Below are 272530 nucleotides of genomic sequence, written 5' to 3'. Positions count from 1 at the left end.
GACGTCCATGTACGTCCATGTTTTAACTTAAATTATAGTCATTAAAAAAATCAAATGCGATATTTTTTTTTGTAAAATTCAAATGTAAAACTAGGGGCAATTGGGTGAACATAATAATAAAAAAAGGTTTTTTAAGATCAATTTTTTTATTATAATTTTTTGGTTGATTTTTTTTGGGTTTGTATGATTATTAGAAATATTTGGTGATAAGTCTCATAGAAAATCTCAAGATTCTAGCTATATACGAAGATAATTAACCAAATTTTATTTCTTTTGGGCCTTGGCTCATTACCGTATCTATTATTATGTCTCTTTGATTGAGACATTATTATTGAAGAAGAACTCCATAGTTACCTGCCTTGGGTTCATTATTTGCTGATTATTGTCTCCTTTAGTTCATATGATGAAGAATTTGAATTACTTCAGAAAATAAAGCACATGATGGCCCCAACTTCTTTATCTTATCTTCCTTTTGATTCCTTGTTACCTTTTATTATTTGGTAGCCTTTCTACTCCTATCCTTTATTTGACTCTCTTTTACCCCTTTTGCCCAACCATTTTTTGTGCATTGCTATGGTTGGTCCTTTATATATATATATATGAGTATATTAAAATTCATTGAGACTTTTTATTGGTACCCTTGGGTTTTTTTATTGTCGTATTGTGAATGACAGGCATTACCCATTTTAGTGATTATTATCATTATTTTTGTTCAAAATCCTTTGAGGTTGGTTTCGACTTATGTTTTATCACCCATATCTTCCTTTTGAGAGTATGTGTCTGGTTTCGTACTTATCTTTGAAACACCATGATGGAGGAGATAAGCTGGGATCACTACCATTACCTCCTAGCTTGAGGAGGAGTGTTGGAAAAAATGAATAAGTTGGAGTGTCATTAATGTAATTAGTTTATGATTTTTGTCTCTTTTTCACTCTTACTAGGGTGAAGAGTATACTTATAATATTGATATTTTTAGTATCTATAAATAAAGCTTAAGAGGGAAGGTTAGAAAAAGTCCATAACCCTATTCAAGTCTCTCCCAAGAGCTAGAGTTCCTCTCTTCTCTCATTCCCTTGAGTTCTCTTGAGTTTATGTGTTGGTCGTAGAAATCAACAATTAATATGGTATCAAAAAAGGTTCTATGAGTTGACTCAATCAACCCATAGAGATAATGTGATCCCTTTTTCAATTTATTGTCTCTAGTAATTTAGGTTTATATTATACCTTTTTCTTCCTTTCTTGTCCTTATATCCATTATTTCCTTGGCATTCACATCTCTATGCTGAACTTTTCTTATTGAAAATTATATATTAACAAAAATATCTTTAAGTATGTTTTTTAACGCAAAATGAATTTTGTCAATCAGAGTTTTTTACAAAGAAAAATCAACATTTAAAGAAGCAAAGGTTAGACAACAGGAGAGGTTCAAGTAGTAGTAGTAGAAAACTTCAAATTTTAAGTGTTTTATGATATCAAGAATGAAACTTTATATGGAGAATCACATTTTAAAAGAAATATCTACAAGTCTATTTTATAACCTATCAAACCAATTCTCAAATTGAGTTTTTTAAAGGGAGATATCAATAACGACAAAGTCAATGGTCACGTTGACCAAATAAGGAGTACTCAGTTTGACCAGATTACAAAGTGCAAAAAATCTATGAGATTCTTTCTCTCAAAAGATTATATTTCATGAAGATATATTATACTTTAATGAAAGTTATTGAAGTCTAGTTTCAGAAGGAGCAACTTTCATGTCAATTTGATCCATATGTAAGGAGATATTTTCATGGGACTCAACAAGAGTCATGCTACATAATAAAACAAATTAAGTGGTCATAACTGATTCAATTTTTTTTTGTCATATTGGGTATCAAAATTAAATAACTTTGAGACTAGTTTTTTAAAAACAAACAATTTATGATTTTGAGCTATATATCGGGAGATATACCAGAAGTACCAAAGGTCAGTTCTGCTAAAAATATTTTTATTTTATTATTTTCTCTCCTATTACCTCTCCATGCATTGACGTCAATTGAGTTTCCTTTTCTCCTAGAGTCCTAGTTGTTTAGGCAAATTCTCTTCTATCAGAGAGTTTTAGTCAGACTAAATCACTCCATGATGTGCTTATTTAAGGTATGTGATATCCTTCTTGTATGTTGTTTTCAATTTTTTGTATTTTATATTTTGGGATATATCTTTCATTTTAAAAAGTCTTTCATTTTTTTATTTTCTCTCCTATTTCCTCTCTATGCATTGACATGAATTGAGTGTTTTTTCGAGTCATAGTTTTTAAAGCAAATTTCTCTTCAATCAAAGAGTTTTGGTCAGATTTTATCACTCCAAGATGTGCTTGTTCAAGGTATGTTTTATCCTGTTTGGATGTTGTTTTCAATTTTTTGAATATTTGTTATTTGGTTGTGTATCTTCCGCATTATCATCTCCAAAAATTATAATTATATTCATAACTTTTTCCTTGAAGTCATACTTGGTTAAACTAGTTTTTTTTATTTTAAAAAAAGGTCACGCTCTATATTCATTTTGAAGTATGAGTTTTGCATAGTCACCTTCTTCTGATTTAAGTTGTTTTTCTCCAGTACTTCTTCAATTTATCATCTTTTTTTTTTATCATTTATGAGCAATGCCTAGACCCACTGCTTAAAAAGCATAGGAGTGCGCCCAACATCCAACTCGAGTCAAGTCTTTTATTCTTCACCCAATAGGTGCTTTGTGTTTGAGCTACACTTAAAATTGAGTAGTCTTTTTGTTGTGCCCTAAAATTGGGGCATTTTTTTGCCTTTAAAATTGAACAAAGTGTGTTTCAGATGATAGCCATTTTGTCTGGTGTATGGAGCTTTGTCGATGGCTATGAGTGATTTTCTTTTCCCATATTATGTTTTGTCCATGTTGTCTCCATGTCTTTTTATCCCTAGATTGAGGGGGAGAAGAAGAAGAAGTGCAAGAAAGATGTATTTTATTCTACATGTTGTGATAATTTTTGTGTGACCAAAATATTCAAGAAAGGGGGAGAACAAAAAATAAAAACCTTGCATCTATAAAGAATTTTTCAGCAAAAGAAGATTGAAGATAAATTTTTTTTTTTTTGCAAGCCGAAGTTATAAACTCCAACTTGAGGGGGAATGTTGAAGAGTAGGTATATGAGAGTCTTACATGAGTCTCATAGAACAATAATTAATATGATAGAGTCTTACAAAAGTGTCATGGGAGGATGTCTCGTAGAAGCATTTTAGTTAAAAAGTGGTTTACTTATTTCAATCTTCTATTTATATTTAGTTATTTAATTATACTAGGATTTGTCTTTAAGTGTTAGACTTTGGGTGCAATTAGAATAATGGTAGTTTAATTTTTAATTAGATTCTACATGTTTCCTCTATTATAAATAGAGGCTCATTGTACTCAGATTGTATAATGTGTCACCACTCTTGGGAAGGCTTCATCTTTAGATGACTAGGGTTCTATTCATGGGCAACTATATGGTCACCACTATTGGATTATATAACTTTTTTATGACCACTCTTGGGAATGCTTCATCTTAGGTTGATTACAGTCCTGTTCATGGTGCCCGTAGAATCACCACTATCAGATTTCATAATTTGTCCAAGTTTGACATTGGGAACACTTCGTCTTTGGCTGACCCTGACTTTGTTCATCATGCCTTTGGGGTTATCTCTATCGAATTGTATAATTCGTCCACCATTGCTCTTCAATAAATAAAAAAATCAAGTGTGGTGTTGAAAAATAGAAGAGACAAGGGCATAGATGTAATTAGTTTATAGTTCTAACTTTATCTTATTCTCAATTTTAGCCCATGATAAGGGGTATATTTGTAATTATAAAACACAAGAAGGTATTAATTAGAGTGATACAAGGTCGTGGGGGATAATAACCTAATTTTCCCTTCCACGTATTCTCTCCTTTGTCTCCTCTCTCTTCCTCCTCAACTCTTTAAACTCAACTATTTTCTTCTTCTCTTCTTCATACCTTCACTTCTTTTCTCCTCACCTTCTCACACACATACCAAAGTAAAAAAGACACTAAAATATTTATGTAACCCTAGAATTTGACATGGTATCAAAGCATACACTCTAAGATTCCATGATCCATTGCTCATGACTATCTAAGCTACATAGATTGTTGGTTTCAAAATCTCTTCATCAAGGTTCAAATAAGTACTTGACCTCACTTTCCTTTATTCATTTTTCCTTAAAAATAGCTGAGTTGATGTTCTACTCTAAAGACCAACAAAAAGGTCTATTTTGTTCTACTAAACTCATAAGTAAGTAATTCATCAAGCATCTAGTTCATACCTTCCTCTTTTTTAGTCAAAACTTTTGATGAAGTATCACAAATAGGCTCACAACATTCTCCTTCTAGTTCATCCTTAGAGTAGCCAAGGCTTTGAATAGATGCCCGACATATACCCGATCACAGACAATACATACAAAAACCTCTTCCCCTTACTAATTACTACCTAAATTTGAACGTCCAATGTCATCATTGTGGGACAAACACATATTTTTAGAAGGTTTGATAGTGGAGTTCTTTATTGCTACCACCAAGTTGTACTATCAACGTTCAACTAGGTCATGGAGTTTTAGGGACTGGTGGCTTAGAGAAGAAAATATCCATATTCTACACAAAATCAAAATAAGAAATTGCTTCATTGGTTGAACTAATCCTAAGTACTTATTTAAAAAAACAAGAAGGTTACATAAACCAAGGCTGAGATGATCACATTTTTATACAAGTTTCCTTAAGTAGTACAAGAATTGCTGGAAAGGGTCGCTTTTGAACTAACAAGATTGTTCCAAATCCATAGATTATAAGTTGGTAGGTGATCTTTGATGCACATACAAATTAGATGGCTCTTCTTGTGGTCTATGGTGACGAGAGACTCTTTTTCGAATACCCAGACGCTTCAAATAAAAATAAAGTAATTGAGAAAGAACATCACAACAAAATATGGATTTTCGAACAATAGACATGTTGGATGAGGGAGATAGATGTTCGACTGATAACCTTCTAGTGGATAAACCAATTGAAGAACAAGACCAAAGGAAAATGAAGTTTTCATTGGTCTCTCACTGTGATTCTATTGAAACAATGAGCTCCATGGCGCACTGATTTACCAGAATATGCAGTTCCACAAGTACTTGAAGACTTTGTTTTGGACTACGATGCCTTATAAGTGAACATAGCTATCAAGGAAGAGAAAAGAAGCTAAAAAAAATGTTTTGTGGTCGCTAGACCATCAAATGGCCCCATGACGATTGAAGATCTCTTCAACCACAAGTTCAAACAAGAAAAGAACAAAAGAGAAAGATAGAGAGCTTAACCTCAAAAGAAAAATCTATTTTTTCTAAATAACTAGATTTGCTAATTAGTGCACTGGTAACCTCAAATGATTCAAGCACAACAACCTTGTACCCATGGCATCAACGACTCAACCAGCCATTCAAAACCAATCAAAGTCATTGTGTGAGAAATTCAACATGTTGGGAGCCTACATTGTGTAAGAAATAATCATGTTGAAGGTACATGATTTTGTTGGAGGGGGGGTCACTTGAAATACAAATATTAATGCTTCGGTGTTTAAGGATCAACTTTTCTTTAGCAAAGGGAGACTCGTGTAAATACTCTTTTTCACTTTTCTCATGACCATACATGAAAGCTTGAATTGTGGACAATTGAGCTTCAAAAAAGAAGACATTCAAAACACATCGATCGTGATTGACACGATGGTTGCCTAGAATTTGGGTCCCTCAACTAATAAGTGAGAAGTTGATAAAGTTAGGGTTTTATGTAAATGGCCAAGTGGAGAGTTTAAATGGCTTATGTGTTTATCAAGTTTTAGTTTGAATGAGAACTTGGACTTTAATTTTTAAGGGTAGTAGATTAGATAAGGTGAAAGATTACCTTGGGCCTACTTCTAATATGCTTCAACTTCTTAACAATTTCATCAGATGACTGGTTCTTCGCTAATTGGCCTTCAAGATCCAAGTCATAGTTATGAAAGCTAGTCAAGTCCTAGTTTCATACTCTCACAAGTTAAAACCGCCACCCAAGCCCACTTTATTTTGGATACATTGATGGTTTAGGCATGAGACTCGATTAACAAGAGTAGACACTTTTCTTGATCTAGACAACTGGTCCCAAAACATTCAACCAAGACATTGGAACCGATAAAAAAATTATAAAGAAATGCTAGGATATCAAAATCAAGAGTCAAGATTGGCGTGGTTTAATTCAAGACAGCTTTATCGTACCTTTGTGGGCCTGAGATGGAAGACAGAAGATGTGTCCAAAAAAAAAAAAACAAGGGATTGCTTCAAGTTTTGTCCATTTGACTAATAGACAATGCCTTGAATGGGGACTTCTATAGACATGGAAATTCGATCAACGCTAATCAATAACTATGATCATGCCGATAGCATGGGACTATCGCTAAAGATAAATTGGATATTCGAATTATGATTTTGATTATGATTAATGACTAATCTCCTTAGATCGTTAAACATAGCTCAATACCACACATCACACAATAGTCAACAAGTTTAAAACCACTGGCTTGATTTTAAATAGACCAGAATCCAATTTTTTGATCAACAAGTTTACTAGCTTGATTTTAAGGAGACCAGAATCCAGTCGGGGCTATTTGATATATATTTCCATCCAGGGCTAGTGATTTCACATAAAGGTCGTCGAGGTCCTGCCCTGCATCTTGGTTTGCAGAATGTGGCGGGCGCATAGTCAGTGCTCTGCGTGGGCATAAACTGCGCGGAGTGGAGAATCATTGTCCCGCTCATTTTTTCCCTATCCGAGAATGGGAAGCGAAGACAGGGAGTTCGAAAACGGTGATTATCGGAGGTCTCGGATAGCCTCGACGGTAGAGTACCCTGCAAGACACCGACGCCCCGACTATCGAAACAGTTCTCATACACCGGAAAGACGTAAGGGTTCTTCTCCTCGTTACTCATCCTCCGATCGTGGTGGTTCATCCTCCGATGCTGAAGACAATCGTCGTCGTCAGAATTGTTACAGGAATCACTCGTTGGAGCTCGACCGCCGTCGTGCCTATGATGATGGATTCTCAAGCCCTAGGTTCGAAACACGGCGCCCCCGCTACGACGCTAGAGACCGTAGGGCTCCATACCTTGACAGGAATGGCGGACGACATTCGGATTCGGAAGACGCCGAGGAACTGAAAGGTCTGCATTACGAAGAATGCCGCCGGCACAAACGCCAGAAATTGAGAAAGAGTCTCAAGAACTGTATTTGGAACGCAACTCCGAGCCCTCCGCACGATGAACGCGAGTTATTCGAGCCCTCTGATGATCTGAAAGAAGATACAGATTCACTGTCCGATGGAGAAAACAAGAGTAATTCTAGAGATAGCCCTTCTGCATCGGACGAATCAGAGAGGCGTTTGTCCAGTGAAACATCCAGATCCCCATCTGAATCGGAGGCTGATAACTCTCCCCCCAGGAAAATGAAGAAAAAGAGAGCAATCAGGCGAACGAGGAGAACATCGTCACGTTCGAGGAGATCCGGTGACAGCAGTGTTTCTGATCAGGAATACAGCTCTTTGGAAAGCTCAAGTGAAGAAGAAGATTCTAAAAGAAGTTACCGAGAAAAGAACAGCCGAGCTACTAGAAGGAGCACTAAACAGGGTATGAGAAAGAGGCGCAGCAAGGGTGGAAGTTCGGATGAAAGCACACGCACAAACACTGAAAGCTCAGACTACTCATCTGGCGAATCATCGGATTATGAAAGAACAAAGAAGAGAAAAAAATCAACTAGAAGCCAGAAAAAAAAGAATGATCATGAGATTTCAGTTTCCGATGCTGATATAAAAATGGATGCAAATGCAGACGAGATTAGGATACCTGAGATCAGCACGGAGGTTCTCATGTTTAAAGAAATGATGGAATCGCAAAAGAAACCTGCTTTAGATGATGAACCATTAGTTGGGCCTGTGCCTCTGCCAAGGGCTGAGGGACATATCAGTTATGGTGGTGCACTTCGACCAGGAGAGGGAGATGCAATTGCTCAGTATGTGCAACAGGGGAAGCGTATACCTCGTAGAGGAGAGGTTGGTCTATCGGCAGAAGAGATTCAGAAATTTGAGACTCTTGGTTATGTCATGAGTGGAAGTAGGCATCAAAGGATGAACGCAATTCGTATCCGTAAGGAGAACCAGGTTTATAGTGCCGAGGATAAGCGTGCATTGGCTATGTTTAATTATGAGGAGAAATCAAAGCGTGAGCACAAGGTTATGGCTGATTTTCAGAAACTTGTGCAGCGCCACATTGGGCAGGATGTGGGACCTACACATGATCCCTTTGGGACAAAAGGGTCTGATCCTGCTGATACATAGATTTGCCTAGTATGTTTTCTGTCTTAGGTTTGAGCAATGTGCTTTGTTCTACTCTATGGATGATGACAATTGCCTCTATTTTCAATTTGCCTGGAGCAAATGTTTGATACTAAAAGATGACCTTGATGTGTTGCATTGTAGGATATCCAGGAATTTTATATGCTTTCTTTTGATTTTTTTAAAGAGTATTAACTTGTTTACTCTGCTTTACACTTGCAATATTAGTCTTTGGTGTTCTTTTATGTGTCTAAACGTTGATGTGGCAAGCACTCTGTTTACGTCAGTTTTGTGAGTTTGACTGTATGCACAATTTGCAGTCTGATGAAAAAAGTGAGTTTCTTCTTTTTCCTTTTTGAGACGAGGAAAAAATGGAATACTGTAATGCCTAATTTATCTGGTTTTACAATGTTCCACTAGATTTTAGATCACTTTGAAGCACAGCATAGTTTTAGTAGGTTTTCTAAAAAGGCCAGAGAAGGCTTGGAGAAGGTTTTGAGGTTGGTCTGGGTTTCATATTGAATTAACTACTTGTTGGCAGGTAGCCTTGGCATTTGGTATGGTGATGAGTTAAAACTAGTTGCAGTGATTTTTTTAACGGCATTGCCTATGGTGATTTCGTTAAGGAACTGAGTCTTATTTTCTGTTTTTTTATTTTAGAGAAAGACAATTTTCATCCTATGTTGGTGAGGTCTATAACTTGTTTCGTAAATGCTGGTTGCAGAACCCTTCTGCTGGCAGTGTGGTTTAGTCTATTGGAAGGAAGAACTGTTCTTGATGGAATGATTTATGAGTTCACATTCCACAGTAAGCAATATCCTGAGAGAGAAACTATCAGGCAGCTCAAAATCCATATTGGGATGTAAGCAAATGGGATTTTGAGTAGTACTCAAGTTGGGTGAAACTTGAAATTCTTTAGCCGAATTTGTTCTGTTCCTTTTAACCTTATATTTGAGAAGCAAAAAGCAAAACAGAAAGCATTTGCTGGTGTTCTGTGCCAGCATTCTCCAAGTGGGTAGCTTTTACTCTTTCTGGGTGTGGCAAGAGTGAGGAAGAAGAAAAGATACTTTTTTTGTGGTTCTTTTTCTTTCTTATCTAGAAGGATATAGGTAGAAAAAAGGAAAGAGATGGGCTACAACACCCAAGCTGGCAAGGAATGTGCTCAGAGGTGCTTCATGCTTCATTAGAGAAGACCCCAACTTTGTGCTTGTTGAAGTGGTTTGAGTGGTATTTTATATGGTTATGAGATTGTGTGGCATAAGCGGTAATTAGTGGTTAGTTTAAGTATTCTTTTTTATTCTTATGTATTAGAGCATCCATGACCCACCTATATAAATAAGAAAGACAGGGCGAGGAGCTCAAAACTCACTCTTTCCCTTAACCCCTAAAGTTTCTCTCTTCAACTTGTGCTATTGTCTTCTCTTTCTCATCTGATCTTCTCTTCTTCCTTTTTCTTCTTCTCAAACCAAGTTATCCATGGATTAAACACTAGAATTCAACATGGTATTAGAGCTGAAATTCTAGGGTTTATAGTAAAGTTGATCAAGTTATGAAAGTTTAATGGAAAAGAAACTCAACTCAGCCTTCAAGCAACAAAGAGTTTGGCTAGTTTTGAATGTGAGCAAAAGGCTAAAATTAATTCAGCAAGTTTGCTCCTTAATCAGATAAATTTCACCTTATGTTTCACATTAACAATGTTGTTTTTACTCAAGCCTAATTATCCTACTCAAAATTCATTTTTTTTTCTTCATATTGAATGGCTGGAATCACCGTTTTTGTCATGTGCATGGACTTCCTTCACTCTTTTGTTTGATCTATTTTTTATGCAAAAAAATCCTCCTTAGGGATGCTAAAAGTCTTTTGAAGCTCTCCTTAAATTCTGGTTTGTTGAAAGAGTAGATGCTCAATTACGTTAGGGTTTGAAGAATAATTTTGGAAAGTAATCACTAGTTCTAGTTCGTTTGTGATTACTTTCTTACTAGTACCTAGTTCATTTTTTTAATCACCATTGATTATTGAGTGATTAAAATTCTGGTTTAGAATCTCAAACAACAACAAAAATTCGAAAAAAGAGTCATACTTGTGTGACCTATTGGCTGGTTTCCTTGTTTGTTACTTGCTGAATTTGATCACTTGACATTAGATAATTTTGCATTTCATAGCTTCAAATATTTGTTAGTTTTGATAATTTATTGTCCTATTTCCTTCTAAGTTAACCTAGGTGTAGGTTTTCTAAAAAAAAAAAGTTCTTTAATAAGTCATAATGCCTAAATTGGCAAATACTTCTTCCTCTTGCCTATGCTTATTTCAGCAAAGGTGGTCCCTTAAGGATTACTTCAATTTCACTTAAAGGCTTGAATAATTACTTGTCTTGGTCCCAATGTGTGAAATATTTTCTGATTACTACAGACCTTGTAGAGCATATAACTCAACCACCTATGCATGTGGATCATCCTTCTTACCGTAAGTGGTTGAGGGAAGATACTCTAGTTATTATCTGGTTGATTAATAGTATGAAGGAACTTGTGGTAAACAATGTGGTGCACCTAGAGACAATTAAAACAATTTGGAACACTGGTTTTGAATTATATTCTACCTCTAACAATCTATAAAAGATTTATGACATTTGTCAGGAGATGTGCAATACAAAGTGTAAAGACAATCTTCATGAGTACTTTGTCAGATTCAGAGGTCTTCTATAAGAGTGGAAGGTTATACAACCATATGCACTTGATGTTGTCACACAAGAAAAGCAGAGGGAAGACTTGGTCTCCGCGATATGTCCTGTTAATCTACCCTACTTGGATGTTGCAAAGTCACAAGTACTTAGTTATAGTACAAAATCTTCTTTTAATAATGTATGTGCAACCATGGTACGGATTCCAATTAAGGAGCCAACAATCATCCAAAATAAGTGAAAAACTCAGCTGTCTCCCAATGGAGATGAATCAATGATTCTAGTAGAGGTAAAGGAAGAGGTGTAAAGACATCTAACAATGGAAGAAGTAGAGGTGGGAATGCTCCAACCTCTAACACTGGTGGTCAACAAAGGAAGTGAACCTTTTGTAGGCTCAACAACCATCTAGTTGAAAATTATTGGAACCTATATGGCAAACTACCTTACTCCAAGGTTAATTAAACATCAACCAACAGTGAAGCACCCTCAGAGTCCTCCAAAGGAAGATTGACTCTATCAGAGGATCATGAATTGTTTCAGAAGTTTAAAAGTATGATGGTTGTTTCTCAAAGCTACACAACCACCACAATAATTACTACTGGTATGTGTTCCTTTCTCTCACGATTTAGCAATTCACCTTGGATCATTGATTCTAGAGCTTATGAGCACCTCATAGGTAAAATTGAAAATTTGTCCTCTATGACACCATGCACTTAGATCGCTTATTTAAAAAAAACCCGATGCAAGCTATAAAGAGAGAGACCATACCTGACATGAGTATGTTGGAACCAAGGGAAAAGAAGTTTCAAATATGCACATATGATACTAGATTTAAGAATTTATAGATTAAAAAAATGACAAGATGAGCACTAGTCCACGACCCTTATCATCGAGAAGCATAAGACGGTCTAGAATTCTGCTTTCTTTGGCTACCATGACTACAAATATGTAATGATATGTTGTGTATACTTTAATTTATTTTTTCTATAATCATTTTATGTTATGGATTACATTGTGGTATCAGAGCGTAGTTGTAATTTCTACAAAAAAATTGTGAATTTTTTTTATGTTGAGATCCTCCTTTCAGCATGATCGGGCAAAGCTCATAATTGCAGCCATCATTGCTTTTGCATCGCGAGAATATCTATCATGTATCTCTTTTTCATGTATGGTTTCCTAGTTTATCTAGGGTATCTTGTGTAAACGAATCCTATACAACACATGTATATTGTTTTTTTTTTATTTTTATCTTTAGAAAATATATCATGTAAATGTATATTTGATCATGTATTACAATCAATGAATTTAATCAAATCATCCAATTCTTCACATAGTATCAAAGCGATGATTCTTTGACCATCTATAAACCCTTGTCATGCTCTCCCACTCTTCTCAACCTTCTGTTTTTTTATCGTCATTTGATCTCCTATCGTCATGCCTACTAACAAAAGTAAGTTACTTAATCCTGATTCTCATTATTAGTTGAAGAATTCGGATAATCCAAGCATGGTCTCCTCACATGTTTATTAAAATGGAGATAATTATCCCTCTTGGTAGTAGGCAAAGTTGATTGCCCTTAGAGCAAAAGACAAATTTGGTTTTGTCACTAGGTTGATCACCAAGCTAGATACAAAATCTCTTGATTTAGTGGCTTCCAGCTCTCTCATCTATAAAAAATGAAGTGAAGTCCAAAGTCAGTCACGTGCTCTCTTTTTCCCCCTTAAGAAAACCCTATTCTTCTCTTGTTCATCCTCTCTCTCTCTCTTGCCTCCTTTGTTCTTGTTTCACTCTTCTACTTCTTCTTTTCTTCTTTTTTTAAATGCTAGGTCTTCCAATGATGAAACCGTAGAATATAAAACAACAAAGGAAGAATTTTTTGAAATATGGGTAAAAGGAGTCAACCCCATGCAAAGGAGTAGAGCACATATTTGATAAAGATGAAGATTTGAAATTCAGAGGTAGAAATGGAGGACTTGACTCCTTTCGGTAAAAAATTGAAGAACCACAAAACACAATAACTTATGGATTTTAAAAGGAGTTGACCCCTTAGTAGGAAGGTTGAAGTGTTCAAGTTTAAAAATTGTAAGGAGTCGACCACTAATAAAGGAGTAACCCACGTCACAGCAAAAACAATGACAAAGGAGTCAACCACTATAAAGGAATCAACCCATTTACAAAAAATACAATGATAAAGGAGTCGATTCCTCAAAATTGTAAGTTCTAAATTTAAAAAGAGTCGATGTTATGGTCCTGGGTTAAGTACCTATGTCTTCCGCTCCTAACAGGCCGGTCTTTTGGGTAGTATTGGCTAGGTGCTTAACATTTGGTATCAGAGCAGGCGCTACGTCCTGACTTCGAGTCCCAGCGGCCGCGTGCGCAGGTGGACCGCAAGCCCCTGGCGTGACCCCTGACCCGGTCGCGTTGCTGTGTTAATGCCGCCGTGGTCGTCGGCTCGGGCGGGCGGGGTGTGATGTTATGGTCCTGGGTTAAGTACCTATGTCTTCCGCTCCTAACAGGCCAGTCTTTTGGGTAGTATTGGCTAGGTGCTTAACAGTCGAATCCTTGTTGAAATGTATAGTTGTATAGCGTGATCGGAAGAAACTGTATAGCGTGATTGTTTTCTCCGATCCCGTGATTGTATTCTTGATTTTATCCCTTGATTTTAGGATCTAAATTGATCCTAAAATAGACTTGTAATGTATTATAAATAGCCTCCTAATGGAGAAGAATATATCGTCGGAAAAACATTCTTTGAATCTCTGTTATTATTTTCGGTTCTCTCTGTTTTACATAGTATCAGAGCAAGAGAATTATCCTCTCTTTTTCGTCGTCGAAGGTCGGAGCTAAGTTCTCCAGTAATCGCCGAAGGAGGAAGCTGGAGAAAAAAAAATCGTCGGAGTTGCAGAACTCTGTTTTTTTTGCAACTCCGTATTCCGGCTGTCCCGATGCCAAAAGAAAGTCGCCGATGACCGACGACGATCACTGAAGACCGAAGACAACCACCAAAGACAGTTCTACCTTCCCGTTATTGCCGCCGATCACCACTGTCACCGAGGGAAGCAAAATTACGGAAAGAGAACAGAGTTCTCTTATGACTGTCCGGTAATCGAAATCACGTCGCCAACGTATGCTGACGATCGCTGACGAGTGCCGACGATCGCCGATGAGCGCTGACGACGGCACCACCACCCTGTTGTCGCTGCCAACCACCATCGTTGCCGATTGAAGACGACGCTCCGCTGTTGTTGCTGAAAACGAAGGTATTTTTTTTTTAAATTTAGGAACCACTGTTCCTTTATTTTTCCTGCCGATCGAACCGACCCAGACCGACGGGTCAACCAAATCGGACCGAACCGGTCTAAACCCATATAGGATCGGACCAGCACTGGAGCGGACCAGAATTGAATCCACCCAGATTGAACCGGACCGGACTGAACCGAACCGAACCGGACCGGACTAAAAAAAATAAAAAAAAATTCAGATCAATGGCCACCACTACAGGTGCATCCATTGAATTTATCCCATCACCACAGATTATAGTCCACCAAGACAATTTTGCGTTTCCAACTGGAATTATCCTCGATGAGACCAATTATTCATTATGGTCCCAACTCATGGAGATGTGAATTGGCGCACGCAACAAAGCTGGATACCTCACCGGCGAAACAAAAAAACCAGCATCTGGTGATGCCAATCTTGGAGCATGGATTACTGAAAATCAAAGAGTCAAAAGTTGGCTTATTGACTCCATGAGTCCATTGCTCATGCAGCAATTTATTCGCCTCTCCATTGCCAAGGAGATATGGGAAGCAATTTCAAAAATGTTCTATGATGGGTCTGATGAAACTTGTATATTTGAGCTGAACCAGAGATATTTTTCTACCAAACAAAATGGTAGACCGTTATCCACGTACTACAATGAACTGGTTGTTATTTTCCAGGAGATTGATCATAGAACTATATCTCAGGAAGGAACAGTCGAAGGGCTAATCCAGTTGCACTCTGCAATTGCTAGGTTTCGGGTTCATATTTTTCTCAGTGGGCTTGACTCCGAGTTTGATCAAGTTCGTGGAGAAATTTTGCGAAAAGACCCCAAACTTGATTTAGAGAGTACATATGCATATGTCAGACGAGAATATCAACAGAGACAGACAATGGGGAGCTATCGCTCAGTCTCCGAGAACTCGGCGATGTTAGTCAACCAAAACCGACAAGGATCATCAAGCAGTCGGAACCCTCAATCCTCTGGCAAAGGTAACAATCGTGTATGTATTCACTGCGAAAAAAAAGGACATTCACAACACCGGTGTTATGAGATTATTGGCTATCCGGATTGGTGGGATTTCTCAAAAAATCCCCGTAACAAGATTGCTGGGAAAGCTATGGTGACATCCATGGAAGATAATCAGGAGCTACCTACTGCAAATGTTGCCCATCCAGGTATTCTCGATAATGCATTAGTATTTTCTGTACGTTCTAAGAATAGACCTTGGATTATTGATACAGGTGCATCCGATCACATGACAAGGGATCCAAGTCAGTTACAATCCATCCTACTTTCTCCACAATCTGTTATTTCAACAGCCAATGGTAGTACCTCTCCTATTACTGGGAAATGATCTGTTATATTATCCAATAATCTGACATTAGATACTGTCCTTGTGGTTCCCTCTCTTGAATATAACCTTTTGTCTGTTGGCCAAATTACTTCCACTCTTGCTTGTACTATAACTTTTTGGCCCTAATTTTGTGTCTTTCAGGACATTCTAACCCGGAAGATTCTTGGTTGTGGTGTTAGACGGGGCAAACTCTACTATTTGGAGTTGACAGAGAACGGGGGATCAAAAATCAATCAGACAAATCAAACTAGCAGTGAAGATAATGCTCAAACAACTGTATGGTTATGGCACCGACGATTAGGCCACCTTTCCTTTAGTTATCTTAAGAAATTGCGACCTCAACTTTTTTCAGGTTTGACTGATGTGCATTTTCATTGTGACACATGTGAATTGGCTAAAAGCCACCGTATTGTTTATTTCCCGAGTTTGAATAAAAGTTTAGAACCTTTTGCGGTTATTCATTCTGATGTTTGGGGTCCTGCCAAGATTCCCTCTATTTCTAGAGCTCGTTACTTTGTGACATTTATTAATGAATGCACTAGAATGACTTGGGTATCTCTGCTTATCCAAAAAAGTGATGTGTGTCTAGCATTTTAGAAATTCTATACCATGATACATACTCAATACTAAAAGCATATTCGTGTTTTGCAATCTGACAATGGTACTGAGTTTGTTAATGCTTCTCTCGAAACTTTTCTGACCACTCATGGAATTCGTCATCAGACTTCTTGCACCTATACTCCCTAACAGAATGGATTGGCAAAAAGAAAGAATAGACAACTTCTGGAAGTAGTGCGTGCCTCTCTTTTTGGCATGAACATGCCCCGATTTTATTGGGGCGAAGCTATCACATCTGCTGCCTACCTTATCAATCGAACACTTCTAGAGTACTTGATTTTCAAACTCCTCTACGCAAGCTACAATCCCTGATTTCAATTCCCCATCTTTCGAATCTTGAACCCCGAATTTTTGGGTGTACCGCTTATGTTCATATCCCAAAGATCTTGCGAAATAAACTTGATCCATGTGCCAAGCGATGTGTATTTGTTGGCTACTCTGAATTTCAAAAAGGATATCGATGTTATGATCCACACACCAACAAGCTCCAAGTGACTCTAGATGTCTCCTTCCATGAATCAGTCCCTTATTATTCAGGGGGAGTTTCTTGGACATCTCTTCAGGGGGAGAGTTCAAATGAAGAGAATGTTCCAAATGAAACTAATGGAGGTGCTGAATTTATTGAGTTAGAAGCGGTGAATGAATTTTTCAAGTGTCATGATGTGCAACAAGACTGTGATTCAATAATTTCACCTGAAGAACCCCCAGAGTTGCCCCCGTCTGCACCAACAACTGAAGAATCATCCCGGAATGTTCCTCCTCAGGTAAATACGAATCCTGTGTTTGATGAGTCTAATGAAACGTGTCTTCCTACAGAAAACATAACCCCTAGATATCTACAAAGATTGAATAGGGGAGTTCCAAAAAAACAGTATGAACCTGATCTTGAAGCCAAGACCAAATACTCAATCAATAACTATGTGTCCTCCCATAGGTTGACTAAATCGTATGCATTTACTGTTGATCAGTTATCCAGGGTTTCTATTCCTAGTAATGTGCAGGATGCATTAGCTGATCCAAAATGGAAAAAAGCGATGAACGAAGAGATGGAGGCTCTACAAAAAAATGCCACTTGGGAAGTTGTTCCCCAACCTAAAGGAGTAAAAACAATTGGATGTCGATGGGTGTTCACATTGAAACTCAAACCGGATGGAAGCATTGACAGATATAAAGCTCGGCTAGTTGCAAAAGGATATACGCAAAGGTATGGGATAGACTATCAGGATACTTTTGCACCAGTAGTTAAGATCAATACAATTCGTATTCTTATATCTATAGCAGCAAATCGAGATTGGCCTCTACAACAATTTGACGTTAAAAATGCCTTCCTCAATGGAGACTTAGAAGAAGAAGTTTACATGGAACTACCACCAGGCGTAAAAAGTGGTTATTTGTCTCAAGGTAAAGTTTGTAAATTGAAGAAGTCATTGTATGGGCTGAAACAGTCACCTAGAGCATGGTTTGGGAGATTCTCGACTACAATGAAGGAGTTTGGTTATAAACAAAGTAACTCAGATCATACTTTGTTTATAAAACACAAAGAAGGAAAGGTAACAACATTAATTGTATATGTTGATGATATGGTCGTGACAGGAGATGACCCACGTGAAATGCAAGTTTTACACGAGTATTTAGCTACTAAATTCGAAATGAAGGATCTCGGACAACTTAAATATTTTTTGGGAATTAAAGTTGCAAGATCGAAACATGGAGTCTTCCTTTCACAACGCAAATATGTGTTGGATATTCTAGCCGAAATCGGAATGCTTGACTGTAAACCAATAGAGACGCCCATGGGAATGCATCATAAACTCGAAATTCTTCCAGATCAAATTCCAGCAGACAAAGGGCGTTATCAGCGATTAGTTGGAAGATTAATCTACCGATCCCACACAAGGCCCGATGTAGCATATGCAGTACGCATTGTGAGCCAGTTCATGCATGCACCAAGTGAAGAACATATGGAAGCAGTCTATCAGATCTTGAGATACTTAAAGAGTGCTCCAGGAAAAGGTTTGTTATTCTAAAAAAATGGTATCTCTAGTATTGAAGGGTATACAGATTCTGATTGGGCAGGTGATCAGACAACCAGAAGATCCACGTCGGGTTACTTTACTTTTGTGGAAGGAAATCTTGTCACTTGGAAAAGCAAAAAACATAAGGTAGTATCAAGATCAAGTGTTGAAGCTGAATTTCGAGGTATGGCTCATGGTGTATGCGAGTTGTTATGGATACGGAATATACTGAGAGACTTAGGGATTGAATACGACAAACCTATGAATCTTCACTGTGATAACAAGGCAGCTATCGCAATTGCACAAAATCCAGTTCATCATGATCGCACTAAACATGTTGAAGTTGATCATCATTTCATCAAAGAGAACCTCAATGCAAAGATTATACAATTCCCCTTTATTCAATCTGCGAGTCAGATGGCTGATATGCTCACGAAGGCAGTATCAGGGAAAACATTTCATGGTATAATTGACAAGTTGGGTTTGACTGATATCTATGCACCAACTTGAGGGGGAGTGTTGAAATGTATAGCTGCATAGCGTGATCGGAGGAAACTGTATAGCGTGATTGTTTCCTCCGATCCCGTGATTGTATTCTTGATTTTATCCCTTGATTTTAGGATCTAAATTGATCTTAAAATCGACTTGTAATATATTATAAATAGCCTCCTAATGGAGAAGAATATATCGTCGGAAAAACATTCTTTGAATCTCTGTTATTATTTTCGGTTCTCTCTGTTTTACACTTATGCATAAAGAGAAATATTTGGATAGAAAGGGAGATGACTATCTTAAAAGGAGTCGACCCCATAAGCATACAAAATAGTTGTTGAAATATAAAATGAGTTCACCACATCAAAAGGAGTCGACTACATGAAGAGAGATTGCATTTAGAGAATGAATCGAGCACTTCCAAAGGAGAACCCCTTTCCACCAAAATTCAAATTTGAGAAATATAAGGTTCAAATTCAGGAGCTATAGGTCTCCAAAACTTGCAAGTGACCTATCGTCATGTTTAATAGCAAAAATGGATTTAATACATACTGTTTTACAATTTTTGGAATTGAATTTGAGTTATTTTACTACACAATGAATGATCATTTTCTAGTAATAACGACTACTTTTTTGAACATTGGGATGCATGCTATATAACTCAAATCTATTCTAAAGGTTTGTATCAATGTGCTCAAGTGAGTTTTACTAGTCCCAAACTCTCCCACACATTTTGTGAAGTTTTTGCTCCCTCTCAACCTCAAAAAGATGTTTGATTTCCAACTTCTCTTGGTAGAGCTAAGTATTTCATTGCTAATATTTTCAAATATGAGATAAATACTTGAACTCTTCACTGTTGAGGTTGTGCCAAGTTATTTTCAAATCAAATTGATTTCACCTTCTGCATTTCAAGTGTTCGATTGATTGACTTCCTCATAGGATTGTTAACTAGACATTTATTGTCTTTTAATTTTATATCATTGGTTGATTTACCTTAGGTTGGGTATGATCATTTATTTAATGGAGTTAGATACATAATTTATGACATTTAACCAAGTTAGAAATGATTGAGATTCCATCGATAACATTTACTAAAAAAGCAAGTTGAGATCTGAAGCTCAAACTTAAATCATCAGATTCCGAAGAGCTCTATCCAGAAGGTCAGAAACCCTTCTCATGGTCTAGATTCTTCCCCAGCCCGCGGGTGATAACAGAGAATGAGTTCTTACAGAAAAGAACGAAATATCTGAAACCTTTTCCACAGGGAAAGATGGGGATTCTTGGTCAAATCGGCAGTTCTCAATAATAAATTTGAAGAATCACATAGTTATAATGTCCCAAAGATAATATCTATGGCAATCATATGCTTTTCTCCCCCAAGAAGCTTTCCCTACACTTTTCTGATCCAGGAAAAGCTATATCAGAGAAAAGGTTATTCGCATTTAAAGGCATCAATGTAGTGGCTAGGGGTATATTTTCCTCAAGATGTTAACAATGATAGGTCCTTCGGGTTTGAGAAACTAGAATGTGGAACTCGCCTTCATGAAAAAGCTTCAGGAGATCATCTGGGCATCCGAATATTTCTTGATTTTCAGTAACAAGGACCCTTGATTTAATCGTTAGGAACATCTTCAAGAAACTTCCCTCAGAAGAATGGAATCGTCAAGCGAGGAGTTGGGGCATGACCATCATTTGAGAGCTCTCCAGGCATCTCTTGCAGCTTGATCTTACTCTCTTTTTTTTTTTTCTTTTTTGTAGGAAGAGATCCTCTAGGAAGTTCGAAAGCAGGAGATTTTATTATTAATTAGTCCAAATAGATATAGAACATACCTTGTATCTTGATTAACAACAAAGAACTTGAGTATCTTTCAGCAGAGAAGGATGGCACCATCGACGAAGCTTGAAAAGAAAGGAAGGGAGGCGTTTGATATCATCGTCGAGCTTTATGGGCCAAGGAGGAAAGTCCCTCAAGCTCAAGCTAAACCAACTCCACCGCCTCCTCCGAAGGAAGGAATCGAGTGCAGGCAAGTGGCCAAGAAGCATGGCGGACTTTTTTACGTAGAGATCCGCCCTGGAAAGACTTTCTGATATATCTACTCTGGCAACTCTTCTCATGTGTCCTTTTAGTTAAATGTTCCAATAACATGTAGACAAGGCTTACAGTGTGCCTTCTCATTGTAAGCAAATATGGTGTTGCATTTGGTTTTCTAATTCTTGCAGCCTCCTGGAGTATAATTGTACATTTTACTTTTATTTGGGTCATGGGCGAGAGTGTCAATAATACATGATACTGTGGAGGATATCACACCCGAAAACCAGAGGTTTCGATGCTCGTTACAGAAGGCAAAAGACCAGCTAATTAAAAGATCACACTGTAGTTTTCAAAACAAAACTGTATAAATTGAATACAAATCCTCACCATTAATTCGTGGTGATTAAAAAGATTTAATCGAATCTTTACATGGTATCAGAAGTCTTCGTTGATCCCTTCGTCGATTGAATTTCTCGCTTCTTCAACGGGGATCTACGCATTGGACCTTGGCACCGACACTAGTGTCGACACTTCCTCAAGTAGCCATCCCAACTGGCTCATGGCTTGTGGCTTGTCAAACGAGTACCAGGCATCGTCAAAGGAGATCCTCCCCGGTGGTTGCGGGAAGAGTTTACACCGTGATGGCTGCCAAAGGTGCTACCAACAACGACGATGAGAAAAACCTATATGTGATGTGGCTGCCAAAGGTGCTACCAACAACGACGATGAGAAAAACCTATATGTGATGAAGCGTGGCAACTCTGCCCTTATTTTTGTCCTTAAGAATCAATCTTTACATGTTTCTCATGTAAATCATTATGTTATTTCTTCCTTACATAAAGAAGGATATCTTTATCTTACATTTTTGTTGCCTTCTCCATCATTATGTAGTACATGTCAACTTGCTAAAAATTATCGTTTACCATATCCACGTCATCAACATAGGTCGTTAACGTCTTAGATCTTATTCATTGTGACATATGGGGCACTCCTCCTGCTCCTACTTTTCCTTTTCCATTGGGTTCTTACCATATGCTTACATGAGCTAAAACTGGCATTTTCAAAACTTGCCATCTAGCCAACCTCGACATCGTGGGATCCCCTAGACTTCTCTTCGCTCTCCTTGTCTCTATTACGCCTAAAGGTTTCAAATATGTTGCTAAGAATTTTGCTTGATTTGCTGCCATGGATGAAGAAGTTTAAGCTTTGCAAAATAACTGCACCTCAATTTTAGTCCCTCGACCTGCCAACACCAATATTGTGGGCTCCAAATAGGTGTTTCGAACCAAATATCCACCTAATGGATCAATTGAGCGTCTCAAAGCCCGCCTTGTTGCCAAGGATTACACCCAGGTACTTGGTCTTGATTACACTGACACCTTTAGTCCTGTTGTAAAGGCTACCATTATCCGAGTTGGGCTCTCTATTGTTGTGACTAACAAATGGTCTCTTCAACAACTTGACGTCAAGAATGTCTTCCTCAACGATACCCTCACAGAAAATCTTTATATGAAACAACTTCTTGGGTACATTAACCCTGGTTTCCCTCATTACGTTTCTCAGTTGTAGAAGGCTCTCTATGGTCTCAAACAAGCTCCTCGTGCCATGTTCTAGTGCTTCAACTCTTTTTTCACTCAACTTGGTTTATCCTACAACCTTGTTTACACTTTTCTGTTTCTCTTACATAAGCACTCTGACATTATCTATCTACTCATTTATATTGATGACATTATTGTTACTGGCAACTACTTAGCTCTTATAAACAACTTCACTCGTAAGCTCAATTTTGAGTTTTCCATTAAGGAATTTGGTTCTCTTAGTTACTTTCTTGGCCTTGAGGCTTCACCAATTACCGATGGACTATTTATCAGTCAACCAAAATATGCACGGGACATTCTTGCTTGAGCTCAGTTACTTGACAACAAACCTGTCCATATGCCTATGGTCATTTCCTAGTATCTGTCCGTTGATGGTTCTCTATTTTTGGATCCCACTCTTTATAGGTCTCTCGTTGGCATACTTCAATACTTGACCATCACGCACCCTGACATCGCTCATGCGGTCAACTCAGTTAGCCAATTCCTGAATGCTCCCACTGAAGATTATTTTCTTGTTGTTAAATGTATTCTTCGCTATGTCAAAGGCACCATTCACTTTGGCCATACCTTTCGCCCATCTTCGACTCCTGGTGCTCTAGTTGCTTACTTTGATGCTAATAGGGTAGGTTATCCTGACACTAATTGATCTACCTCTGGGTACTCCATTTATCTTGGCAACAATTTGATTTCTTGAAGTACTAAAAAGCAACCCATAGTATCTTGTTCCATTTGTAAATTTGAGTATCGTGCTCTTGTGCACGTTGCAGTTGAACTTCTTTGGCTTATACATCTCCTTTGTGATCTTCATGTTCCTATTCCACAACGACCTCTTCTCTTATGTGACAACAAAAATGCAATCTTTCTTAACTCTAATCCAATTTTTCACAAGTGAGCCAAACATATTGAATTAGATTATCATTTCCTTGGAGAACTTGTTGTTGATGATAAATTTCACATGCAATATGTGCCATCTCACCTTTAGGTAGCTGACATTTTCACCAAAAGTATTCCACGCCCTCTTTTTGAATTTTTTCGCTCCAAGTTTCACATTTGTTCCAATCCGATGCTCAACTTGCGAGGAGGTGTGGAGGATATCACGTACGAAGACCAGAGGTTTCGACGCCCATAACAAAAGGCATAAGACCAGCAAATTAGAGGATGGAACTGTAATTTTCAATAGCGAAACTATATAAATCGAATGCAAATTCTCTCTAACAATTAATGGTGATTATAAAGATTTAAATGAATATTTACAGATACTCCCTTCAACTTACCTCTTACCATAATTTTCAATAGATGCTGATGCTCATTCAATAATCAGAATATTACATGACGATGTCTCCGAAGTTATGGGATGCTTAATTTTTAGAAATCTTCGCTCCTGATTTGGGAATTCAGTTTGTAGCATGGAATCATTAATTGACTCGGACCCAGCGTTAAATCATCTGAGTCAAGGTTAATTTTTCTAAGTCTAGCAAAAAATAGAAAGCACAAGTCTTATCCTTGGACTCGTAAACTCACTCGGCGTCCCAACTCGTGCACAAATTTGATGACTCAAAAATCAGAGTTAGACAGATCTGAATTAGGTCGGGTCACTTGAATCCAAGGTAGGCCCGGAAACAGTCGGGGACGTGGGTTCGATACCCCCTTCTCTGTTTTTTGGTTTGTTTTTCCCATCTCGAGCGTGTAACACACCGTGGCAGGTTTTTGCTTGGTGAATCGGTTCGGTTCGGGATAACTTGGCAGTCACGACAACCCTTCTCTGTTTTTCAGTCGTTCCAGATTCCTATCGGCCTTCAACCTGGCAGAACTTGGTTCTGTTTCATCCTTTTCCACAACTCCAGGCAAAAGTTTTGGTTTACTAGTCAATTCGAGTTCAACTCAAATAAACACCAGTTTTCAGTTTTCAGTTCCTGTATAATATGTGATCAGGGTCCTTCAATTATTGAGAATACTGAATACTTGCTGATTAAGATATTCTACTGAGACAGGTATCAGAAAATCTAACTTCATCTTTATCATCATTTGGAGATAACAGTCCTCAACTTATCCTTGACCGACTTCCAGGAGGTTGGTTATATGTATGAATTACCAGAAGTGAACCAACCTGATCCATTCTCGTCCAGCAAAAGTGGGTGGGTTGAAAGTTCTATATAAGTCGGAACCAATTCCTGCCTCCTTATACACCCAACCAACCTCCTCTTCTTCGTCTAACCTAACCAGCTCTATTTTCAGCACCAAACCTTCCTTCCCCCTTTAGGATGGCATCCAAGTCTGATCTCTCAAAGATAGGGAAAGACGGGTTCGACCTCGTTGATGAGTTTCTCAGGAAGAAAAAGAACGCCTCTTCTACCAAAATTCCCCATCAAACGCATCTTTACAAAGCGGTGCACATTCCTCAAAGTGCAGAGGTTGTAGTGGAACAGCCAGTCGTGGCAGGGAAGAACATATTCCCTGTCAGAAGGGTTGTCCGTGCCTCTTACTCCCAGGAGATCGTTTCCAGTTCCTGGTTCTAAGCTTGTATGCGATGTTGTAATTTCCGTTCCTTCTACGTACCTCTCCCAGAAGACCACCCTCAAGGTTCTAAGTTTGTAATTAGCAACGTTGTAATTTTCCTTCCTCTCAGTCGTTTTCTAAGTGTTAGATCTGCTGCTCGGATGGCTCCTTTTACGTCTCCAAGAAAGTAGTGTTGTCTAATGTCAACTTGTATTATCACTGTATAATTTCGTCTGTTTAGTGTTTATGATCATAAGGTGTTTGTGAAGATCAGGAGTGTTCACTGGCAAGTCTTTCTTTTCTTCATAATAGTTTTTTTTTTTTCTCACTCCGATTAGCAAGGAAGTAACTAAAGGGAAGAGATGTGCAGTCAAAAAGAAATCCGAAAAACCAGAGCAGCAGTACGTACACCAAAGTTCCTTTTTCGGCAAGGAAATGAGAATTGAGGAAGAAGAAGCCACTTCACCTCGTAGGAAAACAGGGACGTTGTTGTAGTCACATAAAAAATCCTTCCTTTGGTGATACTAAACTTAACTTTTGATTATTAGATTTTTTAATTAAAATAAATTAAGTGGACCTCCACCACATGTGCCTGGCAGTGAAATTAATAAAATGGATTTTTTTTTAATTAAATGGCATGGCACTGAATGACAAGGAACTAATATGTGGATTCCTTTTAATGAGGAATCCTTTATGGATTGTTTTTCATCCAATTCTTGTAGGCTAGATGGTTGGCCTACATCCGAATATCTAGATGACGATGGTAAAGAGACTCGGTAAGGAGTCTTGTCTTTGAAATTAATAACTACGTAGCCATCAGCTGATTGGATGACCTGAACAATATCCTGATTAATCAATATCTCGATCAAAACTGTTTTACCTTGATCTGGTAAATGTAATACCTTAGGGACTAACGTATTCATGATTTTGAAATGAATCCTTGCAATGACTGCAATGGTTTCAGTTCCAGGGATGATATTATATCCCTATGTTATAATCCTCAACTGGAGTGATTCTAATAGATTCCTATCTGTTAAGGGAGGTTTGGATGGACATTGAAGTAAACGGGTAATTATGTCTTTTGTTGATTGGTTTATGCGTTTTAGATTGAAGCAAGCGGAGAAACGACCATTAGTTTCTTCCACACATTCCACTCTTTCAACCCTAACGAAAGAATGACAGCTTCAATCTGGCACAACCATTAGATCAGTACATCCTCCCACTGATCCGATAAAGCTTGAATTTCCAAGCTCCTCAGGGAAATCTCCTGATTATGTTGAAGTAGTTGCTTTTGTCAATCCTGAAGTCAATCTCAATCCATTGGGTCAAATAAGGAGATAAACCGCTCATCAAACCACCCGTTCCAATCAGAAACTTTAAATTGGATAATATTTTGAAGTTATAGATGAATTATTATTAAGGTTTGGTAAATTAAATCTTTCTGAAGATCAATTAAAACAGGCCAAAGAAGGAAAAAACATTCATATGCTAGAATCTCATGACGATTCTTCATCACAACATACTGACGATTTAACTCCTTCAGCATATTCTGATTCTGATGTTGGTCAAGACGACTCTACTCTCAAAGATTTGGGTGTAACCAATGTCAATAAGACTGAAGAAATTCTTCAGGAAATGATACAGGACCTGAGTATTCAAAAATTGGATTATGATAAAAAATCTACTTGGCGTTGGGATTTAAATCACAAACTCTATTACCATAGGCCTACACCTCAGGACCTATTGTATGAAGAGAATGTGTATTTAGATCAAAAAGCTTATGATGGCAAATCCATTTATGAATGGAATATAGATGAATTATCTGAATATCAGATATTAGAACATTGTCGTTGAATGCTTATGTATTGTACAATCTGTCGGCAACATAAGATTTCCGATCAAGGAATTGCAGAAAAGCTTAATACAGGGTTTTCTGGAACCCTCAAAGGTTGGTGGGATAATATCCTACCCTTGAACAACATCAGGAAATTTATAATTCCAAAAAGGTTATCAAAACTGAATCTGGCCAAACCTACCTAGGTGAGGACGGTGCAGTTTATACCTTGATTTCCTGTATTGCTCATCATTTCATTGGCAATTTAACTTCTCAATCAGATAAGGGAAAAGAGGTTTTGCAAAATCTTCGTTGTAAAACACTTAGCCAGTTTCACTGGTATAAAGATGTTTTCCTCACTAAGGTTATGCAAAGACCAGATGCCAATAATGAACATTGGAAAGCTAAATTCATTGATGGATTACTAACTCTTTTTGCCAGTAAGGTAAGAAAAAGATTAGGTAATGAGGTAGGAATTATAAACTACCATCAATATACATATGGTCTCCTTACCAATGCTATCATCCAAGAAGGACTGACCTTATGTAATGATTTAAAGTCAGCTTAAGAAACAAAATCTTACTGGTAAGCGTGAGCTGGTGAATTCTGTGAACAATTGCTTGTGACACAGGACCACCACCTTCCAATCAGAGGAAGGGACAAGGTAAAGTCTCTCATTCTAAGAGACAGGAACCCTATTCACACTAGAGTAGGAGATATCCAAAAGATAGTCTCATCAAAAGACTCGTCATGAACCTAAGAGACCTCCTCCTCATCAGAGACCACCTCCTAGAAGAAATCCTCTAGACAAAAAGAAAATTGTCTGTTATAAATATGGTAAATTAGGCCATTATTCTAATAGATGTAAAACTAAAGAGAAACTTAACCAACTTCAAATTGATGAAGGATTAAGGATTCAGTTGGCTAAAATTCTCTTAAATTCTTATTCTAGGGATGATATTAATTATGCCTCATCCAACCAATCTGAAGAAGATCAAGATTGTAGTTGTTCTCATCTACAATCTGTGGCACAAATGCATTAGATTAATGTTCTTACTAACGAATAACAAATAATGCTTAAGAACATTGGTCAAGAGGAAGATCCTCTTACCAAAAGATATTTAATCAAAGAATATCTTGAACAACTTCAAACATCTTCAAAGATACCTCCTATTCAAGGAGTAAAACCTTATTCTTTGAAGGAAATTATTGATCGTTATGAAGACATCAATGCTTCAAAACAACCAGTATCCATCTCCTCATTACAAGGAGAAATTAAAGGAATCGAGCTTGAATTAAAATAATTAAAAGAATCAAAATCTTTGTATAAAAAGCTTGAACAACAATGCGAACAAAAGGGTTTGCATCAAGAAAAGAAATCTGAGGATCCTTTTCTTAATCAAATCACCAAAGTCATCCATCAAAGATGGCATACTGTTATTAATTTGGTTATTGATCAGAACTTTGTCATTCCTAAATTGACCGCTCTGATTGATAGTGGAGCAGATTTAAACTGCATCCAGGAGGGGTTGATTCCAACCCAATACTTTGAGAAAACCACTCAAACATTGGCCAATGCCAATGTAGAAAAATGAAAATGAAATATAAATTAAACAATGCCTCCATCTGCACTAATAATTAGTGCATTATTACAGACTTTTTGTTAGTCAAAAATATGACTCAACAAGTCAAATTAGGCACTCCTTTTCTGGAGAAAATTATGCCAATTAAAGGCATTGACAACCATGGAATTCTTGAACAGGTTAATAATAAACCTATATATTTCTCTTTCAAATCTCCACCTCAAATCAGTTTCATTAATGAGATTTCAGAATTGAGAAATGTTAAAGAATATCATCTTAGTTTCCTGCATAAAGAAATTCAATTTTTAACTCTTGAACCACAGCAGGAAACTACAAAGATAAAAGAGAAAATTAGTTATCTACAGAAAGTATTTTCCCAAGAAATCTGTAGGGAAATTCCTACAGCTTTTTGGGATAGACATAAATATATAGTGTTTTTACCATATATTGATGGGTTCAATGAAAGAACTATTCCCACAAAATCCAGGCCTAGTCAAATGAAACATGCCTTATTAGACCTCTGCAAAAAGGAAATCCAAAATCTCTTGGTTAAGAAATTAATTTGAAAATCTTACTCCCCATGGAGTTGTACTGCTTTTTATGTCAATAAAAATGCAGAAAAGGAACGAGGTATTCCTAGATTAGTGGTTAATTATAAACCACTCAACGATTGTTTGAGATGGATTCGCTGCCCTATCCCAAACAAAAAAGATTTACTAGACAGATTGTTTTCTGCTAAAATCTTTTCAAAATTTGATTTGAAATCTGGATATTGGCAAATTCATATCAACGAAAAGGATAAATATAAGACTGCATTCACTGTCCCTTTTGGTCACTTTGAATGGAATGTTATGCCTTTTGGTTTGAAAAATACTTCAGCTGAATTTCAGAATATCATGAATGATATATTTGCTCCTTATTCTGAGTTTACAATTGTTTATATTGATGATATCCTTGTTTATTCAGAATCTATTGCTGATCATTTTAAGCATTTACATGCTTTCAAAACTCCCTTGTCTTAAGAAGAGAGAAGTAAAGTAGAGGAATAAAGGGAGATAGACAGATAGATCTTGAAAGAAAAGAGAAAACAAGATAGAAGAAAAGCGGGGAGAGGTGCTAGGCACTAATTTGAGAGGGGAAATAGAGATTTGGAAAAAAAGGCTTATTAATCTTTTAATCAACTAGGATTACATAACTAAGGAGAGGTTCTAGTAAATCTTATCTAGTAAGATCTTATCTTATCAAGAATGATACATTTTTTCTTTTTTACGCTCATGTCCCATTTTCCCTTGTTGCCCTCAAGCTCCACACCCCCTTCTTTCTTAGAGGTGGCACCACTTTCCATTTTGTATTGGCACCATTTTCTATTTCACTTTTTTCTTTTTTTTTCTTTTTTTTTTTATCTTTTGGAGATAATTTTGGGTCTCTATCATGTTGAAAGTTAGCGAATCGTAGAAAGACTTAATCCTCATGTGTCTCAAGTGGCACCCCCTAGATTTTTTTTAGAAAAAATTAAATTACCACTTTTACCCCTGAGGTGGTGCCCTTAGATTTTTTTAAATAAATGTCCCCAAAATTATAATTTTTAACCATGCCCTAGCTTGGTACATGAGTGCATTTACTAAATTTAGGTTTTATCATTCTACCCCTCTTGGAAGATCATCTTTGTCCTCAAAGTTGTGGTACTAAGAAAGTGTTGTGTACTTCCTATTAAACTCATTTTGCTTTTGCTCTTGCATTATGTTGAGCATGGGAACCAGACCTAGGTGCAACCACGACAATTTTTTGTCTTGGACAATGGTGGGTAGTTGTCCCGAATGAGAGGGTGAGTGATACATATGTGGTGCATAAGGGTGAGAGTTTGGTTGTTGGTATGAATGAGAATATTCTTGTTGGGTCGAGTTAAGGTTTTGTTTTGTAAAGTGATTTGAGTTGGAAAATAGGAACGTAATGTGTGGTGTGATCTATGGAAGGAATATGGTGGGGATCGTCATGGGGGAGTGTAACTGAATGAATTGTTTAAGGTGGAGGGGATTTGTTTGGGGAGGAGAGGAGTTGAGACGGATGGAGAATATGAGGGAGTTGGGTGAGTTGTATGTGGATAGGACATTGGTGATCCGTATAGATTTGAATAAAGAGGAAAATAGTGAGTGTTGTTTTTTTGAGATGTAGTGTGAATGATTGAGTTCAGGAGTTTGTTTAGAGGATGGCCAAATTGGGAGTTAGTGCTTTGGTGAGTGAGGAAAGTTTCAGCTATTGTGGCATTAAGATAGGTATTGGTGGGGGTATATGGGTGATGTTTTTAATTGAGATTTCATGGTTGAGTGTAAAAGTATAGATGTGCTGGGTAAGGGTGTGGTGGCTGGAATAGAGGAATAGAAAGTAGGTTGGGGGTGTTGGGTGGTAATTTTGGCTTGGTAGAGAGGAGGCTTGAGAAGGGTGAGTGGGGCAATGTTTTGAAGAGAAATTTTTGTGGGGGAAAAGGATGGAGGGTGTTGATTTGGAAATTTTTGGTGGTGGTGAACAAGAAAACCTACCAAAAACATGTTTTGATGAGGTTGCACAATTCATATCTTATTGAGGAGAGGAAGGAGGTCTTGCCACTCATGCTTCCATAACAGATTGAAGCATGCTTGTTAGGTGATGAATTTGTCCATCCAAACAAGTAATCTTTTTGCCTAGACTTTCTTGGTCAAACTTGTGAGTAGCAACAACCTCATGCTCTTGTTGTTGTTCCATGTATCTTGTATTCACCATGCGTTTTCTCTATTATTTTTTTGGTGGAGGTATTTTTGAGAAGGGAGAGAGTGTTTAGGGGGCTTAGGATGTGATTTAGTAAGGTCTAGGGGCGTGGGGGTTTGGATAAAAAACTTTTTAAAAGACAAAATAACTTCAACTAACATGAAGCTGTATCCTAATGTTGACTTACGTGAGTCAACACACCCGTCAAAGCCCGGGTATGAATACCAAACAATGTCGAAGTTGTTGGATTGTCTTTGTGTAAGGCTTCCAACTAATGGTGTTCAATAATGTCTTTTATTTGTTCCCTTTCAAGGTTATTTCAATGATATTGGTTCAAACTTGAATCGGTCATCTTTCAAAATGGGTCCTACACTCGGTGAACAATTTTACATCCTGAATCTCTCAAGTACTTTATTGATATATGCGTCTTGAGATAATCCTAAGATACTTTGTGATTTATCTTTATGGATCTTAATGCTAATGATGTAAGAAAACTCACCCATATCTTTCATATCAAAGTGTTGAGAGGGAATTTTTTTGACCTCATGCAACAAACCAATATAATTGGTTGTAAGCAAAATATCATCCACATATAAAACTAAAAAACTAATTTCACTTACACTAACTTTGTAGCATATGCTTTGATCTAATAATGTTCTCTTTAAAGCTACTCCTACAAGGATAAACATAGAGGGGGCATGGGGAAGGGGTGAATAGGTTTATCAACTTTTCAATATCACATTAATTTTTCTATCTAGTCTGTTAAGATTTGGATTCTAATTAACGCCTTACGCTGAGTTGGTCCACAATATATTAACTGTTGTTTTATTAAAGATAATTTTGGAATTTTACTCTTGTATCGCGGTTGCCCCAATTTTCTCTTTATAAATGAGGGGCGCCGCTATTAGGGTCTTATCATCTTAATCAGAGGAGGATCTCGAATTGCAGGCCGATCGGGTAGAGAGAAACACCTGTAAGTGTGAGACTTCTCATGTAAAATATTTCACCTTCATCGTAGATTACTGCAGTGGCGAAAGACAGGACGCAGTCTCACCTTGAGGCGAACATGTTTAAATCTTGTTGTGCTTTTTTGTGTTTGTTTTTCCTTTCTTTCGAGTTTATTATTATTGTTCTCGTTAGTTCTTTTATAAGTCATAATGCCTAAATTGGCAAATACTTCTTCCTCTTGCCTATGCTGATTTCAGCAAAGGTGACCCCTTAAGGAGCTACAATTTCACTTAAAGGCTTGAATAATTACTTGTCTTGGTCCCAATGTGTGAAACATTTTCTGATTACTACAGACCTTGTTGAGCATATAACTCAACCACCTATGCATGTGGATCATCCTTCTTACCGTAAGTGGTTGAGGGAAGACACTCTAGTTATTAACTGGTTGATTAATAGTATGAAGGAACTTGTGGCAAACAATGTGGTGCACCTAGAGACAGTTAAAACAATCTGGAACACATGTTTTGAATTTTATTCTACCTCTGATAGTCTATAAAAGATTTATAACGTTTGTCAGGAGATGTGCAACACAAAGTGTAAAGACAATCTTCATGAGTACTTTGCCAGATTCAAAGGTCTGCTATAAGAGTGGAAGGTTATACAACCATATGAGCTTGATGTTGTCACACAAGAAAAGCTGAGGGAAGACTTGGTCTCCGCTATATGTCTTGCTAATATACCACCCTACTTAGATGTTGCCAAGTCACAGGTACTTAGTTATACTACAAAATCTTCTTTTAATAATGTATGTGCAACCATGGTACAAATTCCAGTTAAGGACTCCAATAGTCATCCAAAATAAGTGAAAAACTCAACTATGTCTCCCAATGGAGATGAATCAATGATTCTGGTAGAGGTAAAGGAAGAGGTGTAAAGACATCTAACAATGGAAGAAGTAGAGGTGGGAATGCTCCTACCTCTAACACTGGTGGTCAACAAAGGAAGTGAACCTTTTGTAGGCTCAACAACCATCTAGTTGAAAATTATTGGAACCTATATGGCAAACTACCTTACTCCAAGGTTAATTAAACAGCAACCAACAGTGAAGCACCCTCAGAGTCCTCCAGAGGAAGATTGACTCTATCAGAGGATCATGAATTGTTTCAGAAGTTTAAAAGTATGATGGTTGCTTCCCAAAGCTACACAACCACCACAATTGCTACTACTGGTATGTGTTCCTTTCTCTCACGATTTAGCAATTCACCTTGGATCATTGATTCTAGAGTTTATGAGCACCTCATAGGTAAAATTGAAAATTTGTCCTCTATGACACCATCCACTTAGATCGCTTATTTAAAAAAAACCCGATGCAAGCTATAAAGAGAGAGACCATACCTGACATGAATATGTTGGAACCAAGGGAGAAGAAGTTTCAAATATGCACAGATGATACTAGATTTAAGAATCCATAGATTAAACAAATGACAAGATGAGCACTAGTCCACGACCCTTATCATCGAGAAGCATAAGACGGTCTAGAATTCTGTTTTCTTTGGTTACCATGACTACAAATATGTAATGATATGTTGTGTATACTTTAATTTATTTTTTCTATAATCATTTTATGTTATGGATTACATTGTGGTATTAGAGTGTTGTAATTTCTACAAAAAAATTGTGAAATTTTTTTATGCTGAGATCCTCCTTTCAGCATGATCGGGCAAAGCTCCTCATTGTAGCCATCATTTCCTTTGCATCGCGAGAATATCTCTCATGTATCTCTTTTTCATGTATGGTTTCCTAGTTTATCTAGGGTATCTTGTGTAAACGAATCCTATACAACACATGTATCTTGTTTTTTTTTTTTTATCTTTAGAAAATATATCATGTAAATGTATATTTGATCATGTATTACGATCAATGAATTTAATCAAATCATCTAATTCTTCACATAGTATCAAAGCGATGATTCTTTGACCATCTATAAACCCTTCTCATGCTCTCCCACTCTTCTCAACCTTCTTTTTTTTACCGTTGTTTGATCTCCTATCGTCATGCCTACTAACAAAAGTAAGTTACTTAATCCTGATTCTCATTATTAGTTGAAGAATTCGGATAATCCAAGCATGGTCTCAACACATGTTTATTAAATGGAGATAATTATCCCTCTTGGTAGTAAGCAAAGTTGATTGCCTTTAGAGCAAAAGACAAATTTGGTTTTGTCACTAGGTCGATCACCAAGCTAGATACAAATTCTCTTGATTTAGTGGCTTCCAGCTCTCTCATCTATAAATAATGAAGTGAGGTCCAAAGTCAGTCACGTGCTCTCTTTTTCCCCCTTAAGAAAACCCTATTCTTCTCTTGTTCGTCCTCTCTCTCTCTCTTGCCTCCTCTATTCTTGTTTCACTCATCCACTTCTTCTTTTCTTCTTCTTTCAAACCCTAGGTCTTCCAATGATGAAACCGTAGAATCTAAAACAACAAAGGAAGAATTTTTTGAAATATGGGTAAAAGGAGTCAACCCCATCCAAAGGAGTAGAGCATATTTGATAAAGATGAAGATTTGAAATTCAGAGGTAGAAATGGAGGACTCAACTCCTTTTAGTGAAAAATTGAAGAACCACAAAACACAATAACTTATGAATTTAAAAAGGAGTTGACCCCTTAGTAGGAAGGTTGAAGTGTTCAAGTTTAAAAATTGAAAGGAGTCGACCACTAATAAAGGAGTGAACCCCTTCACAGCAAAAACAATGACAAAGGAGTCAACCAATAAAGGAATCAACCCATTTACAGAAAATACAAAGATAAAGGAGTCGATTCCTCAAAATTGTAAGTTCTAAATTTAAAAAGAGTCGAATCCATATGCATAAGGAGAAATATTGGGATAGAAAGGGAGATGACTATCTTAAAAGGAGTCGACCCCTTAAGCATACAAAATAGTTGTTGAAATATAAAATGAGTTCACCACATCAAAAAGAGTTGAGTACATGAAGAGAGATTGCATTTAGAGAATGAATCGAGCACTTCCAAAGGAGAACCTTGTCCACCAAAGTTCAAATTTGAGAAATATAAGGTTCAAATTCAGGAGCTATAGGTCTCCAAAACTTGCAAGTGACCTATCGTCATGTTTAATAGCAAAAATGGATTTAATACATACTGTTTTACAATTTTTGGAATTGAATTTGAGTTATTTTACTACACAATGAATGATCATTTTCTAGTAATAACGACTATTTTTTTGAACATTGGGATGCATGCTATATAACTCAAATCTATTCTAAAGGTTTGTATCAATGTGCTCAAGTGAGTTTTACTAGTCCCCAACTCTCCCACACATTTTGTGAAGTTTTTGCTCCCTCTCAACCTCAAAAAGATGTTTGATTTCCAACTTCTCTTGGTAGAGCTAAGTATTTCATTGCTAATATTTTCAAATATGAGATAAATACTTGAACTCTTCACTGTTGAGGTTGTGCCAAGTTATTTTCAAATCATATTGATTTCACCTTCTGCATTTCAAGTGTTCGATTGATTGACTTCCTCATAGGATTGTTAACCAGACATTTATTGTCTTTTAATTTTATATCATTGGTTGATTTACCTTAGGTTGGGTATGATCATTTATTAATCTTGATTATAATATCGGTCTATTAAGAGACATTTTTGTGTTAATATGAAAAGTAAAGAACCCTTGCATTTGTAAATCAACCAAGACTTGGATAAGCTTATTGGTAATTATAGAAAATCCATTTAAGGGTCAGAAAATGAGTTCTTACAGAAAAGAACGAAATATCTGAAACCTTTTCTACAGGGAAAGATGGGGATTCTTGGTCAGATCGGCAGTTATCAATAATAAATTTGAAGAATCACATAGTTATAATGTCCCAAAGATAATATCTATGGCAATCATATGCTTTTTCTCCCTCAAGAAACTTTCCCTACACTTTTCTGATCCAGGATTCCAGACCTAAGCTATATCAGGGAAAAGGTTATTCGCATTTACAGGCATCAATGTAGTGGATAGCGGTATATTTTCCTCAAGATAGGCCTTCAACCTGGCAGAACTTGGTTCTGTTTCATCCTTTTCCACAATTCCAGGCAAAAGTTAGGGATGAGATTGAACCAAGTTCGTTTACTGGTCAATTCGATTTCAACTCAAATAAACACCAGTTTTCAGTTTTTTTTTTTTTTTTTAAATACAACAAATTGAGTTTGAGACGTTTTTCAAGCTAATTAGTTTATCAACTCGTGAGTAGACTCATTACCATACGAAAATATCATTTACCCTAATTTCTCTTGTTAGTTCCTTCTTTAGTTGGTTGATCATTAACCCTCAAAGATGACCGAATGTTCAACCTTTTGGGGTTTGCTGCTACTTTCTTCCTGTATAATATGTGATCAGGGTCCTTCAATTATTGAGAATACTGAATACTTGCTGATTAAGATATTCTACTGAGACAGGTCTCAGAAAATCTAACTTCATCTTTATCATCAGTTGGAGATAACAGTCCTCAACTTATCCTTGACCGACTTCCAGGAGGTCGGTTATATGCATGAATTACCGGAAGTGAACCAACCTGATCCATTCTTGTCCAGCAAAAGTGGGTGGGTTGAAAGCTCTATATAAGTTGGAAGCCGTTCCTGCCTCCTTATACACCCAACCAACCTCCTCTTCTTCGTCTAACCTAACCAGCTCTATTTTCAGCACCAAACCTTCCTTCCCCCTTTAGGATGGCATCCAAGTCTGATCTATCAAAGATAGGGAAAGACGGGTTCGACCTCGTTGATGAGTTTCTCAGGAAGAAAAAGAACGCCTCTTCTACCAAAATTCCCCATCAAACGCATCTTTACAAAGCGGTGCACATTCCTCAAAGTGCAGAGGTTGTAGTGGAGCAGCCAGTCGTGGCAGGGAAGAACATATTCCCTGTCAGAAGGGTTGTCCGTGCCTCTTACTCCCAGGAGATCGTTTCCAGTTCCTGGTTCTAAGCTTGTATGCGATGTTGTAATTTCCGTTCCTTCTACGTACCTCTCCCAGAAGACCACCCTCAAGGTTCTAAGTTTGTAATTAGCAACGTTGTAATTTTCCTTCCTCTCAGTCGTTTTCTAAGTGTTAGATCTGCTGCTCGGATGGCTCCTTTTACGTCTCCAAGAAAGTAGTGTTGTCTAATGTCAACTTGTATTATCACTGTATAATTTCGTCTGTTTAGTGTTTATGATCATAAGGTGTTTGTGAAGATCAGGAGTGTTCACTGGCAAGTCTTTCTTTTCTTCATAATAGTTTTTTTTTTTTTCTCACTCCGATTAGCAAGGAAGTAACTAAAGGGAAGAGATGTGCAGTCAAAAAGAAATCCGAAAAACCAGAGCAGCAGTACGTACACCAAAGTTCCTTTTTCGGCAAGGAAATGAGAATTGAGGAAGAAGAAGCCACTTCACCTCGTAGGAAAACAGGGACGTTGTTGTAGTCACATAAAAAATCCTTCCTTTGGTGATACTAAACTTAACTTTTGATTATTAGATTTTTTAATTAAAATAAATTAAGTGGACCTCCACCACATGTGCCTGGCAGTGAAATTAATAAAATGGATTTTTTTTAATTAAATGGCATGGCACTGAATGACAAGGAACTAATATGTGGATTCCTTTTAATGAGGAATCCTTTATGGATTGTTTTTTATCCAATTCTTGTAGGCTAGATGGTTGGCCTACATCCGAATATCTAGATGACGATGGTAAAGAGACTCGGTAAGGAGTCTTGTCTTTGAAATTAATAACTACGTAGCCATCAACTGATTGGATGACCTGAACAATATCCTGATTAATCAATATCTCGATCAAAACTGTTTTACCTTGATCTGGTAAATGTAATACCTTAGGGACTAACGTATTCATGATTTTGAAATGAATCCTTGCAATGACTGCAATGGTTTCAGTTCCAGGGATGATATTATATCCCTATGTTATAATCCTCAACTGGAGTGATTCTAATAGATTCCTATCTGTTAAGGGAGGTTTGGATGGACATTGAAGTAAACGGGTAATTATGTCTTTTGTTGATTGGTTTATGCGTTTTAGATTGAAGCAAGCGGAGAAACGACCATTAGTTTCTTCCACACATTCCACTCTTTCAACCCTAACGAAAGAATGACAGCTTCAATCTGGCACAACCATTAGATCAGTACATCCTCCCACTGATCCGATAAAGCTTGAATTTCCAAGCTCCTCAGGGAAATCTCCTGATTATGTTGAAGTAGTTGCTTTTGTCAATCCTGAAGTCAATCTCAATCCATTGGGTCAAATAAGGAGATAAACCGCTCATCAAACCACCCGTTCCAATCAGAAACTTTAAATTGGATAATATTTTGAAGTTATAGATGAATTATTATTAAGGTTTGGTAAATTAAATCTTTCTGAAGATCAATTAAAACAGGCCAAAGAAGGAAAAAACATTCATATGCTAGAATCTCATGACGATTCTTCATCACAACATACTGACGATTTAACTCCTTCAGCATATTCTGATTCTGATGTTGGTCAAGACGACTCTACTCTCAAAGATTTGGGTGTAACCAATGTCAATAAGACTGAAGAAATTCTTCAGGAAATGATACAGGACCCGAGTATTCAAAAATTGGATTATGATAAAAAATCTACTTGGCGTTGGGATTTAAATCACAAACTCTATTACCATAGGCCTACACCTCAGGACCTATTGTATGAAGAGAATGTGTATTTAGATCAAAAAGCTTACGATGGCAGATCCATTTATGAATGGAATATAGATGGATTATCTGAATATCAAATATTGGAACATTGTCATCGAATGCTTATGTATTGTACAATTTGTCGGCAACATATGAATTCCGATCAAGGAATTGCATAAATGCTTACTGCAAGGTTTTCTGGAACCCTCAAAGGTTGGTGGGATAATATCCTTACCCCTGAACAACATCAGGAAATTTATAATTCCAAAAAGGTTATCAAAACTGAATCTGGCCAAGCCTACTTAGGTGAGGACGATGCAATTAATACCTTGATTTCCTGTATTGCTCATCATTTCATTGGCAATTTGACTTCCCAATCAGATAAGGGAAGAGAGGTTTTGCAAAATCTTTGTTGTAGAACACTTAGCCAGTTTCACTAGTATCAAGATGTTTTCCTCACTAAGGTTATGCAAATACTAGATGCCAATAATGAATATTGGAAAGCTAAATTTATTGATGGATTACCAACTCTTTTTGCCAGTAAAGTAAGAAAAAGATTAGGTAATGAGGTAGGAATTATAAACTACCATCAATATACATATGGTCTCCTTACCAGTGCTATCATCCAAGAAGGACTGACCTTATGTGATGATTTAAAGCTTCAAGCTCAGCTTAAGAAACAAAATCTTACTTGTAAGCGTGAGCTTGGTGAATTCTGTGAACAATTTGCTTGTGACACAGGACCACCACCTTCCAATCAGAGGAAGGGAAAAGGTAAAGTCTCTCATTCTAAGAGACAGGAATCCTATTCACACCAGAGTAGGAGATATCCAAAAAGACAGTCTCATCAAAAGACTTGTCATGGACCTAGGAGACCTCCTCCTCGTCAGAGATCACCTCCTAGAAGAAATCCTCCGGACAAAAAGAAAATTATCTGTTATAAATGTGGTAAATTAGGCCATTATTCTAATAGATGCAAAACTAAAGAGAAACTTAACCAACTTCAGATTGATGAAGGATTAAGGATTCAGTTGGCTAAAATTCTCTTAAATTCTGATTTTGGGGATGATATTGATTATGCCTCATCCAACCAATCAGAAGAAGACCAAGATTGTAGTTGTTCTCATCTACAATCTGTGGCACAAATGCATCAGATTAATGTTCATACTAATGAACAACAAATAATGCTTTGGAACATTGATCAAGATGAAGATCCTCTTACCAAAAGATATTTAATCAAAGAATATATTGAACAACTTCAAACATCTTCAAAGATACCTCCCATTCAAGGAGTAAAACCTTATTCTTTGAAGGAAATTATTGGTCGTTATGAAGACATCAATGCTTCAAAACAACCAGTATCCATCTCCTCATTACAAGGAGAAATTAAAGAAATCAAGCTTGAATTAAAAGAATTAAAATCTTTGTATAAAAAGCTTGAACAACAATGCAAACAAAAAGGTTTGCATCAAGAAAATAAATTTGAGGATCATTTTCTTAATCAAATCACCAAAGTCATCCATCAAAAATGACATACTGTTATTAATTTGGTTATTGATCAGAGCTTTGTCATTCCTAAACTGACCGCTCTGATTGATAGGAGCAGATTTAAACTGCATCCAGGAGGGGTTGATTCCAACCCAATACTTTAAGAAAACCACTCAAACATTGGCCAATGCCAATGGAGAAAAAATATAAATTAAATATAAATTAAACAATGCCTCCATCTACACTAATAATCAGTGCATTATTACAAACTTTTTGTTAGTCAAAAATATGACTCAACAAGTCATATTAGGCACTCCTTTTCTGGAGAAAATTATGCCAATTAAAGGCATTGACAACCATGGAATTCTTGAACAGGTTAATAATAAACCTATATATTTCTCTTTCAAATCTCCACCTCAAATCATTTTCATTAATGAGATTTCAGAATTGAGAAATGTTAAAGAATATCATCTTAGTTTCCTGCACAAAGAAATTCAATTTTTAACTCTTGAACAATAGCTGGAAACTACAGAGATAAAAGAGAAAATTAGTTCTCTACAGAAAGTATTTTCCCAAGAAATCTGTAGTGAAATTCCTACAGCTTTTTGGGATAGACATAAATATATAGTGTCTTTACTATATATTGATGGGTTCAATGAAAGAACTATTCCCACAAAAGCTAGGCCTAGTCAAATGAAACATGCCTTATTAGACCTTTGCAAAAAGGAAATCCAAAATCTCTTGGATAAGAAATTAATTCGAAAATCTTACTCCCCATGGAGTTGTACTGCTTTTTATGTCAATAAAAATGCAGAAAAGGAACGAGGTGTTCCTAGATTAGTGGTTAATTATAAACCACTCAATGATTGTTTGAGATGGATTCGCTACCCTATCCCAAACAAAAAAGATTTATTAGACAGATTGTTTTCTGCTAAAATCTTTTCAAAATTTGATTTGAAATCTGGATATTAGCAAATTCAAATCAACAAAAAAGATAAATATAAGACTGCATTCACTGTCCCTTTTGGTCACTTTGAATGGAATGTTATGCCTTTTGGTTTGAAAAATGCTCCAGCTGAATTTCAGAATATCATGAATGATATATTTGCTCCTTATTCTGAGTTTACAATTGTTTATATTGATGATATCCTTGTTTATTCAGAATCTATTACTGCTCATTTTAAGCATTTACTTGCTTTGAAAACTCCCTTGTCTTAAGAAGAAAGAAGTAAAGTAGAGGAATAAAGGGAGATAGAGAGAGAGAGAGATCTTGAAAGAAAAGAGAAAACAAGATAGAAGAAAAGCGGGGAGAGGTGCTAGGCACTAATTTGAGAGGGGAAATAGAGATTTGGAAAAAAGGCTTATTAATCTTTTAATCAACTAGGATTACATAACTAAGGAGAGGTTCTAGTAAATCTTATCTTATCAAGAATGATACTTTTTTTCTTTTTTGCGCTCATGTCCCATTTTCCCTGTTTTGCCCTCGAGCTCCACACCCCCTTCTTTCTTAGAGGTGGCACCACTTTCCATTTTGTATTGGCACCATTTTCTATTTCACTTTTTTCTTTTATTTTATTTATTTTTTATTTTGGAGATAATTTTGGGTCTCTATCATGTTGAATGTTAGGGAATCGTAGACAGACTTAATCCTCATGTGTCTCAAGTGGCACCCCCTAGATTTTTTTTAGAAAAAATTAAATTACCACTTTTACCCTTGAGGTGGTGACCTTAGATTTTTTAAAAATAAATGTCTCCTAAATTATAATTTTTTTCCACGCCCTAGCTTGGTACATGAGTGCATTCACATAAATTTAGGTTTTATCATTCTACCCCTCTTGGAATATCATCTTTGTCCTCAAAGTTGAGGTACGAAGAAAGTGTTGTGTACTTCCTATTAAGCTCGTTTTGCTTTTGCTCTTGCGTTATGTTGAGCATGGGAACCAGACCTAGGTGCAACCATGACAACATTTTGGTCTTGGACAATGGTGGGTAGTTGTCCCGAATGAGAGGGTGAGTGATATATATGCAGTGCATGAGGGTGAGAGTTTGCTTGTTGGTATGAGTGAGAATATTCTTGTTGGGCCGGGTTAAGGTTTTGTCTTGGAAAGTGATTTGAGTTGAAAAATAGGAACGTAATGTGTGGTGTGATCTATGGAAGGAATATGGTGGGGATCATCATGGGGGAGTGTAACTGAAGGAATTGTTTGGTGGAGAGGATTTGTTTGGGGAGGAGAGGAGTTGAGACGGATGGAGAATATGAGGGAGTTGGGTGAGTTGTATGTGGATAGGACATTGGTGATCCGTATAGATTGGAATAAAGAGGAAAATAGTGAGTGTTGTTTTTTTGAGATGTAGTGTGAATGATTGAGTTCAGGAGTTTGTTTAGAGGATGGCCAAACTGGGAGTTAGTGTTTTGGTGAGTGAGGAAAGTTTCAGCTATTGTGGCATTAAGATAGGTACTGGTGGGGGTATATGGGTGATGTTTGTAATTGAGATTTTATGGTTGAATTAGATTATCATTTCCTTCGAGAACTTATTGTTGCTGACAAATTTCACACGCAATATGTGTCATCTCACCTTTAGGTAGCTGACATTTTCACCAAAAGTATTCCACACCCTCTTTTTGAATTTTTTTCGCTCCAAGTTTCACGTTTGTTCCAATCCGATGATCAACTTGCGAGGAGGTGTGGAGGATATCACGTCCGAAGACAGAGGTTTTGACGCCCATAACAAAAGGCATAAGACCAGCAAATTAGAAGATCGCGCTGTAATTTTCAATAGTGAAACTATATAAATCGAATGCAAATTCTCTCTAACAATTCATGGTGAGTACAAAGATTTAAGTGAATATTTACATATACTTTCTTCAACGTACCTCTTACCATAATTTTCAATAGATGCAGATGTTTATTCGGAATATTACATGAGGATGTCTCCGAAGTTATGGGATGCTTAATTTTTAGAATACATACACATTTCGACTATCAGAAATCTTCGCTCCTGATTTGGGAATTCAGTTTGTAGCATGGAATCATTACTTGACTCGGACCAATATTTTCCCCCTTCTCTGTTTTTTGGTTTGTTTTTCCCATCTCGAGCGTGTAACACACCGTGGCAGGTTTTTGGTTGGTGAATCGGTTCGGTTCGGGATGACTTGGCAGTCACGACAAACCTAGTATTAATCTTACCAAAGATATTTTTGGCGTCCGTTGGGTTAGGCAGAACGGATCTCTTTTATGTTGGAAACCGGACCGATTATGTGGCTCGTATGATTGTCAGTCGTTCCAGATTCCTATCGACCTTCAACCTGGCAGAACCTGGTTCTGTTTCATCCTTTTCCACAATTCTAGGCAAAAGTTAGGGATGAGATTGAACCAAGTTGGTTTACTAGTCAATTTCTGTCGTTAGTTCTTTCTTTATTTGGTTGATCATTAACTCTCAAAGATGACCGAATGTTCAACCTTTTGGGGTCTGATGCTACTTTCTTCCGGTATAATATGTGATCAGTGTCCTTCAATTATTGAGAATACTGAATACTTCCTGATTAAGATATTCTACTGAAACAGGTCTCAGAAAATCTAACTTCATCTTTATCATCAGTTGGAGATAACAGTCCTCAACTTATCCTTGACCGACTTCCAGGAGGTTGGTTATATGCATGAATTACCAGAAGTGAACCAACCTGATCCATTCTCGTCCAGCAAAAGTGGGTGGTTTGAAAGCTCTATATAAGTCGGAAGCCATTCCTGCCTCCTTAATACACCCAACCAACCTCCTCTTGTTCGTCTAACCTAACCAGCTCTATTTTCAGCACCAAACCTTCCTTCCCCTTTTAGGATGGCATCCAAGTCTGATCTCTCAAAGATAGGGAAAGACGGGTTCGACCTCGTTGATGAGTTTCTTAGGAAGAAAAAGAACGCCTCTTCTACCAAAATTCCCCATCAAACGTATGTTTACAAAGCGGTGCACATTCCTCAAAGTGCAGAGGTTGTAGTGGAGCAGCCAGTCGTGGCAGGGAAGAACATATTCCCTGTCAGAAGGGTTGTCCATGCCTCTTACTCCCAGGAGATCGTTTCCAGTTCCTGGTTCTAAGCTTGTATGCGATGTTGGAATTTCCGTTCCTGCTACGTACCTCTCCCAGAAGACCACCCTCAAGGTTCTAAGTTTGTAATTACCAACGTTGTAATTTTCCTTCCTCTCAGTCGTTTTCTAAGTGTTAGATCTGCTGCTCGGATGGCTCTTTTTACGTCTCCAAGAAAGTAGTGTTTTCTAATGTCAACTTGTATTATCACTGTATAATTTCGTCTATTTAGTGTTTATGATCATAAGGTGTTTGTGAAGATCAGGAGTGTTCACTGGCAAGTCTTTCTTTTCGTCATAATAGTTTTTTTTTTTTTTTTCTCACTCCGATTAGCAAGGAAGTAACTAAAGGGAAGAGAAGTGCAGTCAAAAAGAAATCCGAAAAACCAGAGCAGCAGTACGTCAACTGAAGTTCCTTTTTCCGCAAGGAAATGAGAATTGAGGAAGAAGAAGCCACTTCACCTCGTAGGAAATCAGGGACCTTGTTGTAGTCACACATAAAAAATCCTTCCTTTGGTGATACTAAACTTATCTTTTGATTATTAGATTTTTTAATTAAAATAAATTAAGTGGACCTTCACCACATGTGCCTGGCAGTGAAATAATAAAATGGATTTTTTTTAATTAAATGGTATGGCACTGAATGACAAGGAACTAATATTTTCCTCAAGCACTTACTATCAAATAGAAAAAGACTAATCTAAATGTTACATAATCCATAAACAAATTAGGTTACGAATGTGTTCTACGAGCGCATGAGAAGGTTCTTATTTTTTATTAAAATTGAAGAAAAAGTTGAAAAAGAAAGTTAAGAGAGAAGGAAAGAAGAGAGAAGTAAAGTAGTGGAATAAAGGGAGATAGAGAGAGAGATCTTGAACGAAACGAGAAAACAAGATAGAAGAAAAGCAGGGAGAGGTGCTAGGCCTATTAATCTCTTCCTTTAGCCAATATCCCTATTTCTAGTATTATTTAAGAAACTCCTTAATCAACTAGGATTACATAACTCAAGGAAATATTTTAGTAAATCTTATCTAGTAAGATCTTATCTTATCAAGAATGATATATTTTTTCTTTTTTGCCCTCATGTCCCATTTTTCCTTTTTGCCCTCAAGCTCCACACCCCCTTCTCTCTTAGAGGTGGCACCACTTTCCATTTTGCATTGGCACCATTTTCTATTTCACTTTTTTCTTTTATTTTTTTTATTTTTTATTTTTTATCTTTTGGAGATAATTTTGGGTCTCTATCATGTTGAAAGTTAGGGAATCGTAGAAAGACTTAATCCTCATGTGTCTCAAGTGGCACCCCCTAGATTTTTTTTAGAAAAAATTAAATTTCCACTTTTACCCTTGAGGTGGTGCCCTTAGATTTTTCAAAAATAAATGTCCCCTAAATTATAATTTTTACCCATGTCCTAGCTTGGTATATGTGTGCATTTACATAAATTTAGGTTTTATCATTTTACCTCTCTTGGAAGATCAACTTTGTCCTCAAAGTTGAGGTACTAAGAAAGCGTTGTGTACTTCCTATTAAGCTCATTTTGCTTTTGCTCTTGCGTTATGTTGAGCATAGGAACCAGACCTAGGTGCAACCACGACAACATTTTGGTCTTGGACAATGGTGGGTAGTTGTCCCAAATGAGAGGGTGAGTGATACACATGTGGTGCATAAGGGTGAGAGTTTGGTTGTTGGTATGAGTGAGAATATTCTTGTTGGGCCGGGTTAAGGTTTGTTTTGGAAAGTTATTTGAGTTGGAAAATAGGAACGCAATGTGTGGTGTGGTCTATGGAAGGAATATGGTGGGGATCGTCATGGGCGAGTGTATCTGAATGAATTATTTGGTGGAGAGCATTTGTTTGGGGAGGAGAGGAGTTGAGACGGAGGGAGAATATGAGGGAGTTGGGTGAGTTGTATGTGGATAGGACATTGGTGATCCGCATAAATTGGAATGAAGAGGAAAATAGTGAGTGTTGTTTTCCTAAGATGTAGTGTGAATGATTGAGTTCAGGAGTTTTTTTAGAGGATGGCCAAATTGGGAGTTAGTGTTTTGGTGAGTGGGGAAAGTTTAAGCTATTGTGGCATTAAGATAGGTACTGGTGGGGGTATATGGGTGATGTTTGTAATTGAGATTTCATGGTTGAGTGTAAAAGTATAGATACGCTGGGTAAGGGTGTGGTGGCTGGAATAGAGGAATAGAAAGAAGGTTGGGGGTGTTGGGTGGTAATTTTGGCTTGGTAGAGAGGAGGCTTGAGAAGGGTGAGTGGGGCTAGGTCGAATTGACTCAAAGAAGAAAGAAGAAAAATTCAACAACATTGACCTTGACAACTTTTGATGGTTATAGCTCAGAATAAGAAAATTGTCTCTCTAGAAAGTAAAATCAAAGAGCTTTAATTTGATATATACTTTGATATGTAAAGCTCTCATCTTGAATCATTTCTAGTTGTTTGAATTGTTTTGATCAACTGGAGAACCTTTGTCGACTCTGATAGAGAAATTTTTTTATGCAAAGATCCAAATAAATTCAATCAAGTGCCATCATATCCGAAATTAGAATTGAATAGCTTTCATTAAAGTATAAATTTCTACTTAAAATATGCTTATGATAAAGACAATTATCTGCTTTAAGTGTCGGATCTACAGTTTGGCCGAATTGATCTTCTATTTGGTTAACAGATGAGATAGAGTAGATCCCCAAGAAAGACTAATTTGATACCAATTGATAAGAACCCCAATTGTGAGAGCTCCCAAGTGTTCAGAAATCATATAAGGACTTCATCCTCACGTATGTCAAGTGGCACAACCCCTAGATGTTCTAGAAAATGAAATCAAATTGCAACTTTTACCCTTGAGGTGGTGCCCCTTAGACTTTTTAAAACTAAATACCCCCCAAATTATTAATTGTACCCCTCCCTTGGCTTGGTATATGTGTGCATTTACGTAAATTTTGGTTTTATCAACACTTCATCGGATTTGACAAGCTCCTCGACTTCCACTTTTATTATTCTTAGCTACGAACATATTGAATCAGGAACTCTAAAGCCCAAAATAAAATTCTTCAACCATATAGCTCTAATGTAGTTTAAAAAAATCCAACAAACTTGGCTCCCATAGTATACGCAGCAACCAAGATTGTTTCACACTTTTTAAAAGACAAAATAACTTCAACTAACATGAAGATGTATCCTAATGTTGACTTACGTTAGTCAACACACCCATCAATGCCTGGGTATGAATACCAAACAATCTCAAAGTTGTTGGATTGTCTTTGTGTAAGGCTTCCAACTAATGGTGTTCAATAATGTCTTTTATTTGTTCCTTTCAAGGTTATTTCAATGATATTGGTTCAAACATGAATCGGTCATCTTTCAAAATGGGTCCTACACTAGGTGAACAATTTTACATCCTGAATCTCTCAAGTACTTTATTGATATATGCGTCTTGAGATAATCCTAAGATATTTTGTGATTTATCTTTATGGATCTTAATGCCAATGATGTAAGAAAACTCACCCATATCTTTCATATCAAAATGTTGAGAGGGAAATTTTTTTACCACATGCAACAAACCAATATAATTGGTTGTAAGAAAAATATCATCCACATATAAAACTAAAAAACTAATTTCACTTACACTAACTTTGTAGCATATGCTTTGATCCAATAATGTTCTCTTTAAAGCTACTCCTACAAGGATAAACTTAGAGGGGGCATGGGGAGGGGGTGAATAGGTTTATCAACTTTTCAATATCACATTAATTTTCCTATCTAGTCTGTTAAGATGTGGATCCTAATTAATGCCTTACGCTGAGTTGGTCCACGATATATTAACTGTTGTTTTATTAAAGATAATTTGGGAATTTTACTCTTGTTTCGCGGTTGCCCTAATTTTCTCTTTATAATTGAGGGGCGCCGCTATTAGGGTTTTATCAACTTAATCCGAGGAGGATCTCGAATTGTAGGCCGAGAGGGTAGAGAAAAACACCTGTAAGTGTGAGATTTCTCATGTAAAATATTTCATCTTCATAGTAGATTACTGCAGCGGCGAAAGACAGGACGTAGTCTCACCTTGAGGCGAACATATATAAATCCTGTTGTGCTTTTTCGTGTTTTTTTCCCCTTCTTTCGCATTTATTATTATTGCTCTCGTTAGTTTGGAATTAGGACGTCTAATTCCTAATAAGTAGTATCAGAGTTTTGGTTCGTGATTGAGAGCAATGGCTAGTGGAGAAAGATCGGCACTTGGAATCAACAAGTTTGATGGTATGGATTTTGTGTTTTGGAGGATGCAAATCAAAGATTATTTATACAGTAAAAAGCTACACGCACCACTTCTGGATATGAAACCAAAAAGTATGAAAGATGATGAGTGGAGATTCCATCCGACATGTATGAGAAGCCTTTCGCAAATAATAAGGTTCATCTCATGAAAAAACTCTTCAATTTAAAGGTGATAGAAAATACATCAGTTGCATCACATTTGAATGAGTTTAGCACGATTGTCAATCAATTAACATCCGTTCAAATTAAATTTGATGATGAGGTTCGTGTTTTAATTCTTTTGGCGTCTCTGCCAAATTGTTGGGATCCTATGAGGGTTGCTGTTAGCAACTCTGTGGGCAACGAGAAGTTGGTCTTTAATGATGTTCGGGATACCATTCTCACAGAGGAAGTTCGTAGAAAGGACTCCAGAGAATTATCGACATCTAATTCTGTCCTAAGTGTCGATACTATGGGCATGAAATTCGAGAGAAATTTCAACAATGGCAATGGTAGAGGGAAGTCAAGGAATGGTAAATTCAGAAGGAATGTGGAATATTGTAATTGTGGCAAGTCTGGTCACATAAAGAAGAATTACAGAGCACCGAAGAAGGATGAAAAAAAATGATGTTGCTAATGCAGTGACTGAAGAGGTACAATATGCTTTACTCTTGTCGGTTGATAGCCCTATCGACTCTTGGGTGTTAGATTCAGGAGCTTCTTTTCACACCACCGTACATCGTGAGATCATCAAGAATTATGTTGTTGGAGATCATGGGAAGGTGTCTCTTGCTGATGGAGAACCTTTGGATATATTATCAGTATTGGTAATGTCAGTTTGAGGATGTCAAACGGGACAATGTGTAAAATTCACAAGGTGAGACATGTACCAAAACTGTTGCATAATCTAATCTCAGTAGGGCAATTTGATGATGAAGGTCATTAATGTGACTTTTAATGGTGTTACCTAGAAATCATAAAGAGATCCATGGTTATTGCACGAGGAGTTAAAACTGAAACTCTTTACATCACTTCCAGTTGCAGAGACACGGTTGCAGTTGTTGATGTTGTTACTGATTCTGATTTGTGGCATTATAGGCTCGGTCACATAAGTGAGTGCTTCAGTCCAAAGGGAAGCTACCCGGGTTGAAAACTAAAAAGATAATTTCACTTACACTAACTTTGTAGCATATGCTTTGATCCAATAATGTTCTCTTTAAAGCTACTCCTAGAAGGATAAACTTAGAAGGGGCATGGGGAGGGGGTGAATAGGTTTATCAAATTTTCAATATCACATTAATTTTCCTATCTAGTATGTTAAGATGTGGATCCTAACTAATGCCTTACGCTGAGTTGGTCCACGATATATTAACGGTTATTTTATTAAGAACAATTTGGGAATTTTACTCTTGTATCTCGGTTGCCCTAATTTTCTCTATATAATTGAGGGGCGCCGCTATTAGGGTTTTATCATCTTAATCCAAGGAGGATCTCGAATTCCAGGCCGAGAGGTTAGAGAGAAACACCTGTAAGTGTGCGATTTTTCTTGTAAAGTATTTCATCTTCATAGTTGATTACTGCAGCGGCGAAAGACAGGACGTAGTCTCACCTTGAGGCGAACATGTATAAATCTTGTTGTGCTTTTTCGTGTTTATTTTTCCTTTTTTCCGTGTTTATTATTATTGTTCTCGTTAGTGATGAATTAGGACGTCTAATTCTTAATAAGTCGTATCAGTGCTTTGGTTCGTGATTGAGAGCAATGGCTGGCGGAGAAAGATTGGCACTTGGAATCAACAAGTTTGATGGTATTGATTTTGTGTTATGGAGGATGCAAATCAAAGATTATTTATACAGTAAAAAAGTTGCACGCACCACTTCTAGATATGAAACCAGAAGGTATGAAAGATGATGAGTGGAGATTCTATCCGACATGAATGAGAAGCCTTCCACAAATAACAAGGTACATCTCATGAAAAAATTCTTCATTTTAAAGATTAAATACATCAGTTGCATCGTATTTGAATGAGTTTAGCACGATTGTCAATAAATTGACATCCGTTCAAATTAAATTTGATGATGAGGTTCGTGCTTTAATTCTTTGGCTTCTCTGCCAAATTATTGGGAGCCTATGAGGGTTGCGGCCAGCAACTCTGTGGGCAATGAGAAGTTGATCTTTAATGATGTTCGGGATACTATTCTCATGGAGGAAGTTCATAGAAAGGACTCCGGAGAATCGTCGACATCTAATTCTGCCCTAAGTGTCATCACTAGGGGCATGAACTTCGAGAAAAATTCCAACAAGGGCAATGGTAGAGGGAAGTCAAGGAATGGTAGAAGAGTGTCCAAATTCGGAAGGAATGTGGAATGCTGGAATTGTGGCAAGTCCGGTCACATAAAGAAGAATTGTAGAACACCGAAGAAGGATGAAAAAAAATGATGTTGCAAATGCGATGACTAAAGAGGTACAAGATGTTTTACTCTTATCGGTTGATAGTCCTATTGACTCTTAGGTGTTAGATTCAGGAACTTCTTTTCACACCACCGTACATCGTGAGATCATGAAGAATTATGTTGTTGGAGATCATGGGAAGGTGTCTCTTGCTGATGGAGAACATTTGGATATTATAAGTATTGGTAAAGTCAGTTTGAGGATGTCAAATGGGACAATGTGTAAAATTCACATGGTGAGACATGTACCAAAACTGATGCATAATCTGATCTCAATAGGGCAACTTGGTGATGAAGGTCATAATGTGACGTTTAATGGTGCTTCCTGGAAAGTCATAAAGAGATCCATGGTTGTTGCATGAGGAGTTAAAACTGGAACTCTTTACATCACTTTCAGTTGCAGGGAGATGGTTGCAGTTGTTGATGTTGTTACTAATTCTAATTTGTGGCATTATATGCTCGGTCACATGAGTGAGAAGGGAATGAAAGTGCTTCAGTTCAAAGGGAAGCTACCAGGGTTGGAAATTATAAATAACAGTTTGTGTGAAGGTTGTATTTTCGGCAAGCTAAAAAGGGTTAGCTTTTCTAAGGCTGCAAATGAGCAAAAGACTAAAAAATTGGATTTAGTTCACACAGATGTGATAGGGCCTTCAACTATAACTTCCCTTGGTGGTTTAACTATGTGACATTTATTGATGATGCAAGCAGAAAGGTATGAGATTATTTCCTAAAAAAGAAATTTGATGTCTTTGATACCTTCAAGAGATGGAGAACAATGGACTAGAATGAGACAAATTTGAAGGTGAAGTGCTTGCAGTCAGATAATGGGAGAAAATACGTAGATGATGATTCCAACCAATACTATGCTGATAATGAAATCAAGATAAAGAAGACCATTCCCGAAAAACCTCAACAGAATGGTGTGGTTGAGCGGATGAACAGAACTTTCAACAAGCGTGCTAGGAGCATGAGATTACATAGGGGATTGCCAAGAAAATTTATGTATGAGGCTATTAGCATTACTACTTATTTGATCAACAAAGGTCTTTCAATACCATTGGATTGCAAAATACCAGAAAAGGTCTAGAGCGGCAAAGAGGTAAACCTTTCTTTCTTGAAAGTGTTTGGTTGTGTTTCTTATATTCACATTGATTCTAATACTAGAAGTAAACTTGATGCCAAATCTAAATTATGTTTCTTTAATGGCTATGATGGTACCGGGTTTGGTGTTCGCTTCTGGGATGACCAAAGTGGTAAGGTTATCAGGAGCATGGATGTGATCTTCAATGAAGGTGCCTTATATAGAGACATGTTGAGACCAAAGTCTGAGGCCACAAGTGATGAAGCCAGGAATTCTGAAGTGATTCAATTGAGAGATCTTCCAGCTATTGAGATGGAGAATATTACCTAGAAAGATCAGGAGAACATACCCCCAGAAGTAAATCAGAACATTCCTGTGACTGCACTCAGGAGATCTTCCACAACTAGCAGACCACCTCAGAGGTACTCCCCTGCACTTAATTATATTTTGTTGACTGATAAAGGCGAACCAACAAGTTATGAGGAAGTCGTGCAAGTTGATGAATAAACCAAGTAGGAGTTGGCCATGCGGGATGAGATGGATTCATTGTTATCCAATCAGACATGGCAGTTGACCGAGCTACCAAAAGAAAAGAAGGCCTTGCATAATAAGTGGGTGTACCAAATAAAATACGAACATGATGGCAGCAAGTGGTACAAGGCAAGACTAGTGGTAAAGGGTTTTCAACAAAAAGAAGGCATTGACTACAATGAGATTTTCTCTCCAGTAGTGAAATTGACTACTATTAGAACAGTGCTTGGACTAGTGGAATATGAAGACTTTCACTTAGAGCAGTTAAATGTAAAGACAACCTTTCTTCATAGTTAGTTGGAGGAAAAAATTTATCTGATGCAACCACAGGGTTTCAAAGCACAAGGAAAGGAGGAAATGGTGTGTAAAATTCAAAAGAGCCTATATGGTCTTAAACAAGCTCCAAGACAATAATATAAGAAGTTTGATACCTTTATGAGTAGTAATGATTTTTTGAGGTGTCAGACAGATCATTGTTGTTATGTGAAGAAGCTTGATGACTCCTACATCATTCTACTACTATATGTTGATTGCAGGTGCTTGCAAACAGGAAATAGATAATTTGAAAAGGGAGTTGTCGAAGAAGTTTGCAATGAAGGATTTGGGTGCTGCAAAACAAATCCTTGGGATGAGGATTACTAGAGATACTGATGTCTTGAACTATCACAAGAAGAAAATGTGAAGAAGGTGATGAGCAGATTCAACATGAATGATGCAAAACCAGTGAGTACTCCTTGGGCTAGTCACTTTAGGCTATCTAAGGAGCAGTCACCTTCTATAGAGTTGGAGTGAGCCATCATAGCCAATGTGCCTTATGCTTCTGCTATTAGCAGTCTCATGTATGCAATGGTGTGTACTAGACTAGACATAACTCATGTAGTGGAGTTCTAAGCATATATATGAGTAATCCAGGTAAACAATATTGGAAAACAATGAAATGTATTCTCAGGTATTTGAGAGGCACTGCAGACTCAACCTTATGTTTCAGAAAGTCAAACTTGGGATTACAGGGTTATATAGATGCTGACATGGCTAGAGACATTGATGGCAAGAAATGTACCACTGAGGTAGAATACTTCTTCGTGATCAAATCCAGCAAAGAGATGGTATGGTTGCAGTCTTTATGGGAAGAGTTAAGTCTCAAACATAGGAAGAAGATGTTGTATTGTGACAATCAAAGTGCTATTCATTTATCAAAGAATTATGTTTATCATGCCAGAACAAATCACATACAGGTGTGTTATCACTTCATCAGATCGACTTTGGAGGATGGAGTCTTAGTGCTTGAGAAGATTCAAGGAAGTCAGAATCCGGCAGATATGTCAACAAAGATTGTTACGATCGAGAAACTGAAGTTGTGTTCAACTTCAGTTAGACTTCTCTCTGAGGATTGAGAAGTTGTTGCCACTGCAAAGGAGATATTGATGATGATTAGTCTCCAAGTGGGAGATTGTTAAGATGTGGAGCCTAATTAACGTCTTACATTAAGTTGGTCGCGAGAGGAACATCTCGAGTTGTAACCCAAGAGATTAGAGAGAAAAACATGTAAGTGTGCGATTTCTCTTGTAAAGTATTTCATCTTTGTAGTGGATTATTGCAGCGGTGAAAGATAGGACGTAGTCTCACCTTGAGGCGAACCTGTATAAATCTTATTGTGCTTTTTCGTGCTTTTTTCTCCCTTCTTCCGTGTTTATTATTGTTGATTTTCAAGACTCCATGGATTTAGCTCATGGAGAAAAAGGGAGAGGTATCATTAAGATAAAACAAGAGGAAAAAGAGGTTATGGACTAAATCCAAACTCTCCCCCATAAGGTATATTTATAAATATCATAACTACCAATATTACAAGTATACCCTTCACCCTAATAAGAGTGAAGAAGAGACAGAAAATGTATTACATCAGTGCCACCCTAATTACATCATATATTCCAATACCCCCCCTCAAGCTGGGAGGTAATGACAATGATCCCAGCTTGAACCAAATAACATAAATTTAATAATAATCTCCTCCATCACGGTGTCCCAAGGATAAGTACGAAACTAGACACAAACTCTCAAAAGGTAAAAATGGGTGATAAAACATAAGTCAAAACCAAACTCGAAGGATTTTGAACGAATATAATGACAATAATCACTAAAGTAGGTAATACCTGTCATTCACAAGATGACGATAAAAGACCAACGGGTACCAATAAAAAGTCTCAATGGACTTAAAACACCCATATAAATAAAAGGGACAACCAAAGCAATGTTTTAAAAAGGGTTGGCTAATAAGGGTAAGTGAGAGTCAAATAAATGATGGCAAGAGAAAGACTGTCAAATAACAAATGGGTAATGAGGAAGATACAAAGCTAAGGCCACCATGTGATTTATTTTTCTAAGAAATTCAAATTTTGCATCAAAGGAACCAATGCTAACAACAGTCAGCAAATAATGAACCCAAGGCAAGCAATCGAGGAGTTCTTCATCAGAAATAATGTCTCAATCAAAGAAACACAATAGCAGCAGTTAAAATGGGCTTGGGGCCGATAACATGTACCAAATTATCCCATAAAAGAATCTGATTCAAATCTGTGCACCAATCAATATAATGACCAAGGAATAAGTTGCCAATACCTCAATATAATAATTCAGTCGGAGACAAAGAACTGAGTCGCATTGAGTCAAATAGTAGATCAATATAGCAGAATCATCGAAAATATGTATGAACTTAGGACCTAGACACATATTCCGAGATAGGAAAATAAGTGGTCCAAGTCAGATTGATCCGGGTTGAGTTGATCCATGAGTTGACACGGACCTAGTCGGCCCGAGTTAACTCAATAGAAAGGTGCTGCTCGATAGCAGAAAGAAGGGCAGCCCGGTTCGCTGGCTTGACCCAGCAAGGTCTGGTCTGAGACTCAGCAGCCGACTGAATCGGCGATTTAAATCAGGTTTCTAACTTAGGAAAAATCTGATTTTTCATGATATTCCTCCGACAGAATGGAACGACAGCAAACTAGAGGGAAAGGTTGTCTTGACGCCGGCTGAGGAAAATATTTATGGAAAGGAAAATCAATAGTGCCTGAAATAAATCATCGACAGATAGACGTCTTCGTCTTCCTCCCCATGGTGCCGGTGATTACAAAGAGTCAATGTCACAGCAAGATGACTCAGTGGAGTCTGGGGTCGTCTTCTCCGACAACGGCAATGGGAATGAGATTCTCGTAAATCCATGAGATTATTTTGCGCAAAAGGAAATAGAGCCCATGCTCAACCTCCTGCCGAATGAGGGAAGCTTTCTGTGATTCAGCACAGACTGACTTGGGAAGTTCGACGTTGTGGCCATTGAGGCGAACTGTGCCTACGGTTTTCGATGGCGACAGGTGGCAGCGACGGGAGAGACGATGATACGATCCGGGTTGACCCGGATTAACTCGGCAAAACGGTCCGGTCTGAAACTTTGGCAAACCCAGTGAGCCGATGAAATGTTTCCTAACTTAGGGAAACATTTAATTTTGCTACAGTTCTTCCTCTTCCCCGTGGCGTAGAACAAAGCGGTGATGAAACGCAGATGTGAGATAAGCCGAGAAATTAACAGTTCGAGATTATCTCCCCATGTTAATAGATGATCAGATTTCTAGATCAGAGAAGATGTGCCAATGAGATAATCTTTTAGATAGCAGAAAATCCCATTAATTCAGCAGATCTTTGTATTCTAAAGTGGAGAGCTTGCTAGTTCATCGTCGATGCTCCCAGGATGGAAACAACGATGAACCAACAACTCAGAAATAAAATATCCAAAAACCCGTTTTTACTACGGCAAGTCAATATCGGCAAGATCCCATAACAGTTTTAGCAGATATGCCTGATTGTAAGCAAAACAACAGCTATCGTGGGTAGCATGATGGATCAACAACGACAGATATACCATGAGCAATAGTAGAAGCAACGTGTTGAAGCCTGAATTACAGGAATTAATTAAGCTACATGATACTCATAATCAGTAGCAGAATCACCGGACGGGTTTCCGAAAGAAGATGCCAAAAAGCAAGATACAACAGCAACAAAAAATAATAATGATGATAGCAATGGTCTAGCAATAAGCGATCATGACAGCAGAGATCCGATGAATCAGGGATCACAGACCAGAATTTTTCTGGATGCTAGTTTTTTAACAGAGTGGATCCGATCCAACGCCAGTGAAGAGATGTGCATGAGAAGATAATAAGTAGCATCAAATTCCCATCTCGTCAATACAAATCTTCCCTCAAATAACTCTCGAAATAAACAGGCACAAAAACAAGAGACGCATCCAAAATAAACAGGCGAAGAAACAAAGATGAAAGTGTAGATCAGAAAGCAAAAGAAGATAACACTGACAATAAACCACGAGCAACAAAATAAAATAAAAAAACTAATATCCAGCAACTAACAAAAAAGAGGAGAATGACACCTAAAAAACCATAGTCGGAATCTTGAAAATCAAAGCTCTAATACCATGTTGATTTTCAGGACTCCATGGATTTAGCTCACGAAGAAAAAGGGAGAGGTATCATTAAGAGAAAATAAGAGGAAAAAGAGGTTATGGACTTAATCCAAACCCTCCCCCATAAGGTATATTTATAGATATCATAACTACCAATATTACAAGAATACCCTTCACCCTAATAAGAGTGAAGAAGAGACAGGAAATGTAAACTAATTACATCAGTGTCACCCTAATTCCATCATATATTCCAACAATTATTATTGCTCTTGTTAGTTTGGAATTAGGGCATCTAATTCCGAACATAGTCAACAATCATACAAGTAAATTTTAACCAAAAAATAATAATCAATGATTCACTACCACCCCATAAAAATTTAGTGGTTCTTAATCAATATTTCATATTGCTATCCTAGTCCCAGAGAGACTTTGCCCTAAAATTAAAATCTCCACTATGATCAAGCAAATGCCATCTAGAACAAAGAGCCTAAAGAGGTTCAATTGCAACACCTACCAAAATATTTTGTAACTTATGGTAAGCAAATCCTAGGTATGGGCACCTAGACCTCAAATGAGAGATTTTTCAAAAGCTTCTAATTGGCTTATATAAGTCTCGCTTGGTTTACATGCAAGTGTGGCTTGCTTTTCTGGTTAAAGCACAATTAAGGCTCTTGTAGGAAGATATAAAAATGATTACACCCAATCCTAAGGTAAATCTATTGACTATTCAAAAACTTTAATATAATATATTTTAAAAGAAATGCATTCAAGAACTTTGTTCGAGCTCTGGCTATATGGGATGTTTTTCAAATTAGACAATTGATCAAATCATCACCTATTATGATGTAATAGTTTGTAACCAAACTTCCTTAGATTAAAACCAAGTATTCAAAATTGATATAAAAGTCAATGCATACAAGTACTTGACTTTGAATGAAAAACTCTATCAAACCAATTCTCAATTTGAGTTTTCTAAAGGGAGATATCAATATCACAAGAGTTAATGACCATGTTACTAAAGAAGAAAGAGTAATCAGTTTGAATAGATTGTAGGATCCAAAATATATTAGATTCTTTCTTCCTAAAGAAGTATATTTCATGAAGTAATATTATACTTTTATTAAAGATATCAAAGTCTAGTTTCAAAAACAATAACTTTCATGTCAATCTAATCTATATGTAAAGAGATATTCTTATTGGAGTCGATAATGGTCATGCTACTGAATGAAGCAAATCAAGTGACGATAAAATATTTAAGAATGAAGTTTTTTATGTCCAATTAGGTATCAAATTAAAACTATTTGATTCTAGTTTATTTAAAAACAAATTAGTTTTTATTATGAGTTTTTTGTGTTGGAGGAATCAACATCAAAAGTACTAAAGATCAGTTCTACATAAAATCTCTCCTTTTCCTATTTTCTCTCTTATTATCTCTCCATGCATTTATGTGAATTGAGTTTCATTTTCTCTTAGAGTCCTAGTTTTTAGGTAAATACCTCTTCTAATCAGAGATTTTTTGTCACTCTTAATCATTCCATGAAGTACTTGTTTAAGGTACCAATATGCTACCTTGATGTTGTTTTTAATTTTTTGCCATGTTGTTACTTGGTTGTGTATCTTCCACATTGTCATCTCCAATAAATTGTGATCACCCTCCAAAAGTCATACTTGGTCAATGTTTATAGGTAATTTCTGTTTTACCGTGACATTCTCCCTTAGTTTTTCAAGAAAGCGTCACATTCTAGATTCGTTTTTCAGTTCTACTGTGTTGCTTAGTCGCCTCTTTTAGTTAAAGTTATTTTCCTCTAGTATTTCTTTAGTTTATGTTTTCATCACTTCAGAGCAATGCCTAGACCCCTACTTAAGGAGTGTGCCCAACATCTAGTTTGAGTTAAGTCTTTTTATTCTTCACCCATGAAGTGATTTGTGTTTAAGCTACCCTTAAAAAGTTAGTCACTTTGTTATGCCCTAAAGTTGGATGGTTTTTTCGCCTTTAAAATTGAGCGCAATGTGTCTAAGACTTTGATTATTTTGACTAGTGTATGGAGCTTTGTAGCATGACTAGGAAATATTTTCTTCTCCCATGTTATGTTTTCTCCAAGCTGGATATGTATGTTATTTTTATCCCTAGCTTGAGTGAGAAAAGAAGAAGTACAAGAAAAAAAGGTATTTTACTCCACATGTTGTAGTAATTTTTATGTGACCAAAGTATTTAAGAAAGAGGAATAACAAAAGATGAAGATTTGCATCTATAAAGAATTTTTTTCAATAAAAGTAGATTAAAGACCAAGATTTTTTTTCTTTGCAAGTTGGAATTACGAACTCCATCTTGAGGAGGTGTGTAAATATGGAAGAGTCTTGCATTACTCTTCACAACAAGAAGTCTCACAAAGCCAAAATTAATATATTGGAGTATAAGAGTAGTCTCATAGAAGGGGGTCTTATTAATTATTAAATACATAATTAAGGTTTATGATTTAATTAAGTTTAATTATGATTTAATTAATCACTATAATTAGGGTTTAGGGTTACAATCCTCTACCGACTAGCAACCCATCCCCCACCCAAATGCATCCATTGGGGTCCTCCCCCTTCCCCAATGTACCCATGCTCTCCCCACGCACCCACCAACACACACACACTCCTTGATGCAATTCTCCCTCAAGTGCTCTCCATACCTCCTCCCTCCACACTAAAAGTTTTTCCCCCTAACTTGAAAAGAAAAAAGTAGTGTAATGTTAATTTTTTGTGGGTTGGTACATGGAAAACAATTTTCATATAATAATACAAGGCATGTAATAAGGATTTTATTAAGAGAAAGGCAAAAGCATCTTGACATTCATATTCATCATGAAATCCTATAAAAACAAATGGGAGAGAACGTGGTGAAAATTTGTTGGTGTTATTGTTTCTCAAAGAAGGGAAACAAAAAGTGCCAAAAGGTCATATAAGAGATATAGGAGGTTGTATAGTTATGAAAAAGGCAAATCTCCTTGTAAAGTTAAGGAAGGTAGGTAATTAATAAGGTAAGTTGTTGTAGTGAATGCTTCGACCCAAAAAATAATGGAAAAAGCTACTTTCATATATCATAGCTAAACAAGTTTTAATGATATGCCTATGCTTTCTTTTGGCTATACCATTTTTCTTTAGTGTGTAAGGGAAAGAGAAATAGGAGACATACTCTATGGAATTAAGTAATTTGAGAATAATGATGAAATATACTCCTCTCCTCCATCAGACTGAAGGATCTTGATCCTACAAGAAACTTGAGTTTCTACCATATTTCAAAATTTAACAAAGACACTAAATGATTCATTTTCCATAAAAATCTATTATAATTATCAACAAAAATAATGCAATACTGAAATCCTAATTTAGAAGTAATAGGAGGAGGCATATTAGTATGTATTATTTCTAATGGCCTAGATGCCTAATGAGGAATTCTATCAAATGGTAGTTTAGATTGTTTTTTCATATGCCAACTCACACATGTTTCTACGAAAGAACTTTTAAACCATGAAAGTAAATTATTCCTAACTATAGTAGAAAGTATTGTTGAGAAAATCAAGTGACGTCTCCCGACCTTTTGTCGCCTTTGTCATCAAGTCCACAAAAAGGTACGCGTTATCCTCTTAGAAATTTTATCTCTTATCATCGTTACTCACCACAACATTACTCTTATATTGTTGTTGTCAGTCAAGATAATGAGCCTACATCTTATACGGAAGCAGCTTCTCATTCCTATTGGCAAGAAGCAATGCAATCTGAATTGGCCGTTTTAGAAGCCAACTACACTTGGTCCCTCACTTCTCTTCCTCCAGGTAAGAAACCCATCGGTTGTCATTGGGTTTATAAAATAAAATGGCACTTGGATGGTACTATTGAGTGTTTCAAAGCTCGTTTGGTTGCGAAAGTTTACACACGACTAGAAGGAATAAATTACCATGACACGTTTTCTCCCACTGCTAAAATGGTTATAGTTCGTTGTTTATTGGTTTTAGTAGTCACCCAGAGTTGATGTCAATAGTTCTTTTTTTTCATGGTGATCTCCATGAAGAAATTTATATGTCTCCACCACCTGGTCTTCGGCAACAGGTGCACAAGTCGTTATATGGCTTTAAACAAGCTTCCCGACAATTGTTTGCCAAATTCTCTACAGTTATCCACACTGCTGGATTTGTTCAATCCAAAGAAGATTACTCATTATTCACATATCAGAAAGAAAAATCTTTTACAGCTCTGTTGATATATATTGATGACATTCTTATTACGGGTAATGATGTCAATGCCATATTAGCTCTCAAGAAATTTCTGCATAGCCATTTTTGGATTAAAGATTTGGATGATTTGAAGTATTTTCTGAGCATCAAAGTTTATCGGTCAAAGAAAGGTATTTCTATCCCGCAACAAAAATATTCTTTTGGAAATTTTAAAAGATGGTGGATTTTTGGGTGTTAAACCTGTGAACTTTCCAATGGAGCAAACATAAAGCTTTCACATTCAGGAGAATTGCTTAACTATCCATCTCAATATAGGTGACTTGTTGGATGCCTAATTTATTTCACTATCACCTGGCCGGATATTACCTATTCAGTCTGTGTGTTAAGCAGATTCATGCATGCACCATGCAAACCACACATGGAAGTTGTCATGTGTGTGTTGCGTTATTTAAAAAGAAGTCCAAGACAAGGATTGTTTTTCCCTTCTATAAATGATATATCCTTGCGAGCATTTTCTTATTCGGATTGGGCTGGTTGTCCAATATCTCGTAGATCCACTATGGGTTATTGTGTTTTTTTTTTTATCTTCTCTTATTTCCTTATGGAAAAAGAGGCAAAAAACCGTATTTCTCTCCTCAGCAGAAGCCGAATATAGAACCATGACAGGTACATATTGTGAATTATCCTAGCTACGGTCATTGTTGACAGAGTTGAGAATATTAGATCTGAAGTCTGCATTGTTATATTGTGATAACATAGTTGCCTTAACATAGCCACCAATCCCCTTTTTTTCATAAAAGAACTATACATATAGAGATATATTGTCATTTTATTCGTGACAAAATACAAGATGGTTTGATTGTAACCAAATATGTTGCTTCAACAAATCCGCTTGCAAATGTGTTCACCAAGCCATTGGGAAAGGAAGTCTTCCCAACTATGATGCGCAAGTTGGGAGTTTTTTATATTCATTCTCCAACTTGAGGGGGAGTGTTGAGAAAATCACGGTAGAAATCAACGATAAACTCAACCACTGTAAATAGATTTTATAAAATCGTGAGAAATGCGATTATAGATTGTAAAACTCTTGTATAAATTACCTCTTAATTCAATAGAAATCAACACGAAAAAATAAACTTCCATGTTTTACAAGTACTGATGTAGACGGATGACCAAGACATCATTGCCAAAGCATGGGTAATGAATATTTTATAGTAGTAAAGGCATTTTTATCTTGAGGAAACAAGTAGAGAAAGTTACACACGGTTCCACTAGCTCAAGTTTTCCCTCTCTGCTTGTCCTTCACGTGAAAATAACTAGGGTGAAACCATGATGCTTTATCTTACTCAGAGACCGGACTTTGTGTTGTTGCTAGTGCATCATAGAGACCTTTGAACTTTTTTATGTATTCATTAAATAACTAGGCATCAATTTTCTTCAATATCAAGTGAAGAGTTTGACGATGGTGGATCTGTCTTATCTTGGATTGATTGGCAAAAATAGTCTCACATTTTTTCAACATATCTCTTATTTTACGCAATCTGACAACATGGTTTAGGGCGTCTCCAGCCATTGTTGTGTTGATCCAACTCACAAAGGAGTAAATCTTTCAGTTCCTATTCTTTGAATATTGTGTTGATGACAAAGGGGTTCATTGATAAACTAGAAGGAAGTGAGTACTTACCCTTGGATGGAGCTTGATGAACTTGCTTGAGGAAGTCGATGAATGGATGTGCATCCTCCTGTGCCTCACTTCGTTCTCCAGATCAACATTTGCATCGACATCTATGCGAATGGGATAATGAATATGACCATCGAGGATAAGACCGTTGGAGTGCAAATCAAGATAACAACAAAGATGGTTAAGGACATAGAGTGATACAAGGCAAAGGATCAAGGAGTAATGAAGATGGTGGAAGGCAAGGATTCCTTTGAATATCAAGCTATAACAAGAGGAACACGGTGAGGGATGACAAGTCCATTGAAAATTTGGCAACAACAAAGAAGATTGAGAAGGCCATTAATGGGGAGATTGAAAAGCTAGATTGGAACCAATTGGAGTTTGATGACTTTGAAGACAAATCTAAGGAATTGGAAGGAATTTGCAAGAAAAAATGTTGGATGGTATCTTTGGAGAAGGTTGCAACTGCAAAATTCAGGTTGTTTTGGATGTTAGTGGCTCCTACAAGTCAACTTCGATAAAAATTACTCACATACAAACTTTGTATTATATTAAAATATTACAATAAAATTATGTTATATTATAATGTTTATTCTAATTTCAAAAATTATAAAATTAATTTATTTTTCATTATATTATTATAAATTTGATATGTAATTATAAATTTGAATGTTATTTAATAGTTACAGCCTTTAAAAATTTTAGAAATTTTACCCAAAATAATAATTATCATTACTATTATTTTTGGAGGAGAATTCAAAAAATTCTTCGATAATAAAAAGAGAGAAGTATTTACCTGAGCAAGTCAACTCGACTTTGGATTTTACATAATAGGGTCCACATGTTGAATCACCCCCTCTATTTGGGGGACCATTGCCAATCTATCTGAGTCTTGCATTGGACTTTGAAAAAATGTCTCGATCTAGGCTAGTTGATTAGATTAGTACCTATGTCAACTAAGAAAACCTTGTTTTATTTATAATGAAATTATAAGTGGGAATCAATTGATTGATTTAGTTATGGTTTTTAATGGAAACTTTTACAAATTATATATTAATTGATGTTAAAACTATAATTCATATATCAAATATGCCAAATTCATGTGTCATAGTCTTTACGATGAAAATGCTTCAATTTTTAGCCTACACCTATTTGATAACATAGGATTATCACAATCCATGACATATTTCAGTATAAAGTATCATAATTATTCTTTAGTATTTAATATAGTATCATAGTAGTGCATAATATAGTATTCCATTTCAAAGTAACATAATTGTTTCTTGAAGAAGAATGTATTGGATTTAGGTTGGAAACATGGGCAGTTTTTTCCCAAAGATTGAATAGTAAATTTGGCATCTTTGATCTACTAATCTTAGATTTAACAATAACTAATATATAATCTGTATATTTTCCTTTTTTAAACTTTTAATATACTACTTTCCCTTTTCTTTTCCATTTTTCATGTGCATACAAACAAGAAAAAATATCAACCATTTGTTAGCCCAGGTGCTTCTCAAGACGGGGGGGGGGGGGGGGGGGGGGGGGGGGGGGGGGGCGGGGGGGGGGATCGAGAATATCAAATTAAAATGGAGTTGTGTGTGTAATTAAAACTCATACATAAAAGCAATTCAAGGTAAAGCAAAATATGCACACACCATAGGAGAGCAAAATATGCACACACCATAGGAGACAAAGAATTTTTGTTATCGATGTTTCCCTAGTGGTATTCACCGCTCAAAAACCCTTGCTTGGAAAATTCTACTACTTAAAAAAACTCTAATAGTTGGAATTATATAAAGAGATTTTAGTTCTCTTTAAGCCATGTGTAACTCAATACACGCTTTTTACCACGTCAATCTCCTTGAGAGATTGCTGCTGGATTGTAGCTCCAGCTTGCCCTTTCTATCTAAATTCTATAAGTTTTAAATGAACTTTTCATAAATTTAAGTAAAAAGAAAGGAAAAATTACACCCTTACTTAGAGAGATTATTCTCCTCGAGAGATTGAACCTTCATCTTCCTTAGTAGCACAATGTGAAGTGATTGAAGTAGCTTTGATTATATGAATGCAAGGATAAAGTGGAAAGAGATGTGGAATTTCAATGAATGTCACTCTCTCTTTTACTCCAAAACACTTTTGAAGGAATTTGCAAGATTGTGAATAAAGTCTTGAAGTATTTTCCAATAAATGTTTATTAACTTCTCAATACACGGATTGGTGGGGGCATTTATAACTTCCCCCACTCAATCTAGCTGTTATTTGCCCTTCAATAAAAATCAGTACTTTGATTGATCAATCACTGAAAAGTGATTGATTGATCAATTAATCATAACAACTACTTTTTTGTCAAATACTGAATTATTGATCGATGGACTAATTGATCAATATGTTATTTTTGGTCCAAAAAAGTTAAGTTGATCGAACGTTGACAAGGGGATGATCAATCAATTAGAATTCCCTCTGGTTGTACAATACAAGTATGATTGATCAGTGTATTTCCTATGATAAATCATGTTTTATGTTCCTGACTAGTAAAAATTTGCATGATTGATCAATCAGGTGGGATGATAGATCATGCTTAACATTCCTGACTAGCAAAATTTTGTCTGATCGATCAATTAGGTGGGATGATCGATCATTCCATGTGAAAATGGGCAGAATTGATCAATCAAAATGGGATGATAGATCATACTTTATAGCATGAAATGGCTATGTTCTTGATGATCGATCAATTGACTATGGTTGATGGATCATGCTTTATATTTTTTGCCTACACAGTTTGGATGATCGATCATTACCAAAGGTTGATAGATTATTCAAGTGCCAGTTCAACTAAGTTGACTTTCAAAGCATGAGAATGATTTTGTTTGAGTGCTCTAACATGTTTTAAATTATGTTTATGATGTTTCTAAATATGTGTACATGCAATTTATGACCTAAAGCTCCAATTTCACAATTTTACTTAAGGAAGAGAATTTAAAATACTCTCTTACATTGTGACTGAGTTTGGACATTTGGCTATTACATTCGAACTCTAGTCTTCCCATTGTCTTCATCCTTGTGGGTGCTTATTCAAGAGATGTCCTTCAATAATGCTTGAGGTCTTGAGTTAGGCTTGATCATTTTGAAGCTTTAGACCTTGAGATACATTGACTCTTGAAAGTAAAGTATCTGAAATACTTAGGTTTACAAATTGTTAGATCAATTAAGTTTTGTTATCATCAAAAGCAACATTGGAGTCAACCTACGGTCAACACCATTCCTCAATTACCTAGTGAATAGACGTTTTTTGTAAGTTTAAGACAATAGTGTATATTGGGTGTATTGGCTAGTACTTATGAACCATATGCCTTATTGTGATGAGCATTTTAAATAGTAATAGGTACATGCTGCATGTAAAAGAAACTTTGAGAGTACTTGTTTATGTTTGATATTAGGGAACAAAAGGAAATAACCTAATTTTAGTGGCAATTCTTAAATTGACAATTTTCTTTGTTATCATTTGTAGGATGCACTTTGGATTTGTTGTTTTGAATGGAGACTCTTGACTAATTGCAAATGGTGTGAATAGAGTCCTATCCTTACCCTCCTTTGTTATTAGTACGGAAGTACTATTTTTCCCTTTCAAATATTCCCTTTTAGTTTTTAAGTTAATCCAAATGTTATTTAATCGAACAAGGAGAAGTTTTGATTAGGAAAAAAAGGTTAAATGCTTGATTACAATGAGTAGGCTCTAAAGAGTTCGATTGGGCGATCTTCTTCTTCTTCATTACTTTTTCTTTCTTTATTTTCCTTCCTCTTTTTCGGTTTTTTCTCTGTTGTTAGTGTTTTACGTTCTGAAATCATGTTGATAATTTCATATTTTTATGGGTTCTTAGATGACTGGAGCAAGAAAATATTTCATCCAATTAACCTTGTCGCTCAGTTATTAAAAACCAATTGAGTCTTTTTTTTTTCTGGAGAGACATTGAAGCTTGTAATGGGTAATAGTTCTACAAAATGTACAGTATCTGCACGAAGATTACCAGAAAAAATGAATTAGTTTTCAGACATTAGAGAACAAGGCCGGCGTCTCTATTCGTACTTGAATCCTAGGATGGAGATGACTGTGGAATGGATGAACTCTCTCCTCTAAGAATGGAAACCACCTGCATTTAAAGATAAAAAACTCAAAAACTTCCTCTCCTGAAGCTTCATTTTTTTGAGTGAAGTGAGATGGCTTACTTCAGACATATTAAATCGAGGGAGTGACCTAGTTTTCGTGCACTGAGTAGCAGCAGACATCACTCTGTATGTCTCGTACATGTCGAGCTCTTCCATGTCGTGATCCAGTAACTCATGGTTCGCACCTTGTAAAAGCAAAGGCCTCGCCTACAGAGCGCTTGTTTGATTTCCTTCTTCAATTTTGAACTTACAGATGAGATCAGTATGCTATTATACTTACCCAGTCGACCAATTGATGATCATCCTCCGGTAGGGGTCTCCGGCAGAACAGTCTCAAGAGAAGCACTCCAAAGGAAAAGACGTCTGCTTTCATCAGGGCCAGGGACTCCAGGTCCAAAGTCTCTTCCCGGGGCAATCTATTTCGCAAAGTCGCAAACAGCAAATCATTGAGTTAATTCATACTGGTCTGACATTGACTCATCTTTGCTATTGTCACTGCGGAAATGATTCTTAAGAACGGCATATTGCTGACCTGCGGCTACTACTTGTAGTAGAGCACTTCATCGTTCCTTCAAGCTTGTCGCCCAGCCACCTAGCTCGCCCAAAACCAGATATCTGAGTACGCCAAACAAAACCCGAAACTGAGTAGAAGGAGATGATGAAGTGTAGTAGAACCAGGTTTGGATCAATCGACAGAGGTTTTTCACCATAGGCTGGAAGCCCCGTCCCAGAAAGACGTTGCGCCCCTGCAAATCGCCATGAACAACGGGTCCTCCGGGGCATTCTTCGTGCATGTACTGAACTCCGAGGCTGATTCCTATTGCTATTTGCATCCTCTCCGGGCATGTCAGTCCTGAGGGTCTCCCTCTCACTCCTGTTACAAAAACTCAGATGTCATATGCGGAACAGAGAGAAGCCATAGCAAGAGGGAAAATAAAGCTAGCCTTACGTGAGAGGTACTGGTCTAGTGTCCCTTCCCCTGGATACAAGTAGACCAAGGCGGCGAAACTTGAGCCCTCGTGGTAGCCGACGGGAGATAATATATTTTTGTGGAACATGAATAGAGAGACCCTTTTTTCAGCTTCCATAATGCCTTCGATGTTACCAGCTAGGAATCGTTTAACAAGAACAGGTAAACCAGAAGGGTGAGGAAGAAAGCCCTTGAACATGTCGACCGTTTCGTGGTTATGAAGAAAACGACACACTCGGAACTCATCAGCCTCAGCTCCGATATCCTCTGAGCTAAGCTCAAAGGGAAGTCTGAGAAGTTGGAAAGGGTCTAATTCGCTGTCCTTGGAAAAGCACTCGCATTCTGGTGTTTCCGATGCAGCTTTTTCAAGCACGTTAGAGTCCTCGTCGTGCATACTGGATAAAACGAATGACAAGGACTCGAATGATCCTAGGGGATCAGGAGAGGAGCAGTGAAACTCAGCTTCGCCATTGTCATCCACTGAAACTAGTTGGCAATCCTGGCTGCCTAATCGGAGCCATTCTTCGTCCACCAAACACCTGACATTTGAAGAAATTTGAATGATGACGTTGATTGTCCTCTGGTTTTATCTTGTATGAGTTGCAGCTAGATTCCAATGACGGTAACAAAACAGGAAGAGGAAGAACAGGAAGACTCTGATTTGGCAAATCAACAACAAGAGAATCGAAAGGGATGGCGAAGGTCACTAAATGCAAAATCAATTCTATAACCTGTCCACGGCCTTCAATAAGACAAACCCAAAAGATTACCAAATCGGAGGATCGAGGCACATCTCCCTCGTCGAACCTATTTGTTTTTTACTATGCTGGAGAATCCGATCGATGCAATCATCGGAGAAAACTACGAGATACAAATTAAGTTTAAGTTTACTTTGTCCTGGATCCTAATCATCTAAATGAAGTTTTAAAAAACCAGCTATTTGACTAATTTACGCGATTCAACTGCTAAACAGGCTGATTCAGCTAAAACTGGATCATCTTTCCCTGCATACCTTAGAAACCAACTGATAAACTCAAAAAAAAATGAGCCTTCGATCACTCGCAAGTTGTAATTGACATGTAAAGAAAATTGTCAAGAAAAAAAAAAAGAAAATGAGTTAAGAACTCTTATGAAAAAACTCTCTTCATAAAGCGGAACTGATAAATCCATAATATTAGTCATTAGGGACGGAAGAGACCTGTCCATGATGATCAATCTTGGTCTGAAACTAGTTGCCTCAGAAGCCACAGCCACCTTGGGGTATGGCCCAGCAAACATCTTTACCTCGAATTTGACCTGCCAAGATCTTTCTTACATGAGAGTGCATCAAATAATCTTCTGTAACGTTCAATGAACTTTTTTGGGCTAAGATGCCTAGAACTGGACTTGAGTTTTTGTTTCTTTTTCTCCCTGTACTCTTGACTTACTCCAAGAATCTTGCTGTTGCCGTAGAAAGGCCTGAGGATTTTCACGTAGTCTGCCTTTGCTGGGCAATCTGATCCTGAAGAAATTTCGTGTGTCCTGTCCCTCACATGGTGAAGCTGTCTGTTGCTCACCGAAACAGCAAAACCAGGTATTGGAAAAGGTGGGATTGAGGAGGACGAGAACGAGGAGCTCGTCGTTGAGGAACAGGCGACAGCTTCCAAAAAGCCAAGTTAGAGAGGTAACAGCCTTCTCGCATTTGGCGGCCTTGTGCCCATCGAGCACCGCTATCACTCTCCCTCCTGTCTTTGTTGGCCATTGTTTTCTTCTTCCCTTTCTCCCTCCGCCTCCCCTCGCCCCTTCTTCCTATTGGCCGGACGAACTCGTTTCTTCACAATCGACTGAACTTTTTTCTGTTTAGCATCTCTTTATGCCGTAGTGGGTCACCAACGACATTTATCGGTTTCACCGAAAAACTCGTCGCCTTATGCTCGAGTTGCCGCATCCTCGATTAATCTGATTTTCCTTATCTGCTGAAGGTGCACGAAGTCCAAAAGAGGTTTTTCTCCATGGAAAGCGTCCTTGAATCTGTCGAGATTAATAATAGTTAAAGCTGAAGTCATGGGATGATTTGATTTATAAAGAGTAACAGCTAGGGGTGGCATCGCGCATAACGGAGCCGGGAACTCGAGTTCGAATTGAGTCTAGTCTTGAGCCTAAAATTGTTATCGAGCTCGAGCCCAATAATTTTAACTGAGTTTAAGCCGAGTTCGAGCTTCAACATTCATTTAAAATTTTTCAAAAAATAAATGTCAAATAAATTGTATATAAAATTATGCATGCAATTTACATAAATTTAGGCATGACCTCTACATAAAATTGGACATGATCTCTACTTAAAATTGGGCATAAGGGTAACATCGAATAGAGCTGAGCCCAAACCTTCCTATGTTCGAGCCAATGTTGATTTAAATATTTCGAACTCAAACTCAAGCCGACCCTAGCCTCGAGCCTAGCCTCAAGCCTGGATCTAGAATTAAACCACCAATATGTGATTTAGAACTTTAATTTTATTATTTTTCCAATCAACAAGATTAGTGGGTTCAATAGAATAACACTTAACAATAGGAAGAGTAAGAAAGGATAAGAAAAGAAAATGTAGGGAAGAGAGAAAGATGAGAAACAGGAAATACTGAACAAGGATATAGAATCAATTAAATTCGGATACAAGAAACATTGTCTAGTGAAAGATGGAGTTCAATAGGAAAAAAACTAACTTCATTGATAAATATAAAGAATTTATAAGTGAAGCTACAATTTAGAGACAATAGTGTTCAAGCATGTTTTTGTTTGGCTTATAAGAGTGGGAGAGAGTAATGAGAATCACAATGGGGTACTAAAATAGGACATTGAGTAAAAAAATTGAGTTTCGAATATGGTCATCTTAGATGTTCTAATTTCAAGTACATGGATGCTATATTTTTAGATATGAAAACCTTTGAAATATGATTCACGCATTAAGAATGCTATATTTTTAGATATGAAAACATTTGAAATATGATTAACGCGTTAAGTATCCCACACAGGGAGGGGCAGACGGTGGGATACAAAAAAGTACTATTAAGAGAAAAAAATACTTTTAAAAGTTAAAATTTTAATTTATTTTACAAAATATTTTAAATTTTCAAAATAAGATAGAGAAGGTGGCCATTTGGCCTCTTACAACAACTTCTAGTGCCAAAAGAAATGGGAATGTCCCCTTGAAGAGTCATGATGCATGGGGAGAACTCACTATCATTTGTCATTCTCTCATAAAGTAACCTGAGTGAGCCTTGTCCATTGCTTAATTACACGTTAACTACATGAAAGAAAGTGGTCAGGTGGAGGGGAGACCACCTCTCTAGAGAAACCAATGACAAAGACACCTTTCTTCTATTCCAATTCTATGCAAGGGTGCCACTACACGAAATAAGATTTTTGGAAACCAACAAACTAATTTATTTTCATTGGCAGAAAAAATTCTTTGAGTGAAATGTAAGAGAGTTATCCTAACTTTTTTGTTTTAAGTACAATGGTGTACATGGAGCTTTAAGACATACATTGCATATTAACATGTTTAGGAACATCATACACATCTTCTAGAACATGTTAGAGTACTTAGAGTAATTCATTCTTATGCTTTAAAAGTCAATTTAGTTAAAATAACACTAGAATTATCGATCGGCCTCTATCAATTATCGATCATGCAGAAGAGTGCAAACCAAGACTATAAAGCATGATCGTTCAACCTTAGTTGATTGATTGATCACCCAGAATATGGTCATATCATGCTATAATGCATGATCAATCATCCCATTTGGATTGATCGATCAATATTGTCAAGGCAAACAAAATTTATATGGTCTGATTGATCGATCAGACAGAATCTTTCCAATCAGGGTCACAAAGCATGATCAACCATAGGAAGTTCATTGATCGATCGTACTTGCATTACACAACCATAGGGAATTTTGATTGACTGATCATCCCCTATAATGATATGGCAAACAAAATTTATATGGAATGATCGATCATCCCACACGATCGATTGATTAAATAGAATCTTTTCAGTCAGGGATATAAAACATGATCGACCATAGGAAGTTCATTGATCGATCATACTTGTATTACATAGCCATAGGGAATTCTGATTGATCAATCATCCCCTATAATGATCGATCAACTTAAATTTTTTGGACCAATGATAACTTATTGCTCAATCAATAAGTCACATCCTGATAGAAAAAGAGTTGTTATGATCGATTGATTAATCAATCACTTTATAGTGATCGATCAATCAACATACTGATTTTTGAAAACGGGCAAAAAACGATTAGTTTGGTTTGGGGAAGTTATAAATACCCCCACCAAACCACACATAAAGAAGTTTGTGTGGATAACTTCTCTCTCCTTTTCTCCTTTTTTTTCCCTTCTTTCTTCTCTTAGACCATTGTGATTACGTGAAGAGGGCCCTCGAAATCAATATTATTTTTTCTTGAAGCTACATTTTTTTTTTTTTTTGGTGTGTAGTCACATGAGGTTTGCTAAGTAATGTCCTTGTATTTAAAAAAATGATTGGAATGAGTGAGAGATGTACTCTTTGGCATTATCAAATCGAAATACATTTTTTTTTCAAATTTAGTTTCTACCATGGTATGGGATGAGGTAAAGATATAAGTACTTCTAACCGATCCAACAATAAATATTACCTAGTGACACAAGAATAATCATCAAGAAATATAATAAAATATTAAAAATGATAGATATTTGATGTATGAAGAGGTCCCCCATACATCAAAATCGATTATAGAAAAGGGAATATCACTTGAGTTATTTGAATGAGAAGAAAAAACACTTCTATGATGTTTGATTAATAGACAAAACTCACATGACAATTTTTTTATTAAATGTAAACTAGGAACAAGTGTTTGTAAAATAGGTAAAGATGGATAACCTAGCCTATTGTGCCAATGGACTGCTTGTTGATCCATTGTGATATGCTTTCTATTAATGTAGTAAATTCTTCCTTTCTCATGGCCTCCACCAATGACTTGTTTAGACTAGCAGTCCTGAAAGACACAAGAATAAGCATCAGAAGGTTACAAGGCCTCCAAGTTTCTTTCATTTCATATTCTCTTTGTTCCCTGATTTCCTTTAAGACTTATATTAAAAAGTCATGTTAAAATTATATTAGGAAAAAAACACTTTTTGGGAGAAAATTTTAGTCGTAGCATTACAACAAAAATGAAAAAAAATTGACAAATGTTTTTATAAAAAATAATTTTTAAAAATGAAAAAAAATATTTTGGGGACATTTCTTTCAAAAATTAATTTAATTAAAAATAAAAAATATATACAAAATTTTCAAATAAATATAAATTAAATAAAAAATAAAAAATATTTTTAGCAAAACTTTCCACCAAAAAATTTCAGTAAAATAAAAATATCTTTAAGAGGATATTTCTCAAAAATGAAAAAATGTCAATGTAAATTTCCCAAAAAAAAAAGAACTTTTAAAAATAGAAAATTTTGGTAGAAATTTATGACAAAATTAATTTTTTTTAAATGGAAAACTAACTTTTGGCTGAAATTTTCATCAAAAAATCATTTCTATCAAAAATGAAAAAGCTATTTCTATGGAATTTTCACTGAAAATTGTTTTCGTATTCTCGGCGGAATTGATTTTTCTCTAGAAACACCTACATCATCATGATGTAGAGGTGTTTTTGCTAGTGAAATTTTTTGTCAAAAGTGACTTTAACAGTCACTTTTTAGGCTTATTGTATGTTTTTCCTCTATAAAATAATTTTTTTAAGTTTTAATCGAAAGAAAAAGAAACGCGTATGGACCTAAATTCATCTAAGTAAGATGCACCCAATTTATAATTTAACGCAGAAACTCAAATTCTTAAAATGAATTACCTATAGTTTAATTTCTTTTTATTCTATAATTATGTTTATCTCATGATGCTCTTCTTATTCTTGTTATGTTTAAAGATAAAATAAAGATAATAACATTTATTTTAAATATTAATGAATTAAAAATTATCCTCCTAAGTAGTGTTAGTTTTCTAAGAACAATTTGTTGCAGCTAAGATTGGCTGGAATACTTGAGTCCTACCCCTTTCCCTTTATTTGAAAATTACAGTTATTTATAAATGTCAATATCTTGTTTTCTTGAGTGGATCATACTTAAGCTACAATGCTGGTAGCTGTTTGAGCTTACTACGCATTTCTATGAATTGTGAATGAGTTGAAAGTAACTTGTAAAGGAAGGAGATTATCACAATGAGACAAGGAGTATAGAACAGTAGCTGGTTTATATCATGCTTCACCACTTGTATCAAGAGTGAGCGATTACCGAAGAAGACGCAAACTACATCGTAGGGATTTTGTTTTCCGTTTAAAGTTGATGGCACGGAGATGGATTCATGGTGCCAGAAGCTGTTGCCTCGACATGCTGGCACATGGACGCCGTCGGTCGATCTGTTCCCTGGTAGTTCAAATTTATGTCGATAAACTTCATGTTCTTGCAAGGTACTTGATAGCTGCAGATAAGATTCACAGCGAGCCTGGTGAAAGAAGATCCCCTAATGTTCTTGTAGGTAATATCGCTTAGTTGCACAGCTGACGGCTGCAGAGTCGACGAAGAAGAAGAAGATGGAGCAAATCAGAAAGGATCACGATGCGAAATCAGTAATTTGAATTCATTTCGATTTTACAAACCTTGTCTGTGCAGTGATGGGCAGGGCAGTATTTTTGGTCGATGATGATAGGGAAGGAAACACCATCCATGACGATATCCTCGAAGGTGATGTTCTTAGCAGTAAGGGAAGGAGATCCAGGCCAAGACTTGATTCTGACGCCATTTGTGGTGCCTTTGAGTGTGCAGTTCTTCACATATATGCCATTTACAGGCGACTCATTCTTGTACTTGCCGAGACTACCAATGCTGCGAAACTCTCACAAGCAAAGTACATCAATGAGCAGTTTCACCTCAGAGAGAGTAATTCAGAAAAACGATGTGTACCTGATGCCATGGCCAGGTCCGCAGGTGACGTTGGAGACAAAGATCTCTTTGGTTCCGTCGCCCAGGGAGACACAATCGTCTCCGACTCCGATGACGGAATTAATGATGTTGACGGCGGTGGAGTCGCTAACGTGTATACCGTCGGTGTTTGGGCTGTCCTCGGGAGCTGTGATCATGAGGTTGTCGAGATAAAAAAATTTGGATTTGTTGATTCTCAGATTGAAGCCTTTACTGTTCAAAAATTTAATCCCCCTGATCTGTACTGTGGTACAGGAGATAACCTTCATAGACTGTAACAAATACCAAATGATTACCCTCTTTTACTGAATTAATATACCTTCTCAACGAGTCGCTTAATTAAAAATCACTTACAGAAGGCATGATCTTGCATTTCTTCTGTTTGGGACAAGTAGTCGCGGTCCAGGCTTCAACACCTCCCTGGCCATCGATGGTCCCTCCGCCAGAAATGAGTAGCCCGTGCAGGGATCGGAATGTGATCCAGGCACTGGTCGGAAAGCTGTCCACTCCAGGGGGAGCCTTCAGGTAGCCCTTTAGCTCCACGGCCGGTGACCCCTTATTGTAGCACGGCCCCTCGAAGGTGATAGGACCCAGTAGGTAAGTCCCTTCCGGAATAAGGACGACTGCGTGACCGACGAATGGGCACGCCTCATTCCAAGCTTGCATGAAAGCCTGCATGGACAATTTCCTCCGACTATCAATCTAAAACTGTTCTTGGTCGATTTATTTTAGGCTCGAATCTATCAACGCCATGAAAAAACTGAAAAATCATCTCGGTCTCATGAAAACGCCATAACCAGTTACTGTTTTCACGATAGCTAAACTAATCAGAAGAATTAGACAATCAGCAAAAGCAGCAGCAGGAGGAAAATAAAAACTCGCCTTTGCATCATCCGTCGTCCCATCCGCCTTTGCACCATACTTGGTCACGTCGAAAACTCCCAACCGGGCACTCGGCTGAACTGGAGCACCATCACCATCAGCGTTCGTCAAAGCGATTTCATTCACCAAAAATATAATCAAACCAAGCAGGTAAATAGGTTTCAAGTTACTCCAGAGTGACATTTTTTGGCTTTTTTTTTTTTAATGATAGATCAGGAAACAGGATGTGCTCTCCAGCCCTTCAAGATTCATATGAACATAGATTTCAGAAATTGGAGGGGCGGAGACTGCATCTACGTCCTGGCTCCTCAGGTACCTCCTGAAGGAGATGATGAGATTTATAAATGAATGAACAGAAAATCTCCTGCATTTTAGGAGATTTATTCGAGCTTCTCACCTGGCCTTTCGTTTCTTTCCTTTTTATTACCGGTGCAACAAGAAGTGTGGATCGTGAATTTCCTGTTGAAACACACTTGTCTCAGGAGTTTCTTCCGTTTCTTCTGGTTGTTGTAGTAGGGATGGAACCTGCCCTGACCCAGGGGGTGAGGACACTTTTTTTCCTGAAGAATCCATGGCAGATTGAGTTGCGAACAGGATTAGCCCTAAAAATTTGACCCAAACTTGGGTATATATAAATGTATATATATATTTTTTTTCATATTACAATGTACAAGTTTCCAGGTATAATTCAAAGTATGGTTATAAAGTCTGTACACCATCATAATAATTCTGTACTTCCTAAACCACAAAACCCAAATGAGATGTTTGATTTATGGTTATCATAAACTAAGACTCTTAGCTTATTGTTTGGAATGTTTTTGTTTACGAATCTTAGTTTATAGTTTGGAATTTTTTTCAATTTTTGTATCTATTCATTACTTTCCCTTACTAATCGTTGAATTTTGTGAAAAAGAGAAAAACTTCACTAACTTGATGTAATTTTAGTACAATGAACCTCTATTTGTAATAAAAGAAACAAGTAATCCAATTAAAATTAAACCGTCATTATCCCAGTTACACTCAAAATTAAACACAAAAAAATAAGTCCTAGAACAATTCCACAATTGAACAGAAATAAAATACTAATATTACTAAAACACCTTTAATAGAGACTATTATGTGAGCCTCCTTCCATGAGACTCTTGTTCGACTCCACTATATTAATTCTGGCTTTGTGAGGTTTCTTATTGTGAGAATCATGTAAGACTATTCCATATATGCTCTTCAACACTCACCCTCAAGCTGGAATTTATAAGTTCAGCTTGCAATGAAAAAATATTCTTCGTGTTCAATTTTCTTTTATTGAAAAAAAATCTTATATAAATGCAAAACTTCATCTTTTGTGCTCCATTTTTTTTTGAATATTTTGGTCACATAAAAATTATCACAATATGTGGAATAAAATACCACTTTGTTGTACTTATTCTTCTACTTCACTTCCTCAAACTTGGGATAAAAAAGGACATAGAGACCCAGATTGGATAAAACACAATGTGGGAGAAGAAAATCACTCCTCACCATACGATAAAGCTCCATAGACTAGTAAAAATAGTCATTGTCTGAAATACACTCCACTCAATTTTAAAATTTTTAAAAATGGCCCAACTTTAGGGCTGACAAGGAGACTACTCATTTTATAAGGGTAACTCAAACACAAATCATCTTTTTGGTGAAGAATAAAAGACTTGGCTCAAGTCGGATGTTGGGCACACTCTTATACTTTTTATGTTATGAGTTTAGGCATTGCTCTAAAGTGATGAAAACACCAGAAGATAAACTAAAAAAATGCTAGAGGAAAATAAATTTAACCGAAAAGAGGCACTCACAATACTCATACTTCCAAAGTGACCTTTTTAAAAAAAAAAAAAAAACTAGGGGAAACTATAACAGTAGAACTTAATACATTTGACCAAGTATAACTTTTTTAGGGTGACCACATTTTTTTGGAGATAACAATGTGGAAAACACACAAGTAAGTAATAAAAACCTCAAAACATGAAAATATCATCGAACCAAGATATTGCATACCTTAAATGAACACATCATGGAGTAATTAAGTATAACCGAAACTCTCTTATTAGAAGAGAAATTTGGTGCAAACTTGGATTTTAGAAGAAAAGAAAACTCAATTTATGTCAATGCATAGAGACATAATAGGAAAGAAAATAGGAAAAAGAGATATTTTTAGCAGAATTAACTTTTGGTACTTATGATATCGACTCCAATGTGAATATCTCCTTAAATATAAATCAAGTTGACATAAAATTTTCCCCTTATAAAACTAGACTTCAATGAATTTCATCCAATTATAATTTTTCTTTAAAATTTACTTATTTTGAGTGAAATAATCCGATAAATTTTTGACTTTTTAATCCAGTTGAACTGAGTACTCTTTCTTCTTTGGCTAGCATGACCATTGAGTTTTCCGAGATTGATATCTCACTCTAAAAAAATCAAATTGAGAATTGGTTTGATAATTTAGAAAATAGACTTATATATCTTTGTTTTAACATATAAATCTCCATATAAAGTTTCGTTTTTATAGTATAAAATGCCTCAAAAGTTGAAGCCTTCTACTGCTACTTTAACCTCTTTTACATTTTGGCCTTTGTTGCTTCAAATATTGATTTCTCTTTGTAGAAAACTCCGATTGCCAACATTATTTTTTATTTGGAATGTAGGCTCAAATATTTTTTCATAAATATGTAATTTGAAATATTAAAAGTTCAGTATGGAGGTTTGAACGCATAAAACACAATAGGTACTGGGATAAGAAAAAAAGAAAAAAGATAGAATATTAACCTAAACTACTAGAGATAATAGATCAAAAAAGAATCACATTATCTCTATTGATTGACCAAGTCAACTCATAGAATCAATTTTAATACCATCTCGAATTTATGGAAAAGAGAAAAACTTCGCTAACTTGATGTAATTTGAGTACAATGAACCTCTATTTATGTTAGATGAAACAAGTAAAATCCAATTACAATTAAATTATCCTTATCTCAGTTACACCCAAAGTTAAACACTAAAAGATGAGTCCTAGAATAATTAAATAATTGAACATAAATAGACGACAAACATAACTAAAATACTTTTAACAAAGACTCTTCTGTGAGAGTTCTTTCCATGGGACTCTTTTTAGACTCCGCCATATTAATTTTGGCTCTATGAGACTTCTTACAGTGAGAATCATGTAAGACTCTTCCATATCTGTTTTTTTTCAACACTATCTTCATATTCTCTATGTATCTATGCAAGGATGCATGTGGATAGCTACAAAAGTTATGCATTTATGCATCAAGTGAGTATCATGCGCGCGCCTTAGTGCTAGTTCACTTTGTGCCTACAAGTTGGCTCGAAATCTTCTCTCGCAAGCATGAGCACTTCAATTTGCCTGCAAGCATGAGTACAAGCATGAACGCAGCAGACTTAACTCGTCTACACATACAAGTATGAAAAAAAACATGAATGCAAGAATGAGGGCATGCTTAATCCATCTACACTTACGTGCATGAGATTTGAAATCAAATGTAACCTTAGTGTAACATGTAAATAGAAGAAGACGAAGTAAAATAAGGATCCCATCTAAAATTGCCTTAATAGAATAAAGAGTCTACTAAAAGAAGGTTAAATTAGTATCATCCCTAGTTTAAAGGCCTTGATCTAAAAATAGAATAAAGGTATATTAATCTCAAGATCTTTCATCACCTCAATAAGAAGTTAATTCTGCTTATAAGTAGAGCTATTGTATTTTAGTATATTAATGACCTTCTCAAGTGGTTACTGAAACTGAAACAATGCATTAAACAAAACAGATATAGGGGACAAAATGGCATACCGTCTCCCCTTCATTTATAAAGAGCTTAGCAACCTCAATACCAAACTAAAAGATGAGCTAAATCAAACTATAAACCAATTAATAGAACATTTAAATTGAACCCAAAAGAGGACTATAGACAAGTGGCACACTAAAATATTCAAAACACTGCACTAGCCCACCAAGATTCTCTCATTTTGGGAATTTCATCATCCAAAACCAAGACGCAAAAATAAAGACATTATTAGTTGAACCCAATGAAAAGCAACCTCTTTTCAGAAGTTCATAAAATTTAACTACATCAATCATTGCTCATATAACGCCAAAGTGAACAATGTAAAAGAGTGTTTCCAACACAACACTATACATAGGCTTACTTCAATAGACAAATAGATAAGTTTTTGCATTGTTGGCATTAAATGAGAGCAACACAACATAGCTTTTAACTTTTTGTCGAATGGTATAACTTTAAATATGTTTAATAGTATCACACACATAACCTACCTTGCAGTATAGCCACCTTATAATTCCATTATCACGACATATCTTCTTTGAGACAATGCTACAGACACTTGCAAAGACCAACACTAACATGAGACTATAAAATTCTTCAGGTCACAATATACCTCTTACCTAGTAAATAATGATAAACATTCTTAACCTTCAAAGACCATGACATTGATTATAAAATTATTACATTTTAATAGAAGAGATAATTTTAGCAGCTCATTCACATGTAATTTTACCAAAAAATCATCATGATGATATGGCCTCTCCTGTATAGCACCATTAGAAAAGGAGACTAAGGCAAATAAATCAACCTTTTTAGTTCATAAATTTGGTGTCAATGCTTGAATATTAGAAATATTTGTTCCAAATGAATATTGTATTTTACCTTCAAAGCCAACGTTCTAAACGAGGAAAAACCCTTGAGTGCATGATCCATATTAGGAGGGACAGCAGGTGAAACATTATAGATAAAAGTTCATAAAAGCCCATACCAAATATTAACATGATAGTGTGAACAAGATAGGCATATGCATCAAACATCCCGAACAAGGAAGAACACTTGAGTGCACAATCCATGTTGGGAAGGACATCAGGTGAAACATTACAAATAAAAAGTCCATAAAAGCCAATACCAAATATTAACATGATAATGCCAACAAGATAGACATCTGCAAGTGAAAAATAAAATCATTTAATGAATGAATGTCCAAATTGCATATATTTTAGATTTTTAGTACTCTTGATCCCATGTTTTGCATATATCATGATTAGAACATTTATCTCATTATTGATGTTTAAGGTGTAAGTATCTCCTTGTCAACTATGTTTTTGCTCCAGGGCCATCTCTTTTCATTTGGATATCTTTAACCTTCTCCTATTCCACTTGGATGTACATCTTTCAAATCCACATAGTAGAATATCCTGAAGGAACACTAGAAAACCACTAGAAACTAATCTTACCTGGAAAGCATAATTATCAACAAATTGTAGTTAAAGAAAACATATTTGGTTTGTATCTTTAAAAGACATCAAATATCTTCCATTTTTCTAAAATATGAAAACAAACTACGAATGTTAATTTGGAAACTAAGTTGCTCAAATTCGTGTGCCTAAATCTTGCTATGCCTAAGTGTTTTTTATACAAATGAGCATAAAAGGTTGTTGTTGTTGTCCTCATCAAAGATAACTTCCATAGAGATCCACCCACCAAATCGCACCAACACAAGCATTCACAAGAATAATAAATAAGACAAAGTAAAACAAAAAATAAGGAATTAATGAATACTCATCGATGGACTCTTCTAATCGCATAACCATTTTGCCCTATGTGGACACCCTTAACACAATTGGTCCGGTAAACCTTGTATGCCACATAAATGTTTAAACCCAACCCTACTCAAGACAAGTCTTTGAGAATCCACCAAAGAAAAACCAAGTAGTTGTAGCATGAATCTGTATCGTATGAGATATGAACATCACCTTAAGCTTCACAAGACCTAATCGAAGTTCCCTTGCAAATGATAAACAATGACAAGGAAGAGAGCTTGAGGTGAGGGGGCTGGCAACGGCGGCATAGAATGGTGCTGGATGAGAGGAAATGACGAGCATGAGATGGCAAGTGAACACCAGTGGCAAGCGATGGGTGGGAGGAAGCAAATAAACCAGAAAACGATGGTAGGTTAGGGGACACTTCAAACCAGAAAACGATGGTAGGTTAGGGGACACTTCGGGAGAAAAAAATCAAATAACCTCCTTTATGTTGGTGCGAAACATTTGAAACGGTTATCTCAGTCGTCCGATCAACGGCTATCTCGACTGTCTGATCATGATCGGTTGAGATTCGAGATAGCCGTTTCATATGCATGGCACCAAATGATTTTTTGTATTGGATCAACCGAATATGTGTATATATATATATATATATATATATATATATATATATTATCATTGTTCCTCGTTTGTTTCATAGGGTCATTTATTCATTTTGTCACACGGTTAATCTTTAAACCTTATTTAAAGTTCTTCAAGCATGGTCTAATTTTTTTTATTTACGATGATTAAGGAATTATCAATCACAATGTGCGTCCCCACTTAAGTGGTTGGGTGCATAAGTGATGAAAATATTAACAAATATATAACACAAATATGGTATTATTGGCTTGGGTCCGTGTTTTATACATTCATATTAATAGGTTTTTGTATATTTTGAACTTAAAAGATGTTGATTAAGGTATTTTTTATTAATGTTTTTTAAAAGATACCATTAAAGACAAGTTAAAGGAAATAATTATTTTGTGACTTTTTTAAAAATAAAATTTATTCAAACCTTATATGATGAATTATGTAGATACTTTCTGTTCTCGTTTTTAAAAAAGACCAGCCTGCAGGCCCAATTTTCTCCCGTCAATTTCCATCGTGTTGTATATAGAGTGGGCCTAGTATCAGTTGCTGAGATGGATGGCCCACTTTGAGTTTTCATTAGCCGGGGAATCCCTATCCGGTAAATCAAACCGGTCGTCGTTTGCGGCAAACGGGAGCGGTGAAGAAAGCTGGGTGACGAAGAAGAAGCGTTTCTGTTCAGTGTCATGGCGCTCTCAACCCGACGCAGTCTTGTCCCGCTTCTGAACAGAGCTCTCTTTTCTTCAAAATGTTTCCTACCCTCTTCTCGTTTTACATTTGCAGCCGTCGAGGGCTCCCAACTCTCTCGCCAGTGGATTAAGATCCCCACGCGGTCCAAGACTTCTTCCGGCTCCGGCTACTCTCCTCTCAATGACCCATCTCCCAACTGGAGCAACCGTCCTCCTAAGGAAACTATCCTCCTTGATGGATGTGACTACGAGCACTGGCTCATCGTCATGGAATTTCCTGAAAACCCTAAACCCTCTGAAGACGAAATGATTGCCAGCTATGTCAGGACTCTGGCAGCAGTCGTTGGGAGGTCATTTTACTTTAATAGATGTTTTTGTTCCTCGTTTTTAATTTTTCTTCACTTCATGACATGTTGCGTTTTCCGTTTTCGGATTTCCAGCGAAGAGGAGGCGAAGAAGAAGATTTACTCGGTTTGCACCGCCACATATACAGGTTTTGGCGCATTGGTCTCCGAGGAGCTTTCTTACAAAGTTAAAGGTTTGGGCTTGGAGTTCCCTTTTCCGTTTTTATTTTTTATTTTTTATTTCTATTTGTTTGGCGGAGCCCAGGCTACAATCTGTCTCTGTTATCACCTCTTTCAAAATTTCTTAATACTACTGTGATTACTTGCTGCTGCTTCATGTTTGCTGTGCTCTAAATCATTATTGGTTGAACAGAGCAACCTGGGGTTCTTTGGGTGTTACCTGATTCTTATCTGGACGTACCTAACAAGGACTATGGAGGTTGGTACTATGTTAATTTAAGTGAAAAAAAGTAGCATCAAATTGTTGTGGATCTTTAATATATCTGAGCATTTCAGATACTTTTACACCTTTTAACTATGTTTTTTTCTTTGTGGGCATATCAGGGGATCTTTTTGTTGATGGAAAAGTAATCCACAGACCACAGTTCTATTTCAATGCGAGACAACAAACTAAGAACAGGCCTCGTCCAAGGTATGATAGACGCCGTGAAACAATGCAGGTTGAAAGAAGAGAACCAGTGCAAAGAAACAACTTGACCCATGAACAAACAAGTAACCCTTCAGGGACATTCCCAGTAGGAAAACAAGATTAATGAATGTAAGCATATGATCTCTATGATAGACTCTAAAGTTAATGGAACGGTTTTGTTGAGTAATCAGAAGGAATTGTTCACTTCCCATTTATATTGATGGATGATAATACACTCTGCTTTATTAAATACTTTTGTTGAAAGATAATCAAACTGTGGATGAATTTTGTCTTTCCATGTTGCTAGGACAAGTTGCACATATTTAGGTCGGTTCTTTTTCCAAGCCAATGTCAATCATCTTGTAAATGTAGTTTGTTATCAAAAGGTTTTAGTAATATCAGGCACATTGCAAATCTTGAGCTTGAACCAATTCCTGTTATAGCATGTAAATTGAGTATTTAAAGATGGTAGATTTCATACAGGATTCAGCTGTTATAACAAGTATTCTGACAATTTGGTGCATCATTTCGGAACTGTATAAGGTAGCTACTTCGTGGCACTTGTGCTCAGGCATCCTCTTAATCGTGCTTTCAAGCAGTAAGGTTTTTCTGAGTGTAAGATCTTCACACATATATAGTTGGGTGTGGGAGCTGCTCTGTAGACTTCCCCGATGCTGCACTTGTTGCTACTGTCAATTAAGCCATCTACTGCTGATCAGACAATGTAGTAGCTAATGAGATGTTGTGACCAGTATAGACAAAGTAAGACTGTCATGGTCTGGGAATATCTTGAGCTTCATCTTGGATTGTGTATCATTTTTTTCGTCATCCTGTCTGTGCTTCTTGGCCTTTTCTCATTTTGCACGTTTGCTTTTCCTTTTCCTTTTCCCTGTAAACATCAATTTTTCAGTAACTCTGCATTTGAAATGTTTCCTTCAGGTTCACCCTTTTTCCTGACAGAGTTGAAGGTATGGTTAGATTTATGCCTGGATTAGCTTTATTAGGAAATTGCACATGTTTGCAACTATATGCTCCTACATCAATTTGGTTATCCCATGATTTGAGTTCTAACTCTAATGACAAGACTGCTGGCATGGGAAAAATGCTACAGTATGGCATATGGGGATGATTGTTGCATTTCGGGGATTGACATGCCCAATACCTTGACGGTTGTGGGATTTAGTTCAAGGCTAACTTTAGCTAGTTATTGCATGACCTGCTGGCTGAGACTAGCTTGCTATGTGGTCTTTGAAATCTGTAGTCTTCTCTTGGACTTCATAAAATAAACTGTAATGGCAGTCTGATGGAGGCTTCCCGGTTCATTTCTACCATGGAAGAGGAGTATGTTCTATTATACTGGAGCTTCCGTTGGTCAAATTATTGTTTAATGTTTAATGATCTGTTAAAAAGCTTTCTTGTTGTGACTTGGGCCTTTGGCTCAATGGTCACATGAGTGATTTTCAGGTGTAACGTCTTGGGTTCAAGTCTCACCAGGGCCAAGGGGGTGATAAAAAAAAATATTTAACAGTCTGCTACAAGTTGTATATTTTTTTATGATAATATGTGTTGAAATATGTATTGAGGATACTTTGGTCATTTTACGTCGTGCTTCCCTTCTTAGGTCAAGAGAGCTTAATGTTATAGTTGAATTGAGTCAGTTTTTAGAAAGATATATTAAGTAATTATGGAATTAAGTAGTGTTTAGAGGAGAGGAGTACTCTAGTCTTTTGTTGTAATACTGCTTAAGTGAATGAGTGAAGGGGATTAGGGGTTGATTTTCTGATCCCCCAATGTGAGATGGTCTCTTCGCCCATCTTTCTCCCAAACTTCTTTGAATGTATTTATTTGTTGTAATTTAATTTCCTTCTAAGTTTCTTAACCTTTAACTTAGGTCTGTCAAAATTTTCTTGTTCTTTTTTCTTAATGAGACGTGTTTTTGTGAATCTCTGGACACTGTCTTCCATGTTTTTTCCTGTGCAGTCTGTTCTTTGTCTTGTTTCTATGTATGATCCATATCTACAAAATCGAACTTTCACTGGTAAGTCTGCATCAGCATATTAGGTTTTGCATTATGCTTATGATGTCATTTCCCTTATTGACTCCTTGGCACCTCAGAAATATGGTTCTATTTGGCACCTCAAGCAGGCTTGCTTGAAAAAGTCTTAACGAAGTTTACTTGCTGAAATTATTTATTTTCGCTCAGATGATTGCACTCTTACGGTTTCACGCCCTTGAGTTAAAGTTCCAAACAATCGATTTTTTCTTTTATTTTTACTTTTATGAAAGGAGAAAAAAAAATACCCCATAACCAAACCTTTTCAAATGTGAGGCGAAGAAAATGGGTAATATCTAAATCACCTTATATTTCAGATGATAGAAGATCGTTCTTTGCAGACAGAAGCCGGTTGTAGGAGGGTGGTGGTGAAGCAGTCTCCAAAGAGTCCAAGTATGAGCACACACCTACATCCTTTTGCCACTTTAGAAGGACAAGTTATTTTCTTTTCGCCAAGGTTGTAGAGAAAGAGGTAAGACTAGGAAGTAACGGGAACTAGTGATAAAAAAAAGGAGAGGGTTAGTGCAAATTCATAATTTTAATGAAATTCATAATTCACATACCATAACACAGGGATAATTTTTGTTATCGATTTTCCCTAATAGTATTCACCGCTCATGAACCTTTGCTTAGAAATTCTATTATTTTTAAGCTCTAATTGTTAGAATTTACACAAAGAGATTTCGACTCTCTTAAAACCACGTGTAGTTCAATAAATGTCTTTTACAATCACAATTTTCTCAAGTGATTGGCTAGATTTTAGTTATATTTAGTCATTTTTTTTATCTAGATTGAATAGGTTCTAAATGAACTTTTCACAAAGTGAAATTAAATAAAGATAAAAACCTACACATTTTACTTTGAGAATTCTTTCTCCTCGATATATCCAAGATTCCACTTTTTTACTAGCACAATGGTGGAGAGGGGGACTTTATCTAGTATGCAATGCAAATAAAGGAGTGGAAAGAGTTGTGAATTTTTCATGGATAAGGCTTACTCTTTCACTCTCATGCACTTTTGAGAAGTTTTTCAAGGTTGAAGATAAAAGTTAAAGGTTTTACTAATAAATGTTCATTAACTTTTCAATGCATGGTTTAGTGGGGTATTTATAATTTCTCCAATCCAAACTAATTGCTTTTGCCCGTTTGCAAAATTCAGATCGTTGAGCAATCAATGAACTTCCTACGATTGATCATGCTTTATGTTCCTAACTGGCAAGGTTTTGTCCGATCAATCATTGCTTGTGAAATTCACTTGCCTAGATAGTATTGATCGATGATTTAACTTTTTAGTATGACATGGCCATGTTCTGGACGATCGATTAATCATTTATGGTTGATCAATCATGTTTTACAGTCTTGGCTTGCACACTCTTGGATGATCAATCAATCTAGTACTAGTTCAACTAAGTTGATTGTAAAAGCATAAGAATGATTTTGTCTAAGTGTTTTAACATGTTCTAAGGGATGTATATAATATTTTTAAATTTGTTTATATGAAATATATAACCTAAAGTTCTATATTCACTATTGTACTTAAAGAAAGGAGTTATGAGTTATCTCTTACATTTGTGACTGAATTTTAACATATGACTTTTACACTTAAACTCTAATTTTCTACTTGTCTTCTTTTTCGTGTCCTTCTTCAAGAGACATCCTTCAATGTTGTTCAAGATTTTGAGTAGGCTTGATCGTTTTGAAACTTTAGACTTTGAGATGCATTAACTATTGAAGATAAAGTATTGAAATACTTAGTTTTACAAATTGTCATATATGTTAAGTTTTGTTATCATCAAAAGTAATAAGGGAGTCAACCTATGGTCAGCGAAATCTTGAAAAAGCTTCACCATTCTTTGAAATCATTGTCCAATATGTTTCTAAACAACATAATAATAAAAAATAAATAACACATGTACAATATATTTAATATAAAAAACCTCAAGTTAGTACCTATGAACTACAACCTAAATGTGCATATTCATTAAAATACAATAATCAATAATTTTGTCACATCTGAGTTGCTAATAAATCTTGAGAGTATGATGATGCTCTTGCAGGTTGTGTTGCATGCTCCCCTTAAGTATTTATTTTTTTGGTCTTCATCATCTACAAAATCATTAATGTCTACATCATCTTCATTTTCAAAATGTATCCATGTAATCCTCCAAGCGTATATAATTATGTAATATACAACAAGAAATTACATTTTTTACTTGAACATCAAAAGTAAAAAGGGAGCATCTTTTAATATTTTTAAAAAAACTTTTAAAATCCAAAAAGTACGATCTGATTTTTGCAAACGGCCAAAAACGATCACTCAATTTAAAGTCTTTAAAGATGAATGTATTCAGTTTAACAATTTTCTCTCATGTATAGGAGTGTTATATCCAAATTCTTACAAATAATAACGAGGGCCTCAATAGGGAGCCAAATGTCAGAGGTGGTTCTGATCCACCTCTCTTGATTAGGTTGGCTTTTCGCACTTAAATGACTAGTCTTTTAGGTTGCATTGGCCAACCTCTTGACTTGGTATCAAAGCCAGGTCCGACACGTCCCGCCTTTGAATCCCGCGGGGAGCGGTAAGGTGTGGGGTGGTTGTTAGAGGTAGTTTTGATCTACCTCTCTTGATTAGGTTGGTTTTCCACACTTAAACGACTAGTCTTTTAGGTTGCATTGGTTAACCTCTTGATACCAAATGTTAAGCACCTAGCCAATACTACCCAAAAGATCGGAGTGTTGAAAGCTAAGTACCTAACCCTGTTGGACCGGAACCACCTAGCTCTGACACCCACCGTTCTCGTTCCCTACCGCTTCCATCGGGATTTGAACGCGGAACGTGGTGCCCAGCTCTGATACCAAATGTTAAGTACCTAACCAATACAAGTCAATAGATCGGTCTGTTAAGTGCGGAAAGCAGAGTACTTAACCCATCAGTGGTGGACAGAACCACTCAGCTTTGACACCAAAAAGTCTAAGAGATTTGTATGACCAACACCTACTAAATAATATTTACCTACAATAAAAAAATATTTTACATGATTTAATTGAAAATAATAAAAAGAACTAAATAATGAAATGACATTTACCTTCAGGTACCCAGGGGGATACATGTTAATGTTGACTTTAGTACACGTGAATCAATTGATGATCTCTCCCATCCAACAAGTACATAAGCAAATTGAATGTCATATGTATATATTGCCATTAAATTTTGTGAGAGAAAACCTTTTTCTTTTCTAGAATCTTGCTTATTGATCAAATGGGATGTGTGTTTTAATATGAATATCATCAATAATATCACTACAATTCTAATGATACAAATTTAATTAATACAAACATATATTTGATATTAGCCTAAAATTATTCTTTAAATGGCTTTTGTACCTACCTTAAAGGATAAAACATGTGATTTTTCAAAGTCTTCAAATGAGTACGTCTTGAAGGTCGCTTGATATAATTAGAATGCAGTCTCACAATAGCATCTAACCCTTTATTAAAATATTTTTTGATGATCTAATTTGATCTATCAAGCATCTCTAATGTAATATTTTATGATTATTGTTGTCCAACAATAAGATAAAATATGCAAATTATTCTTCCATAGAGATAGTCCTTGTATCAGATAAAAAGATTTATTTTTCAATATTCCAACCAATTTGAGAAAAAGATATTTTGATTCATCCTGTAAACCTTTCAAAATTTAACATGTAATATTTTTAATGCCTTTTTCATATACAATGGATCACCCATCTCATAAAAGCGTAGTACTTATTCTTACAATGATATAAATAATATATTACCATAAAAAAATACAATTGTGTAGGAAACAAACATATTGTCAATCTTTTCTTTGTCTGAGAGATTATCCATGAATACTTACAATAATACACATTTAATAATCAAAACAAAGACACAAACACAAACGAACATCCATGTCTAAACCACAAAAACATGATTATATCAACACAAAAATACAACCTATATCAACACATTCATATCTTTATTCCATGTCTATATCTTAACCAAAAAATACAACATATATCATCAAATAAGTCTCAACATCCCTGTCTTACCAAAAAAATACAACATATATCATCAACTAAGTCTCAATATCTATGTCCTGATCACAAACACATCCATATCTTAATTACAACCATATCATAACCACAAATACACACTCATCCACAATCAAACATAGGTGTTCAAAATCATAATGACATTGATAATATTTTCATCCATGTCTTACAATGTCATTAATAAAAAAAGACAATCAAACAAAATGAAATGTCCAAAATCAATAATAAAAAATCATACATCAATTGATTATAACTCATGGTAGTTGAACATAAGCTAATCACGTTGCTCTTCTACTGTCATCTAAACAAACATATCTTTCTTATCTACAATGTCTAGCAACTGAGGGGCACAATATTTTCTTCTCTTAGCAAGTCAGGGATTTCTAGAAGAGCTTCATACCATGAAAGTTTTGCATTGGCATCTTTAGGTTTGAAAATTTCCATAAATGATGATGTCATATTGTTCATTGCTTCAATAGACCTATCAATATTATCAAGAGACCATTGGGATCTTTTCATACTATTGAATTTAGGATCCCATGACAAGGTCCTTGACCAAGGTAGTGAAAGAAGAGAGGAAGAAAATGAGGAGAAGAAAGGAGAAGAGAGAGCTCAACTATAAAGATGGAGAGAGAGCTTGGGAGGAGAAAATTCTAGGTACACAATTTGAGAGAGAAAAGGGAACACTTAATGATCTTCCACATGCTTTGAGCCTCTATTTATAGTTGTAGAAGGAGGTTTACAATGATTACAATGTCCTTAAGGCTACAAGTTTTGTAAAAGAAAAGACAAAAGTAGACATACATCATCTTCTTTAATTATACCCTTGTACCATCCTTATGAGAAGACATTTTAATTACATCTTTTCTTAACGTGAGGGAGGTATTTACTTTGATGCCACTTTGAGATGTCTTCCAACACTCTCCCTTGAATTGGGGGAGAGAAAACATCGTAGATACCCAGCTTGCTGCATATAGTCGTTAAAATCTTGGATGTGACTGGTTTCATAAGAATGTCTGCCACCTACCCTTGTGATGAAACATGTCTAAAAGATAAGATACAAACCTAAAATTTCTCCCGTATAAAGTGACAATCTACTTCATGTGTTTTGTCCTCTAGTGGAAGCTAGCATTTGAAGTGATATGATTAGCCACCTGGTTGTCGCAATATAATTTCATAGAAGCTCCTTTATGGAATCCCAATTCAGTAAGAAATGATCTGATCCATAGAAGCTCATTGATTATGTAGGTCGAAGCTCTGTACTCTGCTACTGCACTAAGATCTCACAACAACATTCTGCTTTTTGTTTATCCATGTGACCAGGTTACCTCCAATTAAGGTACAATACCCTGATGTGGACTTTTTGTCACCTGGTGATCCAATCTAATTTGCATTTGAAAAACTTTATATGTTGAAGTGGTCAAGATTCTTATAGAGAAACCCTTTCCCCAGAGCTCCTTCTAAATATCTCAGTATCCTCTCCAAGCTTTGCCAAATAGTAAGTTGCAGGTTGTGTGTAGGGGTGGCTTCAAACTGAACCGGTTCGCGAGCCGGTTCTGTTCGGCTCAGTATTGGTTCGGTTCAATTCGTCATTTATCGAGCTCGAGCCAAGCTCGAGCACCGAAATCAGCTCGTTTACCTTAACGAGCCAAGCTCAACTGAAGCTAGGTTCAGTTCGTCAGCTTGCGAGGCGGCTCGAAATGAGTCGGATCGGTATGAATCGGTAACGGGATCGCGAGCGAGCGAGGGAGCAAAAGTGGGAGTGGGAGCGAGAGCGAGGGGGGGAAAATTTTTTCCTCCCCCCCTCGTCACCGCCGACCCCTCCCATCGGTTGTTGTCGCCGCCTCTACCGCCGTCGCAGCTGCTCACCGGCCGCCTCTGTGGCCGTCCGTTCGATTTCTTCCTCTCCTCGCCTTTGCCTCTGTTTCCGTCGCCGCCGCTTCCGTCACCGCCGCTTCCGTCGCCGCCGACTCCATCGTGGCCGTCATCCCCGACAATAGGTTTTCCTCGACGCCGTAACCCCCTTACCTCCGCGTCGTCTCGGTGGAAAACCAGAACAAGGGAGAAATAATTTCCCCCTTCCTCGCGAGAAGATGATCTCGCACGTGCGATTTCGCATGTGCGAGATCATAAAATAAAAAAATAAAAAAAACTTTTTCCTCTGGAAAAAATTAAAAATAAATTTTATAGAAATAATTTTCTATAAACTATTAGTGTCTCATGTTTTTTTAAACATTTTTCTAATTGAATTTTTTTATTAAAAATCATATAATTTTCTAAGTAAGATTTTTCGTACCAAGATGGGGTAGAAAACTGTATAGAAAATTTTTGAATAAGTATTTAACAGTTGATGCTGTAATACTTTTAGCATGAAGAAATTTTCATTGCAATTTTGTGTTTGATATTTTATTTAATTAAAATTTTATCGATAAGTATAATAATATATTAGATTGATTATTAATTTTTACTTATTTCCCTAGAAGAGACAATAAAAGGTCCATTTAAATTTCCTAAGAAAATTTTAAAATATTTCCTGTAATTTTCTAATAAGTCACTAATAGTAATAAGATTTTATTTAAAGGTTTTTTTGGGAATATGTATCATAGGAAAAATATTTTTAGTTTTTCCTAGAATATAAATTTTTATCTAGGGGCACTATTATGGCCAGATTCAAAAATTACGAAACAAGCTAGACAACAATTGGAGTAAAAAATATTAATATTGGTGCATTTTAATCCATTATTGAAATTCAATCCTAAACTTCCCCTATCATTATATTTTTTTAAAATGTATGCATAATTTTATATATAATTTATTCAAAGCCACCCCTACGTGCGAGATCATAAACAAGGAAAAAAAAACTCTTTGTCCCTTTCTCATGGCTCTTAAATAAATTGAAAAGATATTTTAGTAGAAATACGTTTCTAGAGACTATTAGTGGTTTTTTCAATAAATGTTGAAAAGACATTTTTAATAGAAATATAGGGACCATTAGTGCCTCATATTTTTTCAAAATATTTTTCTAATTATAAATTCTTTTTAAAAAATCATATAATTTTCTAAGTTAGATTTTCTTGCCAAGATGGGTTAGAAAACCATATAGAAAATTTTTGAATAAGTATTTGATAGTTGATGATATAATACTTTGAGCATGAGGCAATTTTCATAGCAATTTTTTGTTTGACATTTTATGTGATTAAAGATTTATCGATAAGTATAATAATAGATTAGATTAATTATTAATTTTTATTTATTTCCTTAGAAAAGGCAATAAGAGGTCCATTTAACTTTCCTAAGAAAAATTTAAAATATTTCTTTTAATTTTCTAGTAAGTCTGTAATAGTAATAAGATTTTATTTAAAGGATTTATAGTTTTTATTTGAGTGATTGTAAATTGATAGTGATATTTTATTTAATTTTATTGTGTTTGATTATTGTATGGAGTTTATTTATAATGTTATGCAGTGTATGGAGTGTTTAGATTATTTTATGGAGTGTATAAACAATTTCATGAAGTGTTTATGGAATGTATAGACAATTTTATGAAGTGTTTATGGAGTGTTTATGCAGGTACGATGTATATTGATTATGCCCAATTTTAAGTAGAGGTCATGCTGAATTTTATACAAGTATTATATATATAGATTATGCCCAATCTTATACACATATTATATATATAAGTTATGCCCAATTTTATGTAAAATGTAAATAATTTTATATACATTTTATTCGATATATATTTTTTGAAAAGTTTTAAATGTTTGTTGAGGCTCGAGCTCGGCTCGAACTCGTTGGGCTTGAGCTCGATAACAATTTTAGGCTCAAGATGAGGCTCGGCTCGAAGCTCGGCTCAAAATATTTAAATCAAGCTCGACTCGAACATAAGCAGGTTTGGGCTCGGCTCGGCTCGATGCCACCCCTAGTTGTTTGTATACTGACTCACCACACTTATTGCATATGATATATCTGGTTTGGTTACTGAGAGGTAAATAAGATTTCCCAGAAGCCTCTAATATTTACCTATATCAACATCTTCTCCAGATCTTACACATAGCTTTGTATTGGCATCCATAAAAGTGTTTCATAGTCGACACCCCATCATCTATGTGTCCTGTAATAGATCCAAAACATACTTCCTCTGAGATAATACAACTCATGCTTTGACTAGAATACCTCAATACCCAAAAAATATTTTATCAGTTCAAAATCCTTCGTTAATTTTTTGTGTATTTTCTCTTTGACTTCTTTTACGTTGTTTGCAAGCACTACCAGTTAAGACGATGTCATCCACATAAATTGTTAGTAATGTTTTTCCCTTTAAAGGTATTCTTGACAAAGAGAGACTGTTTAAGCCCATATAGAGACTTCCTCATTCTTATACCAACTCCCCCTCAACCACAAAATCAGGTGGTTGATGCATATATATTTCTTCATTAATGTCCCCATTCAAAAAAGCTATTTTTTACACCCAATTGATATACCGACCAAGAGGAATTAGCAACTAAAGATAATAAGATGCGTACCAAGTTTAATTTAGCCATTGGGGAGAATGTTTCCTCATAATCCACTCCATACCACTGAGTGTACCCCTTTGCAACGAGTCGGGCTTTGAGGTGAGCAACAGAACCATTTGGATTGTGCTTGATAGTGAAAACCCATTTACAGCCCACGGGCTTCTTCCCAGGAAGAAGAGGAATGAGGCCCAAGTTTGATTCTCATATAATGCATGCATTTCTTCTTCAATGGCCGATTTCCATCCTAGATGTCGCAAAACCTCCTAATATAACTATGGAACATAAATGGAAGAAATAGATGCAAGAAATTGACAACATGAATAAGACAATCGATAGTGAGAAACAAAATTGGATATAGGATGAGAAATGGAGGGCTTAGTATAAGTCTAAGGCTCCTTCAATAGAGTTATGGGTCAAGTATGAAATTGTGGGCTAAATATAATAGGAGAAGACGGGCTTACCTTAGAGGGATTTATAAAGTCCAAAGGTGTGGTATCGGCTGATGCTTCAAGAGGCTAAAGTAGATTTGCATCAAGTGCCACAATGGGCTTTAGAGATGCCTAAACTGATGAAAGACTTGAAGAAGCATATTTTGAGGAATAAAAAGAGGTCCTAAAAAATGTGACATTCATAGAAATAATTAACTTCCGAAGAAAAAAATTATAATAAATATAACCTTTTTGGGTACGAGATTAACCAAAAAAATACACGTAAGAAACTTAGGGTTAAACTTACTCTTATGAGTGGATGTCACATGAACAAAATATATGCAACCAAAGACTTTTAAAAGAAGGGAAAATAGATCTTCATCCAAAAATAACAACGAGTATGGGGATTTATGGCTTAAACTAAAGATAATAGCCAATTAATAAGAAAATAGGCTGTATGAATGACATGAAGCCATTAAAAGTAGGGCACCTTCATAGAGAAAGAGTAGGCCACGGGCTACCTCGAGCAAATGTCGGTTTTTTTATTTCAACTACACCATTTTACCAAAATAAATCATCAATAATCAATTAAATCTACCAAAATTAAATAACTACATCACTTCAATCAAAAGAAACTCATAAATTAAATTAATACGGAATTTCAATACAAAAATTACATACATAGATTTAAATCAATACAACAATTAATCATCACTCCCATTTCAATTAAACACAAAAATTCAGAAATAACTTCAATGAACAGAAATTAAAAAATTAAATCAATAGAAAAATCCAACATAGAAATTAAATACAGAAATTTAAATCAACACAACATTTAATCATCACTTAATTTTCAATCACTAAGAAATTTTTTAAAAATAAATATAAAATATTAACAGGAAACCCTAAAAAAATTTACCTTTTCCGCATCTTGTTCTTCTATCGACACCAAGAACGTAGTTAAACAGAAAATTCCCGGGTTGACCCGTTACTGAGAGGCAACTAAAAGCGGTTGTCCGACATCTAATAAACAACCGGTACCGTATCGGTATGTCTTGGCAACGATTAGCAGAAAATTCCGCCGACACAACGGGAGAGAAAAAGGAAATGTCTTGAATCTCGATTGTTCTTCTTCTTGCGACTTCTTCTCCATTTTCCTTTTCACGTCTCGTCTGCGCTCTTGCTCCTGCTCCTGCTCCTGCTCCCCATGAATTCCAATTCGAGATCCAGTAATTCCCAGGCGGGTTCGAAGTCCTTCAACAATTATGAGTTCGATTTCGGCTTGACCTCTAATTCTCGATCCTCTGGCACTTCACTCAACGCTCAGAGGTATGTACAACAGACGCCTTCCTATTCGTCTCCCTCTCAACCGCAGCCGACGCTGTCGAGGCCCGTTTCGTCCTCCTCTTGGAACCCAACCAAAACCTCGTGGACCCACAACCCGTCTCCCTCACAAGCGCCTAGATCTTCCACCTCTAACCCGACGTCCATGGTCGGCGACATCTTCGGAAAGAGCTGGACTTCCACGACCCCGTCTTCTCAGAATGCTCGCCCCAGTGTCTCTGAATCTAATCCCCAATTGTTCAGCGATCTCCTGGGTACGGCTCTGGGGCAGTCTAAGGACGCGAACACCCCTCTCAAGAATGCTGGGGCTCCTGCCCCTCCGAGGCCAAATTCATTCGGTATGAGGGGTATGGCGGATTCTATCCCTAAGGCCGGTAATAGCTCTGGGCAGAACAATATTTGGGGGAAACTTGCTGATAGTACAGGAAATTTTTCTTCGGGTGGGCCGACGAGTGGGATCGGTAGCGCTAATCTTTGGGGTCCTGCGACGAAGACTGGATCGGCCCCGGTGAATTCCAAAAAAGATCCGTTTGGATCTTTGGTGGATTTTGGATCCAAGCCCTCCCCGTTGCCGGTGAATAAAAATGATAGTAGTTCTGGAAATTCCTTTGGAGCGTTCCAGAGTGCGCCAAAACACGTTGAAGCGGTACCCGCATACACATCGAATCCGTCCCCTCCTATCAATAATTTCACTTCTTCCGATTCAAGTGCGTTCTTTGAAATGAATGAATTTGGGGGGTTTCCTTCTGCTCAGGCACCACAACCCAAAAGTGCAGATCCGCTTGATGTGTTGTTTTCTTCTTCAGCATCTGCTCCTTCTGCTTCAACCAACCAAAATACAAGCGAAGAGTTTGCCGGGGCTGATGATTGGGGCTTCGAATCAGGCGCTCACGATTCTGTTGGGACCACCGACCTTGAAGGCCTCCCACCACCTCCTGCCGGTGTCACGGCTATAACAGCAAAAACCAAAGGCATGGACAACTACAAACAGGGCCAGTTCGCCGATGCTATTAAGTGGCTTTCTTGGGCAACCATACTTCTTGAAAAATCTGGTAACATTGCTACCAATTTTGAGGTTCTATCTTGTAGAGCCTCTTGCTATAAAGAGGTTGGAGAATATAAGAAGGCCATTGCTGATTGTACAAAGGTGACATTTTATTAAGGAATATTTGTCTTTTGCTGTTGTTTTATTTCTATTCTTGATTTTTATGGTGATTCGTGTTTTTGTCTGACAGGTATTGGAAAGTGACTGTAAGAATGTCTCGGTGCTACTGCAACGTGCTTTGTTATATGAGAGCTCTGAGAAGTACAAACTTGGTGCTGAGGATTTACGGGCAGTTTTGAAGATTGACCCTAGCAACAGGCTTGCAAAGGGAACTATTCACAGGCTAACCAAATTGGCTGACTGATGAAGTTGTTGCACACCATAGCTCGATTTGAGTTCTTCTCTCTGGACATATGATGAGAGTTTGATGCTATTGTTTCCATTCCAGGCAGGATATACTACTGTGCTTCTACCAGACACTTTTGTATCCGAGGCAATTTTTCTTGACTGTGTTGTACCAAATATAACTCTTACAATAGATCGTATTGCTTGTTGGTTTCCCACACTTTACGTTAGAACATATACATGGTATATTCATTGTAGTTTGTTAGTGAACTTGAGAATTTTATTCTTTTTAGGACAGTATTCAAATTTTTATGCTTGTTATAATGAGAATTGAATAATGATCCAAAATTGTGTTATGTAGTATCTTGGTGTTTAGTTTGTATGGTTTGACCAGAATTGAAGCCATTACTTTCTTCTTTGTTTTCTGTGAAGAAGTATTATTGATTTATTTGTGAAGTGAATTTCATTTCTTGAATTACATTATCCATGATCAACGGAGTGCTTTTATTTTGGGTGGGATGAAATGTCATAAATATTCATAAATTAGTCTTATCTGTGTTTCTAGAAAGAGGTAATTGTGTTTGGAATTGCATAGTTGGGAAGATATGTTTTACCTTTCTTGGCATTACTATTTTAGAAAACCATAGTTATCTTTCACAGTAGTATGGTATGAAAAAATTGAAAGAAAGAAAGAGAGAAAAGAAGGGTGAGCTGCTGGTGGTGATAGCAGGACCAGGACTGGAAGCTGCAGCCATTGCCTCCCTAGGTGCAGGAAGGAAGAGAAGGAGACAGGAAGAAAGAAATAGAACAAGGTGGAGAGAATGAGTGACAGAAGAGGTAACTGCAGAGCAGCATGGCTGTTAAAGGATGCATCATCCAGGAGACATGTGGCCAGATTTGAAGAGTAAATATTCTACAAGATTGGGAAAAGATCAATTGTAACCACCACAGTAATGTTATTTTTTAGTTGTTTTCCTTGCACTTAAGATCAATCTGCACTCACAGAGTGTTGTCAAGCACTTTCCAACCATTGCCTTCGATTTTCTTAGGATTTTTATCAGTTGTTGATGGATAGCACACAGGCCTTCTGATGTGCAAGCTAATTGCTTCAATGGTCAACTTAGAAAGAGAAATAAATGTTGAATGTTGAAAAATCTTCCTGAGGCATTACTTCAGAAAAGATGGACAAGAGAAGGCTGCCTTGGTAATTGTTGTGATCAACTTTTCTAACTTTTGGCTAAGGACACTGTTTTGGAGGTGAATTACTTGGATGATTTTAAAGTGCTTACAGATTCAACAAGTAGGTTGCAATCCATGGTTTGTGACTTCTGCCTTTCATATTGAAACATCATATCTTGTATTCATTTCACTTTGGAACAAATAGTTTTTACTATTTATCTGTGAAGAAGGTATCTATGTTGGTATTTGTGGGTACAGGTACATTGTGGAAGATCTATGAGCTCTAATTTTTTTGAAAGAAACATGATGCAGCTGTGCCTCATGAATGACAAATAACTCTTCAGTTAACTAGAGATGTATATTACAAATTAAAACTTGGGACAGCAACAGGGTGGATGATTAAACAGGAAACTAGCATTTCATGAATGGTATTGATTACTCATGCAGGACATCCATTCGGTATATTTGTATTTTGACTACCACTTACTCAGTTATAAAAAAAATATTTTTTATTTATATTTTTATTATTAAAATTTTCAATGAAGCATACATGTATGAGGTTGTCCATCCAAGTAAGCTGCTGCATTCAACTGTTTTTTTATTTTTATTTTTATTTTTATTTTTATTTTTAAGAGATGTATAAAATTTACTTGACCTCCCTCAAGAGAAGTAAATGAATTTTAAATTACTTAAATTTAAAATAGTTATTATAATTTATTTTAAATAGAAATTTACTTGTTTTTGGGAAATAAGTTTTTTAAATTAAGAAATCAACTTTTTATTTTATTTTATAGCATTTAACTAACAAAGTAATAATAGAAAAAATAAATTATTAGGAAGGAACTCCATGTAATTATTTGAAAATGCAGGGACATATTAGCCACAGCGAGGGGCCCAATCCATTCAACATTCGTCGTGGCCGAAGAAGTATTTTAAACCACCACACGAAAAAATTTCTCCTTAGAAATATCTCTTCTGTACGGTGTTTGTGTGGCCTTGTCTCTCTGCTTCGCTCTCGTTATCTTCTCAAGTTTCCATTTTCTGGATTTCCAGTGCTGTCTGCAAACACGCCCGCTCGTTCTTTCTGTACTTCGGGTTTCCTTTCTATTAGTTATCTTACAAAGTTGGGGAGGTTTATCACCAAGTTGGATGCGAACCTATTCTTTTTTTCATTCTTATTTCTTTCACTAACAGTTGTATTGGAGACCAGAGCTACGCATTTCTCGATTTCCTCCTTTTAGTTTCCCAAATTCAGTTCAGTTGTACGCGACCCCAGCATTCCCTATCGTTCTTAGTCGATGCGATTTCTTGATATTGGGTAAAGGATGGCTTCGACGCCGTCCATGTCAGGTGGGTGTTGTTGTTGAGCCATTTTCAGAAAGAGAGAATTGATAAGTGTTGTTCGTATTCTCATTTCTTTTCCTTTCATGTTTGGCTTCTGAGCCATATGTAATTGTCATGGAACATGCAGTTTCTGTGGAATGTGTGAACCTCTGTAAGCTTTCAAAAGGGGACGGTACTGGAAGATTCGAGTGTAACTCTCTTTCCTGCGCGTGGAAAGCTCCCAGAGTATTGACAGGCTTTCTTGCCAGCACGACACAGTCTCAGAGCTCCTTGCAAGACGTGAGACCCAACGGTGGCCGCAGAAAGCTCCATCATAAAACCGTAAGTTCGCAAATCGTGACTTTTGACACTCCTGCATCCAATTTGAATATTTTATTTTTTTGTTTATTTAATGCTAGCTATCCTTTCAGCGATTTCAGTTATTATTCTTTTTTTTCCCCCTAATTGGTTGTCAACCGTTGCGATTCGGTGATATCATTTCATATGAAAGAAGAAAAGTCACGAAGAGCGTCGCTATGGTCGTTTCATCTGCTTAATTGGCTTTACAATGATAAAGTGGATGGGAATGGGTCTCCTGTGGGGCCGCTTGTTTTCCTTGTTATCTCGAAGATGTATTGACCCACTCAATTGGATTCCATTGTGTCAGCAAAGTGAATTCCATACTGCTGTTTCTTCAGCTAAACCTTTTAGGTGAGACTCTAGGAGTTGGAATTTTATGAAGTTCCTCCTGCAATTAGCTGACAACTGTCCTGAGACAGGAGTAGGAGTGGAGGGAGCACAGCATGGAGTTGGGGCTTTTTGTGGCTGCTTCGAGGCCAAAGTGAATGATCGGTGGTGTGGAACAATGCTTTTATGGAGAAAGGGTTACACATTCTGAGGTCGTTTAAGAATCTAGGTTGGAGTCAGGAGCATCTATTCTTGAAATTCATTTGAGGAAAATGCTTAAAGTATGGTGTTCTATATAGTTTTGTGGCTGATTTTCCTTCTTTGATAAATACCACAAAAGGAAAAGAAGCAGCAATGCTTAAATAAGAACACTAGAAATGAACTGTCTATTTGAAATCTTGGGTCCGTCATAGTTTCTGTACTGTTGTATTGACTTATATTTAAGAGAGTTGATGTGTAGCACAAGTTCTACACCTGAGCCTCCTACAAGCGTTTAAATTAAATTCTTGATAGTTAAAAGTTCTCTTGCTAACTGTATGGTGGGAATTGGTGTCAAGTGTAAGAGGATTTAGAAGGGATCATGAACATAGCCATGGGTATTTGATTATGCTTGGATTCACGAATATATTTCCCTACATTCATGTTTTGTGCCTACCTCATAAGATTACATAGCCATGAGCATGGTTCTATTGTTTGTTGAGACTTTAAGATTACATAGCCTGGGGTTCAGTTGCTCTACAAGTTAGATTGGTCACGTTCTCTTGTTCCTGTTATACAGTTTCTTTTCTTTTTCATTTCTTTACTTATTCGAGATGGTTTACTTATTCTTGTCTCGGTATCAATACCAAACTGCTTTTTTTAGTCTGGCTGGAGATGTGAAGATCCATATGTTGGTGACTGGATCTCCTTGGAAGCTGTGGAAATTTGTATGCCTAGTAGAGTCCTCAAAGCACAGTTTTTTTCTTTCAATTGTAGAGAATGGAAGCTGAGCTGTTCTTCCTCATGTTCTTCAGAAACCTCTGACAAGATTTCACCTGAGACATTATGGGAGGTTGTTGAACTCTTTTCAGAATCTATGATCTACTTTATTCTCTTTCTAGAAGTTGTACATAATCCCTAATTTTAATACATGTCTTCTTGTCAATCTTTAATTTTCTCTCCTATTTCTTCACATGTCTAGGATCTAGAACCAATTATCTCGTATCTTCCTCCAGGAAAGTTGAATTTGGTAAATAAAGCTTTGAAGGTATCTTCTGTCTCTTACTGCATTCCTATTCTATAATTGGATTTTCTGTGGCTTTCACTTTTTTTAGCACACTAAGGCACTCTGAGTGACAGTATATGCAAAAAATATGTATTTGGACTGTACTGTGCAGCTAGCCTTCGAGGCCCATGATGGACAGAAAAGACGAAGTGGAGAACCCTTCATCATACATCCAGTTGAAGTTGCACGAATTCTTGGGGAACTTGTTAGTAGAAATTCAAGCCTACTGGTTTACTTATTTTAATGTTATATATAAGATTTTGTTTTAAATGGTTTACATATAAGATTTTAATGCAAGTGCGAGGGGAATTTTGAAATTCTGCCAATTTGATGGTTTATGAATGTGTTACTAGGAGTTGGATTGGGAGTCAATTGCTGCTGGATTACTGCATGATACAGTTGAAGATACACATCTTGTTACTTTTGAAAGGATTGAAAAGGAGTTTGGTAGTGCTGTGTGCCGCATTGTGGAGGGAGAAACAAAGGTGCTTATTGTCTATCCATTCATTTATAGAATGGTCATGTAGAAGATATACCTTTGTCAGATTTGGACATATTTCTTCTGCCTTAATCTTTTAGGTGTCCAAGTTGGGGAAACTGCAATGCAAAAATACAACTGATTCAGGCCAAGATGTTAAAGCTGATGACCTGCGGCAAATGTTCCTGGCTATGACGGAAGAGGTTCTCTTTCTCTTCTAATAATTAGTCACTTCTTATCTATTTTATTATACCTATGGCAATGTGTAAGATGAAATGCTATGTGTAAAAAAAATCCTTGGCTTGTTTCAGGTTCGTGTCATCATAGTGAAACTAGCTGACAGGTTACATAACATGCGGACACTTTCTCATATGCCTCCGCATAAACAGGTAACTAGTGTTCCTGCAAAATTTCAGACTCACAAATGCGCCTTTATGCACATAAGAATGTTCTTACTCTATGGTAATTCTTTTTACGTCACTTGCTGCATATGCAGTCGAGCATTGCACTGGAGACATTACAGGTTTTTGCCCCTTTGGCGAAGCTACTTGGTATGTACCAGATCAAGGTATGGCCAGATAAAAAATGTTTAATATTCCAATCTTATGTAGGTTTGAAAATTTTGTAAAAGTAGTTGACTTATGCACCAGTTTGATGGACCACCATTCAAGATTTGATTTTGCACTATTCTTTTTAAATGCTCATTTGATAGTTAGTCTCATCCAAACAATGTTGTTTATCTCCTTACCTTACATCTTTATCAGTTAATCTTCCTCCTTGTATGTGTTGCTTGCTGTTATTAAGTCATGGTAATAATATCTGCAATCCATTTCAGTCAGAACTTGAAAATCTATCTTTCATGTACACAAATGCCCATGGGTATGCGGAGGTTAAAAGGAGATTAGGGTCCCTTTATAAAGTGCATGAGAAGGAATTTTTGGAGGTAATCCCTTGTATTTAGTTATATTTTTGGAAAGCCTCTCAATGTAAATTTGAAATAGAAATTTCCAGGGAATCAATCAATTATTTCTTTAGTACTAGTTTTGCATGTTCTCTGCTTTCTGAGATCTTTTTCCCATTACAGGCCAAAAGAATTCTTACACAGAAACTTGATGAGGATCAATTTCTTGACCTTATGACCTTGAAAACAGAAGTGCGCTCAGTTTGTAAGGAACCGTATAGGTAAGGGCTCATACTGCTTTGCACATTAATTGCAACCTTTCTGCTACTGAACTAGGTAATTTATGTTTTCTTCATTATGTTTATTGGAAATTATTTATTTAATTATTTTATGGTTGGAAACTGTTTATGGGTAATGAATATTGGCCGAAGTAATGGGTTTTCCCTGATAGTAATGGTTGTGGGTCAACCCAGTTGATAGTTTTCTTGGTGAATTAATCTTTTAAATACATGCAAATTAAGACACTTTGGTCTACTATCAGTAGAACATTTACTAGTTTGAGCTTGTCTAAATTTAGAGCTTTTCATTTCTCGGTAATAGGTTGGGTTTGTTGTTAACTAAATTTTAAAAATTATAAATTTGAGAGAAGAAAGAGAAAAAAGAAGTGGCGAGATATGGAGAAGAAGGCTGCGTGAATAAGCATTACCATTTTGGGGGGAAAAACCCCTAATCTTTTTCATTAAACTTAAGTGAGTCATTACAAAAAAACACAAATATCCCTCATCATGTATGCGTCTACAACAACTTCTATGAAGGCTAATGAATCACATCTTTGTCCCTTCTAACTACTGCTTATAACAAGACAACCTTGATTGACTCTAATGACTCAACTATCCACTTGTATATGATTAAAATACCCTGAACTTTAATACTCCCCCTAAAGCTAGGGCATATATATTGTTAGAAGTAAGGGGCATTTTAGTAATTTCACATGTGATTAGTTTTTCAATATTGTAGTCAAACAAATGAGTAGTTTAAAGTTGGTGTGGTTTAATTTGTAAATTCTTGGAGCTTTAAAGCCTTTTATTTATTTATTGGTATATAAGTTCTCTTATGAGGGGCATTTTTGTCAAGTTTTAAAATCACTTAAGTGAGATTAATAAAGGAGGATGGGTGTCATGTTGCAAGGGGGCTGTTCGCCTTAACTACTTAAGTACCAAAGGCTGCTTTTGGTTTCATGACTTTTCTCCCATCGAATAGGTTGCACCTCGCAGGCCTATTTTCTCCTTTCACCTTCTTATATTCTCTCTCATCTCTTCAATCTATCTTCCTTTTATCTATTTACATATATCAAAATAACCCCAACTTGTTACAAAATTACTAGGACTTCCTGAATATGTCTTAATCTGATCAGTAAAGGAACTAGGTTAATAGAGAAGAAGGCAACGAGTGAGAGAAAGAGTGAGGAGGAGGGAAGGAGGATTAGGTTAAGTGACATCCTAATCCTCCCTCTCAATGTATTTATAATAATGAGAGAGTCAATAATTACATCATTACCCTTTACCCTAAGGAAGGAGAAAAAGGGAAAAAATCAAAAGTAATTTACATCATGCCACTACTACGAGCTTATTTTCCAACAGATCCGATTCGGGTTCACAAGGTGCTCCGTGGACCATTCCATATTTGTGAAGCATATCGAGAAAGGTGTGGTACTATTTGCTATGTACGTGGATGATATTATTTTGATAGATATTTATAGCATCAGTCAAGTCAAACACAAGATATGCGGTGAATTCAAGACAAAGGACTTGGGACTCGTTTGAGTACTTCCTTGGTATTGAGGTTCTTCAGTCCAATCATGACATTCTCTTATCACAAATGAAATATGTGCTTAACTTGCTTAAAGAAACAGGAATGATGGGATGTCGTCTTACTGACACCCCTATGGAGACAAATATGGGGTAACTACTTTTCCATTGATCTCTACATCATTTACAAAATGGCAATCAACCTCTATGTTGGGTTCTATTGTGAAATATAGGGTTATTAGCAATAAAAATTACAACTTGATTGTTGCACTTCAACACCCTAGATCTTTGAAGTCAAAGTTGAATTTTTTTCAAAACTGATTTTACCCTCATAAGTTCACTCATAGTGTGAGCCATCATACGGTACTCGCCATTTGCACTTAATTGAGCCACAACATTTTGTTTTTTTCTCTTTTAGCGTATGACGTTTTCTTTAACAAACACACACAACATACTTGTAGTGGACTTTCTATCTACCTTGGGACCAGTGTAGTCTTCATCAGAATATTTAATAACATCTAAGTGTACATGTGGTTTATAGAACAACCCTTTACCTGGTGCTCCTTTTAAATACTGCAGAATTCTATGATTTGCCTCAAGATGAACCTTGTAAGGATTCTCTATAAATTGACTCACCATGCTGACAGAGAAAAGAAATATCTGGTCTTGTTATTGTTGCATAAATCAACCGATCAACTAGTCTCTTGTACATTGTCTTGTCTTTCGATAAAGGACTTTCATCATCAAACAAATTATGACTGACTTCCATGGGTGTGTCTATTGGTCTAGCTCCTAAGAAACCATACTCATGCAACATGTCAGTAAAATATTTTTGTTAGGATAACACTATACCTTATTTGCTCTTAGCAACTTCAATTCATAAAATAATATTTTAGACATCCAAGGACCTTGGTCTGAAAATGTACTTTGACATACTCTACTTTTTTAATTCCCTTAATATCACTTTCGGATTGCACAATATCACCTACATATACCACCAAAACAACAACTCCAGAAGATTGATACCAAACAAAAGTGAGTGATCACAATGATTTTTTGTAAAACCAAAAGACTTGACTACTCTATTGAATTTGTCAAACCATGCTTTTGGACTTTGCTTCAATCAATAGATGGATTTATTCTATTTACACACCTTCTCGTTTTCCCTTGATCAACATACCCAAAAGGTTGCTCCATATAAACCTCTTCCTGTAAATCACCATGCAGAAATGCATTTTAATAATCTAATTGATAAAGTGGCTACCCTTTATCCATGACAACAAAAATTAAAATCTGAATAGTATTGATTCTGGCAACTGGAGAAAAGGTACCGAATACATCAATCCCATAAGTGTGAGTGTAGCCTTGGCAACCAATTGTGCCTTATAGTGCTCCATTGTACCATCAACATTGTATTTAATTATAAGCCCAATGACACCCCACAATAGCAACATCTGTTAGAGGATCAACCAAAGTCCAAGTCTTTCTAGCTAGTAAACATCCATTTCTTCATCTATAGCTTTCTTCCATTCTAGAGAATACAAGACATATTGTACCTTATTTAGCAATCAAGACAAGGACACAATAAAGGCCTGAAATTGAGGAGAGAAACCATGAAATGAAACATATTTAGGAATAGGATATCTTGTACCTTTTCAATGGGTAATTGGGAGATGAAAGTCACTGAAGGCAGGTGTAAAATTGAGTGGAAGTGAGAGAATAGAGAAGAAAGAGGAAGGAGAGAAGAGAATTTAGAAGTGCTGCAGTGTGCAACACTCTTCTCTGAGGTCAAAATTCGACTTTTCCCTTTAGTAAATAAGCCACTTAAATGAAAACTACTACACTAAGAAGTGTTAAGAAAAATGACTAATTATAAGGCTAAGCAATAGGCCTCCTAAGTGGCTAGTAATTTTGGGATGGAACCGGGTTCAACCCAAGAGTGATATCGAAGTAGGTTGTGTGTGTTGGCTTCTCAGGTTATTTATGTTGTTTGGGCTCCATGAGGTGATAGTTAGGTTGTTTGTGTGTTATGGATACGTCGCAAGCCTGTTATGTGTAAGCTTGGATGTGAAGGGGAGTGTTGAGTGGGAGAAAGTCTCAGTTTGACAAGTATTAAGAAAAATTATTCAATTAGAAGGTTGAGCAATAGCCCTCCTAAGTGATTAGTCATTTGGGGATGGAACTGGGCTCAACCTAATAGCAGGAGTCATAGATTTGGAGGAAGAATGCATGGGCAAATCAGTAGTGAGGGGATCTTGTACCTGTGTAGGATCATTGTTGTTTGGCTGCTTAGTATACCTGTAACGGCTTAACAGCAGATGGTGTGGAAGATACAATGGAGTTATCCATCATAGGAGAAGGTAAAGGGCACTCAAATGAGATGCCATGTATTGAGGTAGAATCAGAATACTCTGAAAAATATGGTGTACCTTCAAAGAAAGTCACATCCGAAGATATGTATGTCTTCTTGTGTTTGGGATCATAATTTTGAAACCTTTCTCTTGGATAACCAAGAAATACACTCGTAATTGCTTGAGGAGATAACTTAGTAGTAGTAGAACTAACTGAGTGGACAAAATACATGGAGCCAAAAACACGTGGAGTGACTTCAAACAGTTTACAAGTAGGTTTGAGTACTTGCATAGGCACTCTGTCCTCCCAAAATAGAAGAAGACATTCAGTTGATAAATTAGCAATATGTTGAAATGGCATCACTCCAAGAGGATTGGGAACATTCATATGAAATAACATAGTATGTGTTACGTCCAATAGATGCATATTTTTCCTATCTACAACCTCATTTTGTTGGAGGGTTGTAAAAAGAAGAAGATTGATGAATAATCCCATAACTTGCATAGAAAGAAGAGAATTGATGATTCATGAATTCAAACCCATTATCTAAATGCAAGAATGAATTGAAACACCAAATTGATTTCTTATTTCATTAAAAAAATTGACAAATACGTCAAATATTAAAGACTTATCCTTCAGAGGTACACCTAAGTAACTCGACTTTAATCATTTATAAACATAAAAAAATACTTTAAAACCAAACACAATGGGAACCTTATATGGGAAGCATACATTTGAATGAATTAATTCAAAAAGACTTTGGCTCTGACTTCTACTTGAAGGTAAAGAGCTTCTGTGGTGTTTCCCAAGTTGATGTGACCAACACTCAAAAGATAAATCTGAAAGGAGAGAAGGTAGAAACTGATGAAGCTTCAAAGGAGATGGATATCCCAACCAAAGATGCCACAAGAGAGGTGTCAAAAAATCTAGGTAGTATGGCCCCATTGATTATAAATTGATAGGGAACTTTGGGATGTATAAAACAAAAGACAAGGAGAGCTTCGTGGAATTGGATCTGTGCGTCGTCGTGCCTCAGTTCGGGACCTCCTTGCCTCTACCAAGGCAAATGCTGCTATTTTTCAAGAAACCACAACAACTTCTCTGCCCCTTGGATATATCCGCGAGTTGTTGTGGCTTCTTAAGGAGCCTGGATGGATTTTTGTGGATGCGATTGGATCGGCTGGCGGCATTTTGATGGTGTGGGAGACTAATACCTTTGAGGTGCTCGATCGTTGTTGTGGCACTTACTTCCTTGGAATCAAGCTGAGAGACAAAGGATCGGGGAACATTTGGTGCCTTGTGGTTGTGTATGGTCCTACTAGACACCATGAGAGACATCTCTTCTGGGATGACCTTTTGAGGACTTGTCAGAGGTGGCTCATTCCTCTGATGCTTGCGGGGGATTTCAATGTTACCCGCTTTTGCCATGAGAAATCCCCACCCTCCCAGAGAATCACTTCCTCCATGAGGCTATTTGCAGTTGGGATCTTGATGAGGTTACCCTATCTGGGAAGACCTTCACTTGGTCAAATGGCAGACAACCCCCCGTCCTCTCCAAGTTTGACCGCTTCTTTTCCAACAACTACTGGCTCCAGTTATACAGTAATGGCATAGGCAAAGTTCTCAATAGGGCTGTTTTCGATCATTTGTTGATTATGGTAGATACCCACTTCGGCAGCTGCCTCCCCCCCCCTTTTAAGATTCAACAATGCTTGGATGGCAAACCCCTCTATCCAGTCTTTCTAGGAGAGGATGGTCGTGGCTGGCCCTAATGGGTGGACTTTCCTAGCCAAGCCCAAGATGCTGAAGCTGTTGCTGCGATTCTGGGCCTCTGCGAGAAAGGCCTCTTCCTCAGCTGAGAGAGCTTCCGTCCTTTCTCAGATTTCCACTCTTGACTCTGAAGAGGAATCTAGAAACCTCTCTTCCTTGGAAGTAACCCAGAGATATGCCCTCCAAGGGCAAATGCAGTCCTTCGCTCATAGTAAGTTTGTTCACTGGAAGTAGCGTGCAAGATTTAAGTGGCTTGTTGAGGGGGATGCCAATACTAAATTTTTCCATGCAGTCGCCTCTGCACGGAGAAGAGCCAACCGCATCACCACGCTCAGCGTCAATGATGTGATTACCTCGGATCGATCCCTTATTTCAAACTGATTGGTGAACTTTTTTGCAGAATTATACTTTGATTGCAAGCCAGCTCGCCCTTTCTTCGAAAGGGTTCATTTTCAGGCTATTCCTTCGGCCACAGCTAGTTTCATCGAGCTCCCTTTCTCCAGTAAGGAAATTGAAAAAGTAGCATTGGGTCTTCCTTTGGATCGTGCTTCGGGTCCGGATGGTTTCAACAGGGAATTCTATTGCCGATGTTGGCCCTTCATCAGAGACGATATTACTTGCATGGTCCACTCGTTCTATCAGCATGGCATCAGATATAGGAGTATCAGAGCTTCGTTTATTGCCCTCATCCCTAAAAAAGAAGGGGCAGAACTTCCATTTGACTTCCGGCCGATCAATCTCACTACCAGTGCCTACAAGGTGCTTGCGCGCCTCCTTGCCAATTGCCTCAGGACTGTTCTCCCTATTGCCATTTATCATGGCCAGAGTGCTTTTATCAAGGGAAGAAATATATTAGATTCGGCCATGGCATGTCACGAGCTCATTCACTATTTTAAGGCTTTAAAGCTTCCCAGATTCATCCTAAAGCTTGATTTTGAGAAAGCCTTTGATAGAGTTAATTGGAAGCTTTTGGACACTGTCCTGAGGAAGATGGGATTCGGGGGAAAATGCGCTTTTGGATTCAAAGTTGCGTCTCCTCTGCAAGCTACTCCGTTCTTCTCAACGGAACGGTCTGCGGTTATTTTAAGGAATCCAGGGGAATCGGGCAGGGAGACCCCTTTTCCCTTTGCTCTTCAATGTGGTAGCGGAATATCTATCCTCTTTGATTTATTCAGCCAAGAATTTGGGTTGGCTCCTCCCCATGACGAACTGTGCAGCCTTTGATGTGCCGATCCTTCAGTTTGCAGACGATACCATTTGCTTTGGGGTTGGTACTATGGATTAGATCCGAAACTGTGTGTTGTATTGGGACTATTTGAATTGGCTTCTTGTCAAAACATTAATTGGAAGAAAACCACCCTCGTAGGCTATCATATCGACTCACCTGTGCTTCAGGGTATGGCTGACTATTTGGGGTGCTCAGTGGGAAATTTGCCAGTTATATATCTTGGACTCCTTCTTTGACTCTCGACCCTTGGCGACGCTTTGGTCCCCCCTTATTGAGAAATTTGAGAAGAGACTAGCTTCTTGGTGGGGCGAGCTTTTATCTACTGCAGGGCGACTCACTCTCCTCAAGTCTTGTTTGGCAGGACTGCCAAACTATTTATTATCCTTCATGCATTGTCCGGCCTCCGTTTGCAACAGAATTGACGCCATCTGTCGACGTTTTCTCTGGAGAGGATCAGAGGACACTTTCAGATATCATTTGGTGAGTTGGAAGGATATTTGTGTGCCGGGGTGGTTTAGGCATCTGGCCTACGAAGGAGATGAACAATGCCCTTATACTCAAATGGATATGGAACTTCAAGATCAAGCATAACAGCCTATGGGGAGATATGGTATCGATGTAGGGTGTTTATTTTGTTGGGCCTGCGAATTGGTACCCACTTTAATATCATGTTAACTAAGTGAAAGTGAAATTTAAATCAATTGGAACAAAAGACAAAGTAGTTTAACTTGGTTTGGCTTCAAAATCCCACAAAGGATGGAAAGAGGTTCAAAACTTTATTATACCAATTAATTTACCTGGTAATGTGACCTTTCTACATGTTTTGAGGAATTTTGACAAGGATCTGAACTCTGAAGTCCTCCAATTTTGGCAATCAATGCCAATCAATTGACTGACAGGCATTGATTAGTCATTCTCTTATTTAAACACATTGTACATACTCTAACTTACTGTGAAAACTCTATAGGCAGTAATATTGCTCTGAAGATTTACCCAATAAAACTCTTGCTTAAACTGCTCAATCTAAGAGGAGATATGCAAGGATGATTTTAAACCTAGCCAATGTAGCTGCTTGGGTGTATGACATGCATATGCCAAATGGAATGAACCAAAGTTCCATGAGACAAGTACTTTTTTTTTCTTTAAATTATATTCGACAAATGTTGGACCAACCATCTTTTATGGAGCAGAGCCTCAGCCAGTAAAGCGGCCCTATCCTAGAAGATAGGAGTGGCAAGATGAGAGTTCTGAGGTGGATGTGTAACCTTATTGAGAAAGTAAAATCAAAAGAATATATCACAGAATGTCTATGCATAGTACCTATTAATGAAACAAAAAAAAAGTCAGCTTTTTTAGATGGTTTGAGCATCTTCAATAGAGACCCAGTTATGCACCACTCAAAAAATGTCTGTTGTTGTTGGTTGATGGACCAACAAGAAATTGAGGAATTCTAGACATGATATAAAAGGAGAGATGAACAAAGACTTGAAGAAGGCTAACCATGTGAAGCAAATTATAAAGCAGAATAAGGATGAATTCATTTAGCCAAAAAACAACATATTTGGGAGAACCCTATTGATGATTATGATGAAGAATGTTGATGGCGTGATGACAACGATGACGAATATGATAATGATGATGATGATAAGTCAGCCTAAATTGGATGACAAATCTGGTCCTTCAAGCTCTTTTTACTTGAACTTCCAGAACTGATTCAGTTTTTTGCTCCTGTAAACTGACCATTAAAAGATCATGGGCTCCTGTTTCCTTTCATCTTCCATTGAAGATGTCTTAGAAATATGACTTGAATTAGATTTCATGTAACGCTATTTAAATTATGACATGGCTATCAGCATGTGTTATTCTAAAACAGGAAACCATCTTTATTTGTCATATGCTGATTACTTGAATTGCTTTTGCAGTATCTACAGAGCAAAGCTGAAATCGAAAATTTCAATAAATGAGGTCAATCAAATTGCCCAGGTTTGTCCTTGATTGTCTGCAAGCTTGATGTTTGAGCAGAGGGTGTTAGTTTATTTTCTTTCTCATCATCTGTTTAATATTTGATAAACAATTATCCTTTTGTGTATTAGCTTCGCATTATCATAAAACCAAAACCTTTTCTTGGGGTTGGGCCTCTATGTAGTGTACAGAAGGTGAGTCTTTCCCTTTGTTCGAATTTTAGTTAAATTATCTCCAAATCCAGATCTCAACCATATTTTTAATTCTCTTCTGCAGATATGCTACCATGTGCTTGGCCTTGTCCATGGAATCTGGACTCCTATTCCTCGAACAGTAAGTGGCTTGTAGGGACACAGAGATAGATACCTCTGTGTGCCTTAACACTGAAGATATAAAAGTTGAATGTGTTGTATTGCTAAGGCATTATTGTTTGTATTTGTCTTCATGGGGAATCTTTGGTGAGACAGTGCCTCATGGTCAGGATGCACCAATGTTAAGTTAAAATTTGAATTTATCCAGTAAACATCTGATTTTAATATTAGATGCATGTTAGTCAGTTTAACTTGCAACTATATGTGTTCTCAGACTGTTGCAATGCGAGAATGCTGCCTCACCATAGAATAATATTGCTATAAAGGGGTTTACAAATATCTAGATTTAGGGGGAGGAGGGGATGTGCGACCTGATCACCTTGGAAAGTGGGAGAAAGTGATACTAACCTCTGGAGGTGGAATCAAATTCTTAAAAGCCTTATTCTTAATAGTTAACTTTGGCTTTCAGTTGGGTAACATTTAAACCATGTAACTCCAAGCAAAACTTCATGGGAAAGTCATTCAATGTATGGCTTGCTCACTTCCAATGGCATTCAGACTCGGCACTCCCCCATCAAGTTTTCTACCATTCAGTAAAGTAAGATCTCAAGTGTGTGCATTTGTTCATCGGGAGCAAGAATTTATATGTTTACCAATCCTTTGGAAACAACTTCAGCTGCACTTTAATTTTAACTGATATATTTGATAAGAAAAAAATGAAGGCTCAGCTCTTTGGGTACTGATTTTAGAGATGGTAAAGGATGTTTCTTTGGATGTTTGCATCACTGGTTTCTAAGTATTGGAGAACTTGCTGTGAAGTTGTGAGCTGCATGTGTTTAAAAAAGTTGTTAGCTACATGTTAGAATTGTTTAGTCATTGTCGTTATCAGCAGCATGTTCTTATGATTTTAGCATCTAGTAATAGTATTCTCTTCCATCTACCAATCTCATGACTTTGTAATGGCATTAACAAATTAAACCTCATGACTATACCTGTTGGCATTAGACAGAGGGGCCATGAGAACATTTGGGCATAATTTAGAATTATTTAACATCCAGGAAAAGCCTTTGAATTAAGTTTCTTAACTTGGATGCCAGAAGAGAAAAAAGATAAATAAAAATAATAATACCAACTTGGTGATGGTCTTACATTTGCATATCCAGTTTTTGACAGGCATTTACTGTACCCATTTAAAGAGTGAACTTACACATTTTATCTTTGCCGTCGTAAGTTAAATTTCTTATTTCACTTCAATTTAGAATTTAACAACTTTCAATCGATCTTCTGGCAGATGAAAGACTATATTGCAACCCCAAAGCCTAATGGCTATCAAAGTCTTCACACTACCGTAATACCATTTTTATATGAGAGCATGTTTAGGCTGGAGGTTCAGGTGATTGCATCAAGCTCATTACTCACTGCTGTTAATTTAGTTTGCTGGCTTGGGTCTTATATCTTTAGGAATGATATTTAGTGATCACCAGGGCCAATAGTTTATAGTTGTTGGTACTATTTGAGGTTCTGAGAACGACTGGCTCTGGCTTTCTGATAATGCAATCTTTGTTGTTTATTTACTCATTCCAGATAAGGACAGAGGAGATGGATCTGATAGCAGAGAGAGGCATTGCTGCTCATTATAGTGGCAGAGGATCTGTTACTGGTATTGTTGAGCATTCTTCATCCAATGGCAGAAACTTGAGAGGGAAAACGGCTTGTATGAACAAGGTGGATATTGCTCTGAGGGTAAGGACATGTAGTTCTTTTGGACCTAGTTCTGTTATAGCACTCTTGTACTTAATCATTCAAACATTTTATTACCTATTTTGGATTTCATACTAGATTGCAAATCTCTTGTTTCTCCATCTGTAGATTGGGTGGCTTAATGCTATTAGAGAATGGCAAGAGGAATTTGTTGGAAACATGAGTTCAAGGGAATTCGTAGATACAATCACAAGAGACCTTTTGGGGAGTCGTGTCTTTGTTTTCTCACCAAAGGGGGAGGTAAGATTCGATAGAAAAAGTCATGTACTATATAATGGTTAACTGTGCGTATACCATGTAATCAATGTTGTTTCCCCTTTATGCAGATAAAAAACCTACCAAAGGGGGCCACTGTAATTGATTATGCGTATCTAATACACACTGAGATTGGCAACAAAATGGTGGCTGCAAAGGTATGGCAAAATCAGCAGTTTCTGTCGTACACTTGTGTTATCCATGCTATCAAAGGATGAGTTCCCCAAAGTGATGGGACAATTTAACAGCCACCAAAGGATGAGTTCCCCAAAGTGATGGGACAATTTAACAGCCACTGAAAATCAACTAGTTGATCGCATGGTTTCTCAAAAGAATACTGATGGTGTAGCTCACAGAAATAACTAATGGTTGATGGAACCTGTTCAAGTCTTGAAGCTGCATATTCCACCAGTTAATAAAAAAATGTACTCTTTCTTGGATGAAGTTGACAGTTTGTCCTGTTTGCAGGTCAATGGCAATCTTGTTTCTCCAATGCATGTACTTGCAAATGCTGAAGTTGTGGAGATAATTACATATAATGTTAGTTTATTTCTAACTCTACACGTGCACCTCGAATTTTTTTTTTTTTTCATTAGATTTTGCAGAGGTGTGATTGGTACCAGTTTCTAATTATTAAGGCTACATCATTGTGTTAGCAATGCTGGGGATGGCCTTTAGGTGGACTTACCAAAAAAACCTACACTAAATATGGTAGATGATAGCAACAGCACAGTGCTTGCTAAAGGTAAATTTTGATTATTCAAATGCTGGGGAAAGGATTTCTAGAGTGGCCAAACTATACTTTCCAAACAATGAGTGAAGCAGCCAAAGCATGGATGGATGGATTTTTACCCTGCAAATGTATCTTGATTTTATTTTTTTTCATTAGATTTTGCAGATGTGTGGTTGGTACCAGTTTCTAATTATTAATACTACATCATTGTGGTAGCAAAGCTGGGGACGGCCTGTAGGTGAACTTAACAAAACGTTGACCCTAAATATGGTAAATAATAGTGACAGCATAGTTCTGCTACAGCTATATTTGATTATTCAAATGCTGGGGTAAGGCTTTCTAGTAATAGAAACCAAGAATAATCCTTTAAGAGTGATCAAAGTATATTTTCCAAACAATGAGAGAAGCAGACAAAGCATGGATTGTGTACTGCATCAAGGTAATTGTAAAAATATGAAAATCTTTTCACAAATATGACAAGTACATTAGCAACAAGTAGTAACGAAATTTCAACATGTTATGAACTTAACAAAATGTATTTTGATTAGTGGGTGCTGCCGTCTGTTGCTTTGTATTATTGCAATTTATGGCTATGTGCTGTAACTGCAGATGTGAAGCCATTTTTACAGGATAAACGCGTGAATATCAATCTCTTCGTCATCCCTATTGTTGCTAATCTGTCTTTAATTATTATTTCCAGTCATAACATGCATCTAGGACAAAATAGATACTGAATGATGAAAGAAATGTTGCTCTTGAAATCATCATTTCTAGCTTAATATGAAACAAGATATGCATAGTGATTGTCATGCCAAAACATCTAGAACCACGATATGGCATATATCATTGCCGTTATTGCATCTATTCCATAAACAGATAGAAGAATTTGAATATTTTTTTGAGTGGCATGGCTTCTTTCAAAGATTTGAGGAAGTTAAATATGATGCAGAAGTCATCTTTCTCAAGGTGTGGCTCCTTTTTCCTTTACCATGATCTGATGATCTAATGTACTCTTTCCAGGGATTGTCGAATAAAACAGCTTTCCGGAGACATCAACAATGGCTTCAGCATGCCAAGACACGCTGTGCTAGACATAAGATCATGAAAGTAAGCTTGTCCTCATGTTTATATAGTTTGTCAAGTTGTGGTCTCTTATATTAAATCCACTGATTGAAACTCTGCCACATCATCCAGTTCCTAAGGGAGCAAGCTGCACTCTCTGCGGCAGAGATAACTGAAGATGCTGTAAATGATTTTGTTGCTGACATTGAGGTTGAGAAAGTACCTGAGAAGTCTCTTCTAGATTCTTCAAAAAATGTCTTTCCTAAAGAACACAAATCTATGTGGAGGAGAATACTCATGAATGTTGCTGAGTTCTCTGCCACTATGAAAAGTCATGAAAATGTCCTGAATGCACAAAATGGGATTGGAACTTCAAAGGTCAATGGAAAACACAACAACAGAGTGCAGCATATGAGTTTGAAAGTCAATGGTCAGCTATTATCACAAGGAAATGGAATTGCTAAGTTGACCGAGACCAACATTCCAGTGTACAGGGAAGTCTTGCCTAGTTTGGAAAGTTGGAAAGCTGGGAAGATTGCCTCTTGGCATAATGTTGAAGGTCATTCAATCCAATGGCTATGTGTAATATGCATTGATCGCAAAGGTGAACTCTCTCTCCCTCTCTCATTTTGGCCTATTCATACTTACAAAACCCTTGTTTTTAGAATAAAATAGAATTTTCTCTCTCGCATTTTATATCCCTGCTTAAATTTTCTCAGGCATGCTTGCTGAAGTTACATCTGCGTTGACAGCATTTGGAATCAGTGTATGTTCTTGTGTGGTATGTGTTCTCTTACTCATTATTCTTTAGGATTAAATTGTCCTGGTCTCCATGTTAAATTATATGATGTACTTCACCATTATGCCTTCTGGTCATTTTTATTATATAATTGGTGAATTTGACCAATAATGCTTGAAATCAACAGGCAGAGATTGACAGGAGAAGGGGTATCGGTGTTATACTGTTTCACATTGAGGGTAGCCTTGAAAATGCATGCTCCAATGTGGATTTGATCCCAGGGGTTTTGGCCTGGTCTGTTGGCTGTAGCTGGCCAAGCTCTTTTGACAACCATGAGTTCCTGGAGTGTTAGTACGTGGAACTGCGAAGTGTGCAACAAGCTAGTCTCTTGGGTTGGAGACTACAAGATGTGGCTTCAAGTAAAATTTTGCCCGCAGGAAGACTCAAAATTTATCATCATGCATTTTTTATTTTTTATTGAGTTAATATGTTTAAATTTGCGAGGAATAATCCATGAGCCGCAAATGTAGAAGTCTGTGGAACGAGAAGAGTGTATATAAAGAGAGCAGAGACAAGTTATACGAATTCTTGTTGATACCGTAATGACATCCGAAGTAGTTAATGAGAAGAATAACAATGACACTGTTGGTTTTTTCCTTGTTCTTTATGTTATTTTGTATATTTGGCCTGGTAAGTTGTGGAACCTAATCAAAGGGGTTAGGACTTCGGATCTTTTTTTTTCACACCAATAAGAAGGGCTTGTCGGCCCACTTTATCTTGCACCTGCGAGCATGAAGTCAGTGCATCAACTCCCTGGAGAGCAAATTCTTCAAACCAGCTACCAGTTTCACCTTCTTTAGCCTATCACAGCTTGCTCTCAGCCCAAGCTCGAAACCTTCCAATGACAAAGGGTCAGATGCTGCATTTTCACGTCCTGTAGGCACCTCATATTCCCTAGCATCATGCACAAACTCACATCCGAAACTTGACAGTATGAAATATTTATCTGATCATAAAACTCTAAGGTCGCACCATTTTAAAGTAAACACCTGTCTGAGGATTTTTGCATACTGAGCAAGTGCCAAAAAGCCCATATCATCTACTCAGTAGCATCGCTTCATTTCCAATTGGGTTAGACCTGTACATCCCATGGCAACTGCAGCCAATCCCTTACCTGTTACTTTCATAACATTCCTCATTTCTAAGTCGGAAAGCTCCTCTAATAAGCTCAAATACTTGATCCCTTCATCTGTTATTTGTCCACAGTAGCATATATTTAGTTTCGTCAACCTCCTGCACCCACTTGCTACTGAAGCTAACCCCATATCACCTATACCAGTGCATCTACAATGGAGATATTTAACTTATTAAACAACACGTTGTACTTGTCAAGCTAGTCAGTCACCTGTATAAATCAAAGTTCACTAAGGTTTTTGAAGTTGAATCCAATATGGGTCAGTCCCCTATCAGTAGGGGCAAAGGCCTAGTTTCAAGTCCACTAGTTCAGAACATTTAGATAAGCACTTCAATCCTGGAAGCAGATGATTCTTTGAAATTCAATCAATGGCACGGACAAAGATCAATAGCTCTTCTTTTAAAGGTCAAAATTATTACCCGTGTCATTTACATTTCAATCTGTGAGATCTAGCTCCCTTAGAGATGAGCAACAAGTTGCAAGCCTATCAAATCCTGCCTCTGCGATAGAACTGCAGGACTCCAATCTCAGATTCAGAAGCTTCTTAGACGTGTTGGCGATGGCCAGAATGGCATCATCTGTGATAGCACTGAAGCAAGTAAGATCAATGCTCTGCAGTCGGTCAGTCACAACTGCACCAACACCTTCATCAGTCACACCCTTGCATTTGCTGAGTCTAATTTCAACCAAGCTTTTTACAGTTATGACCAATGGTTTGCAGAACTGAAGCAGACAATTGAAGACCGTCCAATCTTATTGAGCTCAGGCTCTCCAATTCCTTCAGATTTACAAGAAAGGGTGTTGACAACTCCTCCAAACCAAAATAATTTTTTTTTTCAACAGTTAATAGAACATTCCAATCATGATAAGCCAAAAAAAAAAAAAAAATCATAGTTAATACGACCTTCAACTCACGGGAACTGAGTGACGATCTGTGATCTGGTGAAGACGTCGGTGTCCTTTAATCACTGAAGCTAACCCAGAGGGAGTCAACTTTTTGCTCCTTGATATGTCGATTCACTGACAAGAAGGAATCAAATAGCAGGTGAGTACATGAAGCTGCATTGTATGTTGCCTAATTATTTTTCAGTGATTCCGTACTTTCTTGTTTCATTCTTTCATTTTAGAGTGAGATAGTTCTTTGGTCGGCTCAAAAGACAGTGCTAGTGAAATAAATAGTAAAAGGCGAGGTTAGCTATGCAGGTCATGATTATAGTTTCTCCAATGTTGGTTATTCAAAGCAGATCTGAAATACAACAAATGTGATTAGAACAAATTTCTTTTCGAGACACCTTTCACATAACAAAAAGATGAAGACATTCCCTGCATAGAAATCCTCAAAAAACAGATGCTCGGGCCTCGGAGAGAATTATCAATTTCACTGAACGATATATTTCTTTTCTGCGTGGGAAACAACTAAATCCCAAATAAAGAAGAAAGAGGATCACCTTGAGAGAAGCATTCCCGTTCTTCAGAAAATTCATACCATCGTCGTCCAGGTTTGAGCATCCAACCATCAATAAAGACTCCAGCTTTCTTAGAGAAGATTTGTATTCGATATCTGCAATAAGAAAAAGCAGGTTTTACCATTTCATAAAGCAGCGAAAACGCGTGCATTTTCTAATCGAAATTTGCCGTCCAGAAGTCTGGAGATTCTTTTTTTTTTTGTTTTTCAGTTAGAAAGCTACCGAGGAGCGAAATTTAGAACATTGAGATAAGAAATGTCAAAAAATTTCAAGTCGCGGCACTTCTTTGGAGAGAAGAATGAGACCTAGATCATAAATTTCCAGACACCGATTAGGGGTGGCTTCGAACCTAGCCGGCTCGTAAGCTGCTCGGTTCAATTTGTTATATATCGAACTCGAGCTCAGAAATAAGTTCGTTTAGATTAACAAGCCGAACTCAAGCAGAGCCAGGTTCGGTTCGTAGGCTCGCGAATTGGCTCGTTTTAACGAGCGGCGATTCGGGAATCTGGGGCAGTTCTAAAAAAAATTTTGGGAAAGAGAGTCCCATCTCTTCTCTTCCGTCCTACCGTCTAGGAACCCATACTTCTCTACCATTTCAGCATGACTTTCTCGCAGAAATCACTATCCGTCAACGGGTATTCATGGGAAACGGGGGATTTTGGTCTTCAAATCCCTCGTTCTCCCTCTCACTCTCCGATTCCTCAATCTCTGTCAAAAACTTCGATTTTTTCGTCTTCCTCTGCGATTTCTTCCTCTTATATCTTCTTCCTCTTCGATTTCTTCATCCGAAGTTCTTTCTCACCGATGAACGAAAGCCACGATCCAACGGGAGGTAAGATTTTTATTTAATGTTTTTTTTTTCGTCGCCGACCTAACCCTACAAAATCTCTAACTCTCGCTTTGTTTCAGCAGTGATCCTTCGTTCTTTGAAAGGTTTTGGAGATATCCCCGAACGGCGAACACTATCTATTTTTGTAAGTGTTGATTTTTTTTTTCATTTTTATCTTTTGTATGTTTTCTTCCTTTGCGATTTCGGAATTGATTTTTGTTTTTCATTTTTGTCTTCTGTACGTTTTCTTCCTCTGCGATTAAGTGTTGATTTTTTTTTTCATTTTTATCTTTTGTACGTTTTCTTCCTCTGCGATTTCGATGTTGATTTTTTTTTTTTCATTTTTATCTTCTGTACGTTTTCTTCCTCTGTGATTTTAGTGTTGATTTTTGTTTTCATTTTTATCTTCTGTAAGTGTAGTTAGCCTTTGGTTGACAGGACTCTAGGATTCGTTGTTTATGTTCCAGATAAAGTTAAATACATCATTTTAATCGTTTTTTTACTTTTTTTTTTCAATCAATAAGTTTATCTCGTATCTATTTTCTATCATTTGGTTTTTTTTAAGCATGAAGAGAATTTAGCAGACCATGTAGTTGATTATTATCTTATTACTCACAGGCCTAAACTTTGACCTTCCAATTTCCACCCATATTGCTATCAGCAGTATTGGTTTTAAATGCATAAAATTTCTGTTCTCTCTTAAGAATTTGTTTAAGCTGAAAAGGATCATTCATCCTTTGCTCGACATTGCATTATGTACTGTCGTCATTCATATGTTGTCCTACATTTGGTATCCTATACGATTTTCCTGTGGACAAAGTCTCAAAGCCCTTCTTCTAGTCACAATATGTGGATTATCAACATTTTCAATGTACAGTGCACATCTACTTTTGCTAGTTCGCTACTTATATTGATCTCTGTTCATATAGATTGTGTCCATATTAATTATATTTTATCTGGTAGTGGACTTTTTTATCCAAAATGCAATGATTAGTCTTTATCTTTTTTCTGCAGCTTCTATTGTGACTTGGTTTTGTTTTTTTTGTTTTTTTTTAATAAGTTGAGAGAATTAAAATTACGATAACATGCTCTTTGAAGCAATTGTGTAGACAAAAATCATGTCCTAACTACAAAACTGTAAAAAAAAAACCTATCTGGTGTGATCAGATCAGAGCTTGTTCTTTCTTCATGTGTCTTTTTGTTATTCCTATGGAACTTTTCCTATTCCTAAATATAATATTGTGGTCCATAAAACAACCATAATAATTAAATTGTTGTTCACCAAAACAAAACTTTTTTTATGCATATGGAACTCAACCCAATTGTGTTATGTTAGACTAGTAACAAGTCTAGTAAGCATGTATTCTTCATACATATTAGATTAGAACATTTCAGAATACAGTACATAATTTTTATTTTTAGACCCAATATTTCGTTGAATTGATACGTTAGATACAAACGGATGTAAATTGTCTCTCTTTTTTGCAATCGATTTTTATCCTTCCTCTTCGATTTCTTCATCCGAAGTTCTTCCTCGTTGACGAGACGAAAGCGACGATCCGACGGGAGGTAAGATTTTTATTTATTCTGTTTTTTTTTTTTGTCGCTGACCTAACCCTACAAAATTTCTAACTCTCGTTTCATTTCAGCAGTGGTCCTTCATTCTTGGAAAGACTTTTGGAGATATCCCTGAACGGCGAACACACTTTATGTTTCTGTAAGGTTTGAATTTTGTTTTTTTCATTTTTATCATTAATTTCTTAGTATTGAGGTTGAATTTCATCAGAATATTAGAAGAGAATGTTGGTGTGCTTATTTCCTTCTCTTAGAAGTTTTTAAATTTATATATAAAAAAGGATCGGTATATTGGATTAGAAACTATTGGTTACAAGGCTACAGGCTCAAAGAGACCCCGTTGCATTGAAAGACAAGGGTCGTTCCCGATTGTCACATCGTCACGTACCTTCCTCTAAGAATAGACAAGTATCTTAAAGCTTTCTTTTCTCTATGTTTTTAATTTATAATTTTGGTTTTTTGTAGAAGTAAGAATGTCAACACCTCCTCAATTGACATCAATAATTAACACTAGTTCTAGTGTGGCCATAAATAGTGACTCAACTCCACCAGAGTCACTACCCTCTGTCATAGAAGTGGGCCGGGATGAAATTACCATAAATGAGGATAAAGGTGACTCTACCCATACTTCAAAAATACAAAAAAAGTCTCATGTGTGGTTGAAATTCAAAGAAGTATCACTTAATGGTACAAAAAAGGCTCAGTGTGTTCCTTGTAAAATCAATTTGAGTGTTGTTAGTAGTAGAGTGACCACACATATGAGTCGACATTTGAAACGTTGCACTAGTAGAAAAGTGGCAATGAGAAAACAAAAAACCTTAAACTTTCAACCAGTGAGAGCGGGGTCTAATGTATATCAGAGTCCATTTGGACTTCCTTTTAGGATTTTGGAGAAAAATATGATCAAGTTAAAATGAGAGTACTCATTGTTCATTGGATTCTTATGCATGAGCATCCATTCATGATAGTAGAAGAGGAGGGATTTATTTTTGTAATGAAGATGGCAAATATAAATTATGAGAAATTATCCCGTAAGACCATTAAGAAGTAGTGTATAGAAGAGTATGAGGCAGAGAAAAAGAAATTGAAAATTTTGTTAAAAGAGATTAACAAGATTAGTCTTACCACGGATCTTTGGAAGTCCCAAAATCAAAAGATTGAATACATGGTTATTACTGGGCATTTTATTGACAGTAATTGGAAGCTACAAAAACGAGTCTTGAGTTTTGTGCATGTTCCTCCTACTCCTCGTGGCGTTGATATAGCATATGCTATTTACAAGTGTTTGAAAGAGTGGGAGATCGAAAATAAAGTTTTTAGTATTTCAGTTGATTGCTGCATATAATGATGTTTGTATCAGAGTTTTGAAACAAGATTTTTCAAGGAAAAAAAACTTGGTGTGTGGTGGAAAGTTGTTTCATGTGCGTTGTTGTACTCATATTTTGAACTTATTAGTCCAAGATGGTCTTGTTCAGATTAAAGATATCATTGATAATGTGCGTGAAAGTATCAAATTCATAAATCTGTCTGAGGCTAGACTTCGCACTTTTTCTGAAAATTGTACAACAATTAGAACTTGGTGAAAAGAGGTTGGCTATTGATTGTCCAACTCGTTGGAACTCCACTTATGACATGTTGTCTTCTGTATTAAAATTCAAATGCATTCTCTAGATTTAAAGTTAGAGAACCAATTTATGATTGTTTGCCAAGTTTTGATGAAAGGGAAAAGGCTGACATAGTGTGTGAGATTCTAGAAGTTTTTAATGCAGTTACTAATATAATTTCTGGGAGTGATTACCCTACTTTTAATTTGTACCTTAGTGAGGTATATAGGGTAAAAAAAGTTCTGGATTTTTATTCTACAAATGAAAATGTTTTCATTAGGACAATGGTTAGTAGAATGAAAGAGAAATTTGAGAAGTACTGGGTGAATGCAATTTATTGATGGTTGTTGTTTCAGTTTTGGATCCAAGGGTCAAATTAAAGTTGATCGAAATGTGTTTTTCAGTGATATATTCTAAGGAGGAAGCTACAATGAATATAAATTTAGTTCGACGCACTTATATGAGATATACGATGAATATGTATCCTTATATAATGTGGATATTAGAAATGAAGAGATTGTTTCAAGTACTAGCTTTATGGGTGTTTCCATAAGTCGTAGGCCTTCATCAAGTTCAGGTTGGTCAAAGTTAATGAGTTATATGAAACAAAAGGATGTAGCTAATTCACCAAAGTCAGAATTGGAAATTTATCTTGAAGAATGTGTATATAGTTATGAGGAAACTTCACAATATGATTTTGATGTTTTCGAATGGTGGAAAGTGAATCATATGAAATTTCGGGTATTATATAAGATGGCAGCAAACATCCTTGTAATTCTCATATCCACAGTAGCTTCAGAGTCTACATTTAGTGCTAGTGGTAGAGTAATAGACTCATATCGTTCTTCCTTAGCACCAAATACAGTTCAAGCTTTGATTTGTGGTAGTGATTGGGTTCGGGTTCTTCACAGTGTCAAGAAAAATCAAAAGGTGAATTTCTTTGATTAATTATTTATTAAGATATTTTTTAGTTTTATTTATTAAAATTTTGTTTTATGATTACAGCCTGAGAAGAAGAGTGTAGAGATAATGCTACCAGCTACATGATTTTTTATGTCTCTCTCATCATGGTAATTTTAATATTTTTAACAACATTAAGTAACTAGTAGTGGAAGAGTATTTTTTTATCTGACAATAACTAATTTTATTTTTTTGTTTTTGTCATAGGTGGAGATTTTGCTCATATAGGGACATATATTATTTTCTAGCATTAAGAGAAATAACTATAGTTTGTAATTTTATAATGGATTTATAGTTTTTATTTGGGTGATTGTAAATTGATAGTGATATTTCATTTAATTTTGTTGTGTTTGATTATTGTATGGAGTTTATTTATAATGTTATGCAATGTATGGAGTGTTTAAACTATTTTATGGAGTGTATAAACAATTTCATGGAGTGTTTATGGAATATATAGATAATTTTATGGAGTGAGTGTTTATGTTGGTATTATGTATATTGATTATGCCCAATTTTAAGTAAAGGTCATGCCGAATTTTATACAGGTATTATATACATAGATTATGCTCAATTTTAAGAAGAGCTTATGTCCAATATTATACATGTATTATATATATATAGGTTAGGCCTAATTTTATGTAAAAGTCTTACCCAAATTTATGTAAAATATATATATAATTTTACATACAATTTATTTGATATATATTTTTAAAAAAAATTTAAATGTATGTTAAAGCTCAAGTTCGGTTAAAATTTTTGGGCTCGAGCTCCTAACAATTTTAGGCCTCAGGCTTGGCTCGAAACTCGGCTCGGAAATAGGCAGATCCGGGCCGGCTCGATGCCCAGCCGCCATCTGCTGCAGTAGGAGACGTCGACCTCCCCCAGAGAGGGGCAGGCCTTAACCGCAGCCTCCAAGGCGCCAAATCTCACTGCAGTGGCACGGCAGAGGATGAGCACCGCAGCCTCCAAGGCGCCAAATCTCACTGCAGTGGCACGGCAGAGGATGAGCGATCTCAGTCCCCGAGCCCAGCCGGGATGAACGAATGAGAACGCGAGACCAGAACATCGACGCGCGCACAAACAGAAAGGTCAAGACGCTCAAGGGAGGAATATCGGCGTAGGAGTGCCGGGAGAGCCTCATGGCGCAGAACTCGGGAGGGATTTGCGATGTAGCGACTCGAAGCAGAGGAAATAGGTGCAAACAAGGCGCCAAGTCTCCCTTTCCTGTCTAATATATTGAGAAGCAGATCTTCGGTCAGGCTGGTCAGTATCGAAACAGAGGAAGTTCAGTCTTCTCATCGAGACCACAAATCGAACCACTTCCTCATAAGTCGGATCGAATAGGAAGAATGTGAAGGGAAGGTATAGAAGAAGATAAGGACGAACTGCTGCATTAGCTATTAACGCCAGTGAGGAAATAAAAGGAGGTTTGTACACCGGTTGCATCCTTCTTTTCCGTCAACGATTGTCCTTCAAAAAGACAGATGGAGAGAGTATTCCCGCCGGAGCACAAAGAAAGTAAGCCTGCCCCCTCCTCTCTCGGTTTATGGTCAGGGAGACGGTACGGAGAAAAGCGTGCTCGAGAAGCGGCCTGCACCGAGTAAAAACCGACTCGGACACAGCGTTTTTGAGTCCATGAAGAGGACAGATTTGAGTAGAGGAGTGGAGAGGAACTGCCACGTAAGCAAGTACAAAATCCGGTTTCCTCAATGCGGGCCCCACCACCGCACTAGTCCGACCGAGCTTCTAACCGAACTTCTTCTTGAACCTAAAATTGTTATCGAGCTCGAACCCAAAAATTTTAACCGAGTTCAAGCCGAACTCGAGCTTCAACATACATTTTAAACTTTTAAAAAATATATATATATAAAATAAATTGTACATAAAATTAGACATGACCTCTACATAAAATTGGGCATAACCTATATATAATACATGTATAAGATTGGGCATGACCTCTACTTAAAATTAGACATAATCTATATATATAATACCTGCATAAACACTCCATAAAATTGTTTATATACTCCATAAACACTCCATACACTGCATAACATTATAAATAAACTCCTTACAATAATCAAACACAACAAAATTAAATGAAATATCAATATCAATTTACAATCACCGAAGTAAAAACTATAAATCCTTTAAATAAAATCCTATTACTATTAGTGACTTATTAGAAAATTACAAGAAATATTTAAAATTTTTCTTAGGAAAGTTAAATGGACCTCTTATTGCCTCTTCTAGGAAAATAAATAAAAATTAAAAATCAATCTAATATATTATTATACTTAGCGATTCATTTTTAATCAAATAAAATGTCAAACAGAAAATTGCAATAAAAATTGTTTCATGCTAAAAGTATTACAGAATTAACTGGTAAATACTTATTCAAAAAATTTATATTCAGTTTTCTACCCCATCTTGGCAAAAAAATCTTACTTAGAAAATTATATGATTTTTTAATAAGAATTTTTAATTAGAAAAATATTTACAAAAAACATGAGATACTAATAATTCATCAAAAAATATTTTTATAAAATGTATTTTTAATTTGTTCAAGAGCTATGAGGAAGGAGAGTTTAAAGAATTTTTTTTTTGAGAGTTTAAGGAAAAAAGTTCTTTTTTTTTTACTTTATAATCTCGCACGGGGGGGGGGAGATTATTTCTCCCCTGGATTTCCTGGTTCTGGTTTTTCGCCGAGACGACGCAGAGGGAAGGGGGTTACGACGCCGAGGAGGACCTGTCGTCGGGGATGACGGTTGTGATGGCGGCGGCGACGATGGAAACAGAGGCGATGGTGAGGAGAGGAAGAAATCAGAGAAAAAAATCGAAAGGACGATCATAGAGGCGCCCAGCGAGCAACTGTCGATGGCGATAGAGGCAGCGACAACAGCCAACGGTGGGGGCTTGATGGTGACGAGGTGAGGAAATTTTTTTCCTCCCCTCACTCTCGCTCATGCTCCCGCTCCCCTTCTCCCGATCCCGACTCCGATCCCGACTCAGCTCGAGCTAGCTCGCGAGCCGACAAATCGAACCTGGCTTCAGTCGAGTTCGGCTCGTTAATTTAAACGAGCCGAGCTCGAGAGATAATGAATCGAACTTGAGCCGCTCACGAGCCGGCTCGGTTGAAGCCACCCTTGACATAAGAATTTAATTGACTTTTACAAATTAATTAATAAATCGTCGTATTCCATTAAATAGCAAACTATAATTACGAATCAACCAATTGCCCACCTTTTTGTGATTAATTATTCCGCTTGAGCAATAAATAAGCTATAAATTGAAGAAGACGTCAAAACACAATATCAAGTGACTTTTGAAAAGAAGCTCGGGAAAAGGATCTGCATCGCCCAAGGTAACTAGTAACCGCCGCCTTTCGGGGTTGTGGCTTCTGGTTTGGCGCCGTAGATGAAGGGGCCGACGGAGTAGAGCTTCATCTTGTTGTAAGGGAGGAGACGTTGGCCCTTGAGAGGTGCGCCGGTGACGCCGTAGTCGGCGTCGGTGGGGTCGTTGCAGGTCTCGGAGGGAGAGGAATGGAGGAAAGCCTTGCACTCGCAGACCTTCCTGCCCGCGTTGCTCTCAAACTCGGAGAGTTTCTTGGTAATGAAGAAGTAGCCCTTCTCGTTTGTTGGATTGCATAGGAATGACACCGGTGCTGATTCGTATCCGTTCTCATTCTTTGTGAGACAAGTCACTCTCACAACAGCGCCTGCATTTGCCAGAGGAAGTATTACTAATCTTAGATGAGCTCAGACAAAGTTAGAGAATTGAGAGAGACGAGCGAGGTATACCTTGAAGAGGCTTGAGATCGTAGGCGGATCGCCGGCAGTAGACGAGACCTTGCACACCGATTGCGTCGAAAAGCTCATCTTTGTCAAGCTTTGGCTTCTCGTAATCAACCTTAGGTTTCGCGTTATCGAGCGTCGACTTCTCGTAACCAATCTTTGGCTTTTCGGTCTCAAGCTTTGGTTTCTCATAATCGATCTTCGGCTTCTCGTAGCCAGCATTTGGCTTCTCATAATCAACCTTCTGGTTGGGATTCTGGTACTCAGCCTTTTGCTTTGGCGTTTGGAAATCAGGCTTTATCTTCTCAAAATCAACTTTAGGCTTCTCGTAAGCAGGCTTTGGTGTAGGCTTCTCATACTCAACCTTCTGGTCCGGCTTCTCATAGTTGACATTTTGCTTTGGCTTCACATACTCGGTCTTTATCTTTTCGGTCACAAGCTTTGGTTTCTCATAATCGATCTTCGGCTTCTCGTAGCTTGCATTTGGCTTCTGGTACTCAGCCTTTTTCTTTGGCGTTTGGAAATCAGGCTTTATCTTCTCAAAATCAACTTTGGGCTTCTCGTAGGCAGGCTTTGGTTTAGACTCCTGATACTCAACCTTCTGGTCGGGCTTCTCATAGTCGACCTTTTGCTTTGGCTTCTCGTACTCAACCTTTTGCTTTGGAGTTTCGTAATGAGGCTTCATCTTCTCGTAATCAACTTTCGGCATCTCGTACGAAGGTTTTGGTATTGACCTTTCATAGTCAGGCTTTATCCTTTCATAAGCAACTTTGGGCTTCTCGTACACAGGCTTCGGTGTTGGCTTCTCGTACTCAACCTTCTGCTCCGAATTTTTATAACCAGGCTTTATCTTCTCAAAATCAGCTTTCGGTTTCTCGTACACAGGAACTGAGTTGGGCTTCTCGTAGCCTGTCGCAGGATGATCAGTGGAAGCTGATTTTGTAGAGTCCCCACCGTGAACACCCGCGAGCAAGAGGAAGAAGACGAGGGAGCACCCCAGGAAGAAGTGCTTAAGAGCCATGAGAAACGAAGACACCGCTGAGATAAGAATTCAGAAGGATTAGTCGAGGGATGGAGGGAATTGCGTATGGAAGGAGTTTATATATGCGTCTGGTTCAGAATAGACGTGGAGGAGCAGTTTCACAAATACACATTTTTAAACATCTGAACGCAATGGAGACACGGCTGCACGACCACTTGGTTCCCAGAGGTTGGCTGCCACTACGCAGCACCGCTGAAGACGTGGTTAGAAGCTTTTTCCATATCTGCCGATTTAGAGGATTAGGTTGACCTCCACTTTGAAATTGTTCTTTGCTTCTGATCTTTGGAGTTTTTTTTTTTTTTTTTTGGAATTGTTTTTGTGAATTTGATGGTGAATAGGAGTGTTTATGTGATGGTGCTCATGCAGTGATGAGTTAACACCATTGGAGCCAAGGGTGGTACTATGGGACTCTTGCATGGATTTTATGAAGAAGGATCATGTGTCTATTGTTCATGTGATAGGATTGAGTAAGATCAATACGAAAACGTGCTCAATCAAGCCTCAACATTAATAATAATTTGGGAATATTGTGATCATAACATGCATAAGATGGAAAATATAAGCATAAACAATTCTTCAGTAAGACGATAAAAAACAAAAACAGATGAGCATAACATAACCATAATTCGTTCATAAACATATGTAACATACACTAATAATTAGGTTAATAACGAACTGTGAAAGACGAGCATAACACGTTTGTTTAACATATGTAACAAACATAATTAAACATAAAAATTGATGATCACGATGAAAAATAACCAAAAAATATGAGCATAACATGACCATAACAAACATATTAATTGATATAATAAAAAAAATATTGGCCGAGCTAATGTGTTCTAAGTTAACCACGATCTAATCTCACTATATCGAGATAGGTAGGGTGCATTGTGATGCATTTAATGATATAATCGTTATGTTATGCAATCATTCTTAATTATACTATTTTGATGGAATATGGCTATTCATCCAAGAGTTGTAAAATATGTTCCAATACCGTGTAATATTTGAATTTTGCTGGCCCACAATTACCAAGAGAGTATGAATGTTAGAATGTAATTGTACAAACTCTTCGATTGTCATGTAGGACAATTCAAGACTCATAAATGTTGTTTTCTATTGGATGATGTTATGATTTAAGACTGTTGTTACATTTTTTTAGTCGCATATCCCTAGAAGCCCTCTCTATCATGCTATATTATTTGTTGATCTGTTGTGCACTATGCTTTGGCAACAGAGTTTGATACACACTGGACAACAGATAATGTTGGCATAATATAAGGGATGTAGGATTATGTTGTCAACATTTTGGCAATTATCTTAAATTGTAATAATATAACGGTAAACAAAGTTGAGCTCAAAATGTGTGAGGTGGAGGTACGAATTCAAATGAACAACAAGTTGGATTTGGAAGTCACGTTATTTAAATTCAAAACCCACTCCTATAATTATATGGTTTTTGGGAAGAATTGAAGTTTGGGTGGACTCAATTTGTAATTTATATTTATGTAGTCTTTAATTTTGAATTCTTCGGTTCACTATTTAACATGAATGTGAGTACGTATGGCTAGTGATAGGGAGATGTTAATGTTCCTATATGGAAGGCGTATTACACAAGTTGGTGTGTCATGAAGGGAGGTAGAACGAGGATGGTTATGGTAGATACATCCATAATATTATGAGTGGTTAAACGAAGGATATGAAACAACGGGATAAAATCCAAGGCGTCATTAAATGGTTATTAAATGTAGGGTTCGGGTAGACTGTAAGACTTATTGTGACTTTAATATGGAGGATGAGACTAATTTGCATTGTTTTTTTTTTGTTGCACTAGGTGAGCAAAATGTTATTGAGTTGTACTTAGAAAAGATGAACTTGTTTGATGGTGGTAGAAATGATAATGATTATGACATTGCTAGAGATTGTATTCATCCAGTTGGAGATATCTTGAACCACTATGTGGTCTAAGATTAGTGGCATTGAACAACCATATTTCAATTGCAGATACGGATGATGAGATTCTTGAAGAAACTGTTGACATAAAAGTTGGAGAAATATGCATGATCTTGAATTTGGTGGAGAATGACATTGTTTTTTTATGATACAAATGACATAGATGATATTGAATTTAACAACATAGAAGGTATGGATGGTGAAGGAGATGATGTAGTGAATAATAAGATTTACAACGATGGTTTGGTAGGTACAGAAGATTTTGAATTAGATGGTTACAAAGATAGAAATTGTTTCTAGGTGAAGAAAATAAGGTTGATTTAGTCAATGATTTTCGTAGATCATAATAATCATACTAGAAATGCTAAGCTTCATATTATGTGAAAAGAGTGACTTATATGTTGTCTAGATTTTTGAAAGTAAGAAAGCAATGAAAGAAAAATTAAGAAATTTTCTTAAATTCAAGGTGATCAAGTGAGGTGAAAATAATTATATAGTTGCGTGTGTAAAAGAAGGTTGCCCGTGGATGGCATCAACCTTATCAATTATTCATAGGGAACATATGAGCTTAGTATATTATATATATAAAAAAAAACTCCCACAATTTGAAGAGTATATGGAGGGGAGATGTATGTATTTTACTTTTATAATTGTACTAATATATGCTGTCATAGTGGTTTTGTCCACTCTTGTAGGCAGTAGTTTTCTGCACCTAACAGACCGGTCTGTTGGGTTGTATTAGCTAGCCGTTGTCACATGCAATGGTAGGGAACACAATAAATTATCAAATGGGACACATCGTAGGAGGGAGGTGCGCTTGATGGGTCAAAGTACTTCTCAGGGTTGGGGACATGGCAGTTAAATGAACTTATGTTATCTAACATCCATATAGTTGGCTTGGCTACTTCATTAAATTTAAGTGGATGAGACCTGATATAACTCTTCTGATTGCTATGGTTGAGAGATGGCATAGAAAAACTTAAATATTTCACCTACCTCAAGGGGAGATTAGCATCACTTTACAAGATGTTGTTGTCTTACTTGGTTTGCGTGTGGATAGTGGAGTGATTGCAAGGATAATGTATATTAGTGATTGGAGAGCAATCATGATTAGATTACTTGGACATTAAGTACCACCAAAGATCATCAAGGGTGGATGTATTTAATTGAAGTGATTGTCTAAGGAGTTAAATATGTTACCTGACAATGTTGACTATATGATGGTGCAATAGTATGCGAGAGAGTCTCTATTATATGCGCTCAATGCTACTATTTTCACAGATAATAGTGATAACATTGTCTACCTGATGTATCTTCAGCTCCTTGATGACTTTGATGCAATTGGGACGTTTACATTAGGTGTTGCTACCCTTGCTATCTTGTATAGAGAAATGGGTTAGATGCACAAGGCTAACACTCGTAGTATTGTAGGGTGTATTACCCTTTTACAAGTTTTGTTGTGTTTTATATGTGTATATTTTTTCTTGTCATATTGTCTTCATTGTTTTTTGAATTCGTTTAGGTAATAAGTTATGGACTTGGGAGCCACTCCACATTGGACGCTCTCATCTCACCGAGGATGAGGGCCCACTAGGGACACGATGATTTTAAGAATTTGGATCATTTTGATTTAATGTTCTTCAAATTTTTATTCACCATCAGAGATCTTATCAGGTAATTTGTTCTATAAATCTGGTTCATAAATCTATTAATAAAAAAATATCAACTTGTGGTAGGTGATAAAGATTTTTTTCCTTTTGATGTTGGTTATTTGACAACCTTACATAGAGGAGAATTTTGAGAGATTGCCAAGTATATGCATGGAGGGACATATTGCATAGTTGTCTAGGGTCCATTGTTGTGTTTTGATGTTGTAGAAATGCATATTTCAGATCTAATACTTTCACAGTTTGGGTTAGAACAACATTTGTATGTAGACATTGAGTGTATATCGAGTGTTAATCATTAGGGTAGATCCCATGTAGATTGGAGATTTCATCATGCTCACTTTCTTCGACAATGGAATTAGCGACACGTCTACCATGGAATACTGACTTTATTGGAAATCCCAATGGACTAATGACTTTAGGAAATTATAGCAAATAATAAAATAGCTTTTGTCCATTTTGATTCTTACATATCTAAAACTCTATGCAATATTAAATACCTAAAATTTTAATTTATATTATTCGACAAACATTACTCATACATCCTCTATTATCTTTGAAGGGTGTCCATATTTACTGCTTCGGACATAGCTACAACTTGCTTGAAATTGATCACATTTGTATGTTTTGCCCACGTTGATTTCTAAGGTCTTCTCATAAGCATAAGAGATCTCAAGGGAGGAAGAGAAGATAAGAAGGAGAGGATAAGAGGAGATAAGAGAGAAACTCGAGCTCTTGGGAGAGAGGAGAGAATGGACGAATTCCAAGAGGGGACTGAAGGTCAAGAGGCTAGAGCTTGATTCTCTTCCCTATGCCCATTGGGTTGTATTTATAGTTTTAAAGAGATGTTTACAATGTCAACGACGCCTTTAGGGCGAAATCTCTTAAGAGGAAAAAAACATAAAAGGATAGATACAAGCTTGTATAATTACAATGTCATGCTACCCCATATTGAAGAGTTGTCCTATTTACCGTAATTCCACCCTACATTTGTGGGTGTCTTTTAATACTCCCCCTCAAGCCGGTGTTTGTAACTTCACTTTGTAAATAATCTTAGTTAGAAAACTTGTGTACTTGAAAATGAAATTCTGATTGTCTTGTTTTGATTCATCTTGTTTTCATTTTATTTTCCCCCATTCTTGGATATTTAGATCACATAAAAGTTGATTACCGCAACACATGAAATTTTATTGGATACCTCTTTCTTGTACTTCCTCTTCTACTTTTTTTCCCTCAAGTTGGGTATCTCTTTGTTCTTTACTAAGATACCCAACTTGCACAAAATAATGGTGAGAGAAGTAAATCACCCCAAACCCAATGATAAACTCCAACTCCAGTTTGAAATGGCTACACAAATTTAAAGGTAATTTGGTCCATTTTTAAGGTAATGAAAAGAATCTACTCGCATTTTAAGGGTAGCTGAAAATACCACTTGGGTATACCTCTTGGATAAAAAAAAAAAAAAAGAGAGAATTGAATTGACCTAGATGTTGTGCACACTCCTGATCTTTGCAGGTAGTAGGTCTATATGCATTACTCCAAAATAATTTTAAAAAACACAAATTTATGAAAATACTTTGAGGAATTAAGGGTGTGAATAAAAAGATTGCAGCTCTCATACTTCAAATGGAATGAGGTGTACAATACAGCTCTTCATAATTCCAAGGATACACTTTTACACCAATAGATGGGTAAAAAGTGGTCATGTTGGACTCAAGATGGAGATAAAAAATAATTCCTCCATGAACATGATGATTGGGAAATTTTTAAAAAAATCCAATAAGAAAGTTTTGAGATGGAATAATTCCTCTATAAACATGATGGTTGAGAAAAATATAAAAAACTCCAATAAGAAATTTTTGAGATGGAATATAGTAATGGATGTTTTTTAAAATTAGACTTCTCATATAAGGCAATTACTTTTTAACCCAACTTGACAAATTTGGAAAGAAATGTTGAAGAGACAAATTTTGGAATAAGGGAAATTTAGGAAACAAATATTTGGAATTTAGAATGAAGAAACAAGACTTCCTAATTCAAAATCTTCAGTGTTTGTCTAAAGGAACCAAGTCTTCACTTAAAAAAACCAACGTAATGTGAGATAAAAAAAAAACTCTTAAAGAATGAAGTATACTCAAGTTAGTAAAATCTTGACTAGAATTTGAAAAAAAAAATAGAAAACCTAACTATGATTAGCAACTCAAAAGTGAAGCGAAAAAATCGACTTAAATTCAAATTTTTGCATGCAACAGACTCCCAACATGACTTTTGATTCTTCCAAAGTGGTTATCTCTCCCTAGAAAGATCATATTGAGAAATAGTTTATTGAGATAAAATATAAACTCATAGAGCCTTCTTTTGAGATAAAATTTTTATATAAATTCTCAGTCATGTTGGTACAAACTGCCCAAAAATTTGTGGTTTTTTGTTGTTACTCAAAAATTTTTTGTTGTTTGAGCTTTGCTACTTTAGATGTTGATTTCTCTTTGTAGACAACTCTTATTAATAATTTTTTTTTTGCGTTAGAAACCAAACTCAAAGATCTTTCCGAAAATATATAGTTTGATATATAAAAAAATAGTAAGAGAGAAAGCTCCATTCAACACACAAATTTGAAAATAAGAAGACTAAAGGGAAAAATGTAGAACTCTTTTTTTTTTTTCTATTTCTTCTAGTTTGTCATTTTTTATCTCCATCTTCTTCTCTTTTTCCATTCAAGATTTTTGTATAATTTGATACCATGTTTAATTTTAGGGCCTCCACATAAACACAAGATATCTCAAGAGAATGAGAGAACAGAAGAAGAAGAGATGAACTCTAACTCATGGGATAGGAGAGAAAAAGAGAAGGGACAAATTCCATGAGGGGAATGAGGCTCAAAAGGCTAGAGCTTGATTCTCTTACCTAAGCCCATTGGGTTGTATTTATAGTTGTAGAGAGATGTTTACAATATCAATCATGCCCTTAAGGTTACATCTCTTAAAAGAAAAAAAAAGACATAAAAGGACCCATACAACAGTTTGTATAATTAAAAAGGCATGTCACCTTTATTGAAAAGTTGTACTATATACCATAATGTCACCCTACATAGGGGAGGCTTCTAACCGAGCCAACTCGCAATTGGCTCGAGTTCGACTCGGTTCGATTCGTTATCTATCGAACTCGACGGGGGGGGGAGGGGGATTTTTTCCTCCCCTCACCACCGCCGAGCCCCTCCTGTCGGTTGTTGTCGTCGCCTCTACCGTCGTCGACAGCTGCTCGCTGACCGCCTCTGTGGCCGTCCGTTCGATTTCTTGTTCTCCTCATCGTCGCCTTCATTTTCGTCTTCTCCGCCGTTGTCATCTCAACTGTCATCCCCAACGATAGGTCCTCCCCGGTGTCGTAACCCCCTTCCCTCCACGTCGTCTCGGTGGAAAACCTGAACCAGTAAGCTCCCCCCTCCCCCGCGCGAAGATGATTTCACACGTGCTCATAAAGTAAAAAAAAAAAAAATCCTTAAACTCTTCTTCCTCATAACTCTTGAAAAAAAAATTAAAAATACATTTTATAGAAATAAGTTTTTATGAACTATTAGTGTCTCATATTTTTTAAAACATTTTTCTAATTGAAAATTCTTATTAAAAATCATATAATTTTCTAAGTAAGATTTTCCTACCAAGATGGGGTAGAAAACTGTATAGAAAATTTTTGAATAAGTATTTAACAATTGATATTGTAATACTTTTAGCATGAAACAATTTTCATTACAATTTTGTGTTTGATATTTTATTTGATTAAAAATTTATCGATAAGTATAATCATATATTAGATTGATTATTAATTTTTATTTATTTCCCTAGAAGAGGCAATAAAAGGGCCATAAAATATTTCTTGTAATTTTCTAATAAGTCACTAATAGTAATAGAATTTTATTTAAAGGTTTTTTTGGGAATAATTATCATAGAAAAAATATTTCTAGTTTTTCCTATAATATAAATTTTCATCTAAAGGCACTAAGGAGGCCAAAGTAAATTTATGGTCAGATTCAAAAATTATAAAACAAGCTAGTCAATAATTGGAGTAAAAAATATTAATATTGGTGCATTTTAATCCATTATTGAAATTCAATCATGAACCTCCCCTATCATTATTTTTTTAAAATGTATGCATAATTTTATATATAATTTTTTTGAAGCCACCCCTACGTGCGAGATCATAAACAAGGAAAAAAAACTCTTTGTCCCTTCCTCATGGCTCTTGAAGAAATTAAAAAAATATTTTAATAGAAATACGTTTCTAGAGACTATTATTGTTTTTTTTCAATAAATGTTGAAAAGACATTTTTAGTAGAAATATAGGGACCATTAGTGCCTCATGTTTTTTTAAAATATTTTTCTAATTATAAATTCTTGTTAAAAAATCATATAATTTTCTAAGTAAGATTTTCTTGCCAAGATGGGCTAGAAAACCATATAGAAAACTTTTGAATAAGTATTTGATAGTTGATGATATAATTTTTTTAGCATGAGGCAATTTTCATAGCAATTTTGTGTTTGTCATTTTATTTGATTAAAAATTTATCGATAAGTATAATAATATATTAGATTAATTATTATTTTTTATTTATTTCCTTAGAAAAGGCAATAAGAGGTCCATTTAACTTTCCTAAGAAAAAATTAAAATATTTATTGTAATTTTCTAGTATGTCTCTAATAGTAATAGGATTTTATTTAAAGAATTTATAGGTTTTATTTGGGGGATTGTAAATTGATAGTAATATTTCATTTAATTTTGTTGTGTTTAATTATTGTATGGAGTTTATTCATAATGTTATGCATTGTATGGAGTGTATAAATAATTTCATGGAGTGTTTATGGAATGTATAGACAATTTTATGAAGTGTTTATGGAGGTATTATGTATATAGATTATGTCTAATTTTAAGTAGAGGTCATGCCGAATTTTATATAAGTATTATATACATAGATTATGCTCAATTTTAAGTAGAGGTCATACCCAATCTTATACATAAATTATATATATAAGTTATGCCCAATTTTATGTAGAAGTCATAGCCAATTTTATGTAAAATATATGCATAATTTTATATTTAATTTATTTTATATATATTTTTTGAAAAGTTTTAAATATATGTTGAAGTTTGAACTCGGCTCGAACTTAGTTAAAAATTTTGGGCTCGAGCTCGATAACAATTTTGGGCTCGAGCTCGATAACAATTTTAGGCTCGAGATAAGGTTCGGCTCGAAATATTTAAATTAAACTCGACTCGAACATAGACAAATTCGAGCTCGGCTCAGTTCGGCTCGGCTCGGCTCAATGCCACCCTTAACCCTACACATGTAGAGTGAATTTTAACACCCCTGTAATTCAAGCAAGTCTTGGGGATAAGAATGTGTTTTGCACAAATTTGCAAGCATATCACTTTGTTGATTGTTTTTTAGTAGCATGCGGTATATAAAAAAATTGTTTGGTTTTTTGAGTTGATTCGGTGGGGCTTCTATAATCTCTTCCACCACCCCCTTCGAGCGCAGATCTTTGAAGTTCTGTGTTTTTTCAGGTTATTCGATCGCATAAACCTCCAAAAATATACAATAAACTATATAAAATGGTGGAAGCAGCACCAACAGTGCCCAAAACTGTCGGTTCCCTCTGTTTTTTTCTTTATTATTTAACCCATGATGCTGCAGAAGAATTTCCCGAAACTGCTTCCTTTCTTTTCTTTGACAGAAACAGAATAGTGTAACCGATCAGTGTCTTAATGTGCAGGCTACCGTCTGAAAATCCCCACTGTCCGTATCTCACACGGCGCTCCGATGATGCAACCGCAACAGAAACCGAAGCTCCCCCACTTTTTCTATTTTTCGTCTCCCTCCGGCAGTTCCCAATTCCGCCTCCTTTTCCCTCAATCACCCAATCTAATTCGCATCGATCTCATTATCATCTACAGGTGTTTGATTCTACCGGTTTCCTTTTTCGCGATAACTATGCGGAGAGACAACGGAGGAGAGAGCCAGAGATTTATTTACTCAACGCAGCAAGTGGCCGACTGATCCGAATTGTGCGATATTCTTTCGTTCGATGAACCTGGGAGATAGTCACATCTATGGAAGATAAGATGCCGTGAATTTGAACTGCAATCATCGCGGTTATTTGTTTATTAAAGAGTACAGGGATAGTCACATCCATGAAGAAAGGGTATTTTTGAAGTTTTGTGGAAAAGCAGGGGGTATTTTTAGTGAAGAACATCCCAAAATTCACAAAGAGTCATTTCTGTCCACGTCCGTTAAATTTTGGACGGACTTTCATTAGGGGCGTTACACGCTACAACGGCTCGGCTTGACGCAAAGGATGGCCACGTTGGCATTCTGCCAGTTAGGTTACGCCACGTATGCTTTCGACCGACCAAAGCTGGCCACTGTTGTTAAACGTGGACATCGGCTTTCTTCCACTTTCCCCCCAAACCGGCAGTATCGTACGGCTGCCGCTTCCGAGGTCGACACCAGGCGCCACTGGGCTTCTGCTGTTACTTGCTGGGCTTGCCGGAGAAAAGACGATGAAATTGATGAAGAAAGCAGAGATGTGATGTCCGTTTCTGTAATTATTGTGTGCAGAGAAAAGAGGACACAAGTGGACACCGTGGTTTTTTAGTACGTAACGCTCAGTGATGGCTATAAATGGGAGAAGGAGAGGCGGAGGGATTTGCCCCTGAGTTGAACAGGAACGAATTACTTAAAGAAGTCCAAGGAAAGGGGGAATCAAAAGAGTCGAGCAAGATGTGTGGCGGTGCCATTATTTCCGGTTTCATTGCCGTTAAACGTGGCCGGAAGCTCTCCCCAGAGGATCTTTGGTCGGAATTTGGTACTTTCTCTGATCTTCTTCTCGCGGAATCCAAACACGAAAGCAGTACCGTGCCATCGGTTACCTCTTCCAAGAATAAAAGCAAGAAACATTCGGCTGTGCGTTTGAAGGACTATGGACTTGGATTGAAGTTGAAGGCTAAACCCAAATCAGTCTCTGCGCAAGGTAATTAAGTCGGTGTTCCTTCTCGAACACTTACGAGTTCAGATCACCCACTTTCGTGTGTATTCATTTACTGGGCTGATCAGTTTTTCTCATCTATCATTTGCATCTAAATGATGAATAAATAAACTAAGAGATGATTAGCTGTGAGATGTTTACTCTTCAGGCCTTGCATGCATTATATGATCATTTGCTGTTATTACCGTTTCTGGTACAGTTTCCATTACCACAACAAGTTTCTTTTTTTCTTTTTCCCCGACCAACAGCAAAGATCACTGTAGTCGATAATGGGAAACCGAAGGAGAGGAAGCCGCGGAAGAATTTGTACAGAGGGATCAGGCAGAGGCCCTGGGGGAAATGGGCCGCTGAAATCCGCGATCCCAGGAGAGGTGTGAGAGTTTGGCTTGGGACTTACAACACCGCGGAAGAGGCTGCAAAAGCTTACGACGAAGCTGCAAAGAAGATTCGCGGCGATAAGGCAAAGCTCAACTTTCCAGATACAGAAACCAACCAACTTCCGGTAGCGAAGAAACTTTGCATGGGTCCAACAAGCATAGGACCGGAGGTCCAGGAAGATAACTTTCCGGTGATAAAGTCGGATGTCGAAGAAACAAAAACAGAGTTGAAGCCTCAGCCAATCGACTGGTTTCCTACGGTGGACATGGAATGGGACCTGAAGGAGAGGATTTCGAGCTTGGAATCGCTTCTGGGATTAGAGCCCGAATCGGCTGAGTCCGTTGCTGGGTCCACGAATCTCTGGTCACTGGACGACTACTTCGAGAACCATCTCCTCTACTGATATTTACTCTCTCCGCTGTGGTTTTCCTCTGCGTTTGCCGTCTCCATGGGTGTATTTCATCACCTTGTGTAGTTTTTATGATTTGTACCGGTTTGCTGTAAAACTCTTGTAATGCGTTGTAATATGTCCAGCTTCTAGTCCCTTTGCAACTTCCCCCTCACCCTAATTTTATCCGGTTTATGCTAGCCTTGTTAAATCATTTTTACTAAATTACCATTTTTAAAGAATATATTAACAAAAATAAGTAACTACCAAATTTAATATAAAAAATACTTAACTTTGACCCGTCTATTGACGTGTATAGTCCAAGAATACACATCAACTTTGACCACTTACTTATGTAGTGCCATGATAGTACACCACACCCGCAACCGAATTAATAAATGCGAGTCAGGTCACACATGACCACATTGCCATGTCATGAGATATGTGTACGACTTGCCGTCATGTCAAGTCATCAACGTGCCACATTAGCATTCCTTTTTGTTCTTATTTTTTCTTTCATTATTGATTTAAGTTCTTTTGTAATTTAAAAAATATTTAAAAAAATCAATTTCTGGGTTTAAAAATCTTACTAAAATTTCATTACCTTCTATTTAATATAATAAAAATAAAATATTTAATTAATTTTTTAAAATTCTAATAAAATTTATATCTTACATTATTAATCTATAATATTCTTTAATTTAATACAATATTTTATAAAATTTTAATTTAGTTTTTTAAAATCTTATTTGATGGTACATGTTTTATTACCTTTTATAATAAAAAATATTAAATTTATGTATTAATTAATTAAAAATCATATTCTAATCAATTTAACACATTTTATTATTGATTTACGATGTTTAAAAATTTTCAAATAATTTTAAAATGATTTATTTTAAAAAATATTTTTTGTCAATATAAGTTTTATTACCTTCTATTTATTTTTAAAAAATTATAAATTTTGTAAATTAATTAACTAAAAAATTATATTCTCATTTATTTAACACCTTTCATTATCGATTTAAGATATTTACAAAATTTTAAAATATTTAAAACATTTATTTTATTTTTCAAAAAACTTATTTGTGGGCATGTATATTATTTTGCTTGGCTCGATTCCGACTCAATTTGGTTCAGTTTATCTCGATCTCGAATCTAATTCGAGATCGGGCTCATTTAATGAGTCAAGCTTGATAGAACCATGGTCCTTCAATCTCGCATTAAAATTGCTATGAACGAACGCCTCATGCTATGTCAAGAGCTCTTACCGTTCTGATGATTTTTTTTCTGTATTTTTGCTCTAATACTTGAAGATTCTTGAGCAACCCATCCATAGTTGATAGTACGAATGACTCTGTTTCATCTAGAACAGAACGTACTTGAATATCTGGAGTCGTAGAAATTGGGGGGTAGATCCATTTGTTATTTCATAAAATCGTATCTATATCATCGAATTCAAAATAGTTTTCAGCCAACCATCTTGGACTAATCTTTGATTATATGTCATCTTCTTCTTTTTTAACTTCATTTACAAAATTGACAAAGCGTTTTGGTGGATATATCATTTATTCAAAAATAGATCTATATCTATGTCTATTTGGCCACATATTTGGCTGGTTGACATGGATATAGAAGTATGTTATATTGTTGAATAACAAGCCCTCCATCAGATTATCTATTTATCCATTTAAAGGAAATATGTGTGCTTGGGAGTCCCTGATAATTGAATAAACAAAGATTTTACCATGACTACAATTTTAGAGAGACTTGAAAGCACGTTCTTTCACTTTTGAGCCCATTTTTGAAATTTTTGATTTTTTTTTTCTTTCATAGAGATGATGAAAGCAAGTTTTTGTCCTTGTTTATTGACTTGCTTCTTAATTTCCAGGAAACGTGATAGATTTTTTGTTTTGGTGGTGGTGTTTTAGCCTTGGAGATATCGGGGGAGAGCTGGAAGAAGGCGAAAGTTTTTAATTTGCTTGAATTTGCAGAATGAAGCTTCGAAGCTGAATTACCACTCGCTAGGTATTGTCTAACTTTTTAAAAGGATCCACATTTTAGTGATCAAGAATCAAGATTTAGGATAGGGTGCACTTAGGAATTTAAACTAGGAAGAATAACTAGCAGTTTTCATTATTGATCGATTTTTTTGTTTGTATCCGATACAATTGGGGCTTAAAACCAGTTTGTATGGAACCATCCATCGTAGTATCTGACACGAAACCATTGGTGGATAAGTTCTTAATAATTTAGAAAAAAATAAACAACCAATTAGTGGATAAGTTCATTATAGTTTGCATGGAAAACATAAACACCGGTCTAATGAACTAATGTCTCACTCTCTCTATATAATTTAAATAATATAAATTATAAAAAATTTCTACCTACTCTCTCATCTATGTGTCTACAATTATTTGTTAATCATTCATTTTTTATTTTATTTTTGGTGTTTGGCTTTTTTTTTTCTTTATGTTTTTAATTTGTAATGTTTTTTTGTAGAAGTAAGAATGACAACAACACCTCATTCTCAATTGACATTAGTAGTTAACACTAGTTCTAATGTGGCTATAGATAATGACTCAACTCCACCAGAGTCATATCCATCTAGAACTACTAATGTAAAACAAATGAGCCTAGGTGAAGGTAACCTAAATGAGGAAGAAAGTGACTATATCCATAGTTCAAAAAGACAAAAATGGTCTCATGTGTGCTTGGAATTCAAAGAAGTCTCACTTATAGATTGTACAAAAAAGGCTCAATGTATTCATTGTAAGACCAATTTGAGTATTATTAATAATGGAGCGATTACACATATGAGTTGACATTTGAAACGTTGTCCTAGTAGAAAAGTGGCAATGAGAAAACAAAAAACCATAAACTTTCAACAAATAGAGTCTAATGTTCATTAGAGTCCATCCGGTGTTTCTTTTATTGATTTTAGAGGCAAATATGATCAAGCTAAAATGAGAGTACTTATTGCTCATTGGATTTTTATGCATGAGCATCCATTCATGATAGTCGAAGAGGAAGGATTTAATTTTATAATGAAGATGACAAATGTGAATTATGAAAAAATATCCCATAAGACTATTAAGAAGGAGTGTATTGAAGTGTATGAGGCATAAGAAAAGAAATTGAAAAATTTATTAAAAGATATTAACAAAATTAGTCTTACCATGGATATTTGGAAGTCCCAAAATCAGAAGATTGAATACATGGTTATTAGTGGGTGTTTTATTTATAGTAATTGGAAGCTACAAAAAACGAGTCTTGACTTTTGTGCATGTTGCTCCTCCTTGTCATGGTGTTGACATAGCAGATGTTATTTATAAGGGTATAAAAAATTGGAAAATAAAAAATAAAGTATTTAGTATCTAAGTTGATAATGATGCATATAATGATGTTTGTTTGAGAGTTTTGATGTGCGTTGTTGTGCACATATTCTGAACTTATTACTCCAAGATGGTCTTGTTCAGATTAAAAATATCATTGAGAATATGCGTAAGAGTGTCAATTCATAAATTTTTTTGAGGCTAGACTTCACTTTTTTTTTAAAATTGTGCAACAACTAAAACTAGATGAAAAAAGATTGGTAAGTTTGGTTATTGATTGTCCAACTCGTTGGAACTCCACTTTTGACATATTTTCTTCTGCATTAAAATTCAAAGATACATTTTCTAGATTTCAAGATAGAGAACCAACTTGTGATTGGTTGCCAAGTATTGATGAATAGGAAAAGGTAGAAATGGTGTGTGGGATTCTAGAAGTTTTTAATGTAGTCACTAATATAATTTCTGGGAGTGACTACTCTATGCAGAAATATCCAAAATCTATCCTATAATTCCATCTTTCGATAGCAAATCACAAGATCAAAATCATCTAATTAATGACCAGTCAATTAGAAGCAATAAACCCATAATAAATCAGACAAACATAGAAGAGAATTACTTCAAATTAGAATAGAAAATCAAGCATAATTCCAAACTTGGTTACATCTTTTTCCTAGAATAAAGAAAAGTTAGTTCATGCTAAAAACGAAATTCAACATAAACTAATTCACCATCTTGTTTTCTAAGGGGAATAGAAGGAAATGAATACTGAAAAAAAATCCTCTTGTCGTGCTTTCCTCCACTCTGCAGGAGCGTCCTTCAGAACTCGAGAATCCCCTTTCTTTCGCAACCTCTCGTCAAAGCTCCACCAAATAATCGAGAATCCCCTTTCTTTCGCAACCTCTCGTCAAAGCTCCACCAAATAATCTTCTTCTCTCTTCAGCAACGTTCTTTCTCCACTCCCTTCTCTATTGTAGCCTCCCTTAACTCCCCTTTTCGTGCTTGCCAAATCCAAGTCAATAACAAAAACCCTCATGGCGTGAAACTCTTATTAGTCCAAAACTACCAACGTAAATCTCTCTAAATCCCACTTAATCTTTGAAAAAGTCAACTTGATCTTTATCTCTTAAATAACACATGTGAACTTTGACTCTTTTTTTCTTCAAATCTGAAATAAAATTAAATGACACCAGTGTGGCCTAAAACTGATACAAATAAATAAAATTAGACTAAAGTTTAAAGTTAAGAAGTGATAAAATATTCCAAATTATGCAAGTCATCAGTAATTTTAATATTTTTCACTACATTAAGTAATTAGTAGTGGAATAATATTTTTTTATCAGACAATAATAGGTTTATTGTTTTGTTTTTGTCACAGGTGGAGATTTTGCTCATGCCAACGGGGACTTCATATATTGTTTTCTAGTACGAAGAGAAAGAGCTAGAGTTTATAAATTTATACTAGATGTATAGTTTTTATTTGGGTAATGGTAATTTGATATTGATATTTTAATGATGTTTTTGTCTTTTATTATTAAATAAAGTTTATGCATAATAATATGTAGTGTTTTTTATCAATTTTATGCAGAGTGTATAGACAATTTTATGCAAGGCTTAAGTACAGAGGTTATGCCCAATTTTATGTAGAGGTTATGCCTAGTTTTATGTACAATTTATGCATAATTTTATATATAGTCTATTTGACATGTATTGTATGCACAGTTTTAAATGTAAGTTAGAGTTTGAACTTGATTAAAATTATTGGCTCGAGCTTGATCACAATTTTAGGCTCGAGTTTCTAATATTTAAATCAAAACATACCCATGTTCGAGCTCAGCTCGGTTTGATGCCACCCTTAGTGGGACATGTTGAGACGCGATAGGAGCAATGAGACACATTGGTGGCTGGAGGCAATGTGGAGAACAAATAATTGTCGAGGGACCCAAAGTAGCAAATGATAGGGAGAATGAAAGTGATCGGCATGGCGAGAAGGATTTACAGTTTTAAACCCTTAAAATGTCTATAATTATGAACTTTTTTAATTTGCTAGAATTTTTTTGTAATTTGTTCTAGCAAATTTGAAAATTCTTTGTTATAGTTTTCTAAAACTGTAACATCAAATTTCAAAATTCTCTACAAAATATATATTTTTCTAGGGAATTTTGAAATTGTTGTTACAACTTTCTTAGATAATTTCAAACAAAATCTTAATACAAGAAAAGAAATAAATTCACTGTAAAAAAACAAAATTCGGGTCTAAAAATTTCCTAAAAACAATTTTCCCAATGAAATTCAGTTTAAACTATAACACCAAAAGATAAATTCACTATAATTGAAGTTTTTTCAATTATTAATATGTTAGTTTACTTGATTAATTTATACTTCACTTTTTATTAATAAAAAATTAATAAGTTTTAATAAAAGTATGTTAATGGGTAATTATTTAATGTATAATTACTATTCTTCATTCATAATCCTGTCGTCACTAGTCATCCAGTTCAGCAAAAAAAAATCCACCTCAAAGATAAATAATAATAAAACAATCACGATCACGATGGGACTCGAACCCACAATCTCCCGCTCCGGAGGCGAGCGCCTTATCCATTAGGCCACGCGATCCTCGTAAACAAAAGGACAGCTAAGAGTTATTAAAATACTTTCGTGAAGAATTCTACTACCATAGTCAACTCGCCGGTCGCCAGGACAAGGAAGACATCTACGTGTCGTAAAAGCGAAATCTTCAATTCAGTTTTCAGCCCCAGACAACGTAGACTATGTGCGAAGCGGTTTCAGAAGTAGTCTCACAAAACGCCTCCGTTCCGGTTCCAACTTCTCCACTCTTGGCCCCCGATTTTACACTTTGTTTTTTGCCCAATTTTACCCCGTCTTGTGGACGTTTATTTTTAGTAAAAGTGGTTGGTAGAGAAGGTAATTAGTAGCTAATGTTGGGCTACTTTCAGGCGCACGCATTGCCGATACGTGCGATGTCCACGCGACCTGCCACGTAGACTTTGTGAGTGGGCAGTTCTACTGTCGCTCGCCTGTCCTAACTCTGTAGGGTACAAAAGACCTCCTCCCTTCCTTTCTCCGCCATTGCTTGCTTTCTGTCTGAGCCATCCACTTTTCTTGTCCATCGACCTTTTTTTCACCATTGTTCAACTTTTAAAATGTGTGGCGGTGCGATCATCTCCGATTTCATTACTCGCGACAACGACGGGCGCCGAGTCATCGCTTCCGATCTCTGGCCCAGGTGTGCTTCCGACAAATCCGACATTAATTTCCCGTCCGAGTTCCGCCTCTTTGGTAGCCATCAGCAACTCCACAAAAGACCACCGTCCAAAGCTTCAGGTACGGAAACAACTCCCTTCTACTTCCACTGTAAGATATCACTCTTTTTGACATGTTTAAAATGATCAGATGATGCCACGGCTCAGAAGAGCTGCAAAAGAGCGAGGAAGAACATCTACAGAGGAATCCGTCAGCGCCCTTGGGGAAAATGGGCGGCCGAGATCAGGGATCCCCAAAAAGGGTTTAGAGTATGGTTGGGCACCTTCAGTACTGCGGAAGAGGCCGCCAGAGCTTACGACAAGGAGGCTCGCAGAATCAGGGGCAAGAAAGCCAAGGTGAATTTCCCAAACGAGGACGAGGAGACCATGCCTCCTCCATCTCGCAATTCCGGCAACCTCTACAGTGAAGTCTACCAGAACGCAACTGATGAGCATTTCAGTGTTACTTCCACACCTAGTTTCTCTCAGAGGCGACCCTGTCCTCCCACCATCGATTTCTATCCCGAAGTGCCGGCGGCGTGTTCCCCCACTACTGATTCTTCGAACACGGCAACAGGGTGCGGCCTCGATGGTTCAGATTCCGCCGTTGTTACTGCGACTGAAAACGTGAAAGGAGAAGAAAACACGATTGGGAAGCTTTCAGAGGAGTTGTCGGCTTTCGAATCGTTAATGAAATTTTATGAGATCCCGTATCTGGACGGTGGGGTGGAGCAAGGGTTCGTGCGAAACGCTATGCAGGAAAACGTGGTGGATGATCTGTGGAGTTTTTGATGATGTTCCAGCAGCGCTCGTGTAAGAAGAAGCTTTGCCATTAATGGTAGTGGGGAAAACTTGCGATCCACACCAATTTTCTCTCTGCTCAATTTGTATTTACTACTAGGTAGGGAAAAAGTTTTTATTGTTTTATAGATTTAGGCATCACTAATGTTGCAGAGATGATGTCTGGGAAGCTCTTCCTTCTTAAGTCGGTTGTGTTTTTCGTACCCTGATATAATGAAATTTGATCCATTGCAAGAGATTCCTTCCGTGTTTGGCCGAGCGAGATCCCCGAATCTCGAACTAATCATTCTTAAGCAGAAGAAAGAATAAACAACAACAAATGGACCACAAAAGTGAATTGTCTATCATCAATGTTCAGAGTTCAGAGCGTCTGCAAATGAGAGAGGAAAGAAGAAGGATGTGGAAGGTTTTGGCCAGTGCCAGACGAGAGAGGGTATAATCGGAATCGGTGGAGTGTGAACAAAGAGAGCGGTGGAAAGTGGAAACCCAGGTGCGCCACAGGTTTAGTTTCTACTTTCTGGTTTGAAACACCCCAACCGCCCCTGGTTTGTTTTGCAGTTATGCACTCAATCGGGCGAATTAAGACTACTCTCCGCGTAGTCTTCATTCTCGTTCTCAAATATCGCGGGTCTTTCTATGATCTTCATGAATTTAAACACGCAATAGCTCCGGTAACTTGCCTGAAAAGGTAGTCACTATCGCCTCTGTATTGCCGCAGTTGGGGGAAATACTGAAATCGATAGATAGACGGAGAAGTGAGATTGTTCGTTACCGGATTTAGACAGTGGTAGTGCCAAACCCATTGAACGTCGACAGGCGGCACAAGCATTGACGATTTCGAAGCACCCTTTGAGATATCAGAAATCAAAGGCATCCAAAAATCCTTATACGATTATTAAAAAATTCATAGAAAAATTATTTATTTTATATAAAATATATATATACTCGAATATAAATTTATAGAATTACACTTATACGACTAATCGAGTTAACCAATTACATTAGTGATAATATTATACTTAAATTTAACAGATTTTACGGACTAGCCACGCTGAGAAATAAGTTCGAGTTCAACGTTCAGATTACATCTTCTCAAGAAGCATAAGACCGAGGGGTGCGGACGAAATTATTTGAAAGTTCAGGGGCATTTGACAACCTTGAAAACCCTAATCGCTTTCTCTTCTGGTTTAAATACCCCTTTTTCCCTATTTCGTGTTCCAGCTAGAGCAGCTACCTCAGCGCCGTTGTATTTTCGTTTACAGGATCAACTCGTCTCCTTGATCATCTTAAATTCTCAATTTCCTGCTACGTCTTCTTCCAAATAGGTGCATATTTTCTTCTTATTGTTTCTTTTGGTTTCTGTTATGGATCTGGTGCTATGATGATGTTGTGAATCCCAGCTCATTATGAGACCTTCGTGGTCGGGGAAAAGAACAGCTTCACAAAACCATCTGAGCTATCTTCTTGTATTTGTAAACTTTCAACAGATTCGTAGAAGGCTCTGAATTTCATTGCGGAAAATTTCCGAGTTTTAAGTTCCCTATGATGTCCATTGTACCATGCTAATGCTGAAATACTTTGATGGATGTACCTTTTATCTTCTGAGGGAACTCTATTTTTTGTTTTCCATTTTATGTTTTAAAATTATTACCTGTGGATTGATTTTTTTCATCTCCTTGCTGGTTTTCGTATTTGGATTGGTTTTCTTCATAGAATCGACGGCATGGATTTCGTTCTAAAGATTTTAGCTTGTGACAATTCGTAAGATTTTGAATCGGAAAGGCCTGAGAAATTAACTGACCTTAACAAGGACCTACCGTTTAATCAGATTACTTCTTTCTACACCTTGAGGCATGAAGAAAAGGAATCACAAATACCTTGTCAGGGACTCGCACCTTTACGTTCCTATTTGGAACCACAGAAAAGAAACGAAAATAAGAGAAAATTAATTTTTGTTGTTTGGTAATATAGATATATTAATAGAAAAGAAAATAAGGAAGAAAGAAAGTCATTCTCGCTCTCATAGTTAATACATTTCTTTACAAAAAGAATGGAATTGACAGGGAAAAAAATAGAAATTTAAAAAAAAAATCATTAAAATTTAAAATATTATTTTTTACTATTTTTTGTGTACATTCACTAGAAAAATTACATTTCTCTTCTATTTTTTTCTAATTTTTTATGGGCAACATGCAAGAGGAAAGAATTTTTTTTTCCCTTTCTCTTTCTTTTTTTCCTTCCATTTTTTGTTTTCCAAATACAGCTTTATTTAAAGCAAAAGAAAAAGATTTACTGAACCAGAAAAAAACATTAAATACTAGAGTGGATTACCTTGGAACCCCCTTTGCCAAATTTCTGAAACCTTTCTCATCTCAGCAAGGTATTATTCTCTTCAGCCCCAAATTTGTGAATTTTTTAGGGTTTTTATTAATTGTTTGATATTTAATTTTTTAATTTTTGGTGATTGAATGGTTAATTTTTTATTTAACTGTAATTTAATTGATGATTGTATTTCTGTGATGATTTAATTTAATTGAAATTCAATTGATGGTTGAATTTTTGTGATGATTTAATTTTATAGAAATTTAGTTAATGATCGAATGTTAATTTTTGTGTTTAATTGAAACTTTATTGAATTTTTTAATATTTGTGTTCAATTGAAATTGAAATTTTTGCATTTACGGGGGTTAGACAATTTGAAGGATGAGATGATGATCTTCAACCACATAACGCCCTTCAACACTTGAAGTCGTTAGTGGAGCGCAGATGAAGCTTTATCTCGATGCAGGAGATGAAGGGGTCTTTCATCTCCACGGTTTAATTTCAATCATGTGGAAGAAGTTCTTTTTTATCTTCTTCGAATTGAAGGACGGGCGATGCTCGTATTTTTCCCTCTCTACTAGCGCCCCCCCCCCCCCCCCTTGCGCGTCATTTTTCTTTTTTCTTCCTCTCTCCCGCACTCCCTTCCCTCTCTTGTCTCCCTGTGCCCCCGACATTGATCTCGTCCTTTGTCTCCCTGCGCCCCCGACGTTGATCTCGGCCACCATCTTAGTTTCCTCTCGTCTCTGTCCTCAAACTCTCGTCTTCTCTCGGCCTCGCCTTCTTTCTCGCACCCCCTTTCTTGTCTCCGTGACTCCCTCTCTTCTCTCGGACTCGCTCTCTCTCGCTTCTTTCTCTCTATTCCCTCCTGACCTCCCTTTCTTTTCTGTCTTCTTACTCTCCTCCCTTTTGGCCTCCCACTCCCTTCTCTCTTTGGCTAGTCTCTTTTCCCTTGAAAATACCTTCCGATTTGTTTGCGCCTCCGACTACCTTGCATCTTCTGAGATTGCTAGTGAGTTGCCGCGGAATCACTGCGCAGGTGACAAATCCCAACACGGATGCGATCGTGGCCATGGCTTGTTCCTCGAAGCAGGAATTTCTACCTCAGTACAGGGCAAGACGCAACCAATTCCCTTGGTCTCGTAATTTTTGGGATCGCAAAACCGCTTCCAGAGTTGGAGAAAAACTAGGTTTACGTCTCGTGGAAATCAAACTCTGTGACGTTGAAATCAATGTCGAAAAGGAGCTCTCCAGGCCGATGCATCAAAGAAAGAGTGTCATCTCTTTGTTTGATTCCGTCAAAAGATCCGGTGTTTGAGTTTTCGGCGCCGAGAAATTGCAAATTTGAAGAAATTTAGGCATAGGGGAAGATCAGGTAATTTCCTGTTATGGAATTGTTTAACTAAATCTTGTATTTTATGCTTCTACCATCTATGATTTTTTTGAGCATGAAAGAGCAACAGATTTTCTAGCAAAAAAAGGAAAAAATAAGAAGAAAATTAGAAATCCTTGCTCGATGAATCTCTCGCTTCCGAGCTTTACTGGTTATTTTAATGCTTATGTGAAAGTGACTCCAATTTACTTATTGCTGTGGGCATTAAAACTTGTCATTTGTTTCTGGGTCTCAGCTATGCCATGTTTGTAACTTGACACCATTTTAATGGAGACCGTGTTTAAGAGATTGAACTCTATTTACTGGTTCGACATTTCGATTATTGACAACGGGAGACGTAGAGACGATTTCTTGAGTGAAACACCTCTAGGATCAGGGATTGATTCAGTCCAATATATACTAACAAAGTTCAGATTTGCTATGTCAAAATATATTATATATTATTAATTACTATAATACAAATCTATCTTATGTTATTAAAATAATATTTTTTATTTATTAATCATAATTTTTTTATTTATTCTATTGTAATAGCGATTTAATAGTGGTAATTAAAATATTGTTAACTCAAACATTTTGGTTTAATTAGTTTATTTTTATAATTATTAAAATTAATGATTTTAAATTTCAAAGATGAAGATGAAGTTGTTCACATTAATACCCTATTTCAAAAATTTTGAAGATGAAGTTGTCCACACTAACACCCATTTTGAAGATGAAGATCATGTAGACATTATATATGATTGTAATGAATCTTCCTTACTATCAATAGTTTTGTACTGACCTATGTCCGATTTTGAATGAGTGTGTTTTTGTGGTTAAGACATGGTTGTGTAGACATGGATATTTTTGTGGTTAAGACATAAATGTTAAGACTTATCTAATGATATAAATTAAGTTTTTTTTTATAAAACATGAATGTTGAGACTTATGTGATGATATAAGATGTGTTTTGTATTTGAGTCATTTTACATGATGACATATATGGTTTTTTTGTATTTGTGTCTTTGTTTTCATAATTGAATATGCAACATTGCAAGTAGGGGGTGGTATAAGCCGAGCCGAGCCCGAACCTATTTATGTTCGAGCCGATATTTAAATATTTCGAGTCGAGCCTAAAATTGTTATGGAGCTCGAGCCCAACGAGTTCGAGCCGAGCTTTGAGCCGAGCTCGAGCCTCAACATATATTTAAAACTTTTCAAAAAATATATATCGAATAAAATGTATATAAAATTATGCATACATTTTACCTAAAATTGGGCATAACTTATATATATAATATTTGTATAAGATTGGGCATAACCTCTATTTAAAATTGAGCATAATCTATATATATAATAATTGCATAAAATTTGGTATGACCTCTACTTAAAATTGGGCATAATCAAGATACATAATACCTGCATAAACACTCCATAAATATTTCATAAAATTGTCTATACATTCCATAAACACTTCATGAAATTGTTTATACACTCTATAAAATAGTCTATATACTGTATAATATTATAAATAAACTCCATACAATAATCAAACACAACAAAATTAAATAAAATATCATTATTAATTTACAATCACCCAAATAAAAATTATAAATTATTTAAATAAAATCCTATTATTATTACAGTCTTACTAGAAAATTACAACAAATATTTTAAGTTGTTTTTAGGGAAGCCTTTTGAGATTTTGAGAAGAGTTGCTCTTTGGGACATCTTATTGCCTTTTTTAAGGAAATAAATATAAATTAATAATTACTCTAATATATTATTATAATTATCGATAAATTTTTAATCACATAAAATATCAAACACAAAATTGTTATGAAAATTACCTCATGTTCAAAGTATTATATCATCAACAGTCAAATACTTATTCAAAATTTTTCTATATGGTTTTCTAACCCAACTTAGCAAAAAAATCTTACTTAGAAAATTATATGATTTTTTTAAAATAATTTATAATTAGAAAAATATATTGAAAAAACATGAGGCATTAATTGTCCCTATATTTCTATTAAAAATGTATTTTCAATATTTACTGAAAAAATCACTTATAGTATCTAGAAACGTATTTCTACTAAAATATCTTTTCAATTTATTTAAGAGCCATGAGAAAAGGGACAAAGAGTTTTTTTTTCTTCCTTGTTTATGATCTCGCACGTAGGGGTGGCTCTGAATAAATTATATATAAAATTATGCATACATTTTTAAAAAATATAATGACAGGAGAGGTTTAGGATTGAATTTCAATAATGGATTAAAATGTACCAATATTAATATTTTTTACTCTACTTGTTGTCTAGCTTGTTTTGTAATTTTTGAATCTGGCCATAATTTATTAGTGCCCTTAAACCCTAATTTATTATGGCTTCCTTAGTGCCCCTAGATAAAATTTTATATTATAGGAAAAACTAAAAATATTTTTCCTATGATACATATTCCCAAAAAAACCTTTAAATAAAATCTTATTACTATTAGTGACTTATTAGAAAATTACAAGAAATATTTTAAAATTTTCTTAGAAAAGTTAAATGGACCTTTTTATTGTCTCTTTTATGGAAATAAATAAAAATTAATAATCAATCTAATATATTATTATATTTATCGATAAATTTTTAATTAAATAAAATATCAAACACAAAATTGTAATGAAAATTACTTCATGCTAAAAGCATTACAGCATCAATTGTTAAATACTTATTCAAAAATTTTCTATACAGTTTTCTACCCCATCTTGGTACGAAAAATCTTACTTAGAAAATTAAATGATTTTTAATAAAAAAATTCAATTAGAAAAATGATTAAAAAACATGAGGTACTAATAGTTTATAGAAACTTATTTCTATAAAATTTATTTTTAATTTTTTCTAGAGGATTTTTTTTTTTAATGATCTAGCAAGTGCGATTTGCACGTGCGAGATCATCTTCGCACAAGGGAGGGGGGAGATTATTTCTCCCCTTAACTTAGGTTCTGGTTTTCCGCCGAGACGACGCGGAGGGAAGGGGGTTACGGCCCGTGTACCTATCGTCAGGGATGACGGCTATGTCAGAGGCGACGGCGAGGAGAGGAAGAAATCGAACAGACGGCCACAGAGGCTACCAGCGAGCAGCTGCGACGGCGATAGAAACCGCCGGCGAACAACTGCGACCGCGGTAGAGGCGGCGACAACAACCCGCTCCCCCGTTCGCTCGCGATCCCGATACTGATCCGACTCACTTCTAGCCGGTTCACGTGCCGATGAACCGAACTTGGCTTCGGTCAAGCTCGACTCGTTAAGGTAAACGAGCTCGATAGATAACGAATCGAACCAAGCCGGCTCGATTCAAAGCCATCCCTAATTACAAGTATTCATGGATAGCCTATTGAGGGACGCTTTATTATTTTCAAAATTTTTGAAATAACCCTATTACAAACCCCGTAGAATTGAATTGTTTAACCGAAGTGACTCATTTGTAAGAACAATTATTTGCTTTTAAAAGTTTATTTTAAGATACTAAAAGTTGATCCTCTTTTCGTATTTGATATTTAGGTAAAATTTGTGAACGTTTGTTGTATATTTCATACTTATATTTGAAAAAAGGATAACATGGATTTATTTGGAAATGAAGAGATGATTCAAGTGATTTGGGTAATGATCTAAGTGAAGAAGAAGATAATGATGATGGTGATGATTTTGTCGATGCTTAGGACCAACAAAGAAATACGCAAGAGTATCATATTATGTAGATTTATTAGCCACTAACATATGGTAAAATTATTTATCATCATATTTTAATAAAAAAATATTTAGGTTGTATTTTACAGTTATTTACTTGATGTATTTTATATTAAATACTTAAATGTATTAGACTTGTGTTATTTTATTTTTTTATTTTTCCAATTGAAAATATATTGGATAATGATTCTAGTATTTTGATAAAATTATTTTCAACTTCTATCTACTAGCATATAATTGAAATTCATATTATATTATATTTCTAAGATAAATAATCAATATATTAATGTTTTATATTAAATATATTTTGACCATTTTTATATGAATTGTGCTCTTTTATAATTAAGTGGTTTCTCATTTTTATATTATATTTAAAAAGGTTTTAGAATGTAATATGTAAGTGTTATATTAGCATTAAATTAGAATTGGTAATTTTATATAATAAATACCCTTTTATTTATATAAATTTATAATTTTTAATATTATATTTAATTACTAATTTAAGAGTGAGAATTTAGAAATTATAAAAATAATAATTTGATTAACCATTTCATATTATAATAGAAAGCATTCGTTCAAATATTTTATTTTAATATATTTATCTAACTAAATAATTTAATTTTTGATTATTTATTAATTTAGACTACTTAAAATATATCTTAATTTATTAATAGACAAGTTATACAAAATTTTCTTATAAAAGTTAGATCAAGTTTTATTAATGAAAGTTATGTCAAATAGTCGTTATATTTTTAAAGTAATTATCGATTAGAAATAATAATTAATTTTAAAAAGCGCTAACTTTGTGATATTACCAATTTCTTGTGTCAACATTAATTAGCAAGCATCAGAAAAAACAACAAAAGGAAGAATGAAATCTTGTGAGTCCCGAGACAGGAAACCACATTTCACGGCTGCACAGTCGCAGACTAAAGCTTTGGGAGACGCCACAGCCTGCCCTGGACGAGCAGAAACCGCCCTTGTCCGACTACGTTGCTGATGGACGACTGTCTTCGGAAAGATTTGTCCACTTCTGCTCCTCATCGTTGGAAAGCGTTCACCAAGGCTCCCTCTCACCTGCTCGTGCAGAAATAGCCACGCGGACTGCCTCGGTTTTCTTGGCTTCTTCCCGAATTTAGCACCTGGGTTACGCCGACTCAAGTCTGTTCGCATTCCGGTGCTCTCCAGCTTCTGAAACGCCTCAATCTCATCCCATTCACTCATGTAACTCCAAAAGAGCCTAGAATCCATCTCGTATTCCTTTACCAGTTTACATCTCCGTGTTCTATAAACGAGGCCTCCTGCTCAGAGAATATTCAGACTCCGTCTCCAAAATCCCGAATGGTTCCGTTCTGGGCTCTGCTCTTTGTTTCCTTACTCACAATCTCGGCAAGTATCGAGGAAAGACAGACGTACATCGTCCGCGTCAAGAAGGACGAAAAACCGTCTGTCTTCTCCTCCGCCGAGCAGTGGTACAGGTCCACCGTCAGAAGTCTCACTTCCAGTCTACGTAGCGAAGAGGGATCACCAAACCCCGGAGATGATCTCCTCCACGTTTACAAAACCGTCTTTCATGGCTTTTCCGCGCAGTTCACCGCGTCTGAAGTGGAAGAGCTCAAAAATCGCCGCAGCGTACTTGCCGTCTTCCCAGACCGAATCCACCGGCTCCTCACAACTCGCTCCCCAAGCTTCCTTGGACTCACCGGCGCGAGCAACTTACTCAAGGAGGCAGACTATGGTTCGAACCTCGTTATTGGGATGCTCGACTCCGGAATCAGTCCCGATAGGCGAAGCTTCCATGATCGAGACCTTAGTCCAGTTCCCACCCACTGGAAAGGCGAGTGCATGGAAGGCCCGGGTTTTAAGAAAACCAACTGCAACAGAAAAATCATCGGAGCCAGGTTCTTTCCTTCCGGATACGAAGCTGCCAGAGGCAAAATCAACGCCACCAAGGAATTCCGATCTGCTCGAGACTCCGATGGTCACGGGACTCATACTGCTTCCACCGCAGCCGGCCGTTTAGTCTCTAATGTCTCGTTGCAGGGTTACGCCAGTGGCGATGCAGTTGGAGTCGCCCCCAAAGCGCGACTCGCTGTGTACAAAATATGTTGGTCCTCGGGTTGCCACGACTCCGACCTACTCGCTGCCATCGACAAAGCCGTGGAAGACGGCGTTGACATCATTTCACTGTCCGTTGGAGCTAGTCCCACACCGTTATACGCTGACCCGATCGCGATGGGAGCATTCGGAGCGATCGAGAAAGGCGTGTTCCTGTCGGCGTCGGCTGGGAATGAAGGGCCTGGCAGGATGACAGTTACAAACATCTCACCATGGATAACGACTGTCGGCGCGGGAACAATGGATCGAAGTTTCCCAGCGGATGTCTTGCTCGGCGACGGGACGGTTATTTCCGGGATATCTGTGTATGGTGATGGAAATTTTCCCGTTAAAAAATTTTTCCCCCTGTATTCCGCTTGGAACAAAACGCAGGAAGGAGATGCGTTCAAGGGTCAGCTTTGCATGAAGGGTAGCCTAAAGCCAGAACTAGTACGCGGTAAGATCGTGATATGCGAACGCGGTGGAATTCCCCGCGTGGAGAAGGGGGAGACCGTGAAGGAAGCTGGCGGCGTTGGCATGATTATTGCGAACGCTGCGCCGGCGGGGTATGCACTGACGGCGGACTCACATGTTCTTCCCACCGTGGCGATCGGAGAGAAGGACGGGTACGATCTCCATGGGTACCTAGTTCGCAGTCTAGACCCGCAAGCAGCTTTCGTCTTTCATGGAACTCGGGTAAAAGTGAAGCCGGCGCCGACCGTAGCCGGTTATTCATCTCGAGGGCCAAACCTGGATTCAACGTACATAATCAAGCCGGACGTGCTCGCACCCGGCTCTGACATCTTAGCAGCATGGCCGGATAGTATTGGTCCTACAAGCCTGCCGTCGGACACCAGGCGGACGGAGTTCAACCTTCTGTCCGGCACGTCAATGGCCTGCCCACATATCTCCGGCGTCGCAGCCCTTCTGAAAGGCTCGCATCCTGACTGGTCTCCGGCAGCCATCCGGTCTGCGCTCATGACCACCGCGTACGTGAACGACAGCGCTGGTAACGCACTACTGGACGAGAGCTCCCGGAATGCGTCGACGGTCTGGGACATGGGTTCAGGACACGTAGACCCCAGAAAAGCCATGGATCCTGGGCTCATCTACGATCTCTCTGCGGAGGACTACGTCGATTTTTTGTGCAGCTCCAATTACAGTTGGAAGACCATTCGAGCGATCATACGGAGGCCGGCCAAGTGCTCGAGGAGACGAGGGAGGCCATGGGATATTAACTATCCGTCGATATCGGTGGTCTTCGCACCGTCAGATGATGGAAAGTCGAGCGAGGTCGATATAAGCAGGACGGTGACGAACGTGGGTGACGGCGCGGCGAGCTACACAGTTAGTGTAGTCAATCCCCCGGGAGCGACCGTGACGGTGGAGCCCTCGAAGCTTAATTTCACTGAGAAGGGTGAGAAACTCAAGTTCGTGGTCAAAGTGTCGGCGTTGAATGTCAAATTAACTTCGATAAATTCGTATAGTGTTTTCGGTACGCTGACGTGGTCGGACGGAAGACACGTTGTTCGTAGCCCAATCGTAGTGACGTGGCAGCTGTATTACTGACGTGGTCATCGGCTTACTTGTCGTAGCACTCGGTAGTTACTAGTTACTTGGGAATAGGATGTATAGATGCGACACAAGTTACTACAACTTTAAACATTTTCCTTATTTTAGTACATGGTGTCGTGGTGTAGTTGGTTATCACGTCAGTCTAACACACTGAAGGTCTCCGGTTCGAGTCCGGGCGACGCCATCCTTCAATTTTGATGTGAAGCTGTGTCCGAGTTTGGGTCCAAATCCGGATTAGTGGTCCATATCAGTTTTGTTCCGGTAGTGCATCTTTTTATGCGAATTTAACCTATGGTGTAAATTAATCAAATTTAATTTATTGCTAATTAATGCATTACTATATTGGAAGGAATTTGCTTTGTGGTCTAGAACTATATATTAATAATTTTTGAACGAGTAATTAAATTTAATATTGGATAGTTACTAAACACTGGATTTATTAGCATAAATTTGCATATAAACTTCTTTTTATACTAAGAATATTTTGTAGAAAACCTCCTAAAAAAATAGGAAATGGAGTTAGGGATATAAATGGGTAAGAATCATAAAGGAGCATTTCCTCTTGGTCCTAAACCCTAATCCCTAATCTTAATCGAATTCCAATTAATCTACAATTAAACCCTAACTTACTCTTAACCCTAACCTTAAACCTTAACCCTAAATTCTAACCCTGACCCTAAACCCCAACTATAACCCTAACCCTTATCCTAAGCCCTCATATGAATCAGCCCCTTATTAAACCCTAAAACCTAATAAAGGGTTTTCCCTTGAGGATTGAGTGTGGCAATATCTTCTGAACATTAGAGATGTTCATGGGTTATCACAAATCAGTATGAACCAAGGAGAATAGAGCAACACCTTTACTTTCACCACGAGGAGAATAAGTACTGCACTGGTGTTTATTTACTTGACAATCTCCAGAGTTCAGACAGGAAAGGGAATGTAATGAAAGAATCATTTGATTGAGAGACTCCAGGGATGGATGACCTAACTTATTGTGCCACTAAAGAGTTGTATGTTGAACATTAGATGTGGTTGTAAGTGTTGGCGAATCAAGATAATAGAGCCCCCTCATTCAAAGCTTCTACTATTAACCTGTTTTGTCTTCAAATACTGAAGAAAACATGAAGCAAGGGAAAAAGTAATAGAAGAGTTAAATTTCTATGTTCGTTGATCGACAGATAAAAGATTGAAGGGAAAATTAGGAACAAAAAAGACATCTTTCAAATGAATGGTAGGTGTAGTAAATGTGGACCCCACCCCCACGGACGTTGGTTTGGGATCCATTTACTATAGAAACAAACTTGTCAATCAAACAAGGAGATATAGAACTCAAGAGGGTACCATTACATATCAAGTGCTCAAGACCCCAGAGTCAATAATCCAAATGGAGAAGTAGTTGAAACCATACTTGTTATAGTAGTAGTAGCAATAGGAGAAACCTCATTCAGGGAGGCCTGGTTTCTGGTAGTAACCATCGTATGTTTTATCCTTTGAAGTAGTTCAAACTCTTTTGTAGAAATGGTTTCTTGTCTTTGGTATTTTTAGGAGCCATAATAGAGCTGAATTCTTGAACAAACTAAAGCCTTAAACCATGTTTTATATCAAGCAATACCCAACCGAAGGTAATCAACCAATGACTTCCTTTGTTGGAAGATATGGTGGACTACCATTTTATACAGGAAGATCTTATACACGATTTGTAGAAAGTTGGGCATTCGTAATGTTCTCTCACCCCTAGTTTGAGGGGGAGTATTGGAAGATTGGCCCAAACCCACATGACCAAGGCCCACAAGTCCATGTGTGTGCAAGATAGGTCAAACCCATAAGACCAAGGAAGGCCCATAAGTCCAAGAGATGTGGAATATGGGCTCAAAGCCCATAGACCAAAGAGAAGGTCCATAGGCCCACAAGTTGATGGCAGGATGGTAAATAAAAAGTTATCTCATAGAGATGGCACAAATATAATTAGTTTAAGTTCCAGGGGTATTATTATAATATTATACTTTGATTAATCTATAAATTGAGCTTCAGGGGAAGGGTTAAGACAATAAATCTATAACTTTTTCTTCTTCCAATTTTTTCCTAATGAGTATCTCTTTCTTTTTTTCCATGAGCTAAATCCACGAAGTCTTAAAAATCAACATGGTATCAGAGCATTGACTCGTATTATGGTTTTCATAATTCCAGAAACCCATCATTTTTTTTTCTTCATATCAATGGTGTTTTTTTTTTCATAGTTTATGGACCTTTGTTGGAATTCGTTTTTTATTTTATTTTATTGGTCCTTTTTTTTCCTACTGCACTGTTGTTCTGTAATTCTTCCCGTATCCAAGTTGAGCCGAGTCGACTCGGGATTGTGCTTCTGGCCGTCTAATCGGCTGTCGAGCCTCCCTCACAATGCTGGCATACTGCTGGCTGGTGTTTATCAACAACCACAACGAGCACATTTTAATAGGCGTGCGAGTAGAGCTTCCAGTCTGGTGGGGGATAGTAGAGAAAGAAGCCCAGATAAAATATGATTGGTCGTCCTACCTCGCACTCGTCGAGATGATCCGCAGAGCAGGCCTCAAACTAAGAGTCTCCCTCTGTTTCCATGCCTCTGCTGATCCCACTATTCCACTTCCGTAATGGACAGAAAATCAAGGCAACTCGGACCAAGTTCCAAACAGAGCATGCCTGCTGTTGAAAGAATCCGATTGATTTCTTTTGGAAAGTTTCTATCTCAAAGTCCCGCTCTGTTTGGAAGTCACAGCTGTCTTTGCTGCTCATCCCGTAATCTACCATCAATCCGGAATTTTGATCTTGCTTTGATCTCACTGTGGTTTTTTTTTGGAAATTTTGCTGGCTTCGAATACTATTTCTGGTCACTGGTTTTCCCGAGCGACACCTCCGTTGTTGTTGCCGGAGACGACGAGACCAAAATTCTGCCAAGTTTTGTTTCTTACTCCGGAAACTTCTCTGATCGCCATCGGTTCTCTGCTGTCCCGCGCTGTTCGGGAGCCAGCGTCGCGGGGAGGAAGACGAAGACACTGTTGCTGAATATCAAGTTTCCTAAAAGTTAAGAAACTTAGATTTAATCGAGCGCCTGACTGCAACCCGGATCCGGCGGGCCAAGCACATTCTGTTCCGCTCGGGTTAATCCAGCGGATCGGGTGAACTTGGACCGAGTCAACCTGTTCCGGGTCAACTTGGTCAGCTCACTTACTTTTTGCCTAGAGTTCTATACATATTTCTTCTGTAACTCAGCTATATTTGTGTGTTATTTGACTCAGAGCGACTCAATTCTTTGTCTTTGGCTGGATTATTATTTTCAAGTATTTGTAACTTATTCCTTGGTCAAACATATTATTTGGTGCATAAACTCACATCAAATTATTTTATAGGTCAATTTAAATAATTATTTGGTATGTGTTATTGGGCCTAAGCCCATTTTAACTGCTGCTACTATTGTGTCTCTTTGGCTAAGACATTATTATTGAAGTACTTCTCTATTGTTGATTGTTATCAGCATTAGCTATTCTGATGAAGCAGAAAACATATGATGACCACAAAATATTATCTTTTGGGTAATTACCCTTTACCCCCTTAATTGACATTTATTACTCCTACTATTTGAAAGTTTGTGCCTTGTGGAGGGACACAGTTATGGAGGAGTTTTATTACGCTTCTGAGCAATGCGTATAAACAAACTATCTATAGAAGATAGGAATGTGTCCTACATCCAGCATGAGTTATTTGCCTGGAATATGGAGTGATGTCTTATGGTTTAGAATGATTTTACTCTCACTTATCTTATGCCAACTGGGCTTCTTGAAAGAGACCACCAACTTGAAGGGGAGTATTGGAAAATGGGCCCAAGCCCACACGACCAAGGAAGGCCCACACATCCAAGAGATGTGGAAGATGGGCTCGAGGCCCATAGACCAAGGAGAAGGCGCCCATGTGCCCACAGAGTTATGACAGGATGGTAAATAAAGAGTTATCTCATAGAGATGGCATAAATATAATTAGTTTAAGTTTTAAGGGTATTATTATAATATTATAGTTTGATTAATCTATAAATTAAATTTTAGGAGAAGGGTCAATAAGTCCATAACTTCTTCTTCCTCCAGTTTTTTCCCAATAGATGTCTCTCTCTTTTTCTTCACGAGCTAAATTCATAGAGTCTTGATAATCAACATCCTTCTTAAATACTAATATCTCAATCGAAGAGACACAATAACAACTTCGGTAATGAGCTAGTGGTACATATCATAGTTGTTGTTATATAACAGCGGATAACAAAGAAATAGTAAAGGTCCTTTAGTGTAACAAGGACATAATTTTCAGCAAGTCCAACCATAAATGAGGAGGATGTTCACCGAGTAATAAAAAAAAATATCTGAACTCAATGCTACTGGGTCCAAGAGAGAGGGAGACAAGGTGTCTAGCTCCTGCTGTTGTGATCAAACACGTTGAGTCAATATACAAAATCTGATGCTACTCGATGGCTGCTATAATTATCTCTCAAAGTGAAACCAGAGAGTTAAGCTCTAAATCGGAGGAAGACAGTAGACATGTCATCCCCATATTCGTTTCAATATCGATTCTCACGGTCCTCAAAGTTTCACCATTTCCATTGACCGTATGAGGAAGAAGGGAGAAATGGAAGGAGTCGAGCATCAGATCGTCTCCGTAAACGGGAGAAGGGAGATCAAATAATCTTATCCTTCAACGATTTCAAATAATATATAGTCTGCAATTAAGTCACGACAGACGAATAAATGAAGCAGTCTGAGATGATTAGTTAAGAATTAAAGGAAAGGTGCTTAGTAATGGGGGAACCACCTACCCCAAGAACGTACGGGTACCTGGTCCTTTGCGTTTATGGCCCTTCGCATTCTAGAGATTCGTACATTTATTCTCGTCTGAACTGTCAAAAAATAAAAATAATCGCTAAAAACAGTCAAAATTTTCACTTGGAGTTGCTATGTTCTAAAATAAAATCCTTGGCGTTATTTTCGGTAGTCTCTGTAATCAGTAATTACAAGAAGATTCTCTTTACTTATTTCCACACCCAAAACAGCAAAGAGAGTGATTTCCATGCGGCCACATTCTAAACAGGAATTATCATTTCTTAGTAACTATTTGAACAAGCTCAATCTTAGTCTATTAGATTATTATCTTCCAAATATATCTGGTCAAATCTCTTCTTCTTCTTCGTTGAATGAGCGTGGTCCCGCATTGGCGCAACCCACGAGTACAGTATTGAAGCTGATCATCGTTTTGAGTTGGGTGACGAACAGAATATTTCCTCTGTTGGTGACGGACTGTCGGGACTCGGAGATTTACGAATGGCATCAAAACAAGAGCCAAAACAAAAGATCCAGCGAGGGATGTCCGCATTTCATTAAACGAAGAAAAGTAAGAGATAACACCAATAGAAGTTCCTGTTTTTTCCTTCTGGGCAAAGAAACAGTCGATTCCATCGGCTACATAAAGTCACCCCACGGTGTCTTCTTTTGCGTTTCGCATTTGAGGCCAGCGGCAGCTTACAGGGAAGAAAAAAAAAAGTACTTATCAAGTGAGCATAGGTTATTTCTTTGCGAGTTGTGACTCATTAGTGGAGGGGGAGAGAGGACGCAGATTTTGGGGGATGGAGGGGATCGAGCATAGGACGTTGACTGTAAATGGCATAAACATGCACGTAGCGGAGCTAGGTCACGGGCCGGCTGTTCTTTTCGTTCATGGCTTTCCGGAGCTCTGGTACTCGTGGCGCCACCAGATCGTCGGACTTGCCGCCCGCGGGTACCGGTGCATCGCCCCCGATATGCGAGGCTTCGGCGACACCGACGCGCCACCTTCTCACACCAGCTACACCGTCTTCCACACCGTCGGTGATCTTGTTGCTCTCCTCGACGCTCTCGGCTTGGAACAGGTCCATCCATCTTGTATCTGTCCTGTGCTCATTTGGTGATTTCTTACTGGTTTCTTACATGTGGGCAAGAGCAGGTCTTTTTGGTCGGGCACGATTGGGGCGCCATTGTTGCTTGGGCCTTTTCCCAGTTTCGTCCGGACAGAGTGAAAGCGCTGGTTAACCTGAGTGTTGCTTACAGGCCACGGAACCCAACCTTGAAGCCCCTCCAGGCCTTGAAAGCCGTTTATGGCGAGGATTACTACATTTGCAGGTTTCAGGTGCTCGTTTTTTATTTGCTCTGTTTATAGTAGTAGAATGGCTATCTGTATTTGACACAATCCAGAAAGTGGAAACATGGATAAACTTTTTATGTCGATTTCGGAATATGGTCAATGATTCTGATCCACCATCTTCCTCCGGCAACTTTCTATTGTAGGGATTTGAATTGGGAACTGAATTAGCTAGAGTTTTTACATGGATCTTGTTGAATTTATGGAAAAAAATAAAAACTTCATTGATTTTTTGTAATCAGAGTACATGAACCCCTATTTATAATAGAAGAAATTAGTAGAGTCCAATTACAATTAAACTACTCTTGTCCCAATTATACCCAAACTCTAAAACTTAAAATAAGTCCTAGAATAATTAAATAAGTCAACATAAAGACTGACATAACTAAAACACCTTTAAACTGAAACTCTTCTGTGAGACCTCCTTCCATAATAATTTTGGCTCTGTAAAATTTCTTATTGTGAGAGTCATGTAAGACTCTTCCATATTTTCTCTTCAACAGTTCTATTGGATCAAATTTTTGTCATCTTTTACTGAATTTTTACAAGGTATACATACTGCATCTTCGAGGAGTCTTCTCCATGCTTCTGATTTTTTGTTTTAATACTTTCCTAGTAAAAGGCTGCATGGAGATCTGAAGAATTGCATTGATCTCAATGGATTTCGTTTTACTTCTTTACTTGTGAAATATTGACTGAAGATTCTTTCGTTTATAAATAGTAATTGCTAAAGGTTGAGGATGACATGACTCCTACTGCTTAGCTTTGGGTAGTAGCTCATTTGGGAAGCAATATTCTGCTTCAATTCTTGCGCGTCTCTTCCACATGTTGTAGCTTGTCTATGAGAAGGATGCTCAAATATTATATGAAATGGACAGTGAAAGAGAAGAATGAGGAGTTGCCAGTAGGCCTTAATCAGCAGAGAAGGAAGCTCAAATATTATATGAAATTAATGAATTGAGTAATCTGTGTTTCTTTATCAATTTCGGTTATAAGTATAGCAACTGCCGCTACTGTATGTGGAATGCTCTCTTCTGGCTGTGGGAAGCCTGATTTGTCTTTGCTATGTATGGATATAGAAATTTTGAGGCCTTCAATCACCAGCTGATCTGCTACATAGGGTGCAAGAGTTGAAAACATACCAAATCAGCCATTAGCATATTCCAAGCAACTATGAACTTCCTTTCCATAATTCTAGATTAAAAATCCTTTAGAGCATTGATGTGAACCATAAACTCTCCAAATTTGTTAAGACCCTATCAGACAAAATCAGATCTCATCAGTTTGTTACAAATGTTTCAGAAACAGATTGTAGCAGTTAGTTTGCTGGACACATGTCTTGCCTTAAGGCAATGAAACTAACTATAATTGGACATCAGATGAATAGTACGTTGAAGAGATTTGATTACTTCTTCCTTGCTCTTGTCCTTCGTCTATTCCATTTCTCTGTTTTTCTATTCAGTTGTCTTTCTTTCCTATCTTTAACTGATCGAACCGAGCTGAAGCCTCTATAAATTGATTGATGCAAATGAAACTCATTATTTGACTGTTAGAGGAGCTACTTGAGTTAGTATATTCCACAAATCCGCATTCTGTTTTCCTATTTTCATTCCATGTTTTCTGAGAATCATATCAGTAATGCAGCACTTGCTGAAAACAGTTCGGGGTGGGGGGTGTGCTTCTGATGATGATGATGATGATGAGGTCTCAGGTAAGTGGTTGATGCCTTGGGTTGCATCCAGAGGACCAAAAACAAGAGACTCATGTTATCAAGGTGTTAGTTGTTTTCATCAAGGGGTTTTGGCACTTGCAGGAATTGATTTCTTAGCTATCTCTAGTTGTTCTTTAGAGGATGCCACTTTTGGAAGTTTACAGTCATAAGATACTTAATTTTAATAAAAAAAATTACCTAACAAAGAACTAATGCTATTTCAGGAACCTGGAGATGCAGAAGCTGAATTTGATCGAAGTAGCCCTGTAACTATCATGAAGATGTTTTTATCATATCGACAACCTCGTCCTTTTATGTTACCAAAGGGGGCATTTGGTTCTCTTACCGAGCCTACTACCTTACCTTGTTGGGTTTCTGAGGAGGACATCGATTACTGTGCAAGCAAATTTGAAAAGACAGGTTTCACAGGAGGATTTAACTATTACCGAGCACTAGACTTGTATGTCATCTATGCCCTCTTATTCATCTTTACATCTGATAAATTAAATTTTTGGATTATTTTCATGTTCTTTTCTCTGTTCTATATTATTATGATCGGACGGCTGGGATAGTTATTTCGCATGTTTCGCTCCAAATGGTTTTTTGTATTGGATCAGCCGTGTTTATGTATGTGTACTATATAATGTATCCTACAAATAGAAGAAGTTTGACCAAATAAGAAGTGAAATAGTAGACCCCAAATAAACTGTATCATCTCTGAATTTATAGATTCACAATACTGTGTTCAGAAGAAACTTGAGGAAGTCAGAAGCTTCTTCAACATTTTTTGAAAGTCTGTCTACTGTTTAACTTCTCATTCCTCCATACCCCTCAGAATTTTTCATTTTTAAACTGTTGAAACCTTGTACTCTGGTGAGACTTGAACCCAAGACCTCAGATCCTCAGATTTTTAGAATTAGAAAGTGGCTTTTTTGTTTTCTCTATAGAATGCCATGATACAATGATAGTACTTTCACTTGAGATAGGAACTAAATTATGACGAATAATGAAAAGCTAAGAGTGGTTTCCTGTTTCAGACAAATGTTTGATTCAAGGCCAATGTAGGAATTACATTGTCTAAAGAACAGGGTTGGATTGTCCCAATTCTTCTTCCCGTTCTCTGTTCCTCATCTGAAATTGTACTTATCTAATTCACCCTTGATGACTTGTTGTGATTTATGGCAGAAATTGGGAACTGACTGCCCCATGGACTGGGATGCAAATTAAAGTACCAGTGAAGTTTATCATTGGAGACCTCGACCTGACTTATCATGTGCCAGGAGTGAAGGACTATATACACGGGGGAGGTTTCAAGAAAGATGTCCCCTTTCTGCAAGATGTGGTTGTAATGGAAGGTGTAGGCCACTTCATCAACCAAGAAAGACCGGAAGAAATCACTGAACACATTTACGACTTCATTCGGAAGTTCTCACCATAGTCTTCTTTAGTGCAGATCCTGTGGCCTTTCTCAATAATATTACAATTAGAATGTGTCTTGGCTTTAAGTAAGCTAAAGCAAAGAATGGTCGATTTCAATCTTGACAGCTGATCTTTCAGTCGTTTGTCACTCTTCTATTGCAGTTTTTTCAGTGTGTAACAGCGATTTGCAGAGGTTGTCGTTGGTCGGAACAGAGCGTTTTGTGCCCTGACTCAAATATATGGGATTTGCTGTAGACCAAGTAATCAGTCGAGGTCATTGACGATTCAAATTCCAAACTATTTTGTACATTGAAAAAGGTAACCGAGTGTGGAACAACCGCCTTCCAGAAGCCTGATTTTTGGTCTTCATGTTACTTCAAACTTGAGCTGCAAATCCTGTTTGTTCTCAACACTAACCGAGGTTGATTTCCAATCGTGAAATTCGTCCCAAAACGCTGGAAAAAAAAATTACTACAATTATAAACATTTTCCTTATTTTAGTAGATGGAACAACCGGATCATCCAAGTCAGGTCAGATTACCCTGAATTCAACTCTAAGACTCAAGATTGTTAAGAGAGATTAATAAAAATAAGAGAGGCAGATCTTCTAACTTGGTCAAATTGCTGATCAGTTCGTCGGGTAAAAAAACCATGACATTTTCACAGAAAAGAGCGATAACAAGCAAGAAAGGACAAGCAGAGAAGTCAAACAGAGCATATATTCAAATGGTTCCTGCTTGCTAAAGCAATGAAAAGAAAAACAAAACAAAACGGATGTTATGTTACTCTGTATGTCACTTCAACAAATAAGTTCAGAAAATCAACTTTGTACTAGGATAGAACGGTGACATTTATTGCGGAATCTTTGATTGCTTTTGGCGCTTCCCAACATCGAAATGGACGTCTATCAAACCTGTAATGCCTGCAGTTATTTTCTGACCTGCTTTGACTGGACCTACTCCCTGCGGAGTACCTGGAGCAGAAAGTATGTTACTTGGATGAGTCATCCAGATCTCTTTTCTCAGGCCCCGCACAAAGAAACTGAATAATAATCTTATTTAGAGCAGCCACGAAAAGGTAACTAATTATCTCAGGCTGGCAATCATTCATTTGTAAGCTTTATATATCTAACGTTACTGAGACAATTTTCACAATGACCAGTCACTCAAATGCATTGTAGACCAAAGAAGGTGCATCAACCTAATGGAAATTGAGACTCCAACACCAAATAAGAAGCACCGTTAGATACTGAATGGCAACTTGATCAAGCTCTCTAGTTCACCTACAAGCTTTTTTTAATGGAGCTTGGCCAGTTTAATAAATCAAGAGGATTTATTCAAAGAAGTCTTGCTAGGTGCCCATTATAAGTTCATGTGTCATGTTCTCCTAAGCTGTTACATATGTACTGGAATGCTGATCAACTAAATTTTACACTTTTGATAAGGAACTGGATGGAGCATTGACTGATACCAATAACAGAATGTAAAGTTACTTAACGCAAGGCTTTTACTATTCCTAAAGAGTGCAGATAATATATAACATTTGCATGTGAAAGTCCACCTGCTCATCAGCAGGTTTATCACTGTTATTTTTGAAAATCTTTTTTTTTTGTCCAACCATTAACCTGCTTTCTGACTTCACCAACAAGAACACATTGTTGTGTTCTTAGGATATTGTTGAAAGAATATGATGTAATCAAGCTTATGTTAAGTTATTTTTCTTCCTTAAATGGCTAAGGGGCACTCTTGTAATTTTTTATCAAGACTTATCAATATAAATTAAGGTGAGAGAAGCTAACCCTAATCAAGACCTAAAGGTGAAAGCTCTCTCTTTTATAACTCAAATTCGTGTTCATTCTCTCCTTCCCTCTCTACTCGTCCACTCTCCTTCCTCTTTCTCTATTCTCTTCTTACCACTAGCTTCTACAAAGGATTAAGTTATAATATCTAACATGATATCAGAGTATGATATCAGAGTAGGGATTTTAGGGTTTAAGGTCTAAAGCTGTTTAAAAATTTCATGCAAAGCGAAGATATCTCAGTCATACAGGCCTTCAATACAAAAAATTTCAAATCAGACAACACAATTGATTGAGAAATCTCTTCTCCAACCAAGATAAGTTCTAGTAATCCTTGTTCTGACCTTCCTTTGTTTTAATTTATCAAGTTATTTATTAATTTGAGTAAGGGTATGGTTGTATTCTTCTTTCATGCTCAAGAGGTCTCAACTTTCTAAAAGAAACAGTGTTTTGCACCAATGACAAAACTAGTATAGTTAGTCTCTTGGATGGCCATTTCAATTTCTAAAACTCCCCTTGGAGGGCTTTTCAAGTCTTCTTCAAGTTTGTGAGATTTTATAATTTTTTGTTTGTTGATACCCTAATTTAAAATTTGATAATTCCAGCTATTGAATTGTGTTTCATGTGGCTTCAAACCTCTTAATTACTTGGCCTCTTTCAATTATGTTTTAGGCCATTACAGTTCTGAGATTACACTTGTCCTTTTTATTGGAAAAAAAATAATTTTGGCAGCTCAAGAGGTCCACATATTCAGCATAGCCATATAATTTTTCTCCTTCAAGTTCCTAAGTTGGTGAAGAAGGAATTTATTCTCTTACTTGCAAGTATGCCTACATTTGTTTTTTTTGTTTTCAATTGAGTTTCTTCTCTTTGAAATCCTCAAGTCCAAGTTTTTATTATTTTTTTTTGAAAAAGTAGTCCAAGTTTTTATTATGGCTGAAAGTTCTCATTATTCCAATGATTTTGAGAAACATAACTAATTGAAATTACTACTATTCCTTTAAAGGGTGTCTCTAATTATTTGCCTTCATCCCAATCCACCAAAAGATTTCTCATGATACGTGATTTGGATGATACTATTCCTATTAATAAAGAAGATATTAGCCATAAAAAGTGGCAGAAAAAAGACACCTCAGTGATCAATTGGCTGATCAATAGTATGGAAGCATTTGTGGCAAACAACGTGGTTCATCCTGAAAATGCTAAAATTATATGGGATACATATTCCAAACTTTACTCAAGCACCGACAATCTCCAAAGATTTTATGATATATTTTAGGCGATGTACAACACTAAACATTCAAATAACCTAAATGAGTATTTTTTCAGGTTCAGAGGCTTCTTGCAAAAATGGAAGTTTGCTCAACCATATTCCATACAATTTGTTGTTCAAGAAAGGCAAAGGGAAGAACTAATTGGAACTATTTGTCTTTGCCAACCTTCAACCGTATCTTGATGTTGCCAAAACGTAGATTATGAGTTCCACTACAAAACCCACTTTTGATGATATATGTGCCACCATGTTCCATATTCCAGCCAAGTCACAAGAACCAAAGATAGATTTTGTTTAGTCCTCTGCTATGATTTTTCAAGGTAGAGGGCAATTCACTTTAGGGAGAGACCAAGGAAAAAATAATGGCAGAGGCAAAGCAAGAGACCGGAGTTCAGGAAAGGCCTCCAAAAACTCATCTATTATTCGGATTTGCTCTTATCGTGGATTGAATAACCATTTGGATTCGAAGTGTTTGAAGCCGTATGCAAAACCAGTTCACATAAATCAAGCATCCGTTGTTACAGAAAATAAAGAAGCCATTTCCTCATCCCAACTAGCCACCAAAATTCTCACAAAAGAGGACTATAATGTGCTTCAAAAACTGCAACAAATGATAGCCTCATCATCAAATCCTCCTCTTACCACTATTGCTACTATAGGTATGCCATTTTCTTTTTTATGTTTTAGCACTTCACCTTGGATTATTGATTCAGGTGACTTTGGACATCTTAATGAAAAACTAGGTAACTTGACCACCTTATCTTTATGTCCTACTATACGGTTTGTTTCAATTGCAAATGGCTCTTAGATCAAGGTTCAAGGAATTGGTCTTCATTACCATCCCCATCCTTGTCTATGTCTAATGTTTTGTTTATTCCAATTTTTTCCTTGAATCTTATGTCTGTTAGTCAAATCACAAAAAGACTTAAATGGTTTATCACCTTTTATCCTTCTTATTGTGTTTTTGGGGACAACTAAACCAAGCAGGTGATTGATGGAGGCCAAAAAGAGGAGGACTTTGTTGAAAAGCAAATATGGAAAAGTCTTTAGACCCTCACAATAAGAAGTCTCATAGAACCAGAATTAATATGGTGGAGTCTTATAGGAGTCTCACAAGATGAGGTATCACAGAAGAGTCTCGGTTAAAGGTGTTTTAGTTATGTTAGCATTCTATTTACGTTCAGTTGTTTAATTGTTCTAGGCCTTATCTTTTAATGTTACTTTGGGTGTAACTGGGATAAGAGTAGCTTAATTGTAATTGGATTCTATTAGTTTCTTCTATTATAAATAGAGGCTCATTGTATTCAAAATATAACAAGTTAATAAAGTATTTCTCTTTTCCATAAATTCAACATAGTATCAGAGCGGGTTCTGTGAGTTGACTCGGTCAACCCATGAAGATAATGTGATCCTTTTCTGTCATCTCTAGTTGTTTAGATCTTCGAGTCTACTTTACAACACAAAAAAAAAAAAAAAGTTTGGCAATTGGAGTTTTCTACAAAGAAAAATCGATATTTTAAGCATCAAAGGTCAGACTATAAAAGAGGTTCAAGCAACAGTAGAAAACTTCAACTTTCAAGGCGTTTTATACCATCGAGAACAAGACTTTATATGGAGAATTATATGTCAAAAGATAGATCGATAAGTCGATTTTCTTACCTATCAAACCAATTCTCAATCTAAGTTTTTTAAAGGGAGATCAATATCGGAAGAGTCAATGGTCATGTTGTCCAAAGAAGAAAAAAGTACTCAGTTCGACCAAATTACAAAGTCCGAATATATCAGATTTTTCTCTCAAAATAAGTATATTTTATAAAGAAAAATTATACTTAAATGAAAGGTATTGAAGTCTAGTTTTAGAAGGAGAAAATTTCATGTCAATCTGATCTATATGTAAGGAGATGTTTGCATTGGAGTCGGCAACACTCAAGCTATAGGATGAAGAAAATAAAGAGGTCATAACAAATTCAAGAACAAAGTTTTTTATGTCAAATTAGGTATCGAATTAAAGCTCTCTGAGTTTAGTTTCTTAAGCAACAATTTTTTTTTTGTTATGATCTATATTTTGGGAGATATTGATTATTAGAAGTACTAAAGGTCAATTCAACCAAAAATCTTTCTTTTTTTCCTATTTTCTCTCCTATTGTCTCTCTATGCATTGGCGTGAATTGAGTTTCTTTTTCTCCTAGAATCCTAGTTTTTAGCCAAATTTCTCTTCGAATCAAAGAGTTTGGGTCAAAATTAATCACTCCGTGATGTGCTTGTTCAAGTTATGCAAAAATTTCGTGCTTCGATAAGTTTTGCGTTTTTGTTATTGTGTATCTTACACATTGTTAAACTCCGAAAATTGTGGTCACCTTCAAAAAAGTTATATTTATTTAAATTTATTAAGTTTTACCGTTATTGTCTCGCCTAGTTTTTTTGAAAAAAAAATTCACATTCTAGAATTCGTTTGGAAGTATGAGTGTTACATAGTCGTCTCCTTTTGATTAAAGATATTTTCCTCTAGTATTTCTTCAGTTTATCTACTTACGTTTTCATCACTTCAAAGTAATGCATAAACCCCCTACCTAAAAAGTATAAGAGTGTGCCCAATATCCAACTTGAGTCAAGTCTTGAATTCTTCACCCAAGAGGTGATTTTTGTATGAGTTACCCTTAAAAAGTTAGTCTCTTTGTTAAGCCTTGAAGTTTGGCCATTTTTCGGGATTTAAAATTGAGTGGAGTGTGTTTCCGACTATGACCATTTTGACATGTGTATGGAGCTTTGTTATACGGCTAGGAGTGATTTTCTTCTCCCACATTGTGTTTTATCCGAATTGGGTCGCTTTGTCCTTTTTGTCCCCAACTTGAGAGGGAAAAGTAGAAGAAGTACAAAAAAGAGGCATTTTGTTCTACGTGTTGTGGTAATTCTTATGTGACAAAAAATATTTAAGAAAGGGGGGAGAATAAATGATGAAGATTTAACATCTATAAAAAAATTTTAGCCAATGTAGATTGAAGACTAAGAATCTTTTTCATTGCAAGCTAAAGTTATAAACTCTGGTTTGAGGGGGAGTGTTGAAAAACAGATATGAAAAAGTCTTACATGACTTTCACAGTAAGAAGTCACACAAAGCCAAAATTAAAATGGTGGAGTCATACAAGAGTCTCATAAGAGGAGGTCTCACAGAAGAGTTTCAATTAAAGGTGTTTTATTTGTGTTAGCCTTCTATTTATGTTCAGTTGTTTAATTGTTCTAGGACTTACCTTTTAGTGTTTAACTTTGGGTGTAACTGGGATAAGGGTAGTTTAACTGTAATTTGTATTCAAAATATAATAAGTCAATTTTCTCTTTTCCAGAAATTCAACAAACTTTACTTTCTAGATAATGATATACTTCAGCCATGACCACTGCACCTCCACATATTATTCAACAAGTTGTTTGATGGCACAATCGGCTGGCATGTACCTCTTTGAGCAAAGTACATTCATTGTAGTTCCTTCCTTAAAATGTGTTTCAAAGTTATCTTGTGAACTTTGTGAGTTAGGCAAACACCATAGGAGTAATTTCTCATCTCAGTCGAGAAGGTTAGTCTTAGTCCTATATCCTGATGTTTAGGGATTGTTTCTATTCCTAGTGTAAATTAGTAAAAGTATTTTGTTATCTTTGTGGATGATTGTATTCGAGTAACTTGGTTGTTTTTAATGAAAGATAGATCTAATTTTTTATATTTGAGACTTTCTATTACATGGTTAAAAGCTAAAGAAAATATATTATTGCAATTTCAATCCTTTTGCACCAGCAAAGGGATCATATATCATACATCATGCCCATATACACCACAAAAAAACAGTGTTGTTGAAAGAAAAAATGGACACCTCTTAGAAGTTGCTTGAGCCCTACTATTATCCGCGAATATTTCACAGTTTTACTGGCCTTATGCTGCTTTAACTGCTTGCTACCTTATTGTTCATAATCTTATGCTGCTTTAACTACTTGCTATCTTATTAACCACATGCCTTCTAGTGTCCTTAGCCAAAAAACACCGTTTTCATCACTCTTACATTATGAAAAAACCTTTCGACTTTCTGCTAAAGTATTTGGTTGTGCCTGTTTTGTTCATAATCTTTTTCTTTGGTAGAAATAAACTTGATTACAAGTCCTTTAAATGTATTTTTTGGGATACTTCAAAAAAAAAAAAAAAGGTTATGTATGCTATAATCCTTCCTTGCATAAACCTTTGTTTCTTTTGATGTCACATTCTTTGAAGACCAACCTTTTTACTCCAAAGGGTCCTCTCACCAGGTTTTGATGTTTCTACAGTATACCCAGACTGGTTGAACCGTTGGACTAGCTTATTCAACAATTGCATAAAACTTTTGTTTCTTTTTATGTCACATTCTTTGAGGACCAACCTTTTTACTCCAAAGGGTCCTCTCACCAGGTTTTGATGTTTCTACAAGTATACCCAGACTGGTTGAACCATTGGACTAGCTTATTCAACAACCATATGGTTACCAGTACAAGCTCCTTCCTCTCCAATGGCCAACCAATCACCTGCCCCATCAATTGATTATGAGGCTAGTAACTCACCTTCTTCTCCTCCTATATTTGGGCCTCCCTTTGATAACCCATCCTATAGCTATCCGTAAACAACCACGTTCTTGTTCTCCTAAAAGAGCTTCTACCTGCCATCCTATTTCTCATGTTATATCTACTCACTAACTATCCTTGGAGTGTTCCTTTTTTATTACTTCCTTGTCCTCCGTATCCGTTCCCAGGGATCATATTGAGGTCTTAAAGATCCAGGACGGACAACTGCCATGGAGGAGGAAATAGCTGCCTTACATAGTAATCAAACATGAGATTTGATTTCATTGTCACTTGGAAAAAGGTTGACACACTTAATGTAAGAAGAATACCACTAGACCAAACGGCCATTGGTGATGGCTGTTTACTATTACACACAATCCGGATGAATCTATTGCTCAACTAAAAGCAAAGTAGGTTACTAAAGGATTTACTCAGACATATGACATTGATTATGAAAAGACATTTTCTCCGGTTATCGAACTCAATTTTGTAAGACTTCTGATTTCTCTTGCCGCAAATTCTAATTGGCCTCTTCATCAACTAGATGTCAAAAATGCCTTCCTTAATGATGATCTCCTTGAAAAAACCTACACATGCTTCAATTACCTGGTTTTGTGGTTGAGGGGGAAAAGATGTTAGACTGAAGAAATCATTCTATGGCCTCAAGCAAACTCCTCGAGCATGGTTTGACAAATTCAGTAAAGTGGTTTGTGTGTTTGGTTTTAAGCCGTGTGAAATGGATCACACTAACAAATGGTGTTATTCTTTTGGCTATTTATGTGGATGATATCATTCTCCATGGGAGTGATCAAAGGGGCATTCACGAGGTAAAAGAAAACTTGTCTAAGGTTTTCCAAACTAAAGATCTTAGACTCTTAAAATATTTTCTTGGAATTGATGTCTTACAATCTCAACATGGAATTGTTTTATCTCATCATACTTGAAGAAATAGGAATGCTAGGATGTAGGCCCTTGACACTCCTATGGACCTAAATGTCAAATTGAATGTAAAATCCGGAAATGAAGTTGATGTTGGCAAATTTCAAAGGCTAGTCGGTAAGCTAATTTATTTGACCATTACTAGACTAGATATTTCTTTTGTTGCAAGTGTCATCAGCCAGTTCAGGCATAAACCTCAACTTTCTCATTGGCAAAGCTCTTGAAAGGATATTGAGGTATGTGAAGAAGAGTCCAGGACAAGGATTATTGTATAAGAACTATGGGTATTTTAGAGTTGAAGGATGTGCATATGTAAACTAGACAAGTTCTTCTGATGATAGAAAATCTACCTTTGGATTCCGAACAATCGTTGGTGACAATCTAATGACCTAACGCAGTAAAAAACAAAGTGTTGTAACTCGGTCTAGAGGAGAGGCCAAAAACAGGGCTATTGCACAAGCAGTTAGTGAGATGTTATGCCTTCAATCATTACTTATGGAACTTGGATTTCCAGTGGAGACCTCCATGCAACTTCCTTGAGACATAATCAAGCAATTATTCACATAGCTACAAATCTAGTGTTTCATGAAAAGACAAAACTCGTTGAGATTGGCAGTCCTTTTATCCGTGAGAAACTCAAGGTTGGAGTTATTAACATGCACTATATTCCTTCCAAAACTCAATTTGCAAACATTTTCACCAAAGTAGCATTCAGGTTTCAAGCTTGGGTATTTGATGTTTTTGCATCACCAGCTTGAGGGAGAGTGTTGAAAGAATATGATGTAATCAAGCTTATATTATGTCATTTTTCCTCCTTAAATGCCCAAGGAGCACTCTTATAATATTATCAAGATTTATCAATATAAATTATGGTGAGAGGAGCTACCCCTAACCAAGACCTAAGGGTGAAAGCTCTCTCTCTCTCACTCAAATTCGTGCTCATTCTTTCCCTCTCTACTCATCCACTCTCCTTCCACTTTCTCTCTTCTTTTTTCTCCCTATAATCTAACAGATACCATTTAGAAATTAAATACAACCAGAATTGATGAGAATTGGAGGAAATCTGTCAAATATGCAGATAAAGAGATCAACAAACCTCAAATTCATACAGCAATAATGAATGTTAAAGAATAGAAACATACAGGATTGGACCAATGAATGCATCATAAAAGATGGACTAGAAGTCAATTATGTCAGAAGTTACTCTGTCATTCATAATCAAATCTTAACTATAATAACCTCATCTTAACCTAACATCCAGAGTTGACCCACAACTCAGCCAGCTTAACTCAGATTTTGAGGAGGGGGCTCACCCTATCAGTTCTAGTCCCTCCCAACTCACCTCCTGGACTCAGGTGACTCGACCTGATTCAAGCAACCAGAACCAGATATTCAGGTGCCCAAGTTGATTCCCATTTCTAGATCAGGAAACCTTGGTTTTAAGCCGTATGTCAATTGCTAACAAGACTCAAAAAAGTTTCAGAGAAAAACTACACCAGTATGAAATTTTTCCTTTTCGATGTGTTGACAATTTTGATCTTTGTAAAGGATAATTTGTCCATCTGAGGAATATTGTTAACAATTTAGAATTGAAATATGATTAGGAGTTTCCGGTCTCAGAAAATTTTTAACCCATCTAATGAGTCAAGCCACAGAATGAAAAGTAATGTCATGCATAAATTCTCAAAAGAAACTAACATACCAGTTAGGATAACATCGCCTTCAAAAAGAGTCATGATAGAACTTATGTGGCTTACAAGGAATGGTATCTTAAAGATCATATCCCTGGTCGAGCCCTTCTGTCTGACAAGATCATCTACCTACAGAACAGAACAGATCATTCATGCTACCTGAAGGTAATCATGCAAGAACTCCTGGATATCATCCCTTTCCTATGACAATGCAGAAACAAGGTGAAGCAATTGCATGTATAAACTATACACAATTACCTTTAACCACAACTCCAGGTTATCAGGATCTGCCACCATAGGTTTGGGCAGCTGCAAGGACAGAACAAACCCAGCATGGGATACATTGCAACTAATAAACTGACAGTGCAAACCGCTAAGAATTGTCATATCATATTTGTTGCTAGGCACAAATTTGTTTAAGTAGAGTCCAATTTAGAGGCATACATATCTGGTTCTTACATATTGACTAATAGGAGTGAACGTATCCTGCCCTTTAGCCACTGTCCAAGGAAGCCCACCAGCCTAGCGAGTAACATAAAAATGAAACAGGAACATGAGAATTCCACCTATATTTATGTATTTAGATACCAATAAGATGATGCAGCCAAAAGATTCTGATGCAGCGTCTGGTCCAAATACATCCAGCTTTGGTAAAAGAACAAGGAATCTATGTTAACCTTAGCAGAAGATTGGATTTCCCTTGCTGTCATATCCAATGCAAGTGCATAACCTGCAGATAGAGAGGGGAAAAGGCTACTGATACAGTGAAAGTCGATTGACAAATATTTAACTTGAACAGCAGATCTTTAGGAAAAAACATATGATGACTTTTTCTAATATTTATAATGAGGTCTACTTCTCACTAAAATGGTTCATATCCGACATCTGACACTTTATGATCTTTTGGTGTATGTAAGCTACACTCATGGGTTCAGCAATTCTGACAAGACCATATCATATACCTACTGAAAGAACATGGAGAGATCACCAAAACTCTCAAGCCTCAAGACGCGGACGGTGGACGCTTCAACCGCTCTAGGACAAATTATTAAATGAGCAACTGTAATATTTGGGCTTGTGAGGAAACAACGAAATGTCTAAATTTTTATTCGCATGCAAAGACCTTATAACAAGTCCAAGGAAAAAAAAACTTTGAAATGTGAAAATGCAAGACAGACATGACTGAACCTCCAACATAGTCCATGGCGTACGCCTCATCAACGTCGCGAGCTTTTTTCCCAATCACGACAGCCAGCTCCACTTCGTGATCTAATGATTCCAATGGTGGAGGAATTTGAATAGTTCCTCCATTTTGCAGATAAGAAGAAGTCGGCTTCATAAACAATACTGGCTCCTGAAAGGCAACACACAAAAATATAGTAAAACGAGGACTCGCTCCACAAGCATTAACCTGGACTACCATTGCAAGGGTAACTCAAATGAGCCCTCAGGATCGGTAAAAGAAAATAACTGTTTTAAGTCAGGGATGAACCGCTGCAAGGGAAACTCAAATGATCCCTCACAATTGGTGAAAGAAAAGACAAATCAGGTATGCAAAGTACGCTTCAGAGAAAAAAGGAATGATATGTCTGCCACTTGGGCGACGACCTGCTGAAGCTGCGATCCATTAGCTAATTTACCAACAGCTGAATTGCGCCCCCTAAGCTAATTTATTCAGAATCTCGAGTTCCAGAGATTACCTTGGGAACCGCGTTACCGAGTTCTTTGGCATGAGCAGCGTAGTTTCTACCAACAGCAATGATCTTAGTTCCCGAGCTGAAAAGATTTTCAGACGAAAAGGAAGAGGATGTTGCCATGCCCAAGGCGCGCCGTAAAGGAAGAACAACGGAGAAGCGAGAAGCGGCCATAATCTATTTTAAAGCTAAAATAATCTAAACGGAGATCGCAGCCTTCGTCTTCGCACAGTTCAGTGACAGCAAATCGGTCTGACTCGGTGAGAAACTTCGGTCGAACCTAACGACTGCTAACCTCCGATCACGGCATCGTCGCCCCGACGCTACGCATCGCACAAAAGTAATAATCAAATTCGTTTTTTTTTTTTTTTATGAAAATATTTCCTGTGCCAAATCGTCAAGAGATTGCTGAAATTGTAAATCTGGTTTTTGAAATCTTATATACCTTGCTATGAGAGTCATGTAAGATTTTTTTCCTAACTATTTTTTAACAATTATGTGCTAAATCTCTCCTATTTTTACTATATTATAGTAGCATTGTGCAATCCCAAAGAATTACAGTTACAAATACAAAAAAATTCTATAGAAAATTAAATCAGATAAAAAAGAAAAATTATCCACTCCAAAATCTAAGTGAGAGAAACCAGAAACTCTCATTTATCTATCAGGACTATGTAACTTTTTCTTAATCTAAAACCTTAATTTCTTCCTCAAATTATAATAGTGGAATTTATTAGTTTAGGAGGGAAACTATGATTAAAAATAAGGACTTGTAAGTAATCTTGAAGTGAGATGAATTACTCCCATATTATTTAGTTCATTAGATTAAGAGATTAGTGTACAATGAATTACACTTCGAATGAATCACGTCAATTCATTCGCTCAGGCAAAAAATTGGGAATTTGGATTCATACATATTTTACAAATCAAACACTTGAAGCACGGGACGCATGTTGCTCCTTCCCCCCCTCGGCCATTTTTTTTTTCTCCTTCCCCTCGGTCGGCCTTCCTCCCTCTCCTCTCCCTCTCGACCTCCGTCGCAGAGTACGAGAGGTCGAGCCTTTGTCGCAGGCAGGGCCTCTCAGCTTCCTGACTTCTCCTATCTCAGCCTCACTCACTCCCCCCCCCCCCCCTGTCGGCCTCCCTCTCCTCTCCCTCTCGACTTCCGTCGCAGTGCACGAGAGGCTGAGCCTCTCAACTTCTCTTCTCTCTTAGCCTCCCTCTCTTCTCCCTCTTGGCGTACCATAGGAGCGCCGTCTCCGTCGCTGTTGTCCACTGGCCCGCCGCTGAGGAAGACAATGCGCATCGTGAGGAAGACGATGATTTAATTTTCTTAAGTTAGGAAAAATTAAACCATCATCATAAAAATAATAATTTATATAGTTTATTTATAAAATAATTATTTTTATTTATTTAATAAATTTATTTTATAATTACTATATTAAATTAGTGATTTAGTAGTCATAATTAAAATATTGTTAAAATAAATATTTGATAAATTGTTTTGGTTTAATTATCCCATTGCTATAATTAATTAAACCAATGGTTTTAAATTTTGTGACAATATATTATTAATTAATAATACATAAAAATATATATTATATTATTGATAAATATATATATATATATATATATATTTATTCATTATACTAATTATTTATTATTGTATTAAATTAGTTTTTTTAATGTTAAAACATATCTTATGTTATTAAAAAATAATTTATTTATTTATTATATTCGCTTATGTTATTTTTTTATTTTTTATATATATATTTTTAATAATTTATTATAGTCACACGTAATTATTGTATTAATTTATAATAAACTATAATCATTATGTAATATAACATAGTTTTTCATTAATTAAAATATTAATATATTCTAATACTACACGTTAAATCACTTATAAGTGTAGTAACCATGTTTATTTTGGTTAATTATCTGTTTAGATATATATATATATATTATTTAAATATATTATAAAAGGTTACTCATTCTCTTGTTTATATCATACTTTTTATTTGGGGGCACTAACACTGGAATCTATTTTCCAGTACACTTGAACTTATCTACCCTAACACCCAAGGATGAGTTGAAGTTTAAGATAGAATTAAATTTTTTACTTCATTTTAAGTTCATTGTGGACTAACTCCCCTTTTTTAAAGTCTTTGGAAAGGCAAAGAGACGGTTTAGGAGATGTGTTTGTATTTGCTTTATATGGAAAATGACTGTAGATTCTGTCTTTTATCCTTCCCATCATTCTCTTTGGTAGGGGCAAGGAGACGGTCAAGGAGTTGTGTATGTATTTGCTTTGTATGGAAAATGACTGTAGATTCTGTCTTTTATCCTTCCCATCATTCACGATTTATCCAATCTGCAATTCGCCTCTCTTTTAATACTCCAAGTAAACCTACCAAACCGTTGAAGAAGGGGCGGAGTGTCGCCGCCGGCTAGGAATGCCGCCTTTGTCCGGTTCGAGGGGAATCGTCCTCTGTTTCTGCTTCCTTTCTGCATTTATCCTCTCTTTTTGGTTCCCGCGAGTTCTCAGTACAAACGAAGGCCCCCTGTTTGCTGCCCCGAGCTTCATATCGGGCTACCGTCATCTGCTGCACACGTCTGTCTTCAAGGGTCATTTTTTCTATCTGCATTGACCATGTTTTTGCTGCCTGTTGAATGACATATTCCTTCTTGTGTTTAGGAAAGATCCATTCTCTCTGATATCTGGATACTGGAAGATGCAAACTATCAGCAAAGACTACCTCAAACTTCCGCTAGTACAAGAGTTTACCTTTCCTGCAAATTCTGTTCCATTTAACAGCTGCCATGCTTCAACTATAGTGGAGGTGAGCTAGGCCTTTTTTTTTATGACCTGGATTCTGATGAGTTAGTTATTCTTTTAAGAGAATCTGATGTGTTTGTTGATGGGAAGGATGTTATTGTGTTTGGGTTGTCTATGGCTTATTGCTTAGGTTGAACAAGATCATTTTCTGGTTGCGTACTTTGGAGGTACATCGGAAGGGTCGCCGGATGTCAAAATCTGGCTACAGAGATACAAGGTAAATACGAAACAGTTGAAGTGAAAAATCTTATATAGTATGTTCTGAAAATCCCAAAATCTTCGAAACAGCGTAACCTGTTTTCTTCTGCCGAGCAACAAATAGAAGGACTATCTGGTCTAGTTGGATAGATATGCTGTTAAAATGTCACTCATGAGACTGCGTTGCACCGATTTTTCCTTCCTGTATATTTTGTAGCCCACCTGCTTCTGTGCGTCAATTTTACTTCCCTTTTATTTTCTGCAAAGAATGGTTTTGCTCAATCGAGATTGTAAAATTTAGCTAATAAGATCTTTGACTAGCTATTGATTATTGTAGACTACTTTGGAGGTCATCCTCGCCGCTGAAAAAGCTGGCGACAGCTAATCCAGACTCTAGTTCTTGATACCGTCTTCATTGTTCAGACCCATCTCTAACAAATAAAAAGCTCCCTTTACACTTACACATCAGAGAACCTCCCTGAATTCATGGGCATCAATGTATTGCTCAGTAAATACTTGAGGGTCTACAGAGATGGTGTATTACAGGGTTTAGAAATTACTGTCCCTGCCAAAGCTAAGTTCTGTCAGTTTAAACCTACTACTTTGGATTGAGTCAGGAAGTTACACTGTTTTCTGTACCTGTTATTGGTATTAACTTCACTCCATAAAATGACATGCTATCTAATACCCTAACCGCCAAATCCTAAAACCCTGCTTTCCATGTCTCCTTCATTTGATGGTAACATGAGAAGTATTTAGATTGATATAGCATGAAATGTGCCGTTACTATTATTGACACCCACGGCCTGATTTAAACTCAAGTCAGTTGTATGTGGAATATGATTGTGCCGGCTCAACTATATGATGATTTAGATCCCTATTTGCTTTTAGTTAAGCAAGCCTTACTGCTTTGCCCTCACATAAAATCTTTCTCTTCTACAGTTTCCATGAAATTTTGAATATAAAGTCCAATCGTGCTCTGAAATGATATATCAAAAGATTGGCATTGTGAGCCAGCCCTGTGGTTCCTGCAAATTGTGTTAGCCAATGTCTGATAGCCATACTGCACACCACTATCAAGGGTGAACCTGGTGCATTTGGCTGACCCATTTTTTTGCCAATACTTGTTTATACTTCCATGTATCAAACTCTCACTTAAGATCATCTCAAGTTCACCCATAGCCATTCTGCAGAGATTTCTGGTGTGCGGTTACTTTTCTGTTTCACAAAGTTTACTAACCATTCACTGAAATCTTGTAACAGTGGGTTTCTAACTCATAGACAAATCAAATTTTCAGGATGGTTATTGGAGCTTTCCTGTAGCTGTTGATCAAGAACCCAACGTGGCAATGTGGAACCCAGTTTTGTTTAGGCTTCCATCAAATGAGTTGCTTCTTTTTTATAAAATTGGTCAAGAAGTCCAGAAGTAAGTCATAAGCCTCTTCATTCTGAATTCTGCTGTTTGTGTGCTACATTTTGTGTGAATGTTTTTCAGGGCCACCATCAAAAGAATTCAGTGATAGATTATGATGCTTTTAGCCTCCATGAAAAACCTATATTCTGAATATTAACTCAATGATAAGTAGTCCTCATAATGACTGTAAAGATCATAGAATAAGTCCTCTAAATATAAAATAACCTTTTGGTTTCCACTGTTATACATTATTTTTATTTCAAGTGGGCCTCCTGAACTCGTCTCACTTATACTTTGAGACACCATATGATGCCAGTTACACAAATGGATACTGCTCTTAAAAGATGTTTGAGAAACTTGTCCTCTGGATTTATCTGAGTGCATTACAAGATGTATTCTAAATGATATTCCAGTGAAACTAATATAAAAAAAAATGAGTTTATCTTTCCTACTTCTAATCAGCAGTTCTCCTGTCACTTGTACAGTGTGAAACCAAAATTTGCTAGTTATTCCAAGGGATATTACTTCTTAATGAATGTCTTTAGCAGCTTGTAGACATCCTGGATTTATGATAATTTATGGAAGAATGTTTTAGGGATGGGATTCTAATGAAACTAAATTGCCAGGTGGAGTGGATGCATGAAGCGGTCAAATGATGGCGGCATGACCTGGTCAGCAAGGGAGCAGCTTCCACCTGGAATACTAGGACCAATTAAGAATAAGGTACAAAGGACATTTTTTTGTTTGAAGACGATGAGAAATGATATTCATTAGAGAGAGAAAGTACTGCAGGCTCTCAGTTGTACTCTATAATATATGGTAATTAATTGAAAATCTCTCATACTGTTACGCTTGTACCTTCATCAGCCAATCCTGCTGGAAAATGGCAAGCTATTCTGTGGATCATCTGTGGAAAGTTGGAACTCTTGGGGGGCATGGATGGAGGTAAGAACAAGCATGACTATTGAATTTCAGAAATCACATTAAAACTTTACTCATATTCACTGGTATACTGCCATATCTTACTGGTTAATCCTTATTATGATGTGTTTCTTTTGGGTGGGGGGACATGGTGGTAACCCAGGTTACATCAGATTCGGGACGATCCTGGAAAAAATATGGGCCAGTATTTATCCAGGATGAACCTCTTGGTGTGATTCAACCAGTTCCTTATCAGACAGCACATGGGACACTACGCATTTTATTAAGGTCATTTGAAGGAATAGGAAGAGTATGCATGTCAGAATCACATGATGGGGGTTTAACGTGGAGTTATGCAAAGCTTACAGAGCTTCCTAACCCAAATTCAGGTTTTTCAAACCTTCACTTAGCGAAGAATGATTGAAGTAAATAAATAAACATTTGCTAGGGCAGTTCTGTTAATAGTTTGGTGGCAAACGTGTACAGGCATTGATGGGTTGAAACTGAAAGATGGTCGTCTTCTACTTGTTTACAACACAATTTCCAGGGGAGAGCTCAAAGTGGGTATTTCTGCAGATGATGGAGATTCTTGGAATGATGTAATGACACTGGAGAAGAATTGGACGATGGAATTCTCATATCCTGCAGTAATCCAGGCAAGTGATGGGTTGGTCCATGTTACATATACCTATAACAGGACCCAGATAAAGGTAAGCCTTTTGTTCTATGGAAAAGAAGAAATACTTTATGAACCAGGCTCATTGCCTTCCATATGCTTTTCTCTCTTAAGGAATTGCATTACTACTTGTTTAATGACGATTCTGTTTTTGTAATTGCAGCATGTTGTTCTTGAACCGCCGGAAGTTCAATGACTGGAATGAATCAAATGAAATGAGAGTGACAATGAAGACTGGGAGACCCTAGATCAAATGTTTCCTAATGGCTTCTCCAGGATGGTTTGGGGGACTAATAGTGCTGAGAAGTAAATAGCTATCATGGCCGTGTACATATTTAACAACAATTGAATTAGATCGTTCCCCCAAGTAGGGCCAACTCGACTGCTTGAAGATTAAAGCCCATTGCGCAAAAATCTTTACCAGTGGACTAAACTCAAACATCAACTTAATTTTCTTGATTTATTTTTTCTTTTGTTCTTTGTAGAGAAATAGAAAAAAAATTATCTAACTTCATATTAAAATAACAAATGATTTTTCGTATTGTAACCCTCAAGAAGAACAACATTCTTGCCAAAAACACACAACAACTTAACTATGCTTAACCCTACACTTCACTTCAGAGTCTTCAAGAAGATCAACCATGAATAACAATTCAGGCTTCATATTTATATAATCCAAACAATGCACTCATATCAGATGTACTAAAGCGAGCGTCAGACGTGACCTCTCCTAACACGATCACTAAATCCACCTTTTTTAGCAAAAGGGTGTCAGCTTAGACTCTGAAGCCCCTGCTGTTTCTTCTCCCTCGAGCCTTCTCAAATTTCCTACCCTTGGATCTCACGTATGGCTTAGTATGGCTACCAGGCACACCAGGAGCCTTACCGAAGTGCTTCACAGCTTCACGTGAATTCTTTGGTCCTCTGAGCAGAACCTGACCACATTAGGAAGACAGGTAAATGACACTGGTACTAAATGCCCCTTTCTCTTCAAAAGTTAGAACAGATAAGCAATATGATTACGACATGATGCAAAATGTTAAGCACTTCAGAATTTTATTCGAATCTGCAAGTAGCATGGCATCAACTAAATGGGCACTGAATGGAATGCAATGGTAGGCACAGCCAAACAAGCGGGCACATGGTGGACATTCCATTTGGTAAACTGGCTCAACTCAAATATACACCATGCTGCAGTGTTCTAATCACACAATTGACGGCATCATTAACACGTCCCCTAGATCACTCCCCCACAAAGACGGTTTGATAATTCTGCATTATTTTTAAAAAAAATTGACAGTACACAGCTCATCACCATGTTAAAATATAACCACAGGCAGTGTACTGATTGAAACAGAAAAGAAAAGAAAACATCCAATATCTGTCAGATGAACAGTTTTACCCTCCAAGGTCCAGTTGAAACTTCAGGAGAGCAAACTTAATAAGAGGCCCAATTTCCGACAAGACACTACTGACCTTACAACATCTTAGCGAGCTTGCATAGGGGAAAAATCACTTTATGATATAAACTAGAAAATTAAACAAAAACAAAAGCACAAACTAGTTGATCAACCGGGGAAATGATACTCAATAAATTTGAGAGTATCTCAAACTGGGTCAATGGGAAGTAAATCAACTTGGATTCCAGTTACCTCACCAATCCTTAATCATGCAGAACAAACTAGTTTTAGAAAACAGAAGCCAGAGAAAAAATGACTTCTGGATACTCAATATTCTGTGTTTAACTGGTTTGGCTAATGTTACCTTCAGTGTCCAAAGATTCTGGATACAACTCAAGTTCGCTTAGAATATCAGAGTTATGGATGTAGAAAAAAAAATTGTGCAGCTCAAGATAAATTTTAGTTTAAGACCATGTGAATTAGAAAATTCACATCTAAAATTGGCTTTAAAATGAAAATTTCCTAATTTCTTGAAATTATAGAATTCACAAACTTATTTTCCATAATTAAACCACAAGCAAGCTAAGAACATTCAAGGAAACTTAGTTCAACAAGTCAATATTAGAATCCCTATGTCACTAAAGTCATGGGGAACACACATACTGGCTGGATGACTTAGACTATTGGAAATTTGGAGAGGTAGCAACATTAGACATGCAGGCGCAGTGGGCCTCTGAACATAATATTGTATGGCAGTAACAACGTCCTCTCACTTCTCTATGCTATAATTTTATTTTTCCTCCTACAACTTTTACATGCCACAGTACTTATGCACAATGAAGGGAAAACTGTTAACCACCTTAAAAAGGAAGACAACAGGTAACTTGTCCAATCTTACCTGTAAACAATACCATCACCACACCTTGCAAGTCTCATAAACATTGTCCTTCTAAACCTTTCAAACCCTTCCCTCATCAGTCATGAAGCAACCCACTCCCTCCAAACAATGAAAGAACCCCAGAAATAACACTGTGTCCAATCAAATTTTGATACCAATGCAGCTCAAACAACGGCATGATGTGAAAGTGTGATATGCCCTAACTTATGTAGGTTAAAATCCTCTTTGAGTCACACAAATGGAATCTAATTAAAGACGGCTAATACCCCAAAGAGCTGTTGAGTTACCGTGCATAAATCATCCCCATATCCAAGAGACGAAGAAAACACGATTCATGCAGCTGCCATATATAACACAAGCCTCACACAAACTCGTGAAAGCACAAAGATATCCAAGGCGACAGACTACTAAGAAACAGGCAAAAGATACGAATGATAAATCCTGCACATGTGTCACTACACTGTCGTTCAGATGACTAAGGAGATATTAAAATCATACCGTGTTCTGCCCAAGAGGTGCTCTCAGAGCCAGCTGATCAAAAGTCAAGCATTCGCCACCTGCCTTGATAATCCTAGCTCTAGCACGCTCCGTGAACCTCAGAGCGGTAACTTTAATTGCGGGAACATCATAAACCCTCGTATCGTCGGTCACTGTCCCAACGACTACCGCAATCTTGTCCTCCTAAATATGCAAGACCTCAACACTTTTAACATCAGCATATACGGGTGAACCAAAAAATCAAATATAGGGCGATTGTCAAACCTTGCCCTTCATGAAACGAAGCAATCTGGAAAGGGATAACGGAGGTTTGTTCACTTTGCTCATGAAGAGCCGCTTCAGAATAACAGCGTTGAACTTGCTCTCGGTTCTCCGGACGAGAAACCTGTAGAGCTGAATAAAATGACAGCCGTCAGATATGGGCATACATTAAGCCAGATAAAAGGAGAAGGATTGCAAGAAGAAACCACTACAAAGCAAACCTTAACGAGGAGTCTGAGATAAACATCATCTGACTTGGGAGCGGTTCGTTTGGTTTTCTTACTTTTTCCACCGGCGACCAAATCTATACCCTGAATAAGAGAAGTAAAGAGATAAGAAGTCAAGTCAATCTGTGAAGCAGATGAAGATTGATTTTTCAATTAGATACGAGTGTATCGTACCATGACTGTTCGCGGTGGTGGTGCTGCTCTCCTCGGCTCCGCCGCTGCTCCTCCAGCTTCCAATACCTGTGAGAGGGACGAAAGAAATACGCTAGGGTTTTAGTCCTCTCTTCTTTCCATTTGGATAGATCTCGCACCACTTATTTCGGTGCTCTTCCCTTCTCTGGTATGGGCCCGTGGGTATTGTGGACTCTATAGTTGGCGGAGTCACTCCAAAGGCATCGTATAATTAATTTTCCTCGCAATATATAGTATTAGTATAAATTTTTTCTGTAACGGATTAATGTAGCCGAAACATGGATCATAATTTTTCTATTTTGAACTCTTTTGTAATTGGAAGCCCTGTTTAGAGGGCGGTGGGAAGGAAGTAAGTATTGATTATCAAAAGACAAAGGTCGGCGTTCTCCTCTAATGAACCCAAGGATTGGTGTTCTACTTCATTGAACCCAATGTACATGTTCCCTTAAACGAATATAATTCAATCTCTTCCTCCGTTTATAAATCATAAGGCGTACCAAAAGATCTAAGAGAGAACAAGTCGTACCCTCAACACTGGATCCCTCTTCTCAGTGTTGTGTTACAAGATCCATGACTCGGGATCGCAACAACTTGGTATCAGAGCAGGTTAACATGGGGGATTCATCCAGCAATAGTAAGGTGAGAGCAATGATCAAAGAGATACAGGAAGAAACAGAGGAGCAACTGGCAGCATTAGTAGAGAGTAGAATCAGCCAACAGATGGCATTGGTAGACAGTAGAATCAACCAGTAGATCAGCCAACAGTTGGAACTGATGATAAGCAGACTATCAGATTTATTTACTGGAAGGAATCCGCCCACAAGGAGAGGGGCAGAAGACCATTCGAATAACAAACAAGGTGAGCAATATGCAGGGTGCAAGGTGGGGGCTTTAGTCAAGGTGGGAGTACGGTTCCAAGGTACACTAAATTAGATTTCCCTACTTTTAATGGGTTTGAAAACCCTTTAATATGGTTACACTGTTGTGACAAATTCTTTTCCAATCAACGCATAATTAAATTAGACTAGGTGGGATTAACCACCTTCCACATGCTCGAAGAAGTGTAGCTATGGTTCCATCAAATAGAATTAGAGAAACTGGTGTTAGATTGGGAGAAATTTGAGTTGTGCACTATACGGTTTGGCCCACCAGCACAAAGCAATCCACTAGGGGATTTGGTCCTATTAAGACAAACATGAACTGTTAGACAATACCAGAAACAGTTTCAAGAAAAAATAGCCAAAACAAGTAAAGTTGTGAGAGTAGATCAGCATGTTGGCCTTTTTACAGCAGGACTGAATGAGTCCTTCATATTAGAGGTCGAACTCCTTGCACCTTCTAATCTGGCAAGGGCCATGAACTTAGCCAGGGCGTTTGAGGCCAAGCAAAAATTGTAGGCACACAAGTCTAATTGGCAAGGGGGAAGGAGTAATTTACTTCTAGTAACAAATGCAGTCGTCCATTCACTTAAAGGTAGTCTCTCTAATAGTAATCCAACAAACGCCAAGACTAGTGATCCCACACCACAATTCATCCGGAGGTTGAATAGAGCAGAGATGGCATACCGAAGGGCTAAGGGATTATGTTATAACTATGATGAGTAGTATACTGCGGGCCATCAATGTAAGAAATTATTTTGGCTAGAAGTAGATACAGTGGAAGAGGATGGGATAGAAGTTGAGCAAACAAGGGTGGACGAGCCAACTATTTCCTTGAATGCCATTACATGTCAAAAGTCAACCAAGACAATGCAAGTGCGTGCACTAGTACAAGACCAAACTTTATTAGGCCTTGTGGATTCAGAAAGTACCCATAACTTCTTAAGTTTGACGGCCGTTCAATACCTTCAACTTGGGATCCAACTTCACCCAATTGTTATAGTTTCAAATTGCAAATGGGGAAAAAGTCCCTAGCAATGGGGTCAGCACAATGGTAATGTTTTCTATTGGTAACACTCATTTTATTACCAAATTTTTTGTCATACCATTAGTTGGATTTGATATGGTACTTGGGAATCAAATGGTTGCAAACCTTGGGCCCAATTTTGCTGCTTTAACTATGAGTTTTGTGTTTAGGAGATGCTAAGTAATGTTACAGGGTAGTCAAGCTAACATTGCACATCAGATCCACCTACTCTACAAACAAGACCCACCGAGCACTATTTTAGAGAAGCTATTGGAAGAATTTACAGACCTCTTTAAAAAGCCTTTCGGGATACCTCCCTTGAGGAACCATGATCATAGAATTTGTTTGAAACCCATATCAGAGTTAGTGGTTATCCGACCATATAGGTATTTGCACCTCCAAAAGGATGAAATTGAACACCAATACAAACTAATGCTAGAACAAGGCCTCATCTGACCCAACCACTATTCTCCTCTCCAGTCCTCCTTGTGAAGAAACATGATGGCACTTGGAGATTTTGTGTGGACTATAGGGAGTTAAATGCAAAAACAGTCACAGACAAGTTTCCCATACTTGTAGTGGACGAGATATTGGACGAATTGCATAGTTCTCAATTTTTTACCAAGTTGGATTTACGATCAGGTTATCATAAAGTAAAAATGCATCCACCCGATATTGAGAAAATAATATTCCATACCTACCATAGACATTTCAAATTTGTGGTGATGTCATTCGGGTTATCTAACACACTTTCAACTTTTCAAGCCTTGATGAATGAAGTATTTCGTGATTATCTCCGAAAGTTTGTTTGAGTCTTCTTTGATGATATTTTAATTTACAGCAAGTCATGGGACCAATATTTGGAAGTTTTACGTCTTATTTTCCAATTACTTTGAGCACATCATCTCTACTTGAAAACACTCTTAAGTGTTCATTTGGGAAACCCCAAGTTGCATATCTTAGCCACATAATCTCAGCACTAGGTGTGATAGTGGACCCAAAAAAAATTATAGCAGTCATGGACTAGCCACAACCGCAAAACATATCAGCCTTAAAAGGATTTTTGGGGTTAGCCAGATATTGTTGGAAGTTCATTAAAAATTATCGGCAGTTGGCCACACCCTTGACCAATCTTCTCAAACGCAATGCCTTTAATTGGAACACAACCACCACAAAATCCTTCAATGAACTCAAATAGGCATTAGCTTCTGCCCTAGTCCTATAATTACCTGACTTTGAGGCCTTATTTGTGGTAGAGTGTGACGTTTTCGGGGGAGGTATTGGGGCAGTTCTTCAACAAACTCAGCATCCCATTGCATATTTTAGTCGCCAATTAACGAAATGTCATCAGAAGTTACCAGCTTATGAAAAAGAGCTTATTGGATTGGCGGCCATACTTGTGGGGGCGAACCTTCCTCATCTGCATTGATCATTACAACCTCAAATTTCTATTGGAGCAACGGATCTCTACTTCTCCACTACAACATTGGATCAACAAATTAATGGGTTTTGACTATACGGTGGAACACAAGGTGGGGAAATTGAATAAGGTGGTTGACGCCTTATCAAGACGTCTAGATGAACAACAACAATTTTATGCCATTAGTCAGCCCAAGTCTCTCCTGTTAGACTCTATTAAAATGGAAACTTAGAATACTCCAACACTCCAGGAGATGTATCATCATATTATTGATGGGACAATGGACTCCAAGTGGTCTATCCGGGACAGCATCACACTCTATGACAATTGGATATATTTACCACACTCTTCTCCCTTGATTGCAGTAATCTTATCCACTTATCATGCACCCATGAAGGCATTCACAAGACGTTGCATCAAATTCAGGACGACATTTATTGGAAGGGCATGAAGTCAACAATTGCAGATTACGCGGCCTCCTGTCAAGTATGCCAACGCAACAAGGCAAAACATTTAAGCCCAGCTGGCGTCCTCCAACCACTCGCCCTTCCCACACGTTTGGGCTGATTTTTTCATGGATTTTCATTGATTGCCTCCCCAAAACTTCTGGCAAATCCGTCCTCTTTGTGGTGGTTGACCAATTTCTAAGTATGCTCACTTTATTCTATTGGGTCATCATTATACGGCTTCCAGAGTAGCTCAAGTGTTCTTAGAAAACATTGTTCATTTGCACGACATTCTAAATTCCATTGTGAGTGATCGAGATGTAATCTTTACAACCACTTCTGGAGGGAGCTTTTCCGAGTATGCGATACCAAACTCAAATTTTCCTCTTCTTATCATCCTCAATCAGATGGCCAGACTGAGATTGTTAATCGCACGGTGAAAATGTATTTACAGTGCTTTATAGGCGAATGATGGGTTGAATGGTTTCCATGGGCAAAATATTGCGACAATACATCTTTTCATACAACTTTGCAGGCTACCCCTTTTTGGGTCTTATACAGAAGGGATCCTCCATGTTTGCTCTCTTATATGCCAAGCTCCACCTGAGTTGATGCTCTTGACTAGACCCTCATAAACCGTGATCAAGTACTCCAAGATGCTACCCAACGTCTCCAGAAAACTCAGGCTCGTATGAAGGAATACTACGACAAGGGGGCACAGAGATGTTACTTAAAACCCAAGTGATTATGTGTGGCTCCGACTCCACACCTAACATCAACACTCCCTTACTGGCCACCAATACAAGCTCTCACCCAAAATTTTTGGGCCCTTCTCTATTCTCTAGCGCATTGGCCAGGTTCCCTACCACCTCAAGCTTTTGCCAGACTCTCAACTTCACAATGTGTTTCATGTGTCCTTCCTCAAACACTTCAAGGGAACAACATCACCATCCGCTCCTTCCTTACCTCAAGTGGCAGAAGGGCGCGTTGATCCTCTCTCTAGCCACGATTTTACAGGCCAAAAAAATTCATAACCGGTGGGAGGTCCTTGTCCAGTGGGCAGTGGGCTAACATAGATGCCACATGGGAGGATGTGGAGACATTCCGACAAGCTTACTCTGCCTTCGAGCTTGAGGACAAACTCTTTCTTTAGGGGGGAGTGATGTTGTGGACTCTATAGCTAGCCGAGTCACTCAGTGGCGTCGTAGTTAATTTTCCTCGCAATATATAGTGTTAGTACAAATTTATTCTACAACTTATGGGTTAATGTAGCCGCAATGGCATGGATTGTAGTTTTTTTTTTGAACTCCTTTGTCATTGGAAGCCCTATTTAGAGGGCAATGGGAAGAAAATATGCAAGTCTTGATTCTTAAAAGACAAGGATCAGCATTCTCCTCTAATGAACCCAAAGATCGACGTTCTCCTTCATCAAACCCAAGGTACAGGTTCCCATAAACGAATCTGATTCAATCTCTTCCTCATTTTCTAAATTATAGGGCGTAGTAGAAGATCTGACAGAGAACAAGTTGTACCCTCAACACTGGATCCCCCTTCTCAGCGCCGTGTTACAAGATCTATGACTCGGGACTGCAACAATGGGTCAACTTCTTTTAATGAAGAGTTGGCCCAAGACACCTCTTGTATCTGTTTTTCTGGGTAGCACGGCTTCGCTGCATAAAAGAAATAATTTAGGAGATGCTCCATTGATAGAATGTCTTAAGCAAGAAATTCCAGAAAAGGAAAAAGAAGAAAGCCCTCCTCTCATCTTTTTACTCTTCTCTGTGGGTTTCTTTCCCTTACAGCGATTCTTATTGGCTCTCTGGCAAAAGCTCCATCTCTGGAAAAAGAAAAAAAGGAGAAAATGTAGGTTGAAAGTACTGAATAGTTATCATTTTCTCATATAGAATGTGACAACAAAAAAAGACCCAATAAGATGGAATTTTATCAATATCTACATGTACAAATCTCTCGTGTAAAGATACCAAAATGCTATTTTATTTGCTGGATTTGCAGCTTCATCGTTCTAAACATGCACATGTAAATGAGATGGCAATACCGCCTATTTATTCTACTGTTCTATAACAAGAATACTTGCGGTTTTGCCAGTATTTAAAGTAAATATGAAGAAGCCTAGCAGGATTCTCTGTTGTGGACAACCTTGACCACCAGATTATCTCATACGTAACAGTAGTAGTTCCGGCTTCTCGACCATGAGTTTCCATTCATTACAGAACCTGGCAACTGTAGCTCCATCCACAATTCTATGGTCAGCTCCAACAACAACCTGACAAGGAAAAATAAAATAAAAATACATCCATCCATAATTCTATAGATCCCTTATTTTTTTCATTAGAATATATCTTGCATTCGAGCACAACCTCTGCAATATTTGGGAACTGTTTTAATGCAACAGTCCCAAAACAAACATGAACAAGCAAACCACTCCTACGAATTGCTGCTGAACAGAAGTAAGTTCCAGAGCATCATTTCTTCAGAACTCTACGTGATACCATTCAATCTAACCACATTTAATGTGCTTATCAGAGCCTTCCAGTAAATCAAATTCCTTCATGGAATTACAGGCCCATACGGCATATATGTAGCATGGAGAGTGATGCAAGTATGTCATATGTAAGTAAATATTACTTATATTACTTACATTGGCAATGGCAGCAGGAACTACAGCTCCATCATCATCAAAATGTGGAACTTTCTGTATCCGACCAACAGCGATAATGGCTACTTCAGGTAAGTTGACAAGAGGACACCCAAATTTGCCGCCAATTGCTCCGATGTTGCTTATAGTAATGGTTCCCCCAGAAACATCTTCAGAATTGAGTTTGTTATTGGATGCCATTTGTTGTAACCGTGCCAATTCCTTTGTTATCTAATAAAGAAATATACGTCAGTAAGAACACAACAGCAGAAAGTAATGTGAGAGACAGACAATGCAATCACTGACCTCCAAAATGTTAAGAGATTGAACTTTCTTAATGTTAGGTACAACTAAACCATAAGGAGTCGCCATGGCAACTCCAATATTGTGGGACCCTACCATGAAAAACAAATTCAGATTACAACTTCAGTCCAATATCAGTCATCGCAAATAATAGTAGCTAAAACCATCAGAATTAATTAAAAATGACAAATGGTTAACTGGTTCTCTCTTATAACATACCTTTAAGGATCACTTCATTTGATGATTCAATGAAAGCACTGTTCAATATTGGATATTTATCCAAAGCCATTGAAAGAGATTTAATTAAAAATGGAAGATAGGTGATCTTGACTTCTGCATCTGTTGTCTCACTCTGGAAAGCTGCTTTAAGTTTCATTAGCTTGTTGCAGTTTATCTCCTCCAGATAATAGAAATGTGGAATTTTTGCAGCCATAGACATTGACTTGACCATTGCACGCTGGAATCCTCTGAAAAATAGGACATGTAAAACCATAAATCCAGACTATGTACTCGTGTCGTAAATTTCATAATGAACTTTTAGGATATAAAAAGTTGCCAAAGTTGTTACTGCCGGACCAGATCTGTGGAAGGAAGTAACCAAATCACTACAGCAGACTTTTCTGCTATGCAACCAAAGATGAGCTGGATCCTATGCAACTGGAGGTTTCTGGTATACACACATATAACAAATACTAATAGCTTGAGATCACAAACACGTGAGCAACCGGATCCACCAGTAGAAGGGTAACAACTCTGATGTGAGAAAGAATTGTATCAATTGGTTGGACAACTAGGACACCAGCCAGAGAGGTTCTAGAATGATATCTCTATCTGAACAATCTAAAGAGCGTTCTCAGAAATGTCAATGACCTCTAGTTCCTTTCAGAACCAGAGAGACTACAACTCCTATATTATAGTAGATCGTCAAGGTTTATCTGCATCTCCATGAGTACTTACATGAATGGTGTCTCCCAGATTTTGAATCTGACACTTACAAGACCTCTACCTAATGACACAGTAGTGAGGTTTTCACAAGCACATCAGTGATAGAGGCATTACCGAAGTAAAACTGTCCTGTCCTCATAACTTTGCTCTCTTACTCCTTTTAGAAGGCTTTGCATCTCGTGGATTTCAGGACTAACTTGTGAAAAACCTGATGGTTCTTTACAAATTCCTCTGTTAGCAGCATACTCCAGAACATCTTCTTGTAAGACTCTGCCATCTTTACCTGTACCCTTTATGTTATTTATATCTAGACCATATTGCTTAGCAAGAGCACGGACAGAAGGCGTTGATAAAACTTTTTTGATGTAATCATTGTTGAGAGGCGGACTTCGAGAACTTGGTTCAGATAGCTCAGAAATTTCAAATGAGGAATCATCTGAAGAATCAGAACTCGATGTTGTCTCACTTCCTGTGGTAAGTATCTTCAGTATAGTATCACCAACCTGCAATTTGAAATTTAATAAAGCCTCCATTTTTTTAATGGCCAAATCATAATGACAGAAGCAAGTTGGTAACACAATGATACACATTAAGCCATTTCATCCTTTAAATAAAACCTGAAGTATGATTCACAATGACAACATAATACCTCACTTAAAAATTATCTAGAGAGTGTGAAATACCAACCGACTGCGAGGTACTTCACTTTTGTTTGTTTTATGCTTGGGAGGGGTGATCTGAATCCAACTCTACTTTCCATACATTAACATGTTTTTATTTATTTTCTTAGAAAATCAAATCAATAGCAATTTTCCACTGCATTAACAGGTCTAAGTAAAGCAGTATTTTCAATAAAAGAGAGTGAGCTAGAGGTTTCCAAACTATAAAGGTATTTGAATAACTAAAGAAAAAGGAATAAAGATATTCTTGAATAAGATTCACCAAGAAACATAAGTATAATAGTCAATGCCGTCATTCAGACATTATCTGCAGCTGCTGTCAAGGATATCTTTCAAGAATATCTAATAAGGGTATACAACTCAATGTGTTCATATAGAAATGAGCGATATTATCCTACAGCATAAAAAAGGGAATATTTAAAAATTCTACCTTTATTGTGTCACCGGGGACATAAAGAATTTGATGAACTTTCCCCCCAAATCTACTTGTAATCTCTATGGTTGCTTTGTCACTCTGGACTTCACAAAGCCGTTGAAATTCTTCTACTTGATCTCCCTGAAAGAAGAAATAGATCAGGCAATCATCTCTGACAAGAAGTACAGTAGTCAAGCCTAGAAGTGCAAATTATTTGATTTTTCATGTTTCTATTTACAACTCAGAAGATACTATTTGGAAACTATGTTTCTATTTATTTTTGTTTCTAACTGGTCAGGTGCTCTTTTACCTTGGAAAAATACAGTTACCTCATGGAGAGTTAGAAAGGAACAAGCTACTGCTGTTCATCTTACCCATCACACTGAAATACTTTATGCATGTCAATGAGACATAAAACAATCCACGATTCTCAACCTAATTTTTTATGCGTGCACAGTGTGGACAATTTGATGTTGACCTTCTATCTCCAAGAAGTAGAGAAAAAAAATGTACTATACAGTGGACTGGGCTCTGTAACAGCAGGGAGTCTTTTCAAAAACCAGAAAGAGAATATCCAAAACCATTTTGAACAACAATACTTGTAAATGTCCACAGAAAAAAAATAAAAAGGATATCATGGTGTAAAGTCTGAGAGAGTGCAATTTTTTGCTGCATTTTACACTATCTGGAAAAAAAGAAAGGTTACAATACTAATACTGTGTTGAGCATGAATAGATGGATCATTTCATGGCTTGCTGTATCAGTCAGTATTGGTTGACAGGAGTGGTACGAGGACAATAAGCAGAGTCTCAGAATATGATATGTATATTAGAAAAAGATTGATTATTGTAAGCCATACTCACCTCTTGATTGTTTACATGATCGCATTAATGTCATTGAATTGAAAAGCCAAATCTTGAAAGGATATTTTTCAATCTACAAAAAATGAACATGTTTATGTTTCCTTTTACTCGAAGACGAGGGACATGTACTATTCTAATGAACAAAACAAATCAGCAAAATCCTTTAAATGGAAATGCATCAAAAGTGCACCAAATAAATAAAATTAAATGGATGCATGAATCATACAGGGTTGTAGCCTATGGAATCATGGATACATTTCAGAGTACTAAATGCTCATAACTGAAAGAACGCATCTTCCTCTCACCTCTTGTACAAACCATTTAAGCAGCTCACACTCAGCTATGCCTTCACCTGTTTGAGCCAAAGGGACTTCAACTATCTCCTCAGTTGGAGGACGAATCCAAGTTTCAGTTGAGAAGTAAGACCTTGGACTCATACATGGGTAATTTATCTACAGAAACAAATAAATGGAAAAAGACAAGATGGCTCAGATGAATACTAGTCCAGAGATCTTTTGTACTTCTATATAATTGATTTTCCTACTGAGAGTTCAAAGCTAACAGGGGAAGAAGAAAAATGGAAATGTATAGAAAAGAAATTTTAGCAAGAAGAACAGAAAGAGAAGACACAGTACGTTAAGCTACAGGTATTAGAAATGAAATTGGACACTTTAACATAAGGCCACAACGAGGAGCTCGCCGGGCTTATACACTCATCTGCTCACAATTGCAGCATGATCTTGCATTTTGCAGTGCAGAGCAGCTGATGTTGCAGCTTGCAAGAACAAAGTCCATATGTGGACGTAATCGTGGCTCCATCTCATTACTCAATCTGAATCGAAGTTACCCACCAAAAAATATAGTAGGAAAAAGATTGATAGAAGCGAAGAAGCACGCCAAGAGGTTAATTTATCAGATAGAATTGTCTTAAAATCTGTAGATTATATAGAAATAGTTTCTCGCTTGCGTACGTACGAGTTAGGAAACACCGATTTGAAGATTCAATCGGAGAGTCCATAGGCAGAGCAACAGGAGCTATTTGGACTGAAAAGCAATTAAGCACTTCTAACATATGTATACACAAAACATAAGAATAAGAAACGAGAAGAAACTCACGTCAAATCGAGCAGGAAATACATTTGAGGTTGGAACATGAAACGGCGAGAAGGGAAGTCGAGTAACAAGGCCTCGAGTGGGAGGCCGCGGTTCCCAAGCCGAAGCCGCGCGAGCAGCGTGAGAAGAGATGGATGGCCGCACCCTTCTGCCGATGGAATTCGACGCTGCCCAGGGCCGAAAGCGCCTCCAGGTCATGATATCAGACCGCGATCGATTTCCAATCGAGAATTACAGTTCTGACGTTGAAGTTAGAAGAGGAAAAGCCGAGGCAGGAACTCAAATCGGAGTGGCAATTGAGGAGGATAAAGATGCTGACTCATGCATGATGCGGTTATCACCAAAAAAAGACAAATGGACAAAGTACTAGCAATTTGGAACACCGTTATCCCTTGCGTGTCCCCCGCTACGTGATCTAAACCCACCTTTTATGCGAGAAGTCGTGGTACGTATTGGGCCCCCATTAGGTTAGGCAAAGATGCAATCAAGGATAGGCTTGGGCTATTGTCGGCCCAAATTTGTTAATATCTAAACAATTTCCTAAAAATGATAGGTATAAAGTCTATTAATAAGGTATAATTTATATATATAATTAAAAAACAGATTAAAATTTATAAAGTCTTACATGAAACCCTAGAGCCCCTGCACTTGTACCATATTAGATTTTAGGGTTTCATACTTGAGAGAGTTTGGGTATGAGAAGAAGAAAAAGAAAGAGGAAGCAAATAGAAGTTTTGGCAAGAAAGAGTGAACTCGAGTTGATAGTAGTAGAATTTTAGGGCACAAAGGGAGGATCTCAAATTGAGTATATGAACCTTCTCTACTCTCTTTAAGACCCTATTAATTAAATAACAAGCAAGAAGAACCGCCTTGCCTGAAAAAAGACTTGGGAACATGTATAAAAAAAGTAAGAAATGACAAAATCAAGTAAATGTCTTGTCTTCCTCTAGATGACCTCATTTTGTTGTGGTGTGTATAGACACAAAGTTTTGATGAATATACGATGCCTTGAATAATAATCAACAAAATGATACTTTATATACTGAAATCCTTGATTAGTTGAAAATCGAGTTTAGGGTTTAGGGTTTAGGGAAGGAAAACACATAAAAACACTTCTTGTCTTTTATTAAATATACACTCAAAGCTTGGTTGAAGTCATCAACAAAAATTACAAAGTATTGGCATCCACAAATGCTTGGAATCTAATAAAGACCTTGTACATTAGAATGAAATAAATAAAATGGAGAATGACTCCAATTATCTACTCTGCCCAAATAAGACAAGCGGTAATGTTTGCCCAACCGACTTGAATCACAGACAAATTGCTCACTAGACGAAAAAGATAAAAAAAGTTGATGAATCTTTTTTATAAAGGGATGCCCTAAATGAAGGTAGAGGCTGAACTAGTTAGAACAACTGAAAGACTAAATGAACATGCATCGATGTAATAAAGTCCACTCCTCTCACATCCCGAACGAATCAACCTCTTCAACTAGAAATCACGAAACACACAATAAGAAGAAAAAAATGTAATAAAACAATTTAACTAAGAGGTAATTTTACTACATCACAAAAACATCAAGAAATCGAGGACATAATAATAGACGACAACGACATAGAAGGAAAGACATGAATAACACCATCACCATCAACTCGAGACTTGGATCTAGGAACAAGAACAACGTACACAATAGATGAGGAATGATTTAAAGAAGAAACAATGGATTTAATACATGTCATATGGGCGTGGACACCTAAATATAAAACCCAACTAGATCTAGAGTAGCACTGAAAGCAGTACTTGGTTGTGCAAACAATAAATTTACAACAAAAGAAGTGCTTGATTGAGATGAAGAAAGCACCTCTTCTAAAGAGGATGTACCTACTTCCTATCTCCCAACTAGTCTAGATAACCCATCAACAATACTACTCTTGCCATAATTGGCCAACATGGGAGCTACATTTATACTAGCCTAATCTTGCCTACCAACTTACTCTCAAAATTGAGTGAAGATTTGACCAATCTTACCACATATATAGCAAATCTTATCACAATTATCTAGACCTTGACATTGACCACTACCTCTTCCTCGACCTCTAGCTCTAGTGTAACCAACATTAGCTTACCCTCAAGGAGTGTCCTGTGGACCCAACCAAGAAGGAAAAATATAGAATTGAACTCTAGAGGGAACTTAAGTGGTAGATTCATCATTCCTTGTAAGAGTATTCTCAGCTCAAAGAACTCGACATAGGTACTAGGAGTATAGGAATATCTAATACTACATAGCATTTGAGCATAAACATTCTCATATTTTAGTCCAAGTCCATATAAAAACCACACCACATTAAGCTCAAACTATTATTTACATTACAATACCATTTGTAGTATGAGGATAATAAACTTTGAAACTCGTGTAACAAACTATTTAATTCACAAAAAAAAATATGTCTCACTCCATTGTCCTTACTGAATACTTATAATTTAGAAGGATTTCATAAATCTTGGAAAATTTATTCTGATGTGAATTTGTAGTTTTCAACACTTCTCGAATATCCTTGGTAGTGGCACAATATACAACCCGATTCTGAATGGTAGAATTCATACTATTTATTAACCACGACATAACAATGGTATTATCTTCCTTCCACACTCTTGACATATTGGTTGGTGAATCATCTGTCAAGACAGTCTTTCTCTTGGGCTTCAATAAAGATCCGCACAACTTGGAACCGCACTTGATAATTCTTGTTATTTAATTTAGTAGTAGTAATTTGAACATGATTAAGCTTCTCCTCTACACTATCTGTAATGTCAAACATCACCTCTACTAAACTTGATGAAGATATCATCACTATACAATGATTGATCAATTACCCCAAGTTAAACAATCAATAATTCAAACTGTGATCAATCAACAATCGATCGCGCACTAACCCACTGACTGAGCACCCTATGGATGATCACATGCTCCAACACTTTGGTTAATCGGTCATCAACCTTCGATTGATCGATCAAAGCTTTTCAATTATTGATCATTAACCTTTGAATGATTTATCACTCCAGGGAGCTAGAACTTTGAATCTCCCCAAATGCACTAGAAAATTCCATCACTTCAACATCAATCACTCAAACTCGTTGCAATACACAATCCATTGACACACTACTACTAGATAGGGACACAACATAATTAAAAATCAATAGAAAAATAATGGACAAAAATTACCAAAAAAATTAGGTGCAACACGCCTGTTGTTAAATAATCCAAATATAGTGAATTAACTCTAAGGTACAAACACCTAAAGAGTGGGTTAACAATCTAAAACAATGTTGTGTTATGAACAATTATAAATCGTTGTGTTCATTGTTTAATTGAATAATTGCTCGAATTTGAATTCTGATTTTAATTTTTAAATTGCACAATTAAATTATATGAAATAGTGAACACAATTTTTTTTTTATAAAAAAACTCTCTTCCCCTTCCCTTAGTTGTTCTTCATTGGATCTTAAATCTACTTTACAAAAGAGAGAGAAATACAAAGCAAAGAGGAAGAGGAGCTTTGTCTATTTGATAGTAGAACTCCATTTAAGGTTTTTTTATTTTTTATTTGAGAATAGGAAAGGAAGGAGATGGACAGACAGGGTGGTCCAGGTCACCCGAACTTGTTTTTAAGAGTGCAACTGCAAGTCTGCAACAAAGGACTGCATTGTAATAAAGACGCGCCGAAAGGATTGTTTCAATTCAATAATACAAACTACTAGAAATTATTTTAGCCCAGGCTGGCTTTTTGAAAACTTAAACATAGTTCCGTCTAGTTCATTTGCTACAATACTGGTAAGACAGGAAAATCATAAGATGAACAGTCGTTTGATCCTTCGAAGAAGGTTGTTTTTGGTCAATCACAACATGTTTATAACATTCATGATGAGCTTCAGTAAAAGCTCGCCAACCTCCCACGATGATATTAATGGCTTGTTAGATGTCCTAACATCTTCTATTACTTCTCTCTTCTTATTTCTGACTTTGATCAAGAAGTTCGTTTGTCAGGTTAGGATAAAATTATCTGATCACTCGATAATCAAGACTCTGCTTTGGTCCATATGAACTCGCCAGATCAGAGATTCAGTCCCAGAAATAAGAACCATTCTTCAAACGTTTCTACTAGCCAAGCTCGATAGCTAGAAAGCACCTTGAATCTTTAAATCTTGCTCAGCTACTTTTTTCAGTTTCTGGGTTTCTAACAAGCAGCTCGATCGAAAGCACCAAAGTGGGCACTGTGAAATCTGTATCAGCAATAAAAAAGGAAAAAGAAAAACATGAACTTTACTTAACCAGGCGCAGAAAATGGTCCGGAAGGTTATTCAGTGATTGGAAGGTAGAGGAGAACGATGGATCCATGGTAAACTTTAATCATGCGCGTAGACGGATAATGCCGAAGCATAAAGCTACCAAAGGAGATATTCTCTGAAATAAATGAAAGGAAGATTTGCAGTCTGTGGTCGAGTGGAAAGGGCAAGCAGCCATACATGGAAAGTCAAAAGAACCGTCAGCTCTGATACGCGTCTTGACGTTTCTTTCTTGTCTCCACTTGCAGGGTTGTCTCTCTTTCGATTTTTGATACCGTGTAGTGGCCAGATGGCTCTTTCCGTTCTAAAGCCAAATCGAAAGAGAGCCCTAGCGTTTCAAAAGATTATTATCGGTGTAGGTGAAGTGCTTTTACTGCAGAGGCTCTTACCCAGTAAATTCCTTCTGTGACACCGGGAGAAACATGAGAAGGTGAAAGTGTGTAGATATGATATACCCGCACCAGACTATCTTGCCTCGGACTGGGTCACTTCTCTAGTCTGGTTACGGTAAGCGGCGGGGCGGCGGAAGGGTTCGACGGCGGTCAGTGGTCATTCTGTCGTAAAGGGATTAGACACATCACATGAAACCTGCAAGCGCAATAAATTGTGAATGACGGAGGCCATACCCCATCCCAACTTGTCACTGCTCCTCTTATTAGTCTATTAGATGTGAAAATGGAGTTTATTGGGTAGGGTTTGGGAAGGCTCAGGTCGACTAAAGTTTACATCGTCACTGCCATGGACTTACCGATGGGTGATGCTGTCTCCGTTGAAGAAAGGAAAACTGGAGGAAAAAGGGAACACGAAGAAAAAAATAAGTTAACTATGACGAAAAGGGCGTCCGAGAATAGTGGTACTGGTGGTGGCTATGATGGATGCTTCCATCCGAGATGAAAATGGTTTGGAAATCGCATGGAGGGGCTTCCTTTTAACTGGAACAGCTTCGCCAGTAGCCTTAAATGTGATGAAAATGGCTGTCAAGTGCTGCCGATTTCTTATTTTGAGTGTAAGAAGACTGCAAATGGTGGATGTGCTTTAACTTCGTGCTCACGTCTAAGAATTTATTTCGAGCATGTTTGACTGAAGATGATGTTAGTGTCTGCAACTGTATTCTACTGACCGCAGAGGTCTTCCGCCATTCGTCATCTTCGTCTTTACTAGTAAAAACACGGAGATGCTGAGCACCAGTTTTAAGGCACTTGTGAACAATTACTGCAAATATGAATTCCCCGACAGCTTTTGGAGATTCTTTTTCACCTTCCGAGTTTCAGAAAACATAAATTTAAAACTTCACAGCTGGTAGTGTGAATGGACGACCTGTCGATATAAAGGCACAGACAGCAGGCGTTGGCACGCGAAACAACGCTTTCTTGCTCTCCCCTTCAGCCGCCCGCCGACACGCTTGCGCGTCCTCTAGACTTTCGTTTACCGAGGCCGTCTTTTTTCCGGCCTCCTGCGCGCAAAACCGTCTGTTAAGTTTTTTCACAGTCAATTCCCCAATGGGTTTCGTTGTCGTTTTGTCCGTCTTTCTCCTGCTTTCAGTTCCTGTTATCTCATCGAGTATTCCTGAGGTTCAATCGGAATACCTCTCTGTCCCTTCCCCCATTTTCTCTTCCAATGTCAAATTGATTATCTCTGAAATCCAAAGAGTCCTGTCCCTCATCTCGAAGTTCACTGGGCCGTTCGGCGGGCGTCGCCTCTCTAATGCCGTCAACGACTGCGCTGAGCTCCTAGACTTCTCCGCCGATGAGCTCACCTGGTCTCTCGCCGCCACCCAAAATCCTGACAAAAAAGTTAACGGTAAATATGCTCATCAATACGTTTTATTAAGAGTCTCTATGAAAGATTTGCAAGTTTTGGGGTATGCATCAATTGAAGTTCAAAATACTTACCGGTCGTTACTTCTCACTTCCAGGTACGGGCACCGGAAAAGAGAGATCAGACCTTAAAGCCTGGCTGAGCGCCGCGCTCGGGAATCAAGAAACCTGCCTCGACGGCTTCGATGGTACAGACGGAATCGTGAAGCAACTCGTCGCCGGGAGTCTCACCGCTGTTACCTCTTCAGTGGCACAGGTTCTTAAAATGGTGCGAGACATCCCCGGTGCTAATGTATTTCCCGGCGGAGGCCGAAAGTTGCTCCAAAAAGACGGATTCCCCGACTGGATGTCAACCGGAGAAAGAAAACTGCTGCAAGCCCCCATTGGAGGAGTGAAAGCGAACGTGACGGTGGCGCAGGACGGGACGGGGAACTTCACTACCGTAATGGAAGCCGTCAACGCCGCACCAGACAATAGCTCGCGCCGGTTTGTTATATACATAAAAAAGGGTGTTTATAAGGAGAACGTTGAGATTAAGAAGAAGAAATGGAACTTAATGATGATAGGAGAAGGCATGGGAGTGACTGTCATCACCGGTAACAAGAGCTTCATCGACGGTTGGACGACTTTTCGGTCGGCTACTTTCGGTACGAGCCTCCCTTTACTCTTTTATCTCATCTATTTGAAAGACGATTCGGTCTATGAAGGGAAGGGCCACGGTGGTTGTTACTTGTCAAAACATAAAAGACTAATTGATTTAGAGCCTGTGCAGCTGTGTCTGGAAGAGGATTTATAGCGCGAGATATGACATTTGAGAACACGGCCGGTCCGGAGAAGCACCAAGCTGTGGCCCTCCGTTCAGACTCGGACCTCTCCGTCATCTACCGATGCGGGATCCATGGCTACCAAGACACACTCTACGCTCATTCCCTCCGCCAATTCTACCGGGAATGCCGCATCTCAGGCACAGTGGACTTCATCTTCGGCAACGGTGCAGTTGTATTCCAAAATTGTCAGATCCTGGCACGGAAGCCTCTCCCCAATCAGAAAAACTCCATAACAGCTCAGGGTCGGAAAGACCCAGAGCAGAACACAGGGTTTACGATCCAATTCTGCAACATTTCGGCCGACTCGGACCTCCTGATGTCGCAGAACGCCACCTCGACGTATCTTGGCCGGCCGTGGAAGCTCTACTCCCGGACCATATTCATGCAGTCTTACATGAGTAGTGTGATTAGGGCGGAGGGATGGCTGGAGTGGCAGGGGGGTTTCGCTTTGGATTCGCTCTACTACGCCGAGTTTATGAACTATGGACCTGGGGCGGGTTTGGGTGGCCGAGTCAAGTGGCCGGGTTATCACGTTCTAAACGATACAGCTCAGGCGAGAAACTTTACCGTTGAGATGTTCATTGACGGTAACCTGTGGTTGCCGGCGACGGGTGTAAAATACACGGCGGGTCTTGCTATATAGGAGGAAAAGAAAACATTCAGCAACGTGTAATTGCCAATCAATAAACGGATGGCTAGATGGCAGGCACGAATCGTCCAACGGTGGTAGATTTCTGAAATTGTTTGAGTTGTTAATTTATGTAAATGTATTCTTTTTTAAGAAAAATATTAAATCAGCTGAAAGAGTCTATCAAGCTCAACGTATGGACGAATTTGAGCTAAGAGTAAGAGATTTGAATGCTCTACCCATACTTTGAGGCTATATTTATATTTTGTGTGAAAGTGTTAACAATGACTACAATGCTCTTAGGGCTACATACTTCAAAAGGAAAAAGGCATAAGAGGATATACACCAGTTTGTGTAATTACAATTCTATGTCATCTCTATAAAAATTCTTTTTGTTTACTAGCCATCCAACCCCTACACATGTAGGTGTCTTTTAACACTCCCACTCAAACTGTTGTTTGTAACTTCATTTGCAAATAATCTTGGTCAAGAAACTTGTATGCTTGAAGAAAAAAAATTTGATTGTCTTGCTTTGACTCATCTTGTTTTTGTTTACATCTTGCGTGTAATCTTTATCTTGTTCTCATCTTCTCTCCCACTACTTGGATATTCTAGCCTCATAAAAACTGATTATCACAATATGTGAAATTTTTCTTTGTTGGTTACCTCCGTCTTGTACTTATTCTTCAACTTTTCCCCCTTACGGTAGGGAGCTCTTTGTTCTTTATTAAGAGACCCAACTTGCACAACATAATGGTGAGAGAAAAAAAAATCACTTATAGCCATATGACAAAGCTCCATCTACAAGTCAAAATAGTTATAGTCTGAAACACACTCCGTTTAATTTCAATGGTGGAAAAATAACCCAACTTTAGGGCACAACAAAGAGACTTCCCACTTTTTAAGGGTAACTAAAAAACAAATCACCTCTTGGGTGAGAATAAAAGATTTGACTCACGTTGGATGTCGGGCAAACTCTTATGGTTTTAGGTAGTGGGTCTATAGGCATTGGTCTGAAGTGATTTTAACAAACACAAATTGAAGAAAGTACTTTGAGGAATTAAGGGTATGAATAAAAAGATAGATGCTCACATACTTCAAAAGGAAGGAGGCGTACAATGCACCTCTTCATACTTCCAAGTAAGAAGGAGGCACTTTTACACTAATAAATGGATAAAAAGTTACCAGGTTTTACTCAAGAGGGAGGTAAAAAAATAATTCATCTATGAACACGATGAAGAAGGAAACTTAAAAAAAACCAACAAAATTTTTTTGATATGGAATATGATAATGGGAACTTTTTAAATATAAACTTCTTATATGAAGCAATTGTTTTTTAACACACCTTGACCAATATGCAAAGAAAAAATTCAAGAGATAATTTCTGGAATGAGAGATTTAGAACACTTATTTGGAATCTACAATTAGGAAACAAAACTTTCTAAATAAAAACTTTCAGATTTTGTCAAAAAGGAAACTTGGGAAAGACTTCTCTTAAGGAAACTAATGTAATGTGAGATCAAACAAAAGAAACTTTTAAGGAAGGAAAAATACTCAAATTGGTAAAATCTTGACTAAGTTTTGAAAAAAATAGGAAAATCAACCAACATTAGCAACTCAAAAAGTGAGCAAAAAATTTGGATCTTCGCATGCAACAGGATACCACCATGACCTTTGATTCTTCCAATTGTGGATATCTCTCTCTAGAAAGATCAAATTGAGAAACGATTTATTGAGATAGAAAGTAGACCCAAATATCTTTCTTTTGAAATACAATTCTCAATATAAATCCTTAGTAATATTGGTAAAAATCATTCAGGAAGTTGAGGCTTTCTCCTACTACACAAAACTTTTCTGCGGCTTGACCTTTATTGCTTTAGATGTCAATTTATCTTTCTATCAAAATCTGATTTCATCGATTCTTTTTGAGTTGGAAACTAGTCTTAGAGGTGTTTCCAACAATATATAATTTACTGTAGGAAACGTATGGTAAGAGAGCAAAACATCTAATGAAAAATAGGAATTAGGAAAGAAAGATAAAGAAAAACTAGAAACTTTTTTTTTTTTTTCTTCTTCTTCCTCTCTTTCCTCTCCATATTTTTCTCCTTTTTCCATCTTAGATCTTTGATCACTCTGATACCATGTTGATTTATAGGGACAAGACATAAATATGAGAGATATCAAGGGAATGAGAGAAGAGAGGAATTCTAGCTCTTGGGAGAGAGGAGAGAAGAAACCAAGGGAGAGAAGGAAGAGGAAAAGAGAAAGAGGTGTATGGACGTATTTGAGCCAAGAAGAAGAAGTTTGAATGTTCTACCCGATACTTTGAAGTTATATTTATAATTATGTGAATGTGTATAAAATAACTAAGTGCTTCAAAAGGAAAAAGACATAGGACATACACCAGTTTGCATAATTACAATTTTATACCATCTATTTGAAAGTTTTCATTATTTATTAGTCATGGCACCGCTACACACTTGGGTGTCTCTTAACACTTACAATTGACAAACAAGAACAAAATTCTCCAATGCTAAAAAAACCATTGTTCATGTTTATAATAGGAATTGATATCACCAAAATACATGGCATGACATACAAAATAAATTGGCAGGGCCTTCTCTTTGAGAGATTTTTTTGTGAAAATGTTTTGAAGATGTAGAGAAAAAAAAAACACAAGACAATTTTATATGGTTCAACCTTAAGAGCCTAATCAACATATGCAAGAAGAGAGAGAAAGAGAGAGAGAGAGAGAGAGAGAGAGAGAGAGAGTTTAAGGATTCAAATTTATTTGATTTAATAAATTAAATAAATTATGATATTTTCTTGATTTTATAAAATCATGACAAATCAATCTCTTGATTGATTTTTCATTAATTTTCTAATTTATTATTTCATAATTCATAATTCTCTCGTAACACTTTTTACCAAAAATAATTAGACTCATCTCCAACATCTCTTGCATGCTCATCATCTCGTGTATATTAGATCTCAATTTCAGTGTGATTTCCAAAATAGGTACATGATGCCTTTAAAAAGTAAAAAACTTGTATTATTCGATTAGAGAAAAAGCCAAAGAACAAACTCAAATTGTAAACCCTAAAGCACAAGAATGAATGAATCGACGGGACGGAGAAGACTCCATCCCCTCAAGAGCCCAAAACCCTCAAACAGCATCGAAACCAGGCTCAAAGACCGGAGGTGAACTTGACACCTGCCTTAGAAATCCACTTGTCTCCATGTATGAACGACTTGACTGTGAATTTCTGTGCTTGTTTATCTTTAATAAATCTTAGACCCTTCCACTTCACCCGATCTTTGGTGGATGAACCAGGACCATAATTTTGAAACTCGGCATAGAATATGGTATCTGGAGCAGAAGTGCCAGTCCATGGCATCCATCCTGTAGGATCGATGATCTTGTCCAGCATAGACTTCATGAAGATGGTCGTCGAGTAGGCCTTCCACGGCCTTCCCAGGTACGTTCTCACCGAAGTCATGTTGCCGAAGGGGGTGATGCTGCAGTTGTGAATGGAGATCCCAGTGTTCTGATTGGGATCCACCTTACCCTGGGCCGTGATTGTGTCCTGTTGCCCTTTCATGGGGACCCTTGGCCTAATGTTGCAGTTCTGGAGGACGGCGGCGGCGTTTCCGAAAATGAAATCCACGGTACCGTAGATGTCACACTCTCGGAAGAACTGGCGGAGGGAATGTACGTAGAGACTGTCCTGATATGCGTCGACGCGGCAACGGTAGTAGATGGACTGGTCTGAGTCCGTCATTAAGGCGACTGCCTGATGCTTGCTTGCACCGGCGGTGTTAAAGAATCCCATATCAGAAGCAATGAAGCCCCTGCCAAACACAGCTGAGTGATGGCGGCGCAACCAACAAAATTTGCTTAGTTAGAGAATTTTGCAATAGAACCACGTACTAGATATAAATCACTGTTAACTAATGCAGGATGAGAGAGTTTCGGAACTCACCAAATGTTGCTGTCTGGAAGGTGGGGGTTCCGTCTACGAAGTTCTCACTGCCGGAAACCCTGGTTGCATCCTTCCCATCACCGACCATCATGACATTCCATTTCGACTTCTCAACTCTCACGTTTTCATTGTAGATCCCCTTCTTTACGTAGATAATAAATCTGTCTTTGCTCTTGTCAGGAACAGCTTCAAGAGCTGCTTTGATTGTTTTGTACCTGCTGGAGCCATCTTTTGCCACCACAATATTTGCAGTTTTTCTGCGATCAGAACTTTGGAGCAGCTTTCGATCTTTTGAAGACATCCAGTAGGGTAGTTCGTCGGAAGGATGCGACATCAGCCTTCTCATCTTGAACGAATCCAGGACGTTGAAGATTCCTGAGAGAATGGCAAGACTGTTGCTAGTGAATTCTGTTGAGTTCTTCAGCGTCTCGGCAACATGGACTTGATACTGTTCTGTCGTGTTACCGAAACCATCTACGCAAGTATCCAGGTAGGTTCCCGCTGCGCTTAGCCACGTCTTCAGGTCCTCCACAGCTTCAGGTAAAGTGATGTGGGGAGTGGAGAGTGATCCATTAATTTGGTCGACGGCAAGGTCCAGGAGCTCCTGGCAATCCGCAAGAGCAGGAGAGGCTCCGAGCTTCTGAAGCACCTTCGAAGCTTTCAGTATGGCGTCCATGGCAACTTGCATAGATAATTGGAAAAGCGATTGAGGATCCACTTTGCCCGTTATGTCAGCGTGAGAGAGGCTCTCGTGGCAAGAGTCTGGGTACTGAGTTAATTGGCAAACGGCTTTAATGGAAGTAGACAATGAGTTGGGTCCTGGGTCGGCAGACTTGGATTTTCCGTCGGACGACCCATGACCTGTACCCAGAACGGCGGCAACGATGACTGCAACAAGGATGACGGTGGAGAGGCTTATGATGACGATCCTCTTTCTTGTTCTCTGGCGAGCTTCAAGCCTTTCTTGATCTGCCTCGTTGACCTTTCCGTAGGCTTTGATAGAAGGAACGCTGCCAAAGGTTGCTGCTGCCATGCTTTTGATTCCTTGACTGGTTTCTGTGCGATCTAGCTTAGGATTGAGCTCGCATTTTTATACAGGGGAGGTAGCGGACGTGGGATGCATTACCAGAAAGGAATTGAAAAGAATCGATGGTGGGTTCAACTCTTCAACTCTGTAGTGCTTTACATGTCGTAAGGGCGCAACGCTCCATCGTGAGCACACATAAATTTTTAATTCAATTTCAATTCAATAGATCAAATCCTTGAATACCACAAAAGCTCACCAAATTGTGTTCCCGGCCTCCATTGGAGCACGAGAGGGTCCAATTCAAGTCCCTTGATAATGAGAACAAGCTTATCCAATTTCATATAAAACTTAAAGAGAACAATTGAAATATGTCCAATTTCATATGCTAAAATATATCTAAATTCATATGATGTTCAGATTTATTGTGGTAATATGTCCGGCTTCATTCTCCCATATTAGAGACTAGATTAGCCATAAGAATTAATCACGTCAAACCTACACGATCAAGGAAGACCCACATATCTAAGAGTATTGTAAGATGGGCCCAAGCACATAAGAAGTAGGATCCACCATGATTACACGAACTGGCATCTTTATCACATAAGTAGAAAGATCGAGAATGACTCACACAGATCACCACAATCTAGTTGGAAAATCAAGCAAGTCTATTATTTTTTTTCTCTCTCTCGTGTGAAGTGATCTCTCTCTACTCTCCTTCATTTTCCTTCTCTTCTCTCTCTACCAGAAAACTTTTCTCTTTTTCCATTTTTTCTTTCTCTTTCCCCAATCGAACATGGTATCAAAGCAGGTTCTATGAGTTGACGTGGTCAACCTATAGAGGTAATGTGATCATTTTCTCTAAACCTTAAACCCTAAGTCTATGTTCATAGTTTTTTTAGTCCCTACACCTGTAGTTTGTTTTGTGTTTCACCTCTATATTGAGTTTTTTATATTGCAAATTATATATTGACGAAAAGATATTTGAGTCTACTTTCCAAGGAAAAACAATTTTTTTTCCAATCGGAGTTATCTACTGAGAGACATCGATATTTGAATGAGCAAATGTTAGATTGCAAAAGAGATTCGAGCAACAGCAGAAAGCTTCAGCTTCTGAGGTATTTTATGTTAGCAAGAATTAGACTTTATATGGAAAAATATATATCAAAAGAAATATCTGTAAGTCTATTATTTTACCTATTCAACCAATTTTTTATTTGAGTTATCTACAAAGAGAAATCGATATTTGAAGCAGCAAATGTCAGATTGCAAAATATGTGCGAGCATCAGCAGAAAGCTTCAACTTCCGAGGTATTTTATACTATAAAAAAGAGACTTTATATAGAGAATTATATATCAAAACAAAGATATGTAAGTCTATTTTCTTACCTATTCAACCAATTCTCGGTATGATTTTTTTTATAAGGAGATATTGATCTTGGAAGAGTCAATGGTCATTCTAAAAAAAAAGCAGAAACAGTACTTAGTTCGGCCAGATGATAGAGACCGAAATATATCAGATTATTTATCTTCTGCTAATTATATTTTATGAAGATTTTTATACTTGGATGAAAGGTATTTAAGTCTAATTTTAGTAAAAAAAATTTCATGTCAATCTGATCTATATTTAAAGATATATTTGCATTGGAAGAATCAAAGGTCATGTTGGTATCCTATTGCATTGAAAAATCCGAATTTAAGCCAATTTTTTTGCGTCACTTTTTGAGTTGCTATATCAAGAAAATATCTCACTTCTCCCTGGTTTAAGGGTTTATTACTACATCTGCGTTATTTGGACTTATTATTTCATCTATGATATTTGGTTCAAGCTGGGATCAATGCCATTACCTCCGAGCTTGAGGGGGAGAAGTACAAAAAGTACAAGAAAGGGGTATTTTATTCCAGATGTTGTGAATAAATTTTATGTGACCAAAATATTCAAGAGAAGGGGAGCACAAATGAAGCTTGTGCATCTAAGAAGAAATTTTTATATCGGATTATTTCATGGGTTTTTTAAAAAAAATATTATTTGGTTCGTGTTATGTGTGTTGGAAGATGGTCGTGTTATATTCAGCTGTAGCTATTATGTCTCTTTGGGAACATTATTATCGAAGAAGAGGTGGCCTCATACCATTATTTATTTGTCCCAATCAAAAATATAAAAAATGTCAATGATTGGGATTCCATGACGGAGGAACTTAATACCTCGTAAAAAATATAAAAAATATCAATGGTTGGGATTCCATGACGGAGGAACTTAATACCCCGTCAAAAATATCAAATGTCAACTGTTGGGATTCCATGACGGAGGAATTTAATACCCCATCAAAAATATAAAAAATGTCAATGGTTGGGATTCCATGATGGGGGAACTTAATACCTCGTAAAAAATATCAAATGTTAATGGTTGGGACACCATGACGAATGAACTTATTATTACATCTAAGTTATACCCCCCCTGAATTGGGCAACTAAGCCTCATGGAAGAGATCACTAGCGTGAGGGGGCGTGTTGGAAGATAGGGCCCAAGCCCACACGACTAAGAAAGACTCACATATCTAAAAGTATTGTAAGATGCGACACGCGACCAATAAAAGCCACATATCTAAGAGTATTGTAAGATAGGCCCAAACACATAAGAAGTAGGACCCACAATGATTACCACGAGCTGACATCCTTATCACATAAGTTGGAAGATCAAGAAGGACTCACAAAGATAAACTTGAGCTGGCATCTTTATCTTATGGTCACGTCCTATAAGAGTTCTAGTTTGAGTTATATTTGTCTTTTATTTATATTGAGTTATTTAATTATGCTAAGGCTTACCCTTAAGTGTTAAAGTTTGGGTGTATTTGGGACAAAGGTAGTTTTATTGTAATTGGACTCTACTACCTTCCTCTATTATAAATAGAGGTTCATGTACTCTGAATATGATAAGTTAATGAAACTAATGAAGTATTTCTCTTTTCCATAAATTCAACATTTTTATCCATCATCCTATGTTATATATGTTGCAATAATTGAAGTTGTAATTTAAGAAATAGTATGAGAAGTATTTCTTCTTCATTTTCATCACGGTATCAGTGCCTAGGCTCTAAATTCTTATTTTTTTCACTAGCCTTTATTGCTAGTAGCCACCACTGTTTCAGGTTTTCATTATTTGAAAAATTGCTTTCACCCCCTTTTTCGGTCTATTTGTTAGAATCTTTTCACTGGCCTTCATTGCCAGACTTGTCTATGGTGACAGGTGTTGTCACAAGTTTCTCTTTCCTATCAAACTTATCAATCATTGTAACTTTGGAACTCATCCAGATTGAATGGAAGGAACTTCATGGATTGGTATCATTTTTTGAATCATCATGTATTAGAGCTAGATATGTATCAACATATGAAATTGGAATCTGCTACAGACGTGGAATAAATAAAAGACATATTGGAGAAGAAAAGACTGTTCCATTTCTTGTTGAGACTCAATCTTGAGTTCGACCATCTATGTAGTTGTATTATTGGTAAAGAACCCTTTTCTTGATCTTAGTAAAGCTTTTACTCATGTCTGAAGGGCTAAAAGTCATAAAGAGCCCTTTTCCTGATCTTACTAAAGTTTTTACTCGTATTGGGTGACAAACAAACTGATCATGAAAAGTCGACTATGGAAATTTTCACATTGGTGGAAACTAAGTTTGGTTCTAGTGGTGATGATCACAAAAAAAAAGGGTTAAGAAAGATGAAAGGCAGTGTGACTATTGCAATAAGCCCAAACATACTAAGGAATCATGCTGGAAGTTACATGGGAAACCTTCCAACCAGAAGAATGAAGATGGTAAAGGTATCCAGGCAGCTACACAAAGTCAAAGAGCAGTCCATCCCAATAGTTTAAGACACTTTATTTAGTAAGAATAGTTAGAGCATCCATATGGACTATCGAGTCAATTCAAATTTAATCCAATACCTTTGCTACTAGTTTCAATTGTTCAAAAAGGTAATTATCTTGTTGCCCTTAACTCTTCTTCAGGTCACACTCTATGGATAGTTGATTCAAGTGTTAGTGATCATATGACCAATCTTTCTCATTTTTCTCATCCTATACTCCTTTGTCTTAGTAATCTTAAAGTGCATAGTACTGATGTATCTTTATCTCCAATTGTAGGGAAATGTTTTATTGTTCTTTCTAAGAATCTAATGCTACAATTTGTCTTACATGTTCCTAACTTGTCTTGTGATATTTTGTCCATTAGCAAACTCACTAAAGATTCAAATTGTGTTAGTAAGGGGGAGCGGGGGGTTTGTATACATTGATGTGGAAGTTGAAGTTAGACTTCAAATTCAAAGCAATGATTTGATTCAACTTCAATTATTCCTTGAGTGTTAGTATAGACGAGTTCAAATGCACTAGAAAACAGATTTCAGTGCTAGTGCCCCAAAATGAAAAATATGATGTAAACAAGAGAAAGAGTAACTTTTTATAATATACTTAAATAGAACATATACCTAAACAAATAATTAACCAAGATAAACATGGTTACTATGCTAATAAATAATTTAATGTAGTATTAAAACATATTAATATACTAAATACTATATTATATTAATTAATGATTACAATTTATTATAAAAATAATATAATAATTACTTGTGACTATAAAATAATATACTAATTAATTAAATAGTATATTATTAAAATAACATTGGTTTAATTTTTCCTAACTTAGGAAAAATTAAATCAACATCGTCATCTTCCTCACGACACTGATAATGGCAGGGAGACAACGGCACGCTAGCAGGCAATGGCGACGAAGGCGGCGCTCCAACGGTACGCCGAGAGGTAAGGAGTGGCATAAAACTGAGCTGGTTCGCAAGCGGCTAGAGTTTGGCTCGGTTCGATTCAATTTATCTGGATCGTGGAATGAATTCCCCCCGCATTACTTAGTTCATTAAATAAAGGCGTTACTATAGAATGAATTACATTGAAGTGAGATTACACCACTTCATTCGCTCAATCAAAAATCGGGGAAAGCTGATGCATACCTATTTTGTGAATCAATCGATTGAAGCGCGCGACGCGCGTTGCTCCTTCCCCTCTGCCCCCATGATCCTTCAACAAAGTTTTTTTTTCTCCTTCCTATTCCCCCACCCCCATTGGCCTTCCTCCCTCTCGACCTCCCTCTCCTCTCCCTCTCGACCTCCATCGCAGATCACGGGAGGCCGAGCCTCTCGGCCTCCCGACTTCTCTTCTCTCTTGGCCTCCCTCTCTTCCCCCCTTCCCCCTCTCCCGTTGGCCTTCCACCCTTTCCTCTCCCTCTCGACCTCCGTCGCAGAGCCTTTTGGCCTCCGTCTTTTCTCCCTCTCGGCGTACCGTCAGAGCATTGTCGTTGCCCGCTGGCCCGCCGTTGAGGAAGACGAGACACGCTAAGGAAGAAGATGTTTAATTTTTCCTAAGTTAGGAAAAATTAAACCATCGTCATAATTGGTTTAATTATCCAATTATTTAAACCATTAGTTTTTCATATTTTGTTAATATATTATTAATTAATAATATGTAAAATATATATTATGTTATTGATAAATTGATATATTTATTTATTTATTTTGTATATTTTATTTTGTATTAAAATAGTGAGTTTTAATATTAAACTATATCTTATGTTATTACAAAATAATTTATTTATTTATTATATTTACTTATGTTATTGTTAACTTTTTTATTTATTTTAAATAATTTATTCTAGTCACATGTAATTATTGTTTTAATTTATAATAAACTATAATCGTTAAGTAATATAATATAGTTTTTAATTAATTAGGATATTAATATATTCTAATACTACACATTAAATCACTTATAAGGGGGGGTTAGTCCACAATGAAGTGGAAATGAAGTGGAAAATTGAATTGAAGTGAGATGAATTACTTCCACTTCAACTCATATTTGGGTGTTAGTCCAGGCCAGTTGAAGTGGCTGGAAAATAGATTTCAATGTCCTTTCTTAAATAAATGATTATAGTTTATTATAAATTAAAACAATAATTACGTGTGACTACAATAAATTATATAAAATTAATAAAAAATTTAAAAATAACATAAGAAAATATAATAAATAAACATAATGGTTTAATTAATTATAAAAATTGGATAGTTAAACCAATTAATGATTATAGTTTATTATAAATTAAAACAATAATTACATGTGACATGAATAAATTATATAAAATTAAAAAAAATAACATAAGGGAATATAATAAATAAACCTAATGATTTAATTAATTATAGCAATTGGATAATTAACCAATTAACGATTATAATTCATTATAAATTAATATACTAATTACGTGACTAGAATATATTATATAAAATTATTAAAAATGACAAAATAGTGTAAGGGAATATAATAAATAAACATAATGGTTTAATTAATTTTAGAAATTGGATAATTAACCAATTAATGATTACAATTCAATATAAATTAACATACTAATTACGTGTGACTAGAATAAATTATATAAAATTAATAAAAATTAAAAAATAACATAAGGGAATATAATAAATAAACCTAATTGTTTAATTAATTATATCAATTGGATAATTAACCAATTAACGATTACAATTCATTATAAATTAATATACATACTAATTACGTGACTAGAATATATTATATAAAATTAATAAAAATTAAAAAATAGCATAAGGGAATATAATAAATAAAAATAATGGTTTAATTACTTTTAGAAATTGGATAATTAACAAATTACTGATTAAAATTCATTATAAATTAACATACTAATTACGTGTGACTAGAATAAATGATTTAAAATTCATAAAAATTAAAAAATAACATAAGGGAATATAATAAATAAACCTAAGTGTTTAATTAATTATAGAAATTTCATAATTAAACAAATTAATGATTACAGTTTATTATAAATTATTATACTAATTACGTGTGATTAGAATAAATTATTTAAAATTAATAAAAATTTAAAAATAACATAAGGGAATATAATAAATAAACCTATTTGTTTAATTAATTATAGCAATTGCATAATTAAACCAATTAATTATTACAGTTTATTATTAATTATTAAACTAATTACGTGTGAGTAGAATAAATTATTTTGTAATAACATAATATATAGTATAAAAATACTTAATAAATAAAATTAAAAAAAAGGTATAAAATGACAACAACGAATATAATTAGAGTAAATTATTTCTATCAACGAATTTGTGCGTTTAACATCATCAACTTACTAGTTTAGTAGATACGAACGACAACATACATGTTCAAATGCAATAAAGTACAACCACTAATAATCACTCCACATGCTAGTTGCTATGGCATCTCGAAATTGTGCAACTCTAGTGGATTCTAATGCACGACGCCTCCGCATTGTTGTTGACAGGTTGCCTTCATCCCCAAGATCATCGCTATCTCCATCCAAATTTTCACCTGCTAATCGGACCTCATCACCTCCTCCACCTACCTCATCATCGGAATCATCATCTTCCAATTCAAACATATCATTGTAATCCTCTTTATGTATATAATTGTGTAATATGCAATAAGCTATAACAATTTTCATCTGGATCTTATTTGAAAACGGAGGAGCGACTTTCAACATTTGGAATCAAGCTTTTAAAGCACCAAAAGTTCGTTCAATAGTATTTCTCAAAGATGAGTGCCTACGGTTGAATAGCTCTTTATCATTTCTAGGAAGGTTGTCTCCAAATTCTTGTAGATGATAACGAGTTCCTCGATATGGAGCCAAAAATCCTGACATATTTGTATAACCAGCATCGACTAGATAATATTTACCTACAATACAAAATATTTTTCACATAAGATAATTGAAGATAAAATTAAAAAAAATACTACATAACAATATATTATTTACCTTCAGGTACACAGATTCTATTTCGGCGAGTCAATGCGTCATTCAATACACGGGAATCAGCTGCTGATCCCTCCCATCCAACAAGTACATAAATGAATTGCATATCAAATGTACATGCTGCCATCACATTTTGTGAGAGATAGCCTTTTTCTGTTCCAGAACCTTTGTTGTTTTTCAAGTGGGATGTTTGCTTTGATATGAGTTCCATCAATAGCTCCAATACAATCCTAATTATATAATTTCAATTAATACAAGTAACTCTAAATATTAATCTAAAATTATTCATTATATGTCAAGTGATGTTACCTTAAAATACGGATTAAACATTGGATTGTTTAAAATCTTCGAGTGAGTCCGTTCTGAAGGTCGTTTGATGTAATCAGGCCGAAGTTTGATAATAGCATTCAACACCTTATTGAAATATCTACTTATAGTCCAGTTTGATCTATCAAGAATCTCTGCTGTGACACTATACGCTTGTCCTTGACCAACAGTTAGGAGAAAATATGCAAGTTGTTCTTCCACTGAGATGGTCTTTGTAGGTGATAAAAATCCTTTACTATAAAGTATCTCTGCCATTTTTTTAAACATAATTTGATTCATCCTGTAAACTTTTCAAAATTTAACAAATGATTTCGCTAATGCCTTTTGCAAATAAATTGGACCACTAATCCCACGAGGACGTAATGTACGTCTATACCTATGGTTCATATAGTATATTCCCATCATGTACATAAGACATGTCAATAAAATCATTCTTGTATTCCTATTTTCGTCTTCCATGGAAACTTGCAAATACAATCACCACAACCATAATAACGACTACAACAATAATTCCTGTTTCTTCCTAATATCATAAACACAAAAACATACCATGTTCTTCAATCATAACCTATTTTTAATCACACCTATATAAAACCATCTCCAATCACACACCCACAACATTCATCCACACAATAAGAACACGACAATCATGAAAACCCAAATCTTAACCATAATAAAATTCATAATCTATCAATGATACGTCTTATAAAGTCATAATTAAAAAAACATAATTAAACTTCAAAACAATCGTCCCAAAATACATAGTGTACTTCAAACTATTGACTACATTTCACCAGCACAATATTTAAGCCAATTAATTCGCTCTTCCACTGGCAGCTTCGTGAACATGTCCTTCTTCATTGGTGTATCTAACAATAGAGGAGCGCGAAACTTCATCTCTACCGACAGGTCCGGGATTTCTGTGAGTGCTTCATACCAATTCTCTCCGGTGGTCTTATCATTTTTAGATTGTAGAGATTGCAGTAGGGTGGCAATTCTTGTCATTGTATCAGCGAACATAATACTATCATTGGTGGCCATTTGTGGTCTCTTTCTACGACGACTTGAACTTGACGGGTTAGTACTTGGAGACTGATCAGGTGTCTACTCATTTTCTGTGGCGAAAGAGTATCTCTACCTAAATCGACGTCCTCGAGCTTGTCCACTCATTTTCTTCCTGATGTTGGACATCATTGCACATGTCTTCGTCAGTTTGACTTGTTCTCCCCATGGCTATTGAGTTTCCCACTACCAAAGCCAATTTGTCATAAAGAGGGCAGCCTTCTTGTCTATACTTTTCAGCTTCTTTATGCTCCTACAAGGATAAAACATCATTTAGATGACTTGGCATAGAGTTCTAGTAATGCGAAAAACATACAAAATGTTTTACAGTCAATCATAATTTACTGACCTTGATATAGTCTTGCCATACAGAATGACATGCAATAACTCGATGTGTGGTTGCATCCCAACCGAACCCGCTAGTGTTGAGACAACTTGTTACTACTTGGTAAGTTTTCTTCCATGATCTTGTTCGATTCTTGAGCTGCTCAACAATTTTTTTATTAGCTGTGTCTTCATTGAACTTATTGACACAGTCCAAATATACTTCATGCTTCCAAACCCCATTAGGCATCCTATTCCCCATATTGACTTGCTCAACCAACAGATCGAGCATTCTGTTGTCATCATCGAAGGTCCAAATGTCATATAATCGAGGAGTTTGTTGTCTTCTTCCAGCCATTTATAATCTAAATCCGAGATGGTTGTCATGGAAATTTTTTTTATCAGACAACCATTACTCGTCGTAGTAACTAGGGACACACAGAAACACAACCAACAAATAACAAAATACCATGTGGTGGATATTTATAACTCCAAAATCTCCTCACCACATGACATAAACATTCCATAACACTTCAAACATATTCAATAACATTCTAACACATTTCAAAATTAATCTAACTAATTTCATTGCAGATGACCAGAACAATGCAAAAAAAAACTCATGAAGTCCAAATTCACCGAACACCCCTGGTAGAGCCCCATATGACTTCGCAGTCACTACAAACCGTACATCGTCATTGATGGGGGTCGGGTTTCGTTGGCTAATGGACGCCCGTGTAGGCGACTCAGCCTTGTTTGTATTGGACCATGTGGTGGATATTTATAACTCCAAAATCTCCTCACCACATGACATAAACATTCCATAACACTTCAAACATATTCAACAACATTCTAAAATATTTCAAAATTAATCTAACTAATTTCATTGCAGATGACTAGAACAATGCAAAAACAAACTCATGAAGTCCAAATTCACCGAACACCCCTGGTAGAGCCCCATATGACTTCCCAGTCACTACGAATCGTACATCATCATTGATGGGGGTTGGGTTTCGTTGGCTAATGGATGCCCGTGTAGGCGACTCAGCCTTGTTTAATTGGACCATGTGGTGGATATTTATAACTCCAAAATCTCCTCACCACATGACATAAACATTCCATAGCACTTCAAACATATTCAACAACATTCTAAAACATTTCAAAATTAATCTAACTAATTTCATTGCAGATGACTAGAATAAATTTGTTAAAGGCAGTGACTTTACAGCTAATATGTTTGTTAATACGGTTCTTATTGACATGTATGCAAAGTGTGGAAGCTTGGAGCATGCTCATTCTATGTTTAAGATCTTGTGGAAGAAGGATGGAAATATTTTCCTTTCATGAAGAGAGACCATGGCATAGAACCTCGTCAACAACATTATGATTGTGTGGTAGTTCTTCTAGGCCGAGCTGGGTACTTGACAGATGCTTATCAGTTTGTTGAAAGTATGCTAATAAAACCAGAAGTAACAATGTGGTGGGCACTGTTAAGTGCCTGCAAATTCCTTAAGAATATAAAGTTAGGACAATATGCAGCAAAACAAATTTCTGCTCTTGATCCATCAAGTGCTGGCCACTATTATGTGCAACTTTCAAATCTTAGAAAAGAAGAAAAGAAATTTTTTTGAGTATTATCTTCATAGCACATCTCTCTGCAGGGCATTTTACTTTCCAAATATTTAATTCCCCCTTTTCAATACTCTCAGATTTTAAAGGTTCATACCAAGGGTAGTAGCTGAACCTTCTACATATATATCATCATCAGATTTACTCTCCTGAGTATGTACCTATCGACATACTCTTTCTTACATCCCCATGTTATCTCCAAGATATATGCCCATTCGTATATAAATCTCAGATTTTAGAGTCCGGCCAATTTTCTTTTTACCAACTCTGGTTTTAAGATAGGGATTGCAGCAACCATCTTTGAGCATTTTTAAAATTTTTTAAAAGCAAATGGGGAAACGTTATAGTTCTCTTAGTCAGTACTCTTCCAAATTATTTATTGGGGCACAATCAAATCTGTAACAAACCAACTAATAAAATGGGAGTTATGTTTAGAGTCGGAACAAGTCACTTCTGTGACGGTTGTAGAGTTATTGCTGATAAACAGTATAAGAAATAAATGCGATCACAAGTTTATGAAAGATAAAAACAGCTTCAATGAATGTGATATTATTGGAATTAACTTGGCCACAATCAAGATAAATTACGCACAAAAATTAAAATTAACTCAAACACAAAACTAAATTAGTTGAAAAAAAATTAGGGTTTCAGATTACCTTCTGAAATTTGGGGGAAATCACCGCCGAATGGGGAAATGTAAGCCCAATGGAAGAAATCGACGCCTAATTGTCGAAAATCGAAGAAGATTGAAGGAAATCGAAGGATATCGAAACTGGAATAGGTTAAATCAAAGGAAATCGGGGGAGGAGGGAAGAGAAGAGCGAGAACGAGAAGGAAGAGGGAGGCCGAGAGTGAAAAGAGATGGAGGCCTAGAGGGAAAAGAGAGAGGGAGAGGGAAGAGAAAGGCCGAGAGAGAAAGAGACGAGAGAGGGAGATGGGGCGAAAACGAGAGATAACAAGAGAGAGGGAGCAGATACAGTAGAGGGAGCAAAGAACGAAGACGAGCGCCGAGCGAGAGGAGCAGAGCGAGCAGACGAGAGCCGAGCGAGAGGAGCAGAGCGAGAGGAGCAGAGCGAACAGAGACAACGAAAAAGAGAGAAGAAGTCGGGCAAAGGAGCAGAGCGAGTAGACGAGAGCCGAGCGAGAAGAGTAGAGCGAACAGAGACTGCGAAAAAGAGAGAAGAAGTCGGGCAAAAAATTTCGTCGGGAGACGAAGGCTGAGCGAGAGGAAATGAGGGGGATTTTTACTTTCGGGGGGGGAAAGAAGCAACGCCGTCGCTCGTGGTAAGTGGATGACTTGAAAAAAAGGGCTGAATCAGATTTCCGTCATTTTTGCCTGAAGAGATGAAATGGTGTTATCTCACTTCAATTCAAGTCATTCTAGACTAACGCCATAAGTGGGATGAACTAGGTAATGCGGGGGGAATTCATTCCACTTCATTGTGGACTAACCCCCCCTAAGTGTAGTAACCATATTTATTTTGGTTAATTATCTGTTTAGGTATATATTCTATTTAAGTATATTATAAAAGGTTAATCACTCTCTTCTTTATACCATACTTTTCATTTGGGGGTACTAACACTGAAATTTGTTTTTTAGTGTACTTGAACTCGTCTACACTAACACCCAAAGATGAGTTGAAGCTAAATCAATTCATTTAAGTTCAATTCAATTTTTCACTTCAATTCAAAGTTCGAATAACCCCCCCTTAAGTTAACTAGCCGTAAACCCTAGAAATTTCACCCTCTAAAACCCTAAATCTCGTCTACTTTGTGCATTCTCTATCCTCGCTTCACACTTTTTTTTGTTTCTCGCATTGTCCGCTTTTCTTGTGATCAATTCGAGGTGAAGCTTACCTTCGTTTTAGTGTCTGTTTCGTGGTTTTTCTCCTCTTGTTCTTTATTTCGTGTTTTAATCAGCAGATTTTGGGAGTTTCAAGTTTGAAATATACGGCTTTGTTTCAGAAGTTCTTGTTAGTGAAAATCTGACCCTTTTTTCTGAAATTGTTTGTTGGTTAAAGTTTATTTTTGCTTTCGTGGGAGTTTTCACACATTCTTGCTTATTTAATTTGCGTTCTTTTGGGTATGTGTTCCGGTTTTGTATGCTGAGTTGTTTGCCTCCCCGTGTTTGATTTCTTGAGTTGGGTTGCATTTTAGGTCTCTTTGGCTTTGATGAACAGTAGTTCTAGTTTTGACTGGAATGTTTAATTATCTTGGAGGTTTTATGTTATCCATTTGGTAGGGTTTGCTTGCTTAGGAGGATGTTCTTTCCAGATTTTCTACAAGGAGGATTTACTCGTGTTCGTCTTGATACAAAAGGGTTTTTGTGACTGTATGGCAACTTCTTTGGACATGTCTCTTGATGATTTGATAAAGAGTAGAAACACTAGTCAGAGAGGCAGAGGTCTAGGGGCCGAGGCCGAGGGCGTGGTGGCAACTTTTCTTGGAGGTGAGAGATAGGCATACCCCCTCGAGGGCCTCTTAGAGTGAACAATCGATCATCAGCTCGCTCTGTTGCCAAGGCAAGCTCAAAACTATAGCTGTTTTTTGTATATATTCGAGAGTATCAATTCCTGTAGAAACGCCGAGCCAAACACAAAAGAGCAGAATATTAAGCTGATTTTCCCCTTGGGGAAGCTCAAATTCGAAGTATCCAATAAAGAAGTTTTGGTTTCTCTCGCATTCTAGCATAGTTTTCATGGACTGTCCATTTAAATGGTTTGTCCAAGGAAGGCAACTGTGGGGATCCTCTTGGTAAACATGAAATTCATCAATAATGCGCCTTTGACTATATGCTAGTTTATGGAAGGAAGAGTTGCTGGAGTTGAGGTCGGAATTGGAGCTCTCACTAGTTGCATATTTCTCATTTTGTTTGTAATGGGTAGATTTCTTGCTTCCTGTTATATCTGTATACTTTTGTTGCGAAAGTTTTAGGGTTTGATTACTGGCTCCAGTGAGAAAAATTCAATGTTAGTGGCTACTACTACTCTGTTTGAAGTTTCTCTTTCGTTTTGTGGAAATTTGCTCACTCTGATTCACCTCTTGAAGAGCTCCGGGTGTTCTGCACTTAACTGGTTGTGTGCTGACACATTCTTCTCCAAATCTGGATTTTTATTCCCCTAATTTTCACCGGTCTTTCGGCGGAGCTAAGGATTTGATATGGCAACATGATTCATTTGACAATAGCATGTGAGAGTTGCTTGTATTGGAAGTGAAACTGGTATCAAGAATTACTATGAACTATTTAATTTTATTATGGGTCAATGATTATCACCTTTGTCCTTCTGTGGTTTGGGAACCATGATTAAATTAATTTTCTAACTTGACCAGAGAGGGAGTCATCTTCACTGTATAAAAAGTCTCCACTCGTCTTCAACTTTCCCTCAATTATACGGACCAGAAGCAAATGGATTCCATCAACTCCTTCAAAGGCTACGAAAAGGTGAACGAGGAGAATCGGGCCTTCCGCCGGAAGTTCCGTAAGCGTTACGCCATCATCGGCGCCTCAGTGGTCGTCCTACTGGTGATAATCATCGGAGCCGTCGTCGGAACCAGGGTTAACAGCGGCGGTGGCGGCAATTCCTACCAGTCACCGACTTCCACATCTCCGTCAACTTCGATCAAGGCCGTCTGTGGTGTGACCCAGTACGAGGATGCATGCGTATCGAGCTTGTCTTCAGTGGATAGCTCCGAGGGGGATCCAGAGCAGCTCTTCAAACTGTCGATGAAAGTCGCCGTGGACGAACTCACCAAGATTTCCTCCATTCCCCAAACCCTCAAGGCCCGATCCAACGCCAAGATGGTCCGCGACGCTCTCGGCGACTGCGAAAGCTTGATTGAAGATGCTATCGATCAACTCAATTCATCAATGGCACTGCTCCTGCCGGGGTCCGACGATGGGAAGATTCTATCTGAAAAGAAAATTAACGACCTCCGGACGTCGCTCAGCGCGGCGTTGACCTACCAAGAGACGTGCCTGGACGGACTGGGAGACGCCTCAACCGAAATCCGCAACATAATGTCTTCCTACATAAAAAACTCCACCCAATTCACGAGCAACAGCCTGGCCATCGCAACAAAGATAATCTCCATTTTAAAAGAGCTCGACATTTCCCTTCACCGCAAGCTTCTGAGCGCCGAATACTGAACATCGTTGTCGGGGAAGGATAGAAGATAGCTTCAAGCCGAGAAGCCGGGGGCGAACGTGACCGTCGCCCAAGACGGCAGTCTAAATAAAATCGACGGAACTCCGACGTACGACTCCGGGGCTATTAGTAAGTAATCATCTGCAACAATTTTTTAAGGTGCAGGGTGTGGAAATATGTCACTTATGCGTGACAGCTGTTCATACTTTTGTACGTGATATATGGTGACATCTTTTGATGGACCATTGACCACGAAGCCTGCTATCAATCAAATAACCACGTTTGGACTACACTAAATCTATCATTACTTATTAGCTAAGTAAGATTGAGAATTAGACGAAATTTCTTGGCATGCAAAGGACTCTGATAATGGATGAGCCTGTTATCGATCTTTTGCTGCCTCCTTTTGCCAAGGGAGCTCCTTCGGCAACCAGAAGAACATCATCACTGCTAGTGGATCCCAATCAAGGCTGCACTATTTCACCTCAAGGCAAACTCCCAGCTAACATCTATAGAAGAATTGGAAGGAAGAAGAAATATTTATCGTGTTTTATATTCATGAATCATAGGTATTTATAGGTTACAAATAGATATGATTTATAGGATAAGTATTATCGACAGGATTACATAATAAGTTGTTATCCATTATTTCTATCATGCCCCAACAAAATAGAGCTCTTAGAGGAGAGTCCAATTTCGGTCTTCAAGAAGATGAAGCGTGTTCGTGGAAGCAGTTTGGTGAGAACATCTGTTAAGTGATCATCAGAAGAAATTTGAGTAACCCAAAGAGCCCCACTTTGAATTTGTTCTCAAATGAAGTGGTAATCCAAAATTACATGTTTCATGCATGAGTGGAATACTGGATTGGAGCACAGATTTATAGCACCGACATTATCACAATAAATCACTAGTTGTTGTAGAAGAAAAACACCAAGTTTAGTGAGAAGAAAACAGATCCAACGGATCTCAACTACAGTGGCTGCAACGTATCGATATTTCTCCTCAGTAGAGGATAGAGCCACAGTCCGTTGCTTCTTAGAACTCTAAGAGATAGGATTGTGACCTAGGTAAACAAGATAAACACCTGTGGAAGTGAAATCATCATTGTTTCTTGCCAAGTCAACATCGGAGAAAGCATGGAGAGACAAAGAAGATTGTCGATGTAGTGTAATACCATGATCCAGAGTCCCACAAAGATAGTGCAGCAATCGCTTGAAACATCCCAGTAGTTAGTAGTAGGGCATTGCATAAATTGTGGTAACTTATTCAGCACATAAGCAATGTCAAGGCGAGTAAGGGACAAATATTGCAGACTACCAACAACAATCTGATATTCAGATGGATCAGAGAGTATCGTGACAGGCTGAAGTGTGAGTGTAGGTGGCGAGGCAAGAAGCTTAGGTTCAGGTTTTGCATTTATCATACGTGTGCGAGCAAGTAGATCAGAGATATACCAGCATTGAGACAGAAGTAATCCTTGAGAATGAGGAACAACTTCAATTTTGAGAAAGTAAGTCAAGGAGCCAAGATCCTTGATTGAAAATCTCTAAGCAAGGTGGATGAATGTTGTCATAGCGTGATCATTGTCCCCTGTAATAATAATGTTATTCACATAGACCAAAATATATAGTACACTAACACCTATGTCAAAGATAAATAGAGAGTGTACATGAGAGTTAGTGAAGTTAGAGGTGATAAGAAACTAGTGCAACACATATTACCAAGCACGTGTAACTTGCTTGAGATTGTAAATATCCTTGAGAAGTTTGCAGACATAATGAGTATGATCACAATCAATGAAACCCAGTGGTTGTGCCATAAAAACATCCTCAGATAGGGTACCTTGGAAAACGCATTATTAATATCAAGTTGTCGAAGCGACCAACCACGACTTACTGCAAGGCTTATAATAATGTGAATAGTGGTAGGCTTGATAACAGGACTTAAGGTTTCCTAAGGAATTGGTGAAACCCTTTGGCAATTAAGCGAGCCTTGTACCTGTCTATAGAGCCATCAGAGATATATTTCGTACGAAAATTCCATTGGCAACCAACCAGATTTTGCGAGGGATCAGACATAGCATGACGCCATTTGGGATCGGTGAGAGGTTGAGTCACACTTGTTGGTTCAAGGTTGGCAGATGTAGGAAGCTGGGTTGTGAAGTTTAATTTTTGGATGTGCTTGTAAATGTTGTTCTTGGATCTAGTGATAATAACATGAGGAGGGGAGGAAGCAGGTAGGGATGATGTGTGTGGGTCAGCCAATGAGGGAGGTGTGTGAGTGGGGTTAGGTGTTGGAGTGGATTTTGGTATTTGAGTGGGGTTAGGTGCTAGAGTGGTTTGGTGTTTGAGTGGGGTTAGGTGCGAGGTCTTGAACGGAACTTGCAGAGGGCGTAGGGATAGAAGATGTGGTTGATGTACCGGTAGCCAAAAGTATGGACATAGAGGGACATCAGTGGGAGAGTGTATCAGATGAAGGACTGTCAAGGTGAGATTGAAGTGTAGTGAAGGAAAAAATAGACTCAACAAAGTTAACATGACTTGACTTATAAAGACGGGAAATCATGTGTTCAAAACATAGATAGGCACTTTGAGTGGTAGAGTACTCAAGAAAGACACAAGGTGATGAGCAAGGAGTGAGTTTGTGAGAGGAGTATGGTCTGAGCCACAAATAACAGAGATAACCAATACTTTGAAATTTAGAGTAGTTAGGAGTGGTGCCAATTTTTTTGGCATATAGGGATATAAGATTAATCATGGAAGTAGGTAGACAATTGATGAGATAAACATCAATGGAGAATGCATATGACCAATAAGATAGAGGTATGGATGCATGAGAAAGAAGAGATAGACCTATTTTGATAATATGATGATGTCATCATTCGGAATACCCATTGTATTCAGGGGTATGGGGAGGGGACATGAGATAAAAAATATCATTGGTGGCCAGAAAGGAGGACATTATTGTATATTCCCTCCCATTATCAGAATAGAGTGTTTTATCTGTTTACTAAAGAAATTTCAACAAAAAGATTTAAACCGGATAAATATATCAAACACATGGGATTTTCTTTTGAGAGGGTAAAACCAAATATACTTCATAAAGTGATCGAAAAAAAATAATATTTGAAATCATCAATAGAAGTAATGGGAGAGGTCCATACATCTGAGAAAATAATATCAAGAGGAGAAGAAGAGACAAGATAAGAAAGTGAGTATTGGATTGACAAGAATCGTAATTAAAATTAAAATTCAGAGGATATGATAAATCTAATTGAAAAGTGGACATTATGTGTCTAAGAAATGTAGAAGATGGATGACTTAAGCGATGATATCACATAGACAAAGTGGTTTTGACATTGGAAAAGGTGATTATCGGTGATGACTTGACCGAGGACGATGGCCATTCGTACACACTATCTATAGTTCAACACTGAAAAAGTGTTACCCTCGTGCAAAGATCTTTTACACGAAAAGAAGTATGTAAAAATTTAATGGAAGAATTGTTAGATTTACAAGAATAGAAAAATAGAAATAAAATTATTTTGCGTGGTAGGGACACAAATAACATTATTTAAGTGAGGGTGTAGAGAAAGATTTGTAGCCAGAATGAGTAATAGGGAGATACGTGTCATCACCAATGACAATGTCGTCAATGATGTTAGAAGGAGTGTAAATAAAGAGATTACTCAAGTCCGTGGTAACATGGTGAGATGCTCCACTATCCAGAAGCCAAGTAAAACCAATAGAAGAGTTGGTGGTTACAAGATGGGCTTGTGGTTGCCATGATGTCGAAGGGTGAGGTTGCCAGTGAAGAGGTTGGCAAGGAGCCTAGGGTAGTGGCAAGAACGTTTGCATCTAATGAAAGACAAGAAACTGTGGAATAGTGTGTCCGTTTTCATGACACCACTAACAACGACCAAGGTAGGGTAGAGGCTGAGATCGACCATTCGGTGTAACGGTGTTAGTGAGGCCTGAGGCTGAAACTATTGGTGGGTAGTAGTAGGACGCCCCAGGTTGTCGTTGATGACAATTACTTGACTAGCCAAAGTTAGAGCGAGAATTAGCTGGATTTGTTGAAGTTGAAAGTGGAGAGGAGTGAGCTTGATGGATACATAGTGAGAGTTCCTTGTTAATAAGTTTTTCATGCAGTTCATCAAAAGAAAATGGCGTATCACAACCATTGATAATATCGACAAGTGGTTTTTATTGACCAAAATTTTCTAACATATATACCATTTTTGGGGATGGGAAAATTTTCTCTTGACTCTTTTGATTCTTCTTACCTTAAGAAATGATTAAAAGATAGCAAATTGAGTTTGTTATTGTTCTAATAGGAAACTATAGGAAAAATAAACTAAGAAGCACTAAAGTGGTTCTTGATTACTTACCGCTTTCTTTTAACCTTATTTTTAATATTTATAAAAAAATAATTTATTTCTAGTATAAATATAAATTTCATTAGAGGGACTAGAACTTGCAAATCGCAATGGGAACTTAGGATAACTAAAATCGAATTAAAGTTGAGTAGAATTCCCCTGAAAAAAATATGATGAATTATTTTTAACAACTAGATTCTATCAACCAGTGGCTGTAGTTTAGTGGTGAGAATTCCACGTTGTGGCCGTGGAGACCTGGGCTCGAATCCCAGCAGCCACAGATCTTTGCCTTTTTTTGTCTGTCGGTTATGTTTATCTGAAAGTTATTTTTTTTATTTTTCTTTTCATGGAGGCTACTGTTTTGAACTCATGGGCATGGGCTCTTAGACGGCGAAATCAATCGCTCGTAGCTCTGAAACACTCCCCTCGCAAAACCAACCCAGATGTCGAGCCTGCAAAGATGGCGTCAAGAACCAGACAGGAGCTCTTTTCACGGAGATTTCCTACAAGCCGGACGAGGGACCGATTCGGGGGCGCACGCAGCGGGCGACTTGAGGAGGACGCAGGGACGGAAAAAAATTTCCGTCTAGAGGTTTGAGCGGGACGAAGAGAAAAATTTTCCGTTTTAGGCATGAGTTACGTGTGAGGTGAGAAGAATGGCGATCCAAAAGTTCCTTCAAGAGCTCATCAATAAATGATGCCATGTTCGTATCGGACGACTAAGATAGCCATTTCTCTCAATAAATAAAAGTTACCATGTTCATATTTTCATAGCAAACCACAGCAATGAGCCAGGGAGATATCAATTATTTCATAGTAATATCATTCTTATCTGGCAAAGCATGTTTCAATCTCTAAAGATTGCTCACAGCAAAATTTTAGTCTAATAATTGAACAGATAGCTTGAATGGTCGTCTCATTTAATGTTAACCAGAATGAAAAATGGGAAAGAGTCTCCACACAAATGGAAATGTTTAGGTCTTGTGTCTCATATACCCTTTTTCAACCTGGGAAGAAAACAACTACAGCTTTCTCCACAAAATGAAGTCCTCAGCAAGCAATGCTAGCCTATCTTCTGCAGTCCAAGTGGATGATTGGGGTAAACTTTCTTTTAACCTTCTTAATCCCCACATACTAGTAATAGTAGCCCAGAAATTTCACTTATGGTTTTTCCTGTTTCAGATGCTGAAGGTTTCGTAATCCCAAGCCTGCAAATTGATCAGATGGATGAAACAACACCAGAACAGTTAAAAAGCAATAATCATCACCGGAAGAAGGATGAAACAAGATCCGGCCTACAGAAATCTTCTCATCAAAAGGTAGGAGAACACTCTCAACACCATTTTCAGGAGATGTGGAATTATACTTTACTTCTCTTTTACCCATTTTCTTATCAGATTATGTTTCTGATCTCTAGCCTTGTGTGTGGCCAGGTAACTGAAGCCAAAGAAGAGATCTACCTAGGACCACATGGAACTCCACCTTCTCTTTTGAATCAGAGCAAGCCCAGTTGTTCTGGAAGTAAATGGAAAGAAGGGGCCAAGGCCAGCCATGCTCACACGAAGAAGAAAGTCACTCGTTACTATAAAAAATGAGGAGCCATCAAAGCTGATAGATCATAAAGTAGTGTTTACTATATCTCAATCTCTCTTCCTTCAAACCACTCTTCATTACAGACTGAAGCAGTTATTCTGATCTCCAGAGCCATCGTGCCTCTTGTTTTTACCCTTCTGCTGGATGCTTTAATGGTAATAAGGAGAACAGTACAGTTTAGTATATTTTATCAAAAGAATGTCAGCAAGAAACCTGTTTATTAGTTCTACTTGATCAGTTGGAGATGCCTAGTTTATTAAGCTATGATTTGGTAGTTATCCTATAAGAAGTATTTATCGTTTGATCAATGGGATATTTGAACACTGATATTCTATCTAGGGGAAAATGCTGGTGTTGTTCATTTGCAGCCAAAGTGCTAGGAAATGAAGAAGGTATAGTTCGTTTTAAGTCATTGAAATTTCGGAAAACATAAGAAGCTCTTAGCCTCTAGGGTCGGTTTGGAACCCAATAGAAAAGAAAAGGATAATTTGACCATTATTATTCCTAAAAATAGTTAGTGAAAAAGATAATTTGATCGTTATCTCATTTTCAGTAACTATTTTTTGGAATAATAATGGTTAAATTCTCATTTTCTTTTCTAAAGGTTCCAAACAAACCCTTAATGTTATTTTCCTTCTTTGCCTTTTGTCTAACTAGATAGAGTTTTATACTAAAAAGAGAACAATAAATTTGCTAGCTACGATTTTGTATATATGCCAGCAAATTCGTTGGCAGTGTTCTTTCTCTCTCGAGAATTTTTTTTGCTTTTACTTGCAGATGACCCTTATCACATGCATCCCTTGCCTGCGAATTCTTAATTTCGTTGGCAAGGGGTAAATAATTTTTAATGTAATTTTTATTATTTTTAAATATTTCCCTATCTAATAAAAATCATTGAAAAATAAAAATATAAAATATAAATTAACAATATATAAATATGAATAACAAACTCCAATTTTTTTATAAATTATACATTTTTTTAAAATATAAAAAAATTTATAAAGTATATAAAAATAATAAATGTTATCTCAGAGTGGCACAAATATAAATACCTTTCCCATGTCAATAGATGGCAAAGGAGATAATTAAGTGGCATTTTCATAAAAGACAACACATGGGTATAATTAAGGAAGTTGGTGTCTATCTACTTATGTCTTTTCTTTTACAAAACTTGTAGTTCTAAAGGCATTGTAGTCATTGTGAACTTCCTTCGACAACTATAAATAGAGACTCAAGGGATTAAGTAGAGCATTAAGTCTCTCCCTTTCTCTCAAACTCGCCCCTAACCTATTCTCTTCTCCCATGCTTTCTCTCTCTCCATCTCACTAGTCATCTCTCCCCTTTATCAGATTCCTTCTCTCATCCTCTCATTTCTTCTCCTCTTATTCTTCATTTCCTTTGTCTCTATCTAGGTCAAAGACCTTGTCATGGAATCCTAAATCCAACAATAAAAAACTATACACCATCAGTAGGAGGATCTAGTGGTGGCTGGCTTTGAGTTTACATCTGCTAAGAACCATTTCATCTTCATCTCTAAGATTTTCATCTTATAATCCTATTCCTCGACACGTCATCTACATTCTCTGTTGCTCTTATACACCATTAGTAGGAGGATTTAGAAGGATGCGTCATGTAAATATATTACATTAGTACATTTGAAATAGAATATACTCCAACTTATATACATACTATTTCCTCTCCAATAAACATAAAAGACTTCGACCCCCTAGTATGTCGAACATTTTGTTTGCTAACATTTTCAACATTTACTCTGGAAATAGAAATTAGATTTAAGTAAAATAAAAAATAATTGAGATTTTAAAACACAATTCTTAGAAATCTAATCACCTGGAATCTCTACCCATTGAAACACGTTTATGCACTGTCACTACCAGTCCTTGAAAGGAGTAGACAATGTCATAGGATCTTTTCGTTTTTGTAGGTCCATCTCTGAGCCAAAGCACCAAAGAATGTATGGATCTTGAAAAGGGGGTCTTTGAGGCATTAAATTATTTACACTTTTTATTTTATTTTCTTCTTTATTAATTACTTATTGCTCTATTTTTATGTCAATAGTTTCATATATTTTTGCTTTAGTTTATTTTGAAATGATTTTTTTATTTTAATAATAAACATTATTTTATATTTATATATAATAAAAAATTAAATAATAAATTTAAATGATTTTATAATACAACTAAAATTTAAATAGGGAAGGTAAATGAATAAATAAGAGAAAAACATAGTAAATAAATAAAAATTGATAAAAAAATAAAAAATAATTTATAATTAAATAAAATAATATTTAAAAATTCACATATAGATTATTTTAAAGGGAAAAAATAATATAATAAATAAATTAAAATAAGTTACTTATTTTTATCTTTGTTAAATATTATTTTATTATATTTTTATTTATTTATTTTTAATAAAATAATTAGTTATTTTCCTTGCCTACTCGTCTGCCTCTTAATGGCCAGACTTGTGGGGATGTCCGTCTACGCGGCATCTGTCTCGTTTTTCGTCTTTTTTTTTTTACAGTTTCCGAAGAGAGTCCCGACAGAAGACTTCGACAGCCTCGTTTGAATCCCGATGCCTGAAAATCGAGTCTGTGGGCTGCGGAAGTTACATTTTCAATTCTGGTTTGCGGATTAAAGACGTGGCTGGGCTCGGTTACATCAAGTATCAGATTCGACAACCTTTTAAGGGTCCCTTGCGACGATGCGGAGATTTGCCGCAGAAAGAGCGAGAAAGCTTGCTGGTTCTTTGAGTCGATCTTTTTCAAACCCATCTCCTATCGTTGTTTCTGATTCTGTCTCCTCCTTAGGCGCCTTATCTTCTGCTACCTCTTACGCTGCCATGTCTTCATATCCTATTACTCGCGACACAATAAACCCAAAGGTATAGGATGTTACCTTTCCAAATTCGGTTCCTTTTTGCTTTTTCATTTTTATTTCCTGCTTGATGTGGTTTGTTTTATGGTTTTATATTATGCTTTTTCATGAGGTGACTGTGATCTATTTTAAGTTTTTGCGTCAGAAATTTTCTGTTGTTTAGTTATTTTGGTGATTTTTTATGATGACTATGTATCACCCCTGGAAGTTCTGTGACTTGGCATACTGCGGTTTTCTAGTTATCGAAGAAAGCATCTGTCTCAAAGTTCAAACATGAAACAAAAGAAATTTGTCAAAGTAAAAACAATGAAAAAGTCGCTGCACTTGCATAGGAAAAGATGATAATATGGTTAAACTCATAAGTGAGCCATTGGAGTTCATCTTTTTGGACTTAAAAGTGGCGTTATTATCATCTTTTATCGGAGGACTATGAAGAATGTCCAATCGGCGAATCAGTTGAATGGATTCAAGTTGTAAATTTATAAATCTGGGTATTCTCAAAAAATTATTCATATTAGGCAAAATAGAATATTATCTATAAGTTAGATACCTTTCCCTTTTCTATGCTTGAAATTTACCTCTTCAAAGATTAACAAATAATGCGATAATTAACTTTCATCAGGATGACGGAATACTTGCCTTTGTTCATTGGGATGCTGTTAAGGTTTCCAAACTCCAGTATGATGACTTAAGATTTTCTTTCCTTTTCATCGTGACTTTTGGCAGAAAAAGCTTGAGCTGCACAAGTTTCCAATTATGACATATTCAGTTTCGACAAGAAGATTTTGTTTATTGATGCCTTTAATTTAACCAACCATCTTCCTTGTTGTGTTTGAAATGGTCATTGGTTGACCTAAATCTGATTAAATTGGTTCTTTTCTTCGATAGGTTTTAAAATGTGAGTATGCTGTTCGTGGGGAGATTGTTATTCGTGCTCAGGTATTATTGTCAATTAGATATGTGTAGCTTCTTGCATCTCTTCTTGTTATTTCTTGTTCATTAAACTGAACCACTGTCTTGAGTGGAGCTCTTAATGAGGATGCTGGATTGGCTCAGGGGCATGCTCTTGCAATTTCTTCTTGACAAGAGACCATCTTCCTGGAACTTCTAACAACAAACTGTGTTACCTTGTTTTCTGTCACAATGGAACAGCAAAAAGATGTGTAAAAGATGTATAAGAAAAATGTAGCTAGCTTACTTGTTGCTAAGTCAGCTAAATGTAATGACCTCTGAGCCTGTTGCATGACATCATTTCTCCTCTGAGTTTAGGTTCTGTTAGAGTTGACAGAAAGACTACTCATTGAGATCTTGAATCAGCTGAAACTAACTCTTGTAGCTACCTTGTCTAATTGCATGACATCATTTCTCCTCTGAGTTTAGGTTATGTTAGAGTTGACAGAAAGACTACTCATTGAGATCTCGAATCAGTTGAAACTAACTCTTGTAGCTCAGGATTCATATTTAGATTGTAGCTACCTTGTCTAAATGACACCATTAAGCTTATTCAAAATAAGCATGTAATCAGTGGGTTTTTTGTTCTTATAAACAAAAAGTAGGTTATTTTTATTTTCAACCCTACTCTCATCTGACTGATAGATAAAAGAACCTGATCCAATGGCATTCAAAAGGAGTGCAAGTAGCTCTGTTAGCTACATATAGGAGTCTGGACTCAAGTCCATATCAGTTTTAAGTACAGCCATTTTTAATGTAATGTCTTTATTTGAATTAAGAGGTCAAGTTAAAGAAAATGAATTAAATGACTTAAACTTCATTTTTTCGTATTTTATGTTTTTTTATCTTATGCATTTATGATCTATTTTTATTTTTTATTTATTCTTTTTCTGTTTTTAAATGATAAAGATCTGGTTATAAGAAGTAACTAATAGCTCCAAGGAAAACCTGCAACAGCAGGGGTCGGAGGAGTCATAAAGGACTCTGATGGTCAAGTAAAGCTGGCCTTGTCAGGTCCAAGTTCTAATGATTGATTCATTTGGGACTGAGATTAAAGCCACTGTGATCAAACAATTTGCTCAGAATTTCTAAGAACCAGTACTCATAGTAGGAGCTTCAGTTCTTGTTATTCATTGGCTATCAAAACATTGTCCTTCTCCTTAGAGGTTGAAGCATGTACTTGATGAAACATTAGATGTTAACAGTCCATTTCATGTCCTCTGGCAGCTCACCCCTCGTGCTGCAAATTGTATCTTAGATTAATCAGCAAGTCTTCAAAATCAAATTTATGCATTCGAATGTGTGCATATATGTAATTTGACAATCTGGACGAAGCATCACAGACCATCCATGTTATGATGAATCATGTAATAACCGTGCTTTTATTTTGCAGCACCTGCAACAAGAATTGCAGGAGAAGCCAGGATCTCATCCATTTGATGAGGTTTGTTTTCTTCTCTACACATTAATAATTTACTATCGTTTTACAAGAAATAATTATAAATCAAGAACCTACTTGTGTCTATTATTTTTGTTCCTCTTAACTATGAATTTAATTGATGGTACATTTTCTTTCCCTTCTATTAATTTCGTTCGATAACCCCCTTTTTATGGAGTTTTGTCTTAAAATGGATACTTTTCATTATAATTGATTGTAGACCTGCCAAAGTATGTATGTGATGGACTTGTCGTCTCAACACTTAAAAGTTGTTTAAATTCTCTTATATATGAAGGGTATGTTCATTTTCAAATATATGAAGGGTATGTTGGTTTTTGTGTATTAAATCACTTAAGTTAATGATTAAGAGATCACGTGATGATTTTTCCCCTTAATCAAGATCTCCCACAAAAATGGGATGGACCTTCTCCACTTCTTTCTTCCCTCTTCTTTTTCCTTAATTCACATCATTACTTGCTGATTTAAGATTTCACACGGCCAAAATTCTTTGCTCCTTTTGTTAATTAGTGCCTAATGAACATTTTTCATGTTCTCATTTTAAAACATGTCCAATTGCTATGGTCTTTGTGTGACCTATCTGAAGCTAGCCTTCTCTTTTTCAGATTCTTTACTGCAATATTGGAAATCCTCAGTCTCTTGGCCAACAGCCTATTACCTTCTTCCGAGAGGTTGGTTTCATTCTGATAGGGGTCAACTTGCATGCCCAGATCTCAGTTATCCTGAATTTGTTCTATTTTCTTTACAGGTTCTTGCATTATGTGATCATCCATCAATCCTGGACAGAGATGAGACCCATGCCTTATTTAGGTAGTTGGCACTATTACAAATGACTACTTTGTCCATGTCAGTAGCAGATGCAGCTTTTTCTGCAAAACTGGAAATTTCATTTCGTTTTTTGTTTGAATTATCAGAATTGTCAGAAGTTGAGTCTCTTGAGAGCTCCTTGTGGGCAATTCCTTACCTTTAGAATAATCAACTTCATGTGCTTAATCATGTATTTCTTTCATGTATATGTTTCTACTATATTCTTTCAGTTCTTTGATTTTTGTTCTTAGCATGATTTGTTTCTTACAGTTCTGGAAAAAATGAGATTATTTTGGAGCATGCTGCAGTTTTTGTTTTTAGCCGTTTTGTGTTGACTAAATATCAGCGACAGTTTTCATGAGAGCAAATTTGAGAACTTCATCTTGGTTATTTTGGTTCCATCATTCAAGCATACTGTTTGTTGTAGTGCTGATTCAATAGGAAGAGCTTGGCAGATCCTGGACCAAATTCCTGGCCGAGCCACTGGTGCTTACAGTCATAGTCAGGTAGTATCTTTTTTTTTCTTCTCTTGCATGTTGTTTAATACTTCTTGTAATCATAGTTTTTTCCTTACAAATTGTTCCTATCTCACGTTCCTCATATCAGGGCATCAAAGGTTTACGCGAGACAATTGCAGCTGGAATTGCTGCTCGTGATGGTTTTCCTGCTAATGCTGATGATATTTTTTTAACAGATGGTGCAAGTCCTGCGGTAACATTTTGAGTTACATGCACATATATATGCTCCCGTGTTTAATTGAAGAATGTAACTGTCTCAAATTTGTGGTGCTTAGGTTCATATGATGATGCAATTGTTGCTAAGATCTGAGAAAGATGGCATTCTTTGCCCAATTCCGCAGTATCCTCTTTACTCTGCATCAATTGCCCTTCATGGAGGAACTCTGGTATGTATTTTTTTTTTTTTTTTTGAACAATACTTTTGTAAGTTTTTTAGTGCTTCACTTAATTTTTTTGTTCAAGTACAGTTATTAAAAAGTTGGTGTCTATGATTCTCAGGTTCCTTACTACCTTGACGAATCAACAGGTTGGGGATTGTTGCTTTCAGAGGTTAAGAAACAACTGGAAGATGCTCGATCAAAGGGAATATCTGTTAGAGCACTTGTAGTGATAAATCCTGGCAATCCAACTGGGCAGGTTGGTAGTAACCAGCTTTTTTGTGTGTTAGATTTTCAAGATTATGAAATAATTTTTATAATAAACTCATAATCTCTTGAAAGACTATCCATCCAGTAATACATAGGCTTAGCAAGAGTGCCTTGAATTTAAGTTTACTAGGATAATATTCTAGTACTTCTCTCTGTGGAACTCACTTTTTTGGGAGACATTATACTCATGTCTAGCTAAATGTTTATTAGCCTGGAAAGTATCTTTTGCAGGTGTTTTATTTGTTTGCCTCATATGTGCAGGTTCTTGCTGAGGACAACCAGCGGGAAATTGTGGAATTTTGTAAGAATGAGGGTCTTGTTCTCCTTGCTGATGAGGTAAGCTTGTCTGCATCTAGTCTTGGTCTCAACTTTATTTTTGTCTTTGATTGTATTTCTCCTGTCATCAACCTCCAAAACTGAAGTGGATGTTGAAACACAAAAAGCCTTTTGGTGCAAATTACATGTCAACCCTCCCCCCGGTATAATTGGTTTATGTCAAAATGCCAACCAAAAGGCTTCTGGTAGTTTTTCCATAATTAGGCTTTTTGAATGAGTTGGTTCGTATAAGTCATGGGAGTTCCAGCTGACTTGAATTCAAACTCATCTGCCCCAGTTGGGTTTTTTAAAAATACTCCTTTTCAGCTCCAGAACATTAAGACCTTTATAAGTAGCTCCTGAGGCTCTAAATTACATTACATTTCTTCGAACTGAGAGGAGCTGCTGCCACGAGTCCTTTTTTTCATACTCGGGCTTTTTTAATGAATTGGTTCGTGTCAAAATGGCAACCAAATGGCTTCTGGTAGTTTTTTCATACTCAAGCTTTTTGAATGCGTTGGTTCATTTAAGGCATGGGAGTTCCAGCTGACTTGAATTCAAACTCATCTGCCCCAGTTGGGTTTGTGAAAATATATCTTTTCAACTGCAAAAAATTAAGACCTTTATAAGTAGCTGCTCTAAATTACATTACGTTTCTTCAAACTGAGAGGAGCAGTTGCCACTTGTTGGCTTTGCAGAGGCTGCAAAAAAAGAAATAAAAATTTCTTGGATCCTTACAGGTTTACCAAGAAAACATATATGTAGATAACAAAAAGTTCAACTCATTCAAGAAAATCTCAAGATCCATGGGATACAGCGACAAAGATATTGCTTTGGTATCATACCAGTCAGTTTCTAAAGGTATGCGGAAGATTCTTCTTGGGTTACTAATTTCATTTCTCACTAGACTGATAAACACGATCTGATCTCTCCTCTGACAATCAGGATATTATGGAGAATGCGGAAAAAGAGGAGGCTACATGGAAGTTACTGGCTTCAGTCCTGATGTTAAAGAACAAATTTATAAAGTAGCATCAGTGAACCTATGTTCCAATATCTCAGGTCAAATTCTAGCAAGTCTGGTCATGAGTCCACCCAAGGTAATACTTCACTAGAAACTCTTTACAGTTGAACATGCATAATTATTATATTTTGTTTACTTCCTTGCTTTTCCTGGTAAACCTGAAGAACAATTTAAATTGCATGCAGGTAGGGGATGAATCGTTTGATTCCTATTGTGCTGAGAGAGATGGGATTTTGTCATCTCTTGCAAGGCGTGCAAAGGTCAGTTGGGCAGAAATTATTAATTGTCTTATGTCAAAAGAATGTCTAATGGCTCACTCTTACATCTTGGATTGACAGATTCTAGAAGATGCATTGAACAACCTGGAAGGTGTTACGTGTAACAAAGCTGAGGGAGCCATGTATCTCTTTCCACGCATCCACTTGCCCAAGAAGGCCATTGAAGCTGCTCGAGCAGCAAAAGTGGCCCCAGATGCATTTTATGCATTTCGCCTCCTTGATGCCACAGGGATTGTAGTTGTTCCTGGTTCTGGTTTTGGACAGGTGAGGCTCTGGTTTTGTCTCTCCTTAGATTTTCTGGTTTTTGCGATCCTTGTCTAAATTGTCCTGTTTATGTCTAATGGCACAGGTACCCGGGACCTGGCATTTTAGGTGCACAATCTTGCCGCAGGAGGATAAGATTCCAGCCATTGTCTCCCGTTTAAGAGATTTTCATGAAGCTTTCATGGCCGAGTTCCGTGATTAAGAGAAAATGCTTACAAATAATACAAACGGGAACTCGCAAAATAAATTTGTTTCTACTCTGATGGAAGATTTCATCTCTCAGCCGAGACTTTGAGATAACTATTCATCTATTGCTAAGGCATGACCTAAGATTACTCATCAACCAGACTTTAATGTTATAACTAGTTATCAGCATGATAGCATTCATCAAAAAGTGCTTGGGGTAGATTGCATACGTTGTCAATCAGATTTATGAATTTAAATCCTCACAAAGTGAAAGAAGAAAATGTCTCAGCTCCTAGTGCTTGTATGTAAAAATTTCCGCCTTTTTCTCGTTCTAATCATAGGCGACTAATGACAGCCTCTACTTCAGCAGGAGAATAGAGATGGTACGTTGGAGCGACCTTCGCAATATCGACATTATTTGGTGTCACCTGGTCATATTGATGAAACGGAATGGATGAGAATTATTTTTTGACTGAGGAGAAACTGTTGAATGCAGAATTGTTTCAGAAAGTAACAAAAAACCCACTTTCATAGGTTATTCCTGTGTTGAAAGGCCATGAGCCAAAACTAGCACTATACCTTTTCCTCCATGACTTGCTTCAGGATGGACAGGGCTATAGTTTCAGCTTCTTGGAGAGTAAGGTCCTGAAAAACACAGTTTTCTTTCATTAAAGTAACCATACCAAAATTTATCCCACCTTTGACTTCTTTACTCAAGAGTTTTTCCTAACCTTCACCGATTCATACAAGAAATCAATGGAACTATTCAACATCTACTGTAATGACAATCATGATTCTTTGTTTTGATCTTGAAAAAAAATCATGGCATAGTCACCTTATTATATTGCTCCTGCAAAGAGGTGTCAGCACCTTCTGAACCTGAACCTATCGCCTTTGCATTGCATTGCCAGAATGTCCCAGATGGATCTGTGTGGTATCTGACGAGAACACAAATTTCTTTTTAAAGATAAGAACCTTAAGGAGCATCACATAATGAAATACTACAACATGCAACTTCTAGTAGAGTACCCAAATCTCATCAAACCCTAGCTTCCAATCTACAAGGCTAGCAAACAAAATCATTTGGCTCCCACAAATTTAAAAAATATTTTAAGGTCACATCCTTCCCTTCTCGAGTCACCCATAAATCAAACTATTTGTAGATTAAAGCTAACTCTTTTCCAATCTTAATCTATGAAAAGCAATGCATGTTAATGTATGATATCACCAAATACTAAAAAGTGAAGAGAATCGGAGAGACTTACAAGCTAGGGCCATTTTCATCATGGCCAGCAATTAGGAGAGACACCCCAAAAGGTCGAGACTGTGATATCAAGAAGTTCAACCATCAAAAAATCGAAACAGTATCTTACTTATGCTTTGAAATACAAACCAAGCATACTTGGACAACTGGCCCCTGCTAAATTATGCCAATGAAATGGTCCCAAAAGGTCTCAGAACAGAAAGATAAACAAATGAACATGGTCGACAGGAAGCATACAAACTACTTGTGCCTTCACATTTAAAATTTCTTACTTGGATAATGTTTCAACCTATGATTGGTCCTCACCACAGAAATAAAAACTTTGGCTGCATACTATGGTCTTTGTCATTTATTTTTCACTTAACCCAAGAATACTCCTTTCTAATTTTCATCCTCTAACATAATGTCCACATAATAAGATGTCCATACACCATACAAATAAAATGTTTTACAGGCAGGTATAAGAAGAGTTAGCAATGCTCGGTCAAAATGCTTCTCCAAAATTTCAACTTTTGTCTACCCACTTTTGGTGCTATGGACAATGGATACAGGCATGTATGAAGTATTTAATGATCTAGCAAAAATGGTTCTCCAATATTTCAATTTTTGTGTACCCACTTGTCAGTGCTATGGACAATAATCTGATTTGCTTAAACAGTTTCAGAACCAACTTCTCGGCCTCACAAGGTAGTAAAGAATAGTTCTGACATCCATTTATTGCTATTCATAAATAGGCTACACATTCGTACAAAGAAATTGTTGTAGAGATCAGAATTTTCACCAGAGGCATTCACACAAAGGCATGCTTTTTTAAACATCTATTTTTACCACTTAAGATGGAAAAATATGAAATGATAAAGAATGAGTTAAAAAATTATAAAGAACATAAGCAATAAATGTGTTGATTATGCAATAGGCTTAAAAAAACAAGAAGCAAAAAAAACCATTGATTCTTCGTCGCCTTCACCAAATCGAAGAGCAAGATCACATAATGCCTGTGTGGTAGACTCAACACTCATTGGTTCACCATATGAGAACCTGTGATTCTGAAATAAGAACAAAAAAAGAAAGGGCAGATATAAGATACTAACTGCTCAATAAAGTGTATATCTACCACAATCCATGAGTTATGTACCTACCAACAAGTCAAGAAGAAAATGAAAGATACCTGGGTTTCAACGCGTGCATGCTCAACCAAGGTCCGAGCATCAGCAATAAGGCCACTCATTGCACATCCTATATGGTCATCTATCTCCATAATTTTTTCAACGCTGCTAGGTTCCTGAAGAAAAGAAAAAAAAAACAAACGGAAACAAAAGAAGACTGAAACAAATGAAAAAGTGACTAAATGACCTACTTAAGAACTGTTAAAAGCATTTCAAAAACTAATGATGGAAAACGCAATAATAGTCTTACGATCATATCGATACCAACATGCACCCCCATGCATTCACATAAGGACAAGAATGGGCATCTTATAATCTCATCTATTTCAATTATTTTCTTTCCCATTCTTGTTCATCAATTTTTCTTTTGAGTCCATTAAAACATTACTACTTATGACTAATTTTTATTGTAACCTAAAAAAGAAGCTAATTCTATGATCGAATAAGGCCTGTAACATGCCCAAAGACCTCACTGCAGTATGATGTGAGACCATTGAACCAAAACAACAAAGTTACAGATGTGGATGAGAAAGAGGGCATTCAAAACATCGGTAATCCCAACAGTATATGTACATGATGTTGAATCCTATCATGCAATAACTGACAAAAATTCAAACAAACAAGTACACATGTCTTATAAAATTCGGAAATAAGTGTAGGTTCTCAATTTTGAGCTTTAAGATAGATAATAAGCAACAGCTTGCAACATCATTCCATAATGAAAACAATAATGCTACACAGTCCAAAGTTAACAATAGCTTTAATACCACATTAAAGTTGGTCCAATTCTATCCAAAATAACTAGCCAAAGTTGGGAACCTATTTTTGGTTACTGATAACTACATAGAAAGCCAGATGAGATTATTCTCATTTACACTCCCCATCACATCCAAGCCTACTCGAATGGACAATAGGTCTGGAATTTTCAACATCATAAATGGGAATAAACTAAACAAGGCACAAATTGGGCCCAATAAGGCAGATATCCAACTTTTATACCATGTTAAAGTTGGGTCCAAGACTATCCCAAAATGACAAACCAAAGTTTGGAGGTCATTGCCCAACTATTAACCACATGACTCTTCCTAATAGTAACCCACGTGGGTTCAATCCAAGTAAGGGGCTTATATACTCTACTACAAGCATGTCATAACACATTTTCACAACAACTAGTCCCACCAAAGCTTTATAAAAACCCAAGAGGGTATGACTGAACTTGAAAAAAATTTAATAGTTCACATCAGAGCATGAGTTATATTGATCTTTTAGGATCCATAAAAGTAGGACAAAGCCCTTTATAGTAGCCACCCAACTACATCAACTTTCAGAAAAAAGATTTTGAAATAATAAACTTTAATTTTTATACTATAATTTTAATAGTCACTATCCACACGGAAAGCTAATGACGTTTGCCTATCACTAAACCAGTAATAAGCATCCCAGCATCAACTTTTGACATAACATGATTCCAAGTATTGAGTGCACATCCCATAAGGGAGACTGAATATGCTGTTACAACTAACACCATGTTACACCATTTACAAGGGGACATGTCCCAGAAGCGATATGCATCCCTTCATGTTGGTATAATATGCTGTCACAGGAACAGGAAATCCCAATCTGTCATAAAGAGTCAAAAGTTGACAATCTCCTTGTAATTGGTGTAAAATAGTGTCATGGGCACAGAAAGCTCAACCTGTCAATAGGCAAGACAAATGGTCCAACAGACTCAGAAGCAATTAGTGGCATTAAGCTGAAAAACAGGAATAAAAAGAAGGCATTATCTTCCAATAAAATATCTTCAAAAATTCTCCAGTGCACTGGGATTTATTATTTTTTCAAATCCAAGCATAGAACTCCTTGGGGCATCTGTTAACAGCTCAATCAATTACTTCATTTATGTGGATAGATACTGTATCTAGTCTAAATCAAACCCATAAACTTTATTAATTTATACAATATAATATTGTATACATATAATAATAGTTAGTGTGGTAGAAAGAACTATATGAAGCTTTCTACCACACCATCTATTACACTGTTGATTCCATGTTGCAAAAGATAAATCGGTGCTAATGACCAGCTTTCCATTAGAATTTCACTTCACCATCAAAATTGTGGTCAAAGTCTGTCCTTGCAAGAAACTGAGAAGTTTGAACAGCATCTCCCAAGAGCAAATATACACTTCAGAGGAAACGTGCAGTTGACTTTCTTTCAAACAAAACCATAAAATAACATAACTACCAAGACATTGAAATATTTATAACATTGAGAAAATTAAGTGATAATTTTTTGCACAATCAAGGAGAGAGACCAGAGTCATAATCTCCAGGTTTTAAGTGCTTCAGTAGTCATCTGTATAGGGGACAGAGGACTCGGTGAAGTATGCTTATCAAGCTTCTAATTAAGCAGGTTGCCTTTCACAAATATTTCAAGAATTGAAATATTTATTTTGTATTCTGGAGAAGAAAAGCAAAGCAGATAACTGAAGTAAATCAGTGCACTTTCTTCTAGTAGGCAAAAAAATTAGGTTAACTTCAGGTTTCAAATAATGAGAGAGAGTAATAGCTAAACACATACATATATGTATGTGTGTTTAGCTATAACTCTCTCTCATTATTTGAAACCTGAAGTTAATCTAATTTTTTTTGCCTACTACATACATACATACATACATACATACACACACACACACACACACACACACATAAAGAGAGAATTCCTCGTTGATTGAACAATCTACAACATTTTCTTTTCAAACCGCACAGGTCTGGTTGGGATCGGGTTTCCTCAAACCCAAACCTAACCCCAAAACCCGACCTAACCCAATCTATCCATGCCTCATCCCTATAAACCCACCGCATCCGCGACCCATCCCTACCCCGTTTTATTTCCCCTGTCTCATCCCCACAGGTCAGGTTTGGGGAAACCCGTCCCCGACCTGAAACCCAACAGGTTTTTTCCCCACCTTGACCCCAACTTGCAAGGTGAAACCAAAAACCCGAACTTGGGTTTTTTTGGATCAGGTTCCCCATGAAACCCAACATGATGGCCACCCCTAGTCTCCCCTTACCATTTCCCATCCATTCCCAATATTGATGGTTTTTTTGAATTTTTTTTTTAAAAGTCAAATTTTAACACCAAATATTTTTTTGTTCAACTAAAGAGATAAATAAAAATTAATTTCATAGAATACATTCCTAACCATAGATGCCAACAAGATTATGGAGAAGCCCACAAATATAAGACATGCTATGAACAACCCAATGTACATTAAGTACATGATGAACATATTTTGACAAATTACCAAATGGCCATAACATATTTGCTATTTGATAGTATAATTTGTCATCAGTTCAGTTGATAACAAAGATGGAAGTCCATACAAAGTAAAAGTTGACAGCAAAAAGACATGCATATGTAGCAGAGCTCCCTCATACCAAAAAGTAGCACACAGATAGCAAAGAAGGCATGTAAAAAGGCCTAATCCTAGATTAGAACTAGCGCGGACTGGGATTATCTTTCAACATTTAACAAATGAATGCTTCTATTAATACGCACTCATACAGAGAGACAACGAAAACAGACAGGCATCTTAAATGAAGATGTCCCTAAGCTGTAGCATAGCTTTGTTGCACCATGATCTTTTTATCCAGATTTATATACGAAAACTGTAATCTATATCAGTCTTGGTCAAGTTATAAATGATATTAGGGACCCAACAAAGTAGCTGACAACTTCACTAATACCAAGACCAAGAAATCTAATACTACAAAAAAAAAAAAAAAAACACCAATAGAGTTGCTTGTTCTTTTGCATCGCTAAACTAACTTAACATACTGGTTAAACATCATACAATCACTAAAATAACTTCACATTACTGGTTATACATAACAATTAAATTAAAAATTCCATGCACTTAATCTTAATTGCGTTGCAACTTTTCCTTATTATAATCAGCAAGTGAAATGACAAAAACTCCAGCTGGTAGCTAAAGCCTACCATTGTCGACTATGAATTTTTATTCCCTGAATATGATCAACTTCCATCACAAAAATTAACCTTGATTAAAAATCAAAATCCCAGAAAACTATGAGCTTTAGCATGTCATTGATGGCATGAACAAAGAAAAGCTCATTAGTATAATTAGCATATGGTCTAGTTGTGTAACTATGGCTTTATTGTAAAATAAAATTAAACACAAAAAAACACAGACCAGTAGAGGTGAAGTGATACGCTTTTCAACAGCAAGGACAACACCCTCTGTCGTCTTCAAACCGATTGCAGTCGAACCCAACTGCAATAATATCAAATCTCCTTATCAAACGTAACAAATGCACAGTAAACTGCCCGACGCTAACTTAGTGAAAGGACAATAGTAATCAACCTTGATCGCCTCGATAGCATACTCGACTTGAAAAAGTCGACCTTCGGGAGAAAAAGTGTTGACACCTCGATCATACTCAGTCCTTCAAAACAGAGAGAGAAAAAGGATTATTATAAAGGCTGAAATGAACCCTAGATTGAAAGGAAATGCTCTCACCTTGTCAGAAACATCCTGAAATTGTTTGAAACCTGAATAACTTAGTAGACACCAGAATCAACTGAAATGGAAAAAACTAGTTAAAAATTTAGTAAATCCTACACGGTGGAGAGGAATTCTCGAAGGGATAAACAAAATATTCAGATCTGACGAAGAAAATGTGCACGAAGAAACAAATAAAAATTGCTATTATACCCACTCCCCTTTCTCTTCCTCCTCTTACCTGGATTGCGGACGAAGCAATCCCCCTTAAGAACAAAGAAACTGGTCTTCCGAGGTTTGGAGAGAGACTGATCTAAACTGGACACGACTGGAGACTAATGATATTCGTAAATACAAGACCCAATCCAGTGGCCGATAATGGGCTTGAACGGAGTTTAGTCGACTAAAAAGCCCACTCCTTGATGGAATTTGTAATGGGTATAAAACTAACTTGTATATTGTAATTAAATAAATTTACATAAAAAAATTAAATTATATAATATATTTAATTAATTGATTAAAATTAATAATTATTAAAATAATAATAAGAGGGAATATTGAGGAATTAGTGGAGTTTTTTTTTTTTTTTTCATTTTTCCCGTGTTTTCCTCTTTTCAGTAACAGACGACTTACGCCTCCATAGATGGTCGAGGCTTCTGCGAGCGTCCGGTGGATCTTCTTCAGAGGATCTCTTCTTACTCATGGAAAAGTAAAACTCAATCGATCCATACGAATCTAAACGATCGAGCGAGAAGGCTCATCCGAAGTCTTATCTATTTTCTGTTATTCGATCTAGTGGGAAGTCAGTAGGGTTCTGAGTAATTCATTTTTTCCAAATGTGGACACCCAATCCATGATTTCTTCAAGCAAGAAATCGCAACGGATGTTGTTTCTAAATCCATCAGAATTACAATCTCTATGACCCAAAAATTCAGCCCGAGAAAACCGGTAATATGCATAGTTGTGACCTGTAAACGGGAAAAAACCTATTGCTTTGCCGGAAAAATCAATCAAGTTCACGGAAATCTTCAGGAAAAAGTTGCACAACCTACTCCTAGGAATCATTCAAAGGCATGGATCTTTACCTCATCGAACTGTGCCGGAACGGCCAGCTGAAAGAAGTTTTATTAGCTCTAGAGTCACTCGCTCAAAGTAGATGCAGGTGAGCTCCGGAACTTATGTCTCACTGTTGCAATTTTGCATCGATTTGAATTCTATCCACGGAAGACGTAGACTCCATGCTAGGATTAGTTCCGTTCGTGAGTTGAATTCTTTCGTCGTAACCAAGCTTTTAAGCATGTACGCGAAATGTGGGAGCTTACAAGAAGCTCGTAATCTGTATAACGAAATGTTCCCAAGGAACCTCTTCTCCCGGCCTGCCATTATTTAAAAAAAAAATGGCAGAGAAGGATCTAGTGACTTGGAATGCTATGATATGAGGGTACTGCCGGGGAGAAAGCTTTAAATTGCTTGAGAGAATGAAGGTTGAAGGAATAGAATCAATCAGGAGATAGACATGGTGCTTTATAATTGAAGAAGATGACAGAATCTGGTATTACTCTTGATGTGTTCTCATGGACTAGTATGATTTCAGGCTTTGATCAAAATAACAGAAAACATCAGGCTCTGTATTTGTCTGGAGAAATGTTATTGGTAGGAATTGAACCCAATGGAATGACTGTGGCTAGTGCAGTATGAGCATGTGCCTCTTTGAAAGCTTTTAGAAAAGGGATAAAGATTCATTGGTGGCTTTTAAGTGGGAGATGCTATCAATGTGCTAGTGGAAAATGCACTGATTGATTTGTTCCAAATGTGGGAAGCTGGAAGCTGCTAAGAGGGTGTTCTATGATATCTCAGACAAGGACATTTTTACTTGGAATTCGATGATAGGAGGGTATTGCAAGCCAGGTATATTTATAAAGCTCATGATCTATTTGTGAAAATGGAGGATTTTCAGGGCTATGCAGAAACATGGTCACCTGGAATGTGCTGATCTCTGGGTATATGCAGAACGGAGATGAAGATCAAGCCATGGAGCTTTTTCATGCTACGCAAGGCTTTGACAGTATTTGGTCAAATGCAATCTTTGATTGTTTACCTTTTACAGATCTTATGAACTCAATGGTCTCTGGTTATGTTCTTCATGGCCAACCAAATTCGGTAATAGACCTTTTTGATAGGATGACGAAGGAAGGAATCAACAGAAGATTACCAAATTTTGCTGGTCTGGAGACCTCAGTTGAGCTACTGGGACGTTCAGGAAGACTGAAAGAAGCTACTGGTTTTATTGAGAAGATGCCTAATTTCGGTGTTTGGGCCACTATGCTGACGGCATGTATGATGCACAGCAATGTCAGTTTGGCAATCAATGCAGCAGAAGATCTTTTATCAAATTGGAACCAGGAACTGGTGTATTTTATAATATGTTGGTACAGATGTATGATTTAGTTGGGAGAGCATATGAGGCATTGTTTCTTACTAAGTCAAAGAAAAGAAACATAACAGTAAATATTGGTTTTAGCCGGATTGTAGTTAATAACAGAGAATATAGTTTTTTTCACTGGTGATCAATCAAACTGCTATCTATATGCAACTAGACAGGATGGAGAAGAAAATAAAATCAGTTGGATCAGATTTTGTTAGTATTTGGTGTTGAAGAATAAGGATGGTAGAGTCTTACATGACTCTCACAGCAAGAAGTCTCATATGCTACTATAAGAGTTATGGAAAGGGGTTTCACAAAAGAGTCTCAGTTAAAAAGTTTTTAGTTATATTAGTTTTCTATTATTGTTCAGTTGTTTAATTACTCTAGGACTTATCTTTTATTGTTTGACTTTTAGCATAACTGGGATATGGGTAGTTTAATTGTGATATGATTCTAGTTGTTTTCTCTATTATAAATAGAGGTTCATCGTATTCAGTTATAATTAAGTCGATAAATTATTTATCTTGTTTACAAATTTCATATGATATTGGAAAAGGTTTTATAAGTTGACTCAGTCATCTCACAAAGATAATGTGATCTTTTTCTTATTTGTCATCTCTATTAGTTTAGGTTTGTATTATTCTTTTTCTTCCTCATTTATGTTTTCAATCTCAATATTTATTTTTTCCTTGATATTCGTACCTCCATACTACTTTTTGCATACTAAAAATTATATATTGATTTAAAAGAATTTTGACTCTATTTCCCAACACAAAAAAGAATTTTGTTAATCGAAGTTTTCCACAAAGAGAAGCCAACATCTAAAGTATCAAGGTCAGGCAGCAAAAAAGGTTTGAGTGACAACATAGTGTTTCATTTTTCAAGGTATTTTATACCAGAAAGAATGAGACATTATATCTAGAATTATATCTTTAAAGAAAAATATTTGAGTCTAGTTTCTTCATATATGAGTTGGTTTTTATTCTGAGCTATATTTTGGGAGATGTCTTCATATGAAGTAATAAAGGTTAGTTCTGCTGAAACTCTCTTTTTCTATTTTCTTCTTACATTACCTCTCTATGCATTTATGTGAATTGATTTTTCTTTTCTCATAGTCCTAATATTTTAAACATATTTTCCTTCTAATCTAAGAGTTTTGGTCACACTTAATGTTGGCATCTATTAATTTAGTTTTAAGGGAAGATAACATAAGACAATTTGGCTTGAGATCTCCTCTTTAGTGTTAACATGCTTATTTGCATCGATTCTATATCTTTTGCATCATCATGTCGAAAAATTATCCTTACCCCTCTAAAACTTCCTTGAGGTCATAGTTGGTCAAATTTGTTTGTTATTTTTATTGTTTTACCGTTACAATGTCCCCTATTTTTTCAAAAAAAGATAATGTAGACATCTCCTAAAATAATGTCATTCGAATAAATTCTTGTTACATTCGAGAGAAAGATAATGTCACTTAATACAAAATGTTTTTTACAGTTACAAACAAATTTCGATGTCGGAAGCAGAAATGATTTTAAGACACAAATTACTACTCAAACCTATACACCAGAGGGTGCCTCTGCTTTTCAAAGATCAGTCCTTTGCATCAATAACGCCTTCTGAAGATATCTGAAACCTGGCTTCAGCTTCCGGTAAACAGGGAGAGCTTATCACTTTGCAAATTCTCTCTTCGGCTCTTCCTTTGCGGAGGGCGAGCCTGATTCGGATAAATCAATCCCAATTGAGGAGAGAAGAGGAATGGGAATGTCAGGAGGTAAACCAAAAAAAAAAAATTAGGTTTTGGAACAAACTAACCTGGTACAAGAAGCATGCGCCATGATATTTCCACCAATTGGCTTGATCTGGGGTCCAGCAAACATTGCAGAGCCATCTACTTGGGCAACAACTTGATTGGTAATTACGACTGCCACACCAAACTGAATTTGAAGATAATATTGTGTAAAGAGGAAGAAAATTACAGGGTTGCTAGCAGAAGAGATTAGAAAACAACTGGGCTGCTGTTCCAGGAGTTGCAAGAAAGTTTTGTTGCTTTATTAGCTTACTTTCTGTTTAGACTTAAGACTAGTAGTATCCCTACTCTGCGCAAGTCTTTTTTCCCTCTGGTTTCTCTTCCTTTTTGTCAAATCTTGAAGCCCCATGTATAAAACAGATGAGTCATAGAAACCAGAAGCAGAAAGCTTCATTCATAGAAACCAGAAGCAGAAAGCTTCATAAACAAGCATTTTGGTATTAAAATTGAAAGATAATGATAATAATTTGTAGCTGAAGAAATAAACAGATCAAGACTTTGAGTGAACAGAACAAGGTGGCCCTTTCATGCTGATTAAACCAGAATCAGGTTATCAACAGTGGAGTTTGTGTCACTTCAATTAAACAGAAGAAGTAATAAATTTTAAAACAAGGGAAGAAAATTCACAAAAGATACAGTGCTTGCCTCATCAGCCAATTTCTGCAAGCTCCTTAGAAATTTGCCAAGATGCATTTGCCTGGCTGAGAGTTCTCCTCTACCTGAAAAATCTGTGCGGTACAAAGCTGTTGCACTGTCCACTATCATAAGAGCAAACCTATTCATGCAAATTCAAATCAATACCAATACAAAAATTACTTTTTAAGCGTAATTAAAGCCAAAAAACACAAGCGCATATGAGGGTTATTCGAACATTGATCATATTTTAGAATGAAGAATATCATATTCAACTAGAAATTTTAATCCAGGCACTACTAAGTTTCTTCAGAAAAGAACAAGACAACAGCAAATATCCTGAATTCTTTTTTTCTTTCCAAGGAACATACCTAGCTTCCACCATCATGGAGGCTGCTTCCAACAAAAGCCTTGACTGATGATCAGTGTTATATGCTCTAGCATAAGCGACATTCTCCAAAACATCAGCTCCATTCAATCCAAACCTGCAAGATATGGCCATTTTACCATGTCATTATTAGTTTCAACTACATGCTGAATAAATGGAAGGGGTGGTGAGCTTTCTTAAGACTTTATATAACACCTGTCTGCAATCTGTAAGAGTCTCTGTGGCCGAAAAGTACCCTCAGCATCAATATAAAGAGCTTTTCCCTCACCGCCTCCTTGATCCAACGGAAGCTGGATTATAAGTGAAAGTGAATAATGAAATCTAAGAAACAGAAATCTTCAAATGTGAGAGCATTTTTTGGTTGAAAGAAATGCATGACTTCATGAAATAAATCAGATCACTGAATAAATGAAGAAGATTTACTTGACAAGCAACACAGAGTGTGTGACACAACTGAGTCTTTCCAGATCGAAATTCTCCATATATTTCAGTAATGGATCCTGTCTCAATTCCCCCTGTCAGCATTAAACCTTAAACACATTACATGCTTTTCAAATGTCATTTAACAATAAAGCCTAATCCAGTAAAATCTTACCCTCTAATATTTTGTCAAGTTCCCTCGAGCCTGAAGTGATCTGAATAAGTTCAAGCCTCTGTGCATGGAGTTGGCTTGCACTAGTAAAACCCAAAGGAACCAGCTTTGAAGCTGTCAAGAAAGAAATTTAAATCAAGGCCTATTTTTTATGTACTCTTGCTGAAAGGTAACTGCCAGTGACAGCCTATATATATATATATATATATATATATATATATAGAGAGAGAGAGAGAGAGAGAGAGAGAGAGAGAGAGAGAGAGAGAGAGAGAGAGAGAGAGAGAGAGAGAGAGAGAGAGAGAGAGAGAAAATAAAATATACCAGCTTCAATAATTTTGTCAACTTTTGCCTCACTAATTCCTTTGATGTGTAAAAGATCCTTCCTAGGAGAATAGACAACAGATTCCACAGTGCATAAACCGGCATCTTTGAGCTTTTTCACGTCAAGAGCAGCTATGCCAGATGCCTTTGATAGAGCAACAAATGAATCTCAATCACAAGTATCATAATCATTAAAAGAAAAAAAAGGTGCTCAAAACTCAAGATAACGTATCACCCATCAAACCAAATAAAGTAGCAAAACATCAAACCCACTTCTCAACATCAGAAGACAATCCTGATCAAACATTTTTGTGAACAGCGTCTGACTCAAACTTATGAAATTGAGAACCATAACACATAGAGTGCAACAGGGAGAAAATCCCAAGCACTAAAAGCATTTCAGGCACAAGAAGAACAAGTAAGCCCTTTTGATATGAAGTTACTTCACCTCACAGGCCAAAAAAAAAAGGGAAAGAATTGTAAGATCTTGCAAACATATTTCGCAGAAAGAGAAACAAGTTGAGCTCAAAAGGAGACTATAGGCCAGTAAACATGAAAACAAATAGAATCGATATCCAGTGCAAACGATCAACTAAACCTATTTACATGCAAAATTACAAAAAAATAAGAAGACATTATTATTTCTGTGGGCTCGAATTAAAACCTACAAGTAGGAAAAGATTAAAGACGGTCAGATAAGAGACAACGAATAATAAACGAACCACCAAAAATAAATAAACAATTGACATTCGAAGTTTGAACTAGCCCATGTGCGCATGTAGTGCTACAAAATCCTTTATTTTTAAAAAAAAATCATTAAATCCCAGATCCCCATAACATCGAAGGTTATTGAATAACCAAGAACGATAAATGGAGCAAGCCCAGGTTAAGCAATAGCAAAACCAACCTAAATGCTATTACTTCTAGATAATGATGGCAGAAAAAGGAAATCGAGCTAGCTTTTTCTTCACCAAACAAAGCGAGCAAGACCCAGGAGTGAAAATACTCACCTAAAAATACAATACTAACAACCAATCGACCCATTTTAAAGAAACAAGAGAGAAAATGAAAATATATAAAAGATGCGATCTTTGTGAGTTGGCTTCCAGGAATGATGAAGACAATAAAAAATGTAGGGTTAAGATGAGAAATTTTAGATAGTACCTGTAGCTTTTCAACTGGGCAAGGGCCATGTTGCATCTCTTCCGTATCAGACTGTTCTTCGGCCATGTTGTGGTGTTTCTGGTGCTGCAACTGATCCATGGCTACCTAGAGAGAGGAAGGAGACGACAGCGGAGAACCCTGGGAAAAAAAAAAGCGCCAAAACTCAACATGAATCAAACCCAGGGACGCTTCTTAGGGAAGTTTCTATCAGCACGTGCCATCTGATGTCTAACACGAACCCAAACAATACCGAGCTTTTTTTAATTATTTTAATGTGGTCGTGATACGTAATAAATTATTAATATTACATATTTATTTTTTCTCATTTTTATTTATATTATTAAAAATAATAATTCTAAAAACTTTTAGAGGCAACAAACATGTTTTATACTGTCTTTATACTTTATATTAGCCATACATTTAATAATATTAATTTATTAAATTAATAATAAGTAATAATCTACTTAAATAAACACCAAAATTAGTAAATACAATCTATTACACGCTTAAGCGCAAAAATAAATTTAAAAAATGGAAAATTAGGATTTTTTTTGTTGATTTAATTATCAATTTTGGATCTGATTAATAAACCCACTTACTCGTGATTTTGAAACAAAAACATCTGACACTGTTAAATTGGGTCGAATACCCTATCCCAAAATGATTAGCCATTTAGAAACTTTTTTTCCAGTTAATAAATACAAGATCTTTATACTCACTAATGTATGTGAAATTATCTTTTAACACTCCCTCACACGTGTAAGCACGTGGATAATTTGAGTAACCACTGAATAAGCTCGGGAGAAACTCCTCTCTCCAAGTAAAAAGTAAGTAAAAAGTAGAGAGAGAAAAAATAGTCTGTTTATATCCAAGGGCCTTTTTTGTCAGCCTATCTTTTCGACGGTCAGGATCATCCAACAAAGGGTTGTCACACGTGCCATCGCACGTATGTCATGTGCTTCCAAAGTTAGAGAGCATCAGCCTCGCGGCCGTCGTCCCGAGTGGGTCCCTTTCCAGGGGTGTTTTTGTAACTTGACCTCGTACATTTCCAGATTCCCCGCACGGGTGTTTCCCGCCCTCCTTCCCGAGGGCCACCCTCGTGGGACCTCACCTCGGTTCCCCCATCTGCGTTGGATAATGCACGTGTACCTTTTAACTAGACTGATTCGCCCCCCTTCTTCTCTCCTAATCCTGATCGTATCTTTTCTCTAAACCGGGCCACCCTCTCGCCCGAGTCGCCGAATCGACAGCGAAAGTGAGATTCTGCGGAGAGGATAGGAACGGCATTATAGGAAAGAAGCGATAGTGGAGGTTGCCCATGAGAGGAGAAAGGAGAAACAGAATAAAATAGAGAGAGGAGCAGAGTTAAGAAAATTCTGAGAAAACAATGGGTGGGTAGAGAAAGAAAGAAATCCAGCTAGACAAAAGCAGAAACTGACATTGGTGGCATCGAGATCTCTGCAATTGGGAGCCTTCATCTGAAACAACACAATAAAAGAGATCGTAATTAACGGCTTTTCTACCGTTTCTCCCCATTTCTTTAATGGCTTTGTCCTCGCACCTGTGATTTTTCAGTCCCTGAGCCATTGACTTCTGAAGAAAAAGAATGAAAAAATATTGGAGGGAAGGAAAGACAAAGGTGAGAAGAGAGGACGGGTTGGAGAAAGAGATTCCTCAACGAGGTTGCTTTTGCTTTACCAAGGTCAGCTACCCAGTGCCCTCCCCCACCTCCCCGAGAGTCCCCCCCTCCCTTTGACATGTACATGTATGTTCCTCTGCAACGCTCTCCTCTTCTTTTCCTCCCATTTTCTCCATTTTTAATCCTATAACTGCTAACATGCGCGAGACTTACCCTGACTTGCTTATTATTTGTTTCCTTCTTCCTCCTTTTCGATCTTCCTCCTCTAATTAACCTGATTCCAAATCGAAAAACTCGAATTTCTTTATCTTTTGACTGGGTTTTAAAATCTTCACAGAAAAGTGGGTATGGAATGCTATAAACTAAACAAGCCAATTCCAGAAAGACCAATTCAATTCCGTTGATCAGGTCAAGTGTGAACGAGGGAGGAGATCAGTTAAAGCCAGTGTTTTGAGTTCGGACTTTGATGAAACCAATTCAATTCGCTTTAGTTTGGTTTATCGGAATGTGGAGCAAAGATGGCCAAAGTCAAAATTCCGTTGATTATCTAACAAAAGCAGTTGGAATCTCTAACGCCCGGCCCCTTCCGCATAGATTTCGCTTGTATAATAATGCTTTCTTTTTCACATTCTATGGAGCATTTGAGCGGAAAAACTGCTCCGGCTGGGACTAGGCGCATCTTAGCACAAGCGTGGTTGGGACCAAGTATAATATGTTTGCTTCAGAGGCTGCCGACGCCTCGTTCGAACCCGTCAGACGAGTGTCAGCGGGCCGTCAAATGATTTTTTTTTTCGGCTCTTCCCTCCTTCTCTCTCTCTAACAATCTTTGCTTTTACCACCTCCAAAATCTATATATGTCTCTCTCTGTCAACGCAAACAAAAAGAGCTTGCAAGTTGCAACGAAGCTTTCCCCCTTCCTTCCTACAATTACAAAAAACGACTCTTAGCTCTTCTTTTCCTTCAACACCACCACTTCTTCTGGACTTACAATCGGGCGGAGCTCGCTGAATCCAATTATCAGGTGCTTTTTTCCTGCCCGTGTCGCTGACTTGTGTCTTAATTCTTGTTTGTTGGTTTCAGGGGGATGCTTGTAGATGGTCTTCTTGTCGTGTTTAAGTGTGGGTTCTTTCTGTTTTGGAGAAGACGGGTGTTTCAGCCGGGTCTAGTTATGTTTCAGTTGCGTTTGGATTTTTCTCTTGAACAAGTTGGGAAATTTTCCCTCTGGATTTTTTTGTGCGAATATAGAATTTTCTGTATAGCGTTGTCGTCTTATTTTCTTGTTCTGATGTCACCGCAAGAGTAATCTGATTAAATTATAGAATTTTTCATTGGGCATTTCCACTTATATTTATGGAAGAAAGGAATGGTTTGTAGTTTTTACTTCATAGTGATTTTAGGGCAGCGTATTTTCTCTAATTTGGGTTTATACCGCTCCAAAAAGAAAAAGAAATGGATTGAAATTTTCGTATCTGGTAGGTCTGGGCTTTAATGGGGCGGCTTTAATGGGGCGGGTGAGAGATGCCAGTTCGTCAATGTTTTCGCTTAATATTTTGTCCTTTCCACTTCCTATGAAACTGGGAAACGAACAGAAACTAGAAGAATCGTTTTCCTTTTTTTTCCTAGCTTCAAACCTCTCTCCTTCATGACGCGGGTATTTATCTTCTTCTGGAAGTTCTGCTGGACATGATGATGTTTTTTTCCTTGCTCGCTGACTTCCTCCCTTCAATCGTCCATTTACGGTCTTTCATTATATGCGCAAACGATGAACTGGAATTAGGATGTAGCCTTATTTGGATTCGACCTCGTAAATGATAGAACCTTATTCGGTCAGACTCATTTTCCCTGTCGCACGGTTTCTTTATTTATTTTCACTTTGTAATTTTATCGTGAGAGAATGGTCTTTGTTTCTTTCAGAAAATCAGTGACATGTACACGATCTAGCTGTCTTGTTCCTTGTTTTATTTTTTTCAATTTCTCAAGCTATACGATAGAGAGAAGAGTTATACTGGTTTCACTGTTGCTAGAGATTTTTAGGAGCGTTTGGGTTCTTCGTGGACAAGGCTCAAGTGTGGAATTTTTGAATATCTATTTTTTATTTTGGGTATTCTGGGTAGGGTATTGTAATCGTCTTTCTTTTCTTCTTTCTGCTCTGGTAGTGCTTCTTTTGTTTCCGCAGAAGTTTGATTCTTTTCATTTTCAAGACTTGTTGCCAGAATGCTCCGATAGGACCTCCTTATATTTCTCAACTCTTCCTTCTGAATGGATCAGCCTTATTTTCCTCCCAGACAAACATAAAATTCCCTTAAGATATCTTTCTGTTTTTTAAATTATTTTCAAGTATTTTGTGCAGACCTTGTGGTCAGTGTTTCTTTTTCTTTGTTGTCCTTATCTCCTGTTCAGCAGCTTATCTGATCTTCAACTATTCTCTTACTTTCTGCGATTCTGTTTGCAAAGATAACATCGATTCCTTTAGCTTACCCTCTTGTGATATTTCAGGTCTCTTTATTCACTCAATCCATGGAGCAGGATCAGAACATGTCTTTAACCAAAACACGAAAGCGCAAAGCAGCTGAAGTGGATCACTTCTCCTTAGATGAGCTAAACCAAGACTTGCTTGAAGGGGTACTCTCATGGCTACCCACATCAAGCTTCTTACGTCTTTGTTCAGTGTGCAAAAGATGGAGTTCCATTGCTACCTCCCAGACCTTCAAACTAGCTTGCTCTCGCGTTCCCACTCGGGACCCTTGGTTCTTCATGGTAGACCCACATCTTGACCAATCGATCGTCTTTGACACTACTGAGAAGAACTGGAAGAATCTCAATTATCCTTCTCTTCTCAGACAAACCCAAAATGCCAAATCTATTCCTGTTGCCTCCTCTGGAGGATTAGTATGCTTTAGAACTGTTTCTGGTAACTTTATCATCTCCAACCCTGTTACTGGTGCTTGCCGGGAGCTTCCATCAGCCTTCCCAGCTGGTCAAACTCAAGCAATTCAGGCCATTGCGATGCATTCAACCAATTGCCCCTCCTATAGACTTGTCTTGGTCTATGGTGAGTTCCCTCATCTCTCTGTCAAAGTCTATGACTCAGACAAGAATCAATGGGAAGATGAGTTCTCTCTATCACGGAAGGCCTCACAAGAGTCTGATTCTTCTGGTGATGAGACAGTTTATTTCCTCAGCAAAGCTGGAGATGTTATTGCTACTAACATGCAAAGAAGCCCCTCTAAGCAATACTCCTCAGTAATAACTGTCAAAGGAGGAGAAGAAGTGATTTATTTCCTCAGCTTTTCTGGGACAGTTGTTGCTTGTAACCTTGCCCAGCGGACCTTCTCCGAGTACCCTAGACTATTGCCCGTCTTTTTTGAGTACTCGATAGATTTGGTAGAGTGTGGAGGAGAGTTATTGGTGGTGGTGCTTTCGGAATTTTTGGAGAGTGCAACCCTCAGGGTGTGGAAGTTCTCAGAAAGGGAGAAGTCATGGCATCACGTTGCAGCAATGCCGCCAGCAATGTCCCATGACTTTTATGGCAAGAAAGCAGACATAAACTGTGTGGGTTGCGGAGATCTGATGCTGATTTGTGTGAATTCAGGGGAATTTAGTGGTTACGTGTTGTGTAATTTGATCTCAAATGAGTGGATAGAGTTGCCCAAGTGTGTTCTTAACGGAAAGTCCAAGGAATTCATGTCTGCCTTCGCCTTTGAACCCAGGATAGAGGCATGCTTATGAGTGTATTTGGGTATTGATTTCTCAGATTCATACTGTTTTCTGGTGTCGACTTTTACTGGTTCTCTGATTATATAACTCTGTAAAATGCCACTGAAATTCGGCAAAAAAAAAAAGAAAAAGAAAAAAAAAAGAGGGATGCATGTAAGTATCTTTTTTCAATCTTGGTATTGATGGTTACGGAAGTTTCAGGCTCATTTTCTCATCTTTCTTTCCAGATTCTGAGCAGAGCTCTCTTTTAAATGTGAGTGACTTGTCCAATCTCTTTATACTTTAGGGGGAGATTCAGGGCTCCCACCATTAAAGAAAGAAAGGGGAAGAATGGTGGGTGCATGCCAGAGCGATTAGACTCCTCCATCTCTGGGTAAAGAGATGGAAAGAGTATCGCTAGAATCACTATGGGGATACTCTTCGTGACTGCGTGTGATTACTGAAACTTTTCGATGTCCTCGGCGGGGCCTTCCTTGGGCGAGGGGAGGTGAAAAGCTCCCTAACATCGTAGGCATTGATTCTCTACCAGGCATTTACAGGCTCAACTGAGAATGGGATTTGCTGTACTCCGTCCGGTTACTCTCCAGTAGGTTTCGGCTTTACGTACCCTAGTCCCTAGAGCGTGGACGTGCTTGTAGAAAATCATGAAAAGTTTCCGTGAAAATTCTTAGTCGAGCTACAATAGAAAATAATAAAAAACCAAAGCTACAAATACTAATTAATTATCAAAAGGGATCTTATTTAAGGCTGGCTGGTTCTTTCCCGATCTAAAAGACGTTAACGGAGATTACAAGAGCACAGAGACTACAAGAGTCCATTCTTGGAAGCTAGTCCAGACTCCAGACTATACAAATCTAAGCTTGAAATCTTTAAAGTTCAAACAAAGCGGAAGTTCTGGTGAAGGTGTTCCTGACGGATCGAATTCATCCCTTCCATGCCTTCCAGTCGATGATGTATTTCATTCCCTGAACCAGCAACTGGATCCTCTTGATGGCGACCAAAGCGACCTCAGCGACTCTTCCCAAATCAGGAGCTGTTTCCAAAGGCTACAACTTCACTTCAACTTTGGAACAGGTTAAACCTCTTTATCAACTTGTTTTCTCCCTTATTTTGACTGAATTCACGCAAGCCCTGTAGAGAGGCTTTCTCGGTGATCTACCTAGGCCTGAAATTGTAGATCTGGATTTGGTGCTGGAGTCTTCTGACATTCAATGTCAATATAATGTTCACTATTACAGGCTTCCCGTTATCGCCTAATTCGCCAGTAGAGTGCCATTTTCTCTTAAAATTGGAGTTTGTCTCTTTCGGCGCCAGTGGCTCGATAGTTCGTTTAGAACTCGTTACTTTACATCAAGCAGTTTTTATATATGGAAATGCAGTACCAGTTCAAAAAATTACTTGGTTCTGTTATTGTCACGTTGAGACTAATTAGCACAAAAAAGCCTAGGACCCTCACGCGGATGTAACTCTTATTTCAACTCATTAACCTTGCAGAAACGGATGCTTTAGAGGAGAAAGACTGTTGACTGTTGGCTTAGTAATCTTGGGGTTTTGTCACCTGTTCATAACGATGTTCTTTGATGTTGAAATGCTTAGTTTGAAATTACGCGGAGTTGATTGTCATACAAAAATTTTGTCCACGGTATTCCAATTCTAATTCAATAATTATGTACCCAAATTAATACTTTACAAGTAGTTGGTGGTGCTCTTTGTAGTTCTTGGCTTTTAATTCTGGACATAACTTGCTGTCTATGATTTCGGTAGTTTTCCATTTCAAGTCTTAATTCTCATGAGAAAAGGCTGTTCTTTCACTTTCATTTCCTGTTTCTGTGTGTCATTAAAGCTCTTCAGCATGTGACTCGTACTTCTCTTTGTTTATGATTGTCTGGCTTTATTTTCAGGAAAGCTCTTCAGCATGTAACTCGTACTTCTCTTTGTTTATGTTTCTCCGACTTTATTTTTCATTAAAATCTTTCTTTCATCTTAAATTCACAGAATGCTCCATTGACAGAGCAACAAGTAGCAGCAATCACTGTGCTATCCCATGCAGTTGCTGAAAGGCCCTACCCATCAAACTTGGTGAGCTCTTACGTTCATTCTTAACAAAAATACGCATTACATCTATGCGACTTTGTACTGATAGTGCTAAAGTCTTTTCTTTTATGCTCCAAAGAAGTTTCTTCATTTCTGACTCTACTCTCCAAAAAGCATTTTCTTCATGTGCATCTTGTCTTCCAATCAACAGACTGAGGAGACTTATCGCTACTATGTTGATATGTTGACGGAGGGCATTGAGACTTGCGATGGGATCCTTAATGAGGTACTTTTACAATCATTGTTTTGTTCAATAGCCTGATACTAATTTTACAATTTTAGAATCTAAATGTGTCTGTCCACTCAATGCAATGACCAACAATGATATCCTCGATCTCATATAAGAGGATATCATCTGTTGGATTGAGCCTAACTCCCTCCCAAAATGACTTGTCCATTGCTCAACCTTATAACCAAATATGATATTTATCAATGTGGGACTTTCACCACTCAACACTCCCTCTCACATCCAGGTTTACACATAATAGGCTTGAGACATGAGCACAAAACTCCCAACTGAACACATAACGCGCAAACTCTCACCAATAGTGTACAAACTGGGCCTCGGACCATGCACACATCTTACTTTGATACAATTGTTTTGATGCCATCCCAAAATGACTAGCAACTTATAAGGCCTATTGCTCAACTTTATTACCCAATATCATTTCTTAACATTTCTCAATGTGGGACTTTTCTCACTCAACATTCCTCCTCACGTTCATGCTTATATATAAAGGGTTTGACACGTGGGCACAAACTCTTATTGGATTGAGCTTAGTTCCATCCCAAAATGACTAGCCAATTGATGCCTATTTCTCAACGTACGCCTTTTCCCACTCAATATCCTCCACACACACACACATAAATAAATACATAACATCAAAGAGGTGAAGAAAATGATTGGGAGGTCACCCTAGTTGAGTCTCCTTCCATGAGGATAATATTTGAAAAAATGACTAGTCTATACCCTCAAAGCCATCGATTAAGGCTCTCAATTTTGGCCCTGCTGTAAAGCACCCTAACAAGTCTCCACCCCCTAGTCGGCCCTAGGTTACCCCTTGATGGGAGTTGTTTTGGTAATCTGGGTGCAACCGGTTTTGGAGGAGTAATACGTGATCATGCTGGCATAATAAAGTTGGCATATTCAGGCCTCTTGGGCAAGGGGATTCCCTCGAAGCTGAGTTCAAGTTGTTCTTCATGGCCTTCAGTTATATGATCAGCATTTCACTGATTCACTAATAGTGGAAAGGAACTATCTAGTGACATTTCATAGCTTTCTCGGTCTTCTGCTCATGTTTGGAGTCTCAGATGCGTTTATGATGAAATTTGAGCTCTATCATCACAAGTGGTCACCTCTTGGAAATATGTTCCTTGGTCTGCCAATCATTTGACAGATGAGTTCACTAAGTATGGGGTCACACGCTCATGTATTTTTGTGGGGGATTCCTTATCCCTTGGGGCTTAAAGGTCCTTACTCTTTGTATTCAGCTTTTACAATCAATAAATTGCTCACCGTTTTTTTTTTTTTTTTTTTGAAAAAGAAAAAGAAATCGGCCACCACATCTAAGGAGGATGCCAATTGATCATATGATTCATGTGGTGATCAGAGAAGGAGACCTCAGATCTCTAGTTATTCAAGTATAAAGCCTGGAAGATGTTCAAAGTCTGAAATTTTACTTGCCCAAAAAGGAATGAGATGCTTGATTTATTCAGTAGTGTCACCAAAGATCCAAGTGGTTCTCAAAAGTCGTACTATTTCCATCTTCCACGCTCCCCCAGCAAATAGCAGCAATAGAGTTTAATGATAGCTTCCTAGTGATTGGGTCCAATTTGTGAAAACTATATATATTATTAACTTGTAATTGTGGTTATCTGAGAAGGAAATGAGATGCAAGGTTCAGTGGTTCATAAGTTCATGCTCAGTTTGATCCTAGAGTTCAAACTATTGTTCTTTTTTTTTTCCCCCGAAAACAATAAGAAATTAAATTTCATAAAAGAAGCTCCAAAGAAGGAAAAATTACAAAAGATTGATCTTGGGCATAAACTCTTCTATCACTTCTTCCCATCTTCATCTGCAGATGTTTCAAATTTGGCTCCTTTATTTGACCCATTGTGAGTTCAATCCATACTTTCCATATTTACTGGGCCTTCTGGTTAGTGTATAGTAGATGCCTGCAATCTCTTTATGATAATCTGGGAATAATTCCCTCCAGAAAACTTAAAATGCATCCTTCACTTAGTTTGGTCTCTGTTCCAAATTTTATCAGGAACATAACATTCACTTATTCTCTCTTGTGATGCAAGTTATTTGTTTCAAGTCCTCTATACTGTGACAATGTTGCTTTACTTTATTGTAGAATTAGTTATTTGTCAATCAATTAGTAACATTGTCCACTATTCAGTAAAAAAAGAATAAAAAGATCTTTTGTCTCTACTGTTTCTGTTAGAAGCACAGTATAATTTCCTCTTCCCTCTTCCTCTTTTCTTTCTTGAATTTTTTGTACTTAGTATCTTTTTTTTTTTCTTGAATGTTGATTACACAAACACACTACATCCCTTCCCCCCCGTGATGCTTGAGCCTAAAACCTCACACAAGAAATCCCTTCATGTATAATAATTATAACAAAAAAAAATTAGTGAAACTCATGGAGTGTCTTTGTTGGAGCTTTGTTAGAACAGTAGTGTTTGAGTGACAATGGAGGGAGCAGTTTTTTGTTCCAGTGACATATTCAAGTGACTCAGATGGCGCCAAATTAGTCAGTCCACCGTTGCAGACTTAGAAATTTTCATTGCTCAGAGATTGCAGTAGAGGTCAATCGCTAAAAGAACTTCCAGATCTTTATTAAAATAAGAGTTCCTCATGAAAATATGCCAAAACAACAAAGAGAAAAGTTCGATGAATTACCTACCCCGTGATCATGGTTCCAGCCCCTTCATCCGTCATAATCTCCAATAGGAGAGAATGTGGAACCCGGCCATCGATGATACTCGCAGTCCTCACCCCCTGCGAGAGGGACCTGACGCAGCAATTTACCTTCGGAATCATCCCTCCCGCCACCTTCCCTTCCTCCACCATCTTCTTCACCCCTCTTATATTAATTTCCTTCACCAAGCTGTTTGGATCCTCTCTGTTTTCCAAAATGCCTGGCACGTCCGTCAGGAGTATCAGCTTCTCCGCTCCCAGGGCGGCAGCCAGCTCCCCCGCCACCGTGTCGGCGTTTATGTTGTATGCCTGCCCCTCCTCGTCCGCCGCCACAGAGGCAATAACGGGTATATGCCCCGCCAAGATTAGCGGCTTAAGGATGGTGGGGTCGACACGTGCAACGTCCCCGACGAATCCGAGGCCGGCGGCTTTGCCGGAGGGGCGGGCAGTCAGGAGGCGCGCATCCTTGCCGGAGAGGCCGACGGCGGTGGCGCCAGCTCTGTTTATGAGAGATACCAGGGTCTTGTTCACCTTGCCGACGAGGACCATTTCAACGATCTCCATGGTGGAGGCGTCAGTGACACGGAGGCCGTCTAGAAACTGGGGCTGGATGCCGAGGCGGGTGAGCCAACCGTTGATCTCCGGGCCACCGCCGTGGACGAAGACGGGACGGAGGCCGACGCATGCTAGGAGGACAAGGTCATTAATGACGGAGGTCTGGAGGGTTCTCGACTTCATGGCGGCGCCACCGTATTTGACGACGATGGTCTTCCCTCGAAACCTCTGGATGAAGGGGAGGGACTCCGAGAGGATATCGACCCGTGTCTGGCCCGGCGTTTGGGTATCGGCGGTAGTCGGTGGCGTCGTGACAGGAAGAGAGGACTTGAGTCTAGAGGTTTTAGCGGCAGATAGAGGAAATGCTAGATTAGGGTTTCGATGGGTTTTGAAAAGCGGGAGAGGAGGGGAAACTGCAGGGGGGTTGACTGTGAGCATCTTGCTATTCTTCCTCTGGTCCTCTCTCTTCAAAAAAGGGGAAAAAAAACTACCTCGTTCTTCCCTATTTCTTGCTTCTTCTCTCTAATTACAGAGAAGGAGAGCTCTTGGTCTCCGGTGCTGGGAAGCTGAGAAGAAAGCGAGGGAGGCAGGGGTTATGAGAAGTGCCTGCAGAAGAGCGGATTAAAAGCAAGAAGGTTGTGTAGAACAGGGACCGAGAGTCGCCCTATTCGATTCGATCCCTTCTCATTCTTTGGTGCCCATCAATTTTGATCCGCTCTAAGTTCTAACATCTAATTCGATTTGCTCTCACCAGGTTGCTCAGCTGCAGCCTGAAAAGGAATTACGAATAGAAACTTTCGAGTTTCATCATTCATCAAGGCTTGCATCATATTCCTCTCTCTCCGACTCACTTCCAAGCGGAAGAAATCCTCCAAAGGGAAGGGGGTGGAGGGGGTAAGAACTTCTTATGAGGTTGCAATTTTTAAATTTAAATTAATAATAATAATATATATATATATAATTTATAAAATATTAAAAATTAATTTACATAAATTTTAATAATATTTATTTAGAATAATTTAGCATTAATCATAATGTACAATAATATTATATATTTTAATAGTTTAATATTCTATGATGTCCCTCAAATTCAATATGTATTTAAATATGAATTATTATGTGCAGTTTAATGTATCAGATTATATAATGTTAATTGGGATGGACTTGACATGTGTTATGAGTTCTCTCAATATAACCTAAAGTGACATGTAACCCACCTTGTAAAGTAATGCCATCCATGTAGGATGATGACACATCACCATACCAAATCACCAAATAGCCTTGCCATTATCCATGTCATCGTGATACATCATCACATGCCACATAAATTTTTTGAACAAATTTTGAAAAAAAATTATTAATTATTTTTTAAATTAGAAAATATTTAATAAAATGTGTTAAACATATTGGAAGAAGAAATTTTAATTAATTAATATACGAATTTTATATTTTATTATTAAAAATATAAGGTAATAAAATGTGCACCGATAAATTAGATTTTAAACACTAAAAAAATTAATTAATTTTTTTTAAATCGATAACAAAAAGTGTTAAATAAGTAATAATTTTTTTAATGCATTAATTTACGAATTTTATATTTTGTTATTATTAAAAAGAAGGTAGAAAAATATGTACCAACAATTTTTTTAAAAAACAAATTTGTTTTTAAAAAATATCGTATTAAATTAAATAATATCTTAAAACGATAATGTAAGGTATTAACTACATTAAAAATATTTTTAAATAATTAATAATCAAAATATATATTTCTATCATATTAAAGTGAAGGTAATGAAATGAAATTTGTAAGATTTTTAAAACCAGAAATTAACGTTTAATTTTTTTTTAATTACAAAATAACTTAAATCAATCATGATCTCGAGTTGTGATCAGTGAGGACTGGTTCTTGTGCTTGCATCGACTTACCCAAAAAGACCTAACTTTTGAGATGCCTCCCGACAATCTTCGCTTCAGATGTTAATAAAATAAACAAGAGCAGCTGTAAAAGATGCTCCATTTCCAAAGCAGAGAAAGGAGACATGGGTCTGGATATGTCTTTTCCACTTTGTTTCTATAAATAGTGTAGAATCGGACCATTTATACTGTTTTTTCTTCAGTTAGAGATCAAACATCCACAGGCACTGTGATCTGAGTAGGAATTGCTTTGGTTTTTCATCTTTTCTGCTTGTTCTGTTGCTCTTTGAATTTGTTGTGAATGTTGTAGTTGAGCTGCTACTCTCCATTCCTCAGCTTTTCGATCAACAATACCCATTCTTTTCATGAGCTTTTCTTCTAAACTTGCTCTCATCTTCTGTATCTTTACCTGCAAGCCCTCCAAGCGTCTTTGATTCAGAGCAAGAATATCCAACAGAAAGTGATTGGGTCTAGTTAAAAGCCTTCTTCACGAAGAGCTTAAACAATTGGGTGAGTATATGCCAAATAGAAGTTTTCATGCCTCGTCCTTTTTCGTGTTTGTTAAAGCCAGGAATCTCTAAATCT

At 37.0% G+C, this 272530-nt stretch overlaps 23 protein-coding genes, 5 non-coding genes and 1 pseudogene across 32 annotated transcripts in view; 18 read left to right on the top strand and 11 right to left on the bottom strand.

Moving 5' to 3' along the window:
• The first annotated feature begins 6757 nt into the window (after positions 1-6757).
• Positions 6758-8601, top strand: LOC137959859 (uncharacterized). The gene has a single exon (XM_068807259.1). The coding sequence runs from the start codon at positions 6845-6847 to the stop codon at positions 8396-8398; it is 1554 nt and encodes a 517-aa protein (XP_068663360.1). The 5' UTR covers positions 6758-6844; the 3' UTR covers positions 8399-8601.
• Positions 8602-82881: 74280 nt separating this feature from the next.
• On the top strand, positions 82882-84300 carry LOC137960107 (multiple organellar RNA editing factor 3, mitochondrial-like). Its single transcript, XM_068807593.1, has 4 exons — positions 82882-83295; positions 83386-83483; positions 83663-83728; positions 83854-84300. Exons 1-4 carry the CDS (start codon positions 82943-82945, stop codon positions 84060-84062), a joined length of 726 nt encoding a protein of 241 aa, XP_068663694.1. The 5' UTR covers positions 82882-82942; the 3' UTR covers positions 84063-84300.
• An 11805-nt stretch (positions 84301-96105) lies between these two features.
• Positions 96106-97886, top strand: LOC137959101 (cell wall protein RBR3-like). The gene is made up of 2 exons (XM_068806400.1): positions 96106-97499; positions 97588-97886. Exons 1-2 carry the CDS (start codon positions 96216-96218, stop codon positions 97759-97761), a joined length of 1458 nt encoding a protein of 485 aa, XP_068662501.1. The 5' UTR covers positions 96106-96215; the 3' UTR covers positions 97762-97886.
• Positions 97887-99861: 1975 nt separating this feature from the next.
• LOC137959739 (putative GTP diphosphokinase RSH1, chloroplastic) lies at positions 99862-118197 on the top strand. The gene is made up of 23 exons (XM_068807076.1): positions 99862-100271; positions 100393-100586; positions 101794-101982; positions 102112-102177; positions 102308-102400; positions 102549-102680; positions 102775-102876; positions 102985-103062; positions 103170-103241; positions 103509-103616; positions 103758-103855; positions 112655-112715; positions 112826-112888; positions 112971-113027; positions 114297-114398; positions 114590-114748; positions 114875-115006; positions 115093-115179; positions 115490-115561; positions 116775-116861; positions 116949-117420; positions 117536-117597; positions 117743-118197. The coding sequence occupies exons 1-23, from the start codon at positions 100247-100249 to the stop codon at positions 117905-117907; spliced, it is 2676 nt and encodes an 891-aa protein (XP_068663177.1). The 5' UTR covers positions 99862-100246; the 3' UTR covers positions 117908-118197.
• Positions 118198-118295: 98 nt separating this feature from the next.
• Positions 118296-126325, bottom strand: LOC137959603 (F-box/LRR-repeat protein 3-like; annotated as a pseudogene).
• A 2227-nt stretch (positions 126326-128552) lies between these two features.
• LOC137959602 (proline-rich protein 3-like) lies at positions 128553-129999 on the bottom strand. The gene is made up of 2 exons (XM_068806959.1): positions 128985-129999; positions 128553-128902 (listed from the first exon to the last, which is right to left on the bottom strand). Exons 1-2 carry the CDS (start codon positions 129997-129999, stop codon positions 128553-128555), a joined length of 1365 nt encoding a protein of 454 aa, XP_068663060.1.
• Positions 130000-140119: 10120 nt separating this feature from the next.
• LOC137959600 (uncharacterized) lies at positions 140120-149081 on the top strand. Its single transcript, XM_068806958.1, has 4 exons — positions 140120-140665; positions 140929-141451; positions 147837-148126; positions 148196-149081. The coding sequence occupies exons 1-4, from the start codon at positions 140317-140319 to the stop codon at positions 148834-148836; spliced, it is 1803 nt and encodes a 600-aa protein (XP_068663059.1). The 5' UTR covers positions 140120-140316; the 3' UTR covers positions 148837-149081.
• On the bottom strand, positions 147325-147397 carry TRNAR-CCG (transfer RNA arginine (anticodon CCG)). Its single transcript has one exon. It is a non-coding gene; the product is annotated as a tRNA-Arg (tRNA).
• Positions 149082-150213: 1132 nt separating the features above from the next.
• LOC137960730 (small nucleolar RNA snoR69Y) lies at positions 150214-150307 on the top strand. Its single transcript, XR_011114277.1, has one exon. It is a non-coding gene; the product is annotated as a small nucleolar RNA snoR69Y (small nucleolar RNA).
• A 73-nt stretch (positions 150308-150380) lies between these two features.
• Positions 150381-150457, top strand: LOC137960732 (small nucleolar RNA snoR53Y). Its single transcript, XR_011114279.1, has one exon. It is a non-coding gene; the product is annotated as a small nucleolar RNA snoR53Y (small nucleolar RNA).
• A 7157-nt stretch (positions 150458-157614) lies between these two features.
• Positions 157615-159985, top strand: LOC137959599 (subtilisin-like protease SBT1.5). The gene has a single exon (XM_068806957.1). It carries the CDS (start codon positions 157615-157617, stop codon positions 159937-159939), a length of 2325 nt encoding a protein of 774 aa, XP_068663058.1. The 3' UTR covers positions 159940-159985.
• A 70-nt stretch (positions 159986-160055) lies between these two features.
• Positions 160056-160129, top strand: TRNAV-AAC (transfer RNA valine (anticodon AAC)). Its single transcript has one exon. It is a non-coding gene; the product is annotated as a tRNA-Val (tRNA).
• Positions 160130-165363: 5234 nt separating this feature from the next.
• On the top strand, positions 165364-169608 carry LOC137959262 (uncharacterized). The gene is made up of 4 exons (XM_068806647.1): positions 165364-165865; positions 165940-166122; positions 168070-168305; positions 169031-169608. The coding sequence occupies exons 1-4, from the start codon at positions 165584-165586 to the stop codon at positions 169281-169283; spliced, it is 954 nt and encodes a 317-aa protein (XP_068662748.1). The 5' UTR covers positions 165364-165583; the 3' UTR covers positions 169284-169608.
• A 359-nt stretch (positions 169609-169967) lies between these two features.
• On the bottom strand, positions 169968-181576 carry LOC137959734 (oxaloacetate tautomerase FAHD1, mitochondrial-like). The gene is made up of 7 exons (XM_068807067.1): positions 181241-181576; positions 180729-180894; positions 180218-180270; positions 180000-180062; positions 179799-179849; positions 179552-179669; positions 169968-170237 (listed from the first exon to the last, which is right to left on the bottom strand). Exons 1-7 carry the CDS (start codon positions 181406-181408, stop codon positions 170116-170118), a joined length of 741 nt encoding a protein of 246 aa, XP_068663168.1. The 5' UTR covers positions 181409-181576; the 3' UTR covers positions 169968-170115.
• Positions 181577-183608: 2032 nt separating this feature from the next.
• LOC137958770 (uncharacterized) lies at positions 183609-187773 on the top strand. The gene is made up of 9 exons (XM_068805896.1): positions 183609-183848; positions 183933-184077; positions 184204-184290; positions 185570-185697; positions 186312-186408; positions 186553-186630; positions 186770-186995; positions 187093-187316; positions 187446-187773. The coding sequence occupies exons 1-9, from the start codon at positions 183691-183693 to the stop codon at positions 187476-187478; spliced, it is 1176 nt and encodes a 391-aa protein (XP_068661997.1). The 5' UTR covers positions 183609-183690; the 3' UTR covers positions 187479-187773.
• A 1-nt stretch (position 187774) lies between these two features.
• Positions 187775-190840, bottom strand: LOC137958771 (large ribosomal subunit protein eL18y). Its single transcript, XM_068805897.1, has 5 exons — positions 190741-190840; positions 190561-190650; positions 190343-190471; positions 190079-190261; positions 187775-188217 (listed from the first exon to the last, which is right to left on the bottom strand). Exons 1-5 carry the CDS (start codon positions 190741-190743, stop codon positions 188059-188061), a joined length of 564 nt encoding a protein of 187 aa, XP_068661998.1. The 5' UTR covers positions 190744-190840; the 3' UTR covers positions 187775-188058.
• A 5001-nt stretch (positions 190841-195841) lies between these two features.
• On the bottom strand, positions 195842-201754 carry LOC137958539 (lipoamide acyltransferase component of branched-chain alpha-keto acid dehydrogenase complex, mitochondrial). Of its 2 annotated transcripts, XR_011113995.1 has the most exons (10): positions 201508-201754; positions 200697-200843; positions 199544-199669; positions 198548-198936; positions 197708-197955; positions 197492-197580; positions 197189-197416; positions 196687-196813; positions 196330-196366; positions 195842-196199 (listed from the first exon to the last, which is right to left on the bottom strand). XR_011113995.1 is itself a non-coding variant. In XM_068805599.1 (8 exons), exons 1-8 carry the CDS (start codon positions 201700-201702, stop codon positions 196700-196702), a joined length of 1536 nt encoding a protein of 511 aa, XP_068661700.1. In that variant the 5' UTR covers positions 201703-201754; the 3' UTR covers positions 196469-196699. The 2 variants fall into 2 exon arrangements, 1 of the variants encoding a protein (XP_068661700.1); XM_068805599.1 differs by lacking the exons at positions 195842-196199; positions 196330-196366 and having other exon boundaries at positions 196469-196813.
• A 5511-nt stretch (positions 201755-207265) lies between these two features.
• Positions 207266-209138, top strand: LOC137958538 (pectinesterase/pectinesterase inhibitor PPE8B-like). Its single transcript, XM_068805598.1, has 3 exons — positions 207266-207649; positions 207765-208313; positions 208439-209138. Exons 1-3 carry the CDS (start codon positions 207349-207351, stop codon positions 209134-209136), a joined length of 1548 nt encoding a protein of 515 aa, XP_068661699.1. The 5' UTR covers positions 207266-207348; the 3' UTR covers positions 209137-209138.
• Positions 209139-212309: 3171 nt separating this feature from the next.
• LOC137959598 (putative pectinesterase/pectinesterase inhibitor 24) lies at positions 212310-214137 on the bottom strand. Its single transcript, XM_068806956.1, has 2 exons — positions 213105-214137; positions 212310-212986 (listed from the first exon to the last, which is right to left on the bottom strand). The coding sequence occupies exons 1-2, from the start codon at positions 214135-214137 to the stop codon at positions 212310-212312; spliced, it is 1710 nt and encodes a 569-aa protein (XP_068663057.1).
• Positions 214138-228295: 14158 nt separating this feature from the next.
• LOC137959980 (pectinesterase 1-like) lies at positions 228296-229798 on the top strand. Its single transcript, XM_068807418.1, has 2 exons — positions 228296-228576; positions 228687-229798. Exon 2 carries the CDS (start codon positions 228763-228765, stop codon positions 229501-229503), a length of 741 nt encoding a protein of 246 aa, XP_068663519.1. The 5' UTR covers positions 228296-228576; positions 228687-228762; the 3' UTR covers positions 229504-229798.
• A 4289-nt stretch (positions 229799-234087) lies between these two features.
• On the top strand, positions 234088-234159 carry TRNAH-GUG (transfer RNA histidin (anticodon GUG)). The gene has a single exon. It is a non-coding gene; the product is annotated as a tRNA-His (tRNA).
• A 761-nt stretch (positions 234160-234920) lies between these two features.
• Positions 234921-235696, top strand: LOC137958414 (uncharacterized). The gene is made up of 3 exons (XM_068805415.1): positions 234921-234978; positions 235062-235198; positions 235313-235696. The coding sequence occupies exons 1-3, from the start codon at positions 234921-234923 to the stop codon at positions 235472-235474; spliced, it is 357 nt and encodes a 118-aa protein (XP_068661516.1). The 3' UTR covers positions 235475-235696.
• Positions 235697-238035: 2339 nt separating this feature from the next.
• Positions 238036-245093, top strand: LOC137958426 (alanine aminotransferase 2-like). The gene is made up of 15 exons (XM_068805434.1): positions 238036-238373; positions 239255-239305; positions 240711-240761; positions 241379-241444; positions 241522-241583; positions 242008-242086; positions 242187-242291; positions 242374-242484; positions 242597-242734; positions 243007-243081; positions 243801-243921; positions 244006-244160; positions 244270-244344; positions 244423-244626; positions 244712-245093. Exons 1-15 carry the CDS (start codon positions 238194-238196, stop codon positions 244826-244828), a joined length of 1590 nt encoding a protein of 529 aa, XP_068661535.1. The 5' UTR covers positions 238036-238193; the 3' UTR covers positions 244829-245093.
• On the bottom strand, positions 245010-252103 carry LOC137958427 (proteasome subunit alpha type-5). Of its 2 annotated transcripts, none has more exons than XM_068805435.1 (10): positions 252009-252103; positions 251786-251846; positions 251630-251711; positions 251459-251539; positions 247245-247358; positions 247021-247122; positions 246078-246136; positions 245648-245750; positions 245392-245457; positions 245010-245240 (listed from the first exon to the last, which is right to left on the bottom strand). In XM_068805435.1, the coding sequence occupies exons 2-10, from the start codon at positions 251797-251799 to the stop codon at positions 245148-245150; spliced, it is 714 nt and encodes a 237-aa protein (XP_068661536.1). In that variant the 5' UTR covers positions 251800-251846; positions 252009-252103; the 3' UTR covers positions 245010-245147. The 2 variants fall into 2 exon arrangements, with proteins under 2 accessions (XP_068661536.1, XP_068661537.1); XM_068805436.1 differs by lacking the exon at positions 252009-252103 and adding an exon at positions 251981-252002.
• A 737-nt stretch (positions 252104-252840) lies between these two features.
• Positions 252841-254215, top strand: LOC137959597 (pentatricopeptide repeat-containing protein At1g19720-like). The gene is made up of 4 exons (XM_068806955.1): positions 252841-252929; positions 253351-253459; positions 253588-253675; positions 253725-254215. The coding sequence occupies exons 1-4, from the start codon at positions 252841-252843 to the stop codon at positions 254213-254215; spliced, it is 777 nt and encodes a 258-aa protein (XP_068663056.1).
• A 1420-nt stretch (positions 254216-255635) lies between these two features.
• On the bottom strand, positions 255636-259226 carry LOC137960211 (DNA repair protein RAD51 homolog). 2 transcript variants are annotated; one of them, XM_068807756.1, is made up of 9 exons: positions 259101-259226; positions 257937-258081; positions 257619-257729; positions 257447-257538; positions 257219-257313; positions 257007-257120; positions 256648-256777; positions 256008-256129; positions 255636-255909 (listed from the first exon to the last, which is right to left on the bottom strand). In XM_068807756.1, the coding sequence occupies exons 1-9, from the start codon at positions 259197-259199 to the stop codon at positions 255786-255788; spliced, it is 1032 nt and encodes a 343-aa protein (XP_068663857.1). In that variant the 5' UTR covers positions 259200-259226; the 3' UTR covers positions 255636-255785. The 2 variants fall into 2 exon arrangements, with proteins under 2 accessions (XP_068663857.1, XP_068663858.1); XM_068807757.1 differs by having other exon boundaries at positions 257447-257523.
• A 2479-nt stretch (positions 259227-261705) lies between these two features.
• On the top strand, positions 261706-264651 carry LOC137960233 (F-box only protein 13-like). 2 transcript variants are annotated; one of them, XM_068807791.1, is made up of 2 exons: positions 261706-261760; positions 263236-264651. In XM_068807791.1, exon 2 carries the CDS (start codon positions 263257-263259, stop codon positions 264466-264468), a length of 1212 nt encoding a protein of 403 aa, XP_068663892.1. In that variant the 5' UTR covers positions 261706-261760; positions 263236-263256; the 3' UTR covers positions 264469-264651. The 2 variants fall into 2 exon arrangements, with proteins under 2 accessions (XP_068663892.1, XP_068663891.1); XM_068807790.1 differs by lacking the exon at positions 261706-261760 and adding an exon at positions 262417-262565.
• A 4722-nt stretch (positions 264652-269373) lies between these two features.
• LOC137959273 (acetylglutamate kinase, chloroplastic) lies at positions 269374-270895 on the bottom strand. Its single transcript, XM_068806662.1, has one exon. It carries the CDS (start codon positions 270467-270469, stop codon positions 269459-269461), a length of 1011 nt encoding a protein of 336 aa, XP_068662763.1. The 5' UTR covers positions 270470-270895; the 3' UTR covers positions 269374-269458.
• A 1080-nt stretch (positions 270896-271975) lies between these two features.
• Positions 271976-272530, bottom strand: part of LOC137959803 (uncharacterized) — a 3126-nt gene continuing 2571 nt past the window's right edge. The window contains exon 5 of the mRNA XM_068807159.1: positions 271976-272354. Coding sequence (XP_068663260.1) covers positions 272145-272354 — 210 coding nt within the window. The 3' untranslated portion in view covers positions 271976-272144. The remainder of the gene's footprint in view (positions 272355-272530) is intronic.

The sequence above is a fragment of the Aristolochia californica genome, unplaced genomic scaffold (assembly GCF_029961685.1).
Source record: "Aristolochia californica isolate CCGP_79_NKW_82.1479 unplaced genomic scaffold, dmAriCali1.0.hap1 SCAF_3, whole genome shotgun sequence".
NCBI classification, from domain to species: Eukaryota; Viridiplantae; Streptophyta; class Magnoliopsida; order Piperales; family Aristolochiaceae; genus Aristolochia; species Aristolochia californica.
This window is presented reverse-complemented; position numbering and strand designations above follow the sequence as displayed.

Coding starts and splice junctions, on each gene's coding strand:
- LOC137959599 (XM_068806957.1), top strand. CDS start 157,615: ATGGTTCCGTTCTGGGCTCTGCTCTTTGTTTCCTTACTCACAATCTCG.
- LOC137960107 (XM_068807593.1), top strand. CDS start 82,943: ATGGCGCTCTCAACCCGACGCAGTCTTGTCCCGCTTCTGAACAGAGCT. Junction 83,296..83,385: donor CTGGCAGCAGTCGTTGGGAG/GTCATTTTACTT, acceptor TCGGATTTCCAG/CGAAGAGGAGGCGAAGAAGA. Junction 83,484..83,662: donor GCTTTCTTACAAAGTTAAAG/GTTTGGGCTTGG, acceptor TTGGTTGAACAG/AGCAACCTGGGGTTCTTTGG.
- LOC137959602 (XM_068806959.1), bottom strand. CDS start 129,999: ATGGCTCTTAAGCACTTCTTCCTGGGGTGCTCCCTCGTCTTCTTCCTC. Junction 128,903..128,984: donor CGATCTCAAGCCTCTTCAAG/GTATACCTCGCT, acceptor TGGCAAATGCAG/GCGCTGTTGTGAGAGTGACT.
- LOC137959101 (XM_068806400.1), top strand. CDS start 96,216: ATGAATTCCAATTCGAGATCCAGTAATTCCCAGGCGGGTTCGAAGTCC. Junction 97,500..97,587: donor CCATTGCTGATTGTACAAAG/GTGACATTTTAT, acceptor TTTGTCTGACAG/GTATTGGAAAGTGACTGTAA.
- LOC137959734 (XM_068807067.1), bottom strand. CDS start 181,408: ATGGCCGCTTCTCGCTTCTCCGTTGTTCTTCCTTTACGGCGCGCCTTG. Junction 180,271..180,728: donor CGCCATGGACTATGTTGGAG/GTTCAGTCATGT, acceptor CTCTATCTGCAG/GTTATGCACTTGCATTGGAT. Junction 170,238..179,551: donor AGGCGATGTTATCCTAACTG/GTATGTTAGTTT, acceptor TTTCTGCTCCAG/GTACTCCGCAGGGAGTAGGT.
- LOC137959859 (XM_068807259.1), top strand. CDS start 6,845: ATGGGAAGCGAAGACAGGGAGTTCGAAAACGGTGATTATCGGAGGTCT.
- LOC137960211 (XM_068807756.1), bottom strand. CDS start 259,199: ATGGATCAGTTGCAGCACCAGAAACACCACAACATGGCCGAAGAACAG. Junction 257,539..257,618: donor ACTTGACAAAATATTAGAGG/GTAAGATTTTAC, acceptor TAATGCTGACAG/GGGGAATTGAGACAGGATCC. Junction 256,130..256,647: donor TGCAGAAATTGGCTGATGAG/GCAAGCACTGTA, acceptor CTTCAAATTCAG/TTTGGTGTGGCAGTCGTAAT.
- LOC137958539 (XM_068805599.1), bottom strand. CDS start 201,702: ATGACCTGGAGGCGCTTTCGGCCCTGGGCAGCGTCGAATTCCATCGGC. Junction 197,956..198,547: donor GACAGGACAGTTTTACTTCG/GTAATGCCTCTA, acceptor CCTATTTTTCAG/AGGATTCCAGCGTGCAATGG. Junction 197,581..197,707: donor AAATGAAGTGATCCTTAAAG/GTATGTTATAAG, acceptor TTTTCATGGTAG/GGTCCCACAATATTGGAGTT.
- LOC137959262 (XM_068806647.1), top strand. CDS start 165,584: ATGGAGGGGATCGAGCATAGGACGTTGACTGTAAATGGCATAAACATG. Junction 166,123..168,069: donor ACTACATTTGCAGGTTTCAG/GTGCTCGTTTTT, acceptor ATGCTATTTCAG/GAACCTGGAGATGCAGAAGC. Junction 168,306..169,030: donor TATTACCGAGCACTAGACTT/GTATGTCATCTA, acceptor GATTTATGGCAG/AAATTGGGAACTGACTGCCC.
- LOC137958414 (XM_068805415.1), top strand. CDS start 234,921: ATGAAGTCCTCAGCAAGCAATGCTAGCCTATCTTCTGCAGTCCAAGTG. Junction 234,979..235,061: donor AGTCCAAGTGGATGATTGGG/GTAAACTTTCTT, acceptor TTCCTGTTTCAG/ATGCTGAAGGTTTCGTAATC. Junction 235,199..235,312: donor AGAAATCTTCTCATCAAAAG/GTAGGAGAACAC, acceptor GTGTGTGGCCAG/GTAACTGAAGCCAAAGAAGA.
- LOC137958427 (XM_068805435.1), bottom strand. Junction 246,137..247,020: donor AAGGCGACGAAGAATCAATG/GTTTTTTTTGCT, acceptor TTGATATCACAG/TCTCGACCTTTTGGGGTGTC. Junction 245,458..245,647: donor TGCAGGAGCAATATAATAAG/GTGACTATGCCA, acceptor TGTGTTTTTCAG/GACCTTACTCTCCAAGAAGC.
- LOC137958771 (XM_068805897.1), bottom strand. Junction 190,472..190,560: donor ATCTCAGACTCCTCGTTAAG/GTTTGCTTTGTA, acceptor CATTTTATTCAG/CTCTACAGGTTTCTCGTCCG. Junction 188,218..190,078: donor CACCTCTTGGGCAGAACACG/GTATGATTTTAA, acceptor TAATGTGGTCAG/GTTCTGCTCAGAGGACCAAA.
- LOC137959739 (XM_068807076.1), top strand. CDS start 100,247: ATGGCTTCGACGCCGTCCATGTCAG. Junction 112,889..112,970: donor CTCTATGTAGTGTACAGAAG/GTGAGTCTTTCC, acceptor TCTCTTCTGCAG/ATATGCTACCATGTGCTTGG. Junction 115,007..115,092: donor TTTTCTCACCAAAGGGGGAG/GTAAGATTCGAT, acceptor CCCTTTATGCAG/ATAAAAAACCTACCAAAGGG.
- LOC137959273 (XM_068806662.1), bottom strand. CDS start 270,469: ATGCTCACAGTCAACCCCCCTGCAGTTTCCCCTCCTCTCCCGCTTTTC.
- LOC137959598 (XM_068806956.1), bottom strand. CDS start 214,137: ATGGCAGCAGCAACCTTTGGCAGCGTTCCTTCTATCAAAGCCTACGGA. Junction 212,987..213,104: donor CTTCCAGACAGCAACATTTG/GTGAGTTCCGAA, acceptor GCCATCACTCAG/CTGTGTTTGGCAGGGGCTTC.
- LOC137958538 (XM_068805598.1), top strand. CDS start 207,349: ATGGGTTTCGTTGTCGTTTTGTCCGTCTTTCTCCTGCTTTCAGTTCCT. Junction 207,650..207,764: donor TCCTGACAAAAAAGTTAACG/GTAAATATGCTC, acceptor TCTCACTTCCAG/GTACGGGCACCGGAAAAGAG. Junction 208,314..208,438: donor TTTTCGGTCGGCTACTTTCG/GTACGAGCCTCC, acceptor GAGCCTGTGCAG/CTGTGTCTGGAAGAGGATTT.
- LOC137959597 (XM_068806955.1), top strand. CDS start 252,841: ATGGATCTTTACCTCATCGAACTGTGCCGGAACGGCCAGCTGAAAGAA. Junction 252,930..253,350: donor CTCGCTCAAAGTAGATGCAG/GTGAGCTCCGGA, acceptor CTCATGGACTAG/TATGATTTCAGGCTTTGATC. Junction 253,676..253,724: donor AGGAGGGTATTGCAAGCCAG/GTATATTTATAA, acceptor GAGGATTTTCAG/GGCTATGCAGAAACATGGTC.
- LOC137959600 (XM_068806958.1), top strand. CDS start 140,317: ATGGGAGAAGGAGAGGCGGAGGGATTTGCCCCTGAGTTGAACAGGAAC. Junction 140,666..140,928: donor CAAATCAGTCTCTGCGCAAG/GTAATTAAGTCG, acceptor CCCGACCAACAG/CAAAGATCACTGTAGTCGAT. Junction 148,127..148,195: donor ACCACCGTCCAAAGCTTCAG/GTACGGAAACAA, acceptor TAAAATGATCAG/ATGATGCCACGGCTCAGAAG.
- LOC137958426 (XM_068805434.1), top strand. CDS start 238,194: ATGCGGAGATTTGCCGCAGAAAGAGCGAGAAAGCTTGCTGGTTCTTTG. Junction 241,584..242,007: donor GAGACCCATGCCTTATTTAG/GTAGTTGGCACT, acceptor TGTTTGTTGTAG/TGCTGATTCAATAGGAAGAG. Junction 242,087..242,186: donor GTGCTTACAGTCATAGTCAG/GTAGTATCTTTT, acceptor TCCTCATATCAG/GGCATCAAAGGTTTACGCGA.
- LOC137958770 (XM_068805896.1), top strand. CDS start 183,691: ATGCCGCCTTTGTCCGGTTCGAGGGGAATCGTCCTCTGTTTCTGCTTC. Junction 184,291..185,569: donor TCTGGCTACAGAGATACAAG/GTAAATACGAAA, acceptor TCAAATTTTCAG/GATGGTTATTGGAGCTTTCC. Junction 185,698..186,311: donor ATTGGTCAAGAAGTCCAGAA/GTAAGTCATAAG, acceptor CTAAATTGCCAG/GTGGAGTGGATGCATGAAGC.
- LOC137959980 (XM_068807418.1), top strand. CDS start 228,763: ATGGATTCCATCAACTCCTTCAAAGGCTACGAAAAGGTGAACGAGGAG.